Source organism: Bradysia coprophila, unplaced genomic scaffold (genome assembly GCF_014529535.1).
Source record: "Bradysia coprophila strain Holo2 unplaced genomic scaffold, BU_Bcop_v1 contig_358, whole genome shotgun sequence".
Classification (NCBI taxonomy): domain Eukaryota; kingdom Metazoa; phylum Arthropoda; class Insecta; order Diptera; family Sciaridae; genus Bradysia; species Bradysia coprophila.
This window is the reverse complement of record NW_023503616.1, coordinates 4822584-5047194: the sequence shown is the minus strand read 5'-3', so window position 1 is coordinate 5047194 and position 224611 is coordinate 4822584. Positions and strand designations below refer to the sequence as shown.

Sequence of the window (224611 nt, the reverse complement as noted above, 5' to 3'; positions counted from 1 at the left end):
ATCCGTGGTATGTATACTATTTTTCTTCCTGGAGTACCAAAGTCACATTCCGAACAAAACAACATACAAAAATTTAATGTCGTTGTTTACATTTGTTGACCGTACAGCATTTTTCGTTCAGCGCGTAGCAATACCAATTAATGCATACGCGCGTAGCATTATCATTTAGTGCATTCTTTATAACAAGAAAATCATATTTAATACTCTTCGAAATTCGAAATGTAGTGAAGCAACGCTTAATATTAATACAGAATGAATATTGAACATAAATTAGTGTATGTTATTGCAGTTCACACAATAAATTGCTGGATTTGAGTTTAAATTGACTTCATTATATCACATGACACATTTGGGAAAGAATAAAGTTAGGATCGAAAATGACATAAGCGGGAATGAAAATTGAGAGAAAAAAGTGTCGGAGAATGTAGCTCTTTCGGTACTAAATTTGGTGAGTGAATGTGACGGTTTTGGTACTTCAGGAAGAAAAATCTGTTACTTCTTTCTTTTGGTACAAATTCTATTACTTCGTTTGTTTTAGTATGGATTTTAGAATCCTTAGAAACCTTAACAAGATGATTTTATTTATTAATACTGTCTTTGTCGAAAAAAAAAATATATTTAAGAAATCGCAGAATACTAAAAAATCTGAGATAATGAATTAAATTAATACGAAGAAAATAGGGCAGAATTTAGTTTGTAGTCTAAAATTTGTTGGTATCGTCGAATGATGAAAACAATTTGGAAATACCAAACGAAAATCGGTAATTGCAATTAAAAAGAAAAGAAAATCGATTCTACACGATTCCTCCATCATCGATTATTACTCGATTTTATATCATATCAGATTGTGTATTCACTAAAAATTATTGAACAGAAATTAATTAATTGACCAAAATAGTTGAGTTTTCTCTTTTATTCACTTTTCGTTCAATTGATACAATTAAAAACAAAATTATTTCGTCGATTTTTTTTTACTAAAGATGAAGTACTTTTCTACAACGAAGAAATTAAACCTCATATGCTACAATGACCACGGCTATACTTGTAAATAATGTGACCATACCAATCAGAAGCAATTACCTAAGCAAAAAATGATACACCAAAGAAAGTGTACTCTCGGAAATAATCTCTTTTTATCAGTTTTTATTGTCGAATAAAGAAGTTTATTATAAAAATTGATGTTATAAAAACGAAGTTATTCATTTCACACTTGCATTAATAAGACCATGAATGGCATCGTTGATTCAAAACGGGAAGCTGATAATTGTCACATACAAAAAAAATGAAAACTTAGAATTAAATGAGATAACTTGCGATAACTCGGAAATGGTGATGGTCTTCGTTTTTAAAAGTATTATTTAGTAGTAGTATCCACCATATAATCCTCCATATCCACGGTAGTAGGGATAAGCTACATGGTTTATTAAAGGCAGTCATTACTAATATTAAATCAAAATTAATTTTGATAATACGTACAGTGGCCATAATATCCGAATCCATACGAAGGATAGCCATACGAATACGAGTAAGAAGGATAACCATATCCAATTCCACCATAAGGATAACCACCATAGTAACCGTAACCGTACGATGCAGATGCCTTCAGATCTTTTTCATCGTTACTACCCTCAAGTTGTTCAGCATCCGGATTAATATTTTTCGGCTGGGGTCCTGGTGCCACCTGTCTGGGTTGTTGAAATTGCGGTGCTGGAATGGCTGTTACAAAAGCGACAACAGCCAACATCACACACAAGGAAACCTTTAAACATTTTTAATTTGTTTTTATTGAAACTTGAATTAATTTATCACTTATGCGATCCTTACGAATCTGATTGCAACCATTTTGTATATCTTTGGTATATTGATGAATTTGGTACAAAGCCTAGAACACTATAATGTTTACTTAAACGATTCCACTTGAGTCAACACTTTGTAGAAGCTAAATCTTTACTGACAACCAACCGATACTCCCTCACCGTTTATATACGAAAATTCAATTGTTTATCCGGACGACGGAAACTGAAAACTATTCTTGCAAAAAAAAATATTTTGAAACAATGACTTTTAAGATATATGGTTGTAGGTTAGTGTTATGATACTCACCAGAAAGGTAATTTCGTGTGTAAATACATAGAAGATTTTTAACCTCAGCTGCGTTGTTAGTGATTTTCTTCTATATGTGTACATGGCCAATAGCTAATTAATAACAACATAATAACAACAACAACAAAATTATTATTTTTATTTATATTAATAACAATACTGGAAAATATTTTTTCGCATTTACTATATTATGCAATTTATTGAAAATGATTATTGTTCTTTTTTTCTCGATTTGGTTCTTTGGTTCATTCAGTTACAATCAGTAATCACCTAATCATTCTTAAAGAATATTGTATAATTTCGTAATTAATTCTATGTTTAGCATCATCGAACTCGAACAACTACTGTGGTTTTCCTGCACATTTGATTACACGTTCAATTTTCGTTTTTTTTACTAATTGGAAAACCTTGATTGTGGTATTGGAAACAATTTCCGATAAAATATGCCTGGATTTGTTTTTAATTGATGTTTGAATTACGTTGTAATTACGAAAACTTTTGTTTTTACTAGCTGCGGAGTACTGCCAAGTGGTCCTGGACACAGCGCCTTTTTCTGGGAAAACTTTTTCCTTATTCTCTTGAAATTTCGTATCTTTTCCCATGTTTAGTAATTCCCATGTTTTAGATAATTGTTCCAAAAAATATTTTTAGGAAAATTCGACAAACATTTAGGAAAATTCGGGGAAATGTGGAAAAATGTAAGAAAATATGTGAAAATGTTCTACCACAAATAGTCCCTGCCTGGACATAAGATATAAAGAAAGACAAAAAACTACCCAATCGTTACACAAGAAATACAGTATTTTTCTTAAAGGTTTATTTTAGAGAATGAGAACTTTCCAGCACGTGCCGGGGGCAAGGTTAATAAGTTAAGAACAACATTTATCTACGGTTCTCCGAAAATGACAGACAAAGTAGATAAGTACGTAACTATCATGCATTATACAGAAATAGCCTCCAGCTAACGTTGGATTCAATTCTTTTTAGTTAATTGGAAAGAAGCTTCTGTCAGTTTCTATTTTTATAATAAATCCGTTTTGTTCAATAAGTTATTGATGACCAATACCCTAAACTACAAACTTACTTCGTCTATATCTAAAATAAGAAACTTTATTTGTTGGTAGTGGTCTCGTTAAAACTAAATGTCTTTGAAATTGAAATGTCTGCCCTACGTATTACGCAAGTCATAAATCAACTAAGTATAGTAATAAGTGTTGTCGACCGACTGGTTCGAAATTACCTTTACCAATTGTTCTGTCTTAAAATTACATAATAATTGGGTGGCAATATTTAATTAAATTTGTAGTGCCAAAGTATAAGATTTAATATTTTTACCAAAATTAATTGCAATCAGCGATGCGTTCCGTCCAACACAACAATTAAGTCAATTTATCTCGCTCTGCAAGAATCATATTTCTGGTATTTTTTCAAAAGAAAGAAGTGCACTGGATGGTCATTTCAATGTTTCGTTATGCTTTACTTAAATACGCCTTGTTATCTCACTATGAGTCTTATAGCCATTGATAACAATCAACATGTATGACAAGCGTATCGACAGAAGCTTTATTTCGTTAATAATTCCTGTTGATCTGATAAGACAAACCAAAATTATTAATAAAACGTAGAGGTACTCAAGTAAAATAATTACTTTGTTTTTGTCTTTAATTGTAGTTTTGTTTATTGTTATAACAAGTTCAAATTGAAGACAAAAATGTAAACGGCGTAATACGTATGTGGATTAATCTACGTTTCAAGCATCAATATAATTTTAAAGACGCTAGCCTTGATGAACGCGTACGTAAAATCTGTCATAACACAGTTACTCAACTACCGCAGACAAACACTTAACATTATCCAAGTACGAATAAGCCATGTACCTACGTTACAAGCATGGATCTATCGACTTATTTCTACTATTTATATCACCTAAGTTGCACTATATGATAATCACTGGGTTGCATGTCCGTTGCTTCTTTTCATCAGCAGAGACTGAAGTATAGAACTGGATTACGGGAAAATCTGACCTATAAACACCCCTGCACCTTCTTATGACTTTGGTAATAAACACTGAAGTTCATTTTTTCATTGCAAACATTTTAAACAAAAGACAATAGTACATTGTAACTTACCAATGGGGCAAATGTGTTTACCGACCTCGGCTACGACTCGGTAGGCACATTTCACACAAGAAGTTTCCATCATTTGTCCCATTGCCAAGTAAGGTATTTTATTCAAAAACTTGAGGTAAAGTTTTTGCTCAGTGAAGTAAAGTTAATTTTACCTCGCGGTTTTGAATAACATAGGATATCGATACATGAGAGGCAATGTCGGCAAGCCTCGATTGTCCGTCTCATGTATCGATAATCTTATATTACACACTACATCCCTTTAAAATGAGTCGTTTACGTAATTGCTTAGAACTTAGTATTTTGCCCTCACACTTTTCAAAATGAAAATTTCCAAACAAGTACGTAATCTACTATACAATGTGTGCATTTCGCGTAATAACAGGACAAATTTAATTCATACCACGTGAGCATAATAATGCACTGTTTTCAGTTTGAGTAAAACAAATAACGAATCCAGGAGAATGATATTTAACCGCTTCCATTATTAACGTCTCCGTGTAAGGTAAAATTTACAATAAAAAATCGACTAACAAATATTGAAGTAGGTATTATTTGTCGATTATACATGGTAATTCGAATTCAGCTACTAATTTTATGTTTAGAACTTATCTACTTGAGGGAAAAGTAATAAAACAGAGCAGTTGTTATTCTGACATTATACAATCGAGAGTATAAAAATACTAGTGGAATCAGGTTAGGTTCATCAATGTACACTTCAGTTATCCAAAGTAACCCAACATGATCTGTAAATTATTGGTCATCATCTTACATTTTGCTTATGTGGCTACTTATAGACCAATTATCGATGACGACGGTTACGATCACTTCAACTATGATTGTAATTTCATTTTGTCGTCAATGGAATTTTTTAATAGTCAGCGATGTGTTCAGTTTATTTTTGGTAACGAATTATCTTCGCTGAAGTGCATCAACGCGATAATGGAAAATTCTGAAAATGTAACGTTCTATGTAAGATCACTGGCCTGGTTGATAAACCGAAATGTTTATATGGAAGATAGCGAATCGAACATAGAAAAGAAACAATCAACCAAAAATTGTGAAAATTTCTTAATTTTTTTAAAGAATTTTAGTGCACTACAATCAATACTGAAGTCCGTGAAAAATAATGTTGAAACTGTAACGATGTTCCCGTACAGCAAACTGTATTTTTTGTTAGCTGATGAAAATTTTCAATTTATACCCCGAGCACTGGTCGAATTATCAAGATTCTTTTACGAAAATGGTCAATTCGGATTCGTATATGAATTTAATGCAAACACAAGTACGGTGAAGCTTCAAAATTTTCAGTCGCTGTACAATGAAAGTGAAATTAAATCAAATTTGCAACATCCGATTATAAATCGGAAAAATGATCGAAACGGAAAAGAGTTTCGACTAAGTTTCTACAACTGTTATCCTTTTGTCATATACGAGGACGAGGAAAAACTAAGGTGAGTTACCAACTTCCTCGTCCATCAGCCAAATATTATTTAAAATTAACATCCCTATTAAATGTTTCGTACGGCGTTTGAAAGAAAATCATTTCACGCACACCTGCCGTAATTTGCATAAAAAACTTTATTTTTGCAAATTAAGGCAGACGTGTTCAGAAATACAAAAATTTACTAAGAAGTGCTAAAATGGGTTGTTCTGCGCCTAAGTTGTTTCATGCAGAAAGTGAGCGCAAAATACCCACTGGCCTGAATTGACCTGAAACCTGATTTGAACCTGAAAAAAACCTGACATAACTTGACAAGTTTTCAGGTTAACCGATTTTTTAAGATTTTTTTTAATTGTACCTAGGTTAGGACAGATTAATGATGAATCAGGTCAGGTCCAGGTTTAGGTCAGATGAGACATGTTCCAAAGATTACAAAGAATGCATTTAATGTTCAGATTCGATGGCGTTGAATACCGATTAATTCATGAAGTGATAAAAAATTGGAAAATTAAACATATACTGCGCGATGAAGCAAAAACTGGCATATCACCGTGGATAACCATGTTCGAGGATCTAGAAAATCGAACAGCAGATTTAGCAATGTGCTCGATTTGGTTGCAATCAATTGATGATAAATACGATATTTCGACGTATTACAATCACGAATGCAGTACGTTGATGGTGCCGAAACCAAAAAGATTAAATGAAATGACTGCAATATACAAAACTCTAACAGGTAAGGTATGGCTTATCTTTGGGCTGTTATTTTTTGCGACGGGAATATTGTTGAGAGGTACCGCGATGATTGATATTGAAGCGAGAAAACCCGTTTATGTAAATATGAGTGGAGCATTATTGGATGTGGCGAATATAGCAACACAGCATGGAATAGACAGTTTTCAGAGACAACAAAATTCGACTAAATTCTTGCTGATGAGGTACGTAATCGCAAAAGTTATTCCATTGATATCGGTACCGAAACACTTTGTGATCCAATAATTTTTATTTAGTTGGATTTTCCTCTCTTCACTCGTTAGTACGTTCTACACCACCATTTATACATCCCGCCTTACGAAGCCGGGATTCACAAGACTTATTAATACAATTGAGGATTTTATTGAAAATGGTATAAATATTTGCTGGCATTCTGAGCCGTAATGCGGTCAATAGAAAATTGATTTCAGAAATGTTTTGGGGTACATATCATAGATATACTGATGTGGAATCTGTCCTAAATATGTCATCAAATCCAGCATATCAGCAGCTTCGTGAAAGAATTTCAATATTTAATAATCGCGATGACGCCAAGACCAAACTTGCAACTGGAAAATTTGGAGTTTACGCTGGTATTACAAATGCAAAATATTTCGTGACCTATGATTGGAACGAACAATTGCATTTGCTCGCATCGTTTCGATTGATGAAGAGAATTTGTCTTTTCAATTACTATACGGTATTTGGGCTGCAGAAGTTTTCACCATATACAGAGCTATTCAGTCACTATGCATATCTGTAAGCATTATAGTCTAATTTTAGTTAAATTTGTCGTTTTTACATCGCATTGGCTCAATTCAGGTTTCAGGAGCATGGCATCACAAATTTTTGGTTCAGCACCATTTATCGCGATAAAGTTTGGATGAATAAATTTTTCGAAGACCATGCAGAAGAGAGTAATGAAGCTACAGCACTGCGGTTTGCCAGCATTAGCGGAGCATTATTAGTTTTGCTTTTCTGTCACTCTTTGTCCACAATCATTTTTATTTGTGAATTCATTGTCAAAAGGTTGTGTATAGTGGATCAGTAAAATCCCCTTAAAGGGTAAAAACTGATATGGCTTATAGTGACGCATTTTACTTCTGAAGTTACTATTTTTGATATACAGACTTTGTTTAATGCTATGCGACGATAATCGGACTTCACCGTTTTGGGTATCCGTTTAAACCTGTCACAGACAGCAAGCATATTAACAGTTTTTACATGCTACATGCGTCGAAAACCGTACTTTTCATGTTTTAAGCACTTCTTTCGACGCCCTTAGCATGTAAAATCCATTACATAACTCGGGATAAAAATGGAAAGTCTCGTTTTCGTGTGTTTATTGACCTCGGCTTCGCCTCGGATCAACAAAATTCACACGAAAACTCTACTTTTCATCTTTTTATCCCTAGTCATGTAAAATACTATACTATATGATCTATTACTTCATTGTGATGAATGAAAATGTAAAACACTTATACTAAAAATAATTTTGCTTTTAATTTACTCTGGCTGTAGAGATAGAAAGCCGATTCAACTAGTACCACAACATCCCTAAGCTTCAAAAGAAAACATTTAGGTCATTTACGAAAAAATAGTTCCAACTACAATGAAATTTACACCAAAAATTGTCGAATGAAACTAAAATTTTAACATGTTTCATCTTTGGCGGAACTTACGGACCACCCTGTATTTCACATGTTGGCCACCAGGAGTTGCTCAGAGTTTAAGGCTCTTACGATTCCCCGTAGCGGATATACTTTTATTTTTCGTACTTTGGCATTTAAAAGGGACCACCCTGTATTTCACACCAAGTTGCGTCCAAGGAGACTTTTGTTCAGAATTCAAAACTCTGAAAGTTTCCCGAAGAAACTATATTTTTTATATTTTGGCATTGGAAAGCCATTTGTCCAGGGACTATTCACTATCGTTTAAAACTTTCAAACCCTCTCAACATACTCGTCCCTACGGCTTCTTCTACAGCGGATGTATTAGAAGAAGTTGTCTTTAAAGTAGGAGATTCAGTATATACGTTAAGTGCGATGAGATTATAATTTTAATGGTTTTCCCAAACAGCAGAGTCTTTTTGCCAAGTACAATAGCTTCACCTTACAATACACAGTTAAAATAAATATTGTTTTTAATTTTTGTTATTTTGTGCGGCTGACAAAAAATTTTTAAATAAAAGTTTTTTTGTGTAACGAAACAATGGATGTTGAAGAAAACTACTGCAAAATTGATCTCGAAAATGTTTTCATTCATCATTTTTTATACAATATAATGCAACGCATATTGTATATATTGACGTATATGCATGCATCTGGCGACCCTGACATCGAAGAATTGTTTTTCTTATTTTACGTGTTATGTAAATACTCGTGCACGAAGAACATAATATACGCTACGCTCAACATTAACTAACGTTATATTATTGCAGACATTCTAGTAGCTTACATTTTGTTATTTTTTCAAGAGTTCCCATCACACTAATGTGATCGATACAATGCATTTTTACAATTAACTTGATAATTTCCTACAAATGTTTTAATTAGCGCTTTTATTGGCATAACAATAGGAATTTAGATTTTAGTTTTTTTTTTCATTTAGAACATTTCTGTTCTTTACCTTTCCGAAAAAGACAAACGCATCGTTATTCTGAAAACGAACATGAAGCACGAAAAATCAAATTTACTAGGTCAATGCCTTTGCTACAAAGATATTATACCTCTATCTATCTTTATATATATGTTTACACATTATAATTATAATAAGAACGTTTCGAACCGTTTGTATGCAAACGGGGGTCAATTCAATTTTATGATGCGGTGACGTATTCGGTTGAGTGAGCAGCTAGCTTCTTGTATTGAAATATGCAATCATCTCTTATAAAAGGTTGTTCAACTATAATATTGATATAGTTGTTGTGTATTGTACGAAATGAAAACGAACTGAAAATTATTACGCAGTTTCACGGTAAGATTCAGTTTCAATTTCATTTGTGCTTTAACATTTAACAATGATGTAATTATCTCGTTAACTCTAACAATGTTTACAATAAATAACGTTTTAAAAACGGTCAGTCATCTGTTATCGATAGCGACGACAAAAACAAAACATGAGATCTGGCTAATTCTAATAGTAGAACTATAGAAGTAATATAGTATATTCTCAATAGCAAAGCACCTAGCAGGGTAATAGAGATTTTTTGGTGTCAAATAGAGTAGTTTTTAGTACGAGTTGCCATTTACATTATATTAGACAGGAGTCGCCGTGAGATGCCGCATTGGAGGCAAATTTGAAAACGAAAAAGTGGTTACTGCGAAGGGTTTTCATTTAACTTTTATTAAAGAATTTACATTCAGTTACGTAATTTAGTTATTTGCATGCAGACTGCTAACGTGATGTTAGATTATTTGTTAAAATAATGTACATTTCAGTGATCATATTTTCATTGAAAGAACGTTCGTGCCTATTTTTCGAACATATCTTGGCTCTTACCGCATTTTTAAGAGTGTAAAAATCTTATAAAATAAAAATGACATTTGACACTGCCAAAATTACCTACTTTATTTTTTTCTATTACCCTGCTTGGTGCTTTGTCAATAGGCATTTTTTGGACTTTTTATTTTGACTAGTAGGAAGTTTATAGGTTGTCACGATGACAGGGCTACGATTCCACTAGTCAAAAACAATATTCAGATCATACAATTACAATTTACTAGCGAAGGGAAATCATTCATTAAGTGATGACACTTGATGTAATTTTTGGTTCGTCTTGCCTTCACACTTCACACTCGTCAAATTAAAATTACCATTTCGTAGTCAAATGTCTTCTGCTTGAACAAGTAGGTACGTAGTCTACAATTCTATTTAACACCAATGAATTCAAATTTTTTCGCCAAGATATAATATTTTGGGAATCACTTAATTAACTGGTAACATCGGTGACTTCCAAAACTCTGACAAAATTGTGTTTTGTAAAGGTGAACAACCTGTATTTCAAACGAAGATACCTTCACACAGAAATAATCGTAATGTTGTGATTAAAAAGCTTTCAGTAACGTAAAAAGCCTTATTTTATTAAATCCTTTAGTCCTAAAATTTGTATGGACTAGCTAATATTTCTCTTTTTATCAAAAGTAATACGCTCATTAGAATAGCCTAAATATCAAAAGTAATCAGATTCAAAGCTTTCTCTTAACTAAACTACAATGTTTGTAGACTTCGGTTCAAACGTAGATTAGTTTAGACCGGTCAAATTTACAGTTTAGTAGCTCCAGTTCATCTGCGTCTATTTCTTTTTCGGAAACCCGCTAGACCCGAGCCAGCCCGAATGCAGACTTTAAAAACCCAAAACCACCAGAAACCTGAGAAAAATATCAAAAATTCAAATTGTCTCCGGCTCGACTGAATTAGAAACCGCCCATAAGCCGAGCCAGTCCCAGTGGGGTTTAAAAGTCGCGCTCTTCAAAGCGTTCAAAGTTGCTCGAAATACAAAATAAAAAAAAAACTTCATATGTTAGCAACAACGATAATAAAAATAAGTGATGAGCTCTGGCAAAGACCCTTTTTTATAGTATATTGTATGTAAAAACTAATGAAGTAAAAGATTTTGCACGAAACAGCATTGGTAATTTTCAACTAATGAAGTAACAGATTCGATAGTCATATTACGAGAGATTCAAAGCATACAAAATAGAATTAACTTTTCGTTTGTATTTTTATTTAACATCATCTCTAATCCTATCGGCAGTAACAAATCAAAGAAAAATAAAGAAAAACTTAACGACTCAAAACAAAAATAAAAAAATATTAAACTTTACAACAGATCTCACAAAATGCTAATTAACATCATCGAAAGGAAAATCCGTGTTCGTGAAGATCATACGATCCGGGCAATATGTAAGGTTGCTTCGCCAATTGAATTCCTTCCCTCAGAATATTTGTATTCCGTCTAGGTAAATGTTTGTTCGGATTCCAGTCCAATGTCTTTTTTCGATTTCGTCGCATCTTTTCCTTCATTCTGGTTGCTTTCTTTGGTGCTTTAGTTGTAGTGTCTAGTAGCTCTGTGGTTATACTTTCTCCGGAATCATAATCGTCATCGCTTGGCGGTAGGACAAATTTCGGAATGAATTTGGAAATGTCGAAAATGAACACTTCTGTTCCATCACTTTGAGGATATTTGAAGAATTGCGTGTATTTCGCCTTGGAATCATTTTTGTTCATTTGTGCGTATTCTTGCTCTTCCATTAATATTACTACTGGTGGCTTCTCATGGTTCGATGTTACATTTGAAATAATATCGAGAATTGTGGTGTTTTCTGAACTCATTTTTGAATTGGCTAGATCAACATATGGCGGAAAGACGACATAGTCTACACTGGATTCACTAGGCGCCTGATCTTTTCTTGCATTTGAAGACGACAGTTGTTCAATGTTACTCGTAACGTCATCGAATACGTTGACCAAGGTGCTATACGGTTCTTCTTCCAAGTTACTTCTTACTCGACGGGGCTTAACGACGGGCAAAACTTCATCAACAAAATGTTCTTGAAATATTGGATTATTCAAGGGCTCAGCTCCGAACAATTTTTCCTTTAAGCAATCAATTTTGTCTTCGAGTCCAGTCAACCGTTTTTTAGATTTCAAATCTGTTTCCTTGTCATTAACATTTGTTGCGTCGAATTCTACATCGTCACAAGTCTTACGTTTTGTGCTGTAGAGTGATGTTCTTCCATTACGCAGATGTTGTCCATTTTCTGCATATCGTATGGCTGACTGTTTTGGAATGTGTTTCGTAGATGAGTAATAAAATGGAAACTTATCTGCACTGACATGTCTACGTCTACGATGTTTAACATTAGCAAATTTCTCTTCATTTCCATGGTCGTATTGATTGTCTTCGTATCCTTGTTCCGTATACACCACATGTCCACCTTTTTCCAAAATTCTTTCTTTCAACAATGGGTTAGCTAGGTCTTTCGGCTGATGTACATATTTTTCGGAATGTCTAACGGATGCTAACATTTTATAGGGTACGAAATCGACATCGTCACCCTTATCAGAACGATCGTTATACCCATTTCGGTTTTCAACTTCAGTTCGTTGCTTTTTCTTCGGGCCCACATAGCGTGGAGTGCTGCGTAAATATTTATCGAATTCTTTCACTTCCTCGTTTGAAATGTATGACTTCAAATTTCCATAAGAATCGATATTTTTCTCGTATGGATTGAATGTTTCTCGATCACCATCATCATTGCTATCATGGAAACTGTACTTGGACGACTGATCATCGGTATCGTCATCGTCGTAATTCTTATATTTTTGGAAATTTGGTATGGTAAAGTGTTCCTCATGATCGTTATTATAATTCTGATAACTGGCCGGTGTGACGAAGTCTGCATGATTTAAAAGTTTCGCTTCGTCTTCAATTTCTTCAAAGAAATTCGCATGTTTTGGTTCATCTTCCTCATAGCTTGCGGAGTGTCCACGATTATGTTTTTTCAATCGGTCAAAATGGGATTCTTGATCACGAAATTGATTAAAATTATTGTGTTTATGTTGGCTTCTTTGTGTAATATCTTCTACGTCGTCACTATTGCTTCTTTGAGCTGGATGCTCGTCTTCGTCAACATTAAAATGTTCGCGCTGAGACTTTTTCAATTGGTTGATCTTCGATCTAAGGACTTTGTGATTTCTCGGTGTTTCGGTTGTAAGAACTGGTGATTGAACTTGTCGTATGGCTTGACTTCTATAATGTGGATCTCGGTTGCGTTGCTCAAAATCTTGTTGAGCACGATAGTTTCGTTCCAGCATATTCACTTGAAATGTTACTTTATCGGAAGGAGGAGGTGCCGTTCTACCAGGTCTTCGCTCTGGAGGTGGAGTAGCTCGTACAATACTGTCGGGAGTTATCGGTCCATAATAATGTTGAAAGTTATACGATGCCGGAGGTGGCGCATTGTTTATATTCGATCGGTACACCAGTTGTTGATTTGGACTTGCAACTAATTTCGGATATTGTTGATTCTGTACGAATCCAAATTTAGATTTTTGCACGTTATTTGTCGGTCGCGTCCGTTCGGAGTATGGAGCTTTGATAACACTTAACACACCACCGTTATGTGTCGATGCACTTTTGTCTAAATGTTCATTTCGTTTGTAAATCGGATCATTAGGTTTTGTTCCTTGCACATTATATGCCAATTGCGGTGGCAATGGTGTAGTTTTCGGTAGAAATAGAAACACTTTATTTTGATTTGACGATTGCACTGTTATTCCTTGACAAATCCATTGCGCAGCGATCACCAATATCACATTGTAAATCGAACTCATTTTAAGAGATACTGTAACGAAATAAAGAACAATTTTCGCTTTTATAAGACTTTCTCAGCTACAACATCCGACTTCAATCAACTGTACCAATCAATATTATACCAATAGTATTGAACCAATCAATGAAGAAAGGGAATGTGGAAGCATTATTTACCATTTAAATTAAAGCGAAAAAAAAAACATTTTTAAAGCATTTTTATTTGATTCGGATAGAGTAATTTACATTTTCGTTTTGTTGTTTTTTGTGTGTATTTTACATAATTCTTCATTTGATTCGAATATCGCTATGGATTAGACAATGTAATGTAGTCTGAATTATTTTGATATACATTAAAATAATTGATATGAAACCAATTTCTCAGATTGTATATATTTAAGCTAAAACTGATGATGAGGACCAATCAACCAAAACCATATCAAATACGAATAAAAACCCAGGTGTATAACCATAGCCACGAATATGGCAGAGGTGTTATATGGTATGGTTAATGATTCTCTCAGTTACGTTTTTTCTTTCTTTATTTACTTCTGCTAAATTGAAATCAAGAAATGACCAGAGAAATTTTATTTGTGTTTAATTATCGATGACGAGAGCTAGTATAATTAATATAAATATCCAAATTCATGCTAGTGTGTGCACGTTGATAATGAATAGCAATTGAAAAATCATGTACAAATTAACATACCGCTGTTGATTGAATGAAATTAATACATGAAACTTACAGTTGATATTGTTGTTGTACTTAAATGTGTCCTCTTATCGTTTAAAGTTCTACAATGACGATTTGATTTATCGGGCTCATCACATTAGCGAACCGACAGGGTATAAGCGTTTAGATGGGAAAGAACAGTCTGACGTTCGTTCCTTGAGCAGATACGATTAGGGTTGCCATTCGTCCTCTTTTTAGAGGACATGTCCTCTTTTTTCGTCTAATTCTTCTTTTTTGTAAAAATTCTAAGAACATCACTTTTTTCACACAACGTCCTCTTTTGTCCTCTTTTTTCTAAAATATTGTTAAATTTTAGCAAAACTTGACAGATGTGGTCAAATTTTACGGAAAAAATTTCGCTGCGCAGCTATTTCTAAAGCTACATAGTTTCTACAGCATTCGAATGATATAGTTGACTAGTCCTCGTAGTCAAAAATTCGACTCCATATTTAGGAATTAAGGAAGCTTTAGCATTATGATTGCGAATTTTTATGTTTTTATATGCATAAAATAAGGAGTAAACCAGGAGTATTAAAAAAACGAAATTAAGTTGAAATCGAGTCATATTCTAGCAGCAATTTAAAAATGCAACTAAATTGGTGTGAAATATGGCAGATTGTAGGAAATTCGTGAGCAACGGAAGGGTTTTAGAATTTTTTTTTACATTGGTCAGAAACAGTCAGATTTCAGAAAATGTGCCTAGAACAGGCCTAGATTTGTAAATTATTGAGAAACACGTTTCTTATTTTTTAGATTTTTACTTCGAAACAAAAATGGAGTATCGAAAAAAACTTATGAATTTCTTCTGAGATAAGTGCATGTTTGTAGCTTACAGTTCAAGAACTCCAAGTAAAGTTAGCAAAAAAAGTAAAAGAATCACTTCAAAAAAGGTCATGTTTACAAATGGTAGGTACTGAAACCTCGGATTCGCCTCAAACCAAATGAACTAGTGAGTTTTGAGAATTGCTGGACGAAACGGTGTCTCTAGGTTCTTTAGGGATAACGCGACTTAGACAATTTGATTTTGATCGGTTTAACGTAATTTTGACTTACGACGACAGAGATTTGGCCTTTTTGCGTTGTTTTCTGATTTGTCGAAATACGTCAGACGAATGGCTCGCGATTAGTATAATAGCTTCGCGCTGTGGGATAGTGCTAATGTTACAAATAGTCCGTTGCGCAATTGTAACGTTAAAAAGCACTTCGTATATGTCAGAGTAACGGATGTTTGCAAAATTTACGTGTCTGGTGTATAACTTCCTTACCACACTATATACGTGTCGTACGTAATCTTTTTTCTCAACGATTCTCTTTTTTTCTTTCTTTAAGTCTAATGACGACAGAGTAAAGTAAACCAGGCAGGAGAAGACGACGAAAATACATTCAAAGGAGGGACCTCAATGCTGTTGTAATCGTTTACGTATTAGTTTCATGCATTTGTGTTAGCGAGCGTTTTGCACCAAAATCACCTATACTTTGGCCTTATGAATTTAGGACTCTCGTCAAAATGGGTTGTGATATAGTTTCGTTCAACGAGAGGGGAAATCAGGGGAAATCAGATGGCGTTGCGAGTAACTCTATGATAAATTTGAATATTTGTATGGAGGATGTAAGATTTTTCTGAATTTAAAAATTTTGGAGTACGGAAATGGAGGTTTTTGATTTTTCTCGTTATAAATAAAACGTTCTGCATCGTTTAAAAATAGTTCCAGTGAATAATTATTTTTTCTTGAAATTTCATGCGGAACTATTTTTATACGACAGAAAACATTTTAATTTTAACAAGAAAAATCAAAAACTTTGATTTCCGCACTCCAAAACTTTTAGATTCAGAAAAATCTCACATCCTCCATACAAATATTCAAATTTATCATAGAGTTACTCCTAGCGTCATCTGTTAGTCTTTCTACATACATGCAATTTTTGCCAAAAACAAGATGGCGAAAATCACAACCCATCGACTGCTCTCGCCTGGGTTACTTTACTCTGCCGTGGTCTAATACTACGTTTTGAAATGGCTTAAATGAAAATTTAATATTCAGCTTTGAGCCAAAATCTTATTAAATGAGAATGTTCGAAGGACGGTGTCGATGTTACAACGACAGCAAATATTGAGCTCTCTCTCTCTCTAATGCAGTCTTAAAAAGGAAAATCTGCTCCTTCTTTTTGTCGAAGTAACCATTATGAAGTAAGAGATTTTGCACTAGTCTGTAGAAAATACTTTGACAAAAAGAAAGAGCAGAATCGATTTTACGAAGTACATCACCGCAGTTTGTATAGTTTATAAGAAAAATTGAATGTTCTGAAAATCCGGCTAGTCCAATTTACTTTGACGGAACATTTCAACGTGGTAGAGGCAAATCAAACACACCAATAGTTGTTAAGTTTTAGAAACAATATCGTCTCAGAAAAAAGTCAATGAAAATTTGTTGATCTTACAGTTTAGGGAGCCTTTTGTAAGGTATACCTTAAATTTTCGAGATTTATGTCTCCGATTTACGTTTCTCACGATTACCGTTAATTGAAGCCTAACGATTGTATTTTTGTGCATGCATATATGTATATACACAATATATAAATATCTATATAATGCATTAAATTTAACTTGCTGTGTGTTTGATATAAATTCATAAAATGTGAGAGTTTACTGGAATACCCATAAAATTTCACTTTAATCTTTTAATAGCCTCAACTAAATCCTGTCAATACTTTATGCGATTTACATAAACTGTTCTAAGGCATTGATTTTATTGGAAATAATTCGTGTTAATTTCATCCAATTACTCGGTCGACGGTCAATATATAAAAAACGAATTTAAGTTATTATGCCACTATGTCAGTAGACATCAATGTGTCTAGGACAACGATAAGTTGATCATAAGGTGTCGTAACTTCTCATACACTCTGTTGTGGGATTAATTGTGGTGATCAATGAGTTTGTGGGATGTAAATGGAAACTTATCGGTTTTTCGACCAGAAGCAAGGTACTTTTCACAACTAAACGCCAATTTTGTATATTAAACTTAACATCAACCTAACAGAACAGCATCGGAAATCCGTCTACTCGGATGGAATGTCCCACCAGAAGAATTGCAAACCATCCCGGAGCACTGGCTCACACATCCAGAGCCAGATGCATCTCTTCATTATCTTTTGGGAATGTTGTATATAGGCTTTACCGTTGTCGCGCTAATTGGAAATGGACTGGTTATATGGGTGTTTTCTGCGTAAATTTAATTGACTGCAACAATTTTTGTTCTTAGTGACTAAATGTTCATTTCTACAGAGCAAAGTCATTACAGACTCCGTCCAACATGTTTGTGATTAATTTAGCCATTTGTGATTTTATGATGATGCTCAAGACACCAATATTCATTTACAATTCATTTAATCGTGGCTATGCGCTAGGATATTATTACTGTCAGTTATTCGCAATTATTGGTTCGTTGTCTGGAATTGGAGCTGGTATGACCAATGTGTTTATTGCATATGACAGGTAAGTGATAAAGTTTTTTCATTCATCAGATGGCACAGACGGTTTTTTTTAACGTTACGGCTTAGCAACGGACTAGAGAAACATTTAGGAAAGTCCGAAACAAAACGTAAAAACTTTTTTTAACGAAATATTTAAACTAACACTTGTTTTTACGGGTTGTACGGACGTGCGTGCCATGAGTGGATCAGCTGAAAACCAGCTGAAACGAAATACGTCACTTATTATAAAAGTCGCCGACTGCCTTGAGTTGTAAACTTTGGTTTAATTGACTACAATAGCTTTTACCTGTTTTGGCGGATTTATTTTATGTCATTTCGCGAGGGCTATAAGCGAAATTACTTAAAATGCCCTTATTTTCGTCTCCGTCGCATGACAATAGTCATTTCGGCTGATATCGAAGCAATGAACGCGTACGGTTCATTTGGTTTCTCAAGGTTTCTAAAAAAAAGTCTCTATACCAACACATCTGCGCTTAGACTTGCTTGACGGTTGTTTTGTTGTGGCATTGGCTAAGATTGGTTCCTTACAAATTTACAAATATAACAACTGCAAATCGTAGAATTGTCTTTCTTTGAGTGAGCAGTCATACTCACGTCATATACGTCTTTCTTTTGTGTTATCCCAGAATTAGAAGGCTATTAGAAGGTGTCTGTTTTATACTACCATATGCCCTCGACAATGGGACATTGAACTTTTGACATTTTTTGTATTTAGATTAAGAATGTTATTGTAAACAAAAAATTGTTCTACACTACTGCCGAATTTTCAAGTTTTTTACTTTTAATTTATATTTCAATTACGACTACGACCCAAATTCAACCCAAAAGCAAACCTTTTTCGTGAGAGAATTAAGAAAAAATGACATGAGAAGAAAAGAGAGGCATATAGGGACGTATAGTCTTTTTTATGTTTGACTGATCTTTGAAAATCAGAAAACAATTAATTAAAAATATAAATGTTTATAATTTTACGATTGTGTAGAATAATTTTTTGCTTAGAATAATGTTGTCTATCGAAATTATTGAAACTTCAGTCCGAGAAATACGAGAGTTTTCAAAAAGCTTCGATAAAATCAAGAAGTTTCGAAAAAAAATCATGAAAATATTTTCTCAAAAATAGATTCTGGTCTCAAGTACAAACGAAAATAAAGAAAACCCGCAAAGTTCTATTATACCTTTTCAAAGATCGTATTCACTTTCATAACTATTGTGACATGCAGCGATTTATTCATGTTAAAGCGGTGATTAGTTCTTTTTCTTCACAAAACAATTATTTTGAAGTCATTGAACTTTGATAACTGTCAAGTCTGTACGATCATTTAGTCTGGACTTCCGCTGATCAAGCCCATTTTTATTTTCCTAAATTTTCGTCACTTCAAAGCTCAATATAGGTTCAATTGAAACAAATTTCTCTCTCTACCACAGGTACAATGTCATCACAAACCCATTCGAAGGCAAAATGTCAAGAGGTAAAGCGATCCTATTCATCATCATAATTTGGATATACACCATACCGTGGGCCGTGTTCCCAGCTATGCAAATTTGGGGTCGATTCGTGCCAGGTAAATAAATAGATTTTTTTTTTGTTTTTGTTTCGTTCTATGATTAATTCGTTAAATTTCAAATTTTATTGTTTCAATGTGAATGACAGTCGATCAAAATGAAAAATTGTTTTATTTAAAAAGGAAAAATAATTAAACTAATATCACTTCAACACGCTCACAAGCATACATTTTGTCATCATGATTCATTGGATAAGTAAATTTTTAATATTATCTTAAAGGTTAGTGGTGAAGTCATAAGTGGTCTTAAACTAGGTTCTTATTGATTTTACATCCATGCTTGCAAATAGAGAAGTATAATAATCAACGAAATAAAAATTAAATGTTAAATAATTTTTGCTTTGTACAATTCAATAAGTGTACTCAAACGATTGATATTGTTACGTTGATGCCTAAATTTCCGTTATCGGCAAACAGTTGTGCAATGGATGTGTCAAACACCAAACAATCAGAATTCAATATCGCACTGGCGACACCTTCATGGATTGACCTGGGCATTGCTTCCCAAGTTAATCGACGTCGATGTCCATTCAGTTCCAATCTATAGGCAAAGTTTTCTGCCTCTTTCCTTGAACCGATTAATTGGACAATTGCGAAAAACTGTTGATGTCCATCGAATTTTTCCTGTTTTTCCAACACCAGCATGAAGTTATGGCCGAAACAGGATTGCATCATAACCCAGTCGACGGCCCCCGGCAAATTTATGTCCGTCGCTAAGAACACAATGTCCTCACCCTGTAATGTGGTGATGCTTTTGTGTGACATCATTAAATGAGGCATAACCAATTCCAGTGCTCCCTGCCATTTGCACGATGCACCTGGACAAGGACACAGGTATGGTCGGTATTCACAAGTTTCTTCATGCTCTGCTTTCTCTGTGTAAAGTAATGATGCCGTACATCCATAACTGGAATGTTTACAAGGAAATTTCACGTTAGATGCCACTTTTTCCATAGCTAGATTTCGTATATTGCCCAGTGAGCCGCGACATGTTGGACAACATGTCAGTTTCGAACGGCAACTGGAGCACACAAGATGACCACTTTGACATTGTAAGATTGGCGGCAGGACATAGTCAAAACAAACGGGGCATTCGAACAGTGATGCAAGATCAGCTGACATAGTAGCGTCACCGACCGATGATAAAGAATTTGACGAATTTGAATTAGATGATGACGATGCGTTGGTCGCGTCTCTCCTCTTTGGATTAACGATTTTATTCGACATTCTGAAAATGTTTTTTTCTTTTATTAACTGTTCCGAGTGTCGTAGTTTCCATTCATTCTCCTACCTCGTATGTTGACGGAATCAAAACCAATGGGAACACTCCAATGTTCCAAATGCTTACAATAACATTAATGGGTTTTATGCTGCTTCGCGAACTCGAGCCAATAGTTGAAATATGCACATTCAATCAATGCAGGATACGGACAATATGATGAATGAATGATCGTTTTGTTATTTATGTTCCTTTCTTATTTTTCGTTCTTTTTATTGTTCAACTTATCAATGAATGGACGCAAAAACTAAACAAAAAAAAATGAAGTAGAATTTTTCACACCGCTAAATAATGACTTCGTGCAAACACATCGTAACACTCGAATTTTTCATTTAACTTTTACAAGTAATCACTGGCTATTGATCCGATTTTCGTTTTTTATATCACAAGGTTACTTGTAAATATTATGAAAATTTAATGCAAATGAAACTATTACTAGCGTCCATCTTCGATTTACCTATATGGAATCTATTCCACCAATCCCTGCATTGACATAATAATCGACAGCTGGTGATGGAACGTAATGCGTGTGTTTCATGTTCTGTAGAAATAGAATTTTGAGCGGGATGGTTGAATACGATTTCGAATTTTGAATGAAAAAAACCCAGACTCGTGCTGCAAATGATCAGGCATAGCACAGTATGACTATTGGTACTTTAATACTTATTTCATTAATTTTTCACAACCGGAAAGCACATCATTAATTCATTTATCGAATCTATTACTTAATTTGATCTAAATGCAGACTGAAAACTAAATCATTCATTTTATTTCGTTCAGATTCAAAACCATTTCATTCGAAAATTGCAGTAAAAGAATTGTTCGGCAGAGTAACCGTAGTAGGGTAGCGGCAATCTCCATCTGACACCCAATATTCTTCCATTCATAAAAAAGTTTAATGAATAGGGTACTCATCAATCCTAACGTCAATTAACGAATTGACAAATTTTTTTTTACAGAGGGATATCTGACGGCGTGCACATTTGATTATCTAACCGACTCTTTTGATACACGACTCTTCGTTGGAGTAATATTCACATTCAGCTATCTCATCCCGATGTCAATGATTATATTCTTCTACAGTCAAATATGCAGTCATGTATTCAGTCACGAGAAAGCACTACGGGAACAGGTATATTACATTGGCATTCCTAGCGAATGTATTTAATTTAACAAGAGAACATAAATGTCTTAAAGGCGAAAAAAATGAATGTTGAATCATTGAGATCTAACCAAGGGAACAGTACCGAAACAGCAGAGGTTAAAATTGCAAAAGCTGCGATAACTATATGTTTCTTGTTTGTTGCAGCGTGGACGCCATATGGTAATTTGATATTGACATGAGAAAAACTTGCTTTTAACGGAAACACTTTTAATGAAGGTGTAATGGCACTGATCGGAGCATTTGGTAATAAAGCTCTGCTAACACCTGGTGTAACAATGATTCCAGCTTGTGCCTGTAAATTTGTTGCCTGTCTGGATCCGTACGTGTACGCCATTAGCCATCCTCGATATAGGTAAATCAAATCTAATTTTTTGTTCGTTCGGTGAACCTAAATTTTGTGGTTCGTCAAATTTAGAATCGAACTAAATAATCGGTTACCATGGTTGGCGATAAACGAAAAACCGATATCCGATAATGTTTCAGCGACCAGTGATGCAACCCAAGTTCAAACAACAACTGTGGCTTAGTCAATGATTATTCTTCTGCAGATTTTTACCAAAACTATTTGTACTTTGAAAGCGAGCTGGTTGCACGCATAATTAACCAACTACGAAAGTCGATATCGTGTACCGTGAGGGTAGCAGTATCTTATTTTCACGGCGTACATATTTTTTTTAAACTTCCTAATTGATCAGAAATATGTACAACCTTCCTCTTTCTTACTGATGACGACTTGGCATTACTTAACCGGACAGTTATATAGTTTTTTGTAACATCAAAATTAGTAGTGACGATGCAATTTAGCATGATCAATAATTTTTTGTTTGTAAATTCCATTTGGACACTTTTAGATTCATAGAATTATTGTAAAAAAATAATAGGAAATACACTGCAAGCATTCTAAAATGAAATTGACTGAAGTTGTTAAAAACCAAAGTGGAAGTGCATTTGTCGAGTCAAGAATGGATGATTCTAAGGTAAGTTCACACTTGACCGCTTGAGAATTTTGAATTTTGGCACAGCAGTGCTATGATTTTGGGTGAATCATTAGATAAACAAATGAATTGAAAAATAAATTTCCCCTGAGGTTAGACGGGTTAGACTTCCGTGAATAACATTTACAAGACGCTGCGCTTGATTTGGGAATGACACTAAAATTTGAATTTTCAGCGGATTTACGGCGTCAGTTACCGCTGAAGATAATAAAATATTTATTTTAACCTTTCACGACCGCTGGTATGCATGCAGTGATATATTGAGTCTATTACTTCTTTCGAAAATTGGTTTAACATTAATTTTACTATGAAAGACCACATTAACCATTGGTTTCTTTTTCTGACTGATGGTTGTCGATAACAGATGAATGGCCGTTCGTAAGGAAAAATAGCCTTGTTTCGAACACAAGGGCAATACCCTCTCTAGCAACCAAACTAGGAAAATTAAGGTGGTAAACTGTACAGTGTATCCTGTCATAGAAAATTTTACACTTTTAAAAATAAATTAAATGAAATATGAGCAGCGATGTCCTTTTTTATGTTGAAAAAATTACGTCTACTGTTACCATTTCGGTGTTCGAAAATGAATAATTTGCGATTTTGATTTCTTTTTTTGTGTGTTGCTCCATCATTTTGGTGTGCAAAAATGAAATGAAGTTTAAAATTTGTCGTTTACGTGTGACGTCAATATTGCTTTAAGAAAGAGCGCACGGCAACTCTATTAAAAAAAAAGTCAGTGTCACATTTGTCAAAATAAGGTGGTATTTTGACTGCGTCAAAACGAAGTTTGGTTGCTAGAGAGGGTATTGCATTGGGCCAATTTAAAATAGGATGTCACACATAACATACGGCTCGGAGTTGTGGTGCATGACACAAAGATACAGACGTTACTCACGTTTGAAAGGAAAGTCCTGCGTACAATATTTGGACTGATTCTGGATCCGAATCACAACAGATGGCGCAGACGATACAACTTTGAGCTAAAACAGTTTTATGGAGAGCCAGACATAGTCAGGATCATCAAACTGAATAGACTTCGGTGGCTCGGTCATGTGGAACGGATGGAGGAAAATCGTATCCCGAAGAAAATAGTGAAAACCAAACCTGAAGGAGTGCAGGTCGACCAAAGGCCAGATGGTGCGATGCAGTCCTATCAAATCTTCAAACAATCGGTGTCACACGTTGGGAATCGTTAGACGCAGATAGGTCCGGTTGGAGAAGCATGTTGGAGAAGACTAAGACCCTTAATGGGTTGTAGTGCTGGTTAAGTAAGTAAGTAAGTCACACATAATTGTTACAACAATTCGTATGAGGAAATACCGGATGCACAAGTATGGCGTTAATACGACATAATCACTTTAGATAGTCTTTTTATTCTTGTTATCAATACTTTTTCAACTGAAATTTTAACCGAAATAACTAATATTCAATCGAGAACATAATCAATTTTGCATTCTACTACACACGTGTAGAGATTAATAAAATTATTTCTCTAATTTATTGTTATGATGTCGACCTTTTATATTCAAATTAATTCTGGGATTATTCATCTTTAATATTGATATCGATGTTTAAATATATCCAAAGCGACATATAGCATTTTAGCACTCAAAATCATCGATAGCGAGACAAAAAAAATATTTTGATTTATATGAATGAATATCAGAAGAAGGTGGGTTGTATCTTGTCTCTATTGCCAGTATTATAACAAATTATTATCAAATTATAGGAGGATAATACTCATGACGATGCGATGTATTTGATAAATTTTATTGTTTCGATTTGGTGATGTTTCTGCTAAAAGTTGTTTTGCATTTATGATGATGATGCTTTATGGTACGTTAATTTGTCATACAAATTTTTTATTATCGCAGACGAGGGGTGACTCACTTCTAGATTAAATGGATTAAATGGTATTAAATGGATTAAATGGATTTAATGGATTAAATGGAATAAAAATTGGATTGAATGGATTAAATAGGAAAAAACTTAATTTTACCAAATACTTTAAAAGTCTTAAAAATGGTTGATTTTGATTGAACGACGTACTACAACGTTAAAAAGCGTAAAATTCCACTTTTAGAAGTTTTTGGTGTAAAGTGGAATAAATGGATTAAATGGATTAAATAAATTTAATACAGTCGAAGGCTGTCAATTTTCATCATAAATTAGCTTCAGCTGTTTTTCAGCTGATCCATACAAACAATCACAACCGTGTATACGTCTTTATACGGTTTTACCACTATCATGCGCGTGCGTGTAGCAGCTTCAACCGTATGAACAAGGAAAACCAGTTTTGATTGTATGTGTGGATCAGCTGAAAAACATCTGAAGCAAATTTATGCTGAAAATTGACTGCCTTTGACTGTACCATTTTTACCAAAAAAAAATTTTCTATACCTCACGAGTACTTAAACGCCCTGGAGATCGTGCAGATCTAATTTTCGTAATTAGTTTACAATTTTTTTAGGTGGGTAGCCTAATTATTTCGGTAAAACTAATTTTTTTTTTTTGATTAAATGGATTTAATGGATTAAATGGAATTTAGTCACCCCTCGATCGCAGATCGATTGGATTTCGAGTGGTAGGTTAAAAATTTCTTTTATTAATTCACTTCATGATTGGGTGACCTTTTCGTCGATTCAGTATTTAACCTCCACCTTTTCGTTTATCCATGCGAGCTATATAAAGACGAGATCACCATTTTACTATTGAGCTGCATCAATAATTTTACAGGAACCAATTTCTTTAAAATGAAAAAAAAATCTGATAAAATGCGTATGATGAGTGAGATAAAATGAACCTTCAGATTCGTTTATTTACGACTAATAAGTGGCTATAAAAGTAAATGCTACCTCCCACCATGTTCAATGTATTTTTTTTAAGGTAGGTGAAAAATATATTGAATTGAAGAATAAAAATAAATCAGAAATTTGAATTATGAATTGACGGATACATCTATTGTGGGATCGATAACTTAAATCTACTTTTGTCCATTTGTCAAAATAAATAATCAACAGCAGCCTTGTGTGATTTGTGTTTGCCAATTCAACTACATTTTACAAAGTCATCATTCAATCCTTTAACTTTTATTGTTATTTTAATGTTTAAACAAACACTAAAGCACACGTGTCGGATAAGTTTAGTTGGTCATCGATTGTGTGACGACCGACATTACGCGAAATGTAGTAGGTTGGTAAAAGAATATGATTAGACTGTGAATTTTGACGACATTCGTTAAATTATTGTCACGCTCATTTTTGGGTTCAACATGCAACAAGCTTGCCCAATTAGTCTGCCTATATTGTTAATTGGTTTCTAACCGACTGAAAAGCAGACAAGAACTACTAGAGTAAAATTTTAACCTGAACTAGCGTAGGTCAAGTATTTACAATAGTAAATTAACAGTGCGAACGGTTATAATAGTGGAAATAACACTAGTCTTAACGCTACTGCTATTGAAGGAAAACGAGTTTCCGTGGGTGCAGTAACAGTCCATAACAATTTGGAAGCAGTTACATACTATGTTTTTTCTGCTAGCGCGAAAAATCACTTTATCTCCCTGTAAAACAGATACATAATAGTACGTTGTGTTACAACAATACATTCTCTAGCAACCAAACTACTTTTATTAAGGTGGTGAAAGAATCAAGTAGACTTTGGAACTTACATGTACATTACTGCGTAGTCAGTCAAAATGTAGAATGTGTTTCTAGAATACAAAGAAATAAGGAGTGAATTCGACACAGAGAGCTGTGAGTTTGTTTGCTAGAAAGAGTATGGGTTACAAGTATTGGTTACAATGTTGATTTTTTCAGCACTAGATTCAAGTTTTCCTTACGAGTGGAGCGAAAAGTACCGTTTTCGACGCATGTAGCATGTAATAGTACATTACTATGCAAGGGAAGTAAAGTGATATCTCGTATCCAGATGAGTAAAAGTAACCGAGGGCTTTAGCCCGAGGTACATTTACTCATCGTGATACGAGATATCACTTTATTTTCCGTGTGTAGTACGACGTTTTACTATGCGAGTGATGTAAAGGCTATTGCCTATACATGTAATAGTCTTATTACATGCACCAGCATAGTAAAAACGATTTAAATTTATAGAAATAATATTTTTGTAGATCTTTTCAAATCCTACAATTATAATGAAACTCACGTTTTTGCTTAAACTTAGTATTTCTTCATTATTCCAATTTCTTTCGCTACACCAAACATTGGTGTGTTTCAATGAAAAGATGTTCTCTAAAATCACTTAACTAATTATTCGGATTGATAGAATTTTAAATATTGAACTAGCCTCTTATTTAAATTAAAACCAAAAAAGCATTAACAGATATCCAAACTTGATGTTGATATTATGTGAGAACAGTAACTGTGTCTAAAATGAAAATTGGATGATATCACGAAGACCTTGCTATATATTTTGATGACCTCATCAAATTTTGATAATGAATTATTATGCAAATCTGATTCAGCTTCGTTCATACGCGTCCATCTACTCTATCAATATCTCTCGTGTGAATAGATAATACGACCAGGAAAATGCCGATGAACAGTCACGGTCAATGACGACTTTTTCTCAGTATATATCCCCCAAATTCGTCAATTCTAAAATTGTTTTTGTTTATTTAATTTCTCTAATTTCTTTAAAGCTGTTAAAATCAATATCCATTATGCACTGCAATACATACAAATATTTTGGTATGCGCCACAAGAGATTTATTGGGACTTTTAAAGTGTAAATTCAAATTATCATTACATAAATCTAACGTCCCATATGCAAATTGCCAAAATTAGTTAGATTAGTGTGACATCGACTCGTAAATCAGATTTTTTTTCCGCTACTAAGAACTTTAAATATATGGCATCGCAAAAGAATCTTGTTTTCGTTTTTATGCAATTCCGTAGCTGATAACTCGATATTTTATAGCCCTCACTCACACTGATAAAATTGAATTTTTCAACGTTTACGTTCGAGAGCATCGTTTAACCTTTGCTCCTTTTCTATTTAAATAAAATCGTACCTCTGTAGGTTCTTTCTTAATTCGAATTCACAGTGTATTGCAAATCCTCACTGTCCCCTAGTATGTACAAAGGTTCTGAAAGAACAGGATAAGACACTTTCGAGTTGATCACGAAGGCGGTGTGATCAAAATTTTCCTGTAGCGCCAACTAGGTTTGGAAAATTTTATATGACGATTCTAACTTAACAAAAAAAAAATTGTTTTCAAGTTGACTTTTCAAACAATATAAATGTCTGAATTGTCAAGATTTGTGTTTCACCCGCCTTCGTAAGTGTCTTAACCTAATTTATAAGAATTCAATTCCAAAAATTGGCTAAGTTGTTACATATGGCCCTGGTTTTCTGTATTTACATTTTTTTTATCTACTGTAAGTTGAAATTATTCATAATATTTATGAATCTAGTTAGCAAATGCAGTCGATTTAGACACGACAGCTCCACTGAGCAAATTTTTATATATTTGGTTATATAGCGCAGAATCCTGAGTAACACAGATATTTTTTCGACTACGATTCAAGGGAAAACATGAGCAACGATCGAAACATGTTGGCAATGTCGAAAGTGGCAAACGGAACATCAAATAAACTCGGGATTTAAACGTAGGTGGACGTAGGTCCACCTTCGTAGGTGGAAAACGAATCGGAAGACGAATCGGATGGCAATGCAAAAACGGAACGCACTCATATCAGAACACAATAACTGGCGAAGAAATGAAAATTCTTCAAAAGTTACGCAACATCGGATTGAACAACATCAGTGTTTCCGGTGTAGATCTCGGTGTGCGGAATATGGCTGCAACTGTGATTCGAACGTGGAACGAATCCGGCATTGCCGAGTCCAATGTCATACACAAATCGAAAGACTACCATTACAAAGCCGGTCCGTATAATTGACAGTTTAGACGAAGTGTATCCTTTCACTTTGACATTTTTGTTTTTTTCCATTTATTCCAGGTTTCAACAAACGTCGACGGATTCTACAGAAAATAACCAGTGAATTCGACCGAAAATATCAAACCGACCGTCAAACCAATGGAAACGAACCTTCGTCGAAAAATGGCAACTTCCGGAAGTATCTCCATTCCCGACTCAAATGGTTTACGGACAACGCAAAGTTGCTAATTTGAAATTCTCGAAATACGTCGCCACACAACAACAAATGATGGTGATGGATTGGCAATGAAACGAAGCCATGTCACTGTCACATTGTCATCATGGGTGACTGATCCACACCAGCAAATTCGACTATACGCGGTAAGCTAAACTTTTTTTTAAAATCAATTTGAAAAATTTCTAATTTTTTTTTCCAAATTTCTTCATTCACTTTAAGGTTACTTGCGTTCGCCAGGTGAAAAACGATTGACACAAGCATTGAAACAAATTCCCAATACATGAGTCTTCACTCAAGATGAATGTTGATCTACAAAGAATTGTAGCAAATGCTACAACGAGCCGGACACTGTTGAGTCTACCAAAGTCAGGTAAATAACACAATTGAACTATGTACCTTTTAATCGAAATTTTTATCTTTTTTTATTTTTCCTTAACAGGCTTGAAATTTGCACCAAAATTTGTAAGCTGCTTGGTGATTCCATGCCAGCAGAAAACATCACAACGAATAGATCAAAACGATCCGTCAGGGATGCAGTAGCAAATATCGGTACGAAACCATCCCAGTTCGAACGAGCGCAATGGTCGGACACACTACAACAGAGATATAAACGCTGCACGAAACATCATGAATCTAGGACTGTGGCGTTTTGGGCAATACATCGATTCGTCCCTTCCTGCCATCGAGAATACAGCATTCTCTCGCACAGGATGGAAAAGATTTTATCGATCGTAATACGTCAAAATCATCCACAGAAACTAAAAAAAATGTTAAAATAATTGATTATTTTCATGCAAAAACAATCGTCAGCCATAACTAACACATATACCTTGATGAATTACATAAATTTATCTGATATACGAGGGTTTTCTTAGTACATAAATCTATTCCTCTTAGATACTGAAACATGGGTGATCTAGTCTAATTCCTCCACATAATTATAACTCGCCTCGCGGGACGTGCCATCGTATTTTTCCATGTATTTTGCTTTAGCAAGCTATATACTTTCTTCTCTCTTATCATAACAGTCTTCTAGACATTACCGTTGATATTTTTTCAAATTCTCAAACGTTCTTGGCCTAACTTGTGAGCTAACTGTACAATTCCGAGAATACCCTGTGTATATATGCACTTACATGAATGGTTCATTACGAGGCTCTTTATTACATATTAAACATAACATACCAAGGAAATCAATCTACCTACATATGGATGGGTGCACCCAACAAAATATAACAAAAAGTGAAATTTTAATTTCAAAGCTTTGACCTAAAGAATGAAATTTCTGGTAATCTGAACAAGAAAAACATAGTCCCTTTAATTATCTAAATCATATTTTTATCTAAATCTCAACACCATAACAGTAATTATGATGATATTTACCATCTACTTAAAATCGCATAAATTGAACGCTCGAATTAACTTAGCATAAATTTGATAAAGCACCTCGACACATCGACCACTCTTAATTCTTTATTTCCGCATATCAAATTATAGGAATTTTTTAAAATCGGCCCAAAAAAAGAGACTCAAACAAATAAGTAAATCCACTGTAGCAACCGATATCGATTGTGTTTTATCCGAAAACAACCATTGATGTGATCAATTCTGCTAGACAAAACGACGGAAAAAAATTTATTTTCTACGCAAAAATGTGTTTGGTTTACCTTGAAAATTTGTCGATTTTTCTAAACTTCTCAAAAAAATCTTAATTTTTTAATTTATTCATATTGTCCGGTAAGTTATTCCAACTGTTCACATGCTATAATTCTGTTTGTCTTCATATGATAAATCAGTTTCGATTTTATTTAATTACATTAAACAGAATCACAAGCACTGGTAGCCGTTAGTCATATTATTATTATTATGTTCCGAGTGTCCGTTTTATTTCCCACAAATAAAAATTGAAAGTAAAAAAAATTGTTATAAGTACACTGACTTGTGTTAATGGTTATCATATTCACTAATTTCTTGAGATTTACAATATATATGCTTCTAACTTAATATATCTGATGTCATTATAGAATAGATAGGCCATCGACATAATAGATTTGTCTATATCAATCTCTACATATACACGTGAATAAACCGGTTTTATCGCATATCGATAAGCTAATGATATAAAAGCACAACGTATATTAGAAGTACGAATAGACGTAGTGTTAAACTTGAGGATTAAGCACCTCGAACGTACAACTATAATGGTGAGGACATATCAATTCGTTTAAAATATAGTAAATAATGTGAACCGATAAATTCGTGCAAAGACAAAAAAAGAAGATAAAACATTTTGCAGTGTGAATTAGTGCTAAAATCTATCTACCATGAAAAATTAACAACACTACACCTGAATCTATAATGTCCAATCGATTTGCTAATTCCTTATTCTTTTACATCTACCGCGTTCCAGCGCTCGTTTGTCTATATATGTATAAATTCACCAAACTCATTTGAATGAGAAAGTTTTTTTTTAGCAAAATATCTTGCATAACAAATTTGAAAATGTGCTTTGTTTAGTAAATACATAGTTTAGGTGTAAATCAATAATTGTTCACATTATTTACGTACATATACACACTATACGGAACGCAGTGGACGCGGTAGTGGATATACTGTTTGCACTGTAAATAATAGAAGAATGAAAAGAAGAAGTAAAAAAAAAAACATTTGGAAGTCTAGGTGCCAGAATTAAATTCAAGTACATGCACACCATACTTGTAAATCGATGATGTGATTATTAAATCAAAAATTAATTTGAATATTCAATTTGTTTTCCTAATTATCTTCACATAATTTTATCGAATAAATTTCGCATTCGCTGACATTGTAAACGATTCAAACATTGTGCTCACATGTTTCTAGGTTTTTTTTTTTTAAATAAATTCTAAGCTTTTGAATAAGTTTGCACCGAGTTAAAAATAGTTCAACAGAATTACCATAAAAAAGTAAATAAAAGTTTGAAACTTTTTAAACCAAAGAAATTGACGTATTTTAGCAGAGGAAAAACTTGTTCTGTGTTCTTTGGATCTATTTTATTTATCCGACTTGATGGCATTTTGCATAGAAAAGTTGATAATGAGTTAACCAGTTTCGATTAAATTCCGAATTAAAAAAATGTGAAAATTGATTTAACAAATTGACATCTTCCATTAATAAATTTGGCAACACTACCCGATAAGAACTTACGATTTGTAAGTTTCGTGTTGGAGTCGCCTACATATACATCGATAAAATAAACGATTCAATGCTAATTATCGATTCTAAAAACCACAATTCAAAGAATAAGTTTTCTTGCACAAAGAACAAGTCCAAACATATTTATCAATGATGATGTGCACAAAAAAAAAACATGAATGAAATGTAAAGTGCAAAAGTCTCTTCGTTTAACACATATCTTTTATTCGGTATATATCAATAGCCTTCGCAACGGTCATCAAATTCATATACAATATACATGCATATTACCATTTTATGCGAATAACCGTCAGACGAATTATAATATTTAATTTATGACACCCTATCATGTATAACATGGTACATTATTTAACAAGTTTATTTGCATATTATTTGATAGGTCGATAATTATGTGCGAGGCTTGGCCGACGATATACATCAACATCATTGTACTAATTATTTGAAACATTAACATCTCAGCCCTGACTTAATGGTTATGGTTCTATCTGCATTAATTAGATTAGACCTGAAGAGGTTACACAACGCATGTGAAATTCTTTGATGCCATCGATTCGCTGTGATGACGCGTTCTGTGAGATATGTTAATTTTGTCACATTGATCAGTGCCCGTCAGTCTGTTCGGTTACAATTTTTTGTTGCGAATTTTTGATTTTTTGGCCTTTGTTTTCTTTTGGTTTCAGTTTATTTGTGAAATGTATTTTCACGAAGTTTCATTGACTTTATAAATTTGAGGAACCCCGTGTCCATATAGGTCATGAAAAAGGTGATGAAATGTTATTGTGCCAAAGTAGCTGATTAACAGTAGCATGAGAAATAGTGCATAATCAATTCGATGATGCATCTATGTTTTCCTCAAAACTCGATCGTGATGTATCACTCGAAAACATGATCGTGATAATATGGTGATGACGAATTTCCGCGTCATTCACAATAACCCACAAAGCAGGGGCTATATAGTTGAATTAATTTGCCGAAATTCGCCAAAATTCGCCAAAATTCTCCAAAATTCGTCGAAATTCGCCGAAATTCTCCCAAATTAAAAAATTCAAATTTTGAAAATTTTCTTCCAAATTTATGTTTTTTGAAATATTTTGCTAGTTTTGTGATATAGCATAACAAAAATATGCAAGAATCTACCAAATTCACAAATATATGTAAAATTCACAAAATTAGGACATTTTTCATCGTTTTTCCAAAAAAAAAGCCATCATGGCTTCCCGGTTAAAAATAGATTTCTAGAATGTCTTGGCCAAAAATATGTAACTAAGTTCTACGATTCTTTGAAATTTCTTAAAATAATGTATAAATTCACAAAAAATCGCCAAAATTCGTCAAAATTCGTCAAAATTCGCAAAAATTCGTCAAAATTCGCCAAAATTCGCCAAAATTCGCCAAAATTCGTCAAATTCTCCAAATTCGTCAAATTCTCCAAATTCGCAAAAATTCGCTGAAAATTCAACTAAATAGCCCCTGCCACAAAGTGACTTATCCCTCTAGAGTATTTTTGCATAATCTTACATGCTATGGGCGTCGAAAGTAAATAATGCTTGAAACATGAAAAGTACGATTTTCGACGCATGTGGCATGTAATAGCATTTATCTACCTAGGTGAAATAATAGCAGTGAAAAAGTGCTATTATTTCGCCGTCGGTAGATAAAATAGCGTATTCATCTCTGTCCAAATGTTTATTTAGACACTTGGGGTTATAACATTCGCCTTCGGCTCATGCAACAACTCCCCAAGTGTCTAAATAAACATGTGGACAGAGGTGAATAATCTACTATTATCACCTGGTAACAAAATAGTAAAAGACTTTTAGCCCGTGGTACGAATAGTATTTTTCAGACGGAAAAAAAATGCGACGAAGTCGCATGTTTCGGGTCCTAGGTATGAAATGATAAATTTCATTGGCTTTTTTGAGGAAAACGTAATATACGGTTGTAAATGAGGTAAGAGGTCCTACTTCAATGTAGATGTAGATATGTCACATTCTTTCTTACCTTGGGCGTAAATTTCCGAATTTCTCGTAATGTAGACCCTCAGCATGTAAAGTTTTATATGCATCCGTTGTGGACGCTTTATTTTAGGCACTTTCGCTTGTCTCCTTCACTTCGTTCAGCCCGCGAATATACCACAGATACGTAAATAAGTATTGTCAAACTTTCAGTTTCAAGTTCAGTCCAGACTCTGAACGCATCTACTCCACTCCAGTTTATGTTCAGTATTTGTATCTGTACAATCTGTCGATTCGTTAAATTTGACTGAGTTAATTTTCCCGTATTATCTTAATGTTTTAATGAATGCTCGCTGAAATTTATGTAATTTAAGAGATCAGTCAAGAAATCCGTGAAACAGTAAAATCGAGTTTGTTGTAATGCCAATAATGCATAAAAATACATTCGAATTTTCGTAATAAACGAGACTATAAATATTTTTAATTGAATTACTCATTAAGACGCATCTTTATTACGTTCATTAAAAGTTTGCACATCGAAAATGTTAATCGGACCACAATATTATGAGAAACATAAGAATTATTAAGATTACAGCCGAAGACCAAAACAATTGAATTGTATAATGACAGTTTAGCTCTTGAGTATGGTCATTGAAAAAAGGAAAATTGTACACACACGGAATTTTGAAAACCGACACATTTTCTGTTTCTTAGTTTTACTTGAGTTTCTGATTTCTCCATATAAAAACACAGGCAAAATTCAGAAAAAAACAGTAAACCTCGAAACAGAAAATGTGTCGGATTTCAAAATTCCGCGAGTGTATTATGAAACATGATGAGCTTTAGAACTCATCGTTGGTTGAAATTTTATCACCATCTGGATCAACACTTGTACAGTATGTGTATGTACTTGTCGGCAATTGAGTTTAAGAAACCGAAATGACTTGTAAATCAACAGAATTCAATATCTTCAATGTCTTAGGTAATATAAAAAACATTCATTTCTTGAGTCCCGTTTTCGGCAAATTGTATTTTTCTGTAAAATCATCGAACTGTTATTGTTCAAACCGTTTAAAATTGACAAGAACCGCATTTATCCGATGAGTTTATAATAGTTTATGATTCAATTCGTTACATTTACACTCAAACGAAAAGTAACTCGATATCATCTCAAATTGTCGCACGATAAAATCATTTTTATATCTTACATCATCATAGAGATGTAGAATTTATTAATTAGTCAAATTAAATCGCGAAAACTTGTGTTATTAAAAAAAAATGTTTTTCTATTGGCGCTAGATACATGATTGTATGCTTTGATATAATAAAAAGCATTTTTTTCACTCTAGCCAATTATAAGACATTCCGAAAATTCGTTGAAACGTTATCAAGGATTAATAAAGCAAATCCGGGTAAAATGTAGACTAATTTGAATAAAATTTGCTTTTTTTCGCATTATCGAATTATGTTGGTTTTTTTATAGCGGCCTTATATTAAAGATGAACAAGATGATAGGTTTCGTTTATAGTATAGCAATAAGGCAATAAAACCGGAAAAATTTTATTCGAAAATTTGTGATTAATTTTTTTGACCATGAAAATTTCTGTTTTATAAATAGCACTGTCAAATAAAGGAAATAAAATGAAACAAGAATCTCAGATGCGATTTTATCGATGAATCTCTAATAATATTTTTTTTATACCTATTTTAGCTTCTCTTGGTATTGGGGTTTGCAGCACTGGCGGCTGCAAAGACGCCCACATTGTCGCTTAAAAATAGCTTAGAACCACCATTGGACTACATACCTGTAAACAGTGGATCAGATATTAGTTCTAAATCGTTAGCGGGAAGTAAGCCATCTTCAAATTATCCTGGACCTGGTTATCTCCTTCCGAAATGTCCCGACGGTAGCACACCTCCATGTGGTAAAACACCTCCCGCAAAAACTTGTCCAAATGGTAGTCCACCTCCTTGTGATAATGGTCAAACACAAACTTGTCCGAACGGAAGCCCACCACCCTGTACGTGCCCAATTCCACTCATTGGAACACCACCAAATTGTCGAGCACCACCTTATCTACCGAATAAACCTACACCCAAACCTCAATGTGCAAAGTAAATTCGCCGATTGTTTGTACTATCTGAATTACTAAATGAATTGAATTTGCAGTGGAGCAGTATGGCCAGACTGTATAAGAATAAAACCTGGACCCATTCGCTGTCCACTTGGATGGTCTGGAGGTACAGATTTTCTTTTTTTTATATACCGTAACACCCGAATAAACATCCTATGAATTCCGTTTTCAGACTTTTATCCAAATTGCACATACCAGGCTTGTCCACCTGGCCAGGTAACTATACTAATATGAAAAGATACCTGACAGGACTCATTTGTTATGTTTTGTTTATATTCAGGTTGGAATTTTCCCAGACTGCAAAGTCCCTCCAGATGTGCCATACTGTTACAAGGAGAGAAAGTTAGGAACATGGCCAGATTGTTACGATCCATGCCCACCATATCAGATGGGTCGCCCAGATAAGGAACCATTCTGTAGACCAATTCCGTGCCCAGTCGGAAAAGGATGGGTTGGTGATTTCCAACCCAATTGTGTGTATACACCAATGTGTCCTGAAGATAAACCTGGAATATGGCCAGACTGCAAAGAATTGTACTGCAAAGCAAACTTCATCGGAACATATCCGGATTGTGTATGTAGACCAGGTTACATTTTTAAAAGCGAAGAAATTTGTGAAGCACCACCCGGACACCAATATCCTGTTGAGTAATGTTTAGTAATGTAAAATTGAATTAGAATTAAAAAAAAAGAAAGAAATTAAAACGACTGTTTGCTTTTTGTACCAGCTTTTCTACTATGAAACTGTCGTCACAGTCAACAATCGGATAAAAATAAATTCTGAAAAAAATATGATCGTAATCGAAAACTAGAAACCCAGACTAAGCCAAAACAAGATTAAATTCTGATTTTCAGCTAAATTTTTTTTAATGAATATTTATCTGTGTAACACGCAAAAACGCACAGAACGTTCTGTTATATATCTAATAGATTTCCTCAAACTATCTTGTCGTCAGCGTCATTATTTGCAGCTTTGATTCCTCCAATGATACTATCCTCCTTTTCCTTTACAATATTTTCTTTTTCATTTCCCCCCAAGGAATTGTTCAGTGGCTCTGCTTTTGTGTCTGTATCACATGTACACCATCCAATAGCAGCAGCAGACGATGACAATAAGCCCAAACCTGCTCCAACGCTTCCGAAGAGAAGTATACCAATACCGGTTGCACCTAAAGATTGAAGTATGGCGAACAATGAACCGGCCGCCACAGACCCAATTGAAGACTGCCATGCAGCAGCAGCTGATCCTATACAGAGTAAAATACTTCTTTACATTTTTTATTCACTGGATACGTTTGCAAAAAATTGTAAATTTGAAAAAAAAAAAAATTTTACCTGCTGCCACGCCTCCTGCACCAAATCCTAATAATGGTAAAGTTATAGCTCCCAAAGCTGCACCACCAATTGCACACCCTCCGATAATTCCTCTTAGCTTCCACAAATTAGCCTCATTAACCAATTGGTTGCCACATTTTGGACATCTCTCCCAAAATTCGAAATCCATCGTCGGTTTTTAATTTAGAACAAACGAGAAATGTGGTGCGTCAATCCTACAATGTCTGTATTAATAGTTTTAAAAGACAATAACGAAATGTGTCGATTTATATACTCTTTATACATCATGCCGCACCAGGCTAGACGTCATGAATGTCATATGTTAATTGAGAAACCACTTACATTGTGATAACCGCGATTACAACGCTATCTTTTGTGGTTGGACTCAGAGTCAGACAGAAAAAAATTAATTTTCGTGTTTATCTTCATAAAAAATGCTACCTCATTTTATTCAAAGCTGTATACAGCCTTGATTTTATTTAGATAGTGGTTCGGCATTGCTCAAGAATCATCGTCAGTGGCTACAAAAAGTAAATATTTTTGTAAAACTAAAAAATTTTCCTACGCTTTTCTTAATTTTCCCAAAAACGTTAGGAAAATTTGGGAATTTAAGAATAGTCCCTGACACAAAAACTTCTTCTAATCATGAACGGAGCGTTAGCGGAGTTCGTGACGCTAGTACTCCTTCCCTAAAAAAGGGCGAACCAACTGGAGGACTGAGGAACCTTATATAGGCGAACATTTTAACTTTTCCATACTGACCCGGATCAAAAGAAAAAAGTATATTCAAACGAAAAGAGTCTTCAATACGAGTTCAACGAGCTGTAGATCACCAAAAACGGTTCACTACATCCTCAGAAAACACAACTTGAAATTTTACAATTCATACATTTTCAACCATTTCACCATATTCGAGTTAATAGAAATTTTTTGCTTGGGTTTGATATGTTAACAGCACCACCACATTTATTTACGAAAACTGCATACGCACTTTTGCTAAAACTTACATAAATTCAATCTTTATCTTCCAAAGACAAATCAACCAACTTTATGGAAGTTCTGTACTTAATTAAAATATTTATTACCCAATGAAAAACTTAAATGAAAATATGAAAATAATGTGACAGCTATTTTTGATATAATAGATCAAGTCTAAGGTTATTCGAAATGTCATGACCACAGAGAATCCTAACCTAAAAGTATGTGCAGTGAATATGAGCAGGCACTTTGTTCTAGTTTGAAAATAGAAACAAATGTTTGAATGGTTCACATTGTTTTCTTGTAAAATGATGTGCTTAAACACTCACGCCATACAAGCAACAATTATAATTTCACATTTTATGCATTGGAAATCTATTAAATTTAATGCTTTTGTTGATCCGGACAAAACACAAAATTAAGCGTCAGCTGTCAGTGTTCGGGTTTATAGCGATTACAGTTACTCGGACTTGATCTATTATGGTGTAGTAGATCAGTGTTGCCATGCTTCATATAAAATGTGCGCGAAGATTATGAATTTGAAAAAAATTTGTTGCAAACTTTTGAAACATTTTGGAATTTTAAGTATTTATACATTTGGTGTCTTGGTTTCAATCAGTAATGTGTATTTAGGGTTAGAATGTCCAACAAAATGGCGGACAGCCACGAGCCACAATCTTGGATATTGTTTGTAGTTGCCGTAAATTGGTAATAATATAGTTTCGTTCGCGGATAATTTTTTCGACATTTTAAGAAAATTGCGGCCATCTTGAAATTTTGTATCCGTGACGTTTGGCCCGATAATGTTGTTGGAAGTGTGTTGTATAGTATTGAGTTTTGGTATGTGTTGCAACCTAACAAAGTAAATTTGACTTGTGTCCAACATTTTAAAAGTGGAAACAACTTAATTGACTTGGAACATCGATGACTTTTAAGACTCATAAATTTCTCAAATATGTTTCGAACTAAAAAAACACTGTACACTGCAGAGCACGCTTAACTCTAAGCATTGCCCAAAACTTCCAAAATAACTGATATCCCACAAAAACCCGAAAAGAGGAAAAGTCCTCTAAATTAAACTTCCAAAACAAATACATATCATTCTCAAAGGCTTTAGATCCGTTATTTTTTCATAAATAAACCTTTGAACTGGTGACATCCGGCGTCTGAATTGAACTCGTTTTTTAATACAATCAAAATATAAATCAGTAAAACGCATCTCCTTTTCGAGAACCCATAAACAATTAAACGAAGCTTTGTAGATATTCAACTCATACGCACGAAATTGCAGTTTTTTCCGTAATCATCAAGAAAATGTGAAAAAATGTGCTACAACCGTCTTTTAACAACATTATGTGCGGTACAGGGCGATTCTAAAACCATTTAAAAATCAAGTTATATTTAGGTTGTGCTATAATCATGAGTGATAATTCAACACGGGGATCAGTAATGTGTTATCTAAAGGACTGAGACTAGTGAGAGACTACAGTCCTTCGGCTCACTTAACACTTCACAGACAGCATATTATTAACTTATATCATTTTAATAAACTTTGGATTCTTATTGACTTTGATTTTACTTCATTAGTCTTAACATATATTTTGACGAATCTCATTCAGGGCCTATTTTTGGTAATTTTAATTTTTTTCAGAATGTTTTTGCAATCAGATTTTTCAAATTATCAATAATAAGCCCTGACGTCATAACAGACGACAAAACCGTTCGCCTTATATTTTAAACTATACCGATTAACTGTGGAAACACACTGTGAAAGATGTAGGTTAGCAGGCACAACTTATATGCAAATGCACAAAAAAAAACATTACGACCATAGTCAATGTTTTCTCACATGTCAACAAACGTTTTTTTTTTTGCAGAATGCTATACACGTACATTACCGCCTGTGCGACCTGATAAAATCAAATGCCTATATTTAAACTGAAAATGAAGATGAGGCGTACAAAACAAACGAGGAAATTGTATGAAAAAGCAAGGTTTCTGAACTTTTAATTAATGATATCAGTTTCGTGCGTTGATGTCGAACATTACCTACATATGCGAAAAAAGTACTGGTCGAAAACATCAATTTATAACGAGAGAGACATTCAATTATACAGGGACTTTTGCGATAATAATTTTCTTTTTATTGTTATTGCGATTCACAAAGGTAAGTGCATTTTAGGTTCGATATGAACTATCAAGAGAACCAGTTTTCTGTTGTTTTTTGTTTTAAAATTTGTCACTGATTTTCAGTATAAATACAATTGAAAAGTTGTACTTAAGAACATTCCCATTACTTACGTGAAAGTGTAATTTTACAAGTGAAAATGATCAGTCTGAGCGGTGCCAAATTCTGCACTCAACTTCTCCTGTTTGTGTATTTCTCGTCAGCATATTCGGAGACGTCACTATACTCGTACTTGCCACCAAAACAATGTCCTGTTGGTTCTGTAGGAACATATCCAAACTGCAAATGTCCAGAATCGTTTATTGGTACACCTCCTAACTGCCAAGCGCCTGGATATCTACCGCCAGAAAACCAAAAGTGTCCGCAAGGATTCTACGGAACATATCCAGTAATGAGACCTTCGACTTTGGAAATTTTCTTGAATTTAATTTTATGAATTTTATAGAAATGCCGTGAGCCATGTCCTCCTTACCACATTGGATATCAACCAGAATGCGTGCGCATGAAATGTCTGCCCGGCTATAAAGGAGAATATCAGCCAGACTGTGTAAAAGTCGATTGTCCTGCGGGAGAAATTGGTCTCTATCCGAACTGTGTGGCACCAACAACAGAAAGATACTACGAAGTGAAAGAATGTCCAGCAGGTCAGGTTGGAACACCGCCCAATTGTCGTAACAAATGTCCGTCCTTCACATATGGTGAACCACCAAATTGTAAAAGAATGAAATGTCCAGTTGGATGGGAAGGAGAATATCAACCGAATTGCCAATACAAACCAAAATGTCCGCAGGATAAGGTCGGTGTTTGGCCAAACTGTGTCTCTCAATACTGTCCTCCTGGTTCGACTGGCACGTATCCGAATTGTAAATGTCGACCCGGTACGACTGGAATTCCACCCAATTGTAAAGCAGAAATTCCGTCGAAGAATGGTTATTTACCACCGTATGTGCAGAATGGATATCTACCACCGAATAATCAAGTTGGGCGAGATGATTATCAAAATTTAGATTTACTACCACCGAATGTTTAAGGCTGCAATTCTCACGCATATTTTTCGTAAATTATTATTTATTGAATTAGTGTAAGACAATGTGAATTGAAAGTGATACATTCATTCATCAATACACTTGTTTTGATGTCGATGTGTTAATGTTTATTATGTATGCCGACAGATGCAACAAGTGGACAAAACTGTTATTTTATTTATTTTATTTCACTCAAACATTCCGAATCATGCACACAATAAAAAGCAAACACTTCAATTTTATTTTATTTTTTAATGACATACGTCCAATTCAATTCAATTAAATTGTTAAAAAGGTTTGTGCCTCTATAGTTTGTGCAAAAAAAAGTGATGAAAAATCTCCGATAAAATAATTGATGCTCTAGGTCGGAAAAGTGCCTGTGCTCTGCAATACTTCAGTTGAAGTACATACTTCGGAGGCACAATTAAAAATGAATGTTCGTGCAACAAAAAATCTTAAAACCTACTTTCTCTCGTCGATTTGAATGCAAATAGTGTAAGAAAGCAATGCACAAGAATGAAAATCGAGTCTTAACAATATCGCCGCAAATTATACTTTCTTAATTCATCTCCAGCCGTAGCAAAACATTCGTAAAGTTTAACATTACTTATCGTAGTCTCATCTATGGCTTTGCGATATTTATTTTTCTCTTCGTTTGTTTTTGGTGTGGTAAATTCTCTCTTGTATATTTACCACTTCTCTTGTTAACAAAGATGTGAAAATCATAAAATGCAATTGAGGTAAAATTTAACTTTTTATAAGAGTCAAGTTTACAAAACGAAAAGAATTCTCATATATAGCAAAGTGTATGTCAGGGGCGGGTCCAGCTTTTGTTCTGACTCGGGCGGTTAGAAGACAATAAATTTTTGCCCTGACAATTTTCGTTTTTAATTTTTTTTTTCATATTTTTCACCCGGCCGACCGACTTGACCGCACATAGGTGGAGCCGCGTCTGGTGTATGTTCAATCTGTTTTATTTAAGCAATAGTTTTCTATCGAGCACTTCGCCGCGACATAGCAAACAAAAGAAGCAACGCATTTAACGACTAAACATACCATTATAACCATATGCGTCGTTTGTGAAAAAGGTTAATAGTTCCGATCATTAAATACGCTTTGAATTCGACATACTGTAGCATTTGTTTCAAGGGAATTTCTAAGCAGCTTTTTTAATGCTTTATGAAAGATCAACAAGGAGTTATCGCCGAATCTTTACAACTTAATACGGCAATTATTGAAAATGGCTAAAAGTTCATTAGCTTAGCAACATTATTGGTCAACATAATTCCATCAGTATAAAATCTTAACTGAAAACCACTTGAGTTTTAATTGGAAGAAAATTTATTAGATTTTAGAATTGACTACGATTTTAGTATGTAATTGATCGAGACCGAAGCCGAACCACATTTAATTGATGTCGCCTATAAGCTACCTACCATCATTACATTGGCAGCAATCGATTTTGATATAAAAACGTATGAAAAAGACGATATGCGTTTTCAACGTGGAAAAAACTGGTTATTAAAGCCGATTCAATATAAACAACAACTCTTTACGACTCAAAATACGGGCGGCTTAAATATGCATCCACCAGATGAGCTTTCGTACGGCCATGATAATTTTATCGACACAAAAGTGATATATTATCACCGAAAATGAATCAAGAACAATCTATTGAAAATCAAATAAAATGATTTTTTTGTTCGTTGTTCCGTCCTTCACATTCGACGGTGCTTAATGAATTTAATTAGGAACTTATCTGAAAATATTTAGAGTGATATGCTTGTAGGTTTCATTATACAAATCTCCGAATAAATTGGTTTCGATTTTATTAATTTTCGTCAATTCGGCTATGACGTAACGTGGGTTGGAACGCGACAAAAATTAACATTTTATAACGCAGTGAAACCGTAAATAAAGTTTATAATCGATAGGAAAGGTTACATTTTTTATTGGTCTGATTACACCTGAAACAAGCTTTCTGTGCGTTAACATTGTAAACAAACTGAAGAGAGCAAAAAACAAGAGAGACCACCAAATCAATAAATCAAACTGATAACTGATTGAGTACTTCTGGTGATACTCTTCATAATCGATATAAAGAAGAAGAACTACATCAAGTGATGAAGGTACCTGTGTAACCCATTAATATCAGAAGATGAAGTGAGATTTATAAAACTTTTCACAAACTAGTAGCTGTCGGTATTCTACTCCTTCTGCGGTTTAGTGGCTTAGGTACTGCTATAGGTAATAAGGTGCAATAACCAAAAATCCTCCAGAGTGCAAGAACACTTTGAAGGCGTGCACGAACCATGGTTCGGAATACACATTAAGCGTGTGGTCCCTTTTGTTAGGTCATACAATACCATGTATACAAATGCCTTCATTAGCTATAGCAGCTGGTAGCATAACCTGTCACTTAAGTGTGATTTCCCGGCCGAACAATACCATACACCATTATTATTATTATTCAGAAACGCGAGTTGTCTCCTAAATAAATAAAATTTTCTTACTTTTTCTTTTTCCTGCAGAGGTGTTTCTGTCTTTCATTTTCATTTTGAATTTTTTGATGTTACAAATTGTGTTTTTCGGTGACCTCAGCTACACGACATGTTAACATGTTTGATGGTGTGATTTTGAGTCAATCACATCAATTACATATTACAGATTACAGACGTTTCAGGGCACTACTGTTAAGCCCTTTGCTTCCTTCGTTTTGTTAGGAAAGAGTACACCAGCCAGACACTATCACTTATTTTGGACATCATTCCCGATAACAGATCAACCAAATTTTTAAAATTTTCAATGATTTTTACACTCAGTATGGTAATTAACTTCTTATCACTAACTCTTTACCAAGCTAGCCACACTGACTCCATTTTTCTATTGACATTTTTAAATCTTAAAATCAAAATTATTAAACTCATTCGTCAATAAAAAATTTATCTTCTTTCAATTTTGAATAAATTTAAATAAAAAACCATCATAAACGCAAAATACGATAGATGTGCTTTTATTCACTTCTGCATGGTACACTGTCACCATAATTTAATAGTAGATTACAGCAGAGGAATAGATTTACATGCTAGCGAGCGGTAAAGTGCACTTTACTTTACTGAAATATTACGTTACTATTAGGACACATTTTGTTGAGGTGTGTGAGAGGTTGTATTTCGAGTCAAAGGCGAGGAATATATTGCATACGTCGAAACAAAATAATTCCCAATAAGATTGGCCATATTTTGTTTGCATTTGCAAACTAATTTGAGCTAGACGGTAATGAGTCGTTTTCTGGCTGCAAGCAAGCAAATACACATACCTCCCGCTAGCTTGTAAAAAAACGTACGTAATTACTTGCGAATTATTGTTTTGGCTTAAGTGAATACAACTCTCGCCTCCGGCTCGTTCTCCAAACCTCACTCTTGTCAAACTAACAAATTTACAAGCAGGTACGTAATATACTATTATAACACCTGCAACGATGTCTAGTTTTTTTTGGTTATTTCTAACAAACAAATTGTTTGCAATTTGTGCTAGCAAAAAAAATTATGCAAATTTTCATCATCTGTATAAAAGATTTTCAATTTTATTTAGATTAACTTTTTCGACAATAAAGTTGGTTCGCTCACGATGACCATACCAGTACATTGGAGATGTTGTCTTCCTCACTCTGTTATCAATATACCTTGCTGGCTATAAATATGGTAAAAGATGTAAAAATCACTTCAGTTTGTTTCGAGTCAGTGTTTTGATTGTATCAGAAATTTTTAGTTTGTGTTTTGATGAAAATTACTTTAATTAGTTCGTCAAAGTAATTTAGTTTTGTGTGTAAAGGTCGATGGTTTATTGGATAATTTTCTAAAGGATTACAAAGCGCTGGAAATGGTAAATACATTTGATCGATGACAAATTTTCTGCTTCAGTGATTGCAATTAAAGTGCAGTGTTCGATGTATTTCATGTAGTTAAATGTAAATCACGTGCGGGTGCACTCCTGCAGTACAGTAATTATTTTGGGAATTTAAAATGGCTTTTCGAACAGAACATGATTTATTAGATTAATTTTCGATTATTAATATTGAACAATTTGAATCAAGAATCAATATGGAACATTGATTATCCTTAAGTCTGTCAAGTTATGTCCTTGAAAAGAACTGATTTTTATTGATCATAATTGGGAGCTACTAAAAATTACCTAAAGGTATTTCAACTATTTCTAAAATACTCCGATTTTTTCTAAACAAAAAATCGTTCACGTAACACCCATAACACCCACTAAAGAGACATCCGACAGCCGCAAAACGTTTGGCTGGGCCATATGTAGGCACCATAAGTATATAATATTACAATGTGTGACCCTGGGATCTTTTTTTGTAGATAGAATTGTATTATGAGCTATCGACTTTTTCGGCTGTTGGAGGGTTTGAGGTGTGAGTGGTCGTATAACAAAATATGTCCATTTAATAGACACGATGCGCTGGTGTTATAAAGATTGTTTACTTACTCGCGTGTCAATAAAAAAGATATAGTTAAAATGACCTTTAGTGGCAATGATGGTTAAAATATCTAATTACCGATCACGTGTGAGATCAAGAAAGACAGTTTTACTATAGACTAAACTAGGTATCGTCAAACGCATTCCTCAAAATCTATTTCAATTTATCTGTAAAATGTCTAGAGAATGTTAGGTAAAAGATATGGGACACACTTAGAAAAAAATTCGAAGTGCGGAGTCTAATCGACACCGTTTTAATTATTATTGTCATTTATAAGTTTTCAAATGCGTATTACCAGGCATTGCAGAAATTCATTTAAAATGAATTTTTCAAAAATAAATGCGAGAAACACGCTTACAGCATCGATTTTAATTTTTAATTTTAAGAAGTTTGAACTCATTGCTCAAACTATAAATGCAAAGTACGAATATTATTTTACAAAAAAAAGCGAGGTGAAATCACAGAAATTGTAGAGGTTTTACAAGGAATCGTTTAAAAGCAGAGAACTGATAAGCACGGCCACTCATGGCTGGGATAGAACACGCCTGACGATGATAGATTGATTACATGTAACCGATGGGAGAAAAACTCCATATAAAAATCCAACCAATACGTCAAAAATATATGTGAAATTGAGAGACGAAATGAGAGAGAAAATTGTTGAAAAAAATATGCCTCAGGCGTGTTCTATCCCATCCATGAGTGGCCGCGCTTATCATTTCTCTGTTTAAAAGTTATTTCTAATTCAACTTCCACTGATGCTAACGTAATAAAGTGTAAAATTGATGCACATACTCCATAATATCTTCAAATTTGGTTGAAGTTCTTAACCTACTTACAAATTAAATATCAATTTTATCAATGTTACCCAATCAATAAAGAACAAGGAAACTGAGGATTGAACATAAATTATAGGCAGGTATACCATTTAAGAAAATGTATTTAAAGTTTTAATCCAACTTATCGAATCAGGAAAACGGATCAGAAACCAAGTCGAAAAAATTGCTATGCATAAATAGTCGATGTATCAATATTTGTTCCGATTTTCGATAAAAACTTTGGCAAATTCGCAAAATCGAAAACGTAAGGTCAACATAATTAATAACACAAAAAAAAAAATTGCGAAGAGATTAGAGAGACATTTTTTCTCGGAATATATTCAATTCATTGTTACGCTTTCATACGAATCATCTTTTGAACCAACGCCGATTGTCTTAAATTCAAATGAATGAACTTAACATTGTCAATCATTTCGCTTTATCCGAAAATCCATTCAAGGCTTCAAACATTAATTTAAAGTTGAATTTATTATCGTTTTATCAAATTAATTTTACATAAAATTTGGTTTATTTTGTGTATAAAAATCAATACCGCTCCCACAAATAAATTTAGATTTATAGTTTCTATTTTAAAAATCTAATTCAAGGTGCAAGGTTAATTGGACCCCATAAGATATTTAAACTAGGTGATGTGTCGCACGTTTTATGTAGATCAGGCGACATCATTGAATTTAAGGCATTTATTCAACGGAAGAAAATGGACAAAAAGAACTCTAAAAAGCCATAAACAAAACCATAAGAATTTATTATCTTTTATTTTATACTTGGAAAAATAATGTTGTTAAAAACGAAAATAATCAAATGAAAATAATCTTATTGCATATTTCGTTTCAATAATTGAGCAACAAAATTTATGTTTATAACGATCCTACACGAGCAACTCTTATTTTTATCTTCTTTTCGGACGATTCTTTAACGATTCTTTTTACTTAAACGAATGTCCGTTTAATATAAACTGCTGTACCTATTGGTAAAGTCATTGCTCTTGAGAACATTGCCAAAAATATTTATTTCTGTTTCGGTTTTTTTTATTTCGACATATCCTCAATTAAGTAGCATATTACATTACATGCTTCATTATATATATACATGTACGAATGCACATTCGAATAAAAAATAACGATAAATTTGCATAAAATTTTAACTTGAGTTAATATCGGCGGAAAGCAATAAAAAACATTTTAACAGATTCATAGAAAGTGAAATTTGGATTATTTTTCATTCAACTCTCGTTTTTTTGATTTTATGTTTCCTTTTTCCTTTTCATATTAGCAGATAACCTTACACCCTGACCTTTCGGAACGACATGCTTCGTGTTTGTTTAAAGTATCGAATAGTGTTTTATACAAAATCTTTTACCTCATTTATTTTAACAAACTACAAAAAAAGACACTAGTCGGACATCATTGCTAATTGTTGTAGTTGTTGTCGATAACCGATGACTACAATATGGAGAGGATCAAAGACGAACGTAAAGTTTTTCTTTAGTCTACCCAAGTAGCATTTGATAACCGCGGTTATAAACGTTACTAATTCGTTGCCAACTTTTTCGTTCTACTACAGTTATGTAACGAATAAGTTGTATTCAGTTTAACTTATTCGTTATATAACCGTTACACAACTAATTGGTCATCAACCAATTTTAAACGAATTAGTTGCAAAACGGTTATTTGACCAATGAGTTAACCGATAATATTTGTTGAAAACTTTTTCGTTCAGAAACCGTCATACAACCAAAAAGTTCGAGTCATTTACTTTAACTAATTCGTCGTAAAACGGTCATGGAACTTAATAGAAATGTTCATTATCCGTCAGTACGAATCAAGACGCCATGATGGAAAGTTCGATTTTTTGTAGATTTTACATCTACTTTTTTCATGTTTCAGTGTTCGGTTTGAAAATGTGTGTGAAAGTGTGAAAATTGTCGGCATCATCGTAATGGAAAACCTGCTATTTCAGTGTAACTAATAAATTTTGAAAAATTTTCTTTATGCCAATTTGTAAATCAACATTTTATTCATCGACTTCACTATTTTTGTCTGCCGCTGTTGTCGAAGTTAGGTTTCTTATGTCTTGTTAGGTTTCTTTAGGAGTTAGGATAGGAGTTAGGACCGGCAACAGCTGCTAACAAAAAGGTGAAATTGATGGATTAAATTTTGTTTAATTGGCGACACAAGAGAGAGCAATTTTAATTGTCAATTATGTTACGTGTATTGCAGTTGTACGGAATATATCTCAAGTATTTTGCTTGTATTTTATAATAACCATGACACAAACATTTTAACTTTGCGAACTGCGCAGTACTTACATATTTTGAGTGCATAACTATGTGATTTGCGAATATCGAAAAGAAAGAAAAAATTGAACACCAAAAAAACTCTTGGAAAGGTGGCTTCAAGAACAAATATGATGATTAACGAAAAAGTTGTAAAACGGCAGTACAACGGTCTGATGACTGATTGGTTAGAAAATATTGAATTTTCAATTGTGACTTATAAGTTATTCGACGGTTATAAAACCATTTAACAACTTGTAACCAATTTGCTGTATAACCGTTGTGCGACGAATTCGTTATAACATTTTTGTAACTTTTGCAACTGGGCAAATACCGTTGTACAACCGTTATAACAACGTTGCAGCAACGTTGCGACAACTAATTAGTTATCTTCTAATTTTTACAACCGCGGTTGAATAACGGTTGTACAACCGAATTTTAACCGTTGAATGCTACTTGGGTAGTATTGAATGACCAAAATACGTCGAACGTTTACAATTTAGTTTTTAACATACCGGCTTCTAAAAGCCTTTTTTTGGAATGCTTTGGAGTGAGCCTCGGTTCTTAGACCTAAAGGACAAATAGCCAGAGCATCCATAGCATACCGAAGAAATACTTGGAATTAGATTGAGTCAAGTTGTCGATGACTATAAAGTAGTAAAGTAGTACGTGGTACAAGTCTCTTCACTTTTCACATATTTTTGTAACGAACTTTGTATATACTCATCTGTTAATGCAAAAGCTACCTGGTAAACGTGAAACTAACTAAGAATTTTCGCTTATAATTATGAGTTGAGTGACGCCTAACCTTTTCTGATTTTCCTCTCCTCTAGTACTTAATTACAAATATTTGATACCTACATTTAATCCAAATGTTTTCAATAATTTGGAACTAAGCTCTTAAATGATTCCAATTTATTTAACAAAAATAACACAATATTTAAGCCGAAAAAGACTTGATTGGAAATCGATCAGATCAAATGATTCAATCGTCTCATCAATGCCATAATCATCGATCAGAATATTTATATCATTAATTCTGAACCGACACACTTTAAAATTGTAAAATCTTAATCCGTAAAGCTAAATTTTTAAATTAATTTATTTTCAATTTGAATCGAATTTGTGTTAGAGAAAAAAAAAACGGTTTTCAACTACCTTATTTTCTTTTTGGCTCAAATAAAAACGCATGTGTCAAAGTCTGAGAGCGTATCATCTTCATTATTTGAAATCGTGCGAAGGTAATCTGCTCTTCTAAAATGATTCAATCAAATCGGTTATGACCAGGTAAAATGTATGATATTCAACACCTACAGCATTGTAATCGAATTCGTTGTTTGTTTATATCTCACAACAGTTTAAGTGTTCAATACAAACAATTTTTTTCTTCTAAAAATGATATTTGTTGTTTCTATTATCATAGACAGATAATATCAATAGCATATAACCCCGTAATAACGAGCGATTAATTTGCTTACAAGGAGATGGTTGTAATGCATGTAATGAATGTTTGGTAAAATTGTTAGATAAAACAACAATTTGTGAACCAAACATTTAGAAGATTTCAGATGGGTGATGATAATTAAAAAAATACTTAGAACAAAAAACACTTAAGAGGCTCCAAGCGTTCACTCCCAAATGTATATAGTTTTATGCGAGTTGCACAATGAGATCTCCTGATAATAAAAATTTTATCACATACCGAGAGCTTTTATGCATTTATCAGATCGACACATTTTGAAATCCTTTCCATATTACAGTGAACGACATCTCAAATGTCTCACTGTCAAATTTTTCTGAGAATTTTATTGTGTCATTGCAAATTCACAATGACATTCTCTGAAAAAAATGACAGTGAGACATTTGAGATGTCGTTCACTGTATTACCGTCTGATACCAAAAACGTTTGATGTGCGGCTTGGCAGGTATATTGTATCTCTACACATCGTAGAAAAGCTTAAATTGATTTTAAAATGAAGACCTTATGGAGGACACAGGTGATTACGGTTTGTTACCGATGCGCACGAGCTTATAATGTGATAACTTGCACGCATTTCAGGGTGATTCGTGCAATACGATTTATCAGACCTAAAATGTAATATTTGGCGAAAAAATTAATTTTAACAAGTCACAACATAGTCCGAATTCAAAAAAATTGTCAATAACTCATCCGCAAATATCACCTTTAATTGTATATTTTTGGCATTTGAGCAGCTGTTTATGGTGATGGTATATCTACCTATTAGGAGCATTCGAGTGGATCAAATTGTATTTACATTCACGGAATTTTGAAAACCGACACATTTTCTGTTTTGTGGTTTACTGGTTTTTTGTGAATTTTGCATGTATTTTTACATGAAGAAATCAGAAACTGAAGTAATTCCGTGCGTGTACGTCTAATTTTAACGTAATCGTCTAATTACTGTGATACTACAATATTTCTAAAGTTTTAAATTAGGGAATAGTGGCAGGAAAAGTGATTCTAAAGTAAATCTCTATCGTAAAATAAAACACAACATTCTCTAAAACAAATGAAAATTGAATTTAACTATTTCACTCCACTCTTTATCAACAATTAGACAATTAGGTTCTCGAAGCATCGAGCGAATCGTTTTTACAGTAACCCATTGTTCTATCAGTACGGTCAGCGTGTGATGTGTTTCGTACACTTGATTTGATTTAGTCTAAAAGTGTACGAGCTGATATGCACATGGTCATGACAAAGGTGCACTGATGAGTCGTAAACGACGAAATCAGCTTGTTTTTTGTTTATGTGATAGAAATACGTTCTGATAAAGAGTGGAGTGAAATAGTTAAATTCAATTTTCATTTGTTTTAGAGAATGTTGTGTTTTATTTTACGATGAAGGCCTGTTTCGGGCAGTAATCCGTGGATGATGCAGCGGTTGAAGAAATTTATTTTTCTTCGAGCGCGAATGTATCGAACCAAAATTGATTTTGAAAAGAAGTTTCTTTTCACATTTAATTTTTCATTTAAATGTTTCCGAGTTGTGTGCTCTAAAACACAGAGGTACGGTTAGCCTTTCGATATGCAAAATAATTTCTAACGTAAATATCATCTTAGATGATCGTTTGAATGTATATTTGTTTGCGATTTTTCGGTCATAGTTCTGCTATGAAAATAACCAAAAACTCACAATTAGGTTCTCGAAGCATCGAGCGAATCGTTTTTACAGTAACCCATTGTTCTATCAGTACGGTCAGCGTGTGATGTGTTTCGTACACTTGATTTGATTTAGTCTAAAAGTGTACGAGCTGATATGCACATGGTCATGACAAAGGTGCACTGATGAGTCGTAAACGACGAAATCAGCTTGTTTTTTGTTTATGTGATAGAAATACGTTCTGATAAAGAGTGGAGTGAAATAGTTAAATTCAATTTTCATTTGTTTTAGAGAATGTTGTGTTTTATTTTACGATGAAGGCCTGTTTCGGGCAGTAATCCGTGGATGATGCAGCGGTTGAAGAAATTTATTTTTCTTCGAGCGCGAATGTATCGAACCAAAATTGATTTTGAAAAGAAGTTTCTTTTCACATTTAATTTTTCATTTAAATGTTTCCGAGTTGTGTGCTCTAAAACACAGAGGTACGGTTAGCCTTTCGATATGCAAAATAATTTCTAACGTAAATATCATCTTAGATGATCGTTTGAATGTATATTTGTTTGCGATTTTTCGGTCATAGTTCTGCTATGAAAATAACCAAAAACTCACAATTAGGTTCTCGAAGCATCGAGCGAATCGTTTTTACAGTAACCCATTGTTCTATCAGTACGGTCAGCGTGTGATGTGTTTCGTACACTTGATTTGATTTAGTCTAAAAGTGTACGAGCTGATATGCACATGGTCATGACAAAGGTGCACTGATGAGTCGTAAACGACGAAATCAGCTTGTTTTTTGTTTATGTGATAGAAATACGTTCTGATAAAGAGTGGAGTGAAATAGTTAAATTCAATTTTCATTTGTTTTAGAGAATGTTGTGTTTTATTTTACGATGAAGGCCTGTTTCGGGCAGTAATCCGTGGATGATGCAGCGGTTGAAGAAATTTATTTTTCTTCGAGCGCGAATGTATCGAACCAAAATTGATTTTGAAAAGAAGTTTCTTTTCACATTTAATTTTTCATTTAAATGTAAATCTCTACCAATTTATTTCATATTTTCTTTCACAATTTTGTATATTTCTTTGTACCTACTGCTCTACATTATAGGTGGAACGAAAAATTGCATTGAATATCAAACAATTTCGCTAGTTTCGAAGGGAACATATTTCTTTCAACTGTCGGTTTTTTTTGTGATTAAAGAATTGTGTTTACCAACATAATGAAATGATTTATTACAAAAATTCCCATACTGTTGATTGGATATATAGTTTGTATTACAAACTTTGTAACGTCGGTGAACTAACCATGAAATTGAAAATACACTTTCCCATATCAGATATCTCTTGGAGAAAAGGTATCCGAAAATATAACGAGAATTTTAACTTTAAGATTCATAAATTAAATATTACTCATATCAATGACCGGATTTTCAGCGGAGCGCTATACTGCTTTTGTGTATATTTACTGCGACGACTGCTGATATATCATTGATATCGCTTGGCACGCAAAATGCTGCAGACGACGGCTACGTCTACAACAGACCATCTGTACCGTTCGAGCTACCACCAAGAGAAGTATTTTTATTTTGAGTTTTATCCAAATTATTATTTACTAATTTGCTTCCATTCCAGGTTATTATAAAACCACCTGGTCCACCGGTAATTTAACTTTTTCAATCAATTCGTTTTTGATTTTTTGCTAATAGACTTCTTGTAAAGGCTCCCGTAGTTGCGGTGACACCAAGGACGAAATATAACTATCCAACACCTTCGACTCCATTTAAGCCAAATGAAATTCCTACTGCATCGAAGGAAGTTAGAATAATCGAGAACAGGCCGGTAATAATAACCCCAAGACCGGTTCCACCTGTGATAAGGGTTACTCCGCGAGAACCTGAAACATCTAAAGGCTATGATTATCCGCCTCCACAGCCACAACTAAGATACCCTAACCAACAAGAAGAAAACAGGAACGTTCCCCAACAAGTCAAAATACCAGTTAGTACTAGACCGACAACTACTACTTCACCACCTAAGCCAAAAGTTGAATCTACTTACCTGCCGCCTGTAGTAAGTCAACGTTCAACTACTCTGATACCTACAACTCCAAAGCCTGTGCAGTCATCATATTTGCCACCTTCTGTTCCCGTCACGAAAACTATTCGACCAACAACAGCGCGATCAATCATAAATACTCCCAAGGAAGGATATTCATACGATAAGCCAATCATTCCATTTGAAACTGCAACAAATAAGCTGAGGGTAGATCCGCCAACTCCTAAGCCAATCACAACACCAAGGCCCGTACAGTCATCGTATTTACCACCTGCTGTTCCTGTTACTACCACTGCCCGACCAGCAACAGCACGATCAATCATAAATACTCCCAAGGAAGGATATTCATACGATAAGCCAATCATTCCATTTGAAACTGCAACAAATAGGCTGAGGGTAGATCCGCCAACTCCTAAACCAATTACAACACCGAAACCCGTGCAGTCATCGTATTTACCACCTGCCGTTCCTGTCACTACGACTGCCCGACCAACAACAGCACGATCAATCATAAATACTCCCAAGGAAGGATATTCATACGATAAGCCAATCATTCCATTTGAAACTGCAACAAATAGGCTGAGGGTAGATCCGCCAACTCCTAAACCAATTACAACACCGAAACCCGTGCAGTCATCGTATTTACCACCTGCCGTTACTGTCACTACCACTGCCCGACCAACAACAGCGCGATCAATCATAAATACTCCTAAGGAAGGATATTCATACGATAAGCCAATCATTCCATTTGAAACTGTAACAAATAGGCTGAGGGTAGATCCGCCAACTCCTAAACCAATTACAACACCGAAACCCGTGCAGTCATCGTATTTACCACCTGCCGTTCCTGTCACTACGACTGCCCGACCAACAACAGCGCGATCAATCATAAATACCCCTAAGGAAGGATATTCATACGATAAGCCAATCATTCCATTTGAAACTGCAACAAATAAGCTGAGGGTAGATCCGCCAACTTTTAAACCAATTACAACACCGAGACCCGTGCAGTCATCGTATTTACCACCTGCTGTTACTGTCACAACCACTATCCGACCAACACCAGCGCGATCAATCATTAATACTCCCAAGGAAGGGTATTCATACGATAAGCCAATCATTCCATTTGAAACTGCGACAAATAAGCTGAAGGTAGATCCTCCAACTCCTAAACCAATTACAACACCAAAGCCCGTGGAATCATCGTATTTACCACCTGCAGTTCCCGTTACTACCACTGCCCGACCAACAACAGCACGATTAATCATAGAGACTCCCAAAGAAGGATATTCGTATGATAAGCCAATCATTCCATTTGAAACTGTTACAAATAAGTTGAAGGTGGATCCGCCAACTCCTAAGCCAATTACAACACCAAAGCCTGTGCAGTCATCGTATTTACCACCTGCTGTTCCTGTCACAACCACTGTCCGACCAACACCAGCGCGATCAATCATTAATACTCCCAAGGAAGGATATTCATACGATAAGCCTATCATTCCATTTGAAACTGCGACAAATAAGGTGAAGGTAGATCCTCCAACTCCTAAATCAATTACAACACCAAAGCCCGTGCAATCATCGTATTTACCACCTGCAGTTCCCGTTACTACCACTGCCCGACCAACAACGGCACGATTAATCATAGAGACTCCCAAAGAAGGATATTCGTACGATAAACCAATCATTCCATTTGAAACTGTTACAAATAAGTTGAAGGTTTATCCACCAACTCCTAAACCAATTACAACACCGAAGCCCGTACAGTCATCGTACTTACCACCTGTTGTTCCTGTTACAACCATTGCCCGACCAACAACAGCCCGACCCATCATTAATACTCCGAAAGAACGATATTCATATGATAAACCAATCGTTCCATTCGAGAGTGCATCAAACAAGCTGAAGGTAGACCCTCCAATTACTAGACCAATTACAACGCAGAAGCCAGTTTATTTACCACCTGAGGTAAAAACAACCACACCTGCATCCAGGGGAGGCTATAAATACGAAAAGCCAGAACCTCCGTTCAATAGCGTTAATGACATATTAAGAAATGATCAGCCGAAAGATAAATCTTCCGCCAGCTCTTCGTTCAGAAAAGTGGTGTCATCGAAACCAAATCCAACATATTTGCCGCCTCAAATAACAGTAAAGCAAGCAGTTATTACAACCACACATCGTCCTTCTTCGGCACTGCCGAAACAAATTCCAGTTAGCACAAGGGGATCGTATAGATATGATAAGCCGGCGTTATCTGCTGATAGTAGCGGAAAGTCTGAGACTACAAATCTCCTTGCGAAATTGCCATCGACCTATTTACCTCCAAGTAGCAACGTAATTACTAATCGTCCAACAACAACACGTTCCACAACAACACGCCCCACAACAACACGCCCAACAACAGGAACTCCAAGATTTGTGGCATCCACTTATTTACCCCCAAACGAAATTCCGAGCCAATCAGAAACAAATCTAAAAACACAGAAACCATCCACACTGTCTACGACAATTCGCACAACACCAAAATCTGTTCCCTCAACTTATCTTCCACCAGCAAGTGATAAGCCAACTACAAAGAAACAGCAAACAACGCGTGCAACAACTACACGTCCTACAACTAGACCTACTCCCAAATTGGTAGCTTCCACTTATCTTCCACCTCCGAATACACAAAAGCCAACCACACAATCTACGACAGTTCAAACAACGCCAAAATCTCTTCCTTCAACTTACCTTCCACCATCAAGTAATCAACCTACAACAAGACAGCCTATAACAAGAGCTACTACTAAACCTTCACCCAAATATGTTGCGTCAACCTATCTTCCTCCATCAAGTAACGAACCTACGACGAAACAGCAACAAACAACACGCTTAACCACCACTCGGCCTACAACTAAACCTACTTTAAAGTCTGTCGTCTCAACTTATCTTCCACCACTAAATGAAAAAGTGCCTCAACAATCACAGAATAATGTCAATATACAGACACAAACCACACGATTAACAACAGTTCGAACAACACCAAAATCTGTTGCATCAACTTATCTTCCACCAGCCAGCGATAGACCAACTACAAAGCAGCAAACAACACGCATAACTACTACTAGACCTACTTTCAAAGTGATAGCTTCAACGTATCTTCCACCCCCAAATGGAAAGACGCCGGAAGAATCCAAGACTAATCTGAATACACAGAGGCCAGTCACACAATCTACGACAGTTCGATCAACCCCAAAATCAGTTCCATCAACGTACCTTCCACCAGTACGTGATACGCCAACGACGCGGCAGCAACAGACAACGACCACGCGTCCTACGACTAGACCTACTTTGAAACTGGTTGCTTCCACTTATCTTCCACCCCCAAATGGAAAGACGCCGGAAGAATCCAAGACCAATCTGAATACACAAAAGCCAGTCACACAATCTACAACAGTTCGATCAATCCCAAAATCAGTTCCATCAACGTACCTTCCACCAGCACGTGATACGCCAACGACGAGGCAACAACAGACAACGACTACGCGTCCTACGACTAGACCTACTTTCAAAGTGATAGCTTCAACTTATCTTCCTCCCCCAAATGGAAAGACGCCGGAAGAATCCAAGACTAATCTGAATACACAGAGGCCAGTCACACAATCCACGACAGTTCGATCAACTCCACCATCAGTTCCATCAACTTACCTTCCACCGACACGTGATACGCCAACGACTCGGCAACAACCGACAACACGCGTGACAACAACACGCCCTACGACTAGACCTACTCCAGCCACACAATCTACGACAGTTCGATCAACACCAAGATCTGTTCCTTCAACATATCTTCCACCTGCAAGTGATAAGCCAACAACAAAGCAGCAACAAACGACACGCTTAACAACCACACGACCTACGACCAAACCCACTTTGAAGTCTGTAGTTTCCACTTATCTTCCACCTCAAAATGAAAAGCCTGATCAATCTAAAACTAACTTAAAGGTTGTGAAAACAACTTCACCACCTGTTCGGACAACCTCGAAACCAGTAGGAGTTACGTACCTACCACCTAAAGAAGGTTACGATTATCCAAAACCTGCCATTCCATTTAATTTTTAAGTCGAACAGTTTCGAATAATTTGATAATTTATTACGAATGTGGGCTTTAATCAATAATTTTATAAACGAATGTGATTTCTAAATTTAATTTACAAAACAACTCTGTGAGTTTGTACAACATTTAGGAAAAATTAAAAAATTTCCCACACGAAATTAAAAGTCTTTCTTTTATTAGTGAAGTAGGAAATTGCAATAGAAGTTGGAAAGCGTTGAAGTACGCAGGTATGATAAAATCATATTTAACCGCTCCGTTTAGCGATAAGAGGCCCCGTCGACAAATCTAAACTCCTCACAGTTTCGATTATGAAAATATGTTGCGTTAAAATTGTTTGCTTTTATCACGTAATCCGTCAAGAAACGTTGTGTGCACCACTTATATGTCATATTTCAAAGACCATTAAACAACAAAAAAAAACTCTGAAAATTTTACTAGCATCACGTTTGGTTATATTAATTTTAGTGCACAGCTATTGTTTTAAATAATGACTTATCTAACTGATGATTGTATTCCCGTGGTTCAATAGGCAAAATTGTAGGTATTAAATTGAATTTAGAACTGTCGCCCGATTTTGCTTCAAGTGTCGTAGATGAATGAACTACAGGTGAATCTGTCAATGGAGACTGTAAGAATTCTTTACTGAAAATATCTTCACTAGAATCGGTCGTTTCGGAATTTTCATCAATCATGATAACATTTTGGTTTAAACTTGAAACAGTCGTTGTACTTTGCAGCATATCCATGTCCACTTTGTTCGATACTTTCTCTAAATTCGTTGATTCGTTACTCTTAGAGAAATCTTTTTGTTTTTCGGTCTGATTAACTTTATCACTAAGTTTGACCATTCTATCTTGAAAACGAACACCTTCTTCCTGAACGTCACTATCGTCCTTGCTATAGATTTCCTCATTCTGACTGTTGGATCGTTCTTTCTTCTTGGGAAATAAGTTCAAATGCACTGTTATTTGACTGGGATTGTTACCACTGTTTTCTCTATCATTAGAAGATGCATAAAATCCGGAATTCAATGGCCTTGCACCAAATTTCCTAAAATAATTTGGATTGTGATAATGAGGTAAATTGGGATATCGATTCGCTTTCAGTTGAGGATAATTGGCATTCTGGAAGTAGGGCTGCAAGTTATTTATCGAGCTGATACCCGGATGTCGCATTGTATGTGAATTGAAGTGATTTGGATATTTAACTGGTAGCGATGCAGTAGATGATATGTGCTCATCGTCGGGCATTGGGTAGACATCGAGCATCAACGTAAATGGTTTCTGTTTACTTTGAATGTTGTCCTTTTTAGAATTGTCGTCTAAATATTTGAGACGATTTGCATTGGCCATTATAATTTGATGATACAGATTTCCTGGATCCATTGAATGGGTGTTAGATGAACTTGTTGGAACAAATTTGTTGCTTAAAATGTGGTAAGGAGCAAAACGAAATTGATTAGTGGCCATTAGATTCACATCACTTAACGAATTCGGTTTATATTTGTAAAATGGGTCCCTAATCACATTACTTGCACTCATGGATGAATACGTGTGAGGAACTGGCCTGTCAATACTTTTTTCACGATTTTTCCTGGGTGCTGATTCAAACATCTCGGTTATATCATCAACTTTTCGATGCTTGTACGTGCCAGCAATTTTTATTTTTTGCATTCCATTGGGTTCAAGGTAATTGTTTCCGCCATCACTCACTTGTTTTATTATATCCTGTATACTATTGACAGTTCCTTCATACTCTTTTGGAATCTGAGGGAAACTTGAGGAATTTTTATGATTACTTTGAAAAGCTGTTGGTGGTGTGCCTCTAACGAAATAGTCGAATGGACGTGGCTGAACGATTTCTTCCAATTGTCTTCGAGCATCATACCGATGATTTGGATAAATATTATGATTAGGATGATGGCCTATCCCATTGTATAAATTTGGATACGATCTGAACTGCAATTTCTGAGGAAGTGATTCATCGTTTGCCGTGTCAAGTGGTTCTTGATCTTGACGGTGGAAAACTCTAAGCGACAATGGAGTTGTAATGCTTATTTCACTGTCAACTTGAAAATTAGTCGGAATCTGTTGCATAATAACGGATGCTGTCGATAGTTGAGTGCTTTGTGTTTTATTTTCGTTCGATAAAATAATTATACGTTTGGGCGGGTTGAAATCGGTGTTGGTAATAAAGATAAATACCTGGAAATAATTAATTGATCACATATTTTCTACCCCGATCCCGAGAACTCAGAAATTGGTTACTCACAGTAATTATGATGATGCTTATCGTTGCAACGATTCCGTAGAAACATATATTATACTCCTTCTTGTTTCTCCTTAGATTATCGTCATATCTATAGAATAAAAACAAATCTGCCGTGATCTTACATTTCTAATAATTTTCGGTGGTACTGGCCTATACAATCCGAATTGAGATATCCAACTTCTGCGAAATTTGTCCGACATCTTTAAAACTTTCTTGTTTCGAGATAAACAGCTAAAAGACAATGGATTTTGTGCGTCTTCGTCACTAAGAGATTTTTGTTTGACTAATCTCAAATGTAGGTGACAAAATTGTCTTCATTTGAAAAGAAGAAACTCGGAAAATCAGCAAACCGTTAAGTAATTAGAAGCACTAAATAAAGTGTTTAATGCCAGTCTTGGTTTAATAAAATTGTTGCATTGGTCGTGGGTATATTTTGCACAGTAAAAAATGTTGCATACATTGGACTATTTTTTGAGAAACCATTTCTCACCATTTTTTAGGATGTCCTTACATTTTCCCAAATTAAAGTTCTAAAGCAAATTGTGGAATTGTGCATCTCATTTTAGGAACGGTTCTGCTATAGATAGCTATTACAAGAATAAATGACTAGCTCTGGTTAATGTTCTCTCGAAGTGTATAGCAAAATATTGAAGTGATGAAAAATAGCCCTTGATTATACGTAATAATTCGTGTACCGTGCGGAATCCAGCATAGTCGGCAAAATCAACTCAAAATTCAGTTACATTGACTGCTTCACAATTTTTAGCAGATGCGTGCCGCTGTCTTTAAGAAACAATTATTTGTTCACGTAACCGCGAAAACAATGACAATGGTTCATATGAGTAATTCGGTTATACATTTTTCCATATTCATCCGATATCATCTCACAGGGCATTATACATCCAATATTTCTTTTGGTGAATTTTGTTCGTATAGTTGAAAAGATTCGGGCTCCGATCAAAATACTTTTACTTTTCTTCGAGTCAAAGATAATTAGCTTTTATCACCCTTTCTCGATCGAATTTTTCCAAGTAAAACGGTGAAAAAGTGTCTTGATCGAACCGTTTTATGTTATGCAAACATATCTGTGAGTTGGATGAAACTACCTGTAAAATCACCTCTTATCAATATTCACTGTTAGGTTTCGAAAAACTTAGATAAGTTGACAAGTTACTAATTTATTTTATTAATCGAAAGAGTTCAATGCATAAGAAGCGACTAACCAACTTCTTATTATATGACGCCGTAACGTATGCAATCCAACAACGAAAAATGAAAGACAAAGAAATGAAATTTTACCTGACGCATGTCCATACTCACAAGATCACACACCACGTGTAGAAACAGATTCATTCCTTCTTACACTCTATTCACAACAAAATATTCACAAATGTGTTTGTGTTGTTGTCAAGCCAGAAAAAGAAACCAGCTATATAGGCCTAACGTCTTTATTTTCCTTATCAGACTCACAAACAAAACTATCTTCGAATGTTGATTTTCTGCGAAGAGACAGAAGTTAAGACACCGAATGGATTGAACAGAGTTCACAACATACGTTTTTTCAACCACAATGTTACCTGTGTGAATTCATTCGTTCAAGGTAATGTTACCACGGCGGTCTGAAGAATAAGAACGAAATGTGTACGGCTCCGTTGCACTAAGAAATTTTTAACCATTTTGAACACGTCGACAAATCAAATTATTATTTTGATTGGGGAATTATGTGATATCAATAATGGATTAAGTGAATATAAAGGAACCGACAATGTTGGGATATGTTAAATGAATAATTTGGATTTGAATAGTGGCTGTTAATTGTTTATGTGCACAAAAAGTTGCTCACAAGATCAAAGTGTTGGATATTCTTTTGTTCTATAGCGCTTTTACGGTGGCCATATTTCTGTAATTTATTTATTCATAGTTCATCCTGTTGCATAACCAGTTGTATTAACTACAAAACAACTTGTTAGTCATAGTTTAATGTCTCACAAAAACATTAAATAACAAAATTATGGTGTTTCCGTTATTTTAACATTTACTGTGACCGCAATTTATTGTGAAAAAAATTTAGCTGAAAAATGTTAAACACAAACAATGACCAAAAGTCTTGAGTGTCGTACAGTCATTGTGTGAATATTGGCTGGTAAAACGGTGTAATTAACAGAAATTGCTTATGTATACGGTGTGAAAATGATAATTATTAACGAATGTTTTGATTAGTAATAGTCTTTAATTCAGCTAATTAGTTAAAATGAAGTTCAACTTATATTTGACCATATTGTCCGTTCTACTTCCGATTGCACAATGTCAAATTATAAATCGTGCACCACAATTTGTCCCTGGATCGGGAGATATGGCTAGATTTAGCCTTTCTGAAAATACACCAGTTGGAAGCCCGATATACCAATTGAGAGGTAAAGATATTTTTTTTACTATTTCTTAGTGCTATTTTAAATAAATTCCATCATCATCTCACATATCTATGACCAACTATTTTGTTTGGCATATGATGTGACCATTACAAACTGGTTTTTTTATGTATATTATGAAAGTGTATCTTCAGTGACTTGATTATGTTAATTATATTAGCTACGAAGTTGGAATAAAAATTTAAATGTTAATTCACATGCATGCACGTTGATGTATGGACATGCTTAAATAGTATAAATGACTCCGGGGAGAAGCTACATAACGTCAGGAAATAAACGATGCTGTGATTGATTTGTCTGAAATTCAAAAATTGATAATTGCTGAAATTTTAAGAGTTTTGCAACATTGACAGTCAAGGGACTGTCCTCCCCACAAGGAGGGACTAAGATTGTTAAAATAACAAACATTAACAGTTAACTCTGTGGAAATACTGCAAACAAATTTGCACCCTAAGATACACCATCCACCCACATCCATAAATAACTTTGACTATATGTCAATGATCTATTTTATTTTACATTCACGAGTCTTAAAATTATATTATAAAGGAGAAACCTCATCTGTTTATAACATAATGAGTCATCAGTCAAGCAACTGAAGATTTAGATATTAAACAACAAAATTACTAAAAAAAAATGTTCTTTGGTGTGTCGGGGTCGCACTGGCTCAAAAAAGCCCTCAGCGGGCTGCATACAACTCATTTGTAAAGGGCCTAAAAATATAAACAAAAATTCGGAAAGCTCCGCTGGAATCCCCCGAATTCGCAGTATGGTCAGTCCGGGCCTGGGTGTATTATTTGCTTTACATACTTAATTCACATCATTACCTTACACTTTTCAATCAACCATTTAACGAAACGAAGCAGAATCTACAGATTTGAGGTTTTTTTTTCTGCTTTTATAGATTCGTAACCCAATATAAGTACCTTCTCTCGTACAAAAAGAAAAATCTTCATGACACAAAAACGTTTATCCGTTAGCTTTCGCATATTATTTATATTTCGTATATTATAAATACATATTCTCAACGTTATTTTAAAACTTATGTTTGTTCGAGAAAAATTTACGATGAATGAAATACAATTTGTATCCCACACACTTATTTTAATGGAATTTTAATGTTGAACATCATTAGAAAAACTTTATTTTTATATATTTAGCATGATACCAATAATACGCAACACTTATTTTATGCATCGCGTGTAAATGCATTGAAAGTATTTTCTAAATAATTCAGTAAAATTTTAGATTTTATTTCAAATAAATTTTAAATAAAAAAAAACATTCTCGGTAAACCAACATATTTGCGCTAAAAATCAATTTAAATTCTCGGTAATCTTGCATTTTTACGCTGATGCCACAAATTTATGCTTTTTTCAATTGAACTGTAACCGATCTTGAAATCACTACCTTTTTGTATGAAAAGATGTCGAAATTCATTCAATTTTAAAACAAAACAAATTGTTAAATCGTGTTGAAATTATTTTGTTTGTTGGTTGGCAGACACCATTACGCTCCTAATGGTCGATTATTATTTTTTAGACCCGTACGAAGTACTGGGGTCTTATAGGTTTACGCATACGTTTGTAACACGTCGAATTGGACTCCCTGAGTAAGGGGAAACCTATTGTGGTTGTCTAGAGATGCCAAATCCGCGAAAAAAAAGTGTCCGTCTGTCCGTCTGTCCGTCTGTCTGTCTGCACGATAACTTGAGTAAAACGCATCCGATTTTGAAAATTCTTTTTTTTCCCGTTTGGTAATGTCAAAAGACAGGCTAAGTTCGAAGATGAGTGATTTTGGATCGACCCCTCCCGAGCTGTGGCCCAATAAGTGCTTTACGGTTTTTCGAAAATATCTCCGGACATTTAAACGTTTAACTTGTAAGTGATACGTCAAATAAAAGGTATTTACAATACCGATCGACAAAAAAAAAAGTTTATGGAAATCGGATGACCGACTTGTGAGTTAGACCCCTTGGTGTGGAACAGGCACAGGGCGGTAAGCAGTTTTTGCTTGTAGGTCGGCCACATTTGAACATATTTCGTCTGTTTTAGCTTTATTAGATAGGTATTGACCGTACCAATCAGGGAATTTTTTTTTAATGAAATTATGTTCTCCGGAGCGTGAGCTAGGTCTCTTGGAGTGAGCTCTTATCTGGCTACTCGGAAGTACAGTGAACGTGGTGTATTTTGACAATACTCTTGAAAGGTATTAACGAATGTAAAGCGTCGGTACTATTTCCGGTCTCCTAACAAAATGGCTGCCGGCGGCCATATTGGATTTTAGTAAAACGATATAAAGTGGGAAAAATGATGCTTAGAGAGTTTCTGTTAACATGGAAATAATGTGTTAAGTGTGAGGGGTTTCAGGGATTCCATATATGGACATCTATATATACCTATATACAGCTATATTGAGCTATATACAGGCATATAGAGCTATATAATAGCATATTCCTCTGTGAAATGTTTATTTACAGTGAAATATAGGTAAATATAGCGGTATATAGCTGTTTAAATAGGAATTTATGAAATTTGACTTCGTACGGGGCTGTCTATATTGCCTCCAGCAATTTAATTGTATATGATAACAAGGCAAAGAGTGGATAATGTAAGTGATTTAAAAGGAAGAATAGTTTTTCAGCAGAGAAGAAAATGAAGTAAGAGAAATGAAGAGTTTCACATTAAAGGCTTTTGATACGAATAGGTGTTTCGTACGGGTCGGCGTTAGCTATGTTTGTAATGTAAGAAACATTTTGTTTTTCATTCGGAACGAAAGTTCAAAGTAATTCATCGGAGAGTACGTGTTGTTGTTGTATGACCGAAGATACGACCTAATGTGATCTTCAGTAAAACAAAAATCCAGAAATCCAAACAAAAGCTTAAGAACAAAGCCTAAATGAATGATTCTATACATATACTCACACCACAATATTCTGAGCCAGACTTTTGTATCAGTAATATCTTTCCATTCGACTGTTTTGATCATGTCTTCACAACAACACAATTTGTACAGCTTTTTAATGTTGTTATATGATTTATATGACACTTTCAAAAGGGGTTAACCACTGTCGAAAATGTTGGTACAATCAAATGTATGACACAGTTTGCTTCAGCTGGTCCACTCACACAACTTCACTATTTTATACGGGTTTTACGATTTCACCACTACTTCGCGCACATATGATTAAAGAGTATTATGATGAAAGAGAAGCAAATACTTTGTCAAGTACCCCAAAGTAAATTATATAGTGTTATGATCGGAGCGAGACGACCGAATACCAGTTAATTATACCTTGTCTTGGGTTAATTGTCAAAGTATTTGCGTGCGATAGGACAGAAGACTAGTTTGTTACAACTTGCCCTGGGATATAAACACGAGTTATATGAGTGGACAAGTTAAAGAACAGCTGAAGCAAATTGAGTGACAAATTTGGTTGGAGTTAACTGTAATTCGTGGAATTTGTGGAATCTTTGGAAATATTGGAATTTTCGGAAACATTGGCTCCTTCGGTATTGAAAGGAATTTTTGGTATTGAGCGGTTGTTTGGAAATGTTCCAATGAGCTCTAATTTTTTTAAATATTGGAATTGTTTGTAAAAATAGAATTATTAGAAATGGAATTTTTGTAATTGAATGAAATTTTTGCTTTTGAATGAAATTTGTGGAATATTTGATATTTCTGGAAATTGTGGAATATAATTTGGTAGTGAGTGGAATTTTTGGAAACAAAAGGCATTTTTGTTATTGAGTAATTGTTGGAATTATTGGAATTGTTTATGGAATTGATGTTTGTAGTACACAATTTATGACAGTGGTTAACCCCTCGAACAGTTCTCACAATAAGCATCTATAAGAGATTTTTTCCACATTCAATTGTTTCAAAATCGTCCCACGATTAATAAAAAAAACGCAAAATTGTTTATGAAAAATGTAAATCGAATTTATTATTAAAAATTTACAAATCATATCACGTTCATTATTTAACATGATAATTATTTCATATCAGTTAAACCATCGACGGTAAACACGTATTGTTTGCACCGCCGTAGTAGCGTTAGATACATAAGCATAAGCACAACGAATGCACATCAGATTGAGTAAAGCAATATAAAGTTTTAAACGATTTTATGAAATCCAAAGAAAAAAATTACGAAACAACAGATAATGCAACTACTTCTTTCTTTTCTTGAATAAAACGTTGAAAAATTGTTATATCTTAATTTGTCTGCTTTTATATTATTTAATTTAATTGATCATGTCATGCATCAGATGTATAACGAGTTAATTGTTGTGTTAGATAATTAAGTAGAAAAACTAATAGAAATAGAAATTTTGGTAAAATTTTAACACATGCTTGCCTATACATGGAAAAGTTTTCACGGTTAACACTAATGACCGTCTTATTTATTCCGCTTAGCATCACATCAATTATTATTTGTAATTATGCACTCACATGACACACTGAAATATATAAACGAAACATTTTTATTATTATGCTTTTAGGTGTCGATCCTGAAGGTGGATCATTGCACTATAGCATATCGGGACCGGTATTTAGCGTTGACCGAGACACAGGTGTTGTGAGACTGCGGCAACAATTAGACAGAGAGACACAAGATCTGGTTGAAGTAATTATAAGTATAACGGGTAAGTCGACGTAGCATATAAATTTTAGTTAATTTTTCAGTGACAGAATAATATCAAGAAAATGTAGAGCCATATCTTATCGAATTCAGTTTAATTGAATGAAAGTAAAATATGTGTCTAGATTAGCACCGTTTCCTATTTTATAAAATTAGATAATTCATTCGCTATAATTAGCTACTGGTTTTGTTGCTAGCAAAGAACCGGATTTTCTAGCGTGAGAAATCGCCATGTCTGAATCATTATGGTTTTAAGTGAAACATTGTTAGACATAAAATGTGTAGATAGTGAAGACTTTTATTGAGATTATCTACAAAGAGAGATTCCAGTGCTCTTTAAAAATAAATGAAAAATTAGTTCCAGACCAGACTTGGCATGTAGCGAATTTAATTATGATTCACCCGGAAGTGTGTCTCAAGATATCTTTCAAAAACAACTGAATCACTTAAATAATAAAATTTTGCAGATGAAGGCGTTCTTGGAACCGAGCCGAATACAGTGTCACTACGACGAGAGATTCCCATTCGCGATTTTAATGATAATTCACCAGTATTCCACGGTCGTCCTTATACAGCTAGTATAAGTGAGTCAACGAATCTTCAAACCGAAATAGCAGTTAATCCGAAGATAATCGTTACTGATCGTGATGAGGGACAAAATTCGGACGTAAATCTTTCGTGTTTCAACGATGGCAATAAAGACTCCGATATTTGCGATACGTTTCATGTGGCAACGGAAAAGATAGCTGAAGGAAATTTTACAACGGTTATCACTTTACTCAAGCCACTTGATTTTGAGACCCGACCGTCATATCTATTAACTATAATGGCGAAAGATGGAGCAGCAACGAATGCATTGAGTGCTTTTGCTACGGTTTCAATTAATGTGGTGAGTTGTAGTGTATAGTGTATCGATTATAGAGTCCGACTGTAACGATGCACTCAAATCTAAGCCAATTAAATTTGGGATTTTTCTATGTAGATCGATGTTCAAGATCAGCCGCCAATTTTCTTACAAGCACCATATTCTGTAACTATCGCTGAAAACACTCCAGAGGATACATCCGTATTAACCATATCAGCAACTGACGGAGACACTGGTAATCCGAGACCAATTTTATTGACATTAGAAAATGAAGTGAAAGGACATTTCAAGTTGGAAACGATCGGGAAACCGGGCGAAGGAAAAGCTGTTCTTTATACAACCGATATTCCAACTGATCGCGAAGATCCAGACGTCTTGCAAAATGGTGGCGTGTACACATTTACAGTGAAAGCCACCGAAATGATCAACAATGAGCTACCTGGTGATTTTGCACTGACACAAGTGACTGTCGTCCTTACGGATGTCGATGATAATCTTCCTGAATTCAATCAAATGAACTTTGAAATCGGAGTTCCCGAGAATCTTGAGAATGACACACCTTTACCGGGATTATCAATGTACGTTCTGGATAGAGACTTAGGTGTCAATAGTCGATATAATTTGTCATTGAAAAATGTCTTAAATGCCGAAAATGTTTTTGCTGTGAGTCCAACTTATGGTGAGGGGAGAACGCCCATAGTGGTCAAAGTGGTCGATTCAAATAAATTGGACTATGACGTGCAGGATGAAGAGTTGAGAACATTGATATTTGATGTGATTGCTTCTGTAAATAACCGAGAATTGGCCATGTCGCGAATAGTTGTTCATCTTCAAGATGCCAATGATAATGCTCCAGTATTTAGACATCACACGTATCGTCCTAAGGTGAAAGAAAACTCTGAGATTGGAACTAAAATAGCGGATATCATTGCTACTGATGCGGACGGAGGAAAATTTGGTCAAGTAAATTACATGTTGAGAGGGTTCGGTGTGGAATACTTCTCAACTGATAAATTCACGGGAGGGCTCTACGTAAAAAAGAATTTGGATTACGAGCAACAACGCAGCTATAGCTTATCCATAGTTGCTGTTGATGGGGGAGGGCAAGAAACGAATGCCAATTTGTACGTTGATGTGCTTGGTATGTGATTTTTGAATAAGAAAGTCTCGGACTTGATATTTTCACTTGCATTTTTTCTACATTTTAGACTTAAATGACAATGCTCCCCAGTTTGAAAGCTTGGAATACACAAGAACGATTCGTGAAGGAGCTACCGAATTCGAGCCACAATTTTTCGTCAGAGCCGTTGATGAGGATGGTCCAACTCAGGGTGACGGAAAGATTTTGTATTCGATTGAATCGGAAAACAGTATTTCTGGGCAAGTGTTTGCGGTTAATCCCGATAGTGGGGAAATACAAATTGTCTCATCTGTAAGCTCCATGGACACGGAAAGAGGTAAGTTCTTTTGACCACATTAAAATAATTTGAATTGAATATACCGCTTCAACGCTCCCACATTATTTCAGGACAATATGAACTAGTAGTTGCAGCCACCGACTACGGAACACCACCTTTGAAGAATACCACCAGAGTATTGATTCGTGTCGGTATATCGGGTAATCAAAGACCAGTATTCAAAGGGCACTTCGACGCTAGTGAAAAGGGTCACAAGCCAGGCCCACCGAAGTACAAAGTTTCGATACCGGAAATAGCTCCAGCTGGTTACAATGTGACAACAGTTACGGCAACAGATCCAGATGGTTTGGATTCGTTATTGACATACAGGATCGTTGGTGCAAATGACAATTTTTTGATAAATGAGAAGTGAGAGTGAAGAATGAAGCTATGGTTGATGGGTTTACATTATTTTGTTCATTTACAGAACTGGATTAGTAACAGTGGCCGGTGTAGCTCGGTTAGACAGAGATACAAATCCGAAAAGTTACTCAGTCGTGATCAATGCAGTCGATGCTGGATTTCCCATACCCGAAACTGCTACTACTACACTAACAGTCAATATCGATGACGTCAATGACAAGCCTCCAAAGTATGACCCAAAATTATTATTGAAGGTAGACCATGACCAATTGTTAATTTGTTATGATCTTAGATTCACCCAACAATCATATACGGTATATGTATCAGAGATCACTCCTATACACACCCAAGTGTTAACTGTGAGCGCAACAGACACCGATGTCACCTCCAATTTGTCTTACTCTATCATTGAACCGATAAAAGCTGCTTCGAAGACCGGCATACAATTAACATCCACCACTCCGTACGATTATCGATCAAGTTTTGCCATAAATTCTGTGAATGGTTCAATAACCGTTCGCAATGCTCTCAATCATGATCTAGCGGCGGTAATTCGTCTAACCATAAAGGCAGTTGACCTTAACGCTGTGTACAATAAAGAAGAACAGTTTGATACAGCCGAGGTTACCATTTATATCCAGTCGTTCAAGGATACAAATCCCATTTTCAAAAATAAAGGATGGACGAGCAGTTTGCCGGTGGTTAATGTTAAGGTCAAGGAAGAGATGCCTATTGGGATGGTACTGTTCCAACTGATGGCCGAAGATCCTGTTAATAGTCATAAAATACAAAGTTTCGAAATGGTACAAGAAGATCCGTTAGGAGTTTTCCAGTTGAACGACAGAACGGGAGAGATTATGCTGAAGAAACGCTTAGACTATGAAGAGTTAGCGTCGCCGACGATTGAATTTTCTGTGAAGGCTCGATCGAACGAAGGTCGGGCAACAGTAACGAATGTTAACGTTACCGTTGAAAATGTGAACGATAATTCGCCAGAATTCGATAAGAAATCCTATCGGGCTACGGTGAGTGTTGTAATTTTTTTAGCTTCAACTTCATGTGAAAATTTACTTTTCCTTTCTCATTAGGTCATGGAAACTGCACAATATCCATCAGAAATACTAACTGTGCATGCTAACGACAAAGATGCCGAATTGACGGATTACGATAAGAAAATTGGATTCCACTCGGTATCGTATCATCTAATCGGATCTAACACTGGAAGTTTCACCATTGACAATACCACCGGATTGATACAAATTGCCCCAGGCCAAATGCTCGATAGAGAAAAGCAATCGAAAATTGTTCTAACCGTGTCAGCAGAAGATGCTCCTGGCAAACCGTCAGAAAAGCGTAAAACAACAACAGAAGTTATCATTGACGTGTTGGATGTGAACGACAATCCCCCGATATTTTCACAAAAGTCCTACTCAGCAGTGACTCCCGAAAATGCCGATCTCAACACATTAGTCGCTAATTTGTCAGCTTCAGATCCAGATGAAGGGCCTGGCGGTGAGATTCGGTTTGAAATGTTGGACGAGGGAGACGCTAATGGACTGTTTAAAATAAACGTTAACACCGGCGAGATTCGAACAAAGAAATCGCTTACCGGTAAAGGTCGATCAGAGCCGTACGAGTTGACCATTAGAGCACAAGACAATGGCGATCAAGTGGCAAAGCAAAAATCTCTTTACACAGACGTGTCACTGGTGGTATTTATTGGAGATGTGAGCTCGAATGACGGGATACCGGTGTTCGTATCGCCCAAAGTGGGGCAAATCGCCAACATCAGTGAGGTAAGAAAAACAATTTTTAAAGTTTCGAAATGATAAGGATAATGACGGTAGACATAAAATACCGTATTTGATACGTGGTTGGCTCAGAATTAAATTTGACCAACTGCCAAATTTTAACAAGTTTAACTTCGCCACTTTAATTGAAAATAAAATTATTCTCTTACACCATTATGAACAGTAAACAATATCAATAACGATCACATTAAAATTCAGTTATATCGCCATTATACATATCCATTAAGCTTGGTTTGTAGCAACCGTGTTGAGGTCGTAATATTGGTATAGCTAAGACCTGTTCACAAAAAATTCGAAATAAAATTAACTTCACATGTAACAGTATACTGAAAAGAATTAGAGTTATCACCCATGAACACGTCGACAGTATCACCAAGGCCGAAAAAACCAAAATCCACTCTAGTAAACTCTTCATGACTTTATTTGTAACTAAAATAATTCTGGCACAGTGTTTGATTCAGTTGTTTTATCACAAAAAAAAATTTGTAAACCACTTTTCCGCTGGCAAGTAATATCAATTTAGGTAATTAAATTTGAAAATTCGTATGTTTACCAGGCTTTGCGCGGATGTACTGCGTTATCATATACAATTGTTAAGATAAAATTCGATATTTTTTTCCACATTTACCTTATATTGATAGCATTTAGATGGGTCAATTTACCTTGGAATGGCATTGCCTTGGTTTATTTGATGGTTTTTCATTATTATCGAGTATAAACCAGTATCAGTAAATTGTCCGGTTTCTTCTTCATTCTTTTGACGATTGAAGAAAAATCTAACCTATTTTATGAGAGATATGTTAGAGATCTGCTTTAACTTGCATAAAAACCTTTAATGTGTAGGCATCCTGTACGTTGTATTTACATTGTCTGCGATGAGAATGTAAATGCAATTTACATGTTAGACTTTTCGATGACTTACATGCTATGCGCGATCACTTACATGCGCTGGTCGGAAATGTTGCGATGATTTTGTTTATGTTTGCACTTCACACAAAACACGATATAAATTAGAATTTACACAGGCACAACTATTTTTTGGTGCACTTGCCACCGATACTATTAAAAAAACACTAAAATCACCACTGAATTTACAATTTTAAACAACAAAATCAAAAAATTTTCACTGAAACTGAGAATGACAACAACTAAGAAGTCAAATAAATGTCGCCGAAATGGCGTGCACCACCGATGCCTACTAAATGAAATAGTACATTACTATGCAAGGGAAGTAAAGTGATATCTCGTATCCAGATGAGAAAAAGTATCCGAGGGCGGCAGCCCGAGGTACTTTTACTCATCGTGATACGAGATATCACTTTATTTTCCGTGTGTAGTACGACGTTTTACTATGCGAGTGATGTTAAGGTTATTGCCTATACATGTAATAGCCTTATTACATGCACCAGCATAGTAAATTAAATTTTAGTACAAAATGGTTAGAAGTGGAAAGGTTCCGAAATGCTATTTTTATGCAAAATTGTTTCGTAGTTCTCATTTTAGACAATATAAATACAACGCACAGGATGCCTACACATTAAAGAACAGTACAGAAGAGCCTATGTGAATGAGTAATACATGTGTGCGAAATTAGGCGGCTCGCCTTCGGCTCTCCCACCGCAAACATCGCACACATGTATTACTCATTTACATAGGCTCTGCTGTAATCTACTATTACTTTCGAAATAGTATTTCCTTGCTACATGCGTCGAAAACCATACTTTTCAAGTTTCAAGCACTACTTGCGACGCCCTCAACATGTAAAACCCATTACATAACTCGGGATAAAAATGAATAGTCTCGTTTTCGTGTGTTTATTGACCTCGGCTACGCCTCGTATCAACAAAATTCACACGAAAATCTCGTTTTCGGGTATTTTTTGACATCGGCCACGCCTCGTATCAACAAAATTCACACAAAAACTCTACTTCTCATCTTTTTATCCCCAGTCATGTAAAATACTATTAATTTTCCAAAAGTAAAATTCATAAAAACCTTATCCTCCAAAAAATGACAACAAATAATTTTCATGAAAAACTTAATCGACAAATAACACGTATAAGAACCTTAACTTATAAAACATCACACTTACGCATATGATCCTCTGATGGTTTTGCCCATACTAGATTTGTTCGCAAGTCTTTCAGACTATCGTCAATGATTTTCTCTCCCTCAGAGGCCATCACCATCGTAAACTCAGCGCCTGTGACATTATTAATAATAATTTTCAATCGATTTCAAATTGAATTGAATACAAAAAAAAGCTAAAATTCATCAGACAAATGATTGCAGCCAACAAAAAGATCGAAAACCATTTGTTGTGCGTTATAGTTTTGGAAAACATTTGTTTTTTGCACACTTGATGAAAGTCTTGTTTAATTCAAGCAAATTAATATTCTATCAGATAAACCAAACATTCAACATATGGAATGACTTTAACATTTGGAAACGTAATGGAATAGTCAATAGTTGCAGTTGTATTTGCTTCAAAAATAGGGCAACACAATTTTGTCGACTAAATTTTTTTTTTAATAAATTCTAATCAGAGCATCTACAAAAATGTTGGGCTCACTATAGCAGGGCTTACTAATTGGAATAATTTTTTTCATATAAATTTTCTAGAATGCAACCATTGGTTCGCCAGTGTTCCAAGTGCTAGCAACAGACCCTGATAATCCAATGACACCGAGTGGTACACTGCGATACAAAATTCAGGATGACATTGAAGATGCAAATACATTCAGAATCGGTACGACACGTATAGGACTTTCACGAATTTAAAATCATCAACTGAAATGTTTGATCTCCTACTTTTAGATCCAATTACTGGTCTAATAATTACAGTTAAGTCATTGGACAGAGAGACTAAATCGTCGTACAATATGATCTTAGAAGTATCCGACAATGGGGAACCACCACAAGCTTCGACAAGAGTTCTTCGCATAAACGTACTCGATGTTGACGATCACAAACCGCGATTTATACGAGAAATTGTAAGTCACTGAAATTCCTTCCGTAAAACATTTTTCATCACCTGGATTCAATTTAGGATTCACAGCCCATCGAAATTGAAATTAAAGAAGAGCAGCCGGTTGGCACATATGTTGGAACCATTTCGGCTATTGATGAAGACATAGAGGAAAATGGGGCTATTGACTACATGTTCATTGATGGAAATCAAGAGGAAATTTTCAACATTCAACGAACTGTTAATAATTCGGCTGTTATTACAACCTTGAAGAAATTGGATCGAGAGACTACGTCTTCCTATCTACTAACTGTAAAATGTTTCCAATACGGTGTGAAGACGAATCACATTTCGAGAGGTCTGTACAATAGCTACGATCCATCTGAGATACAGATCAACATTAAAGTTCTGGATATGGATGATCATTTGCCAAAGTTCGATACAATGGAACCGGTAATTGGTGTGCGACTGAATATTCCAATAGATCACTCGATTTCAATTACACAAGCCACTGACGAAGATCCAGACGCACTACCAATCGACTATTCAATTCACGAAATTGAATTTATTCCGCAATTCTACAGACGAGACAACTCTACACCAGAAAATTTATTGGATTACTTCAGCTTGAACAATTTAACTGGTGAGCTGAGGACCAGAAAAAGTCTTTCGGATTTTGTCGACGGATATTTCAGTATTGTGATTAGAGCCAATAACAGTGCAACGGAAAACAGATTTTCCGACAATAAAGTTAAAGTGTTCGTCATGAGAGATAAGTCGCTGCTAAGATTTGTGTTCGCCAAACCGGTGTCAGACATTCACCCAGTTATCGATGTATTTGCCAATGAGATTCAGTCAAAATTGAAAATGTCCGACTTGGAATTGTATATATTGGACACTCAGGTGCTGACTAGATCTGATCTCAGTTTGGATTTCAGTTCAACAAGGTAAGACTCAGCTTTGCCAATATTCATCACCCAGAATCACCGAAAATTTTTGTTTGCAGTGCATGCTTCCAACTATCAAGACACGGTTCAGCATTACCACCGCGTGAAATGCAAACGATTATGGATTCCAACGATGTACAACAACAGCTCTTAGACATTTATGCGAAATACTCAGTCAGTGTTGTCGAGTCGTGTTCGGTTAAGAAGAATATGGCCGTTGCAAGTATGATAGCATCGCCAGGTACATGGTTGGTCATATTAGCCATTTTCATAGGATTATCTGCATTCATAGCAACTTGTACGGCATGTTGTCTATCAAAGAAGTAAGTTACTTAGAATATTGTTTCATGTTCCTCGTTAACTCAACGACAATCATGTTACAGATACAAACGTAAATCGAAGAGATTAATTCAGTCTCGTGTACCGCCGCCTGAATCTTATACAAATGGAGTACCTGTTGTTTATGCTGAACCTGTGTATGGGCCATTATAAAATTGTCATTCCAATTAATGAAAATGTGATATTCGATTGTGCGCAAAAGGAAGATGATGAAAGGAATTATGTTTAAGTTCGTTTTGTTTAAGTTGTGTTAAATGTGTTGTTAATGAGGGCGCCACACAAAAAAGCCATTATTATTTAAGCGAGACCATTTTAATGTATTTATTTATAAAAATATTTTTTTTTAGTAATTGCAATAAAACATAAATTGAAAGAAAAATTAATTTCTCGAAAGTTTTTTCTTAGGTAAAATATGAAACCAAAAAAGTCGTGTCAACACTGTTAAAAAAATATCTGCCATCTGTTTACGATAGCTACGACAAAAACGATGAGCGCTGATTAACATCATCTTATTTTTATTTTATTTTAAACATGGAAGCAGGAAACCATGTTTTCACACCTTTATTGGTATGCTATAGTACAATCTTAACTTATATGTTAATTTATTACTATTGATGACAATTTTACCAACTGCCTCTCTGTGAGAGATAACGTGTGTGAGTTTTCCATTCCATTGATTGGATCTCTTTGACGGTAGCATCGTTCACTGCGATATCTGTTATTCAGCAACCCAGACCTTGAGAACTTTTTTTTGTCTTCAACGACATAGCCAAGCACCTTACTATATCGTTTTGCTGATTATGCTGACTGAAGAGCTTCTTTTTCCCATGATAATCCCCCAGACCTAAGAACATCTTTGAGAATGTCTTCTACGACGCAGCCAAGCACCTTACTAAATCGCTTGCTGACTGCAGGCTGAAGAGCTTTTGTTCCCACCATTTGCTGATAGATGGCGATTGGTGTCTGATGTATTCGCTCGTGGGATTCGTATATCACATAGCTTTAATTTTTTTTTTATAATGTGTCAGCGATTTCGAACTCACGAACTTCCAACACAATAATTCAGTGTGAGGCTAACGACTATTGAGTCGACCACCATCATCTTATATAGCAAAATATCTGTAAATAATAAATTTTACATGACTAAAAAGATGAAAAGTGGAGTTTTCGTGTGAATTTTGTTAATCCGAGGCGAAGACGAGATCAATAAACACACGAAAACGAGACTTTTCATCTTTTTTTCTTTATGTAGTTTTGTAGTTATGTAATGGATTTTACATGCTGAGGGCGTCGAAGAAGTGCTTGAAACATGAAAAGTTTTCGACGCATGTAGCATGTGAAATTTACATATGAGCATTTACAAGCTCTGTACTGTAATTTTTCGATGTAAAATTGTTTCGTAAATACATCTGACAGGATGCCTACACATTAAAGCACAGTACAGAAGAACCTATGTGAGTGATACATGTGTGCGAAATTAGAAGGCTCGCCTTCGGCTCTCAGGCCGCAGACATCGCACACATATATTACTCATTTACATAGGCTCTGCTGTAATCTAGTATTACAAAAGTTAAGTTTAATTTTGGTGTAAGTTTTAGGAAAAGTGCAAATCTTGTTTACAAAAGAAAAACGTGAAAACTGTGTCATAAACTCCGGTACGTTCATGTTCATTGCAACGATGTTGCGCTCGGTGGGTTCTAATTCGTGTATATTGTACTATACTGACGCTGTTACGTTACTATAAAAAAAATATTGACAACGATCGGTGCCTACAGTTTTACATGAATAACTCGCACAAATTAATCAGAATTGTGTAACTTAATTATTGCGAATTCATCTTTTCATTAATTTGCTTAGAATTTATTTGCATCAATTAGTTATCAGTTTGTTAACAATTGGTATTCGTTATTTTTTAAAATTTCATAAATAATTTATATGTCAAAACAAATACAGAATTTTAATGCACGAAGTAAAACATGTACCAGACCCCACTTATTGTTTTCCTAAGAAAGTTCGACTTAAATTTTGATAACTACCTCTCATTTCATCTTCCATTGCCAAAAATATAGGTTAGTAAGTGTTACGATTATTTCTTTTGAAATATCTTTTTTTTTTATAATGAAGAGAAAAGAGCTGACGATAGCTAAATCTTCGATCTTTGTTATTCCAACTACCCCTATTTATTCTTGTAATGAAAACATGTTCCGTTACAGAAACAACTTGATCGACATGGATAAGGCATTTTAATATAAAAACGATGAACAACAGACTTTGCAGCAGACAAGAAGCAGGGTTCATTTCTTTTAGAATTACTGGAGTTTGTAGAAATTTTCTCGGGTTTTCGGTTCCACTTTTCGTTTGGGCTAAAACCCTCGAAATTGGCTAAAATCTACCGTCCCAACTGATAAAATAACAATAAATAAACGAGCAAACTTTATATTAGTTTCACATATTCGTCGTTTCTTCATTATTGTTATTTAAATTAATTTTATGGCTGATTGGTTCTCCAATATTTTGTTTCAAGGTATGAAAATAAGTACTTGTCGTTGCCCCATGTCGAATAAACCTAAAAATTTCCTTTTCAACTTTTTTCACTACCCAGTCGATGTGCTAAAATAAAATCCAGACTTTCATTGCATTTTCTTGCTTCAGTACATCTTAGAGACAAAAAATTCAGCAGAAAGACTTAACAAATTATTTTTTCTGAAGAACAATTTATTATTGGATCATCTGTTTATCAACAAATTTTATTAAAGTCAGTAACTCTAAATGCAGCAGTACTGAGCAACACCGAAATAGCTTAAACAACCAGAATCCCAGAAGACACTTCGGTAACCTCCTGGACAGCCACCCCAATGACATTGGGCTGGTCGATTACCATTTCGTTGAGCTTGACAGGATATAGCATCTAAAAATTAGAGATATTCGCAACGAGTTTCGCTATTATATCAACTTCCATTCACAATTTTAATAAAATGATACGAAAAAAGTGAGATATTTCCATTATAATTACCCGAAATGCCAACGTAAATTATTGCAATAAGAAGTAAAACGGTGCAAATTTTGGACATTTTGTTGTGAAAATTCAATGTGTTATTAACGGCACTGAAGAAGTATTATACCTGAATGTTCCTAAGTCGTTGAAAGTCGTCAATTTATAGGGAAAACGGAGGCATGACATAACACCTTGAAATGTTTTTCTTGTTGCGAAGGTTATATCGGTTTAGTTTAAGCAATATTATTCTGCCAGATTACGCAAATAACATAATTTGCATGTATTTTATCACTAATGAAATTTTCCAAATGCAATAAATTACCTCACACGACAGAGTAAAAAAAAAACCAGGCAGTAGCGGTTTATTTTTGAAACGTCAAATAAGGAACCTAATATATTGTATGAAAATGAACTAAAATGAACACTGACATAAATTGAATAATTTTATTCGCAAAATGTAAGACTACTAGATAATTCAGGTCCCTAGTCAAATTAAGTGCTACTGTCTGGTTTATTTTACTCTGCCGTGATTATCTATGTCTCTTCAAAGTTTTTAGTTTTTGTTTTGCATTGAAGCGATGAAGCGATGAAAAGGACACTGCGATACCAAATTCAAGATGATGTTGAAGATGCTAAACATTCAGAACTGATAATGGAGTAAACGATTTTTATTTGTTGAAAACATTTACATCAAATGAGGTGGTAGACTCGATAATTATAGTGGTGATTCGTGATATGTTTGCCGTCTGTGAAAGGTTAACAAACTACGCCTGACACCTTTTAGAACTATTTACTTCGTAACTCAGTCATCGATAAGGGCTCTTCTCTTACAATGTTGGATTACATTATTTCCCTCGTCAGGGTCTAACGGGTCCGTAACCCAAAAAAACTTTTTTTTAGAGAAAAAAGTGAAAATGAGGGTCCGTAACCAAAAAAAAAAAACATTTTTTTGGAGAAAAAAAATGAAAATGAGGGTCTGTAACCAAAAAAATAATGAAAAAAAGAAAATAAGAGAAAATGGAAAACTTGGATACGTCTATGTGACCATAGAGATGTTCATGGGTCGGTGCTGTGATATTAGTTTTAGTTCGAATTTCAAATGGAGGTTTTCCCATCGTTTTCCCTCCACGTCCTAAAGAGCATCTAGCTACTCGATTTATCACTTAGACGTTTATTTAGCTGCTGTAAAGCCCTTGAAAGGCTGAATCTCAGAAAATTGTTATTTTGTTGTAAAGAGGTTATTTGATGAATAAAGAAAAGAAAAGAAAAGAAAAAAAAGAAAATGGAAAACTAATAAATTTTTTTGAACACGATAGAGCGCGTAATTTCGAACCATTTTCTACCAAGTTGGTTTCACAAGAAACACATTTCGATTCTTCAGATCAAGTTTGGTTGAATGTAAAATTGAAGTCAGTAAATTAACTTTGAGCCATGATGCGCTCGCCGTTTGTGTTAGTCTAAATCAAACTCAAACGTGAGGCTGAGTATATCGATTTCTTCAAACATTTATAATTCAGTTACAACTCTTTTCAACGCACATCTGGCATATATCGAGCGATTTTTTTTAATTTCCGAATTCTTTGCTCTATCAATTTAGCGAACCTAAATTGGTGCATCAAATGTAGATGCATTGAATTAATCATGTGATCTGTTGCTGGCACGGTTATTTTGTGCAAATACTGAAATTTCTTCCGAAACATTAAATTTTACAGTTGTGACGAATTTATATTTGATTTTTCATTAGATCTTTTTTGTGGCATAGAGAAAAGGGTTAGTTTTTTTCAGCAATTTATTTATTTATCGATTGATTTTTATTATTTATTATTTATGGCACAAAGAAAGAAACTCACATTTTATGGTTATTTTATAGAATTTGCGCAATCGATTACGCTGTTTATTAATGTTCCATGTCACAATTTTTATGACCTGGTTTTTGAATTTAGAAAAGGGTTAAAATAGAAAATCTGCACCTCTTTATCTTTACCTTACCATACGTAAATTCAATAGCATTCTAGGTTTAGCCTTTGTCAGGCGGTTGTCTGCTAGGTCTTTTAAATTATCCATTTTTACCTTGTATTTCTAATAATTTTGAAGTGGTTTTTGAACCAGTCGCATTAAAGTGTAAAACTAAAGTAAAGGATTAGTATTTCACACAAAAAAATCAGGAACTGTCCATCGAAACGGTACCGAGTAACACTAGAAGACAATGTTCCACAGACGAGATTGTTCAGTTTTCAATGTATCAGAAATTTCTAGGGTTTCAGAGAAAATTCAAATAAACTTTAAAATCTGATGTCAGCAACAATTTTAACGGAACGGTCTTTTATAATTGAATTATTTTACAATTTATTGACTATTAAAATTTTGATAAAGAAATAAATTTTCTAAAATCCCTTACGTCTTATAATCCACTAACTGAAAACACAAAATTTAATCTCAAAATTAGGTCTCATCTATCAGCTAATCTCTTGATCTTGTCATTGCCGTTTGATGTAACATTAAATTTTAAGTACAAATGCCATTCCAAAATGTTTAAATCACCCCAAGTGTAATACGGTTCTGATGTAACAGTAAAGCGAGTATCAACCCCTATGAATAATCAAAACAAAACAAACCTGAAAAAAGAGTTACAGAAATATCAACCCCTAAATGGCAAAATTATTTAGAGAGACTAAAAAAAAACGAATTCGTTTTGGTTGTTTCTATTCAACTTTTGTTGCTAACTTTTTAGCTTAAGCATGTAATGATTGTCATAAAATATTATGTATGCACCAGTTTTTTTTTAGCAGGGATGCATTTTTGTGTTTACGTATTATGTTTTGTAGTTTGGTAACATCGGGGTTGCTTAAAATTTAATCTTTTTTAAAGTCTTAAATAAATATTTTCGTGGATTATAATGTACTTTATGGCAGTTATTGAGAATTACTTACATTTATTGTTCCGATTATGTGTCCTGTAAAGATTCGATTGATAGTCAAGGTAAAAAAATAATACGTTTTTACGGCTTTCTCATCCCAACAAGTATTGAAAGCAAACTAGAGATCTATTACTTGCCTCTACATCCTGATTAACCTTTCAGGCACGGCAAACATACACATACAGTCATTCTGTTACTTCTTTCCATTCAAAGTATCACACAATGTTTGAATCGAAATCTGTTACTTCCTTAGCTTAACATAAAACTTTACTATATAGGAGAACATTGGTCAGAGCTCATCGCTTATTCTGTCGTCGTTGTCAATATCAGATGAACAGCAGTTGCTGGAAGGCAAGCTATGATCGTACTTCTTCTTCCTACGAAATTTGGTTGACTTTGGAACTAATAAATCAAAATCTGTATCTATATTGCCAGCAATATTTCATGTTAAATTACCATAATTCAAGTGGAACTACAGTTAGTTTTATTACCAACTTTTTTTTTCTGTCGGTGTTATCAGCTTAATCAGAATAAATATACCAACTACAAGTGTTTAACAAATAAAAACGATGGAATAAAAAATTATTAAAAACAATTGTACAAATAGAAAGTGTCCCTAACCTGTCGTTGAGTTTTTGATATAAAATGAACAAGGTACATTCATGAAGGAAAACCCGAAAAAAAAACAAGTCAATTTCAAACAGCATATGTTCATTTGCCTGCCTAGTTGTCGGGTATGATATTAATTACCCTATACAACCGAGCAATGAACAATCAGATATCAATCGGTTTTATTATATTTTATTTAAATAAAGTGTATCTTGACACACATCGTAACATGACTTTGCTAATGTAACTAGCGTTTTATTAGCTACTGTATCGGTTGGATATTTTTTTCGAAGGGATAAGGATATCAATCGCTTACACGATTAATTTTGATAAATCTTTGATGTGAACATACGTTATGGAAGAATGACGATGAATAGGTGTCAATCAGACCATACTCCGTATCAAACCATCATCCTTTGTTACCTATTTAGCATTTTAATTTGCATAATTCATTGTCAGCGGATGCTGCCGAGTAAGCAATGTCTTGGAAAATTCAATTGATATTCAAATGTTATTTTTGCAACTTTAACGAGGTCTATTGTTAACACTTCACACTTCATACCCTTTCATCTGCCTTTAATGATGTTTATAATTTACCGAATTGCCTAATATTTGCGCAGTTTTTTAGGTGTGCTAAAAATGCTGTTATTTTCTGCATGCTCTGATCACGATTTTTCAGCTGCACAGCACACGTACATAATAGTTATTTATCTACCAAGGTAGGTATGAAGGTATTTTTTCGCACTAGACGTAGTGTGCGAAAAAATACCGGCATACCTACCGTGGTAGATACAACGTTTTTCGCAATTTAGGGCCATAATCACCTTTCCAATGCAAAATATTACCAAAATTTCTACCAAACATTCACATGCAAACATGAATTCATTTGAACGATCAAGCAACCTGCACTATATACACATTGCAATGTGATGTATAGAGACGCGCTAAATAAAATCAAGTAGTCAATGCTTAGTACAGATATCCCAAAAAAGATAAATTCAACGACGATCGGCTTTGTATGAAAAGCTCAGATGCGGCTTCGGAAAATTTTTTGTTTTAAATTTTTCTTACGGTACTTTCCTCTGTAGCGCAATTGCAGCGTAAATTTATCTTTAGCCGAATCGTAGCCGAATGGCTATGGTCGTTGCTTGGTGTTTGGAAGAATTTTGGTGTTGGATGTTCAAATCCTGGTCTGTGCAAAGTTTTAATTTATAAAATTTAGTCTTTCTTAAAGGTACTAAGCTATGTAGCCTGCGAAAAAAATGTGAAAAAGTCCAACTGCGAAAAAATACTCAAAAACGCACGGTGAAATAAATACCTTCAAAACGACATTAAATGGATGCATGGAAAGGTGATGATTATGGCCCGGAATTGCGAAAATATTATATCAATCTACGTGTGCTTAGAAATAGTCTTCTGGTTTTATATTTTAAGGAATGTACTGCGGAAACATTGCAACCAATAAAAAATAGACCATATTGAGCAATTTGACTATCATTTCCTATTGCAGCTTGCGAAGACGATATAGCCTGCATTTTGGTTTTCATATTTGAACTCTTTCGAATATGTCTAGACTTTTTAGAAGATTTTTTGGTGTATTTTCTAAGCTTGGAAAGGTGTCTCTGACTTCTGGCATATGACATGACAAACCACCCCAAAGTTCATAAAAACTATTTGTCCTATTTGTTTTTCATCATCGTTTTACAACTCTGTTACATACAGCTATTCATCTGTTATCGATAACGATGACAAAAATAATGTCAAGCTCTGGGTAATATGGTACTTTATATAGTAAAATGAATGTTAAAAAAATTGAAGTACAAGATTTGAAATCAACAGATTAAAAATACTTTGTTGGGTGGAGAGACCCGATAATAATAGTGGTCATTTGCTTGCTTGTAACACTGTAACAGGTTAACAGAAACAAAATCCATGGAAAAAATATGGCCCAAAAATTGAACGTTTTACAGGTTGAGGTAGTTTTGAATATTTGGAATCAGGGTACCAAATTAGTGCGAAAATAATTGATTTTGATCAGATGACATTCTATTTGGTCTGTTCTGCCATTTATTCTAGTTGTTTTCCGAAATATTTAGAGCATGCTCCTATGGCATGGCATCCATTTTACTTTTTTACGCGCAGAAATTCGACAATTGCACTCGAGACTATTGCAAGAAAACATTACTTGTAAAGGGAAGATTTTGGTTTAATAATTCGTCCGCAAAGTTAACTAACAATCAGAAAAGGGTTTAGTTTTTGTGTTTGCAATATTTCATTAATATATAACATCTCTCTTGAGAGTTTCCCGATTACACATGAATAAACGGTTATAATGTGAATAAGTTAACGAGGACCTAGAACAATGAATAAAAAATGGTAAATATGGAGGGGAAGAGTTCCAACAATGTACTCAAAGTAAGGGAAGTTCAATCATTTTGCTATCAAGAAAAACACTAACTTAATTCATTTACTGTCAATCATTCGACCCGGCAGACGTAAATGATCCAAAATGTTTATTTTACTAACATTGTCATCCTGAAGTTATCAATTTTATTATGTTAGTTTTGAATGTGCATTATTAAATTGGTGATATCCTTTTGATCGTTCATCATACGAACGCATTAAAATAGAAAGCGACTTACATCTAACGTTTCATCGAAAACACCCACAAACGAAAGTCATGTGGTAAAACACTCCAAATGTTACATACATATTTCCACCACTTAAAAGAGATTGGTTCAAAGTGCCCTTCGTATACGAGCTCGTTACGAAATACCAACAAGTTTAAACCATCCCCTATTTCAAACGTATACGTTGCATGAATGCATATAAAACGCATGTTTCATAACATTTACGATTCAGTTGGCCATCAACCTTCGCAACCCTCGTTAGAATTCGTCCAACAGTATAGTTTTTTGATAGTTCACAACGAAAACATATATTATATACGAACGAGTATTTTCCGTTATATGGAAAATAAAATGCAGTCAACTGCAATATAGTGTCTTCGCAAGTGCATTAAGTGTTCCCGAGTTTTGTTTCGTTTTTACTATTATATTGAAAAATAAATGTGAAACGATGTCGTCGTGTTACAGTGGTTTTGATGATCGTTCTTATGACGAGGAGTTTGACGATACGTCATCGGACAGTGGTTTCGAAAAAAGTTTTGAACTCAATCACGTATCGCGTAAATTGAATTTCGATCAAGACATTCACCTACCTCAGACAATCAACAACAACAACTCATTCTCCCCAAATTTAACCGAATTTAAACCAAACTTGGGATTACAAACGTCCACACCGACAAAACAGCCGGACAAACCGAAAAGAAAATACGCCGTTGGAAAAAACCGAATGACGCGAACAAGAAGCCCAACTCAAGTACTTCGCATCAAGAAAAATCGACGAATGAAAGCGAATGATCGTGAACGTAATCGAATGCATATGTTAAATGAAGCATTGGAAAAACTTCGACTGGCTCTACCCACCTTTCCCGAAGACACCAAATTAACCAAAATTGAGACGTTACGTTTCGCTCACAATTACATCTTTGCGCTGGAACAGGTCTTGGAGAACGGTGGATCTATCAATTTGGATTTGGAGAAGTTACAAAGTATCACCTTAAGCGGCGAAAGATTTACCAAAGAAATGTTTGAAGCGGTTTTCGTAAATCCCAGCTCATGTCAAATGAATGCAACGTTTTCCACTTGTGATTTCTACAGTAGTATGCATCAATATGGTATAACGATGCAACAGCCGATACATGAAGAGAGTACAACATTTTCACGACAGAACTACGACTTATTCAAAGGAACGTTCGAAGCAGCTTTAAACTCAAGCGTTCATTCGCCATCGACACACCAAACTAGTTATGGAAGTAATTCCAGTGTGGATAGTGGTGTCGCAATTAAACATGAGGATTATTTTCGGGGTTATTCGCATCATCATCACAATCATCAGAGTGCACATCAAAATAGTAGTTTTTATGCGAATACGCCACCTTGGAAGGATTATAATGAACAGATTTTGAACAGCTACGGACAGTTTCAATCGCTTTGAATCTACATTAGTGAAAAAAGGTAATTCGATCATTATTCTAGTCACTAGATATTTATAAGCTTGAAGTGGGTGGTATGCATTCAAGATATCAGCAAATGACATACAATGTATTGTTCCGATTTTTCCCTTTAGTTATTCACATTTTATCTGGATCTAACCGATTTGATTTTTTGCATTCCTAAATAAACAGTAATTTTTCACAAACATTTATGAAAATGAAAATTTGATTTTTTTTATACAAACACATTGCATCTCATTTGCTTCGATATTTTTCATGTGCCTATCATCACAATTATACTAGATTAAATCTTTGAACAATTGCGAAACGAGATTTTCGGCGTGTTGAATATCTCAATAATATTTTTAAGATTTTTAAGAGTAAGATAACACACATTTCTATGGGATTTATTAAGGAAACTCATCTCTTGTCATCACTGAACACACCTATAATGGGGTGTATCAAAATGTTGACTTCAGAAAGCTGATTTCCACCATTTATGATAAATTATTTACCATATAGATGTATGTTATTAACATGAATGTGAGTATAAAGGTCTGAAAGACTTAAGACGAACAATTTAAATTCTCTTGACATCAACATCAAATCTTCCCTCTTATAAACAGTTAATCATCGTTATTCACAACAACGTCAACAATAAATAATAATTTGTAACTCTTATAATAGGAGATGAATCGTAAAACTACAGAAGTACATGATTTCTTTGCAAGCATTACTCGAGTTTAGAGTTTTGTTTTGAAGTTAACAAAGGAAGTAACAGATTCAATCTTTATGTAAATACGTACGCCGTTAATAAGAGGTTAAGTGAACATATCAGTTGTTTGAATACAAAGTTGTAAAAATATACACTAATGGTATGGGACAATCTACAATAAAATCTATTTCCTAACTAGTGTTAAAATATCGCGACCTATCCTCCGGCTCGTGCTGGAAACGAATTTGCTAAAAAGTTTTTATGCAATTCAGTGATGATATTTGTAACTAACGCCGCCTATGTGCAATATCGTGTGAAGGTATTTTATCGCACTAGTGTGATAAAGGATTTGCAAGAGGTTTTATCGCTAAAAAAACTAGGGCGATAAAATCCACGTGTTACTGAAGTCAAACTAAGATTATCTTCGGTATTCACTGCATAAAACGTTGTAAAACGGTATATTATCGCACACGATGTCTTGCCAACCCCGGCTTTGCCTGGGATTAGCAATCTAACATCTAGTTACGATTCTTGTTAGATAAATAACTAGCATATGTTAGGAAATAGTTATTTATTACATCGAGTGCAAAGTACTTTATTAGGTTCGGGATAAAAATGAAAAATCTCGTTTACGTATGATTATTGACCTCGATTCGCCCCAGATCACCAAAATTCACACGCAAACTCGACTTTTCAACATTTAAATAAATAAATAAATAATTTATTAAATAGCGAATTACAATTTTAGAAGAAGTAATGTAAAATGAAGAGTTTAAAAATTTGCAGATAAGATTATTAGCAGCACTTATTAGACTAATCTCATTGATTTACCGTGCGCTATATAATACACATTTTAAACTACTGATTTGTTCCCCATAATCTCTAATACAGAATTATTGTTTGATTTGATATTCAATACGTCGAAGATATGCAATTGTTATCATCTTCAAAGTTTTATCAACTGTTATAAATTAAAGTTTTTTGGAGATGATTTACCAATTATATTGTCTTGCAGTTGTTCATGATCTCATTTTTTAAATTTAAATTTAATATTAGAAACAAACTTACATTATGTAAAAATAATAAAGAATTTTTGATTTATTAATACTTTAAGATCAATACAAAAACAAGTAAATTTTGAACGTACAAATATTTTCATTTGCCCATCACAAACGGTTTTAGAGTAAACGCCAATTCTTATGAAACTAAAATGCCTTTTCAAAGAAAATATTAAGCTGATAAAACAAAATAAAAAATATTTAGTATCGAAATATTGTACAACGAAATATTTTTCTAGCAAAAATTGTAAATAAATATTTTAATAAAAGCAAAGAAACAAAATGAAATGAAATTATATATTGAATTGTTGAAATAAATGAAACTTGAAACCCTTGAAATAATTTTGCTTTTTATATCCTTAGGTGATATTCCTTTACCAACCGAACCTTAAAATAAATTCGAAAATAAAATTAATTCCACCCTTAGGGAATCGGGGATTTTTTTCACTCTCGGTAAAATATATCCATCGTGAAAATGTCGACATTTTTGCTCGTACTAATTCGTATTCATATTCATCACAAAAGGAAGAAAACAACGTTTTGTTTGAATAATGCTCTAAAAGCCAGTCAAGCTACATTCAGCTTCTAATCACATTCGAGCACAAATACCCGTCATATATGATTACAACCCCTACTTTATATCGAAATGTTTTGTACTTTTCAATTTATATGCCGGCTAGCAATTAGACCTACAGTACAGACGAATTGGATGAATTCAATCACCCGATATTCTTTTCTTTCATTTCACAAATCTGTGTGGTTGTATGTTAGATGCATCAATTGCTTTTCGATTTATTACGATACATAACGTTAAGCACACATATTTTGTGGGACGAATGAAATTATTGAATTATTCCATAAAAATATTTGATTAAAAAAATCTTTGGGCTTTGTTTTCCAGTCACATAATCCGGAATACGTATGACCTAAATATCCGTTTTACATAAAAAAAACAACAAGAGTTTCCTGTTACAGTTATATTGTCACATCATTTAAATAGCAATAATTCACCAACATCAAAGGAAAAAAAGGAAAATCTAAAATATCAGTGATTTAAATCTGAGGGCTGTTAATAGCTTTTTATTTTACAATGTACGACAATCTCCTATACAGTCAGTCTTATTGAAATAGTAAATCTACCCCGTTTTTTTGGGGGTGCTCATTTCATACAGCAATTTATAATAGATGGCAGGTGACGTGAAATCAGCTATTGTTTTCCGTTCACCCCATGAAAATCTACTATACCCAAATAATGTACATACAAAACTCTCTTTCTATGCACACATCGTGTACATGCACTTATATGCGGTACCTATACAACGCATATAAACTATACGTACGAATGCATGAATGCATTGTTAGGTCGTTACATTTTTCTAACTGGCAATGGTATACAGTACAGTCCAAGCTGGCAACCAGACCGTCATAACGTACATAAATATAAAACGAATTTCAACATCACTAAATAACTAGTGAAAAACGACTTCAGTGAGGGTTACAATACCATTGAAATAATAGTTATAATCATAATAGAGACCCCCTGAGGTGTCAACTATGAATTATTCGTATTTTGATTTCAATAACGGGGTTGTTTGTACAATGACGCGTGGATGAGTTGGAATGAAAATTTTACTTTTTTTTTAAATCACGATTTCAAATGTTTATTTTTCTTACATTGTGATATCTGGTTGAATTTTTGAGTTCTCTTTTAAATTAACAGTTATCAGAGGATTTTCGAGGTTCTAACGTTTATAACCATTAGATGCTTGGTCCTGTATGAAAATTATGATAATTTAGTACCGAGACGGTATAGAAGAAGAAATGTTTATGTTATTGAAAGACACTAGGCATCTGCTATCGACAACGACAACAAAAAATAAACGGTGACCTCAGGTTAGTGTTCTCTTACATAATGCAATGTAATACTCAAGATCGATTCTTTTGAAAAACTACCTTCCGAAATCGGTTTTTAAGCTTAATTAGTATATAATTCGAGGCCTTGATGCCCACTGTGAACTGCACAGACTTCAACGTCATCGTCAAACACTTTTTTTTAATTCTTGTGTGACCAGAAAAACACATCCAAATAATTGAAAAATAGAAAATTTTTACAAAAATTTCTACCACAGTAGTTGACGGATAGCTGAGATCACGCAGCTACGGAGCAACATGGTGAAAAAACGAAAAGATTAGTTAACTTCACAAATTATAAGGGAAAATGAAAACACTGTCTACGTGTTTCAGCTTTCCAATGATACCAGTCAGACTTGACTTGTGAGATGGTGAATGTTCTTGCAAGTGAAAATATGACACTAACTCCTTCTACGTGAAGAATCTCGAATGAATGGATAATTGAATCCAAAAAAATTTATTCTGAAGCAATAACCAGCTGCTGACCTATTTTTCGCAATCACCGTTCCAATAGTTCACTTCAAATATTTAGATGTCTGTAGAAGAACTTTAAAAAACGTATGACTCTGGTGTTAAAGTTCTCCAAGACCTCCAAGTAAATAAGCCAGAAAAAATACGTCCGATTTGTGTAGGCTGTTTTTCTCAAGTATTCCTCAAAATGAAAGAGGTGCAAGATTTGATATCTGACAAAAACCAATGCTTTAAACAAAAGAAGTAACAGATCAGTACCAGTATTATTATCGGGTCTATTACTTCCATCGATCAAAGTATTTTTATTCGGTTGATTTCAAATCTTGTACTTCAATTTTTTTATTAGTAGATTACGTCCGAGGTTCCAAATTTTTATTTTGACGAGTGGACGAGAGTATTTCTATTGATGCCTTGTAACTTAGGGAAGATGATATATGTTAAAAGGTGATTAGTAGTAATATCTAAAGAAAGATTAAGATTATTTGCCTCTTTCTCACCTGCGATCAATATTTTTACTCAACATCGCAATCAACAAATCAACATCCTTGTAACGATTAAATCAATTTTTACGAAACAACCTTCAGTTCGTCGACAACTTGATGTCTTTTATGCTAGAGCATAGAAATCGATTCCATCAAACTAAAGACTTTTTTCCTGCAAAGAAATTGATCGACCATCTGTCTAACCATTTTCAATGTGTGTCCGATTGCTTAAGGCAATAAAGTAATCAAATCAAATAAAAATTAAATCCTATTTCCCGTTTGCCAGGGGTGTCACTCATAATAATTATTTCCTGAAAATGGTAAAAAAAAAATTTGTCACGGAAATTTTCAGGCTAATTTCGACATAAATCCACTGCAAATATTTGAGAAATATTAGTTCGTTTTGTACATATACAACGCATTCAATACTCCTGTCAATGTTACATACTTGTGTATACACAACAACTGAATACCATGAATTTTAAATTCGATATGTTTAGACGAACTAACTTCCCTTGCTTGTTCGGTAGTTCACTCTAAGCAGTACATTCAATAAATATATAATTTTATGAGGAGAGTTTTTCCATCCCTTGTTTGTTTGCACCGACGTGTGTGTCGAATTACAGCTAACACAAATTTCACGCATATTATGTTTTGTGGCTGCTGGAACATTGGATTTACATCTTTTGAATAGTGTAAATTAGATTTACATACTTAATGGTTTGCTGCCCGCCCAAACCAATTTTTTGTTTTGTTGTGTATGTAATGCGTTTTATTTCGAAAATAGTTGCTAGCATTGCATTACTGAAAGAAATTTAAATTTATTCCAACGGATGTCCTCTTCTACACTATTTTGAACTTTTTTAGAGAAGTCCTGGCTAATGACAAGGCAAAATTGAATTCCTTAGATTCACTCTTTCATCAGATTTTAGCAAAACGAAGGATAGGCCGGGTCGCAATAGACTTGGTAGACAATATAACATTCTCGCAGTTTAACATAAGAACTTCAGCTTTCATTTCGATTGAAATGCATCTCTGATGATGTGAACAGATGACCCAGATGAATTTGTACTCCCACCCAAGGACCACAATGGTATCAGCCATAATTTTAATAATTATTTAAGTGAAGCATTGTTAGTTTTGTGGCAGACTCAATTACTAAAAAGCCACTTATGCAGTCTGGTGCAATTGCAACCACTTATTTCCCAAGTATCTATCAGGACACGTGACGAAGATCAATTTAGTGGGAATTAACTATAGTTCGGTAGTGTGTAAATTAATGGTTTGGTAACGAATTAGCGAAAACCAAATTATTTTCCGGTGTCATTATTCTTAACTCTAAAAAAATAAGCGTGGAATATGACACGCTCTAACGTAAGTGATACTTAAATGGCTACTGAATATTTATGTAAGTTCAGTTGTAATATCCCACCATAACTACTGTCATAGTTAATAAATTAATCGCTAGATTAGCATACAATATACCAAACGGCACGTGGCACATCAAGCAGCGGTAATATTGACTCACAAAAAAACGAACTGAATTAATAAAAAAAGAAACTCGGAACAGTTTCGATTCAGAAGGTGTTTATTGAAGACAATCGGCTCGTGTCACCCACTTAATATTATTTTGTTAGTGAAAAACGAAACCGTTTAAGCTAACAAGTTGTTCACACTGGAACGCGTGCCAAGCGCATGTGTGCAATTGATATATCATAAATAAATGTAAGTAATACGGAAGTAGACAATTTTGTTTTTCTTATTTGATTATCCTGGATGTAATTCGACAAAAAAAGGGGTTCGAAGGAGTGTATTAAGTTGCGCTTGTTTATTTTGTAAGTGATGCATGCGTTCGTACTTTTTTAAATGATTTGATTGTGTTATTGGTACACTTTTTTAGAGATAATTTTGGGTAATATTTACGCAGGCTGTGGGATGAAACATTTCAAAATAAATCGCAAATGCTTGAAGGTGGAGGGTTAGGTTGGCTAGTTCAGAACTTTAAAGGTAACCTTTGTGGAAACTTATTCAAATGAAATGAAACATTTAACTTCGAAACAAGACACTTTAAAAAAATGATATTCTTTTGAAGCAATTGCAAAATTTGTTGCAAATACAGTTAGAGGCAGTGAAATTTCTGACGCGGAATATCAACGACTGTACATGCACTTTGTGCAACTATTGTGTAATTTGGTGTTCATGTTGAAAACGAAAAATTAAAAAATGCTCTGTGCAATATGCCCTGAAATCGTCCTGATATTCTTTTGGATTCCTTCTCAGTGATAACACCCACTTTATATTACCTGAATACAGACTTTGTTTTTCCCTATCCTTGCGTGATCTTTGGTGTCTCATACGACGCTACACTATTTTCTTTCTTTTGAAATTACTAACGTTTATTTTAATGTATGAACGAATGAGGTGGTAAAGAATGCGAGCGGAGCGAGAGAATTTTTTTTTAGATGAAGAGTTCATTGTAGTCAAGGTTCTCTGACAGATTATTAGTTAATGCGAACGAAAATTTTTCGTTCTTTATGTATGAGCTGCATCCAATTTACTTAAAAAAGAAGAAGATCTGAAAAAAAAGAGGACAAAGACTACATTTTCCTCCAAAAAGTGTCGTTCTTAGAATTTTTGTAAAAAAGAAGACCGAGGCGAAAAAAGAGGACATGTCCACTAAAAAGAGGACGAATAGGAACCCTAGCGTGGATGAAATGAAAAACAGGTGAAGCAAATTCATGATGAAATTTCAATGCCCTCTGACTGTAACATTTTCCTTTTATAATTTTTGCAACTACTTTCAGTGGCTTCCAGCCTTTTGCAACTACTTCAAGCGAGTAAATTCTAATATTTACCGCCTCTGCCACAGTAGACTAAAACCACCTCTTCACCGTTAAAAAATCCACTTAAAATTCAGTTTTCTATTTTTGCGGTCGCTTTATCATTTCCCTATATGCCTCCGTAACACAATACTGAAATTTAAGCGAATAATAAATTCATAAATAGAATGTAATAAAAATTATGTGTATTTTTCATTGCCTCTGATATTCAATCCACCATGCATTGTTTGAAAATAATATCTTTTCGTGTGTAAAACAGACAGACAAGAGAGATGCTCTTTAAAAAAAAATCAAATGCACAGAGCATATACATTTTTGGCCCATCTGCATGCATTTTTTTTTTTGTACTTTTCAATTTTTATAATAGTTGATCAAGGGATGATAGATTAGGTTTTAATGTAACCTTTTCAATGTTAAGTGTGCTTGAATTAAATAAGTTTGCTAGTTTCGAAAAAAAAGAGAGGAATTCTATTAAAGATACGTAACATTGTGGACCTGTAGACAATGGACACATTGTATCAATAGCATTTGTTAGCATACAAACATTAAATCAAAATGTTTACATGTTTCGAAGTGGTATTTTCTTCAAAAGCGATTTAATTTGTGTCCAAGAATTGATAAATTTCTGATTTCCATCTGATCATATACGATTACCTCTGGGAGTACTCATCAAATGATACATTACGAGACAGATAATAGATCTTTGGTCGTTGTTGAGCCAATTTTGATTGCCGAAAGAAGAATTTCTATTCGTACGTTATAATTGGTTGAGCTCGCCTCATCGAATTTAAAACACAACTATTCAGTGGATATCATCTGTAGATAAAATTATGAAGACCAAAATTTACGCATATTTGCTCGAAGTATCACCCAGTGACAGTGTTCTAGATACAAAGTCTTTTACTTCATTTGTTTTAAGGTTAATGCGTGACCATAAAATGAAACATTCCAGCCAGAGCTCAGTGCTTCTTTTTGTCGCCGTTGTCGACAACAGATGACTGGTGGTTACTCAGAGGTTACTTATCACAGTTGAGACAAAGTTCAGGCTTTTTCAACACAACAAGAAGCTTCAGTAAAAGATAGAAAGTCAAAATTTGATTTTAGTTCAAATTGTATCAATGTAACCTTTCACAGACGGAAAGTATATCATTTGGACAGTTATTGAATCTATTACATTGTTTGATTTCGACAGATTGAAAGAAAATCTTGTACTTCATTTGTTTAACCACAAAAAAGACTGTAAGTTAAGCTAGAGCTCGATATTTATTTTAGTCGTTGTTGTCGAGATTATGTAAAAGAGTTGTGAAGTTGTCTTCTGACCTCGTCAAGAACAAAGGACTATCGATTCACAGATAACTAAAACACGACAAAATTTCTTATAAAGCATCGTGTATTATCAATCAAATCTAAGTAAAGTCATAATCAATAAAACAGATTATTTCCTCAACAATTAAAATTATTTCCTATAAATAACGCTAATAATCAATCAAGGTACTCGTATTAGTAGACATGCTATTGCTCCAAGTGTTGATAATACAGCGAAACACGTTTGTGGAACGAGTTGACCGAATATTAATAGTGCGCCCCAATATGGAGTTGACATTTGAAATATTCTCATGCACGATGAAACCGAAAGTCCAGCAATTTTTTTCTTATCAGGCGTTACCACCTCAGTGTTACAAGTTACCAGCATTGTTAATGCTGCAGAAATGGCAGTCTTCGGAAAGAATGAAATGTAAACTAATGCTGAGACCCGTTGCGCTTCCGGAACTGCATGAATTAAAATGTGTAACCTTTCTTTTAATATGTCTGATATGTCAAATCTTACCCGTAGCAGGTACAAGCCAAGCACACATTGATATGACGACCGTAACTAGGTTGAACATTGCTACGTATCTCCACTTGTATCTACCCTTATTAAGAATCAAATAGGTGCCAATGAATACTCCACATATCTCGGCGACTCCCATTAACATTGTGTTAATTTGCAGTCGTTCTCGTCCAAACGATTTGGCATTCAGAAGCATTCCAAAGTAGCTAACAATATAACATGCGATGGCAAAATGAACGCAGGCCAAGTTTCTTTTCCAAATGTATGTTCCTTTCCACAGTTCACGAAACTGAACACAAAGACTCGGTCCTGGATCCTTTTTCTCCATTTTATTTGCATGATCCTGAAGTCGACCGTAGAGGTCATCGGGAATTCTAGGATCGTTATGCTTTTGATCTACATCGATAAATCTTTGAATAATTTTCATAGCTCGATTGACGTGTCCACGGTCAGCATGCCATCTGGGTGAATCTGGCACATACCTGAAAGTGAGTTAAGTCAAAGTTAGTTAATGAGATTTTGGAAACATAACGACGACAAGATTTAACGGTGAACTCTGTAATAATTCAGTCACCCTCCGATCATCATCGAAATGGAATTATAGCATTGACTCATTCTCCGTTCTTTTTCTTCTTAAGCAATAACTTGTACTTAGTGTTCAGAAACTGACAATATATGAATACAGTATACTGTACTCTAAATACTCTATCATGCACTGACCGAATGTTCGGTTCATAAGATAATTTTCTAAAGGATTATACCGAATTAAAATACCAAATTAAAATAAATTTTACCTATAAAGCAAAAGTAAAATCAACGCTGGTGATGTCATTGCGAAATACAGGTAAGTCCATGACGAAAAGAAGAAAGTTAATCCCGGTAAAAGTATAACACCAACGCCCCAAAATATTTCGTGAAGTGCGGTTACTAATATGCGATATTTGCCAACGGTTATATCTTGTGCTGCGGATTACATTCAATTTTATCAAGTCAGATTATAATTAATCAAGATTTGTATGCAGTTATGTCAGTAGATAAGTGGAAGTGGGTAATAATTGTCGTCATACATTTTGCGATTGAATTTGATCAAATGCGTTTTAAGTGGAAATGGTTCGATCCATCATCTAATACCCTTTAGTCAAATTTTCATTTACAGCTTAAACTTAAGAAATGCGGTCTTACGAAAGCAGTTATTGGCACGACATTATTATACCACAACCGAACTCTCCACTTCAAAAATGATATTTACAAATTGTTGCTGCGGCTTGAACCATATGAGCAATTGATGCGGCTGCTAGTAGTCTAAAGATTACGTGAAGTTCATATCGATTTACAAGTCCGGTTAAAGGACCGAACAGCAACATGCACGACATTCCGCCAAGTGCTAATTTCTTAGGACTAACACTGAAATAGTTCAAAATTGTTAATATTACACCCCAATCCTTCAATCGCAAGTCGGTACTTACTAATTTAATAGTATGATAGCCAGAGTACCACCCGAACTAACACCTACCAAATGTAAGAATTGTGTTGTAGCTATGAGTATCTCACGTGAACAAACTAAGTCGAATTCCGTTACGATGGATTCATATTCATCGATATGAGTGTGTGATTCACATGGTATAACTTCATCTGTAAAATTATTGTACGTCCAAGAAACATTGTCCTTTGTATGCACTACAGCTCTGTAATTAGCATCACTAAATACGTGACAAAAGTCTCTCGTGAACGGTTTTCCCGCTTGAAGATTCGTTGTTGCTGGAGTAGACGGATGGGCCATGTCTATCCATAAATCAATATTCGATAAGTTCTGAGGTGCTTGACAAAAGTATTCGCCATATCTAGGTGCGGGTGCAGTAAATAGGATACAGTGCATAAACCAAGCGGCCGGAATTTTATAAATAAAAACGGAGAGAATCGATCTGAGTTGCCATTTTCCAAATTTAGCGAATAAATGATCAAATAGATCCGCATTTCGTGGCAGTGGCTTATCGATCGGTTCCGTTGTGAACTGATAAACTTGTTGGGATAAAGCCTTTGTCTCCGATTCCAGTGAAGTCGACTCTTTCTTCGAAGCCATCAAATGAGCGTCGGGCATATCTATGGCTTCGAAACCATTGACTTCATTACTGCTGTTATCCTTCGAATCCTGAACGAAATTAAGATATGCGAATTAGAGTCGTGTACACACACTGCGAACATACGATTTTAAAATTCATTCACCATAATGACTTGAAGGAATTGGATCGGAGATATCTTCTTTTCGATGAGCACAACCGAAGACTGACTATGGATCTAATAAAATCATCTATAAGTTATGTCTATCGCAAAAGCAAATTATCAATTTATCAACACGCGGAACAACAAGGAAGAGATAAATTTTAATCCATTTGTATCACATTGCTTCTTACAGTCAACCGAACAATCATGGGTTCAACGAAATTTTTTGCGTATGTCTTCTAACATAATAATACAAAAAGCTGATAAGACAGACCCGCACGACTAAACTCTGAAAAAAATAAATATCACCACGCATATAGGTACCTGGTACATATAAATATAATATGATCAATATTTTCAAAATCAAGCTGAACCTTTCATTTAGCTCGGTACTGTGAAGTGCTTTTTTAGTCTGGCAATGAAACTTTCCTATAAATAGATATGATATTCCTTATCGTATTCCATATATATACCGATAGCTGCATTACTGCTTTGCACCGAAAGGATATCATTGTTAAACTATTCACTTCATCTTCTTCTGCATATAAGCTATCATCTTGCCATACTGCTTTAAATTAGCCTAGCACACAAATGAAAAAGTAGAACCGAAACACCTATCCCAAACTCGCTGACAATAAATAATTAGCGGGCAGAACTCTGATATCAACAATTGAAACCGATTTACACAGGTAAGGTCACTAAGTTGCAGTTAAAAAGAATATAATTTTATGATTTCGGTATACGATAAAAGGTTGTTTTATCAAAATTTTATGGCAGACTTCTTGTTGTGATTTCGTACGGTGCCATAAATATATTAGAGTGTAGATTAAGTACTTAAAATCGGTGACCGAATTGCATAATTTCTGTCGTTGCTTGTGATGTATAAGTAAATATATCGATGCGCAAATTAACAGAAATAAGGAAAGATAAAAAGTCCAATTCATTACAAACAAAATCAGTTAAAACAAAAACATCAAACATCACGTAGCATGTGAACCAAAGGTTAATATTATGCGTCCGAACTATTATTTATAACCTCGTGATTTAAAATTTTTGTACATTCATTAAGTGTTGATATCAATTGTTGTCATCGGTATATTGCACAGTTTTAAAGAACAGATAACGATATTTTGTTTGATTATTTTTCGAAGCCGAAGAACTGCGTAAATAAAAAGGAAGCGGTCAAATTTCAATCGGTTTCGAGAAGATGTCAACTCATTCTCGGCCGGGCATGTAACACCTGTACACGTTTGTGCGGCTTTATTGTAATAAACTCTGTTAATTCACTTGTTTTAAGTATCTTTAATTGATTTATCATACAAAACCATTTACAGCATTAATTTAACCATTCCCCAGTTTAAAATCAAGTATGTATCTATTCATATACATATGATAACAGAGCACCAGGCGCAACCACCGTCGATAACATATAATTAGCCGATTCTGAAAGGTTAAAGACACAGTTAGGTTCGGTAACACCATCCAATATTTCCATTATTATACGGTGAAAGTACTGCGGCTATAAACTTAGTACTTTCAGGAAGCGTTCATTATAATAGCTTAGTACGGAAGTGTTTACATCTTTCCGTGGATTAGGCTATTCATTACGTCACATTTATCTAATTCGATTTTAATCACATCACGAGAACCCTAACAATTGGAACATATTAATGATTGATGTTATTAAATTATTACTGACAATAAACAGTAGCAATTAGCTGTTATTGATATAATTGAATAGACAGTAAATTGATAAATTTTGATAGATAGTGAGAATCACTTACGTATTCAGTGATAACAGTTCGTATTTTCTTTTTTTAACGAATATTATGCGCTTCTTTTATCATATTATCAATGTTATCGTGTAGAGTTCATGGAGGAAAAACCAGGGCATAATTATTTAATTATTTAACTAAAGCATAGATTACTTGGAAGCAACACCACGAGATTTTAAATATTAGTAGCACGTAGGCTAAACGAAATGTTATACGAAAAGTAGTTGCAGAATAATTTTATCGCCAAAATAAAATTTTACTACCTGCCAGATAGTAAACCAGATACATTGGATGCTCTGCTATGTACTTTATTACTTCGGAAACAACTTTGTGATACTCACAAACTCACTCGTGTGTATTTGTGCAACTTGATTCGGCAACTTTCGACAAGTGTATGCCATAAATTACTTTCGCAACATACAATGTAACCTATTATTACTGCCTGAACCCGTCTCATGCGAAAGTTGAACATTACATAGCAGTTTTCCTCCTGCGAAAATGAAATTGAATGTGGAACTTGCTCCCAAAATAGCGGCGGGTCGGGTCACTTGACTGTCAAAAAATGTATAAGGAAGCTCAGGAGATCAATCGACTTGGTCGAGGTCGCTCAAATTTGATTTAGATTTCGCTCAGCGTTTGACATTTTAACATGGCTTACTTACTGGTAAACGCCGGAAGTCCAGGCATTACAAAAAAATTAATTTGGGACAGGGGTGATGTTAGGACAACTGGGTTTGTGTTAAGTGATAAATCACCGTGAAAAAGTAATTTTGTTAGGTGAAACACTTTTGTACAACTCAGGGACTATTTTCGGTTCATTTTTCTTAAAATTTTATGTGAAATTCACATGTGGTAGGATGCTGTTCATTAATAAGGAAACAATTTTGCGATACTCGCAACTTCCTTGTGTATTTTTGAGCAACTTGCTTCGGTAACTAAGTTTGTGTATCCGATCCGAAGGCGAGGCAGTTACCAAAGCTTGTTGTTGCTCCGAAAAATCACTTGAACGCTTGCTTTTATCAAAACTCATGTAATGAATTATGTTAGCAGCATCCAATGTGACCTATTATTCGTTATATCTCAAGGCTTGTAAAAAAAATCAGTAGAAAAGCGGTCTTGAGAGGAAATATAGTATCATCAAGCACGCACAGGCACGTTCATATACACTAATTTATATAGAATTTGGACTTATATTCACTCAATTTTTCGTTAATGATACAGTACCTGTGGGTACATGCTGAGAAAGATATTGTCTCTCATAATATATTCCTCCTAATGGTAATGTATAAACGCATGTGCAGTGCATATATCACACGTCTATCACTCTCAATTTAATTTTATTTACGTCCACTATCACAACCGAATTACGAAGAAGTTACAGTCAATTAGGAAAACCAAATTTCTTCCGCGAAATTTGGTCGAACTTGTTATTACGATTCGAACCGGTCGTTCTAAAATTGCATATTATTGTCATTCAAACAAAACTCAAGATACTTACTTTTTGATGGATTTTGTTTGTTTCAATCACTTCAATCCATATGAAGTCCATCAAGTAAGAGTAGTCTTTACATTTCTTCTATTCCATCACACGTGTTTGAGTGAAACTTTACGTTTATCCTGTTGATAGCAATGAAAACGATGAGGAATGAGTAAAACTGCAACACGTTCCGCACAAAAATTTTATTTTTTATCGAAAGAAGAACAACAAACAATGTGTTTGTTACACGAATACATTGATAGAGTTTTCTAATTCACAAAATGATTAAAAATTTCTCGCTTTTCACCATTTTTCGATTATCTCTGAAAATCACCAACAAGGCACTCAAACTGTAACTTATTGCAAGCACATAGATTTCAACCAGTATTATCGTACAAATTGTTGTAGTGAATGCCATCATCAGCCATTGCAGTAATCCTAGTAAAAGTTTCAAGAACAATATGGTTACGAATAAGAACCGCACGAAAAGAAAATGCAACAATAATGTCGACAAAAATGTTGCGGACACAACCAGTAATGCTATTACAGAACCAAACTCAACAAACTGGAGCATGTAAACTACGGATTGGCACATCAGTTTCATCCAATTCTTGTACGTTCGATCCTTGCTTTTGAAGAACGGTGCTATCATGTCGGTTTCGATGATCAGCAAGCGCGATACGAACAAGAATTTCAGTGTAAGGATTGATGAAGAGGCAAGCAATAAAATTGTAGCTAGGAGAATACTTGCTAGGGCATACGTGTACATTGTAGATAGTAGAGTAATCGTAACGAGTGCAGTGCTCACAGTTAATACTTGGCATGATGTCGGTTCCAAAAAATCGAGAATTTTGTATCTGTGAAAGAATCTAGGGACAAAAATATTTTTTTATGATTTTGATTATCGGGAATAGTAATTAGAACGCGCTTACCTTACAAGACTAAAGTATTGCCGAACTCCTAAAAACATAGTTATGCGATCGCAAGCGAAAAAATGAATGGTTCTCCCGCACAAAATCAAATTTCAGTTACCAGAATAATATGTTACTATTAACTAGTTTCTGATTAGTTGTAGGTAAACCGGTCATTGATTGATTCAGAATTTGTAGACATGAGACAATAATTTGACCGATATATTTTTGAACATCCTGTTCATAATATTAAACAGCTCCAAGCACATCAACCTACTAGAATAACATCTATGTTTGGTAAGCTAATAAAGATCCTTCTACCAATAAAAAATATTCGAATCAAAAGCTCTTAAAAGTGTTAACTGTTTGTTTCTTTTCATTTTCATTATCATATTGATATGTATTTACCGCACCATGAAATTATATATTGTTCGAGTGAATCATGCTGTTTCAGCATTATGACACCATGAATATAAAATATCGAAAAAAAACTCGTCCCCAATCCTAACATATAAAGATTTACGCCGACACCATGCCACATTATAGTTGTGTAATGAATTTTTATCATAAAAATAGATTCATTTTGCCACCTCTAAACAAATAGCCTTTTATGAGATTATGCCAATCACTGGAATAATCCATTGTCGTAAAGAGATATTCATGCATTGCATTGAATACTCACATCCATACATATACGTCTAATGCATTTCGGTAGCTTACAATGCTAGTATCCATTGACTGAATATATTATTTATACATTGTTTCGTTTGTGTATTTGTTGAAAATGTTTTGAACAACATCGAGGGTTCTATTAGTTATCCGGTACACTGTGTTTTAGGGTCTCATAGTGATACATGGTGAATCTTCCTTTTGTTGACAGAAAACGTTTTGATTATTTTTCCTTCACAAAACAGACTTTGGTGAATCTTACGAAACCTTTCGAATTTTGTGCATCAAGAGTAGTCTTAATCTTACTTCATTGCATGTGTATCATTAATTCCCATTCAATATGCGAGTAAAGAACACAAAGAATAACCGTCCCATTATATTCCAATTGCATTCATTCCATCGATCAATGCTCGTTAAGGATTATAACACATATTCAAACATTAAATTGCCAGGACCAAGGTCTTTGTTAAACGAAAAGGGATCATTTGATTATTAGTTTTATTGATTCGGGTTTAACTTCCGTGAATTGGGAAAAATCTATAAAACGTTACACACCAAAAAAAAATCGTGAAAAAAATTGCAAAAAATACATTTTTAGGGTAAAAAATAACTAAAATCTCGTATTTAATCACGCGAGCTAGTAGCTCAGTACATCTGTCGTAAAAGTGTGTTCATGTGTGTTATTCAATTCATAACGTGGTATGGTATTCATTGATAAATTCAGTTATTGCACTTTAACTTTTTATGGTCTTAATTACCAGGTGCGATACGAATTAATTGTGGTGGAAATTGAAAACATGTAGTGCGTGTTATGCACTTAAAAGCAAAATTTACGATGAAAGTTGAAACAGTTAGTTATGTTTTTGCCGTTTTTAATTACTAACTTTTCAGCAATTGAAATTTTTGAACGTTAATACAAAAAAAAACGTACAACTGCTTCATTGGAAACGTTAAACTAGTAAAATTGCGTATGTTTAACAATTTGGTAAACTTCGATGTTGTGAGTCTCTGGACATGTAGGGTGAGCGTACCAATCCTTGGACAAGAATGAGTCGTCGAACACCTATTGTTCTCTCATTCATAAAAAAAAGTTGGATTGGTACAATACATTTTTAACATTTTACTGATGGAAGTCATCTGCCATCGAGAAGCACCCGAAACCAAATTATGTTCTCTGGCTTATGTTGACGTATTTACAAAATGAATTTTGTAGCTAATGAAACGAAATATTCTCTTTCTATCCGTTAAGATGCGTAGGCATGATAAAATACTGATGATATGCGACGGTATAGGTAATATTTCTTTCCATCTATAAAACCCGAACCGAGGATTTTCGCAAAATGAGATGTTTTGTGCACAGAACAATTGTTGTTATACACCAAAAAATTTGTCTCCTAGAGAAACAGATTGTTCTAGACTGTTTGATATTGCCCCAACTTTAAACTATTTGAATTCTAATCTCATTTCACATCTTTACACATCTTTTTATAAGGTTTATAAGCTTCGGATGGTGTCTGTTGTCTTTAGATCGACTTTATTGAAACCACAATGTATTCAGAAGTGCTTCGCGTTGATCTAATTGCTGATTGATGATTTTGTGCTGTTCTGCTGTTGGATGTTGTCTTAAATTCTAGTATATTTCGCAGGAAAGTTACCATAACAAACATGTGGTAGTTTTCATTTATTCATTTGAATTGGAAATTGTTTACAAGGACTGCGTCATGGTACAATAAAAAAAGGAAAGAAAAAAAAATCACAAATAGTAGATCTCGTCATATGGTAGTTAGTTGAATATTTTTACTTATTTCCATGCAAATATTTTCGAAAAAATAAAATCTTTTACTTCATTTGTTTTAACATAATTTTTGCCATGTCAGAAGACGATAGCTACAGTTCACTATTTATTTTTGTCGTCATATAACATGCTACAAAACCTGAACTGTTACATTAAAGTTGTTTTTGATTATTTTTGAAACGAAACTTTCGTTATGTCTATTTTATATTGAATCATTGCTATATTTTCGTACCCTATTAGAAGCAGAGCTCTATTTATGTAGAGAAACTTTTAGAAGTTTTATGTTTATTTGACTAGTATATGATAGATGGCTCTGTAAAAACTCACTTCAAGTTTTAATCAAAAGCTTTAAACCAAATATATTTATTTAAATCCGATGAAAGTGTCTTCTTAAAAATTCAAATTAGTCTGTTGATCACGAAATATTAATGAATAATGACAGCCTTGATTAGCCTCAATAGTACACAATCTATGGATAATAGCGGATGAGTCTATTTTTGTAAGTGGTCCAAGTCGAAAAGTGGTAGTCGAAAAGTGATAGGACCTGTAATTGAGCCGATATGACGCCTTTTGACGTCACTACTTTTTATATACGTACAGTGAACGACATCTCAAATGTCTCACTGTCAAATTTTTCTGAGAATTTTATTGTGTCATTGCAAATTCACAATGACATTCTCTGAAAAAAATGACAGTGAGACATTTGAGATGTCGTTCACTGTAAGTGTGCCTTGTTTTCATTCAAAAGGTATTTGTTCAAAGGAAATCGGATACCTGCTCATGGCGATAGTTGACAACTAATTGTCGGTGTCTGAACCTCCAATTACTTGAAATTTGAATTCAATTTGTTTAGAAATTTTCGTTGAAATAACCAAATTCTTTTTTAATTAAAATTTCTCAGTAAACGTTTCTGATTCGCTCGACTTATTAAATTCGTAAAAGCAAATATTTAATGAAAAATCAATTTTTTCTCAACGAATTTTTTACATTTCCAACTACTTTTGATGAAGAAAGTGTTTCCCAACCGGAAGAGTGTACTTCCATTTCTGAACACGACGACGAATGCCTCCTGAAGTTTTTCTTTCTTTGTTTTGTATCACTGACTTCCGTTCTGATCTATTTTCGAGAAGCGATTGTGAGATCACATACACAAAACCTACATTCCTCTTACCTTGAAATTATAATCTTGCTTCAGTTCCTGTGGTAGTTCTAACGTTGAGTATATTGATCGAGGTCTTCCGTGAATTTGATTACCATAGTATCGCGATTGTTTCATTTCATCGCGAATTTTGCGATAAATTTTCCGTTTCTTTGACTTTGTTGAATTGGACGTTGACGAGCTACTGCTACTGTAGTCCTCCTTAATTGAAGTTTTATGTTTTAGCCTTTTATGCCTTGCTAGAAAATAGTGTTGCTTTAAAGTTGGTTGAATTAAAGAAATTAGAGTGTCTTACCGCTAGAAGTGTGTCTATACTCTGTAGGATTAATGAGTGAGGTGGTCGGTTTGACCGGAGCGCTATCAGATGCTAACGAGGTTAAAATTTATTTTATAGTCAACATAATTTCAAATCTGAATGGTTCGGCTTTTACTTGTGTCTTCATGTTTCGGCGGGTATCTCAAATCAGACTCCGAATTTAGTTTGCTGTCTAGTTCATTTTTACCCGATTTTTGTGATAATTTTCTGAGTAATGTTTTCCAGTTGTTCTTCCGCTCCCTAGTTAGTGTGGACGTGTTAACATTCGTTTTTCGCAGCTCACGACTTATAAATATGCAAAGCAATATCATAAGCAATCCGATAATCATAACAACAATAGCCAAGCAAATGTATTTTGTTTTCTGTTTTTCATTCCATTGCATCTCGTAACCCCTGATGGAATCGACCACTTTTAAGAAAACGTTTGTTTCATTAACCGTTTCAGCTTTTTTTGCCTCATTTATCCCACTGACAATCAAATTAGGATCTGCTTCATCGACTAGGCTTGCCGTATCGTCCCAAAATTCATCGCTGTCGATGTCGTACTGATGAATACCTCTTGGGTTAAGACTACTGCCTTTTAACGTTTCCAGCACTCTTAATATAGCACCAAATCCTGGATAAAATTCGTCATTCTGAATTAGCGGCAAAACTTTCTCGTGTAGCAACTTCTTAAACCTCCGACTGAACGGATTGGACATCATGTTGCGAAACTGGTAGCATTTTAGGACGTCAACATAATATCTCGTCAGAACAAAGGCCGAACTTTTCGAATTCAAAATAAAATTCCGTCTGTGCTTGAATGGAAGCCAAACGTTTATAATGCTATCGTTGTCCACCGGTTCTATTCTTGGTAGGGATACTATTAATTCTCGGTCAGAGTAGTCAGAGGTGTAGTCATCATCCGAGGCTAAAAGCAAATTTCCACATGGATCCTTGAATACGCCATTCGTTTCACTTTCCATGCCTTTAGAGCGTATATTAATTGGAGGAATTTTGTATTGCATTTTTAGAAATTTGAATGTCGACATGCGCCATCCATTACCATGCGTATTAAGAATCTGTTTGCAGTTGTTTTGGAAATTGTAAACTTTTAACGTATTTCTATAGGTCAATGTACCGGCATAAAATGAGAACTTCACGAACGGCAAGTAATAGAAGTGAAGATATCTGAAACAAAGACATTCTAGGAATTAAAGTTGAATTAAGAAATTAATTCGAAGATTCACTAGGAAAACACACCCTCCAATGACATCATAATAAGCGGCCTGAGTAATGTACTGTACATTACCGACTGTGTCTGTTGAATTCACTAGTCTACCTACTTCTTCTAAATACTCTAACATCTGTTCAACGGATCTGTCGTTTTCCAAATCAGTTTGAGATATCGAAGTAAAGTTGGGAACAAACGCCTGCAATGAAATTCCACGACATGATTCAATATTGCATAAATAGCAATCACAAGATGTGTACCTCGAATTTACTTCTAGCCGAGAGCAAAGCAACATCTTCGATGGAAAAACATTTCTTCACAAAATGGCCATCGCCAAACAAATTTGAACCGACAAAGCTTTTCGGAAAGGAAGCTCTGTTGTAGAAATTGGCTATTACCAGAGAAGGAAGCACTATGTTTACAAACAATACGAAATAATTACAAAAATATATCATCATAACCGTACGCGAGTAATACTGTTTGACGTTATCGAATTCAAAGCAAACTATTCTGAAAGGACAAAATTTAATATTATGACCTCAGATGGTATCTACGAGGACTTCAAATTGTTAGAGAGCATTGGGTTCATGCTGGGAGCAGAGCTGTGAAGCAAAACATCTGAAATATGAATGAAACTCTTGCAACAAGTTTTGTTCTTTAAAAACGTCTTGTTCTATCCGAAAATCTCGACGAAATGCTGTATAGGTAAATATAAGAATTTAAAAATTGAATTTTGAATATTAAATTCTTCAATTAAATTACATTAAGAAATTATGATACCGGCACCCCAGACATACCTTCTGCTCTTTAGAAGCAACTTTAAAGCAATTTTGTAGGGCTACCTTACTTTAATATACCACCAGAAGAATGCCAGAATTCTCTTAAGCAAAACCTCTCTACCTTAACGCACGTTTGCGTTTGTACAAGTACATAGGAAGAAAAAATCTCTTTTTCAGTTCTATCACTGATGTCAGTAGGAGCACACACACTCTGGCATCAGAGCGTTTTCTTTCCTTTCGAGCGACACAAAACAGAAACAGACTAATATAAACTTTCCGATTCGGTATGAAAGCACATTTTCTTTCGATGTTAATACGCATGGATGAAGTTGGAAAACCAAACGTGAAAAACAATTTAATTCAAGATGAGAAGTGTTATGGTACATTGAGAAATATGAATGAAACAGGAACTGAAAACATTAGCACTAAGTTCTCATTATGGTATAAAAGGGCAACAGATTTACAGATTTTTCTCATTGTTTGGTGATCAGTTAACTTGTGAACCGCTGCAGTGGAATAAAATCTGGAAAATTGGATACTAAGTGGATTTCTTTGGAAATGTTTGTGCAAACAGTTTATTTGATTTGAAATTACATACAATTTGAGTTGGGATTTATGTGACTTTAAGTGATTGTATTCAAACAAATGGTTTTTAGATGTTGAAGAAGTGATTGTTCTGAAATGTGTCTATGGATTTAGGGGATATCCGAACTATAGTGTTTAGTGTATACATCGAAATAACGAAACAATCTGGAATTCTGTCTAGTCAGTTTTGAACGTTTCTATCGTAGATGATTTGGATAAATATTTACATTTAAAGAATATCGGACAAAATTGGCATTACATTTTCCTGGTAACGAAACGAGATGAAACATATTTTTTTGTCGTTGAGAGCCTCGAAAGACGAGGTTTTATCAAAACTAACTTAATTGATTAAAAAATTAAAATTTTAATAAGTTTCAAAAAGTATTAGGATCTTTATTGCAAATCAAGTAAACTTTTTAGTTTAGAAGAACGATACACGGAAAACGTTTTCTGGAATTATTCTGGTTCTTGAAATTATAATAATTGAATAAACCATGTCTAAGTCTAGACTGCTTATTAATTAAAGATAAAATCGTCGTGACTTTCTGGACAATGTTTTTAATTTTTTTCTTCAAAGATTTGAAAATATGAAAAATGCTTTTCGCCTTAGATATTATTAAAGAAAGATTCATCAAGTCGAGCTCTTAAAATTTGATCAAAATTTGACCATCGTAATATCAAGACAACGAAAATTTTGCCTAGGGCCGAAAACAGAACTTTAAACACTGCTCCAATTTTACGATTTCACATGTAATTTATGTCAAAAAAAAAATTGTGTATGACCTGTGTGGAATAAAATTGCAGCCATTCCCATATCTTTTAAAATTGATAGTTTCGTAGTTTAACATTAATATTGAACAGCTAATGATTTTATTTTGACTATTTGACACATTGTCTGATTTAGTAGTTCGTAATAAGGTCAGAAAATGAAAATCTAGATTTTTATTTATTAAACGAACTTCTTGTGGAAACAATTACAAACCACAATAGCTCCCAAAACGGCAAACATGTCACATTTCATTCTTCCTTGAGCTTAATAAAACTTTCAAAATAAAATCTCAAAAGATAAAAAATATGTCACACAAAAATGAATGCAAACAATTCATATCTGAAATGTCGTTTATAAAACTATAGACTACAACAGACTTGTATACGAATATAAACTATATGTAGCTATCCAAAACAAACTCAAAATCCTTTATCAGTCAGTAGAAAGTCAACCGTTTTTCTCGTGATAAATGGTCCCACGGTGGTAATACATGGGGATCGTATGTAAGTTAAATGTTTATCAGATCTTAATGAAATAAGACGTGAGACAGAAAAAAGTTCGAAAAAAATGGGGTAAACTATTTTGCAAGTCTTCAGTGAAATTAATCCCAACTTAACGACAATTAAAAATGTCAAACTTTCTTTCAACTAAATTTACTTTAAAATTTTGCAAAGAACAATTAAATACGTCCGATTCGGACAATTTTCATTGAGACTATCTTGAGCGAAAATCAATTATTTCTCTGAAAATATTCATGGAAGGAATAAACCATAAAACTTTTATTGAATAGAAAATTGGAATTGAAAACATTTCTATAATCCCCCAGATAGGATATTGGGTGAGAATATGCAACTGTTCCCTAATATATCTTTCAGCTCCACAAATCAAAAATATTTTCGTTTTCGAAAATTGTACTTCTTCATCTCTTATTTGATATCTGAAATCAAAACAAAGTATGAAATATTTCGATGAATGTTCCAATACCCATAAAGCATAAGTACTATCACTCTTTACTATACTATAATTGTATAATATGCTACGCTATATGCTGCAATGCCAATATAAAATACTTAATAATTTATACGATTTGTGTGCACAGTCAATGAAATTCGTAGCCAGAATATGATAACAATAAATATATCGTAAAAGAAAGTGTTTTTAACCATATCTGCACTGAAAGTATATACGTAAAAAAATAACATAAAAACGGATCCTTTCTTTCTACAAGTGCTCGAATCAACATAAAATTATTTTTACATAAAAGAAAGGCAAATAAAAAATGTACAAATTTCGAAGCGATGCTGTGATATTCAGCATATTATTGAGTGGATGGTGTGTGACTGCAACCAAATTGGGTTTATACGACGATTATGATTACCAAAATTTCACTTATCACACATACAATCGACGCGTTCGATTTGATACAAAATTCCAATTCAATCGTAGTAATAGCAAACGATCTATGATTCTGGCAAACGAAAAGGAATTCAAGTATTACAATGTGGGAGTGCTGATGGCATCACATTTGGGTAAATATTGTTGAATTCGATTCGATTTTATCGCTCTTTATTTAAGTACATACCATGTACGATTGAACGACAAAATGTTTTATTAAAGACTCACCGTTTGATTTGGAAAGATGTGGTCCAGCTGTTGACTTGGCCTTGGAACGAGTCAATGAAGAGTTCTTGAAAAAACACCGTATTCGACTGAGGAAAGTCCAGGGGAGGTAAGTTTTGTTACTAATTTTAGACCCGCGACATTAGGGCATGTTCACGTCGTCTGCTGCAAAACTAGTGATAGCTCAAGCATTTAGGTCATCATTTCTCCAAATTTCCAAACTATACTCTTAATTCATGTACCACCCCACCCGCAACTAAATTCTGGTTAAAACTGGTCATGACAAACAACATTCATTTAGCCAAAGGTGAATGAATAGCGAATTGGGGTTGTTTATAATTCAACGAACTTTTTTCTTAAATGCTTGACCAAAATTTCGTACGAGTCTACATAATTGTCGAAAGCAATTATTATTCTTGTGCTTTTTTTTCGTTATTTCTTTCATTGAATTAGATTTAAATGATAATGCCTTCTGCTAAAGTTTTAATTTGAAATGCAATCGTTTGGAAATTATGATTGTAGCTTACACACTTTCTACTATACATACACTTTGTAGAATTTTCTACAGACAGAGGAATTCATTAAATTTTGATTCACAGCGAAATAAAACCCGTTTTTGTATGCACAATTTACGTTTTTTTCCCCTTTTGCTTCGAAGTTATCCAAGTTGTTCGGGGGCCACAGCACCGGGCTTGGCAGGAGATATGCACTTTCGTGATGAAGTCATTGCGTTCATTGGACCGAGTTGTGCATTTGCTTTGGAACCGGTGGCTAGGTTAGCAGCGTATTGGAACGTTCCGATAATCACCGGGATGGGCGATCAGGTATATATGAAAAATGTTAATTCACCATTTTCATTACTTATTGTCCGTTCATCATCACACTCATCATTATCATTTGTTTATATACTTATGTAGTCCATAACTATTAAATCAAGTCAATCATTATTCGTATTAATTTACCGACCCTGTTCCAGTTCATATAAATTCTACATAGAAATATTTTAGACGTAATCATTAGAGGGATGGTGAATTGTATATCTAATATTAATTCAAATACTCATTCTCTCATCTGGTACTTTGTAACTTCCGTCTATATAAATAATGACTGATAATGGTTTGATTTAATTAAATGGATTTTCTTCGTTTTTCTTTGTTGTTTTCCATATAGCATTTATGGTATATGCAGCAAAACGGTGTGTGTATATAGTGTATATATGAGGCAGGGAGGGATGTTTGCATTTTATGTTTGTTATTGGTCTTTTTTGTTTTGTATGTTTCATGTCATCCTTACTGATTCAATGTCGAATGCATTTTTATAAGTTTATTCTGGTCTTGGTATAGAGCACAATTCAAAACCGTATTATTAAATATTCAAGTGTCTCAGTAAATGAAGTATATTGCGTTTCAGGCAATATTTAGTTTAGTTCGTAGAATTTAAATTGATTATTGCTTGACACTGAGTTAGTATTTGGAGGAGAAGATCTTTCGATCGATCGTTCATTATAGATCAATACGATGTCACATATTTCAGAGAGTTTGAGAAATGTAACATGTTAGGGTAGACCTTAACGATTATACAAGCTTGTTAAATGAAAACCAATCTAATTTAAAAAAAAAGTTTCTACAATCCATATAAACTCCAATGTCCACATACCACATTCATGTACTCTTAGCCAAATATTGACTTTATTCAACAAAAATTCAATTATTAAAATAAAATGATTTTATGATAATCCGTTAATAGGATAATAACTTTGCCCATATATATTCATACACACACTAGGGATGCCATACATAATCTTTTAATTGATATATTCTTGGTGTGCGACAGAAAATGTCTTCATTCATAATCATAGCGCAAACATTAAATTACCCAATGTATCGTAAGCACATAAAATCATGCCACACATTCCGACCGAATCAAAATGAAAGTCTGGAGAAAAAAAAGCAGAAAGAAAAAATATGACGAAAAATGATAATAAACTGAATCATTTCTAATGTATAGTATGACAGTTTTTCTGTATGATTATATTACGTATGTGATGTGATATATACTCGAGTAAACTATGGAAAAGTCCTTTTTTTGATATAAATTACCAAAGACTGTAAGTCAGGGTCTTATGCCGGAAAATACCCTAGAATGTTTGTATACCAAAGGTTGTATGAAATGTTATGAAAAACGGAATTGTTTGTCCCAATATTTTGCTTGTATACACGATAACTTGAGTAATTATCAACCAATTACCAATTTTATTTTTTTAATCGACGCAGATATCAATTCCTGAGGTTAAGTTCGAAGATGGGCTATGTGGGATTAAGGATCTGAAAGTTATTCCAGAAAAACAGTATTTTCCACTGTTGGAAAATTCAATCAACCGAAAAAGATTACTTTGATGGAATTTGATTTTGTCGGTTAGTTATATCCAGCTATCACGCATGCATGATAGTCAGCTATCACGGTGATAGTTGGCTATAGTCAGCGATAGTCAGCTATCACGGTGATAGTCAGCTATCACGGTGATAGTCAGCTATCACGGTGATAGTCAGCTATCACGGTGATAGTCAGCTATCACGGTGATAGTCAGCTATCACGGTGATAGTCAGCTATCACGGTGATAGTCAGCTATCACGGTGATAGTCAGCTATCACGGTGAGGTGATAGTCAGCTATCACGGTGATAGTCAGCTATCACGGTGATAGTCAGCTATCACGGTGACAGTCAGCTATCACGGTGACAGTCAGCTATCACGGTGATAGTCAGCTATCACGGTGACAGTCAGCTATCACGGTGACAGTCAGCTATCACGGTGATAGTCAGCTATCACGGTGATAGTCAGCTATCACGGTGATAGTCAGCTATCACGGTGATAGTCAGCTATCACGGTGATAGTCAGCTATCACGGTGATAGTCAGCTATCACGGTGATAGTCAGCTATCACGGTGATAGTCAGCTATCACGGTGATAGTCAGCTATCACGGTGATAGTCAGCTATCACGGTGATAGTCAGCTATCACGGTGATAGTCAGCTATCACGGTGATAGTCAGCTATCACGGTGATAGTCAGCTATCACGGTTATAGTTGGCTATAGTCAGGGACAGTCAGGTGAAAGTCAGCTATCACGCATGATGGTTTTCTAGCCATGACATAAAATATTTATAAAATTTTATGAAAAACCAATTTCTGAATCGTTATTCAAATGTATGGAATGACATTAAAAAACAATCATACAGAAAACTTTAAAACTCCCACGAGTGTGAAGTTTGCGGCCAGAGCGAAGCGAGGGCCGTAATTCGCACGAGTCGTGCTATTTTTTTTTCATGATTAAAGGTTTTGTGAATGTAGAAATTACCGGGGGGCTTCCTTTTTGTACATAAGTGTAAGGGAAGAACGTCTATCGTACTATTTTATATTGTACCAAAGTGAAAGAGTCCTCTAATCGTTCCAAATTCGCATCTTTTACTTTTGTTTAACGTTAACAATAAGACTATAAAACTGAATAATAGACGACTTATACGAGTGGGACGTTTGCGGGCAGAGCGCAGCGAGGACCGTAATTCACACGAGTCTTTGTCTATTTTTGTATTGTTGATTAAAAATCTGGCCGCAAATTTACAAGCAAATAGAGAACAGAAAAAGTGGTTTTCCAAAGAACTTGTACTCAAGCGAATGTTTTATATCCGTTATTTGTGATGTTTCGGAAGATTAACAACGGAAAATAAAATGAAATTGATTAAAAATATATTGAAAAAATTGTCAGTCAAGGGCTCTGACCCTCCCAAAAGGTGGGGCCTAGTATTCTTCTTACTAAGTTAATTATAATTCGAGATCAATCAGGCAATAGTGGTGCTAATTATTGTTTATTAATTTTATGAATTAAATAAGATATAATATCGCTCTCTCTAAATTCTATTGCATACAGCCACCATCAGAGGGTGAACTCTCTGTAACATCTGGCATTTTGGGCCGCATTCATAAATGGAAAAATGAAAGCTCGGTAAGTTATGAAACATTTTATGATAAGATAACCATTCTGTGGAGTAAAGTACAAAATATGAATTTAATCAGCTAAAATTTCTGGTAAAGATGTTAAGATTAACTCGAGTGTACAGTTACGAAAATTCTCAAAAATAATTTTAAAGAAATGCTTGCCATTTGGTAAATGTAACGTAATATTATAAAATTGACCATTTACATATGGCAGTTTTCGAATCTACTACTTGATTTGAATAAAACAGATTGAGAACATACTTTTAGTATATTGAAATAAAATCTTCCGGTTCGTTTGGCATAGCATTTGGTGCCGTCGTCGATAACAGATGATGAGAAAGGTTCATCTACTGATCTGTAAACTATCAAGGCCGTACCACTAATGTGAAATATCATAGTAGTTGAAATAATTCATAATATTTAAGTATGTGGATCACCCTTTCCTTTCAACCGTAACAGCTATATAAAAGAAGTCATTTCAGTTATACATGAAGTCAATCAACTGTAAGAATATAATTGATTCGACCTAGACGATTATTTAGTTGCCTACGTACACATGTAACTAGAGGGTAAAATCATGTAGCTACAAAGGAAAATGTAATTTTTTTACTGAAATCAAATAAAATTGAAAGAAAAACGGGACAATTTACCAAACTGAATTTTCAACAGATTTGATTTGACATGACAAGACAATACCAATCGCTTATTTTCAGGGAAATTTAATCAAAATAGAAACGTTTATGATGACAAAACCTCGCCGAGAACATTATGCGACCTTTATTTGATTCTTTGAAAAAGTTTATACCTTTAAAATTTCCAGTAAACAAAATCGATCTTGCCTCAATATAATAAGAATCTTTGACACTTTGAAGTCCATAAAAAATATTTTTCTGCATATTTTTCAACTGTATAATATCTCATATTTACATTTTCACCAGTAACAGCACATCGTTCCTCTTGAACTCAATATTTTGCTACGCTTGACATTATATAAATAATGTACTCACACAACATGTTTTGCTACACAGTCTGGCCAATTCACAAATATGTGCGTGTTATCTCATGAATTTATAATGAAATAGAAAATTTGATCTGAGACATGGGTTCAGTTCCGGGGACCATTCACCATTTACGATATTTTTGTAAAAAGAAAAATTGATGTTGATGGTTACCGCATAAGTATAATGTTTACCATCAAGTAATAATGTTCGCCGTTCAGGCCGACTATCAATACGAATGGATGGTATCTGAATAATATCAGTTTCGACATCCTGTTGTATTCGTCTTAAGAGATTTGTCGAAAGGGTGAAATTCAAAGATGTAATTTACGCTTCATTCAACCATCTGTAATGGTAATAAGCTTTTATCGCATACGCGGTGTGATTCCCCGAAAAAATTATTCACCTAGGATATGTAAACAAACATTATACTTCTGTAAATTGTCAAAGTGTCATTCGCATATCTTGTTGTCTCGTTTTCGCTTATGCGATAAAAAAGAATATGCACGTATGACAAGCCGTCTCGGCAAGCCTCGACCGCCTTGTCATACGTGCATAATATTTATTACCTTACTAGGGAGATAAAGTGGAGTTTCCCTAGGGAAAACTCTTTACCTCGCTCGTAAGGTAATAGTATATTACTTCTCGAGATTCCAAGTTTTGTGTTTGATAAGTGGGGTGTATTCTCCACTGGTCAAATACACAACTAGGAACCTCGTAAGTACAATATTTTACGTGATTAGGCAATGTAAATGAAAATTAAACATGCCGTAACACGTAAAGCACTATACTACACTCAGGAAATAATTTGATATCTCCTATCACGATGAGTAAAATTACCTCGGACTGAAGTCCTCGGATGCTTTTACTCATCTGGATACGAGACATCAAAGTACATAGTAATGTACTATTTCTTTATGACAACCATCCAACTGCGAGAACTCATTACATAGAACTCGATACGTATAAATGAATTAAGTAAAAATTATCATTGCGTTGTGCTTTCAAACATGCCTAGCGGGAGTCGGTGTTTTCTAATCAATAAAAAAATGCAAAGCTTCCGTACAATATCACAAGACATATTGAACAGATTTAACTCACAAAAGAAAATAGAGTTGAGAGAAAGTAATTTCAAAATTTAATTCAATTGAAAAAACAATGTAAAATATTGAGTTCAAACATATTAACCTGCGTTGTTTAAAGGATAAATAACTAATATTAGCATATGCGAGAAAAAATATTGAAGCTTGCGTCGTCGTCGATTAGATATACGCATATATATAAGTTCGAGATCATAATTCATCCAAACTTTTTTTTCGCCATATTTTCTTTGATATTATGAATGTATTTGTTTATTCGCTGGAGAAATGGAGAAATACATTTTCGCGGAAGATGTCTGATTTTCTGAATTTATTATGATTTATGCTACTCAAAACTGTGAAAACATACTTACTTGACGCTATTTCTCACAAATTCATTTAAAAAGAATGTGTATAACATGATATCTTTGACCGTCTTCTGTACAGAAGTTGGTGCACAAGTCGAATTTCTCTTGTTTCTCAACGTAAAATATTTTGTGTTAAAAGCGAAAAATTGTACAAACACCAGAAGTTACCAGGTTCAATGATTATGTATTCATGCACTTACCGTTGATAAAAGATTATAATTCTTCACAATCTACTCCTCAGTTGCACGGTTCATAAAAAAAATCACTCAAATTTATAACACCGGAAAAAGTCTGTCAATGTAAACTCGCAAGTTCATCCTGTTTTCTTGAATAAAAAATTGTGTTCACAGTTGTCCGATCTGTTGCTGGCAGTCAGCCGTTTAAGGGCGTATTGCATTCCATATACTTGAATTTTCATCTCTTTAATACATATTTCTATACCAAATGTATATTGTATGAGTAGTCGTAAGAGTGAACACATATTTCTTGTCATCTGGTTTTTATATCCCACCAACATTGAAAAGGTATAATTGGAATTCGTGTCTCAATATTTCTTTTCTCACATAATAATAATGGCGAAGAAATCTGTACGGATGTAACTTGGGCTACGTGTGACACATGATAAGGGCAGAGTATTTCATGCATATTTAACATCAAATGAAATGAAGGTACTGACGATTGTCATATAGCTTTCAGATAATTTCATTTGAAATGTAAAAACTATGTTTATGTACAGTAGTGCGAAAAAAGTAGAGCATGAATGGATTTTCATATGCTTACGCACTAGTGCGTAAAAGTGACGTTTGTAACAAATGAGAATCTTACTACTATACGTAATGGTTCTTTATGACATCGAGAGCAAAGTACTTTATTAGGTTTTAGATTTGTAGATTTTGATCAAGGACAACTATATCGACAACGATGACAAAAATAAGTAATGAACTTGTGATAACCTCGCCTTATACAGCAAAATTCATGTTACCAGCGCAAATGAAGGAAAATATTTCATGTTTTAGTCTGCCGAAAATATTGAAATAAAATCAAGTAATAGATTCGATAACTGCTCTAATGATATGCTTGCCGTTTCTAAAAGATTAATCAAATAAGTATTAAGTTACCTTAACGAAAGCACCAAATAGTTTATGATACCGACTTCATTTTCATTTCCAAAGGTATCAAGTTTCAGTTGTAAACGTTTATTGCAGTTCTCTTCCCTTTCCTTTCAACACAACCGTACACAATTGATTGCGAACAGTTAAAGCTTTATATATTTTACGTCGTCAGCAGCCTTCTAAATGTTTGTTGCTACATTTTATTATCCTTAAACTTGTATTTCACCTGTGCCAACATAGAGCTGTCTATATAATGTTGGAACGAAATAAAGTAAATCAATTTCGAATGGAATCCAATCAGTTTAAAATACAAACAATTTACTTGAGGTTTAATTTAATCTGTTCTTACATTCCGATTTCCCGGTTTAATGATGGAAAACAATTGTCTTTATTTTGTGTCCATGACCGAACAGAGTTGATGTATAAAATCTGTCAACCGGCAAGGTAGTCAATTAATTTGCATAAAAGGTGCAGTGTGTAATAGGGTGGAGTGCGTTGATTTTCCATTCAATATTATGATAAGTAAAAGTTTACTTGTAAATAAATCAGAATTCAGAAATAAATCGATCCACCCTACCTAATGGTATGTGGTGCTATATAGAGTAACTACGTTAAAAGGAAAAGAGGAACGAACATCCTCCTGATTTCATAATATCCAATGTGATCAACTAGTTGTGTCAGTTGGAGAATTTTTAAATAGAATACTGTGAAAACTTTTAAGGATAAATTGAAAACTTTAAACTTTACAGAATGAGAGCATGAACATTCCATAGTAAGAATTTTCATCGTATTTTTCCTTATCTGAATTTTCAGGGTATGTTCAAAGACAAATCCAAATATCCAACTCTAACACGAATGTCATACTGTCAATGCAGATTGAAATTAGTTTTCGCAAGTATATTTCGTGAATTCGGCTGGAAACATATAGCATTGCTATTGGATCGGTCCGATTTATTTTCATTAACTGTTGGTAAGTATCCACAATTTTGCAAGTAATTTTAATATTGTCAGGCAGTTATCACCATAAAATGAATATTGAAAAATGTTGAACGCAGACAGTAGTAACACACAGAGTGTAAATTTATCGCTCCCGGTGTATCATTATTCAGAGTCGAATCCAATACCGTCAAGTGGCCAGTTTGACCGAGTTTATTATCTACCACGAGCAATACTCTGGTGTAAATAGCTAATTTAATGAGGAATTACATAAAAGCCGAGCCTTTTAATTATAATCGTTAAATGACTTACATACACACCGACATTTAGCACATAATGGAGATAGAATAATTCACTACATTTTCGTTATAAAGTTAATAAATTGCTCTTTTGCATTCTGTAAAAGTTATTCAAATTTTAACTTGTACCAAATCTGGTTACGAACTGTCGACCGAATTTCTGTTGGTAAATTATCACATCAATTTCCTTAGGAAAAAACTTGGAATACGGATTAAAACAGGAGGGACTTCTCAGTTTTGTGCGTGAGCTAAATGGAAACGAAGAGGAAAATTACGATAATTATTTGAAGGACGCTAGTATGTATGCTAGAGGTAATTAGACATTAATTAAAAACTTGATTAATTTTTGATCAATATTTCCCATTTTTGATTGAAGTGGTAATACTATCCGTACGTGGCCTTTTGGTAAGAAAATTTATGCTAGCTGCACATGATTTAGGTATGACGAAGGGCGATTGGACGTTTTTTGATGTGGAAATCTTTCAGGTAATCCAAAACATAATTTCGTAACTATTTATCTGGGTATGCACAGGTGATGTCTTTCCATGAAGTATACCAACAAAATCTTTTTCTCTTTTTCTTAAACTTCTAATTTATTAACTAAACCCTCAGACGTTGTGTATATTTTATGTTTAAAATTTTTCTATAAACCATGGAGTTGAATATCCTTGAAGGATCAACTTACAAAGTTTTTATTATGAAAATAGATTATACGCAGCATACATATGACGGTAGAGGTTACGTAGATATAAAAATATATATTTTTTATAAACAGAGTTCATACTGGGGTGACCATGGTTGGAAAATTGGAGACGCCGATGATCATAAAGCCAGAACAGCTTACGAATCCCTGTTAAGGTGATTATTAGCTTTATTTAGCTTTTACGAATGAATTGTGTTACCCACTGTGCACACTGTAATTATTTGCAGAGTTTCTCTGCTACAGCCAACGAGTCCGAAATTTCAAGATTTTGCTGAACAAGTAAAGGAACGTGCCTTAACTGACTATAATTATACGTTTAGCGAAAATGAAGAGGTAATTCATGGTTGTGTCAAGCGATTATATTATTTTTCATTGTTGTAGCAAAGAGGGTCGACAACAACACTAGAGAGGTTTTATGAAATAATTTCTTTTGTCGATATAAACAATCACAAGATTTATTTTGGAAATGTATAGCCAAAAACCTTGATTTACCATCGATGATTAATTACACCTGTTGAATTAATTTCATTCTCACACCGCTTACAGGTGAACTGTTTTATTGGTAATTTTTACGATGGAGTGTATTTACTCGGTTTGGTACTTAACGAAACTTTAACAGAAGGAAATGATATAACAGACGGTATAAGTATGACAAGGAAAATGTGGAACCGAGATTTTCATGGTGAGTTTTACTTGGTGCTTTTTTGTGTTATATATTTTCGGTTATTAATGTATTTGTAAATGAATTGACGGCAGAAGCTTAACTTTGAATGTGTAAGAATATTATATGGGTACTTCTTTCATCATTATACGAAAAGCGGATGAAACTTTTCTTTAATTATATCGATTCGAGGTAGCGTACCTATGTTTCATAATTTTGTTACAACATTTGTGTCCTTGAGGCTATTCAATGTTGAACAGGGATGCATATTTAGGCTATTAAATTTTGAAAGTTAGTGCCCCTCAAGTCCTAGCAGTTAAAAGATTATATCCAGAGTTGCATGTCGTATTGGGTCACCATTATTTGAAACTTACAGATTCTTCGGTGTTTTCGTAGAAATATTTCTTAGCCTAGGATCATCCTTGACTCGGATCAACGCACTTCAAGCATGAGTGGTACTCTAAATAGAGTACTGAAACTGTTTATCGAACGATTTTTGGTACTGTAAAAAATTTGAAACCAATTTTCATACAAAATATTACTCTATTTGGCAGTTGTCATTAGAAGCACTTTTGCTTGAAGTGCGTTGTACATTTGTAGCAATTTAAGAAAATAATCTCATTCACATAATTACTTCAACGCATACCTTTGAAGGAATTACTGGACATGTCCGAATTGACGGTATATTAGTAGTATTTGAATTAAATTAGCTTTTGAATTTAATTAACAATCAAATACGTTCATCTCCAAAGACAATGGTGATCGTGATGCTGATTATTCAATAATTGATTTGGACCCAATTACTGGACGATTTGAAGTCGTTGCTCATTACTACGGATTACATAGGTTTGCGTGCATTTAATTTTACCTTTGTTTTGCATGCTAAGCAATTTTAATTTATGTTGAACAGACGCTACTCACCAGTTAAAGGAAAGAAAATACATTGGCCAGGGGGTAGACAAGGTAATATGATGGAGGTTTTGTTTACGATTTTCTTAGAAAAATGTAAATGATTTTGTCTCAACAGGACCTCCACCAGATAGACCAAAATGTGGTTTTATGGGAAATTTACCAGAATGTCATGGACAAGGTAATAACATCGTTTCGACTAAGTTTTTTTTCCCCTAAAACTTTTGTATTGTTGAGACATCAGAATCAGACATACTTTAAATGAATATTTCATGAAGATGATTTTTCTTCTCAACCGAATTTTGACCTCCCATATTTACTTTCATGCTGCTCAACCTGTTAAATTATGAACGGTACAGAAGCGATTTTTCTCTATGGTGCGGTTGCATTCATAATATTTTTAGCATTTGGTGGTCTTGTGACATATTTAATGTGCAAGTAAGTTACTACCAACTGTGTCCGACGAATGTGGGTGTTTCTTATAAATTTTTTAATATTATTTTTCCCCATCGTAAAGGCAAATGAAACTCAACAACGAGTTGAATAACATGTCGTGGCGAGTACGCCCCGATGAGGTTCTGTTAGAAGTGGGTCGTTTATACGGTAGTAAAATGGGTCTTCAAAAGTTAAATGTTGAGGTAATATAATCGTGTTTTACAAATGATCATAAATTTTTATTCATTGAATCATAAAACATTTACTTTGATCCAACGACATCGAAAGTTTATGGTGATGTTTGAATTTTCTTTTCTTTTTTTATACATTTGTAGAGTTTTTCTTTACAACAGTTTGGTGTTGGTTCAGGTAGAGCATCGATCGGAAGCTGTACATCTTTGCCACCCACTCAAGTGTTTACCACCATTGGAATTTACAAAGGGGAACGGGTAGCAATAAAAAAAATTGCGAAAAAGAAGGTATTTTATGTCGATGTTGTTGTTGTTAGAGTTAAGAGTTTCGTTCTATTAGCAAGATGAAGCTGTGAAGTGTATTTATTGGAGATTACGCTAGGATAACAATTCGTGTGTGTGTGTATTTTTTTCCAATTAGGAATGGCTGACATCTTTGTCAATATATATTGGTTAAATGACCTAATTATAAAGTAAATCGTTGACCCTATTTGCGATTGTGTCGTTGCGTTATTAAGTCACCCGTTGGGGGGAGATATTTTATCTTAACCTTTTACATCTGCTACTTCTTTTGTTCAAAGTAACGTCTGCTGTTTAATATCGGTTCCATCATGGAACTTCCATGCATACTATATCTTACAACCAACTTAGCAAAAACAACTTTTTCTTTGGTAACAGGTGGACATTACATCAACGTTATTATGGGAAATTAAACAGGCAAGGGATGTTAGTCATGAAAACACCGTACGATTTGTTGGTATGTACATTATGCCGCCTTTCTAAGAAAAACATTTTATTCCATATTTTACTTAGGCGCCTGCATCGACCTACCTCGACCGACTGTTCTCATTTTAACAGAATATTGCCCAAAAGGTAAAAGTGTAATTTAAAGCAGTATTTTGCTCTAGCTAATACTCATATCTTCCGTTTAGGAAGCTTAAAAGATGTGCTGGAAAACGAGGCCATTCAATTGGATTGGAATTTTCGGATGTCTTTGATTCATGACATAGTTAAGGTAATTAAAGTCCCTTTTTTCTGATGAACAAACTGAGATTGTTTCGATTAGGGCATGGCATATCTACACAATGTTTCCGATGTTTCCGTGCATGGAAAATTACGATCTTGTAATTGTCTCATCGACGGCAGATTTGTATTGAAAATATCGGATTTCGGATTGCGTACGTTGACCACACCGTCAGAGTTCATAAAAGATCAAAATTTCTTTAACAGTAAGTTTGGAATTCAACAAACCGATTTTCGTTAGATTGGCTTACACTCAAAAACTGTTTCTCAGAACTTTTATGGGTAGCTCCAGAACTTCTACCGATGACCATTATACCAGGTACGCCAGCTTCACAAAAGGGTATGTTTTGTGTCTTCAATATAATGCCAAAACTCATTAGTATTTCCGCAGGTGATGTGTACTCATTTGCCATAATTTTGGAAGAAATTGTTGTTCGCGGTGAGTTGCCCTTCAATTTTTAGGAAAAAAAGCGGCCTGATTGTTCGAATTTTTATAGGAGGACCATACGAAACAGCCAGACAGTACCTAGATTCAAAAGGTTGATTTATTTGGATGCTACATAATGAAGCGGAAAGTTTGAAAATTTTATCTTCCAGCTATTCTAGACCGAGTAGAAGCTCATGAAGCCACACCATTTCGACCATTTATTGGTCAACGAGATTGTCCGCCGGATGTGTTAGATTTAATGGAAAAATGTTGGGCAGATAATCCAGATGATCGACCAGCGTTCGTAACAATTCGAAGTACTATGCGTGGTATTATGAAGTAAGAACTAATTTTGACTGCAACACTGATTTTTCCTTTTTCTGACGTCTGACCACAATATTTGTGTTTCAGAGGATTTTGCGAAAATCTAATGGACGACTTGCTACGTCGGATGGAACAGTATGCAAACAATTTAGAAAGTTTGGTTGAGGAAAAGACTGAACAATTAAGTATGGAAAAGCGTAAAACTGAAGAGTTACTTTATCAAGTTCTTCCACGGTAGCTTAATCTAAAATTTAAAATAATTGAGAATCGGTGGGTAATTAATTAATCTTAACCGTATAGTCCCGTTGCAACCCAATTGCTAGCTGGAGAAATGGTTCAACCAGAACAATTTGAGTGCGTTACAATATATTTTAGCGACATAGTTGGTTTCACCGCACTGTGTGCTCAAAGTCGTCCGGTAAGCAAACCTTATTGCTCCATAAATTTAAAACTTAATTAATCTACAAAACATACAAATTCTGTTGACTCAATTTTTAATTTCTTGGGTACAGATGGAAGTTGTAGACTTTTTGAACGATTTGTAAGTAGAATGTAACCGTTAGTATAAGCAAACTATTTGCTCACCTTGATCATTTAAAGGTACAGCACGTTTGATAGAATAATTGGATCATATGATGTCTATAAGGTTGAGACAATAGGCGACGGTAAGTCCGTTCTCATTTACTAAGCGGATTGAAATTCATTAAGAGAAAACATTCTAGCCTACATGGTTGTATCAGGTCTACCAGAGCGAAATGGACATGATCATGCAAAGGAAATCGGATTGATGGCATTATCAATTTTAGAAGCTGTTCGATGTTTTACAATCAAACACAAACCGGACTATCAATTGCGCATACGAATCGGAATTCATTCAGGTTTGATGCGACATTACCAATAGCTGCAGATCCGAAATTTGACGATTTTGTTACAGGAAGTGTATGTGCAGGAGTAGTCGGAGTGCGTATGCCACACTATTGTTTGTTCGGTGATACAGTCAACACAGCTTCACGGCTTGAGTCAACTGGAATCCGTAACAGAATTTATCGCATTTCACAAGACACTTTTGTCACAATATGACGAATTTTTCAGCTCTCAAGATCCATGTATCAGATGCTGCCAAAGAAATTTTGGACAAATTTGGCACGTTCAGGCTAGAGTTACGTGGCGATGTTGAACTGAAAGGTAAAGGTGTTGTTACGACATACTGGCTACTAAATTGTACGGAACAGGACCCTAGGCCGCCGACTCCATTGAAAACGTATCACAGTGAGGCTGAGGCGCCATTTACATTATTCTTTCCGGCTATCGGGAAATAACTATATTGAGTAGTTTAACCTTTCACAGACGGCATATCTACGGTATAATTATATTGAGTCTGTTACTAGGTTTCGTTTTAAGCATTTTCAGCAGATTGATGTAAAGTCTTATCGCTGCATTAGATTTAGTATGTGTAAGCCCAGACTTCATCGCTTTTTTTGTCGCAGCTGTGGATAACAAATGATATAGTCGTCTGGAACGGGGTAGCTAGCATATTATATGATATATATGTTGGTATGAGATATTGATAAGCATCTAGTCAAATGGATGGGAACCAATTTTGTGTAAATTAGAAAATTAAAGTCTATGTAAATGGAAAATGAGTATTTTTTGAAGGAACAATACATTAATTCAAACATGCACACCATCTTTGTTTAAATGATATCTAAATTTGTAAACAATCTTTTATCACAACAGTAGCAAATATTGAACACTTTACCAGGACCGTAGCTAGAAGATATTGTTTCCAGGGTACCAATGTATAGTGATGTACCCATTCATGCAGAAAGACATTTACTTAAAAAAATGGTGGACAGGCACTATGAATTTTAGAAAGTTATCAAGGAAAAGCACCCACTAAACTGTTAAAACTGTTATAAAAATATCGTCTTTGAACCTTTTCGAACAGTTATATCAGCTGAGAGATGTTCTTCCTTGATACCCTTCTTAATTCCCGTCTGTCCACCTACTGGTTACTTTAGAAAATGTCTTTTTATACACCGATTCATCACTGTACATATAAATTGATACTTAATACCCTGGAAACAATATCTTCTAGCTATGGCCCTGAACTTTACAACAGTCGGAGCACAGTCCGTTCAGAGTGGAGATGTTAGTTTTAATTGTTAGAAAATAATTTATTTGAAAACCGAGGTTCACCATCAAAGGCTTGAAACAGAGAAAAGATGGAATGCCCGGAACCTATCTAGACACCATACGAGAATGACCTGCAATAGTCTTAGTTGTGCGCTCACTTTCATCAGCGATAAGATTGTATGTGATAACAATTATCAGAAAATTTAATATCAATGCGTTGTGTGGCGGCTTAAGCATAGCAGTTTTAACAGTATCTTTTCGGGATTTAATTATAATTCAATCGTTTTTTCCCAATTATGTCATTTGCCGGTAAAGTAATCTTAATAACTGGAGCTAGTTCGGGAATAGGAGCTGCATGTGCCGAGTATTTTGCCAAAGAAGGTGCTCAACTAGCGTTGGTGGATCGAAATGCTGACAAATTTCAGAATGTTGTACAGAAAATCAAGCAAATTGATGCATCTAACGATCCACTCGTAATGCTGAAGGATGTGACAATGGAAGCGAAACAAATAATCGACGAAACCATTCGAAAATACAATCGACTGGACGTTCTAATCAACAATGCTGGATTCTCGATACGTGGTACCGTCGAAAATACCAAAATTGATGATTTTGATTCGATATTTGCAACGAATGTTCGCGCTGTCTTTATGCTGACACAGCTGGCGATTCCATATTTGATTGTTTCGAAGGGTAATGTCGTCAATATGTCGAGTGCAGCTAGCCTAAGGGCAATGAAAAATAATCTCGCGTACAGTATGGCCAAAGCGTCTGTAGATCATTTTACACGTTGTGCGGCATTGGAGTTGGCTTCGAAAGGTGTCCGAGTGAATTCAGTTAATCCTGCATTGATAATCACTGATTTCCATTTGAATCTTGGAATGACAATGGAAGAATACCGAGAATATGTTGACACTTTCGGAAAACAGCATCCGGTTGGACGTGCTGGTCAGCCGGAGGAAGTAGTTAGAGCTGTTGCGTTTTTGAGTGCAGAAAGCTCGGGTTTTGTAACTGGCATATCTCTCCCAATTGACGGTGGTATTACTGTATCTAATGCAATAAGCGCTACTGGTCCCCGTAATTTACCCAACTAGAGCCACAACGACATTTTTGTACATGTCGTAAATGGTATATACAGCCAAATATTAATTGAAAATAAAAATGTTTGTAGCGTGCTGCATATTATTATTCGCTTTTTACACTGTTACCAATCGGCATCCCTTTATCAAGTTTAACTCCATGGCCTGGGAAAAGTGACGAAGTAAGGTGCATCGATTTGACTGTATCAAATTTAATTCAAAATTTGGACTACATCTGTGACACACTTCAGTAATTAATTTAACGTACCGCTCACATTACACATTTAAATCTACGAAGCGACGGTTGTGGCAGCCTCTTTTTCCAATTCTTCATCATCTGGTAACTCTCTAACCAACGACAATAATTTCTCCAATTTTTGCAGTTGCAACACATCTTGATCAACATTCTGCTGCTTCTTCGGTGGTTTCACTTTCAGTCGTAGGTTCGGCGAAAGTTTCAGCGACGTAGTCATACCCCTGGTTATTACAAACATTGGTGTTATAAATAAAAATCTCGTAAATTGAGACAGGAAATTCGTACTTATCATCACCGACGATTATAAACGGGAGTTTTTGATTAAATGCAATGCACGTCAATTTGACTGATTTTCTTGGTACGACTTGTTGAACACAGATGGCTTTGTATTTGTTAACATTAATATCAAAAACGTACACCTTTCCTTCGGTGGTTACAGCTGCAAGAACTGTGCTCGAATAAGGGCTAAATTTAACATCACCCACACTAGCACCCAGATCGAATATAAACAACGGTTCGCTGAAAAATATATTCGCGTCAAGTTTTGAAACTGTAAGCTCAATATTCAGCCGAAATAGGGCTCACCTTCTCATGTCTTCCCAGATTTTAACCCGCCAGTCTCCACTGCACGAAACAAATATATTCGAATTGAATTTATTAAAATCAATTTTGTAGATCGACAAATAGTGCGCATGGTAGGTCATCAAGTATCTGTAACAGAATTAACTTTTACAAAACTTTAATCGGTTCGTTTCTATCGCAAACTCCAGTTACTTGGAACTGAATGCCGTGCTGCATTTATAGATCAAACCCTCTTCCGTCCCCACTAAAAATATTTCTGGTTGCTTCGGATGAAATATCATACACGTTCCGCAGGCTTTAAGTTGGATGTCACTTCCATCAGGATTACCAATGTGCTCCTTGTCCAAATACAGCGTTATAATCGTTGTGATGGACAGTTTGTTCTGCATTAACACCCAATTGAAAACGCGTCCATCAGCAGAAACCGAATAAAAGTTAATCTCGCCATCCGGCATATCTGGACCCCACTTCATCTATGGACAATGTCAAGTTTTTTTTGAAAAAGGAATAATTTTTCTTCTGACATAGGTATGAATGAATCATAACGAGTCAGTGAATGGATTTTTTTTTCGTTTGTACCTCCCATATAACATCCGAATGTTTGCAATTAACACCCTTTGATAAGTAAAGTGGTTGTGATGGATTCGTTTGTAGATTGTACACAGCAACGTTACCGTCGTACATTCCTTAGGTTATGAGTAATGAGTTTTACAGTGTGAAATAAGCAATGTGAAATGTACATACCAATTACGAGTAAATAAGGATACTTGGGATGAATGTCACAGCACATGACACCACTTTCAGTCATAACTGAAAAATGGTCAAAGTTGTTAGCAGGTAATAAAGTTATCAATTCTCTTCCTCCTGACAGTGACACTTACTTCGATAATCGGGAAACGATGGGTTCTTGATAGTAAATAGACAGACACCTCCTTCTGGAGCTTGCCGTAAGAAGTCCACTAAATTTTTTTTTAATAAATTTTCCTTTCAGAATTTTTGGCAGAGGATTGATAGCTTACATGATCCATAGCAGACAGCAAACAAATCATAGTACAAGGTATTGAAGCAAATGTCTGTGATGTGCATTTTCTTAGTCTTTTCGTATGAGAATTTCCATAGGGGTAGCAGAGTTCCTTCCTCTTCCCGAAATTCATCCGATGGATCCTCGTAATAGCGGTAGTCTTGAGCAATGTCATCAAAGATATTTTGATTGATCATCCTCTCCAATATTTGCCAGCACTGCACACCAAATTAACGGGACAATAGTTTTTAGGCAATTCAATTATGAATCGAGTCTCATATAACCACCTGTAAATACTTCTTATTCAGTTCTTGTGACGCCTGAGCACTGTCCGCCTTTTTCTTGCTATCTTTCTTGGACACCGTATTCTGAATAAAAATGAATTACAAATCCATATTCAGACAATAACTGGTTGTAGTTGTGCTGAGCCAATACGTTATAGCTTTGCGGAAAAATTTACAATACCTTTTTATCCTTCTCTTTGTCTTTTTGGTTCTGCTCGAAATCCGCAGCGTATGAGTCATAGATAACCCATTGTTTAACATTGCCAGCGAAATTAGAGCGTGGTGGCGGTATTGTTTGCGTATCAACACTCTACGAACAATCAAAATTCATTTTTGGACAAATTTAGAATTGAATTCGTCATACCCGTGAGGGATTGTTGTAAGTTAACGCAGCTCGCTCACAGTAGTTGAACTGGTTTATTAGTTTTAACCTTTTCTTGCCACTAGTTTTCGCAGCTGCAGGGGCTTCAACAGCTGCTACAGCCGTTGTTTCGTCTTCGTCTGCCTCTATGTAATAGAAAGGTAAAATTACTGTTCTATACCGTACTGTATGACAATGAACTAATTGACGAATATCATCAAAAAAAACCAAGAGTTCATCGTATTTGAATGTAAATCCTTAAAATATATCTTCGTTCTGTGATGGAAGAGGTGTTAATTATTTATCTGTGTGTCATTTGTTTCCAACGTGTATTTTCGTAATGTTAGTTCTGGCAAAATTCAAATCATCACATCAAAAATAAAATTTAATTACCAGCGTCCTCAGCACCTTCACCGTCATCTTCCCCTCCTTCCGGTTTCGGTGGAGGTGCTACTTCAGAAACGACATCTTCTGGATCCGATTCCACAGGCGGTTGATAGTCTTTATATTTTGTACACATTTTTTTTCGATTTTTTAAGAAACAAATTTTGAAACAGATCATGCATTATTGTTCATCAATTGGTAATATTTAGAGGTAAAAAATTAAAAATTAGAAAATCCAATAAAATTTACCATCTCCCATTTCCTCAATTTGCTTTTTGGCTTCATCCGAATCAAGATGAAGTGATGTTCCATCAAATTTAAATAATGTAACGATATTTGGTGGAGGTGGCATCTGGAGAAAATTCCCACTATTATTACCATACCATTTTATAGCTAGACAATGGAAAAATACCTCAACGAAACACCCCTCCTTGAAACTATAGATGACCAGATTTTTCGGAACATTTGGATTGTCGGTGGATAAAACTTTTTTAATCTCTTCCGACAATTCACTTTCATTCAGGTCCAATTGATCATCCGGTTTAATCAATTGTCGAGCCTTTGCCCAGTCATCCTCGCTTCCAACTGACTCTTTTCCATCGATGAGATTTGTTTTCGATTGCTTTTGAGTCTGTAAAATGATTTGGGAAATGATGTGGATCAGAACAGAAAAACAATGCAAATTCTCGAATTCAAAATGCGATTCATTTTATCGCAGAGCGACCCGAAAAGTCCTCGATTATCCCTCCTTTAAATTTATGTGTGGAATACATCAGTCCTGGATTACACTAGCAGTCGTAAATTTCTGTTTCTATTATCGCAATATTTTCGCTTGATTACGAGCAATTATAAAATTTTAAAGTTTCAAACGAATTGATTAATAAAACTTTTCCATGATTTACATACTTCTGCAAATGCACCTATCGGAGATGTATTCATTGCACTCTAAAAAAAAAGGGTTTCCTTAGTCGAAAACCGAACGATAAAAAATGATTTCGTTCTATTCCAATCAAGGAATAAAGTGCAACTGATTTTTTTTTTATACAAAGAATGAAATACCGCTAAAATCGCGCAGAAGTCTGTTAGCGTTTATATTCATTTTTTTTGTATTTCATTATACTAAATGAAGATGTGACATAATATGCTAAAAACGTTTACCCCGGCTCGGCACGTTCGAATAAATATATAGTTGTACTACAGTTGTGTCGTATATCGGCTTGATTGTAAGTTTGGAATTCAGGACCTTTAATGATAACCACGAGCCCAAATTTATGCCATAAAAAAAAACAAAATCTAAATAGCCATAAAAAATAATTAGTTTGAATTGACTAAAATATATAATTCGTTGCTAACTACTGCAGTCATCGGTAGCCATAAAAAATAATTAGTTTGAATTGACTAAAATATATAATTCGTTGCTAACTACTGCAGTCCTCGGTTATCGAGGTCAATCACAAAAATAAGATATGTGCGATCATGTACATATGTCCTAGATAGCAAAATGAATATTGAAACTAATGAAGTAAAAGATTTCATTGAATTTGTGAAAGCTGTGAAAGCTGAATTTCAGCTACAATTATAGGAAATCTTATAGAAACGGCTAGCGATAAGCTATGTCTAGCGTTTTTATAATAACGAAATGAACGATGAAAAAATCGAAGGGATAGATTTTGTAGGAGTTACTTTATACAAATGAAGTAGCAGATTCAATGATTTTGTAGCGATATGTTTGCCTTTTCTGGTTTTAGTAAACACTGAAAACGAATTGAATATCGATTAAATGACACGCTACTGGCTTAGCGTATCCAGCGATGCAAAGCAGTGGTTACACTTCTTTCAGTAATATCACGGAATTCGTTAAAATATATAGCTAACATAATTTGTAAATTTTTACGAGAACATTTAAATAAATTAGTTCCTATTAATTTACGAGACCTATACCATAAAATAATTTATTAAAAAAATAAGTCTACCGGTAAACTACCTCCCTACCTGTATACCTAAATCAAATGTTATTATTGTCTGTTCTAAATATTTGCATGTCCTTATATTTCTTCCGGTAAAAAAACATTCAATATAGTTAATTTAGATGTTCAAATATTTTTAGAATCTAATTTGATTATATTTGGAAAAAAAATGGCTCGACTAACCCAACGTATACTTTGGTGTGCTAATTCATCAATCAATCGTTATAAATAAATCATTTCCGTATTCAGTAAGGAAAATTGTAATATTGTAATATAATGCAGACAATGCGGACAAAGAATATGTAATAAATCTAATTATAATGGAAATGGCGATATCAATTATATCACAACAGTTTTTTGTGACTACTTTCGTGAATTTTTCTTTTATATAAATGATTATTACCTAATTTGTTACCGATGTAAAAACAAACGACAAAGTCTGATTAGTGCACTCGTTATATTAAACAAAATATTAAAAGAAATGAAGTAAAGATTTCTAATCGAAAGAAGTAATAGAAGCGATAACGATATTCCAAATATGCTTTTCATGTGTCATGAAAAATAATATGCGTATCTGTCTTGGCCAGCGGTTTTTAGGCATTTTCGCAAAAAAGCCTAAAGCCCGCTGGCCACGACAGACAAGAAAATTACTATTCCGTCTGTGAACGATTAATAGAAGTGGTACTGAGAACGAGGAGTTCTACAAAAGTTTCATTTGAAGGGGTAGATTTTATGCACAATTTTGTTTTCCAAAAATTTAATAAAAGCTTGTGTTGAGGTGAATTTAGTAAATAAAATTGCATAATTTTAAATTCCAAAGATATAGTCATCACTGACACGATATGCTATAAATATGAAAATAAATGAATCTTCATAACACAATAAACTCTTGCATGTTAAGCAATGCGACTGTGAATAAATGTAGAAAATTTGCATTAAACTTTGTGAATTATCAACTTTATTTGTGTATATTTATAAGCGAATTTGTTTACTTAAACAAATTTAGAAAGAATCACAGAATTTAAATTGATAAACGGCATGCAATCAGGTTTCTTTGCACGACGTTTCCGATGACGTGGTTGGTAGAATTTAGTTCCTCAATAACTTAGCAAATATACTGGTTATGACAGTACCAAAACCGAGAAAGCTCTGGGATGTGTTTTTGTAAGGCAGTCCATTTAAAAAAAATGTTCAGATAATTTCTATCTAACTAGAGCATCGTTTTCATAAGGACTTATGCCTCTTATTTTGGTTACATAATAATCGAAACGTGACTAGCAGAATAAATAATTTGGTACAATTGATAATATTTGTGAAATTGGTTGTTCCGGAAATACAATTTTAACCGAAAAAAATCCCTAAAAAACATTGTAATCGGAAACGATTGATAGTTGCGAAATACTAATTGTTGAATTTAAAGCATTTTTCCAATGTTATTTATTTTTCACAGACGGCAATCTCATCAGCAGTTTTACTATCGGATCCGGGTGTGTTCATTCACTTAATCTAAATATTTTGATTCAAAATAGATTTCCAATCTTTTGCTTCATTGTTTTGAGTATGCGTTTTACTATGTAAGACCGCATTAGTCAAAAATTGTTGTTTATTTCTGAAGTCTTCTACGATATTACATATGATTGAACATTCTTGGTTTTCTTTTCGTTTTTGTTGCAAAAGGAAAAATGATGTTGGCATCTGTATTTAAACTTCAACAAACTTTCGATCAGTTTTAATGTAAGTAAGTCATTAGATTCGTAGTATGACTATTCCAATAAAAAGTCTAACCCAACCCATTTAACAAACAGTAAGAAGTGAGAGCAGAAACTCGTGATTCCACTGCAGTAAGGGGTGGCCGTATAGATTAGCTTCCATGTTTCGACTCAGTTTCAAAATAAGAAGTTAGTACAGCACTAAATAAATGAAATATTCAGCTCGGGCTTTGTCAACACCAACCAAGGACGATTTCCCATTAAAACTCTGTCATCTAGTATCCTTGGTATAATATTGTTAGCACATTGAAATTAATTGCGGCTTGCCAACTTTCAGCACCCTGGACTTTACTTAATTAGTCGAGGAATGCCTCCAAATAAATTTCTAAAAATCCAAAATTGAATTCTAGATTTTTAGAAATTTATTTGGAGGAATTCCACGACTATTTAAGGGTGTCCAGGGTGCCGAAAGATGACAAACCGCAATTATTTTGAATATGTTAGCTTTATCGAAAAATCTGTGCAATGACGATAACAATTAATGAAGACAACATAGACATTCATACGAAACATTGGGCGTTACTTTAAATCAAAGAAGTAACAGCAACGTTGGCAACATATTTGATGATTATGTCATGATACGCTTCCTGTTTACAAAATGTTAATCAATTGTACTTTAGAATGAGTAATGAATGAATGGGTAATAAGAAAAACAACTGCAGGTAAACTGTTACAGGAAGGATGTTTGGCTTAGAGAAAGAGCTACGAAATATATCAACAATATATTTGTATAGCCTTGATGTTTGAAGCATCAATCACACACTCGGATAACCATTTATATAGTTAAAGTAATATATCGACATATAACGTTGGTGCTACAAATAGTTCAATCATTTTAGTTAATGAATCACCTATCAAATCACTAACGTCGGTAATTAAAAATAAACAGAACGTTTCGTATTCAGCCAAGATATTGGAAAAATCTAGTTACAACGAAATCAAATGGTAAACAACTTACACTCACTCGTTTGTCTCTACCCAAGGGGGGTTTGGCTGGCATTTTTGTTTAACTTAATATTTAGAATCCAAAAAAGTACACAAAATAAAACAGGTAATCAACTAACTTGACCTTCAATTACTTCAAATACAGCGACATATTTCTAAATATTTCTGTGTAGCCAACTTTAATTGAAAAAAACCAAATTTTCATCGTTGCTAGGACATTATTGATTTCACTTTATATGTTTCGAACCTACGTCTCATCGCGACATAACTTAAAGAGTTCGATATATCAGAACCAATATGATGACGAATTTGAGTTCAAACGCAATAAAAAGTTTCGTTAAAGATTTGAGGTAGTAAAGTATCTGGATGTGGAAGTTGAATCTGTTACTTGTACAATGCGAAGATGAGTGAAATAGGAACAGGATCACAAAAACAAAATAATCAACCCATAAATTAATTACATAACGCTTGAGAGGAAGGGTTCACGTTTCCATGCGAACATTTTGATTCTAGCAATGGAACAGGTATGGGTTGACAGAATTATTATTAAGTATATGAATCTAAGTATACCACAGTTAGTACAGTGTCAAGTCACATCAAATATGAGTCTTCAAACGGGCGAACAAAATTATCTCCAGATTCTGGGACGTGAAATTCGAAAATTGGCATCGTCCTCTGACTATGCAACGAATCTTATATTAGATATTTACCACCCACTGCCCAAGACAAATGAAAATGCCACTGTCAGCGTCGCTCCCAAAATTGAAAAATTGAGTCGCATGTCATTGAACGCAATTTTCAAGGCATATAAAAAGGGTTCAGTGCATAGCAATATTCAATTGTGTGATAAAATTTGGTTCGGTCAACAATTGGACGTTAACAAAAAATTGGAGGACATAATCGATTTAGATGTTAGTACCGTCTCGGAAAAGTAAAATCCGACACGATTTCTGATTTGGGAGTGGTTGTGGGTTGTAATTATTGTTTCTAAATGAGTTCTACCTTCACTGACAAAAAGATTCGAAAAACTCACCTGCTACAGGTAACTTGGTCTCCAGGTAATGTACAATAGCTACCACAGTTGTAGTGCCTCATACAAAAAATACAGCTGCTGCAGATTACCTGGAGACAAAGTTCCCTTCAGCAGGTGAGTTTTTCGAAACTTTTTTGTCAGTGTTTTGCTAGCCATGCGACATTTAACGAAATACTAAAATACAAAATCTAGATTTTCATTTGTTAGACGAAATTTATACAATTACAGACCACAACAACACCCAAATCAGAAAACATGTCATATTTCACTCTTCTGGGACTGTACATATTCCAATGTCTTATCATTCTAATCTGTGTCGTTCATATGAATTATGTATGTCTTAGAATGAAGAATATTGGCGAAAAGTAGCTGAAATGGACTGTACCGATAAGATTGCGCTGATGAATGCAATGAAATCGAAAAGAATTTATTGGAAAGCTTTCGGTGTCGAATGTAGATTTACAAAATTGCTTGAAAATACCTCACCGAGTGACTTTTTAGAAGAAAAATTTATTCCGCTGGCAAAACTTGTAACTCTGTTCATATCCAAAAACACCATAAAATTAGCGAATGATTTTTTAGGTATGCGGGTACATCACCAATTTAAACATAAAGCAAATGATCCCACTAAAAGAGGAATTGGTAAAGAAGAGCATTTACAATCCGCGTTACGTGTACAGAAATTATCCCAGCGAATTTTGTCACCACGCAAGACTGGGAGTCGTTCTGAATGAGCTAACAAATTTAACAAATCTCTCACTCGAGTACGGACTACGAAAATGTCAATACAATTATAAGAAGAGATTTTTCGAAATATCCTATGAGGACATCGAGGATTTGGCTGGGTACAGTTAATCTGTTAAAGATCAAATGCTCAACTTATAAACTAATTCATCGCTCGTAGCGGAATGAAAGCTCTTACAAAACTGAAAACTTTTCGATTCCGACACACACGATTAAATGACGAAAAACTTAGGATTCTTACATTAGCCCTTGTTACCCTACAGTCACTCGAAACATTAGAACTGATGTACTGCAATTTGACCGATAATAGCGGAATGGCAATGGGACACCTATTGCAAAACCACTCAGGATTGAAGTCTTTAAATCTGAAAGGCAATCAGATACATGCAATTGGTTGTCAAGGGATAGGTTACGGATTGCAACAACGTCGGGAACCACTTGATTTTTTAGGTGAATTCTACTGACTAATAAGGTCAAGTCAAAATATTAATTTGAATTAATTAGGCCTATCTCGTTGTCCGATTGGTACTGAAGGAATCTGTCGAATCGGCGGTGCACTCAAGGGAACTGTACATTGCCCTAAATTGGATCTTTCTTTCTGTTCTCTTGGTGAAAATGGATCTATGTTTATAGCGGAACTGTTCAGTTTCCACAAACACATAGTCACGTTAAATATTTCCGGCACACCGCTAGGTATCTCAAAACAAAAGCTAAAACAAAAATCATTTCTTATCTTCTTATCTTGTGCGTTTAAGGTTATTCTAACGGGGAAATGCTGATTAAATATTTAAAAGATTGCTTTTGTCTAATCGAATTGGATTGCCGTTCGTGCTGTTAGATAAGCATTTTGATTCAAAAACTTTTAATTTTTCTACATTTTTTAACTTAATTTAGGTTTAACTAGAGGTCAAGAAAGTAAATTGAAAATTATTGTGGAAAGAAACAACTACTACAAACACCATCCCTATTTGTTGAAAGAACGTTTCACAGAAAAGGATGAGGATGACATCGAAGAACTTTTAGAAGATACAAGGCAAGTTTAAGCTCTACGCATTATATATAAGCAGCAGTCGCATCGCGATATATTTATGATCGTTACCTCTGCCATTTTTAGTGTTACGACAGTAGATAACTAGCTGCTTCCAAAAGTAAATAGCACCGCATCACAAATCTAACGGATTATTTTGTTTCCTAGGCGAAGTGACATCGAAAAACTATATGAAAACTGTGAGATAATAACACCTCAGAAAGACGTCTACCCAGACAGTCTTGGTGGTATGACATCAACGTATGTATCGGATTTTCCGGAAAATTTTTTATCGGATTTAAATACGGACTCCGATGGTAATGAAATTAAAGTCATTCGGTCTACCACTGAAGAAAAATCATAATAAATGTACCATAAACCGCAAATTTACTATTGCAAATGAAATATATCTATTAAAAAAACGTATACACATCTTTATTTGATGCAACATTCATCCATAACACGACAACATACTCACAAGTTTTAACAATTTCAAAAACGATGAGGCATCTGCTATCGACAAAGGTGACAAAAATAACGAAGAAATCTAATTGTACTCTCTCACATATAAGTAACTATTTGATTGTTCATACGAATGAAGTAAAAGATTTTGTTTAAACCTCTAGACGACACAAAACAAAATAAGGGAACAGATTTGGTGCACACATCAGCGTGATGAAGAGATTGTTTTCTAAAATGTCTCTTGAATACAATAGGAGAGACGGAGAGAAGCGTGACATAAGTTGTGTATAAATACCTGTGGACAAAGGTAACTTTTTCGGTAACTTTACTTTTACCATAGCACTGTCAAGCACCGAAGCTGACTTTGACTTCACTCAAATAGAGGGCTAGGCTTGACAGTGCTATGCTTTTACCTTTTAAAAATCTCAAAAATCATTAGATCGGTGGCACGGTACTTAATCTACCACTTCAAATTGAAGTCTTCAATGACTATGTTTTTCCTGTCAATGTATAACATTCCACTAAAAGTTCTGTATTCTGAAAACTAATTTTGTACAAACAACTCCAAACACACACAAAAACACTATTCAAAGCGCAAGACTCCGGTCAAGGCTTTTCCGCTTCTTTCCATTCATGATTTCATTCATGAAACGTGATAATGTACACATATGTAGGCACCGTGAATAAAATACAATTCTACTATTTTTACAACTGGAGGTTTATTATGACCTGCGTGGAAAAGATAATAATTTTCCCTCCAGGAGTGTTTTGTCACTGAGTTGTTGGTAAAACTGGTCCTTGACAGATGAAAGGAAAAAAAATATATCACGGGGACTGGTTTTTGGATAATCAATCGTAAATTGTAATTTTTTTAATTAACAAATAAAATGTAGTGAAAATTACGGCTTGCAAGTCAGTACATTTATAATTGAACCGGGGTGCTGTTTGTGGTGCAAATCGATGGACTAATCGTAGTGAAAATGAATAACTCTACGCATAAAATCGAAACTAATTAAACAATCATGTTAATCTTCCATTTGAAGTAGAGTTGGATTCCATAGACCACAATGAGGCTAAAATATTCCAAGCTTTGTACATTCCTTATAATAGCGTTCAACATATTCCTGTGCTATTACATATGGAAACTATTCATTGGGAAAACCATTGGCAAATCTATGAAATTTCCCAATGCCTATAATGCCATTACCCCTGTAACCGAGAAGCCGAAGCCCAAGGATCGAATTCAGTCAACCAACAAGCACATTAAGAAAACGATAACCATTATCTTCCGAGATTTCTATCATTTTGAGAATGATCTCAAGTTGAGCATAGAAAGCATTGTTACGTTGATTCCGAATGTGCAAATACTGGTCATATACGATGAAGATCCGTATCCACCGATGGATTATCTAGCTAATTATACAGTGCGAAACAATGTAAAGCTCATACGACTCGGTTTCGATATAAACAAAACAGCAAAGTTGATGTCACCGATTTTTCAAATCCGCACAAAGTATGTTCTCATACTACCGGATAGTGTACGGCTCGGCGGTAGGTCAATCATTCAGAAAATGTTGAAGGAAATGGGAAATGTAGAGGGTCGTACTGATAGCGATAGTGAAAAGACTAGCAAAAAGGAAAATTCTGTTAGAGGACCTAAGAGCATGGTTGTGGTACCATTTTCTAGTAATGTCAGAGAGTTTTCCAACTGCTGCAGTATCAACATTGACTTTATCAATTGGACAATTGAATATGGTGTGAAAAATCGATCGACCAATTGTGATATGGTTAGTGGTTCAGCTGATATTAATCTAATGAAATGAGCTAACGTTGCGACATTTTGTTTTCAGTTTCTTCAAAAGCATGCCATTTTCATTGAAACGGCTACCCTGAAGGATATGCCAGACGCTCTTTCGCCTCCATTTCCGGAATTTTTTTATATTCAATCGAAAGTGTCACAAGTAAAGGTAAGTAACTTAAAATCAAATGATTTTCGTGTTACGGCATGGTTGGTTCATTAAGTTATTCATACCATCCATGGAAAATACTGGTTAAGAGCAATGGACCCTTTGCGAATTTGTAGCCTACATAAAAGCGAAAAAATATTCGTTTTTTCATGATTTCTCTAAACCAAAATCTTTTTTTGAAAAAGTAAAACCATTACATAAATTTACACAATCTGCACAATGGTTTTATTTAAAAAAAAAAAAAAATTGGTTCAGAGAAATATTTCTCCGCCTAAAGGTAGGCTACAAATTTGCAAAGGGTGGTAGTAAACGTGGTAGTAAAATTGTATAAGAAAAATTATGAGTGGATAAGATTTCAAATTTTAAATTAGGTTTATTATATTGGATTCTATGACAAAGGTCTGAATTAAGCGTCCAGACAATCCAAACACAATGAAACAACCGCAAAAACTGTATTCTATTTATTGTGAGTCGCGTACCGTATTTCACCTGTAACTCAAGCCATTCGAGGCCACATATTGAAAATTTTAGAGAAACGAAACATTCTGTTCAAATTCCTGCAAAACCCTTAAATTTAAATCGTATTTACCATTAGTATGTAAACAGTAATAGATGGATCATCTTTCATCATTTCCTTCGGTTGATTAGTCGTTTATTAAAGGTTAACAAAGACAACAAAGATAAATAATTTTTTTTGCTTGCTGTTGTTCTTGCAATATATTTACATCTCAGATATCAAATTCGGACGTTTGAAATTATTGCATACATAGCAGCAGTTCTTTTTCATCGACAGACACCTCACGAATTTCTATGCGATCAAATTGCCATTTTTAAAATTGCAATGCACTTTTTAGTAACTTCACAATGTTAGACAAATCATTTCTTTTCATACCATATAGTCATTCTTCTTCAGTCTTGTTTCTCATCCCTTAATTTAAAAAAATTCCACAATGAACTTGGACTTATTGTTTTGCAACTAGTACCACCCAAATTAATTGGAAAATTACCTAACATTTGACCGAAAATTGTCTGTGGTCTTAATTTTGTCAATAATTTACTTACTAATAATTGATCTGTTCATCTCACTGTTGTGGTTTCCACTCCACAAAAAGTACTCCGTAAGAGCCGTGAGAGAGCGAGCTGTCAAGTAAACAAAGCAAAAATTGAAAAAAATACAATTTTGTCACTCACTTGGAGTACTTTTTCGGTAAGTGGAAATAAAACATCAAACACATGAATCTAAAAATCGTCACAAAAAAGTTTGTAAAAGCAAACAAATAATTTGAAAATTCCGCGCACAGCTGTCAGACTGGTACAACAAAATATCCCATTGTGGGATATTATGTTTCGTACTTCGTGTTATTGCTGCTATGTCGCCCATGTCGCCTTTTTACAAGTGTCAACTACAAGTTGAACATAAAATAAAAACTTGAAAGCATTGAATGCTGATAAGACTTGTTTAAATCGATGTCATTTAATTGTGAATCGATAACGTGATACTTAAATTAAAATCCGTTTGCGGAAACGTTACGCGAATCGGCTTAGTTATCGTCAATTTGGTTAAATTTCAATTCGCGGTACTTCGCAGGGAGATAAACGGACTTCTCCCCGTCAACATTTCGACCAATCAAAGCAACGTCGACAAAAGGAACAACAATTTCAACCAATCGCATTCATTCATTTTCATCAAATTTCGGTCGAAGCATGCTCAGTTGATTTCTTTAGGGAGAACGCGACTTTCTTCCATTATAAACAGAACGCCATTTTTATCGTTTGAAAGAAATTTCAATTTAATCGTAATCTAAACCGGCATTTAATCAAAATATAAAGCAATGAGTGATTACAATCAAGACGCATTAGCTGTGGCACAGTTGGAAATGCAAGGAAATTTACGGCGACCATTCGATCCAACGAGTCATGATTTAGAGCCAACTTTTCGACTCACCCGTTTTGCCGATTTGAAGGGACGTGGTTGCAAGGTGCCACAAGAAGTACTAGGCAAGCTGGTTTCATCATTGCAACAGGATTACACAGCTCAGGATGAACATTCTCAATTTATGCACATGGCCGTTCCGCGTATTGGTATCGGTCTCGATTGTTCGGTGACGCCACTTCGTCATGGTGGTTTATGTTTGGTGCAGACTACGGACTTCTTCTATCCCATTGTTGACGGTAAGAACATATTTCATGTCCGTGGTGAATTTCTGTACAAATTTACTGATTTACTGATAAAATGTGTCTTTCGTCGATTGATTGCTGAACAAAAATATTATTTCCAGATCCTTACATGATGGGAAAAATTGCTTGCGCTAATGTACTAAGCGACTTATATGCCATGGGTGTTATGGACTGCGACAATATGCTCATGTTGCTAGCGATTAGCACTAAAATGACTGAAAAAGAAAGAGACGTTGTGATTCCATTGATAATGCGAGGGTTCAAGGTAAAAACGACAATCTCCGTTTGCTGCTTTTCTTAGTATTAACGGGAGTGAAATTTCTTCTTTTAAAGGATTCGGCATTGGAAGCTGGAACATCTGTCACCGGCGGACAAAGTGTGGTTAATCCCTGGTGTACCATTGGTGGAATCGCGTCAACGATTTGCCAACCCAATGAATATATTGTGCCAGACAATGCTGTCGTTGGAGATGTGCTCGTTCTGACCAAGCCACTCGGCACACAAGTTGCAGTTAACGCACATCAGTGGTTGGATCAACCGGAACGCTGGAATCGGATTAAGTTAGTTGTGTCCGAGGAGGACGTTCGCAAGGCCTATCATCGCGCAATGGACTCAATGGCACGATTGAATCGTACCGCTGCCAGATTAATGCATAAATACAATGCGCATGGTTCGACCGATGTTACCGGTTTCGGACTGCTGGGCCATGCACAAACACTTGCATCACACCAGAAAAATGAAGTCTCATTCGTCATTCATAATTTGCCGGTTATCGCAAAAATGGCAGCTGTGGCCAAGGCTTGCGGAAACATGTTCCAGCTGCTGCAAGGTCATTCAGCCGAAACATCCGGAGGATTGTTGATTTGCTTGCCACGTGAACAGGCAGCAGCTTACTGTAAAGACATTGAAAAGCAGGAAGGCTATCAGGCTTGGATTATCGGAATCGTCGAGAAGGGCAATCGGACTGCTCGCATTATTGACAAACCTCGTGTAATAGAAGTTCCAGCTAAGGAATAATTTGAAACAAACAATGGGGAAAAAAAGAAGAATTCATTAAGGAATACTGTATAACAACTTCTATGTTTTTCGTCTCTTAAGCACAGTATTTTTTAATAAACGGATATCACTTTACTATAATGAACAGCGGGCTTTCTTTCGGATAAAAAAAACCTTTGGTTTTAGCCACACTGAAATCCTTCCTAAGTCCGAATCGTATCGCTGCAGGTATAAGTCTGATCCATTATCTCGTCTATTATGATGATTGGTTAGAGTGAATTTAATAATTCTACTTGTCTTTCTCAAATGGTCTTCAGAAATAAAGCTAGATTTCAATCTGCGTTTCAGCAATACTGATACCTCCGCTCAAACCAGTTGTGATTCTCTTAAATATATTTGGTTCTTCTACTTCTCAGTTTCTAATACTATGGTAGCTTGGAACATTCATGAGCTTCCTTTTTCGTAATGTCATCAGTATTTTCTCATCATGTCTTGGTGGCCCAACTATGTTTTACAATTTCTCCTAACGACTGGCTACATTACACTCAGATCAATATTTTTAAAGATATGCGAGGGTAAAACGAACTGGATAAGTTCTGTCAGAGGGTTGAAGGTAAATGTGAAAAATGGTGGTAGAAGCAAATGGTTGAGTCCGGAGTAATCTGAGCAATGGCAAGTAAATACCGGTTAATGCGAATGGCCACGACAAAGTAAAGTTAATGAGTAAAATTTTTTTTACTCTGCCGTGGAATGGTGTTAAATGAGAGTTAATGGGTAAATGTGTTCCCGATTTACGCGAGCCGTTAAACTCCTATATGCCTAATATTTAGAATGTTATTTACTGAAATTTAAATTAGCGGAAAACTTTTTCTGTAAATCTTGGCAGCTTTCGCCAAGTTTTAGTAATTTCAGTAAATAATATTCGCATTAATATGACCGACATGAATAGACCGTATGCGATTTCGAGAATATAGTTGCATATTTCAATAAAAAGAAGATTTTCCATGAAAACCATTGAAAAAAATATTTTTTTTTAATAGAAATTATTGAAAAATATTTTTGCCATCCCGATGCCATCCCACTTATTAGAATCTTAGTAAGAATCCAATTAGAGTGAATTAGAATGGATCGGGATATCCTTTCAGTCTCATTCAAATTACAGCTTTTAAAGAGAGATATAAAATTTGTTCGATACACTGTCCCGTTTCAGTACTCTATTTAGAGCATCACTCATGCTTGAAGTGCGTTGCATCAATTAAAAATAAGTTTTCATTTTTTTTTTCTTTTTTTTTCAGAAAATACTACTCACATCATCACTGCAAGACGGTAAACGACTGTTTACAGCATTCCATAACAAGCAACGAAGAAAAGAGATTCGTCGTCAACAATTCAAGGAAATGTATCGAAAATTGTTGGTGAAGAAAGTTATTCGAAAAATGACTGGAAAACCCATAGCAAAGAATAGTAAACCGAATCGTCACAGGATTGCAGCTGGTTCCAATGGAAATATCGAAACCAAAGCAGATAATAGTCAAATTCAAAACAATGAGAATCACATTAATCTACCCAATAATTCATTGCCGCTCATCACCACAGTGGAATTTTACGGTTGTGAAAAAAATACGAAATCATGTGTCGGCACTGTGTTCAACCAAAAGCCATTCTACACGTATTTGGACAAGCATACGCCACCCTGTTGCTTGGAAAAATTGAAAGCTGTCTTCATCCACATAATTGAAGAGTTTGAAAATGTTGGCATCCGATATTGGTTAGACAATCATGCGTTGCGCAGTGCGATCGAGACAAATGATTTGGCTTTCAATGCCTACGAAATTGATATTAGTTTTAATGTGTTCGACTTGGAGCGGTCGTCTCTATTGAAAAAGAGCCAAGCGCGACCGCTTATCGATGTGGCTGGATTTTATTGGATCAAAGCTACCGACGGGAATTACTTCCGTGTTCAATATTCTAAAGTTAATCAGATCGGCGTGAACTTATTGCCGTTTGATTTGAGCGGTGACCGGGTGGTTCCGACTAGTTTCTATGGATGGAAAGCCAAAGAATTTTCGGCCGAATTTTTACATCCAATGTCGACGGTAGTGTTTCTGGGAAAGGGAATTATGTGTCCAAATAATGTTGTTGAATTTTTAGCATTGAAGAACATTAAGTGAATGGCTCAATACAATGATTAACACAGTTGTTATTCTGTAAACATTTTTATGGATTTTTCTCATTTTTAGTCTGATTACTTTTCACACAAACAAAAAAACTGAATGACCGCTATTTTATGTGTATCACGAATGGATTAATTGAAATATTTAAAATTAAATTGAGGAATTCAAATACCAGCAGTTTTTTTTTTAACAGGGATTAAATAATTTCGTTATGTTTAACTATGCTGGTAATAGGCTTGAAATGTTAGTGGTAAGTATTGATGAAGTTCACGGCGAAAGTGGTAAATTAACCTCGATTCGGTAAGTTGGTAAGTTGGAAGTTGAAAGTAAACAAGTTCAAGCTACAACCACCTTAATTTAGCTAGAAATTTGCATGTTGATTCGCATTGACATTCGGAATAACCACGAACACGCGTAGAGCGCGAGACAACTAGCGTAACATACGCAGCATATAAGTGATCCATTTATTAAAGGAAGGTTGGTACTGTTGGAACTTAAAAAAAACAATCGAACATATGAATTTCGTGCTTACCAAATTGAGTTGAGTGTACGGAGTTGAAGATAAGGGTGTGTAAGCTCTTCGTAAAGAAACGGCGTTTTCTCGCCTGCAAGTTATAGTACGGGTAATTTGAAACAATTTTCCATCCAATTCTACCTGTTCATTCCACATTCATGTCGGTCAAGACAGTACGTACATAAAATATAAATTGGATTTGTTTTAATGCTTATTTTGTATTGTCTTTTGTATATTATTGTTCAAATGCTGACGAATAAATCAATTGGATTAAAATTGTCCGTTCTTATAATTGTCAATCTGTATAAGTGGAAGAGAAGGTAAGGGTAAATAGCTCCAAAAAATAAAACATCGCATGTTACAAATTAATTGTGTTTAATTTCTGCTTAAATACTTTTTTGTTCATAATATTTTCACTTCAAAATGATTCTTTTCATTAATTTTTAAAACTCATTTTTCTTTCATATAAATTCTTACAAAATAATTGATTATTTTTATTAATATTTTACTTTACAAATAATTACAAATGTTTTCTTCCTTTCTCTTTTTCATTCTCTTTTTTCTGCTTAATTTTAGAAGAAATTTAACAATAAATTTTTAAGCGAATTCTTAGCATTTTATACTTTACTTCAAATTTTAATTTCACTTTCCGTTCCTACTCGTGTCAAAAATCACTTTAAATCAAAATTTCGAACATAAAGTTAGACTTTATCGAATTTCATACTGCCGGCGTCTATTAACTCAATGGCTAACCATTTTTCTTTTGCTTTTAGATAAGATAAATCACTCGTGAAAGAACTGAGACGTTTTAAATTAGTCGTGCTCAAAATATTTGGTGTTAAATTGTAATTTTCTTTAATAATTAAAACGAAAAAGTGTCTCGCTTACATGCTAATGGGTGTTTAGGCTCTCCAATGCTCACTATATTCCTATGAATTACGAATTAATTCTTTTTCTCAATGCAATGACGAAATGTTCCTTTTTTGAGAAAAATGTTGTATGTAACTTGGTATGATTTTTTAGGCACACGATGTGTATTGTCACACTAGGCCTATGGCTCCGAGTAACAATCTACACATCTTAATGCATAAAAAACCATTTATCACTCTGTTGCATAAATAACTATTTTTATATAGTTTAAATGCGCGTAGATAAAATGTATGTTAGTTTTTATTGTTTTGAAGGGTTGAGCATTCCATTCCTATTTTCAATTTCGTTTTTAATTTCATTTTGTGTTTTTAATTAAATAGTTTTATGTTTCATCTTTTTCTTTAACGTTACTGGAAACAGTTGTTGTATTGTGTAGGGGGCAAAAAACCATAAATTACGTAATATGTTAATTTCATTGGGTTTCTTATCGTTCGTACTCCATACCTTCAATACATACTGCCAAAAACTTAATAATTTTTCATTTTCATGTGCTCATTATTAATTATTAGAATATAAATTGTTTAAATATATTATATTTTTATCAAATTGTTTTTTCTTTTCCTTCTTTTCTTGTTTATATAATTAAGGTTTATATTTTGAAGCATATAATATAATTATTTGTTGTGTGGTTGTGTTGTATATATTAACATTTTTCTTTTTATTTATTTATTTTTGTGTTGCCGACTGTATAAAAACTTTTTATTGACTATTGTTTACGTACTTTTCAATGGAGCTATTTTCTTTCTGTTGGTTGTATTTAAGTGTTCTTTTAACTAACTATATTTACCGAATGGTTGAAATTGGATAAAGAGGCAAAAATTTTAGTTAAAAGAAAAAAAACATAAATTGTATTCAAATCCATGATAAGTATTGAAGCGTTTGCTTTATAACTCAAACTGAAGAAACGTTGGAAACAGTTGGAAGAAATTTTGAGAATATCCAAACAAATATTTACGAAAGTTGACTTCAATTTCAAGACAACTTATTGCCATGAAGATTCTTATAAATTTTTACTACATTTTTCATTCAAATTAGAGGTTAGAGCTCATTAGCACACACTCTGATCCAGATGAGGATACATGGAAAGTTCGACATGTTTTCTGTTTTAGGAGTTGTTGTGCTTGTAAATGATTCCACAAACAATTGGTTTAGCAAATGAAAAACTAGATCATTCATTTTGGTATCAAGTAATTAGCGAGCGCTAAGCTAAAATAAATTCTGAAAATAAAAATCTAGATTATCAATTGGTTCAACGAATTTCTTGTAGAACCAGCAACAGATCACATCATTTTCCAAATCTAGAAAGTTGGAAATGTAAACATGCTTCGATGACCTAACCCAAAGATGAAATTTTGGAGTCCCTTTGGAGGTATTTGTTCACGTATCTGTTTCGGACGATTTATTTTTAGGAAATTTCGGTAATTGTTGCCTGAATCGTCCAAAAAAACTAATTTCTCAATTGTAAATTGATTCTCTCAATCGGCTCTAACGTTAACTCATCTTTTCAAAACGGAAATCAGTTGGAATGCTAAGTATTTCTATATATTGATGAAAATGACAAATACTGACGCGAATCGATCTATTAAAGGTGGAAAATCTGGTATCATGATTATATTGATGCGGAGATGGTTTCTTTTAAAATCCTAAATTCTCAGAATTTGAACATTATTCGTCTTAAAATTTCATGCGAGTGTCATCGAAGCAAATTTAATGAAGCTAATGTCTCAATTTTCCTAGCACGTAAAACTTTGTCTCTTTTTTAGTACAGAATTATGACGCACTGCTACAGTGTTATCACTTGTAATGCTGGTTTATGAAAGCAACATTAAAGTGTTCATCTCTGACGTTGTCATAATTATTTTCATTATAGTCAGATAACCGTAAGCCCTTTACGAAAACAAAGTTTTTAATTTACATTCGGCAGATATTTTTAGAATGATCCGAAAATATTTCAATTATTTGTAGAATGCAAAAAATAAAGTTGAATGTTCTGGTTCATGACGTCTGATATATTAACATTGTTTACTAGCGCAAATTATTCAATCGTTATCATGGATCATGTTTGAACACAATTTACTTCCAGTCTATAGGGGGAACAACCTAAAACGACTTTTCATTTCTATAAAAAAATTCAATAAATAAGTTATATTAATCGTATAGTTGGATGCAATATAAAAAAAAATGTTAAATTTATAATTACATTCACTAATAATAATATATCACTTCGCTATGTTTCTTTATCGGTTTTCTTTTACGTTTTAACTATTGCAGGTAATGGATATGTTGTATTATGTTAAATGTTTTGTTGGTTTGTTGTTGGTTTGTTGTTGCTTATTGTATTTGACTTTGGAAATTTTGGAAAGAGGGGAAAAGAAACGTACGTTTATGGAATATTTCATTGTTTTCACTGGGGATTGGCTTGATTGGCATATTACGGGATATTTGTTTATTTTACTTTTTTAACTTTTTAAAAACGGCAGATGTATGATATAATCATTGAATCTGTTACTTCATCTGTTGAAAGCATGGTTGATCAAAAATCTGTTACTTCGTTTGTTGTAACCTACTTTTCTTTGCTGTCCGGTCAGAACTATACACTTATAATTTGCGATTCTTTGTGGCCGATAACAGATGGCTAGCCGTTTGTAGAAGGTTAATTTCATTTCGTCCTTTCTCCAAATCTTAATTTTTATTAATGTGACAAAGTAATTTTTATATTCATAGTTCTATATCAATAATTATTTATTAATCGCTAAATTTTAGTACATCGTCATCAATTTGCCATCGCTAATCAACAAAATAAAAATAGTTAAACGTTTACATTATGCCATCTACCATTATCTTTATTATTTTTTTTTTGCTGCAGGCAATTTGTAAAAGGTACCTTTTCCGGTTATTTTTTTTTATTTTTCATAAGATTTACAAAATATATCTCTGCTGTGTTTAGTTTCTTTTTTATTTTTTTTTTGTTTTTTGCTTTTCTTTTTTCTTATAAATTGTACTTGTAGGTGGTGAAAATAAGAAAACAAAATCCTCTAAAATCTGTTAATGTGAAAAACGAACCAAAAAAAATCATTGTGATGGTGGTACGAAGAACTCGTATTGAAAATGTGACGAAATGGTTCAATAAATGTGTAAATTGGAAAACAAAAAAATCAAATGGAAATGGAAGAATAATTTTATTGCTTTTACTGAACAATTTCCAGCGCCAATCGAATCCGATTTTACTAATTACACATTCAGGTACACTTATATTGATTCATTGTCCGTTTGATCTTATTACATCGACAACTTCGCTCGATCCGTGTCTATAGTAGAATAAAAGGTACAATTTTATGAGTTTCAAAAAAATGATCAACGAAAGGACATTACTCTCCTGCAAATTTGTTTATTTTCACACGCACATTACAGGCGAGTAGGGCTCGGAACAGGTCGTGATGTTCAGATTATCTGAATCTGATTAAATCTGAACATGAATTCAAAATTTTTACCTGACTGGAATTTCCTTGAAACCTGTAAATCAGGTCAGATTTCAGGTATATCTGGGATTTTTTTCAGATATACCTGAAACCTGTGCTGACTTACCTGAACTTTTATTAAGTTTCCGATTTCACGTAAATTCAGGTCAGGTCAGGTCAGACTCAGATATTTTCAGGTCGACTTGAATTTCAGGTTGAGAGCAAGGGATATCTGACCCGTTCTGAGTTTGACAGGCGGGTGATGTATTTAATGGGTTTCGGTGTTCTAAAACTAAATCCTCCTTTAAGTGAGCTCTCTAGTTGTTGTTATTACCAGGTTATATTTTTGGGAAGTTGATTTTTCACAATTTTTTTACCGTTTTTCTCAGAATCTTTCAAATTTTGTTAAAATTTGCCAAAATTTTCCGAATTTACTAACGGTACATTCTAGGTATTTCCCAAAAATAGATCCTGGTTGTTAGAACCAGGAGAAAAATTTTACAAAAATGGGACAGGACCTAGGCTAATCAAAACTCCCTACGATGGTTAAATAATAATCGGACCACCATATAATGTGTTAATTTTACGTAACAAACGCTATTGCAAAAAGTCTAAAATAGTTTATGTTCAACGACACACACATTTTGTTTTAAATGAAACTGAAACTTCAAAGTAAACCATTTTTGTTCTGGTTCATTTTAAACTGTAATTGACATTAAACATAAATCCGTTGCATATTGAAATTGTTTTGATCATTAGCGATGACAAAAATGAAACGACAACGGTTTCGTAACTTCCTTCTAAATTTACTTCAGTTCAATCTTACAATTAAAAGTTTTTCTTTTTACTTCAATATTTTTTTTCATTCTTACAATAGTTTAACAAACACAAACATCCAAGGTTATCACAGATACAACCAATAACCACCAATAAACGACTGTAACGCATAAATTGGGGATTATATAATTCATTTTTCATTTTCTTTCTCTTTTTGTAGTTTAAATTTTTTTTGTTTTAATTTGTTTTCTTCTATTTCACTTAGATTTCTCTCATCAGAACTATTTTTTTTTTAATCTTCTTCTCCATGTCTTGTTGTTCATTTAGATGTAAGGTATAGTTTTTCATTATATTTATTACAGTAAATGGTTTATGGCTGTTTTGAGACGTTTGCTTAAAATCAATTTTTATTATTTTTTTTTAAATATTTTGGAGCACATGCAACTTTAAATATTTCATTTTCTTTTATATTTTAAATTTAACGATGAATAATGAACGCTTCTGACACAATATTTTATTCTTTTTTTTCTTTCTTACTTTCTTTGAACAAGTGTGTGGAACATTTTTTATATTTTTTGTTTTATGAATTTGAATGAATGCTTTGAACTTTTGTTGAGATGAATTTTGTTTTTTTTTTTTGTGGGTAATGATTGATTTCATTTTGTTTAGGTTTTATTTTGGCGAGTTTGAATTTTATTTTTTACTATTTTCAATTATGTGACCATAGTCGACAGTTGGTGGACTAGGCGGATGGAAAATACTCGAAATTTTAATTAAGGAAGTGATAAGTGTTCCAACCGAAAAATTTTAAATTCCTGATACATCAGAAGACATTCAATGTACTGCCTTAATGGGTACGTCAATTGTAAAAATCTCAATCGAATAAGTCTTGGGCAAATGCTTCGATTCAATGTTAATATCGGAGGTTGGAAGATGCCTCCGTAATTGAAAATTCCAATATCAAACCTCATAAATTTTACATTTTTCTGTGAATCAGAGTAGATTTGAACCTAATACATCACTTCCTATGAATTTTGCCGCTAGTTTTGCGTTTTGCATTATTCAGTGCTATGTCCTTTCAGATGTGTGCACATTCGCAGCAACAAAAATTATTTAAACTGATGATCGGGTCCAGGTTGAATCGGAGCCTTTCAGTGTAGGGCAAATAATTGGTTAATTTATTTACCGAAATTAATCCGAAAATTTGCCTAATTTGTTTTTCGGTAAATTCAGTAAATTCCGGTAAATTTTAGTATACATTTCAGTGAATTCGGTAAATGAATTTATACCAATAATTACAGTTTGTTAAACAAAGGCTTATGCAGAATCAGCAACAGCTGAACGTCACCAGCTGATCAAAAAACACAATCTACTTGTATAATATACAATCATTCTAAACAACAAGTTTACTACAGTCATACGTGTTACGTGCGCACTTAGATGACCTGTACGTGTGTATGCACTGTATGTAGCTTGCCTTTGAATTGTTTTCGATGCAAAGATATTGTCTTTGTCGACCAGCTGGAGATGTTCAGCTGTTGCTGTTTCTGCATAAGCCTTTGGTTTACAAACTGTAGGTCTTGTTTCTCTGACCCGAAAAAAATATTGACTCCATCGTTTTATCAGACTATATGTGCCGCTACCCTTACTGCCGACTATAGTCACTTACGGTTTACTGTATTCATATTTACATAGAAATGTTAAAAATTCGTATTTATAAAAAGGTTACAGGATTTTAACAAGTTTTTCTTTGTAATAATAAAAAAATTCAACAAAAATGAATATTTGAATTAAAGTACGCTACAATAAATTAACGTAAATTAAACAAATAAAAAAAATTGGGATGAGGTAAAGAGAAATCCTTAACAAAATACGTTACTTACGTTATATACGGTTACACAGATATAAAGTTGTTTTTTTCAGTTGTTGTTTTCGTCAGGTAAAAAAGAACTTTTTTTTTAAAAAGCTACAAAACTCCTTTAGGCTTTAATTTTGTCGACATAATTTATGTTCGCCAAAGTCTTTTTAATCCTGAGTGCAGTTAAACGAGCTGTTGGATTATGGTACCAACACTCTTTCATTACGTTTCCGATGCTAGTGAGTACTTCCGATGAAGACCATCGATTCGGTATAATTGGTCGTTGTTGATCGATACATATGACCTAAACGTAAACGAATTAGAACGCATACCCGGTACCAAGTGTCAAAAACTTACTTTTCTCATTTCTTCAATCGTTGGGTCTGGCTGAACGACATCATAGTAGGGTAATTGATATTCATCGAAATTATTGTCCATATTACATCGCCTAGCCAACTCCCAAAGAATCAGACCGAATGCATACACGTCAGCACGTTTGAATGAGTCAAAGTGATGGGTGTTAATTGTTTCGTCCAACACCTTCGAAAATAATAAGCATCAGTAGTATGGAAATAGTGACCGAAACTAAACAATTTTCCAAAAACTAAGGATGAGAACTAGTCAAAAACCTCACCTCTGGTGCCATGTATCGTTTAGTACCAACTCGATGTGTTGATGGTATATCTACAGTGTCGTTTTTGACGTCATGTCTGACAGCTAAGCCCAAATCACCAATGGCACAGCTAAGATTTGATTTAACAAGAATATTCTTGCTCTTGAGATCACGATGTGCGATGGCAGGTTTACCTACAGAAAGAGTCATACATATACAACAATCGAAGTGACGGACAGCTTTTTTTCAAATAAATACCTCGAGTGCCAACGATGTCCATATGCAGATGAGCTAAACCGGTGGCAATAGAGAATGCCATCAATACCAATATATCCAAATCGACTGTATGCGCTGTTAAGTAATCGAACAGGGAGCCATTCTCATGAAAATCAGTTACCAGCCACAATTGGGTCCAAGTTCCATTATCTGAATGCAAAATTTTTGTAATTTTCGTTACGATTTTTGACGTGCCTAATTTACCCTTATTGTCTGCAGCAATAAATCCTAAAATATTTTCATGACGCAGCATAACGGTTTGATAAATTTCCGCTTCACGGAACCACGAACATTCCTCTCGACTTGAAAATATCTTTACAGCAACATATTCACCACGCCAGCGTCCTCTCCACACTTCTCCGAAACGTCCTTTTCCGATGACTTCAATCAATTGAATTTGTCGTGCGATTGAACGCTAAATTTAAAACAAATTTTATTTGAGTGCACAGGGTTTGAATAAGCAAAATATAGGTCGATTATTACTTGAACTAAAAGTGGCAATCCTGCCGATCCTGAACCAGATGTTGTCATTTCAATTATATCCTGAATTGTAACCATTAGAGTGTGTTGCAATCATAAAACGAGTGTTCACATACCTGAATAGTATTGCCATTCAAAATAGGATCACAAACCGAATCGTCTTGTATGAATGGACGTTCATTAGACACACGTTTTCTACGCTGAAACAACCAGTACGACGATAATCCCAATACGCATATTAATAATGTTGAACCAAATATAATAACAACATATTCCCATGTGTTTAAGCCATCGTTACCGAGAAATTCTGTTGGTTTGAACGATATATTAGACAATCGATTCAGAGTTTTTTGCACGTAAATTTTCAGAGAAAGGCATGCAATTATTTTATATGAAAAAGGGAAAACAAAGCATTTTGTGGCTGGCTAGTGATAGCATAACATCTACAAAATTCTTTTGGTTAAACGTAAATAACAATAAAAGCTGTAAAAAGCATACACTGATCAAGCACACATTGACTTTGTTAAAAAAACTTCTAAAGCTTAAGCGTTTACATACAACCATGCATATTAACCTACATTAAACATAATCTTGGTGTGGTATATGGGGGAAAAAACTCTCAAAAGTTAAGTTCGTAGCGAACATTATGCTCGCGAGACTAATTTTTTGTTTGAAAGAATTTTATAAAATTCTATATCAACATTTTTGTATGCATTCGTAGTTCGTTGAACTGATAACATACCTCAACTTTCGTTAAAATAAAAATTTCATTCTAATTCATTGCTGAAATATTTAGATAACAGCAATTCAATTTATAATCGAAAAAAATTTAGCATTAAAAGATTACCAACTTTTTCGTAGTAATCGAGTGAATTTTCAGTCACAGACTGACGCCCAGAAATATAATCAGTGGGAAAATAGGTGATAAATCTTTAAACATTTTCCAAACGGTTCCATATTGACCATCAGTTTCTTATCAAGCTATTATTGCTTCAAGATTCTCAAACGGAAATAAATATGTACCTTGACTGTGTGCTGAATTGATGAAATGATGACAGGTAAAAACACTCAGGGCAGTTCATATTTTTATGAAAAACAGTTATCGAAAAGCCTGGGACTCTGATGGAATTCGACGCTATTTAAGAAAATTATCAAAAAATCATGAAAGGTCGGTTCTCTATCAGGGCTGTCTCGGAATGAAAAATAAAAGTGTCATTAGGTCAATTCTAGCAAAAATAGTTGATATAATAGCCCCAAAAAATATCTTAGGGATATTAATAAGTCGTAGTACAAATGCATCTGCGCTTCAAGAATACCATATTCATTTACAGTGTATATTCAAAGGATTTCAGTGAAACTTGGACATGAATCTCCTCCAGCTGTTTTTCAGCTGTTCTACTCATAGAAACTGACCGGCCCGTACGGCTTTACTTTATACGATTCTACCACGTGCGTGTGTATTTTTCACTCGTATCAACAAGTACAAGTGTTTCTGTTTTTATGACTGAGCTGAAAACACGTGAAAAATGTCTAAATTTTACTGACATCCCTGTAAGTCAAAGTATCAAAACAGTGTTTTTCGTATTTTTAGAGATGAGATTGTATTACAAATACAATGATCGGCATCTCCATTCTAAAGTATACGACCTTGTGGAAAACTTACATTTTCATTATTTTTGTGATTATTGTGTATCAATAAATCCTCTAAATCCTCTCATAAATGCCTCTATGACTCTTGTTTCGACAGATTGAGGCTTGGTCCCAGACTTTTCGACAACCTAGTTATTTAAACGGATGGTAATAAACGACCGATAAATTAATTAACTAGCGTCAACTTCGTCGTCAGATGGAAGAGGTGCCAGCGACGTGTACCACATTTCTATCGGCATTTTATTATTTTTTTATCGGTAAAATTGAATTTTTCTATCGGTCGAATATAATATTCCTATTTAAACCACCCCAAAACACATAGATGACGGTGTGAATAATGAAAACCAATTTCACATTATACTTTTTGGTAGACAGTATACTGCATTAACACAGCTGACCCACTTGACCTGTTTACACGTCCAATAATATAAATCCCAATTTAGAGCTAAAATTTTGACACTTACAAATGAGCACAGATAAATCATCGATCATGAATTATTACCACTAAATTGAACGAAAACAATAATCATTATAATAATGTGGTGGAGCGATTATAAATCTAATTTTTTTTTTTTAAGATTGAACAAAATGTAACGAATAAAATTGTACGTTTTTCAGTTGTGGTGGGTGAATGACGATCGAAATGCTGATTATTATGTTCATCATTTACTATCTCACCTCTCGTTTCGGTCATATTGACATTGGCTGACCCATTGTTACAAAGATCGGTTTCGCAACATCGTATACTATGTGTTGGAAGATCTTTTTCTCCGTTGCACCACACATCATTGCCTGGTGGAAAGTGAGTTTTTTTGTCAAAGCATCTTAATGTGCGCCCGATTTATTTACCATAAAGAAGAGTAAGTTATATAAAAGAGAAAAAAAAATGGAATTTTATTAGCCGTGATTAAGATCAATGAGAATTTCCTAGATTGCATGAAAAAAATTGAATCTCGCATCAGACTGATTGCTGTAAAAAAACACAATTCACATTTCGCATAAATTCCACCATTTTCGCTGCGATTTGTTTAGTCGAATTTCATCGCAAAACAAAATTAGGTTGTGCGTCTGTACTTGATTTTATCTTGAAATCAATTTTTCAATCTCACAACTTTATGCTTCGTACGTAAATGCTATAACATCATGAGCTGTGATAACATATCTGAGAAAAGACACGACGATGTTTCGCATTTGATATTTTATTTTACTCATCAACTTTATCATCATCAGATTTCAGACTGTTTTGAAGCAATATGTCATAGACTGTAATATATGGCTGAGTTAATAAACCTTACCAATTCATACACCCAGTGGTAGTTGAACAATTCAAAATGTTATTCTAACACACCCCAATAATAATCTATCTATAGAAATCTGGCTTTTCTGTACGCGTTATTATGATTAAGGTTGTGCAAAACGAAAACTGTGTTGATCACTACTCGTCACTACTGGAAACGTAAATTGAATAAATATTTTGGTAGGAGCAGTATGATTAATGAAATACATTTGGATTACTCAACCATTGAGTGTGTGGATGGTGTTGACTGACAAAATGTAGATAAAGGATAGCAGAAGTTGAATAGAAATTAAAAAATATAGATAAAATTCATCGTGAATGGTCTTTGATAATGGACTGTTTCCTCGGTCAGATTAGAAATAGATGTTTCGGAGGTTGTTTGTATGTCGGTTAAAGCTGCTAGTCTTATTTCCATTTATTATAACATACATCATCAACCGAACGTTTTTCATTCATCGCTTCGGGGGATATGATGACGAAACGAAATGAGCAAAACGTAGGACAGTGACTATAAATGATCAGACAGAGTTTCTTGTGCATGACTATTAAAAAGGCGTCTCTTTCACAGAAGCAGTCGATTCATAATTTTGTTATGTAAAATGTTCTACTTGTAAGCCTAAATACCAATAAGTCAACAACCACGCCAAAATCGATTTTTCCATTGTGACCTTGTGACATGATCCTTCTTTAGCTTCATATTCAATTACTATTATGATGTTTGTGCATATTTTAGTTTAGAGTGACAAATAAACCTATTACTTATACTAGTAACAAAGCAATTGCTCGCAAGTATACACATTCATTCATTGACTTAAGAGCGTAGTTAATAACAATTTAAAAAAAAACATCGACACATATATACAATACTTTTGTTTAAAAAAAAAACCTTAAGATGTAGTAATAAGATAAAAAAAAATAGTAAAAGATATAAAGAGACCGACAACAATAATTTGATAAAAATGCAGACTAAGTTTACTTATAAAATGCAAGGAAATTAAAGAGTTGCAAACGCACTAAAGGAAATTTGTGTGGAGTGAAGAGGCAGCTTAATTGGATAATCTACGAATTTTCTTGCATCCTAAACTTATGAGCGACGATATAAACTACTATCATTTTATTTCGTTAGAAACGTTACGTGCTGTTATGGCGCTGGCACTAAATAATAATAAAATAAATAGCTGAAACCTATTCGATCTTACAATACTGACAAAAAATCTTTCGCTCATAAATCATTCCAAAATATAAATTGAAATTACTACAGAAAATTCAAAATTTAGGTGCTACCCAAAATCAAACAAAAATAAATAAATTACAAATTAAAAAGAGTGAAAGAATTTTAAAAGATCTCCAAAATAGATTTTTGATTTTTAAACTTTGTTAAATGGTTTGAAAAGTACCTCGTTTCGTTACATCCAATTGCAGTGTTCGATCATTGTTACAGTAATCATAGTCGCAACATCGGACACGATATCTATCTTCTCGCTCCTTGCTATGAAAGCAAGAGAATGATGACCGGCCAGGCAAGAATGTCGATTTCGGAATACAGCTTTAAAAATATTTGTAATTTTGTTTGTATTGAACGTAAATAACATTTCGTTTGGGAAATCTGTCAATTTTATCTTAGTTTTCTTATGACTCGTACCGTTTTGCAATAAAAATAGAAATTTGGGCTTAAACGAAGTATGAAATTTTATAGATTTTCAGGTCACTTGCCATGAAATTCGTAGGGAACAATTGGTTGAAAAAATTAGTGCAACTTATTGATCAATTGTTTAATTGATGAACTGTGAAATATTTTAAAGAAACAGAAAGAAAGAGAACAAAGAGTAATGTATCCATTCCAACAAGACGACTTTATCGTAGTGGTTCGATGAAGTAACCTTTCGTTTGTCTGCAACACGGAGGACATAGATAACGTCCATTTGACGCTAATACGGGCGCAGGACGTCAATACCACTCATTGAGAAGAATCAACTGTGCCCTAAGAGTTTCGAGTAATCATACTCAGGACAAATTCCTTACATTCGATAGATCATTATGTATCGTTACATTCTGTATATTTCGCTGCGCAAAATTTGTTACCGCTGGTCTTACGATAGCATGAAAATCAGCTGTTGTAAATTCTGCACTTCAGTATTTACTGAGTGGATTTGAATATTGAAAATGCGAAAATTTAAGTGAATTAATGGGACATCTTCTAATGACTAAAATGAGATGAAGATCAAATTTGAAATACTAGATTCATTGTAATAAACACATTTCTCCCTCGAGTACTCAAAACATCTTTCAACTCAAACATAAATAATCAACGTCAATCTTCCTATATCTGTCGTATTATGTTTGTATTGCAAACAATCATTCTACATCAAAATTTATTGACGCTCTGTCTTAGTGACAATGGATTTTTATATAAAAAATAATAATAAATGTTTTGCATAATTTGTGATAACACTATGTATGGCTAGGTTGTTCGACAATAAAATGCTCGTACAAACTTTCCATTCATTTTTTTTTTTTTGAGCGAATTGTGTCGGATAATGAGTTTTTTTTTTCAATTTATTACCAGAATGAAGTCAGACAGCAATGTTAATCGAATAGAACGAAGACAACAATTCACAATAAGTATGTGTGCTGTTGTGAAATGTTGTGAAAAGAACCAGAGTGGTTGGTTGGTGAATATATGGAAGTCATTTTTATCTGCTGAACTTCATGTTAATATAAATCGATCCCCAAAGTTTTATTCTTTCGATTACAGAAACAAATTATCTTTCCATCAGCTTCGATGTGAAACTTTTTGCACACTTTCATAACTAATGATAAAGTTATAATCATAACAGGTATTGGAACTCACACAAAAAAAAAATGAAAATCAATGTTCCCGGATACATGATAACAAAACTTATCCAATTTAGTTGAGTATTTTGGACATATTAAATTATTAGCAGGGAATGAAAAATAACAACACAAAAAAAAATGAAATTAAACGGCACTCGCACTCAATTATATAAATTCAAACTGAATATCACCTCCTTCGAAAATTGTATACGGGTGCTTCGAAAAATCATAAATAATTGGCTTTAAACGACTATTGCAAAAATTCTCAGCACAACAGAGATGACCGCCGATTTTAAACGCTGGCCGAGCTGTTGGACCTTTTGTACTATTATTGCACCAAATTGAGCGACCCGGCGGAAAAGTTTGCCACTCATCGATACACCTTGATAATTTTTATTTTAATGCAAAACTAAACAAAAAAATCTTTGTTGTTTGTTGGTATGGGGGAGAATATATAGGAAAACACTCGCGACTGTATCTTTCACATACAATTATATCCTTCGAGTCAGTAAACAAATTCATACAAAATCAAACAGTTGTCTTACCTGTACGAGTAAGTTGGTTTTCCATTTTGTAACTGTACGGAGGTGAAGCACACACCATCGGTTTCACAGATCAAATTATCATCGATGCAAATGTCGCAGTGACACTTAATTTTCCCTGAGAAGTAGGATAAACAAACCGTTACGAAATGTTTACACTCAAAACGGGAATTCAAGTTACTTTTCATCTCTGTTGGTGCCACAACCGGTAACGATTCAATGTCTGTGTTCATATTTTGTTTGTCCTCTTCATCCAGTGAGTGTTTTGTAAAATTATTATGTTCGCTAGATGAGTCACCAATTTCTCGATGTAGCCGAACTAAATGAGCAGCTGTAACCAATAATTAAATACATTAGACATAATAACTACGGCATGTAGACAACAAAGTCATGTTCAAAGTGCTTTGAACAACAATTCGCCAGAAGATCGGCTTTAGAATACTAGAAAAATTAAATTCTTTGTGATTCAACGTTTCATGAATGGCTATGTTATCCACAACGATGATGAACTCTGGTTTTACATAAATCTAGTCAAACAATTCGTTGAAAATTCTTAGATTCTTTAAGGGATCATACCTAAATGACGTCACGTTTTTTCAGTGCTGTCATTAGATTTAAATCGCCAATAACTCGACAAGAAATTTCTTTTTGAAGTCAATAGCATGTTCAATCTCCCCATTTAAGGAATGTATTTAAGGAAGAGGACAAACTATTACTTCAAAGAAGTGCAAACTTGACGAGTTTTTAATGATTTCAATCTAACGACGGCGCTGTAAAAAATTGGCGTTATTTAAGTACGAACCCTAATAGAAGTAGCAGACTCTATAATTATGTGATAGGCAAGCACTATCTGTCTGTAAAAGATCAACCCAATTTCTATGGTGTATAGAGAATGTTAGAAAAACGTTTCCGTTTGCATTGACAAGGTGGAACGAACGAGACAGGTGATTGTAAACAGAACTTGCTGTGCGAGAATTTCAAACCTATGGTTTCAAAAGTGAACTTTTACTTCAGTTTTACTTTGACGAGACCTATGCAACTTACTCTTAGAAGTCCGTCGAAGCTCGTCGTTTGGTAATACCTTAAATAACGATTACGCTGGCACTTTTAAACCTTTATTGTAGTACAAAAATACGAGAAAAAATGGCTCCAATAGTAATTAATACAACCGGATACAGCATTAATTCAATGAACGAAAATCTCCATAAAATTCTACAAATGGAGCACAGTAGCTATAGTTTTCATTTTAGCATAGCTAATGCAATAATTAGCATCATATTTAATTAAAGTCTGCAAACTCCATTGAAATTAGAAAAGTTTAATTACTTTTCGATTCCAATCAAATGCAATTGCAATGACCAGTAGAATTGTAGGTTTGATTATTAGACGTATATCCTCTCAGTGTTTATCAACTCTGACAAATTTAACAGATATTAGTTAAATTTCTGCAGGTAAATTTATAATAGACCCGAGGCTAGTTTTTTGCAGTTTATCGACGAGTAAAATTTATCAGCGCTGATAAACTCTGACGAGAATACAACTATCGATTTCATAAACATTGCTAATTAGCAACAAGACACAGTTATTGATTTGAAACAGTCGTTGCGAATTCTTTATTTGTGTAACTGAATACATACCCTTTGGATCTATACAAGATAAATAAATGGATAACAAACAACAACCACCTAACTACCAACCCATATTTATTATAGGAAACTGTTAGTCTACCATTAGCCACGCAACTAATTTATATTTTCTCATGTGGGATTAAGCGAGTTATTTATAACGAACATATTTGATATGAGAAACGCCAGCCGCTTTTTTTTCTTATTTAAGATTTCTGTATTAATGATATTGTTTATAAAGCCAGCACGTAAAATTGAAACACCCTTTTTCATATACTTAATCTTTTTTTTATTTGATATATATAATCAGGTAACACATTTCATTATAATGAAGCTTTTATTCACGAGAGGTAAACAATTTGTTGTTGTCTAACCGGTGAAAACACCCCTCGAATGAAAGTTTTTATTTTGCATTTTATATTTTAACGTTAAATTCATATCTACTTCTTCGTCTCCCACATTCTGATTCAGGTGTATCGATAAACCATGCTTGGAGTGGCAAGTGTATTCACATCAGAATGGGGTGTGGGTTATTTGCGCAAATTAAAAAGTTAAAAAAAAAGAATTTGCCAACAAAAATATTTCACCTTCAATTAGCTTATGGTATGATGTCTATCAAAATGTATGCAACGTAATAGGGCGACATAAAAGGATCAAATATACTGAAACTTATATCGTTACGTGTGAACAGTTGAGATTTCTACATTTGTCCTGTAAGACATTGAAGAGCGCTACGTTATTTTCTATGTCGAACGTGTACTATTTGATACATTGACTGCTTTTGATTTATTATATAATGCGTAGTCATTACAACTGCAAGTGAGATAGTTTTAAAGCGATGTCGTACTATATAAACAGTTAACAAATGTAAAACTATCGTAGGTCAAAGGTAATTAACAAAACATCAAAAATACGACAGTCGGCGACTTTGAAACAAGTGACGTATTTCGTCTCAGCTGTTTCACAGCTAACCACTCATACACAGATCAAAAAAATATGGTTTTACGTCTTTAAACGATTCTACCATTACCACGCGCATGCGTGTACACAGTCTTGTAAAAACAAGCATTAGCACATTTGTTTGCATGAGTGGATCATCTGAAAAACAGCTGAAACAAAATGTATCACTTATCACTTGAAAGTCACCGACTCTACCGTGACAAATCGGCCGAATGTATTATAGGCTTGGCTAGGTATGGCTTGGCGTGTGCCCTCAGCAATAATCTATGTGGATCCTATGCGGCATATTTTAATTAGAAGTTGAGCGCAAGCTTACAATATTATAACCGAATAAATGATCGCTTTGTGAGATTGCTAAATTTCCAATTAAATATCTGCCACTCTTGAAGGAACAACTAATAGCTTTCAACAAGGCTTCCAATAAAAACAAAATTAACTCTCACAAAACTCAATTAACAATCGTATTTAAACAAAAATCTAATCTCATTATTTCGCTTGAGTGTTATCAGTAATTTTAACCTTTTGTGAGTAATAATATACTGTAAGACGCGCAACGCATCAACACGATCGAGGCATCAATATACACAAAAACGAACGAATTCTAATTTTTCGTAGAAAAAAAGCTCCTTCATTGTAAAATGCAAACCTTTGTTTCGCTATTAAATTCATTAAAAGGTTAATTGATTTTATTAAAATAGACTACACAATGTGTGTAAGTGTATTCGACATATATATGAGAAATATTATGTAGATGCGGTATGCCTATTGGGGAAGCAATTATTTGCTTTATCAATCACTTGAAAACAAAAAAATTTATGATAATGAAAATGAAACATTTTCACTTTACAACTATAATTCTTGTGGTGGTCGAAAATCATATAGAAACAATGTATTTACCTACAATTATCTGATAGTAGTGCTATAATAACGAGTAATTGGACCTTGAAGCTAAGCCGAATATATTCTTGTGCATTTACTGTACGTACATGTGTGCAGATTTTTAATAAAAAGAAGTCGTAAATAAGTTCAGGACATTTGGAAACTTGCTTCGCCGTGTTTTTTACTATAGCTAATTTATACATATAGCTATAGATGCAGATGAATCACATACGTACTTTCATTTTATGGATGTATGCGATTGTATTACTCACAGAGGATAGTGTAATTGTACAGAGGTATGTTGGGTATAGAAACAAACTTTCCTAAAAGTTTGATAACGTCCTGAATACCCGCATAAATAGACAAATCGTTTAATTAAAGTTAAAGAACAATTGGAGAAAAACGGGATGTTGAAGCATTGAAGGAGCGCGTGTAGAAAAAATCAGTTTCTAAGCAACGAGGCGAATCCCTGGTAAAGAAATTGTTCCAAACGATCACATATTTACTTTGCAAGTTTGTTTGAAAATGCATATATATTCGAGTCGAAGCTTGTTGATTATTCCGGACAAACAAGATTTTTTTTTTTTGTTTCAAATGTCTTCAATATATCATGTTTCGTCATTAGTAGCAATAGAGGAATTTGCGAACACAGTGGAAAATATTGACAATGTTCCACGCGCAACGCTTACAGAATGAATATGAAACAAGTTTTGAAATATGAGAACAATTATAAGTAAAAAAAAACAACTTTTCGGCAAAAGATGAATATGTATTTGGTCGGCAGACCAAGTTTTTGGTTGTTTTGTAAAAGGGGTTATAATATTTGTCACAATTTAGGTGTTTCTATGCAGTAAATGTATGCAGCATTAAACCGGTAATAAACGGTGCATCGCTATACAATGATTAAAGAGAATACTAGCTTGAGCTCAACTCTTATTTTAGTCACCGTTGCCGATAACAGACGAAACCTAATTTAATTATAAAATGGACATGACTTCTACCAAAAAAAGAGGCAAAAGATTATACCGGTCAACTTTTGTTGAAACGTGTGGAAATTAGGATTATTTATAGAATGAAATGTTTTGCAACAAAAAATAATTACGCAAGTGATATGGCCAGAAACGTAGGTATGCTGAAAGAAAATAGCAACAATAACACACACCGAGGGATTCTTTTCAAAAACAGCCTACCGAAATCGGACGCATTTTCCAGTGGACTTTTTTATATGTGTCTAGAAAGGACTTCGACCCTAGAACCCAAAACCACTTTCAAAAAAATTCTTCGAAGCTTTTGTGACTGGTGAAAGGTGATCAAAAACCGAAAACTTGCACTTTTCTTACCAAAATTTCTCCGGGTACACGAGCCGTACATGGTCGTGTGGGGTGTCATTAGAAAGGTAATCACATGTACTATTGAGCCAAATAGAGACTCATTGGCTTTAAAATTAATCCACACTGAAATATGTGCAGTTGAAGTTTTGAACCGAAAACTTGCACTTTTCTTACCAATACTTCTCTAGTTACACGAGCCGTACATGGTGGTGTGGGGTATCATTTGAAAGGTAATTTTATGTGCTTTTGGGCCAAATAGGGTCTTATGGGGTTTGGATGCATATATGCGATGAAATATGGGCACTTAAACATTTCAACTTCTCATATTTCATCGTAGATGCTTTCAAACCCCCATAAGACCCTATTTGGCCCAAAAGCACATAAAATTACCTTTCAAATGATACCCCACACCACCATGTACGGCTCGTGTAACTGGTAAGAAAAGTGCAAGTTTTCGGTTGAAAACTTCAACTGCACATATTTCAGTGTGGATTAATTTTAAAACCAATGAGTCTCTATTTGGCTCAATAGTACATGTGATTACCTTTCTATTGACACCCCACACGACCATGTACGGCTCGTGTACCCGGAGAAATTTTGGTAAGAAAAGTGCAAGTTTTCGGTTTTTGATCACCTTTCACCAGTCACAAAAGCTTCGAAGAATTTTTTTGAAAGTGGTTTTGGGTTCTAGGGTCGAAGTACTTTCTAGACACGTATAAAAAAAGTCCACTGGAAAATGCGTCCGATTTCGGTAGGCTGTTTTTCAAAAGAATCCCTCACCACAACGTGTGGCTACTCAGTACATAATAAAAATACTTGAATTTAAATTCGAAAAAATACATTTATGCAAAGTTCGACTCAATCTGAGAACGAATTTCATAAGTATAGTCTGGTAAAATCACCGGTCAAGGACGACGATTAATCAAATAAGACTGAGGGAGCTTCCATTATATTCACAAAATTTATTTTTGCAACACAGAAACTGAACACAATGGTGGAGGATGGATTTCCAACATTTATGACAAAATAAACAAAGAGCGGAACTTACCCCTTGTTGTCGATGCAATCATATAGAATATTATGCATACGATCAGCGGCTTTGCTAATATGATATGTTTTGCCATTTGTTGTTTCATTTTTTGTCCCGTAAATTTTGTGTTTCTTTTACTTTTGTTAAGCTTTCAATTTATAAACACACACAATTAGCACAATGTAATTGGCTTAATCAAGCGAATTCAATAGAAGCACCACTTTCTTATTTTCATTCTTCAGTTTCATAATTTTTTTTGTTCAATAAAAATTTCAATTGATATTATCAAAGTTGAGTGTATGTTTGCGCACAAAAATGACATTCAAATATCCCAATATTGAAACATTATTTAAATTTATATTTACAATTTCAATAAATTATTTAATTATTTTTTTAAAAAGAAAAATCGATGTTTTGTGTAAGATACCATTGTATAAAACACACAACTTTTTTTTGTGATATAGTATATCTTCAATGGTGGTGCACAGGTAAAACCACTTTATCACATGATTTTCTCCACTTTTTACTTATTTAAACCACTTAATTGTCATTTCAATATCATTTCGGGAATAGAGTTGATAGTTTCGCGAGTACACGAAATGAAATATTGGAGTAAATTTGCCGAATTTGTGCTCAAAAATATATTGTTCAAACACACATTCACGAAAAAATACAAATGTCGGACTTCAAGAATCTTTGACAGATAATATACTTCAAAATTGCATTATACCCATTATACCAGCAGAGCTAACAGAGTTATACGATCCAGCTAATAACAAAACAGCTACAAGAGGCTAACTACTAAAGGCTACATAGTTTGCGGTGCTGGTGGTGACATTTTCTCAACTCAGGATGAAAAGTCAAATTTCAGTTGCCTTTTTTGAGAAAAACGTTGTGTGATTACTACAGTCAAAGGCAGTCAATTTTCAGCATAAATTTGCTTCAGCTGTTTTTCAGCTGATCCACACATACAATCAAAACTGGTTTTCCTTGTTCATACGGTTGAAGCTGCTACACGCACGCGCATGATAGTGGTAAAACCGTATAAAGACGTATAAACGGTTGTGATTGTTTGTATGGATCAGCTGAAAAACAGCTGAGGCTAATTTATGCTGAAAATTGACTGCCTTTGACTGTAAATCATTCAAGAAAAAACACAAAAAAAAAACTTGTGTATTGTCACGTCTAAAAAAGCATATCATAAAGATATCAAGTCCATAGGTTTCTTCCAAGCAACAAAATGAACCGATCAAAAACCGATGTCATCCATAGAACCATAACCACAACTTATTTTTTTTTTGTTATTTTGACAATTGCATTGTTAATAGTGTTGAGGTTATGGCTCTATGGATGACGGTTTGACATTTTATTTCATCTTGGAAGTAACCTATTCAACCTATAAACCTATACAAAGTGAAGTTCTTAAAGAACAGTTGATGCCACTTCGGAGCTGATCACGAATTTTGACCATTTAGACATATTTCGATAAAAGCTCTCATTGATTGTATCACTTGATCAAAACAATGTTCTGAAAGAAGTATGGTCGCATGAAATTTGTTAAACCCACTCATTAAATGTTAGGCGAAAACTCAACTTGAAGAAAAAATGTGTTTTGATAGGTTGATATCGTCATCAAATCAGAGCCCTTCCTTCAGTACCTTGATAAGACCACATCTAGAAAGAGTTAGAAAATGCAAGGTTCTGAAAGAACTGAACAGGTTAAGACACTTACGAAGGTGGGTGGCGCACTCATTAAAAATTGTATCAAAAGAAAACTTGAAAAAAAAAAAATTATCTGTCAACTTTCACATAATATGTAATGAGTGTAAGACAGAGACGAATACACAACTTTAATGGCCAGTAGGCGAAAATTCGAGAAAGAACCCCTTACTTATCCCCACAAAATAACATGTAAAAATTACTTCTATTTTTACCACACAGAGTAGAAATTAGTGCAGACCTAATAATAATAATAGTTTCTGATTATCTCGCAACACTGTACACGAACGAACTGTCAAACTTCGAAACACACGAATGGCCGCTTGTTAAGTCAAACTGCAGATGAACCCGGTCGAACAAATAATTTAATATCCGCTAAATTCAAGATCATCTTACACCGTAATTGTTTCAAATCGAACAAACGTCATGAGTGCTTTCCCGGGAAGTATTGCCTTTGATGAGTATGGTCGTCCATTCATCATTTTACGCGATCAAGACCAACAAAAACGACTAACTGGAAATGATGCCATAAAAGTAAGTAAATTACACTGAATTTCCTATCAAACCGAAGGTAGTCACAATGTTTGTGGTTTTATCGATCCGAAAACAGTGATTGCGACAAATGTTACAGTCTTTGTCATTGAAAAATTATGAACTTTACAAACATTTGTTTGGCTCCGCCCACCCCTTGTGATCTATCAACATTCTCGAAGAATCTGGAAATTCGGTTCTTTTTCTCATGTCAACTATTTTATGCTTTCAGAGTCACATAATGGCTGGTCGCCAGATAGCTTCCACCATAAAAACGTCTCTTGGACCAAAGGGTTTGGACAAGATGATGGTAACCGGTGACGGTGAAGTTACTGTGACCAATGACGGCGCCACAATTCTCAAGATGATGGATGTTGACCATGAAATAGCCAAGCTGATGGTACAATTGAGTCAATCACAAGATGATGAGATTGGCGATGGAACAACTGGTGTTGTCGTCCTAGCTGGTGCACTATTGGAACAAGCTGAATCCTTACTGGATCGAGGAATTCACCCAATTCGCATTGCTGACGGTTTTGAATTGGCTGGACAATGTGCTGTGAAACATTTGGACAGCATTGCCGAACCATTTCCCATTGCTGCCGATAATTTGGAACCTCTTGTCCGTGTGGCGATGACCACACTGGGAAGTAAAATTGTCAACAAATGTCACAGGCAGATGGCTGAAATTGCTGTTAACGCTGTCATGACTGTTGCTGGTAGGTTTCAGTGCATTTGTCATTTAGTCTTTTCCGCTTTTTTCATTGTTGTTGTCTAGTCAAAACAAATTTTCACTTCTCAGTTCGCTTACCAAATTTTGTCAAAATTTTTCAGACTTGGAAAAGAAGGACGTCAACTTCGAATTGATTAAGATCATCGGTAAAGTTGGTGGTCGTATGGAAGATTCCAGTTTGGTTAAAGGTGTCGTCATCGACAAATCAATGAGTCATCCACAAATGCCGAAAAGCATGAAGGATGTTAAAATGGCCATTATTACATGCCCGTTCGAACCACCAAAACCAAAGACCAAATACAAGTTGGATGTTACATCAGTTGATGACTATCAGGCACTTCGTACCTACGAAGCCGAGAAATTCGAAGAAATTGTAAAACTGGTCAAAGACTCTGGAGCTACCCTAGCAATTTGCCAGTGGGGTTTCGATGATGAAGCAAACCATTTGTTGTTGCAACATAATTTACCAGCTGTTCGCTGGGTAGGTGGTCCTGAAATTGAATTGATTGCTATTGCCACTGGTGGACGTATTGTACCAAGATTCGAGGAATTGACACCGGAAAAACTTGGAACTGCTGGCACGGTTAGAGAACTGTCATTCGGCACAGGTCAAGACAAGATGCTGGTTATTGAGGATTGCAAGAGTTCCAGAGCCGTTACGATTTTACTACGCGGTGGAAACCAAATGATCATCGATGAAGCCAAACGGTCCGTTCACGATGCGATTTGCGTTGTTCGATCTCTGATTAAGGTAAATTTTTGTGAATGACAGTGCACAGTCTTGATTCTTTTTAACTGACCAATCTGAACAGGATTCTCGTATTGTTTATGGTGGTGGAGCCGCTGAAATCAGCAGTTCATTGGCTGTGGCTAAAGAAGCCGATCAACTATCAACCCTCGAACAATACGCATTCAGAGCGTTCAGTGTGGCATTGGAAGCTGTCCCATTGGCATTGGCTGAAAACAGTGGCCTTCTACCGATTGAAACTTTGTCCGAATTGAAGTCCCGCCACACGGGTGAAAAAGTATCTACGTACGGCGTGGATTGCATGTTAACCGGTGAAAGTGACATGAAAAAGCATCACGTAGTGGAGTCTCTGCACTCAAAGAAACAGCAAATCATCCTGGCCACACAATTAGTGAAAATGATTTTGAAAATTGATGATGTTCGATCGCCCAATGATCAACCACAGTACTAAGTTTAATTTAATTTCGAGTATTAATCATAGGATCGTGTCTTGTTCAGTAACCATCAGCACATCGGAACCAGTTGTTTTAATTTTCACCTTAAATAAACGCTTTTTACTTACTAAAAACAGAAACGACCTTATTATTGCCGTACCGTTAATTAACAGAACAGTCTGATCGACTCGACGTACAGTCTGAAACAGATATTGTGAAAAATCGTAAGTATTCCCAGCTCGAAATCTTTCCGTCGACAATTCGGGAAACTTTATTTTACTCGATATACACCGCTCATTTAAGCCCACAGAGTTCGTAAACATATGATGAGTGTGAACAGAATTTCATTCACAAATTTGTCGATATAGTAGACAGCGTGCGTACTGTCGTCTTGTTATGTATGTGTTATCGAAGAAATGTCAAGTTTATTATTATGTGTTGAAAGCGATTGAAGACTTCAACATAAACTTATCATTGCCCTAGAAATCAGTTGATATGATCAAAGGTGCATGTAAGCTTATATCGGTTCTATTCAAACGAAGATCAAATATACAACAACAAGTACGAACGGCAAATTTTCCGAAATATTCCACTAACCAAAAGGACTTTCTGCGTAGTAGGTTCGTCTAACGATTTTTAGTTCGTCTAAGTGTAACTGACGATTACTATCCCATCAGATTAGCTATTAACGAAACTGCTCGAAATATGGCATCATCATCGTCACATACCAATCGTTTAGCATTGGAGAAATCACCGTATCTTCTGCAACATGCCCACAATCCAGTTGGTAAGTCGTTTACAGGAGTCGTGGACATACACAAGACCAATAATTTCTTGTTTCGACAGACTGGTACCCGTGGTCAGAGGAAGCGTTTCAACGGGCTAGAGATGAAAATAAAATGATTTTCTTGTCGGTCGGTTACTCAACATGTCACTGGTGTCATGTTATGGAAAAGGAGTCGTTTGAGAATGAAGAAACCGCCAAAATAATGAACGAACATTTTATCAACGTCAAGGTGGATCGAGAAGAAAGACCAGACATCGACAAAATTTATATGAGTTTCCTTTTGATGATCAAAGGATCTGGTGGTTGGCCTATGTCTGTATGGTTAACTCCTGATCTGGCACCGATTACGGCAGGAACATATTTTCCCCAGACGGATCGTTGGGGAATGCCAGGTTTTCGCACTGTTTTAATGAAAATTCACAACCAATGGAAGGAAAACAAGAATACGTTGGGCACAACTGGGAAAAACGTTATCGAGGCCATGCAAAAGAGTGTGTCAGAAAATGAGGGCGGCTCCGATATAATTTCTGTAGAAGCAAAGTTTAACCAAGCCGTAAACATTTACAAGAGGAACATCGACGACGACTGGGGTGGCTTCGGATCAGCTCCCAAATTTCCGGAAGTTTCCAAATTGAATTTAATATTTCATGCTCACGTTCAACAACCGACCACTAAGGTTTTGCCACTTGTCTTGCACACGTTAAAGAAAATCGGAGAGGGTGGCATTCACGATCATGTCTTTGGTGGATTTGCTCGGTACTCAGTCGACAGGAAATGGCATGTTCCACATTTTGAAAAAATGCTGTACGATCAAGGGCAGTTGCTGATGGCATACGTAAATGCATTAAAAATGACAAAAGATGAACGATATTTAGATGTGGCCGACAATTTATTCAACTATATCTGCAAAGATTTGCGTCATCCATCAGGCGGCTTTTTCAGTGGGGAAGATGCAGACTCATACCCAAATGAAGGAGATGATGAAAAAATTGAAGGTGCCTTTTATGCATGGGATTGGACTGAGATAAGTGATCTCTTTGAAGAGAATTCGTCAGAATTTTCGATTAAAAATCCATTCGACGTGTACTCATACTTTTATGGCATCAAAGAAGAGGGCAATGTTGAACCGGCTAGTGATCCACATGGACATTTATTAGCCAAAAATATTTTAATGGTTCGTACAACGCATGAAGCCACTTCTACCATGTTTGGGATCAGTGTCGATGAAATTAAGAAAAATCTACGAAAGGGCAATGAATTGTTACGCAGCGTTCGGGAAAAGCGTCCGCGACCTCAGTTGGATACTAAGGTTTTAACTGCCTGGAACGGGTTAATGCTGTCCGGCTTGGCAAAATTAGCATGTGTCAAAGATGCACCGAATCGATCGGAATATTTGAAGATCAGCAAGCAGTTAGTGGAGTTTCTGAAGAAATACAACTTTGACGAGAAGTCCAAGACACTGTTCAGATCATGCTATGGTGAGGGAACGGATAGTGAAGTAGCAAGTTTCCCGTAAGTTATCGATTCAATTCTTTTGTGATTCGGCATACTAAAGTTCAATATTTCTATCCCAGCACGCAACCGATATCTGGTTTTCTCAACGATTACGCTTTTCTCATCAAGGGTCTGCTTGATTATTACTTAGCCTCTATGGACTCGTCAGTGCTTCTCTGGGCCAAGGAGTTGCAAGCGACACAAGACAAATTGTTTTGGGATACAAATAACCACGGATATTTTTACTCGAAGGCTGATTCTGCCGATGTAATCGTACGACTTAAGGACGATCATGACGGTGCCGAACCATGCGGAAACTCTGTAGCAGCTTCAAACTTGTTACTGCTTCACGAATATTTTGACGATGAATCGTATAAGGCGACCGCCCAGAAACTATTTCACTTCTTCAACAAAACGAGTCCATTTGGCTATGCTTTACCGGAAATGATGTCGGCATTGCTGCTATATGATAGTGGATTGACAAGCATAACTGTTGTTGGTCCCGATACAGCGGAAACTAAGAAAATGCTGGATGTCGCCAGAGATTTTTACATACCGGGACTAGTTCTGATACACTCGGTTCCTGGAAGTGATCAACCAATGACCAAACAGTCTGCCAGTCAATATCAAATGGTTGACGATAGAGCCACAGCATATCTGTGTCATGATGGAACATGTGAACCTCCAATCACTTTAGCAGAAAAGTTGAACGAGAGTCTGGCAAAGAAATATTTGTTCAAGTGATTGAAATCGAGTGATTTTCCGCATCTTGTGATGTATGGTGTGTAGAGGATAATTGAAATTTTATTAAACGGCTAAATTTGCAATATTAATTTCTTTGATCTGGAGCTCAAAGACGACTGGTAACGGTATTTCGGCTTGAAAATTAGAATCGCTCTTAAATGCATACAATCAATGAAGGTTGGAAGCCTACGTCTAGGTTCTCACTGAATTTTTCTCTTCTACTCTGTGACATAACTTTAAAAAGGTAGATGCAACTGAGTTTGCGATCAAACCAATCAAACTCTGTGAATAGCGCAGAGTTTAAAACGCCAATAAGATTCGCGCCTAAATTCAGACTCGTCCCAGTAATCAATTATTTTTTATTACTGGGCGTTTGTGGCGTTCGTTTCAAAAGAGACATGTCACCCATGTTACCACCATTCTGTTTCCATCATTCCCGATTCATGTCTTTGACTTTATTGTTTCTCAAAACCATAATATTTGCAAATTAAAATTCTTTCGCAGTTGTGATTAGTATTGAATCCTTATTGATTGATGAAATTATTGTTAAGAATTGTTTCACTGGACGATGATTGAACGATGTGCAATAAACACTAACTAAATTGTCAACAAAGTTAAATTAAATTTTGTGAAAAATCATTTTATTCGACGCCATTATTTGCTTGCATTTCGAACACAAAGAAATCGTACATTTTTAGTCGTGGGGTCAGCCTATCCTTGACTAGAAATATTTTTCTTTTGGATTCATTTTCAAATCGGTCGTTGTTTAAAAATCAATTGTGCTTGGTCATTGAAGTGAAATATCAGAAAATTTATCACTGAAAGTCAGTGTGAATGTCCGCAGTGTAAAAGTTTATATTTTTTTCGCTGAGACGTAGACGGGTTCATATAGCTAATAACAACAAAGCAACTAATTATGTCGAGCTCAGCTGTTAGAGCCTTGACTCTTGAATACAAAAGCTTGCAGGAAGAACCTGTCGAAGGTAAGTTTTTCGGGATTGTTTAGCTTGTGTTGACTTCAGTTCAACAAAGAAAAGGAATCGTGCAAAACCAATTTTTAAACATATAATGCCCATGGCACAAGAACGATAAAACCAAATTTTTTATTTGCGTTACAATTTGTAAGCGCATTTTCTAATTTAATCTCCGATATCTTGAAGGGTTTCGCGTCAAACTGTGTAACGATGACAATCTTTTCGAATGGGAAGTCGCTATTTTCGGACCACCAGACACGCTGTACCAGGGTGGATATTTTAAGGTGAGTCATTGGTCTCGTTTGATTTACCGTTGTTTACCATCAAATTTACGTTGGAAATGTCGCATTACAATGAAATCACGAATATTACACTGGATTTTGGTCGAAAGTTAAATATTCATTCATGTAACCGTTGGTGTCGTGTAAACACACAATAATGTCCGACAAATTTTATATAATAATAAATATCAGCGATAATCAAGGCTCTTTAAGCAGTCAGCGACCTTGCAGCTCACGTTTCATGTTCACTTTTATTGTTGTTTTGACGCGATGTCTTATTAAGTTTCTGTTGTGACGACACATTAAATCCATAAATGTTGCGGAAAAAAGCTTTGTCAATTGAAAACTTCGAATGCAATTCGTTAATGTGTAGTCACAAGGATAATGTATAGTAGTATGTGTCTACGAAACATGTGCAACTCTTTGTACATCCATATCAATATACGTAAAATTGTATAGCAATTGAATAAATCTTCCAAGGACAAACCATTGTCTGAAAGAGGTATAATTTTGAGACGTGGCATGTGTAACGAAATTAAGTAAAAGTATTTTCACCTGCCCATCTACATTGTAATGTTTTGCTTACATTTGGTTTTCATTTTTAGGCTGTAATGAAATTTCCAGCAGATTACCCATACTCGCCACCGTCAATTAGATTTATGACTAAAGTATGGCATCCAAACGTATACGAGGTAAGTTTTTCTTCAAAGATATTTGTATGGGAATCGCAATAAAATGGAAAACTTGTCGGCGACTTAGAAATAAGTGAACATTTTGTTTCAGCAAACACACTTATTTCAATGTCGCCGCATGTAATGCTAAAATACTAGCCTTATCTGTCCTTTGGTGTTAAATATTAGTGCAATATTGCTACGAATCTGTACCGTTTATGCGTTTCTAAGTAATTTAAAACAAAAAACTAGAGGAAATAAATAAGTTTACCTGAAACATCTGCACAAATCGACGAATATGGGATATTAAAAGGCTATACCGAAGGTGCAACATTTATTGGTCAAATTTCCGCTAGTTTTTAAATTCGCTCATTGAACGTTTTATTACTTTGATGACTCGTGAGAAGAATGAGCTGTGACAGGTGGTAATTTATTTTTCGTTAGAAGCCTTGGTACAATCCTAAATAGAAATTCGTCGACCACAAATGAGAGAAAAATTATATAACCAGGGGAGATGCTACTCTTCTCCTAGTAATTACAGTGCTAACATGGCATTTCATTTTGACCTATGACCAATAGTTTATTTTTATTAAAAAACGAAAGTTTGCTCGTTCGGAAATGCATACAGCTTCGTTTCGGAAAATTTATTGCATACTGGTATGCACAATCTCTTATCAAATTACAAATATTTTTGCCATAAAATACTATTCGAAGGTTCTGGTAATCACGTACTAACTGGCTATGCAAATGTGATAGCACTCGACAACAGACAATATAACGATACGATACTTAAAAAAGTGAGCAGAAATGATGCGAAACATTCATTGAAATGACTGAGGCGATGTATATCGAGAAAAAAATGTTTCTTACAAATTTTATTCAAATCCATTGACAATGTTACACGGAATTTACATTATTATGCTGTAGATTTAATTAAGCTTTAAATATTCAATGCCAATTTGACGATATTTTTTTGGCATTAAACTTTCTTTTTTATTGAATTGACTTATGTTTGTTGTAGCAGTGCTTATGAGCACATCATCAGTTTGATATGTAGGCCATCTTTTGTCAAAAAAATAAACAAAAAAGATTACATCTAGGAAAGATATATATGCTAGTTCGTCTAAGCGGTGACCTACTTAATGTGGACTGGACGTATGGTTGTTACCAATCATAAAATTTAATTCGATCTATCTCGATCTTATACATTTTTTTAAAAATCGATGTTATGTAAAATTAGGTCAGTTTATTGAAAAGAGAAAAGAGAAACTCACTGTGAATGAGCGACAGGCATTCTTGGAGTGCTTATCACTATATCCGGTAGATATGCTGTCATATTATCAAAAATAAAATTTCACATTTTAACACAGAAGTCCTTTTAATAGGCAGATTTGTAAACGGACCCTTAAGTTACAATTGTGGAAAATATTGATATTAAAAGTGAAATTCTTCGAACAATTTTTATCGAGGCTAAATTCAAAGTATCCGGAATTTGAAAAGCTGAATTCCTGCTTCGTTACGATTTCAACGAGGTATAGCTCACCTTTCTCTTAAGTGTCGTTTTAGTGGTAGAAAAAGTTGTTCCCTCTGATGGGAAAATATTTTCCCCTACTTTTTGACGCATATCTCGGGTAATTGGTGGTCGACTTCTTTCGAATTTTAGGGGAATGTAGTGCTAAACTGGGTCTCGCATGCAAGAAAACAAGTATGTCGGACCGTGGTTGTACTAGCTTCAAGGACTGTATTAAAAAAATGCTTTTCTGTCCATACGTGGCTGGTGTGGGCTCGTACTGAAGGAACACACTAAAAGTTACTATTTACTAAAACAGAAAAAAAGACTTCGCCCATTTTCATTTGTTAGCTGTCCAATGATAATGTTCCTGACTTTTTCTCTTCTATAAAATTCGATTTTTGGTTACTTCTACTTCTACAGTAGACCGAATAAGAGAATTTACTTTTCTTGTAACAGTTGTTTTGCTGGGGTTAGTCTGCCAATTTGAAGCGGAATCATAACTTGGTAGAAAAGACTAAATTCGATTTTTGCCTCGACGTTTCAACACAACATCCAAAACAAAAGGGGATTTTTTTCGCTTTTAAAAATAAAGAAATTAAAAAAACAGAATTTACATTTTCGGCGCAATAGTTTCTTTTATGCTATACCCAACAATATATTAAGCCATTACGAAATCTTTAAAAAACGGCATCTGGTTATTTAAGACCTCATTAACAGTCGGCTATCGTTTATTCTTGTCACTGCGGTCGATAAGATATGAGTATCCGTTTACGAATGGTCAAATGAAATGTATTGAATCTTTGGGTGACTTAACCCCGAATGCTTCAAAATATTTGTTTTCACTAAGCAAAGCTATGAAAAGAACTTCTGGGACTGGGCCCATATTATAATGTTATGAACCATTAGTTGCTTCGGTGCTTTAATCCAGACTGTGCTTCCGTTTTGATTCAATTAATTGATGTTGCAACTGTTTTACAGAATGGTGATCTCTGCATTTCTATTTTGCATCCACCAGTTGATGATCCTCAATCAGGTAAGTACAAGCATTTTAAAATGTAATTTACCTAATCTTCAATCTTTCTTTCGGCTCGATTAAGAGATCTTTAGAAACTAAATCAAAAATCATACCTTTTCGTTCTTTAAAGTGTGGATGAAATATCTATCATTCCACAGACAAGAGACACACATCCATAACAGAATTTTGTTTTTCTTAGGTGAACGTATTGAAGAAAGGTGGAATCCTACTCAAAATGTGCGGACAATTTTGTTATCAGTAATCTCACTGCTCAACGAACCAAACACATATTCTCCGGCGAATGTAGATGCATCGGTTATGTACAGAAAATGGCGTGATTCGCATGGAAAGGACAATGAATATCCAAACATCATTCGGTATGTTAGCCATAACATTCATTGACATTTCAATCGAAATCTAAAATTCTGAAAATGTTTTAGTAAACAAGCGTTAGCCGGAAAATTGGACGCCGAAAAGGAAGGAATCGTTGTTCCGCTGACACTAGAAGATTATTGTATAAAGCCTAAAAGTAAGCCGAGTAATCAGGAAATGGCGGTAAGAGCGAAAATTAATTGAGTATATTTGGCCAAACGTTACTGACAGACATTGTTTTTAGCTCGATTTGACCGATTTCTATGACGAAGACTACGACTTAGATACTGATGATGAAAATCAAGATTCTGGCGACTCCGATTATGCCAACGGCGATGACAGTGGAAATGGAGAAACATAACCATTCTGCTATCAAAGCACATATTTCGTTAAGAACTACGATATCAAGCAAAAAATATAACAGAAAAAAAACCACACAAATTTCCGGCTATGAACTAGTGTATGTGGATCATTAACTTTGAAAATGTAAAATGAAAATGGTTATCACGTATAATATTGTAGTCTGAACAACACATTGGGATGTGAGTGCTAATGTTTTTTTCTTTTCGTCAAATCTATCTTTTTTTACTTGAAATATATTTCTTTTTAATTCGAAATTGTTATTAGTCGTCTTTGAAGCGCTTGTAGGTAAAAAATTGCTAAATTAAAACGAGTAGATTGACCGATTATCGGAATTATCAATTCGAATTGTATCAAGTGTATCGATTTAACCGGTCACGCAGCTTTTAATTTGGCAAAATAATTTATTTTAATTGACTCACACCTCTATTTATCGACGCGGAAATGAACTAAAATCTTCCTTCGTAGCTTTTATTTTGTTTCGAGTATCTCGATTAATTTGTAATATTTTTTCGCTATTTTTTTAGGGAAACATTTAAAATATTTTTTTAGCATAAATGGTTGGTTGGTAGTTTTTAGTTTATAAGTTCGTTTAGTTTAAATAAAATGAAAATTTAATTAAAAAAAATCTTTATTTTTGTGACGTTCGCTTTGTGAAACAGAAACCATGTAAATAATTGCATTGAATTTAAATTGAACAGAATTCCATCTAGAATGGGTAAAATACATAAAAAAAATGAAATTTAAAATTGAGTTTTATTTAATTTTTGCTTCAGTTTCCTTAACGATGAATGAAAAGATCGAAATGTGGAACCTTTGGCTACATACGTTGACTGTGAAAATTCGAAAATGTTTGTCACACAAAATGTTCCCTATGATATGATTGAAAACAGTTTAGTGCTATGTTGAAAATGAATACAGATCTTAAATGTGTTTGTCACACTTTCTGAATTCAAACAAGATATTTCAATTCAAGTAATTTTCAACGGATTTTCAAAAATCTTTTTATCGACAGAGAATCAAATTCCATTCCAATACCAAATAGGTCTAGGATGATAACAGATTGGTGATCTAAGAGATATTCTCAAAAAAACATTTGGTCGTTGCTTCAGAGCATGACAACTTGAGGTATTTTCAATGGATTTCCTTTTTTTTAATCGACAAGGAATGAAATTTCTGGGGTGATGTTGGACGATGCACTGTATGGACCGCGCGACCTTAAAGATATTCCCATTCTTAACAGAACATCAGTCTGTATGAAAGAAAAAAAAGTGAAACTTCAAGATGTGTGAAGCTTACGGCTACAGTGAAGCGAGTTGCACACTCTTTCCTGAGCAGATGGGATAAATTTTCAAGAAACTTACTTGCTAGAAAGAATATAGAAAATTTCAACGAATGTGAACGTTGTGGCCAGGGCGAATATGACATGTTTTTAAGCGCCTTTTGATGTAGCAAGACAAAGAACTGCTTTGAGCAAGACCATTTTATGATAATTTTGTAACAATAGCAAAAATCTATTGAAAAACAGTCCTTCAAAGGACCTGACCCACCGAAATGCTTGTCATTACTTTCTTTTACCTCTTAAAGTCGAAGAAATTTTGAAGGCGAATTTCAATTAACAATTTAAAAACGAATATGCTATTGGCACCGGGTGCCAATAGTCTCTTTATAATACTGTTGCTAATGGCACATTTCGTAAAAGGATTAATTCCTTAGGATCGAACATCCGCCTTTACGTTACATTTCGTAGAAAGATGAATTCTCTCGTATTCTACAAAACGCATTTGCGTTATATTTCGTAAAAGGACGAATTCCCTAAGATCGAACAAACTATCTTTACGTAACATTTCGTAAAGCGATGAATTCCTCAGGATCGAACAATCCGCCTTTACGTCACATTTCGTAAAAAGATAAATTCCCTAGGATTGAGTACGAAACAAGTTTAATTTTCAAAATATCCGGATTTTTTAAATTTTAATTAGCCACAGTATAATAAAGAGACTATTGGCACCCGGTGCCATTAGCCACAGTATTATAAAGAGACTATTGGCACCCGGTGCCAATAGTCTCTTCCATTTAAAAACGTATGGATTTTCTCATTGAAAGCCCCAAAAACGAGTTTGCTTTTCTTAAAAGGTTTGATACCTTACACCAACTACTTTCATATCCACTGAAAGCATTCTGATATGCATTTCCTTATCGCGAAGATACAGTTTCGTCGACTGGAATGTATGTATATGTAGTATGAGTCCTATTCTTGTACAAAATATTTTTTTGTAATCCATGACCCCATGACCCCAGACCCCTATAACAGTTACTGTCGCAATATACAGCAACAGCAATAAATTCAACGTTTATTCGCATGATTTTGTTTTTGTATAATTTTGTATAATTTTGCATTCTGAATTTTTAGGCGCCCCTTGGTGGAATTTCCCACCTGCACAAAATCCTTATTTTAGGCCCTTGTTCCATTAGTTACCTTTGACTGGCCAAAATGGTGGCAAATCAATTACTAATTCCTTTTAACTGCTTCCCTTTTATTACTTCAATTCTCGGATTAACTACTATGTACTTGCCGGATTCACCCTTCAATTCCTATAATTCCAATTAATTTCTACAATTCCATGAATTTTCGAAATAATTCCACGACATTTTCCGTTATTACTCAACACTATTGCGGCATATCATATTTTTTTGTGGGAAATAGTTGGTGACTGACCATAAATATAGTTGTCAAATAGAGACAAAAGTCAAAGTTAAACGTGCGTTTTGAAATGAACAGATCATTTTGATACGATTTATATTAGGCGTTTTGAAAAAAGAATGCTCAGACTATACGAAACTAAAATTTGGAATGTTGCAGCTTCCCGGATATTCCGGTAAGTTATTGTAATTGATGGAAATACAAGAAATTGATGGATTTATAAGGAATTGATCGGAATTGACTGAAAATACGTGATATTGATGGAATTGACCGGAATTGACTGGAAATACCTTAAATTGTAGGGGAATTGAAAGTAAATTAGACTAAATACAGATAAGTATGATGATCGGAAAAAAGTACCATTTTCGCTGAGAATTTCCAAAGTTTTTTTTAGTGCCGAACAAACATGGCCTTTTTGTAATTTAATTCCGTAAAATTAATTCTTCAAAATTCAAAAATAAAATCCTTTCAATAACGATTTCTGGACAATTATGTAAGTTATTTTACCTCTTAAGTGAGGCGGATTTTTCTTTTGCGAAAAATGAATTTTCGTAGCACATAGGAGGTAAAAGATTTTCTATGTCCACCCAATCAGTGATACGTATAAAAAGTATAAACAGATTAGAAATTAAAGTTTTTATTATTTCATAAATTAATAAATAAATATTTACAGATAATATCAATTCTTTCTTCAACCAAAGTAGCATTGTCGACTGTAACTTTGGTAAATTTTGTGCTTTTTAGAATGACCACTTTCATAAACGGCAGCATTACATCACCATCAGTTTAATTTTATCAAAAAATCTCATTTAATTTCATTTGATCGAAGGATCTTCCTCCGATTGATTCAAAATCCTTTGTTTTAACATGCCGTTTGCCAAATAAGACCGAAGAGATCTTAGCTAATGTTTTGCCGATAACAGTATGACAAAGCTTGTAATTTCGTGATCGTTCGAAAAAATTTAGTTGTCCCTAATCTATCACTTAAATGTAATATTAGACATTTAACATTAAACGTAACAAATAAAAATTCAAAAGAAAATTAATTAAAATCAAAATAAATAAAACGAAAGAATGAAATGGGAAAATGACACAAAACAAATTAAATTTTCAGTTGTTTATAATGAATTTAGATGACGATTCAATACTGGACTACAGATCAGGTTTTAAGTTTTTTGTCCGTTTTTATGCACCGGCCTCTATAACATATTTCTGTTTCATGAGACACTTCGGTCGATGTCGACGTAGCATAAATTACAGAATCCATAAGATTTTTATGGAATAATGACGATGCCTCCGTTACAGCCTCAACTGTTTTTACTGATTTTTTATCGGCTTCATCAGTTGGTATTTGATTCAACGACTTGTTTCTCTCGATCGTTGTGTACTGTTGCATTTTCAGTGGTAAATTATTTTCCTGATAATCGTAATCGTTGTCGATGGTAAACAGATCGGTCAGCTTCTGCTTGACTTCTGAGAATATGCTTGATTGTGGCTCTTGATCCTCTTCCCGGCTTTCATTTTGTGTTTCAGTAAAAATACGTTCCGTATCATAGTCCTCATATAATGGGGCATCAGTGATGCCTTCTGTTACCTGTGCATCATTTCGGTCATGATCATGTTGGGTTGTTGTTTCTTCGATTTTAGCATCAATAATGGATCGAACAGTTGTCAAGATATTGCTTTGATCCTCGGGTACAAAGGTAGTTGTAATCTCTACTGGGGCTTCTGTGGCCACTTCGGTCGTTGAAATAATTTCCGATTCAGTTGTTGTACTGGTAGATGTGCTATCATTTTCCAACACAGCTGAAGGTTCAGTATGTTGTTCTAATTCTGTTGGCGAAGCTGTTGTTGTTTCGATTTCAGCCTTGTTGGTTATTGCTTCCATTGTAGACGTGATGCCGAAATCAAATTGTTTGATTTTTTCTTCCTTCAAATCTACATTTGGAATGTGGTTGATGTATTGCTGTCCGTAATTTTGCGACTCAGCTGTTTCAAATCCGTCAAGTGGTCTGACTCGAATTCGTTTCCATACTCCACGTCGTTGACCCTTTTTCTCTACATTTGATTCTGCCAAGTTTGTCTTCCGGTTGCTGGACAACGCTGAATTGTCGGTTTCTTCCGGTAAGATTTCGTTTTTCTTGCTATCTGTGACTATTTCATTGACTAGGTCCTCAAATAATGTTTCCATCACACTAGAAAATTGTTAAATGAAAAGTTGAAAGCTTGGGAAAAGTGCCACGGTGAAAACGGAATCCTTAATTTGTCGTTAATGTCGTTTTCACTCCTCAAGTTCCATCGTCTTTTGAGGAGTGTGGTGATCATTTCAACAAATTGAAAATTTCTATTTTCACAAGGGCCTAGTTATCAAAATTACCTTTCTTGAGTCGAGGATACAGTGTCTCCGATTGTGTCCCCTTGGGTGGTTGGAGCCGATGCAAAATCAAAACTTTGTTTAACGGGTATGTTAAACGATTCGAAGTCCTAGAACGATACCATTAATGAATGACATGCACTTTTTTATCTGATATTATTACCTGATCACTGTACGATTGTGCCGTTACTATCATCGGTTCGTTTTCCACGAATGTATCTTCTTCAATATCAGCTTCGGGATCGATCGGTTGGAATGAACTTTGATTGGACTTTACGGACCATCTAGTTTCTTCTGATTTCAGACCGAAGTGCGAACCCGAGTAACGATGATTTTTCTGCAAAGACATAACAGAACCAGTGAATAGTGTTTTATTATTTTTTCCAAAAAATTACTCGCCAAAAAAAACTTTTCAAACATTTTACCTGTTGACTTCCTCCCCTATGATTTACTGTAGACGGCGTTGATTCCTGATAAAAGTCGGTGTTGAAGCGACTAATTTGTTGGTAACTATCGTTGTTTGACTCGTCCTTTGCAGAAACTGTTGACGAAGCGGAAGGTCGTGTCGTAGTCGGTCTTCGTTGTCTCAGATCAGTTCTTTTCTTCGTGGTTCGAGTCGGCTGGGTTGTCAACTCATAGCGAGTTCGGGGTCGAACCTAATTTTAAGACTAATTATATAACTTGAACGAATTGCAACTTATTAATGTTCTCACGGTGTATCTGTCTCTGGATAGGCGCTCAGGTGCTTGAGTGGCAGCAGAAGAAGGAGAGGCTGTAGTTGTTGTGCCAAATCTTTGAGTTTTTCGAACTGTTTGTCTAAAATTTGGTCTTGGGTTGTTATCCGTTAGAGTTGGCCTTAATGTTGTTATTGGTACAGCAGTTGTGTCGTCTTCTCTGGTAATAACGTCTTCACGCTCATTTACAACTGTGTATTCAACGTCAGAATTGGTTTTTTGGCTTTCTGGTTCCAGGGCATATGAAGATGAAAGCTTTTCTATTGTTGGTGCGTCAGTTGACGGATTTCTACTGATGATAGGGTAATTCTGCTTCAAAACATCCCGTTGGTAGTCTAAATTTTCAGATTCTTTTTTAATTGGGCTTTGACTTCGCAATTGCTGCCTTTCTTCCGGAGTTGGATTATATCTCACTCTGCTAGTATTTCTGGCAACGGTTGTTCTAACTGTTGTCGTTCTGTTTGCATAATGGATCGGTCTTCTACCGCGGAATGTAGTTCGTCTGGCTGAATTTTCTGTCGTACTTGTACTCGGAGAATGGGTTGTGTCGGGCCTCCTTCGCCGAGTTGGTGTACGTCGTGGTATATTGACGGTTTCAGTTGTGGATGGCAATGTCTTTTCTGATGTTTCATCCATCAAACCATTTATTAACCCTGGCAGACTTTGTACTGGACGAAGAGTTGATGGTCCATTGTAATGACGATTATTTGATTCCCAATATGTGTTGCCAATTGAAGGACTGCCAACTGAAACCGGTTCTTCAGTAGCTTCGTCAATATCTTTAGTTAATGGTGAGCTACTTTCAGGAGCATTACTTTTTTGCTCAATTATTGAATATTTAAAGTATTTCACTTGCTCTTCCTCTTTCGGTTTTTCCGGTCGGACTTCATCATAATTTGGCGTTGGTGTGAAATATGATATTTTTGGTGGTTTTGCATCAGAAGAAGAATCTTCGGAATTTTTTATATTGCTGAAAAAGTCATAGTTAGCTGTTGACGAGAGGGGCTTCAGCAAGTTTTCGTATGAGATTGTAACTGGCGTGTAGGAGAAAGTACGTTGAGTTACAGGTTCGCTCGATGGTAAGTTCGGTCTTGTATGCTGCGAATTCTGCTCAAGGAAATGCGATTTCATTTTCAATATTTCTTGAGCCTTGGTAGAATATTCAATTGGTTTTACTGTCTGCGATTGATAAGTTTCTTCAACTTTGTTTTCCTTTGAAATGGATGGAGTTTCATTGAACGTATATTTGCCCCTAAAGTTAACGTTTTCATTCTGTGAGTTTGATGGTACGAAGGGAGTCTGTGAAGTGTTTTCGTTGTATTGTTCGGGACGTTGGTTTGTCGAGAAACTGTTCGTAGAATCTTTATTGTCAATATTGAAATATTCTTCATTTGTAACATGTGCTGTAGGAATTGGCTTGAATGTTTTGTACGCATCTAGGTTGCTATATTTAGGAAACTCGTATTCCTTTGTTCTAGAACTATCGATCGGCTGTCCTCGGTTTTTACTTTCAAACGTTGGGTCAATAGTTGATGGCATACGAGGAGCGTTGGAATTGAAATTATTGTTTTTGTTGAAAAAGTCGAACGGATTTTGCGTACTTGATGAAATGGATGGTCGGTTGTAAAGGTCCTGATCTCTGTTGTAATATTCAAAGTTCCTTTCAGTTGTTGAAGACACAGGTGCTGGATAATATTGATTATCAAATGACTGAGTTGGATTTTCAGTTTGCTCATAGGCAGATTGGTACTGTTCCGAAGTTGACGGGAATACATTGCTACCGAACCTGAAACCAAGATTCGGTTTTCTGGTTGTGTGTCTCTGGATTGGACGAGGTGTGGTTTGTCGTTGTGTTGTTGATCGTGAAGTTGGAACTGCTGTTGTTGGTCGGGGGGTTGTTGTTGTTGTCGTTGTTGTTGTAGTGGTGGGTATAGTAAGAAAAGATGCTGTGGTTGGATTAAAGAAATTAAAATTTTGCTCGTAAAACTGTTGAGTTTGGAAATCCGTTGGCTGATAGAAACTTGGATGTCTCTGTGAAAATCCTGCCTCTGAGTTAATAGCCGATTCAACAGCATTATCTGGTGAATTAACAACCACCGAGCCTACATGTGGAGATGGAAGAGGTATTTTAGCGAATCCATCTGGGGCGTGATAACTGAGTGGTGCAACGAAAAATGGTAGGTTGTTGATTTGCCGATTTGGACGGTCCTGCTCTATGGACGATAGATATGGCAATTCGAATTTCGTATACCCTTCAGGTGTTTTCAATCCTGATGGACCCACAAATACTTTTGGAGATTTCTTGCTGGCTGAGTCCAAAACATCGATATTTTTTGCGTTTTTCAAAGCGCTTAAAACTTCTCCGATAGAAATTTCCGAATTCCTGACTTTATTCTTCATGAACATCGATAGTGGTGGCTGATTAGACTTAATTTTCGTTCTTTCGTACGATGACGGCGATTCGGTTGGACGATACGAAGGAATAGAATTACTGACTGGCGTCGGAGATACAGCTGGACTGGCAGTGTAGAAGTTGTTAATCTGGTGAGGATTGACATTCGGTGGAATTAAATTATGTCTGCTGGCTTCATTTCCTTGTTGTTGCTTCTGTTGATATAAGGTGTCCAATGGAACATACAATAGTTGAACCTCCTCCGGTTGTTGCTGTTGCTGTTGTTGCGGCAACTGGTTTATATGGGATTGTAGTTCATTTTTATCGAAGACTTGAGGTTTTTGCATAATTAAAGCTTCAGCCAATGGTTGAGGAATATTTTGTTGTTGTTGTTGTTGCTGTTGTTGTTGTGGTTGCTGAATGTATTCAAATTGAAGATTGTTCACTTGAGGAATCGGAACACGTTGTAGATATTGCTGTTGATTTTCGTGTTGATAAGCAAATTGTGGATATTGATTAACAAATCCAAATTGTTGCTGATTCGGTTGTGGCGGAACTAGGAAACCTTGGCTAACCAGCCTCATCGGTTCTTCGTTAAATCCTATTTTTGGATGTTGCCAGTGCTTTTGATGCGGTATAACGTTTTGTATAAACTGTTGTTGCTGATTGGAGGCTTGAGCAGTATGCGCAAAATTTAATACACGACCACCTTGTTGCCTGTCGTTTGATTTACATGTTGGACATGGTACGGGTATCCAGTCATTGGCTGCTGAGCCCGTGAAACCGTTAGCAGGTATTTGTCTAGCCCATCGTTCACACATAACTGTTGTTGTCATCAATAGCAGTATTGATATGGCACTTTTAGAAGCCATTGCTTTCATCTGAAACAAAAAAAAAGAAACGAAATTAAGAGTCTTGTTAGGTAAGCAGAGACCAACAATAATATCATAATAACTTTATTTTTGCTTAAATCTTAAATTTTATTGCACAACCGCCTCGTTAATGAATTCGTGAAAACGATTTTTCGGTAATGAAAGTAATAATTATTGTGGAAATTATGTGTCCAATTTACAATATTTAAGTTGCAAAATTACAAACATCATCGTCATGGAAATCAAAAGTGAAGCTAACGTTTCGCAAGACGTAAAATCATTATTAATAATTTCTGTGATTCAATTTAAAAAGTCTGGTTTTTAAGAAATTATTGAGAAAAATTAAATACGCGAAAACATTAGCAATATTTATACTACGCGCAGCGACAGCGACTTCTCCTTTTTTTACTTTTTTAACACCTATGACTGATGTAATGTAATTGCGGAAAAATTTATTGTGACTAATTGATTTGAATTAAAGAAATCTGTTGCCTAAATGGTTTCTGCATTTAAAGAAATGATTTCCGTTCAAATGTGTAAAACCGGCATCTTGACTTATTGCTATATTTGATTAATCATTGACTGAGTCTGAGCTACACAAATCGTAAAAGGTATACGTTAAGTCTATAAAAAATCTTCGATTTTCCAATTTCCATACAATTATGCTAATGAATTCGCTATTTTATCGATATAAATTGATGAAATCGGTAGAAACATTTACATATATCACTGGATGGAAGGTATATAATGCATTCAATTTATTGAACGTTGAATCAATGTCGATGTTCTACTTAAGCAATATTTTGATTTTCATTTTCAGTTGCTTTGGTAAACGATTTTTGTGATCAATTTAATTTCATGAAAATCTAAATAATTAACTTATATACTCCAATTTTTACAGTGCTTGAGCACCATTGGTATCATTATGGTCAATTTCTAAGATCATTTCAACGAAAGATATTAAATAGAGATCTTAATGTTGCGGTTGTTCGTCCACATAGTCTCGTATACATAGCACATCAAATATAATATCCATTTTACGTTTTACGTGCGCGGCTATTAAACAAGCCAGCGTTTCATACGGCTGAACAAAATTCAAGTATATAAGAAATCATTTAATTGAAATGAGGAAAATAAGAAGCAAGAAAAAAAAAGCATTTTGTCGGCTGTGTGTTGCGAAAATGGTCTTTAATATATTCCTAGTATGGTAGATATTTCAGATGTACTTTTGTATGCTTTATTGGCAACATACAACCGACGAAAATCCAGTTTTCTGAAAATTACTTTTGATTTTAAACTAGAATTTCAGTTGCGTAAAATCCGTTTCAGTGCAGTTTCGATTCAATTCAAAGTTATGTTAAAATTTTAATTTCTGCTTGCTGCAAATTTTGAATTCCATTTAAAAAAAAATATTTTTTTGTTTGTTTGAATACTTCATTTCCATTTCAATTTATGTTTAGTGTCGTAGTAATGTATGGTGCATGATCATGCATATATCTTTTTATTGGCACATATCACTAAAAACAGTTTTTTATTACCAGTCACTAATGCTGTTAATGGATGTTTGGTGAAGAAAATTCGTTGAACCCAATAAGACATCTGACCAAAATATAAAAGTCTTTCACTTTCAAAAAAAGAAACCGCGCACTTGTTTGTAAACAGTTTGGACTTTTTACGATTGAAATTAATTAAAACGAATAATAATGGGTAATAAATCCAATTAAATTGGTCTGAAATTCATGGGAGGTTAGTCATAAGTGGCCTCTCTTCAAATTATTTGGTTTTACCTAAAAGACATTCGGTATAATTACTTAAAGTTTTTGCTGCGTTAGTGGTGGATCACCAGTAGTTTCGTATAATTTTTTTAAATTTCACTTTTTATTACTTTCATTAGTTAGAATTGGCCATTCAGTACTCATTCTATGAGTAATGAAAATTAAACTTGAAATCCACATAAAATCAATTGATGCAAAAAAAACCTTCCACTTTTCATATGTGTGACAGAGGCAATGGGTAATTGTAGGGTTTTTACTCGGTATAATTACGAACAGTTCAAAAACTTATAAATTGAACATTTTCTTTACGTTGAAAATAAAATGTATGTTGTTGTGGCGAGTGGTGCTACTATATTTCACCGGTGCTGTGTAAGCAAATAATATAATTGACCAACATTTGCTCAACGAGTAACATTTTTATAAGCTGAAGATTATCAAGATCGCATTTCATACATGAGTAGTGTGTTCTGTTGTAAGTAGCAATTGAATTTTGCATTTAAATCCATATTTAAATAGAAATTACTCACATCAAAAGTTTGCAAGAAACATTGATAAATTTAATCAATCGTTGCAAAAAGTCCGTTTCCGATGGATTTTTTTCTGAAAAATTCCTTTCACAAATTAGATAGGGTTTTAGATTTACCTATTCGTTTTCATAATGAGGTGTCTCTAATTATACTCTTTGGAAGCATTTCCGTTGTCCGACTTACGATTGGCAGTGACATGTTATATTTTTCAGTACTACGACACACAGTTACGTTGAAGGTTTCGACAATCAAACTTATTAAATTTTCGATTCATAGATTCGAAAAGCCAAATCCAATTTACGGATTCATTATGCTGTTATGCAATATGTAATTAAGGTATTGTTACGTATTTAGCGGTGACACACCGTAGCGTAATTTGCTGTTTAAATCAGATTACTGAAGAAGAACGGATTATAATGTTACGAAATGGTCAAAATATTTAATTTGCAATTTCGTTAGGCTCAACGCTGTATTTTATCAACGTTAAATCGAGTTAAATTGGTTGCATCTGTTCTAAGACTATAGTTTAGCCACCAACGTAATTCTCATAGACATCAAGAAAACTTGTCGTAATTGATTTACTGCATGAAATACTGAATAATGCATTAGTCATATTGTAACATTTTAACATTGTTCTTGTTTTTCTAGTCGTTTAATTAAACATCTAACTAAAACTATTCTTCTGTCTAAGATTTTGAACTAATTGAAAGAGATCTTACACAACATTGAAAGTAAGATTAATACAAATGAGCTACCCGCTCTGTAGATATGCAATGTAGTAAAAAATATTTATTTAGCCAGTCGTTAAACTGGGCGGTTCTTCTCAAAATTTGAAAAAGGAAACATCAGATACTATTTTAAAGAAATAGTTTCTCTAATTTTCTTTAGTTCTCCCACGTTTTTCTTAAATTTTTTATTTATATGTGGAAAAATATGAGGAAATTTGGGAAAAAAAAATCTACCGAAACTACCTAGATGTCCTGGAAAAAATGAAGTTGAAAATTTTGTAAATTATAAATATTGGTATATTGGGGTAAATAAATAAATAAATAATTGGTAAGCCCAAAAATCCCGTCGCTGGAATCTATTTTCCCTTTTCCTTTCATTTTAACAATATTTATTTTCTCATTGTACCTACTACGACAGAAAACTCTATATCAGAAGAGGGACACAACATTATTTTATAGTGATAGTCTTGTCTACCTAGCGATTTGAAATCGAGTGAAGTTTCTTAATCTAAGGCGAAGCCGAGGTCAGTAAACTCGTAAAAACGAGAATTTTCATTTTTATCCTAAGTTGTGGGTTGGAAGAGTTAATTTTACCTACAGACGAAAGAAGTGCATGGATTATTAAAAGTGTGGTTTTCGATGCTTGAAGCATGTAAAATTAAAAAAAAAAATTGTAAAGGTTGTGTGGAAGCCGGAGCACATTGACAAATATTCAGCGTTAATTAATAACGGCATCGAAATGGAAAATATAAATAAAACACATTCGATTGTGGAACCGTGCATTATGTACGTTAAACGAGCAGTATTTAATGCAGCTCACAATTTGTTTTTATTATCATAAACTTGAAAACGAATCAGAGTAAAATGGAAAGAAAGCGCTTTTCATAAAACATTTTTGATGCATGGTATATGAAATGCAGTTGCACATATATATATATATATATATGCAGAAACGAGATGTTTAAAATAAAAAAAAATAGCTTTTATATATTGCTGGTATGTTTGTGATGCTGAGATGATATATGTTCGTGCAAAATAATGTAATTACAATTTTTTTTTTAAATATTTTTTTTTATTTTCTTTTGAAAATCTGAAAAAGAAAATTTTTTTGGTTTTAATTGCATGCCTAGTTATGAATCGTAATTTACAATTCAACATCGTAATTTTCGCAGTATATATCCATTTCTACAAATGTCTACAATGTTAATGAAGTATAACTTATAGGTCAAATGAAATAGAATGAATATGGAACAGCTGGAACAGTGACCTAATTTTTCTTCAGTTTACATTAGATTGAAGCTCTCAGACAAAAGGTTAAATTGAAAATCGACTTTACACGTCACTTAGTTTGACACGAATACGGGATAAATCGATTAAAATCTTGATATATGGGAACTGTAAACATTGAATATGAAATTATATCGAACCATAAATTATTTTAAAAAAAATCAGAGATTTATTATTCCGACACAGACGTATCCATTCTATTGTTTTATGATCGTTGTCAAATTGATTTTTTCCTATTTGAATTTTTGCAGTTCATTTCGAACGAAAAACGGTAGATTTAACTCGAATTCTTGTATGGCTAATCATGAAATCTGTTACTTCATTTGTGTAAAGTATATCCTGATAGTGTTTTATAGACATTGACTAGCTGTTTTTGTAAGTTTAACGTCGCACATAAGGTAAATAAAACTGTTTAGTTTAGAATCATGTAATTTGACTAGATGGTTGGAGACTTTGTAGCCTTTGGAGCGTTACGGATTCAATCCCTCGAATAATTAGCACAAGAACCACGACAGAGCAAAGTCTGTTGTGACAAGAACGGTTAAATATGACCCAGTGTCAACCGTAACTTTTAGGAGCGGATTATCATCTGTTAATGACAACAACGACTAAAATAAATTGTGACTTCTAGAAACGTTTCTCTTATGTATATCATCAAATGAATGTTACAACAAATGAAGTAAAAGATTTGTTGTCAAATTCAACGTTTTAATAATACAAAAGAAGTAGCAGATTTAATGATTCAAAGGAGGCAAAAGATAATAAAAAATGTGGTTTTACATGTGTTGTATTACAAGGAACCATCTGATTTCACTATCATGGAAAATTTAAGTCCCATAATTATTCGGGCGTTCTAAATCACCATAAAAAATAAAAATTCAAAAGCATCTAAGCCCATCCTAAAAATCAATAGACATTTTTTTCAATTAAATAATTAATTTGTAAATAATTGTAAGTATTTGCGGGCACGAGCTCTCTTATTTCTATATATTGGAATTTTAATCAAACACAAAATAATTATGTTGTTAAATCGAATTAGAAAAAAAAATATCGGAAAAAATCTTTCTCTTTTAATCTAATTGAAGTTCGAAATCATTTAATCGTAACCATGCGGTCTGTTTGCGTGATCTCAATTTAATTTCGCGTAAAACGGTTTAGGATATTGCTGATTTCCCGTAATTTGATGTTTTGTTGATAAAATTAAATTCTGTTGTGGTGGGTGTTATACCTTTATACTGACCTTTTTTTTATATATTCCCGAAATTAACTGAATTAAATTTGTTCACCTACAAAGTCCGGTATCAGTAATCTTTCTCATTACCCGAAAACCAACAAAATTTGCAAACTCGGAATTTTTGACTAAATGTTTTTAGCGTCTTTAATACTAACGAACTAAATAATTTCTCTCAAAAAAATTATTTTACATATTTTCTATTTTTTAATTAAAAATCAAATCCAACACTCAATTTCATCTGTAGATATTTATCGTTAATAAAAGAAACCATTTACACTGAACACAGTTAGACCAAACTCAATCTTCTCGAACCGCGGTCTACCGATTGACTGAAGAATGCGTTGAAAGTGAAAAAACTATTTCACTATACTTCGACGGTTTGGTATGTTGTTTGCTTTATGCTACTGCAGATGGATGGTGAGTACAAATGTATTTAGCGTTTATATGCTGCTGCTGCTGCTGTATCAGTTGGATGGTAAAAGATTTTCTTGAGTGTTGTAAAATGTCGTTGAAAAAAACCTCATGTTATGGAGCTATATATGATACTGTTTATAGAATGCGATCGTGGATAATGAACAAGATGCTTAGAGATGGTAATTTGAAGAGAATTTCATTAAACAATGTTTAAAGTTACGTAAAAACGCATCTACATTTTTTATGCTTCCATCATGGAGTAGATGTAACAGGTATTGTATGGTATTGTATGGTTGAACATTTTTCTTCTTCAATATCAATCGGTTTTCCATTCAATTCTTTCATTCACTTAAGATTAATTGGTGATAAAATTCAGTTATTGTTTCATTATGTCTGCCTCTATTAATGATATGTTAACGTATCGTATCGTATAATAAGCATCAAATAAATAGGCTCTCAATTACGTTATGACGTTGTAATCTTTGCGCTTCTTTTCATAAGTGGAATTTTCATTTTATGTTGCATACACTTAACGATCTCATATTATAATTAAGTTCTCTTCTCGCATTAAATTGGTGAGTGAAAATACTGTTTCCGTGATAAAACATCAATATATCAATAAATCTTACTTGGTCTGAAAATACAAAAATTATGAACTTTCACAAGACTTTAATCACCTAAGAAGATGTCCAGAGTGGCAAATTAATTTTTAATTAGTTGGTCACCCATTTGATTGCAAATGTTAGATTAGAAAAAGCGGAAAGCGGGTGAATTATTCGAGAAAGTCAAGGGAAGACGCGGATGCTAGTTTACTGTCGGGTACTTATTTACAAACAGTATAGTGGTTGGCCCAAAAATTGGCTAAATTGTTTAACCAGATCTCAGCATTCGCATTTATTTATATGCACGTTCTTAAAGTGTAGAGCTAGAACCCTTCAGCTGGTGTGGTAGTTATTTTATTATAGTCAATAACAGCACATACCTACAATCCGGCTAACAGTTTATTTGTACTAATATTAAGTAAACATGTACAAGAAGACATGGAATAATTAGGCTCGATTTCGCATATCCAATCAAGGCATTTAGCAAATTAATTTACAGTGAAATTGATTATCATCGTTCTGTTCAGTCATGACCAGTTCTTTAATCTTCCACAGACACCAACAGTCTTTGAACAGTGAAAAGTAAATAAATTTCAGTTTCATTTCTGGTAAATCTCACATAAATTGTACAATATCCTATTCACTTTGAACCTGTGCAAACGTCTGATGTTATGCTATTATGTTACTAACACGATCATCTATCATTCATCACACGTAAATTAGCTCTACTCAAATCTAATGTGCAAATTGCATGTTAAAACAATGATTGTTTGTCTTCACTTCTGACACCTTATCGGTGCATCTCTGCATATCAAACATTTCTTTGATGAATAAATTCTTTCTCCTAACACTTGTACGACATTCACATAAAATATTTCTCATTTCCATTGACTTAATTGACTGATGACGCGAAAACAGAAGAGAAAAAAAAAATCTGTTTTGTTATAGTGCACGCATGAATGACGAGATAGGTTCACATTCATTGAATCGTAGTATTGTTGTATACATTTTTATAATATGCATGTTATGCCTGAATCATACACGGATTCAGATATCGTAGATATATCGTACATATATATTGATCAGTCCATGAAGGTGTTAAGATTTTCTCAGTTTTCTTTTATAATATTTTATGTTTGCATACATATGTATATATGTATACAACAGAGAAAGAACCTGAGCAAAAATTGTTGTGAAGGTCATTGCAACATTAACATGATCAAATGTTTGTTAACATAAAAGTAGGCAGTCGAATGGTGAGTAAATCGTTGTTTATTTACTCCATATAAATGGTGTGATGTGAGCTTTAAATATACGCAAATATGCCGCTTCGTGTATATAAGAAACCTGTTCTGGAGAAAGTTATCAATTTCTTATTTCACTTTTCAAGAGAAGTTTTTAAAAAAACTGATAATCATTGAAGAAAAAAAAAAGTTGTAAGGTGTGTGTGCTCGAGATATGTCTGCTGAATAATATTTTATTTTTAATATTGTTATTTATTTAATAATTTTATTTACGACCAAATCTGATTATGATTGACAATGTATAATTGTGATTTATTTTGCCTTAGGAGTGGATTGAATACATTTGTCAAAATGATGAATTAGGCAATTTAATCTCGATGAAATGGGTTTTTTAGACGGTCCACTTAAAAAAAATAAAGTTAAATACTTTTCTATTGACCTCGTCATCATCAGGTTCATTTAGAGATAATTCCATTGAAATTAAAACCATCTACGACAAAAACACAAAAACTGTTCGTTTCATTATGTTGACTGTTTGCTCAACTAATGTAATGGACGGTGATTTTAACACAAAGAAATAAAAAAGGTTTTCATCTTTTATTCAAGCAGACTGTGTGCGACAATATACTCCCATGAACTTGTACGAGCACTTTCTTTCCGTTAAATAATAAATATTTTTTTTGTGTGTGTTGCTCGAGGACATGTATAAAAAGTAAAATCAAAACTGACTGACCAAAAGATAAACTTTCTTAATCGATTCAATTTAAGTACCTTGTACCTTCATGATCGATTTTGGATCGATGCATTTTTTAGATGAAAGGAAAATTTACCGAATATATGTATAGTGGTGTATATAATGCGGATGTTCCCTTTCACTGACTACGAAATAAAAAAAATAAGAAAAACTATTTCGTATTTTGAAGCAATTAGGAAGAATATTGATTTATTAATAGAATTAAAATGTTTGAAAGATTGGTTTAATTTATGCACAGAATTAATTGCTTCAGAAACTTTATACCGCTGGAAATTTTAAACAAATGATGTCATTAATTTAAATGAATATTGCCGCTGGTATTTTGGTTGAGGATTTTAAAACTTCACAATTTTAGTTCAAACTATAAACATTTAAATAATTTTTTTCGAAGTATTCATTATGAAAAATATGATCTAAGATGCCTGTTACGGTTTGAAACCTATATTATTGCACTACCCAACCCTACGAGTATCATAATGTTTTTGATCGCCAGGGAAACCCTAACAAAGGAGTTTAGTGAGTTCCTCAATATTCACACATCAAAGAAAATCAAAACTGGTGTCAAACTGAGACATTGGTGCCAAATGATGAATGGAATTTAAAAGTAAAACTTTTATTCACAATACTGTTGTGTTGTGCCAGTCAGCATTTCGAATTATCAACTTGTCTGACCCGACAAGCCATCCTGTGAAAAATTAACCTTTAAGTCATTTGGGACCAATACCACGATTTCAACATCACTTTGAATTTTCTACGGCTACGTGACGGCGAAGATATACACTAAACAATAAAAAGAAATTTGCAATCCCCACATACACCAACTGTAGCATTAGAAGAAATAGTAATAGAAAATGCAAGTGATCGCAAATCAATTCCGTGAAGAATATTTGGTAAAAGCTTGTTTTGAATTATATTTATATTATCACGTACAAGGAAATCTATTCGTTTCCTGTTGTCATTTAATTTATCTCATTTATTTATAACATTCAAGTTGTAAACGGAATATATATGCATCATCTAACTTACAAAGTTCATTGACAATTTTACCTTCCCGATTTTTGTCCAAAACAATTTTGCAGAACTGCCACAACACAGAAACCCAATTACTGCTACATAAGAAAAGATTGCATGCTTTCATTTAGACACCCCGGGGAACCTTACCACCCCTTGTTACATCCCTGAATCAATAATAAAGATTTTTTGAATCGACATAACCAGTGTACGAACTCTCCGTTCAGTATCGAAGGTTATTTAACAGAAAATACGAAGCAAAGAAATGTCCATAGTTTTACATGAGTTTGGTCTTCATAGGTTTGGTCTTCATAGATTTCATTGACTGAGTCACACTAAAAATGATAAGACATCGGTTGGAAATTTACTTTAAAAATGTAAAGGACTGCCTAGTGTTTCCAGAGCTTTTTCTAGTCGTCATTGTCGATAGCACACGCCCAGCTGTTTGAATAAGACTAAAAATATTCAAATCATAAATAGATGTACATGAACTTTCTTGTAATCTCATTTTAATAATTTTGCAATATGAGCAAAGTGACATGTGAACTATAGTAGGTGTAGGAGGTTAATTACTTGAACGTAAACGAAATATATTCCACGTTATATATCAAAGAGAAAACACGAAAATTCATCAGACGGAAAGCAACGGCAAGTCTCTGAAGACTTACAAAAAGTAAAGATATTTTTATATGAAAATGCTATCTCGTTTTTCATTTTATTCAGTTTAAAATACTGTCAAGTCTATAAAAAAAACTTCCACAGACGACAAGCAAGTCATTACGACAGTGAACAGTGACTGAATCTGTTCCTTGAACGAAGTATTTCGTAAGACTACTGAAGTAAAATCTTTAACTTCATTTGTTTTAACACACACAATAACATACATAACACGACTTTCGCTTATTACTTTTATTTGTGTCGTCGTTGTCGATAACAGATGATATGACCGTAGCCGTAAGATAAGTAATTGTCGCTGATAAAGTGAAAGATCAAACACGTTTCTGTAAAATATAAATCATATTAAGTAACATCACACAAATATACGTAACTTTTTGTTATTGCACATTTTCCGAGCATATAATTGTATCAAAACAGTAATAAAATTGATAGAGAAAGGGCCTCAACGAATCTTTTTTCGTATAGTTCAGTGCTCCGTTCTTATGTACCAAGTGAATCAAGTTGTCCAACTTGGTGCAATTTAAAATGAGTCGCAGCCACAATATGCTGAATTTATACGTTTCTCTTGGCAAAATTAACTGAAGATAATTTTAACTGACAAAGTCTCATTCAATTCTTATTGTGTGGCTCGCTCATACATTTATTGCATCATAACTAGAGCTTTATATGTGAATAAAAATGGTGACGTCATTGTTTGGAACATTACTATTTTTGCCAAACATACGGACATGTTACAACCGAATTTCGGTCAAATCGATATTGCGCGCGCAAAATTCTCTCTTGAATAATTTAAATAGCAAAAATAATAATAAAATGCCGTTGGAATGGACCATTAAATTATTTATTTTTAATTTAATCTTTCGAGAAAATGAAATGGAAATAGATTTATTTCAAATAGGAGTTTAATCGGACTGGTGCCGATGTTGCTGTTGTATGATAGTAACATTTATTGCAGCCCGGAAACCGGAATGGATTAATAACAATGTGCTTCGACGGTTTTCTCTCCGAGTTCAGAAAGAGAAACAGAATGTTGGAGAAAACCGAATAAGGATAATTTTCCAACAAAATTTCAGTCACAGTGATTCTTCCAAACGATGAACATATATTTTGTGATTAAAAGTTTTTCCTTAGATTTTCCTTCTTTTCTCAACTAAAAAGTTTTTCTTTGAAATTTTATAAATCTATTTACACGTAATAGTTCGATTGAATAATGGTGACAAAAATAGTTTAGTTTAATCAAATCAAATTGGTGGAATTGTTTTGTGAACATATCTGTTACAGAAATGGATTAAAGTGATGGAAAAAGGAGGTAAATGAGGTGTAGCGGACTTGGTTTTTCTTCTTTTATTTCATTTTTTTTCGCTAAAACTTATACGGACGCATACACACAATTTCTTGGCTTTTATTCTTTTGTTTCTAAATTTATGAGTCAATGGCATGTCACGAGAATATTTATGAGATTTTGGTGGTTTTGGTTTCGTGAAAAAAAAAAAACATTTTTTTCCATCTAAATAATTCAGTCGAAAGAGTCCCAGTATTATAGCATAAGAAAAAAAAATGTAAACAAAATACGGTTATGCAATCATAGTCGATGCATTTTTAATGAAAACTGAATAGACCTGAAGCATATTCTGATTGACGCATCATGGTATTTACGGGCTAAGTGGTTCATACATCTCAACGGGATAATTGGCAATTTCTGGTGTAAATGCCGATTTCATTCGGGTTGAAGTATGTCCAAAGTTTGTCAATTAAATTATTATGTTCGAATTTGTCGTCTCGTTAAATTGATCTCTCGAAATTAATTTCGTAGATTTCGGAATATTTCTTGTGTATCGCGGGGTGCTTTTCATTAAACGATGAAAATTATGCGTTTTAGAGAAAGAAAAGGAAAATGATCTTTTGTTTAAATCCCGTTGAAAAATATGCTGCGATATTTTTGTTGTAATATGCCCACCACATAATATCTTTCAGAAAAATCTTTTTATGCATTCGCTATAGAACAAAATATAACAATGGGAAGAAACAGGTAAATTGAAAGATATAACTTCAATGCTATTATGGCGCTTCTCTTCGTAAAATTTTCATCTTAATTGTGAAGTTTAGTAACAAAAAATACCATTGGCATGAAAAATCTCCAAATAATGGAATAATAAAAAAAGTTATCTCGAGTAATTTACAGGGAAAAAGTTTACCATACTTGATGTAATACAACAATTCTTGTTCCATACTTTCGCATTATTTTTTCTTTTAAATGACGAAGCCAAATAAATAATTCAATTTTACCCATAACAGGGTATATGAATCTGGTACCGGTAATGAAAAGAAAACGCAACTTTTGTTAGCAAGTCAGCTGGTTTGTCATTGAACATGTAAATGCTGTGTAGTAAATTTACTTGTAGACAGCTTAAATATTTATGAAGTTCAACCGTGCCTGTGATCAATAAATTATTATTTTCAAATGTGTTTAACGTTTGTTGAATATTGATCGGTCAGAAATATGAAAATTATGGAAATGTTTTCCTTTCATTGTGACCTTTGAGAAACAACTGTCGTATCGCGATGTAATCATAAAATCTATTACTTCTTTTGTTAAAAAAAATTTGATTGTAGAATGGTTGACTTACCTCGTTACATATAGGAAACTTCGGCTGACCTGGAGGCGCCACAATTTTCTTTTTTATTCTATGTGCTCTATTTTCAGGCGATATAACTTCTGTCTGGTAAATGTAATAGCTGAGAAGTTTATTCACAAAAAATTGAGGTCTGACATTAGTAATTTTGTGACGAAATGCACTAGAAATGTAATAGCGTTATATATACGAAAATTTATTACATTTTGAACTTTATTCAATTACTGTATACTTACCAAAAATCGCCGATGGCTTGTTTTCCTGTTTCATAGAAGTTGTTCGAAGTTTTGGAAAATTGACTTTTAAAAGTAGGTTACATTTTCATTTTTGACGTCGCTGACGAAAACAGACCACTTAGTCGGAAAGATTATTAATTAAATGAAGGCTTTCGAACTTTCGGGAATCGATTTTACGACGATAACAAATTAACCATATGTTCAAAAGGACTTTTGTAAAAATTGTATTTAATTACATAGGCCGGCATTTGACCCTCCTAACATCGCAAGTAGATTTTTATTTACTCTAAATGTCCCTAGAGGTAGTGATTTCCAACAATTTTGTGCTTAATGAATTTTTTGTGGATTCAGCTGTTTTAGCATTACGTTTTTGTTTCCATGAAAAATTACGACGCTATTGTGTATTCCCTGATGATAAGGAATTAAGTCAGCCCGTTTTTCTACCACTCGAATCTTAACCGAGCCCATTGAAAAATTACCATGAAGTAAAACCAGTAAAACACCCTTTCGTGTGCAAGCACCCAATAAAAATATTGTTTTTTAATGTTTAGATGCGTTATATTGTGTGATAAATACAGTAACTGTTGTAGTATTTATTTTAACAGTTTGACGAAAGCTACATGTCCGTCCTAGTCCATCGCCTCAGTTTATTAAGCATTATATATACAGCACATGGATATCAAAAAACAATAAATGTCTCTGTTATGATCATTAAACGAATATGATCCGGTCCGATTTATTACATTTTCTATTTATCAAGCTTGCTGGTGCTGATATATTTACGGATTTTATTATGAAAGAGAATATAAATTACATAAAATATTAGACACATTGTCGATGAATTTTCTTTCGTGTCTCACACGAATTAAGAATTTCAGCTTGGAATAAATTTTAATTTATGGACCAGTCCAGCAAGTTTTACGGAAAGTGACTTTTAACACAATGCGATAGTATAAGATGTAAATTGGTCATACAAAGACAGGCGTTGTTTTCGTTCTAATATTAGATTAGTAGAATGTGGATATTCGGTTGAGAATTAGTGCTTATCGACCGTTTCTATTCATGTGTTTTTGTTACTTAATTCAATAATTTACTAAAATAATATTGAAGTGTTCGTACAATGATTATTCGTGGTGAATATTTATTGATAACATTGATGATTTAGTGTGCAATAAAATCAGCTTTCCATTTGTTTGTTCAACAATTTATTACTGATTACATATTAACGTATAACCTTCTACAAACAGCAAGCTTCGCGTCATAACAATTTATTCTTTGTTGATTCCTTTGTTTGGAGTTTCTCTTAGTGTTTGACATACAATCTACTACTTCATTAAGTTTTCTCTTCGTTCTTTTCGAAGTGAGTTTTAAAATCATCGGAAAGAAACGGTGTCACTATTTACTCTAGGCAAAGAATTGACTGGAATCTAGGGAAAGACTGGACAACTTTCTTTTAATTTTCGTTATCGATCATTATTATGCAAGGGAGAACACTAAATCTGCTCTGACAACACTTGCAAGTTTTCTGACCTATTAACATCTTTTGTCTTTGACGTAATGACAGATGACTAAAAAAGGCTATACGTTTGCTCATAGTTCGGTAACACAAAATGTATAGGAACAAGTCGCTATTTTAAGTTGAACCTCTTCAGCAATACCTGTTTTAAACCAAAGAAAAATGCATTCTACATGGTCAACAAAATTAGAAATTAAAAGTAATCTGCTCTGAGATTTTGGACTTTTTAAGATTTAGTAAGAAAATGTTAGGTAAAAGGTTTTGTTTATCAGTCGAAAACAAATGTGAGAATGTCTCTTGAGGAATGGAATATGCATGTACAGCTGGTAAAAACCGATAAAGTAATTCAGTTTCTTTCGATTTTCTCGCATTAATGAAATACTGAACTTTGAAACTTTTTTATCAATTTAGTACGCCGAGCTGACGGATGCAGTTAGTCGAAACGATAAATTAAATCTAACTAACGCTTATCTCGTAAATTACCAGATGTATTTTATATGCAAGCGAAAATTGTTGCAAGTTTTTCGTTTGAAAATACAGGATGTTCCTACGTAAAGTTAGAGGACGATTTTATCATTTACGACTAGTGTAGTAGTGTCCCACTTTCAATATTATATGCTAAAATTGACTAAGCGAAAATCGATTGTTTGTTTCTAATTTCGATCGAACAATAACAAACTTGGGATCGTCGTCCCACATGTGTGAATATATTATATGAATAAGGAACATTTATTCATTATTTAGCAGTTTCCTTTTCGTACAAGCAAAGAATCAATGTTAATCGCTGAGTTGGGACAGATGAAAACCCAATATAATGTAACATCTTTCACAAAGAAAATATTTTTGATATAAATTTGTCACGTGTGAGTCCTACTCTCTTTGACATTTTTTATTATATAAAACAGTATGATTCCCTGTATGCTTTAACATTATATTCAAATGTTATTGAAATGGGAATCGTTTATTCAATTGTAAAAAATGATACATGTCATATAGGTACGTACAATACCCTCTCTAGCAACCAAACTAGGAAAATTAAGGTGGTAAAACTGTACAGTGTAACGTGTCATTGAAAATTTTACACTTTTAAAACTAAATAAAATGAAGTATGACCAGACATGTCCTTTTTTGTGTTAACTGTAACCATTTCGGTGTTCGAAAATGAATAATTTGTGATTTTCACGTCTTTCTTTGTGTGTTGCTCCGTCATTTTAGTGTGCAAAAATGAAATGAAGTTTAAAATTTGTCTTTCGTGTGAAGTCGATATTGCTTTAAAAAAGAGCACGGACACGGCAACTCTATTACAAAAAACAGTCAGTGTCACATTTGTCAAACTAAGGTGGTATTTTGACTGCGTCAAAACGAAGTTAAGGTGCTAGAGAGGGTATTGGTACGTACCTACATATTATAGGGTTCGAACTTCTGAATTCGATTGTTTTAATGATATGTCTCTACAGTAATTAAATTGTAATTCATCAATATTCATAAGTACACGAATACACAATCAACTCAATTTCCTGGAGTTGAGCTACAAAATACCATCAACAATCGATAGCAAACAACTTTGATAAAGTTTTCTGACTCGTAAACCAAACGAAAAACTCCTACGTAATATTTTGTTGTTCGTCGAAAAGAAAATTGCAAAAAGTTTTAGATTCCTGTCATGTGTGAAACCAGTCTTCCGTTTAAAGTTGTTAACGCTGCTATTATTCTAGCTGTAATATCATTCTCAGTCTTTTTTTTTTCATTAAACATGTAACCAAACCATTGCAACAATGTGTTCGGCATACATTTTTGATAGACTCCGACCACGATAAAATTTTCATGAATATTTTGTGGTGGTACTTACTGCGGCGTCACAGATAGATTTTCTATTATATTTTTAAAATTTTAAAAATACGACAACTTTTTTAAGTAAAGTGGGAATCATTTTAATCAATCTTTGAATTATACGTACAACAGCTAACAACTGCTCTTTGTACCATTAATTAATCATTTGGATAATAAACTTGACATCAACCAACAAACCCTTCTCACATATGTCCGAAAATTATTAATTTTGGGGTTATTACATTGGAATTTTGTTTCATTGAGACGATTCTTACAGGTAGATTAAAGTCCATTTTGATCTTTCATTATTCCCTTAGTGTTTAAAGATATTATGCGTGTTGAATAAGAGTAGCTCTTTTGTGGTTATTATCTAAAACCTATTAGAAATGGCATCTCCGCATTATGTGATACATATAATTTACATGCACCGAAAAACGTGCATTTCATCATCATTTTTTTCGGTGCCCTCACGTTACGTAACTTAGACGAAAAATTAAAAATCACGTTTTCGCGTGGTTATTGAACTTGGCTTCGCCTTGGATTAACAAACACGCGAAAGCTCGACTTTACAGTTTTTCCGTCCTTGTGAGGTATACAGGAATAAAAAGATGAAAAGTAGAGTTTTCGTGTGAATTTTGTTGATCCGAGGCGAAGCCGAGTTCAATAAATACACGAAAACGAGATTTTTCATTTTTATCCCGAGTTATATAATGGATTTTACATGCTGGCGTCGAAAGAAGTGCTTGAAACATGCTCTAGAGAGCCTTTCATGTGTAGCATTGTAGCATGTAAATATCTATTACTATAATTTTAACATAAAATACAAAACGGATGAGTAGCAAATATTTTTCTATTGATCCTTGAATGAGAAAAGTACAATCAAGATTACTTCCAAAATGTCAGTAAATTATATATTTTTACTGTTACATGTGATTGTGATTGTTATCGGAATATCCGTAAATCGAACTACAAACTTTAATCGTCAGACGATAAAAAAAAACTTTTATTTCCAATACAGAGAGCCATACGCATCGAGAGCTTAGAAATAAATTAATGCTATCGATGGCAATGTAACGAATGGAATGTAGGTCTTTGTTCTGAAATTTTTTAGAAAGTAAAAAAAAGTTTAATTTTTTCATAGAAAAATATTGGGAAGTAACGACAAAATGAATACACACAGTTCAAAAGCAACAAACCTTTTGATTTTTATTAACATAGATTTATGATGTGATTATAAAGTTTTGTTTTGGGATTATCAAAACATCAATTAATAACACGTCAATCTATCACCCAACGATAATCGATTTAATCATTAACTTGTTAACAAATTTTAAACAATATTTTGCCGTTGAAATTATTAAATTAGCCGTGACAAAATGAATTATCTTGGTCGATCCTCTTCTTTTGTATATTTGGTGCAAAAGAAATTAATTTACTAAAAGGTGTAAAACACACATAGTCGATCCTGTCGTTTGTTGCTATCAATTACTAGATATATCTACTTCGATGGCTATGTATAGGAAATCGATATCCTCAAAACTAATTATGAGGCATTTGTTGTGTCTGGCATTATCCAGTTATACCTATAGGAAATGTAGCCATACGAAATACACACTCAAGCTAGATCTATTCACAAAAAAAATATTTTTTTTCTGTCAGCTTAATCCTAAACTCAATCATTCAATTGAAGAATGTATGGGTTCATAATCGATTTTGTTGCACTTTGAACTGAAAAGGTTTTGCAGGATTTATTATGTGAATATCCTTCGTTTAAATAGAAAATCTATATGGAGCGACAAAATGCCAACGGGACTGTAAAATTGACATCAATGTAAAATCTAAGAAATGTGTATGCATGGAACAGTTTCAATCAAAGTTTCTGAACTATTTCAAAGATAGTTTCGCCTTGATTGGTAAGCAATCAATGGTACGTTTATATATTGGTTTAAAGTTTATTTGTTAAAACGGCAAAAAAATACTTAAGACTCGTATTTGAGAACCGAACACCACCTAAATTAATTTATTTGTTTTAGTTTGTTTGTCCAAGATTGGTAAAGATAGAAAACATGAACTGACAATTTTGGTGGCCGATAATAATCACAATAGTAACTAAAACTTGTTAAATGCTATGTTAGTTACGACAGGATGTCTGTCATACCTTTTACGAATTCTAGTTATGGCTGGATATTAACTAAGAGAGAATGTTTAAGAGTTAAGTTTCCGTGTGAAATTTGTTTACTGAAGACCAATTATCACACACAACATTCCATTTCTCTCTCGATTTAAATGTGTTATACTGAACAATTATTCGGTCCCAAAGTCTGTAATCATGTTCTCCATTCGATTATGCATATCACGAACAAATTATAAATAATTACAGAACGATCAAACTCAAATGATAAGGAGAAATGTTCAACGAATTTGGTAAAGCATCTGAGCAAATCAGCTTCCGAGCTGAGTTACGGCGATTGCAGCTTAGACTCAGCAACCAATTCACCCAAACGAGCTCGCAGGTATAGAAATGTGGAAGGAAACAAGCGAACTGGAAGTGTCACTCATATATGTGTTTTATATCTCGCAGTGCCGTGAATCCTGCCGTGACCGGTGTGATACAAAAAACGCATGGATTTTTTAGCACCTTGAAAGTAAGTTTAGATATTTGTTGAGCATTTATTGAACAGACAAAAATGACTTTCATCAATAGAAAAAGACATTTTTATAGACTGAAATCATAGGAAATCATAACAAAGTATTAAATCACAGTATACGATCGCGGTTGTAAATAATGAATAGTGCTTTTAACCGTCAACGCACACACTCACTCGTTTACCTAGAATTACTTCTACAATCTACATCTCTAATTGCACTTTTAGATATCGAAAATTACAATCAGTCGATTTGAATTCCATGGAATGAGCTTTTATCATACCTAACAACTCCATATGGGGCCGTCTGACAACATAAATTGATTCGATTTTCGTTATCACCGCAATGAATAATGAGTGGAAATTATCAAAGTTTTTTCATTGACATAGCTATTATGTTTGGCCGATGTAATTAATACCGCCAGCGATATGTTCGCTATATAAATAAAATTCGTTATTTCCAAACGATAATTTTGTGGCGCCAAAAATGCCATTAATTTGCATAGGCTGTTATACCTTCATTGTACAGTTCATGGTTGCATTAAAGGATAGATTACAATGTCTTGGATAAGAGTTCGTTCGAGCATATTAGTTGTACATAAAACGGTTCATTTCGTTGATCCTTACATAAAGATTTTTTTATTTATTTTCTGGTCAACCACCTTTCTTACGTAATGGGTAACTTCCCCGTCATTTTTGTTGTTATTCTACGGTCATAATACTTAAAAATATAACGTAAACGAGGTGACATCGATTTTTTGTATGTATTTTGTTGCTCTTTGATATGACTTTATATGACTTTTAATCTCTTCATAGCTTCATAATATGCGTGTTAAGTAGAGAAGGAAAAATGGTTGTGGAAAACATGAAAATTCAAAATATATATGTAAAAAACACACGGCATTTTTTCTGTAGCACATTGTTCGTATTCGTATTTCTTTCAACATCACATGCAGACATATAGGTTGGAGGCCATATCTTTACATTGAATGAATTTATAATGAATGAGTACATGTGTAGAGCATGTATGGCGTGTTACAATTTTGTAAATATAAATAATTACTTTTTTCGCCAGGAAAACCAGCGGGTTAGTCAGTAAATGAAATTCAAATTCATAGAGATTACATAGGAGAAGCCGTAACATTGGAAAAATGGAAAATTAAAAAGTTTTTATTAATTTGTGTTCCGTATTTACCTTCCTCATTTTTGTCCCATTTGTACGCATTAAAACACATTAGCGTAAATAGTCCTCTACGGGGTATAGCTCTAATTAGGCGATTACTTAGCTGTATGTTGCTTTTCTATATGATGTAACATCAATTTCATTTAAAGTATGCACCAGACCTTCACAGAGAATTTTCCAACTCTACAAACAAATCGTTAAAGACACTCTGCCAACGAAACCTATTGAAATTATTCAGTAAATGAAACACTAAATTCGATTGAATTCTGTAAATACAATTTCTAACGGTAAATAAATTGGAATCTACATAGGAACACTGTCAACCTACTTTACACAAACAGCCACTCACCACCCCACCCCCATCATTAAATATTTTATGTCGTCTCTTGTATTTTGGTAACCTCGAGGGTGACATTGGTGTTTTTTTTAGTAGAAACATTTCTTGTATGCAAACGATATCAAAATTTGTATACGAAGCCAACAGATGTTTTTATTTTTAGGCAAATGTGAGCTTAAATTTTGCATTTGCTATTGATTAACTCGGTGAGAAAATCTAATCGACCTTCACCCCTTATATCGTCATCTTATAAAAATATGAATTTGATCGATTTTATTTGGAAATATTAAGGAAACGACTACACAATTCATTGAATGATGCCAACTTTTACAAACCATTGAGCATGTTAAGAGTTTGATTTTCCAATCGAATTGAATTCCAAAATTTTCTTCTTTATTATTGCAATTATCAGCACCGTTTCTCGCGTGGTCGAAGCAAAGAACGAGGTCGACGATCACCCCACAATGGCGAATGTGACTATGAAAGCGCTGATTATGCAGCCGATAACAGTTCCGAACACAGTAGTTCAGCCACACCACATACCCAATCGCCCAGACATCATGCGACCACCTTGGAGGGATCCCCCTTAGCACGTCAAGATAATCGAAAGAGAAGTGATGTAAATAGCCGTGACGACATTGATTATGAACATAATGGTGCACCATCTGTGGAACATTTGCATGTTAGTAATATATCGAAATCAGCTTTTATGCTTCACCCGCAGCCTTATTAGTCATAGAATAGATAAAAAAGAACAAATCATTTATCGTAGGCTGAAGAACTTATGCGACGTAGAGAAGCAAATTTAAGGCAGCATGCATTCTTTCAGCTGAAGATACACTTAATTGAAGGACAAAATTTGGCCGCAATGGATAAGAACGGACTGAGCGATCCTTACGTCAAATTCAAAATGGGTCAGTAAAAGCTTTCCATTTTTATCTAACGTTTGATAACGACAATGCTAAATGAATGCTAAACTAACGACTATACTTTCTCAGGCGGACGATTATTGCATAAATCTAAGACGCTACATCGCGATCTAAATCCAGTATGGGATGAAAGCTTTATCGTTCCCATAGAAGATCCATTTCAGCCTATTATAATAAAGGTAATTGTTCACATGATCAACGGACTGATAGAAATTCCTAACATTTGTCTGTCGTGATTTGTACGCTATTACACTTTGTCTTGCATCATTGAAAGGTGTTTGATTATGATTGGGGTCTCCAAGATGACTTTATGGGATCCGCTAAAATAGACCTACGCACCATCGAGTTAAATCGACCTCAAGAACTTGTGATAAAATTAGAGGATCAATCCAGACCATTTAGAAGTTTGGGTGAATTAAAAATCAACATTACGTTATGGCCAAAAACTCAGGAGGATAAAGAACAGGTACATATCCATTGCCGTATAACCGTGCTTGTAGCGTCAGAACATTTGCCAAAAAAGGAAAGAGTAAAATACTTCTAGTAAAATTGCACTTTTTTTTCTTGCGACCCACCCACACATTTTAGACGGACGATAAAAATTCACTTTTTTCGCAGTATTTCCAACGACATCCACGTCTAGCAGATGCATCCAAGAGATTAAAATCACAAATTTGGAGTTCTGTAGTTACAATAGTTTTGGTAGAAGCTCGAAACCTTCCAGTAGACAATGATATAAATGAACATTACGTAAGATTTAGGTAATTGCGAGTAATTAGAATTAATTTTAATGAGAAGCTCGTGATCCACACTTGTTCGCAATTGTGTCAAATTACAGTTGAACATGATAAATAATGGCACCATTAAAACGAAAGGGGAATATGTCATGATATTGTGGGTTGTATGAAGAATTCGTGCTGAATATAATTTGTGATATACTCGTTGACCTGTTGAGCTCCTCATTGGAACTATAATTTTTCAAAATAAATTTAATTAAAAATCGTTTTCCGTTCCACAGGTTAGGCAACGAAAAATACAAAAGCAAAAACTCCTGGCAATTTCGATGGCTCGAACAATTCGACTTACATTTATTCGACGGTGAATTGAATCGATTTTCACATAAAAAAAAAATGAATTCAAATTTACCCTTTTCCCTATCCAGAGGAGCAAATGCTCGAGGTATCGATCTGGAATCGAAATACAGCTTATGGTAAATGCACAATCGACTTAAGAAGTCTTCCACGGGAACGAACTGCTCAGCTGTGGCAGCAGTTAGACGAGACGTCCGCCGAAGTTTTTCTATTGTTAACAATCAGCGGTACGACCGCATCTGAAACGATAACTGATCTGACATTGCATAGAGATGATCCCAAAGAACGGTCTAAAATGGAATCGAGATACAGTTGGAGGAAAACATTTCAAAACTTGAAAGACGTTGGTCATTTGACCGTCAAAGTTTTTGCTGCATCTGGTTTGGCCGCCGCCGATTTAGGCGGTAAAAGTGATCCGTTTTGTGTGCTGGAATTGGTTAATTCGAGACTACAAACACAAACGGAATATAAGACCCTCACACCGAATTGGAATAAAATTTTTACTTTGTATGTTTGTCATGAACTTAGCATATTTCGCCAATAATTTCGACTTTGATTTCATTTTCAGTAATATTAAAGACATGACATCCGCACTTGAAATTACAGGTACATTCTTCTAGTACCATAGTATTTTCATTCGAATGAAATTAAATATTTTTTTTTTTTAATTTGAAGTTTTTGATGAAGATCGAGATCATAAGGTGGAATTTCTGGGCAAAGTCGTCATCCCACTATTACGAATACATAACGGTGAGAAAAGATGGTATACGCTAAAGGATAAGACGATGAACACTAGGGCTAAAGGAAATTCTCCTCAGGTGAGAGAAAAAATTAAAAGTCACAAGTCCAGCGAATTTACTCTGTACAAAAAACCACCAGATTTTGTTGGAAATGCATGTAGCATGGGCACCGGTACGAGCTGCCATCCGAGCGCTTGAACCGAAAGAGGAGAAATTAGTCCAACAGGAAGCTAAATTCAAACGGCAATTATTTTTACGTAACGTAACGAGACTGAAAATTGTAGTATGTTTGGTGTTGGATTGGTGTCGGTACATTCAGTAAGTGGAGACAATTTTCTTGGTAACAATCAAATTCATGGTATAATTACGTTTGCTTTAAAGGAGCTGCTTTGAATGGGAATCACCGATACGATCGATAATAGCATTCGTATTGTGGACTTGCGGCTGCATTTGGTTTGACATATCAACCATTCCAGCAATAATGCTTTTGCTGATATTGAAGTAGAAACGACTTCACTCTCCGTCTGATGTTAGAAGAGTAATCGATTCTTGTCCATGTTTTCGCAGAAATTGGTTTGTACGATGGATCACCGGAACTAGTGGACATCCGTCGGATCATGACATTGATTTAGGCAGCGATGACGAGGATGACGATGACAAAGACAAAGAAGAAAAGAAAACGATTAAGGAACGTCTGCAAGCAATTCAAGAGGTATCCCAAACTGTACAGAATAGCATCGGGTATCTCGCATCCTTAGGCGAAAGTGTAAAAAAGTAAAATCTTTTGATTTCATGCAAATTAAACTCGAATTTCTGACCATTTTTCTTTGTTGCATGTTCTGGCTTCAGCACATTTAACTTTTCCGTCCCTGAATTAAGTTGGCTGGCTGCATTTTTACTGTTCTTGGTGTGTTTAGTCCTACATTTTATTCCAATGCGAATCCTACTGCTATGTTGGGGAATAATTAAATTCTCTCGCCGATTGATACGGCCGCATAGTGTTCCTAACAACGAGGTTCTAGATCTACTGTCACGAGTTCCTGATAATGAGCAATTGGTAAGACATACACTTGGTAGTACAAATATGCCAAATAAATATGAAATGTGCAGTGTTTTACAACAGCTGAATTCACCATCGTGTTCACAAACGCAAATTTTTTGACAAAAATGATAATTGTGGATCTGCTGGTGAATTCAGCTAGAACAAATTTTTTGTGTTTTTCATCTGGAAAGGTGAGGTTCATTTATTATTATTTTTAGGTAATGTTCAGGGAACTACCGCTCCACTCGACGCCCGAAATGACAAGGCGGGACCCCAAAAAGAAATTCAAAGCTGCATAGAAAACTCTCCCCCATATTAGGTATTATAAACGAATCTTAAATCAACTAACACCACCTTCTTTTACATAATTTTAAAAGTAAATTTTCAATGTTGATCATAAAAAAATATCATAAAAATACATTCCATTCTACACTACTAACTTATGACGTACTATAAATTAATTTAAAAGAAGAAAAAACTTTATCTGCAAAACTTGAATGTGTAAAAACCAAATTAATTAAATTTATTGGAATTTCTTTATTAAAAAATTTATGAATATTCTTCAGAGAATTTAATCTAAAAAAAAAACAATTTATGAAGAGAAACATTTAAAATTTTTAAATTTTTAAAGTGCGAGTTATCCTTATTGAAGTGAACATTTTTATTGATTATGAATATTACGAGTTTAAAATGATAAACGTGAGATTATAAGAATTTTTTGCTTACCTACAAAACTGTTTTATTCGCTGCGTGTAACCAGTGGAACGTTACGACGAAAATGTTTGTTGAAAGAAACAAGTTAAAAGCTTCGGCTATTACTATTACTTAGTCTGAATGCAGAGATCTTGAGAGCTTGAGGAAAAAATTAGCTCAAAGTTGATGCAGTTGATGAAGGATCATTTTCCCATAAAAAAAACTAAATAATTCGTTTCACCACAAAACAAAGATTTTTTGGACAGTTTTGGCAGAAAATTAATAGTGATACGGTCTCACGGGGGTCCAAAAATGCATACAAAAAATAAATAACTCAAAAAAAAGCTCGTGCAATGCAGGGCGTGTATGCGATTAAGTTTTTTTTAATGGGAAAATGATGACAGTCATAACATTTTGGATCAATTTTCTCTCAAGCTCACCGTAATTCCGATTACATAGAACCGGTTTATTTTCGTGAAGCCCTTGAAAACACTCTACAAAATTCGAGAATCTGTAAACTTTGAGACGTTTCGTTTAATTTTCAGAATTTTCAAGATATTTCTAGGAATCAGGAATGTTTATGATTGATAGTTGAATATAGTGATAGCTTACGATAAATGATTCAAAACTAATTTATAATTTATACTCGCCAAGGGTTTTGTTATTTCATGACTCATCGTTGAATTTTTGAATCAAATACCCTACGTTTGTATGGAACAAATGATTGCAGTCACGCTCCTTATCTGATTATTCACCTTGCACCTAGGGCTTGGATCAAGAAATTTCGCAGAAAGAGTTGTCACAAAAATATACAATCTTCTATGAACATCCATCCAGTAAATCGGACATAATTCTTAAAGAATTTTACCTTTAAATCACATGGCCAATAATCTACCCCACATTAACTATTAAATTTTTCGCAGTAATAAATCGACCATTAGAGAAAGCAATGTCTTGCCGCCAGTAAAACGTATTCGATTGTGAAATAAAACAAACTTTTTTGAATTTAAATATTTACAATTCATTCATGAAATTTAAATGCTACAAAGACTAGAGAAATTTATAATTCCTATCTTCTAAATTTATATTCTTATTGAAAGATTTCAAAACAAAAAAAAATCAAAATCAAAACAAAGAATAGCTGCTTCCGTCCCGTTTTCTTATTTATTGAGAATTGATCACAATAATACGTAACTAATATCTAAAAATAAGTTCCTCTTTTTACAAAAAAATTATTTACACAAACACTTAAGTTTCTTCTCACATTTTGATTCAAACGAACGTTATTCAAGGGGATAAATGGTTCTGTTGATGCAATTGTTAGAAAAAGTTGATGAAATATTCAAATGCAAATTTTAATCGGTTCTATTGTTTTGCAATTGTTTTTTAAAAAAGTTATGAAAATGAGCTTTTTGCTATTAAATTGACGCGCGCAGAATTTTCACTTTGTTCAGACATCTATCGGATTCCGATTTTTCAGTAAACAGAAGCCGTGGAAACATTTAAATTTTATCAAAGTCCCTCAACAGAGTCCAGTTTATCATTCCCTTTAAACTCACTGCGTTCTATTAAAAGTTTACAAATCTAAAAAATGGCAGAAAAATTGCACCTCCACCACATCTTCTTTTTGATATTATACAATAAGCAGTTGAGCAGCAAAGTAGGGAAAAAAATATAAATTTGGAGAAACATCACATCTTAACAAAAAAAAAAAGAAGTTTATCGAGTCGATATAGTGCTGTGCAATACTTTGATGATAAAATAGCCAACAATACTCGCGGCAGCAACACCAAGTCCAGCTTTCCACCATATAAAGGGATCGGTAGCCATGTTGCCAAAATGTCTCAAATGACTTAAAAGAAAAAGGGAGAAAATATTGTGTCATTATTAGTACTTTGATTCTTTACATCGAATTTTTCTGTCCGCTCTGTTAGAAAAATAACAATTTCAAGCATCCGGGTCAGAGTCTTTCTGAGATCATTTAACCAGTGATTTTTGGGTATTTCTTACAACAGTGAAAAGTAGCTAATGAACCAAACGTTAGTATTCATCGCCTTTGTAATACAATGTTTTTGTTATTGTGAAAATAATCAATTTTAGCACTCAAATAAACCATAGTTCAACAGCCCTCCATTAAACAATAAGTCCTTGAACGTGAAACCAAAATTAGGTATATTCGTAGTATGAAGTGCGATGTATATTATGTCGCGATAAAAACAATTTTCCTCCTCTTATCGAGTGAAAACCATACATTTCTTTAGGGTATATGATATGACGGAAAGTGAATATCGAGTAATTGAATAATTATTATTCTGATCGGGTCATGTAGGCAAACTTTACTCCATAAGCTTTGATTCTTTGGTTTTGATCTTTCTTCGATAATAAAATGTGAGTTAATTTTAGCGGCTGCGGTAGCATGTGACCCATCAAATAAATCCTTACGAAAATTCCGTCTGTTCATTTCGACCTGCTAAACCATTTTTTACGCGTGCGTTTGGGCACATGCAACGAAAGCGAGAACGAAAGATTACAAAAACACTACTACCGAGTCTGACTAATTTCTTTTTTCATCCATTCCAATACTTACGCTGTTCCTAGAAGTCTCTCTAATCTATGTTTGTAAAACATAATCCAAGCAGCTTGAAAACGCCTGAACGGCAAGAACAATCTTGTTAGTTAAAAAAGTTGTCAAATTTCACACAAACAAAATGTTAACAGAAAAAGTATGCAACTACGGTTGGGAGGGTGTGTTGTGTATAATAATAATATTTGGTATCTACAGAGTAAATAAACACTCTCAATAGATACATTAGAAATAGTGTCCGGTAAATGAGTAACGACAATCGCTTAATGCGCTTAAAAAACATGTAAAAATAGCCTCGTACATGAAACGAAAACATTTTCGTAAAAGCTCGACTGATCCGGCAAAAAAGATGTGTTAGACTTCAGAGTGTTCTCGATTACGGTATTTCAAGAACATAAAAATAAGCTAAGAAATATACTCAGACTACGTCGTGTCTTAAGAATCTTGATGAAATTCCTCTTTAAAAATGAAAACTCCAGACACACTTCTCACGAGATGAAGTTCATCGTGGGTTGTCGAAGCATTTCATTTGTGAACAAAGCACAAGAATGTTAATAAAGGGATAGTCGAAAGATTAGGTATTTTTTGGAGAATTTCTACGATCGACTTTTCATGATATTTATAATAATTTCTACTCACGGAAATGCCGCCATTGTTGCCAGTTTCACATAAAGATCCTTCTTATTGTCCTTTAAGCTGAATATTTGTGGTGGCAGTAGTTGATACTTTTGGCAAAATTCTTTCGGTTGCAACAAATAGTCCTGTCGTACTTCCTCCAAATCGCCTTTTGTGCCGGTAATTAACACCGGTATTTTACTTTCGGCAAAGTACTTTATATAAATTCTCGCCACGTATTCGAAAGATGTCGGATTGTTTACGTCATATGTAAGACAGGCCACGTCACAATGAACTTCATGTGGTTGCAGTGGATCGAGAATTTGTCTCATTTCGATGTCTTTCAAGACCAGATATTTTTCCTGTCCGTATATTTGAACGGTGTTGATGCAGTAGTGATCGCCACTGAGAAATTCCTTTTCCGTCAATTTGACCAAATTATCAGCTATGAAGCCTCTGCACAGACCCGTTTTACCACAACCTTTGGGACCGAATACGTGGCACATGTAAACCGATCTACTGCTCTGTTTTTTAGCCAAATCCAAACGACGTTCCCGCGTCACGTGGATAGCCAACGCTTGCGATTCGTTCTCGTGAACATTGAATCCTAAATACGCTAAATAATCCAGAGTTTTGGGTAAGTCGATCAGGGTCATTAAAGTCCAACGACACATCCATCCATGTAGAGATAAAAATCCTTTTTCACTAGCTGGATTCGTCGGAACAGTACGTCGGATATCAGAAATTGACGGCCATGGCAGTACGGGACACGCATTGAATATTGCTTTGTATTCATCAACCGATAAAGCTCCGTCTCCGTCACGATCACTTCGTTCGAATAGTGCGGTTAAAAATTGTTGACCACGGTGTGACAATTCTGGAATTTGTAGGTTTTATTAGAGTGTTAAGGTTCCGTTACGAGGTCAAAGATTTATTTTGATTTCTCACCTGTGCTACTACCCGGCGGTATTTTTATGTGCGGTTGGAGATACTCATGACACATTTCTAAGTTCTCATTGTAGCCGAATTTTCTGAGTACAGCCCAGGTGGTTTCGTTTCGTCCACGTTGAATAAACAGACAATGAAGAAATAAAAATCCTTTCAGGGTGACTGACTGAAAGAAGTTTAACCTTGAGTTAATTCCCTTTGGTTACTTTAGCCGAATCAAAAGTATAGACAAATAAATGACGAAATCTCGAAACAAGCAAGAATTTAGGACGCACCTAAATTCCCTCATATCAGGGCTGCATATTCAAACAGTCATTTCACGTTAACTGTTTTACACCATTTTTTAGCTATCAGTTTATAACTTCAGCTAAAACCGTCTAGGTCAGATGAAAACTTACTTGGTCGTATATTCCATCGGGGACATTTTTTGTTAGAACAGCTTTCACCTCGTCAAGTACTTGCGGTTGAAGTGGTGCATTGAAACAGCGTCTTTGGAAGTGATTGAGCTCGAAATCGTTCAGTAAACCGTCACCATCGATGTCACATACTTTGAATATTCGAACCAGCGCCTTCTTACAGCCTTCAGTCAGCTGAAAATATATTTTTTTTTAGATGGTGAGGATCTATTCTCATTTATATTGCAAGTCAAGCAATTACGTCTTGTTCCTCCATAATATATAAAGGGGCAGTGGGATGAAGAACGGCTTTCTGTGCATAGTAGAACATTTCGGATATATTGTGAAGAGTTTTGGCTGAACATTCGACACAGCTTTCGACTTCTGGAAATTCTTCCATTATGGTGAGTACATGCTGAAACGGAAAGCGGTATTATGGGAACAGTGCACATGAAGTTTCTATTTAATTTAAAGCTCTTACTTCGATTGTAGAGTAATCGACTAGGTCAATTTTGTTCCCCACTAAAACCACCGGTTTTCTTTGATCAATGGTTGTGCTGTCCCGAATAAACGGTAGCCAATGCGTCGTAATTCGATCAATCGATTCATCATTTTCGACCGAGTAAACTATGCACACCACATGAGCCTTGTTTATTTCGTCTTGAAGATTGTCATCCGTTTGTTCTGAAGCTAAAATTGGTTAATCGATTCAATTGAAACGTATTTCCTTGTGAATAAGAAAACAACCAACCGCAAAAATCGACAATATTTGTGGGAACCTGTTCAGGTGTAACATCGGCAGGTATTGTGATTTCTTCCGCTTTCGGTGGTACATCGTCGGGAAATTCCTCACTCACTAGCGATAAAATGAGTGATGTTTTGCCAGCTCCTGGATCACCAACCAACAAAATGCGCACGTGACGCCGCGTCATATTCCATGTGACCATCGTGTGGATCCTTTGACGAAATAAATTCTAATTTAAAATTTGGAACCGACACAACATCACTTGCTAATTTAAATATTTTAATCAATACAATCTAATGAGCGTCGCATTAACAATTCTAACATCTTATACATCTATCGATCATCTTTAAACGCGCCACAATTTTATTTGGCCATGCCTGGCCGATCGGTTATTTAATTCCATAGTGACTGATTCTACTTACGTAATTTGTTTAAAACAAACAATTCCCACGAAACTGATGAACCAGGAAAATTGATTAGTTCCAAAGACGGAAACGTATCGAATTTTTTGAAAATTCGGATGCAATTGACACTCAACTTTCACGAGCGTCGATCCAAGCTGAACAACTCAAATTTGTTTGTGAATTTTATGTTACCCCCAGCTGTGTTAAAGATGTAAACACATCCAAAGACAGTAATTATCATATAAAAAACACCCCAAACACAGCCATGAATAAAAATTTATCGTAAAGACGAATATTATGTCAAACGAAATGTCAAAGGATTTTTTTTCTGATGTTCCAGATAAGTAGATAATGCAGTGGCATTGATGTTACGATGTTGGCGGTAAAATTGAATTTACACAGTCAGCAAACATTCTAAGTTCTTTCAATCTGTTGAATAAATCTTAGGCATCATTAGCTCGCGAGAGTCGTGATTTTGGTTTTTTTGACCGGTTCAGGTCAACTGACCGGTAATTTATGTAGTGCGCTATCCCAGCTATCCGATGCTGGTATTTGTTTCGTTGAAAAAGCGGCCCATTTTGATTCCAGGTTGTCCTTCATGGATGAAAGCGTTTGTAACCGACCGAAACAGAATTAGTCGGGAAACAGCAACATCTTTTAATTTATTTTGATTCGTTGATATATTTTAAGATAAAAATTGTTCGACGACATTTGAAAAAAAACGCAGTTTTTTATTTGAAATCAAAACTCACAACATTATCTTCTTAAAAAAAACCCAAAAAATAATGTCGACTTTTTCTTCTTACGGCTTTGGTTTCTCTCTATAATTATGACATTTCCCTTTGTATTTGCTTAAATTATCTTGTGTTAGCAGCTCACTGCCTTCTGACTGCCTCTTTGACAGCATTTACGAAAATGTCGTTTCGCATAGCTCGATCGTTAAAAATTAATTTATAAAAAAATCTGCTAAATTTAAATTGTTTCTAACAACGCAAATATTTCTTATTTTGGTTGAATCAAAATAAATTATAAAAAAATCATCTGTTTCCTTACTAATTGATTGGAAGACAAAATTGGGTTCGCTTCAGGTCAACATAATTCTGTTGGTGTGTAAATGGTAAATAAAGTCAAGGTGTTTTGTATTTGTAGAATAATTTTGGAGAATAGATCATTTTCATTATACGGTACTTGTCAACGTAACCCAACTTAATTTTTCGTCAAGTAGTCCATAACCTCAATTAATTGACGTTAACTGGTTTTTACATGAAAATCGTTGGTTCAATTCATTCGATATTTTTCGACATGTCTGACAGCTGGGATCGTGTCTGACGTTTACAAGGTCATGAAAATGATCTATATGATTACAATTTGATGCGCAGATACAGTCGGAGAAAAATAGATTTCGGGATTTTAAGAGGCATCATCGTTTTCATCGTTTTTCTGTATTCTCTCATTTCGCATGTTATTTCAAATGGCAATTGAGAGAATTAGAGAAATGATGTTAGTCGTTTTTAATAAAACAAACTATGAAAACTGCTATCTCTCTCTATCTCTTTCCATCGTTATAGCGTACACTCTGAGTAAACGGAGCGAGAGCGATGTCCAGATTTAGCTTAAATATACCATTTAGAATAAGAATAATAATTTTTTAGATAGAAGCCATAAATAGCTATTTTGCTAGTAAATGAGGTTGTTATCGAACGAGCGAAGCGAGTTCGGCAACACATCGTGTGCGCAAATTCACATAATTTTAGTCAAAAGGTTCATTATTTTCATGCAAAAGTACATCGTCAGCCATAACTTGTCCATACTACACATACGTGAAGCACCTACTACAATACCAATATAATCCGTGCATAAATAGTGGATTTGCGCAAAGCCATGTCAAATTACACACTGTGTAACTATCAGGGTGTTAATGTACTCCATTTAGACACTGAAACAATTATAAATGTTTTGACATTACAGTAGATTTTTCAAAATGCACTGTAATAATTGCAATGCAATTGCATAATAGTTATTTATGTAACAAGATTAGTATGAAGGTATATTATCGCACTAGATGTCAGATTGCCAATCCGAGGCGAAGTCGAGGTCGGCAAGACGTCGTGTGCGATAATTCACGATTTAGATGAATGAAGAAAATCGAATAAATATCGATGATGTTCATAGTGTGACGTCAGTCCCTTGCAAAATTTAAATGCGATAAAATTCGTTCTTATAACATTACACGCAGGCTGCGTGAGATGCAAATATCATCACTGAATTGCATAAAATCAATTTTATGGGAAGAGTAAAGCACGAATCGTACGGTCTCCGTTTACGAAAAAGTTCTTCGTTTTAATTCCCACAAATTGAACACGATTCAATGTAATGTTTGCGTCCCTTAGGGGCAATTAGGGCAAATGCCCGTAGTGAAAGGAAAAATTGGCTATCGTTTGAGGAAGATAAATAAAATGTTATGACAGTCACGATTATTTCCTAATACAAGAGTTTTAAGAAACGATAGGGAATTTGAGAGAACTAGGATATCCTTGTTCGACAATGATTTCTTTGTTTAATTATGTTGCAAATGCTTCACGATTTTTTTTTTTGTGTGAAAACATACTTATCTCCGATATTGAAATAGTTCACCATCAACATAGAAAGTAGTGTCATCTGTCGAACGTCAAAATCGGAAATGAAAGTTGAACTTTCTTTCCATCCGTAGAATGTAAAAATGCTCAAATAAATTTCATTGTTTTTTTATTTAAAAAATTATTTACATTTCTATAGCTATAAATGTACAAAATTTGCAATCCTATTCAAAAGATTAAAATATTGTACGACAACAGAATTTAGTATGAACGGTAATCTGTGTCCAATTCATTTCGTTGTTGCTGAAATTCTTAATTTGGTATTTGAATCAAGTTTATTCAAATGGCACGGATGGTTTTGGGTAATCGTATCCGCCGCCCGGTTTTGTGGGTTGGGTTGGTTCTCTGCAGTTCGGGAATTCTCCTTCTGTTCCTGGTGGGCACTTAGGAGCTGCAAAGAAATGTACAATGTTAAAAATTTGATGAGTGAAAAAAGGGGACTTAAAAATGGGAACTGAAGAGTAATCATAGATTTTGTTGGAATATTATATAGAATTTGAATTGAAAAGTTTGGGTGGTTTTTTGTGATTTCTTCATAAAATAAAATAAAAAAGACTACTTACGTGGTGGTGGTGGTGGTGGAGGAGGTGGTGGTGGAGGAGGTGGTGGTGGTGGTGGTTGGTGGTGGTGCTACAAGAAAAGAGTAAGAGTTAGTAATTGCATTCATTAATTCTTTTATTCAAGAAATAAAATCTGATAATTTGAAACCAAAACAATTTCGGCGAGTTAGAAAGAAAAACCTTTAGAACAAATCCAAATTATATATCATAACGAAGCACCTTGTATTCTACTAAATAAAGAGATACCAAAAATTTATCTGTTTCTAAGTTGAATGTGAATGGGAATACGTGGTGCGTTGGACTTTGGATGTTGATATATATTTGATTTTACAAATAAAAAAGAAATGATTACTGTTACTTACGTGGTGGAGGGTGGTGGTGGTGGTGGTGGTGGAGGTGGTGGTCGTGGTGGTGGTGGTGGAGGTGGTGGTGGTGGTGGTGTGCTACAAGAAGAGAGTGAGAGTTAATAATTGCAAATATGAATGTATACGTTAATCAATTAATTTCGGTTATTTCCTCAATTTTATTTCTTTATTCAAGAAATGGAATCCGATAATTATGAAACCGAAACAATAAGTCCAAAATTAATCTTTACGAAGCACCTCACATTCTACTATCTAAATTTCAGATACAAAAATCCGTCAGAGTGCCAATTGTGGTCCATTAAAAAATGTATTTTATTAAGGAGATAGCTGATTAACTACTGGTCGAAAATGTGTTGTTTCTAATATAAATGTAAATGATTGATTTTACAAATAAAAAAGAAATGATTACTGTTACTTACGTGTGGTGGTGGAGGTGGCTTGCAGTTAGGGAATTGTCCAGTTGTTCCTGGAGGCACTTGGAGCTGTAAAGAAACGCAAACGTTTGAAAATTGATGATTAAATAAAATTTAAATATGAATTCGAATGAGAGACAAATGATGATTAAAAAAAAACAAAAATTAATTATGAAAAAAGTTAGCTGAAGGACTTGATGAAGGGTAATATATCCAGTACAACAGAATTTTTCAGTTTAATTTATTTGATATTTGGAATTAATTCTTCTGGAGTTCATGTAGAGATTATTCGGTCAATTTTGTTTTGTAAATTGATTTAAGTAAACAATACTTACGTGGTGGTGGTGGAGGTGGAGGTGGTGGTGGTGGTGGAGGAGGAGCTGTAAGAGATTTTTTAATAAATGTTTTTAA

General features: G+C 34.3%; 25 protein-coding genes and 3 long non-coding RNA genes across 39 annotated transcripts; 16 read left to right on the top strand and 12 right to left on the bottom strand.

The window, feature by feature from the left end:
• Positions 1-1129: 1129 nt before the first annotated feature.
• On the bottom strand, positions 1130-1983 carry LOC119081512 (shematrin-like protein 1). The gene is made up of 3 exons (XM_037190522.1): positions 1825-1983; positions 1477-1759; positions 1130-1411 (listed from the first exon to the last, which is right to left on the bottom strand). Exons 1-3 carry the CDS (start codon positions 1840-1842, stop codon positions 1359-1361), a joined length of 354 nt encoding a protein of 117 aa, XP_037046417.1. The 5' UTR covers positions 1843-1983; the 3' UTR covers positions 1130-1358.
• A 15313-nt stretch (positions 1984-17296) lies between these two features.
• On the top strand, positions 17297-22886 carry LOC119081453 (opsin, ultraviolet-sensitive-like). Its single transcript, XM_037190392.1, has 8 exons — positions 17297-17458; positions 17516-17701; positions 17761-17970; positions 19395-19531; positions 21770-21942; positions 22008-22134; positions 22192-22327; positions 22391-22886. Exons 1-8 carry the CDS (start codon positions 17406-17408, stop codon positions 22500-22502), a joined length of 1134 nt encoding a protein of 377 aa, XP_037046287.1. The 5' UTR covers positions 17297-17405; the 3' UTR covers positions 22503-22886.
• On the bottom strand, positions 19625-21294 carry LOC119081475 (E3 ubiquitin-protein ligase sina). The gene is made up of 2 exons (XM_037190473.1): positions 20823-21294; positions 19625-20759 (listed from the first exon to the last, which is right to left on the bottom strand). The coding sequence occupies exon 2, from the start codon at positions 20756-20758 to the stop codon at positions 19895-19897; it is 864 nt and encodes a 287-aa protein (XP_037046368.1). The 5' UTR covers position 20759; positions 20823-21294; the 3' UTR covers positions 19625-19894.
• Positions 22887-28543: 5657 nt separating the features above from the next.
• Positions 28544-29958, top strand: LOC119081522. Its single transcript, XR_005088495.1, has 4 exons — positions 28544-28880; positions 28955-29254; positions 29331-29481; positions 29551-29958. It is a non-coding gene; the product is annotated as an uncharacterized LOC119081522 (long non-coding RNA).
• Positions 29959-31125: 1167 nt separating this feature from the next.
• On the top strand, positions 31126-37079 carry LOC119081473 (leucine-rich repeat extensin-like protein 3). The gene is made up of 5 exons (XM_037190470.1): positions 31126-31315; positions 35973-36376; positions 36432-36502; positions 36569-36612; positions 36677-37079. The coding sequence occupies exons 1-5, from the start codon at positions 31313-31315 to the stop codon at positions 37046-37048; spliced, it is 894 nt and encodes a 297-aa protein (XP_037046365.1). The 5' UTR covers positions 31126-31312; the 3' UTR covers positions 37049-37079.
• An 8-nt stretch (positions 37080-37087) lies between these two features.
• On the bottom strand, positions 37088-39146 carry LOC119081492 (interferon alpha-inducible protein 6-like). Of its 3 annotated transcripts, none has more exons than XM_037190494.1 (3): positions 38739-39146; positions 37732-37955; positions 37088-37643 (listed from the first exon to the last, which is right to left on the bottom strand). In XM_037190494.1, the coding sequence occupies exons 2-3, from the start codon at positions 37898-37900 to the stop codon at positions 37333-37335; spliced, it is 480 nt and encodes a 159-aa protein (XP_037046389.1). In that variant the 5' UTR covers positions 37901-37955; positions 38739-39146; the 3' UTR covers positions 37088-37332. The 3 variants fall into 3 exon arrangements, with proteins under 3 accessions (XP_037046389.1, XP_037046390.1, XP_037046391.1); XM_037190495.1 differs by having other exon boundaries at positions 37732-37946; XM_037190496.1 differs by lacking the exon at positions 38739-39146 and adding an exon at positions 38006-38656 and having other exon boundaries at positions 37732-37946.
• Positions 39147-40985: 1839 nt separating this feature from the next.
• LOC119081477 (cell death abnormality protein 1-like) lies at positions 40986-42156 on the top strand. Its single transcript, XM_037190475.1, has 2 exons — positions 40986-41285; positions 41343-42156. Exons 1-2 carry the CDS (start codon positions 41037-41039, stop codon positions 41925-41927), a joined length of 834 nt encoding a protein of 277 aa, XP_037046370.1. The 5' UTR covers positions 40986-41036; the 3' UTR covers positions 41928-42156.
• A 3507-nt stretch (positions 42157-45663) lies between these two features.
• Positions 45664-58961, top strand: LOC119081402 (mucin-2). Of its 2 annotated transcripts, none has more exons than XM_037190293.1 (4): positions 45664-45806; positions 54077-54227; positions 54285-54311; positions 54372-58961. In XM_037190293.1, coding segments are annotated over exons 1-4 (4623 nt in total). In that variant the 5' UTR covers positions 45664-45804; the 3' UTR covers positions 58815-58961. The 2 variants fall into 2 exon arrangements, with proteins under 2 accessions (XP_037046188.1, XP_037046189.1); XM_037190294.1 differs by having other exon boundaries at positions 45664-45807; positions 54087-54227.
• A 3724-nt stretch (positions 58962-62685) lies between these two features.
• LOC119081398 (cadherin-23) lies at positions 62686-77288 on the top strand. Its single transcript, XM_037190285.1, has 14 exons — positions 62686-63494; positions 68015-68158; positions 68622-69043; positions 69137-70160; positions 70228-70476; positions 70548-70845; positions 70904-71068; positions 71132-71864; positions 71928-72635; positions 75273-75399; positions 75468-75643; positions 75700-76565; positions 76625-76888; positions 76949-77288. Exons 1-14 carry the CDS (start codon positions 63332-63334, stop codon positions 77055-77057), a joined length of 5448 nt encoding a protein of 1815 aa, XP_037046180.1. The 5' UTR covers positions 62686-63331; the 3' UTR covers positions 77058-77288.
• A 2294-nt stretch (positions 77289-79582) lies between these two features.
• LOC119081518 lies at positions 79583-80049 on the bottom strand. The gene is made up of 2 exons (XR_005088491.1): positions 79918-80049; positions 79583-79812 (listed from the first exon to the last, which is right to left on the bottom strand). It is a non-coding gene; the product is annotated as an uncharacterized LOC119081518 (long non-coding RNA).
• Positions 80050-86301: 6252 nt separating this feature from the next.
• LOC119081464 (basic helix-loop-helix neural transcription factor TAP) lies at positions 86302-87868 on the top strand. The gene has a single exon (XM_037190453.1). It carries the CDS (start codon positions 86504-86506, stop codon positions 87482-87484), a length of 981 nt encoding a protein of 326 aa, XP_037046348.1. The 5' UTR covers positions 86302-86503; the 3' UTR covers positions 87485-87868.
• An 8467-nt stretch (positions 87869-96335) lies between these two features.
• On the bottom strand, positions 96336-99164 carry LOC119081423 (solute carrier family 22 member 7-like). Its single transcript, XM_037190337.1, has 6 exons — positions 99014-99164; positions 98257-98939; positions 98040-98194; positions 97585-97753; positions 96788-97272; positions 96336-96729 (listed from the first exon to the last, which is right to left on the bottom strand). Exons 1-6 carry the CDS (start codon positions 99014-99016, stop codon positions 96446-96448), a joined length of 1779 nt encoding a protein of 592 aa, XP_037046232.1. The 5' UTR covers positions 99017-99164; the 3' UTR covers positions 96336-96445.
• A 3299-nt stretch (positions 99165-102463) lies between these two features.
• LOC119081484 lies at positions 102464-103248 on the bottom strand. Its single transcript, XM_037190484.1, has 2 exons — positions 103195-103248; positions 102464-103131 (listed from the first exon to the last, which is right to left on the bottom strand). The coding sequence occupies exons 1-2, from the start codon at positions 103230-103232 to the stop codon at positions 102537-102539; spliced, it is 633 nt and encodes a 210-aa protein (XP_037046379.1). The 5' UTR covers positions 103233-103248; the 3' UTR covers positions 102464-102536.
• A 3303-nt stretch (positions 103249-106551) lies between these two features.
• Positions 106552-108807, bottom strand: LOC119081421. 2 transcript variants are annotated; one of them, XM_037190329.1, is made up of 6 exons: positions 108586-108807; positions 108355-108524; positions 107228-108282; positions 107092-107163; positions 106809-107035; positions 106552-106753 (listed from the first exon to the last, which is right to left on the bottom strand). In XM_037190329.1, the coding sequence occupies exons 1-6, from the start codon at positions 108781-108783 to the stop codon at positions 106598-106600; spliced, it is 1878 nt and encodes a 625-aa protein (XP_037046224.1). In that variant the 5' UTR covers positions 108784-108807; the 3' UTR covers positions 106552-106597. The 2 variants fall into 2 exon arrangements, with proteins under 2 accessions (XP_037046224.1, XP_037046226.1); XM_037190331.1 differs by lacking the exon at positions 106552-106753 and having other exon boundaries at positions 106884-107031.
• A 2760-nt stretch (positions 108808-111567) lies between these two features.
• On the top strand, positions 111568-127208 carry LOC119081405 (atrial natriuretic peptide receptor 1). Its single transcript, XM_037190299.1, has 32 exons — positions 111568-111987; positions 112076-112187; positions 112737-112902; positions 116002-116076; positions 120440-120596; positions 121054-121173; positions 121238-121347; positions 121637-121719; positions 121792-121897; positions 122111-122246; positions 122880-122906; positions 122978-123071; positions 123136-123188; positions 123253-123315; positions 123494-123572; positions 123652-123772; positions 123905-124048; positions 124439-124517; positions 124574-124633; positions 124693-124775; positions 124827-124989; positions 125055-125123; positions 125175-125222; positions 125281-125322; positions 125381-125549; positions 125622-125768; positions 125835-125952; positions 126047-126075; positions 126135-126199; positions 126257-126412; positions 126469-126567; positions 126627-127208. Exons 1-32 carry the CDS (start codon positions 111738-111740, stop codon positions 126851-126853), a joined length of 3450 nt encoding a protein of 1149 aa, XP_037046194.1. The 5' UTR covers positions 111568-111737; the 3' UTR covers positions 126854-127208.
• Positions 127209-127908: 700 nt separating this feature from the next.
• On the top strand, positions 127909-128852 carry LOC119081479 (3-oxoacyl-[acyl-carrier-protein] reductase FabG-like). The gene has a single exon (XM_037190477.1). The coding sequence runs from the start codon at positions 127967-127969 to the stop codon at positions 128762-128764; it is 798 nt and encodes a 265-aa protein (XP_037046372.1). The 5' UTR covers positions 127909-127966; the 3' UTR covers positions 128765-128852.
• Positions 128853-128998: 146 nt separating this feature from the next.
• LOC119081416 (dynein intermediate chain 2, ciliary) lies at positions 128999-136494 on the bottom strand. Of its 2 annotated transcripts, none has more exons than XM_037190314.1 (15): positions 136332-136494; positions 132050-132268; positions 131887-131989; positions 131647-131754; positions 131257-131399; positions 131074-131202; positions 130896-130976; positions 130607-130826; positions 130469-130546; positions 130332-130397; positions 130167-130273; positions 129780-130060; positions 129591-129716; positions 129291-129524; positions 128999-129226 (listed from the first exon to the last, which is right to left on the bottom strand). In XM_037190314.1, exons 1-15 carry the CDS (start codon positions 136371-136373, stop codon positions 129040-129042), a joined length of 2124 nt encoding a protein of 707 aa, XP_037046209.1. In that variant the 5' UTR covers positions 136374-136494; the 3' UTR covers positions 128999-129039. The 2 variants fall into 2 exon arrangements, with proteins under 2 accessions (XP_037046209.1, XP_037046211.1); XM_037190316.1 differs by having other exon boundaries at positions 136338-136494.
• A 410-nt stretch (positions 136495-136904) lies between these two features.
• On the top strand, positions 136905-139542 carry LOC119081428. Its single transcript, XM_037190349.1, has 8 exons — positions 136905-137229; positions 137696-137881; positions 137934-138196; positions 138256-138545; positions 138600-138788; positions 138851-138928; positions 138990-139128; positions 139291-139542. Exons 1-8 carry the CDS (start codon positions 136921-136923, stop codon positions 139484-139486), a joined length of 1650 nt encoding a protein of 549 aa, XP_037046244.1. The 5' UTR covers positions 136905-136920; the 3' UTR covers positions 139487-139542.
• Positions 139543-140392: 850 nt separating this feature from the next.
• LOC119081427 (fukutin-related protein) lies at positions 140393-147062 on the top strand. The gene is made up of 3 exons (XM_037190348.1): positions 140393-141371; positions 141435-141551; positions 146021-147062. The coding sequence occupies exons 1-3, from the start codon at positions 140652-140654 to the stop codon at positions 146894-146896; spliced, it is 1713 nt and encodes a 570-aa protein (XP_037046243.1). The 5' UTR covers positions 140393-140651; the 3' UTR covers positions 146897-147062.
• LOC119081445 (inactive selenide, water dikinase-like protein) lies at positions 142891-144860 on the top strand. The gene is made up of 3 exons (XM_037190379.1): positions 142891-143723; positions 143831-143994; positions 144063-144860. The coding sequence occupies exons 1-3, from the start codon at positions 143384-143386 to the stop codon at positions 144744-144746; spliced, it is 1188 nt and encodes a 395-aa protein (XP_037046274.1). The 5' UTR covers positions 142891-143383; the 3' UTR covers positions 144747-144860.
• Positions 147063-148272: 1210 nt separating the features above from the next.
• LOC119081426 (TGF-beta receptor type-1) lies at positions 148273-168752 on the bottom strand. Of its 3 annotated transcripts, none has more exons than XM_037190345.1 (11): positions 167973-168752; positions 162311-162460; positions 162133-162247; positions 161779-161969; positions 155922-156112; positions 155809-155868; positions 155530-155740; positions 155308-155475; positions 155071-155243; positions 154794-154976; positions 148273-154740 (listed from the first exon to the last, which is right to left on the bottom strand). In XM_037190345.1, exons 1-11 carry the CDS (start codon positions 168058-168060, stop codon positions 154558-154560), a joined length of 1713 nt encoding a protein of 570 aa, XP_037046240.1. In that variant the 5' UTR covers positions 168061-168752; the 3' UTR covers positions 148273-154557. The 3 variants fall into 3 exon arrangements, with proteins under 3 accessions (XP_037046240.1, XP_037046241.1, XP_037046242.1); XM_037190346.1 differs by lacking the exon at positions 161779-161969 and adding an exon at positions 160150-160298; XM_037190347.1 differs by lacking the exon at positions 161779-161969 and adding an exon at positions 158134-158279.
• Positions 168753-169925: 1173 nt separating this feature from the next.
• LOC119081429 (T-complex protein 1 subunit epsilon) lies at positions 169926-172254 on the top strand. Its single transcript, XM_037190350.1, has 4 exons — positions 169926-170207; positions 170437-170923; positions 171039-171688; positions 171750-172254. The coding sequence occupies exons 1-4, from the start codon at positions 170100-170102 to the stop codon at positions 172134-172136; spliced, it is 1632 nt and encodes a 543-aa protein (XP_037046245.1). The 5' UTR covers positions 169926-170099; the 3' UTR covers positions 172137-172254.
• A 248-nt stretch (positions 172255-172502) lies between these two features.
• Positions 172503-175229, top strand: LOC119081410 (spermatogenesis-associated protein 20). 4 transcript variants are annotated; one of them, XM_037190304.1, is made up of 4 exons: positions 172503-172735; positions 172802-172906; positions 172966-174418; positions 174481-175229. In XM_037190304.1, the coding sequence occupies exons 1-4, from the start codon at positions 172615-172617 to the stop codon at positions 175142-175144; spliced, it is 2343 nt and encodes a 780-aa protein (XP_037046199.1). In that variant the 5' UTR covers positions 172503-172614; the 3' UTR covers positions 175145-175229. The 4 variants fall into 4 exon arrangements, with proteins under 4 accessions (XP_037046199.1, XP_037046198.1, XP_037046200.1 ...); XM_037190303.1 differs by having other exon boundaries at positions 172503-172739; positions 172797-172906; XM_037190305.1 differs by having other exon boundaries at positions 172537-172735; positions 172797-172906.
• A 339-nt stretch (positions 175230-175568) lies between these two features.
• Positions 175569-181075, top strand: LOC119081482 (ubiquitin-conjugating enzyme E2 R2). Its single transcript, XM_037190482.1, has 7 exons — positions 175569-176127; positions 176305-176402; positions 177005-177091; positions 179562-179616; positions 179798-179975; positions 180039-180153; positions 180215-181075. The coding sequence occupies exons 1-7, from the start codon at positions 176061-176063 to the stop codon at positions 180329-180331; spliced, it is 717 nt and encodes a 238-aa protein (XP_037046377.1). The 5' UTR covers positions 175569-176060; the 3' UTR covers positions 180332-181075.
• Positions 181076-183686: 2611 nt separating this feature from the next.
• On the bottom strand, positions 183687-195288 carry LOC119081401 (putative mediator of RNA polymerase II transcription subunit 26). The gene is made up of 6 exons (XM_037190292.1): positions 194964-195288; positions 186122-189415; positions 185834-186064; positions 185572-185745; positions 185412-185518; positions 183687-185229 (listed from the first exon to the last, which is right to left on the bottom strand). Exons 2-6 carry the CDS (start codon positions 189413-189415, stop codon positions 184194-184196), a joined length of 4842 nt encoding a protein of 1613 aa, XP_037046187.1. The 5' UTR covers positions 194964-195288; the 3' UTR covers positions 183687-184193.
• A 5449-nt stretch (positions 195289-200737) lies between these two features.
• On the top strand, positions 200738-214571 carry LOC119081407 (multiple C2 and transmembrane domain-containing protein). Its single transcript, XM_037190301.1, has 17 exons — positions 200738-200969; positions 208256-208388; positions 208457-208520; positions 210453-210722; positions 210813-210954; positions 211039-211148; positions 211244-211435; positions 211588-211730; positions 211988-212067; positions 212132-212567; positions 212629-212666; positions 212736-212878; positions 212940-213118; positions 213182-213301; positions 213368-213574; positions 213650-213857; positions 214061-214571. The coding sequence occupies exons 1-17, from the start codon at positions 200957-200959 to the stop codon at positions 214139-214141; spliced, it is 2559 nt and encodes an 852-aa protein (XP_037046196.1). The 5' UTR covers positions 200738-200956; the 3' UTR covers positions 214142-214571.
• Positions 214572-215532: 961 nt separating this feature from the next.
• On the bottom strand, positions 215533-220519 carry LOC119081418 (mitochondrial Rho GTPase). Of its 2 annotated transcripts, XM_037190319.1 has the most exons (9): positions 220245-220519; positions 219829-220036; positions 219559-219767; positions 219340-219492; positions 219081-219272; positions 218683-218848; positions 217759-218611; positions 217123-217185; positions 215533-216387 (listed from the first exon to the last, which is right to left on the bottom strand). In XM_037190319.1, the coding sequence occupies exons 2-9, from the start codon at positions 220022-220024 to the stop codon at positions 216255-216257; spliced, it is 1965 nt and encodes a 654-aa protein (XP_037046214.1). In that variant the 5' UTR covers positions 220025-220036; positions 220245-220519; the 3' UTR covers positions 215533-216254. The 2 variants fall into 2 exon arrangements, with proteins under 2 accessions (XP_037046214.1, XP_037046216.1); XM_037190321.1 differs by lacking the exon at positions 217123-217185.
• A 2435-nt stretch (positions 220520-222954) lies between these two features.
• On the bottom strand, positions 222955-223481 carry LOC119081519. Its single transcript, XR_005088492.1, has 2 exons — positions 223426-223481; positions 222955-223253 (listed from the first exon to the last, which is right to left on the bottom strand). It is a non-coding gene; the product is annotated as an uncharacterized LOC119081519 (long non-coding RNA).
• Between the last annotated feature and the right edge of the window lie 1130 nt (positions 223482-224611).

Bases quoted from the DNA above. Each gene is read 5' to 3' on its own strand.
- LOC119081477 (XM_037190475.1), top strand. From the start codon at position 41,037: ATGATCAGTCTGAGCGGTGCCAAATTCTGCACTCAACTTCTCCTGTTT. The intron at 41,286-41,342 runs GTAATGAGACCT...TGAATTTTATAG, and splicing joins GATTCTACGGAACATATCCA to AAATGCCGTGAGCCATGTCC.
- LOC119081426 (XM_037190345.1), bottom strand. From the start codon at position 168,060: ATGAAACAACAAATGGCAAAACATATCATATTAGCAAAGCCGCTGATC. The intron at 161,970-162,132 runs GTAAGACAACTG...AAAATTATCAAG, and splicing joins AAACCAACTTACTCGTACAG to GTGTATCGATGAGTGGCAAA. The intron at 155,244-155,307 runs GTATTTATTTGA...CTCTTTCTGTAG, and splicing joins GGACATCGTTGGCACTCGAG to GTAAACCTGCCATCGCACAT.
- LOC119081429 (XM_037190350.1), top strand. From the start codon at position 170,100: ATGAGTGCTTTCCCGGGAAGTATTGCCTTTGATGAGTATGGTCGTCCA. The intron at 170,924-171,038 runs GTAGGTTTCAGT...AAAATTTTTCAG, and splicing joins CGCTGTCATGACTGTTGCTG to ACTTGGAAAAGAAGGACGTC. The intron at 171,689-171,749 runs GTAAATTTTTGT...CAATCTGAACAG, and splicing joins TTGTTCGATCTCTGATTAAG to GATTCTCGTATTGTTTATGG.
- LOC119081423 (XM_037190337.1), bottom strand. The intron at 97,754-98,039 runs GTAAATATCATT...TGTAATCCGCAG, and splicing joins TCAAGCCGCAGCAACAATTT to CACAAGATATAACCGTTGGC. The intron at 96,730-96,787 runs GTAAGATTTGAC...TAATTCATGCAG, and splicing joins TTGGCTTGTACCTGCTACGG to TTCCGGAAGCGCAACGGGTC.
- LOC119081492 (XM_037190494.1), bottom strand. From the start codon at position 37,900: ATGGATTTCGAATTTTGGGAGAGATGTCCAAAATGTGGCAACCAATTG. The intron at 37,644-37,731 runs GTAAAATTTTTT...TACTCTGTATAG, and splicing joins TGCAGGAGGCGTGGCAGCAG to GATCAGCTGCTGCTGCATGG.
- LOC119081479 (XM_037190477.1), top strand. From the start codon at position 127,967: ATGTCATTTGCCGGTAAAGTAATCTTAATAACTGGAGCTAGTTCGGGA.
- LOC119081475 (XM_037190473.1), bottom strand. From the start codon at position 20,758: ATGTCGAATAAAATCGTTAATCCAAAGAGGAGAGACGCGACCAACGCA.
- LOC119081418 (XM_037190319.1), bottom strand. From the start codon at position 220,024: ATGGTCACATGGAATATGACGCGGCGTCACGTGCGCATTTTGTTGGTT. The intron at 219,768-219,828 runs GTTGGTTGTTTT...AACCAATTTTAG, and splicing joins AAATATTGTCGATTTTTGCG to CTTCAGAACAAACGGATGAC. The intron at 216,388-217,122 runs GTAAGTATTGGA...TTTTCTTTTAAG, and splicing joins GAGAGACTTCTAGGAACAGC to TCATTTGAGACATTTTGGCA.
- LOC119081398 (XM_037190285.1), top strand. From the start codon at position 63,332: ATGAAGTTCAACTTATATTTGACCATATTGTCCGTTCTACTTCCGATT. The intron at 70,161-70,227 runs GTATGTGATTTT...TCTACATTTTAG, and splicing joins TTTGTACGTTGATGTGCTTG to ACTTAAATGACAATGCTCCC. The intron at 71,069-71,131 runs GTATGACCCAAA...TTATGATCTTAG, and splicing joins GTCAATGACAAGCCTCCAAA to ATTCACCCAACAATCATATA.
- LOC119081421 (XM_037190329.1), bottom strand. From the start codon at position 108,783: ATGATGATATATTTTTGTAATTATTTCGTATTGTTTGTAAACATAGTG. The intron at 107,164-107,227 runs GTAAAAGCCGAA...TAACCTCGTTAG, and splicing joins GCCGAAACATGAAGACACAA to CATCTGATAGCGCTCCGGTC. The intron at 106,754-106,808 runs GTAAGAGGAATG...TCTCGAAAATAG, and splicing joins AGCAAGATTATAATTTCAAG to ATCAGAACGGAAGTCAGTGA.
- LOC119081428 (XM_037190349.1), top strand. From the start codon at position 136,921: ATGAGTCTTCAAACGGGCGAACAAAATTATCTCCAGATTCTGGGACGT. The intron at 137,882-137,933 runs GTAACTCTGTTC...ATGATTTTTTAG, and splicing joins TTATTCCGCTGGCAAAACTT to GTATGCGGGTACATCACCAA. The intron at 139,129-139,290 runs GCAAGTTTAAGC...TTTGTTTCCTAG, and splicing joins GAACTTTTAGAAGATACAAG to GCGAAGTGACATCGAAAAAC.
- LOC119081410 (XM_037190303.1), top strand. From the start codon at position 172,615: ATGATCAAAGGTGCATGTAAGCTTATATCGGTTCTATTCAAACGAAGA. The intron at 172,740-172,796 runs GTTCGTCTAACG...CTATCCCATCAG, and splicing joins AAGGACTTTCTGCGTAGTAG to ATTAGCTATTAACGAAACTG. The intron at 172,907-172,965 runs GTAAGTCGTTTA...TTGTTTCGACAG, and splicing joins ACATGCCCACAATCCAGTTG to ACTGGTACCCGTGGTCAGAG.
- LOC119081402 (XM_037190293.1), top strand. The intron at 54,228-54,284 runs GTATTTTTATTT...CTTCCATTCCAG, and splicing joins TCGAGCTACCACCAAGAGAA to GTTATTATAAAACCACCTGG. The intron at 54,312-54,371 runs GTAATTTAACTT...CTTCTTGTAAAG, and splicing joins TAAAACCACCTGGTCCACCG to GCTCCCGTAGTTGCGGTGAC.
- LOC119081445 (XM_037190379.1), top strand. From the start codon at position 143,384: ATGAGTGATTACAATCAAGACGCATTAGCTGTGGCACAGTTGGAAATG. The intron at 143,724-143,830 runs GTAAGAACATAT...TATTATTTCCAG, and splicing joins CTTCTATCCCATTGTTGACG to ATCCTTACATGATGGGAAAA. The intron at 143,995-144,062 runs GTAAAAACGACA...CTTCTTTTAAAG, and splicing joins TGATAATGCGAGGGTTCAAG to GATTCGGCATTGGAAGCTGG.
- LOC119081453 (XM_037190392.1), top strand. From the start codon at position 17,406: ATGAGTTTGTGGGATGTAAATGGAAACTTATCGGTTTTTCGACCAGAA. The intron at 17,702-17,760 runs GTAAATTTAATT...TCATTTCTACAG, and splicing joins GTTATATGGGTGTTTTCTGC to AGCAAAGTCATTACAGACTC. The intron at 21,943-22,007 runs GTATATTACATT...AATGTCTTAAAG, and splicing joins AGAAAGCACTACGGGAACAG to GCGAAAAAAATGAATGTTGA.
- LOC119081407 (XM_037190301.1), top strand. The intron at 211,149-211,243 runs GTAATTGTTCAC...CATCATTGAAAG, and splicing joins TTCAGCCTATTATAATAAAG to GTGTTTGATTATGATTGGGG. The intron at 212,568-212,628 runs GTATGTTTGTCA...TTTCATTTTCAG, and splicing joins TGGAATAAAATTTTTACTTT to TAATATTAAAGACATGACAT.
- LOC119081512 (XM_037190522.1), bottom strand. The intron at 1,412-1,476 runs GTACGTATTATC...TAAACCATGTAG, and splicing joins ATTCGGATATTATGGCCACT to CTTATCCCTACTACCGTGGA.
- LOC119081427 (XM_037190348.1), top strand. From the start codon at position 140,652: ATGAGGCTAAAATATTCCAAGCTTTGTACATTCCTTATAATAGCGTTC. The intron at 141,372-141,434 runs GTTAGTGGTTCA...TTTTGTTTTCAG, and splicing joins GATCGACCAATTGTGATATG to TTTCTTCAAAAGCATGCCAT. The intron at 141,552-146,020 runs GTAAGTAACTTA...TTTTTTTTTCAG, and splicing joins CGAAAGTGTCACAAGTAAAG to AAAATACTACTCACATCATC.
- LOC119081484 (XM_037190484.1), bottom strand. From the start codon at position 103,232: ATGTTTTTAGGAGTTCGGCAATACTTTAGTCTTGTAAG. The intron at 103,132-103,194 runs GTAAGCGCGTTC...TTTTGTCCCTAG, and splicing joins CAATACTTTAGTCTTGTAAG to ATTCTTTCACAGATACAAAA.
- LOC119081405 (XM_037190299.1), top strand. From the start codon at position 111,738: ATGTACAAATTTCGAAGCGATGCTGTGATATTCAGCATATTATTGAGT. The intron at 112,188-112,736 runs GTAAGTTTTGTT...TTTGCTTCGAAG, and splicing joins CTGAGGAAAGTCCAGGGGAG to TTATCCAAGTTGTTCGGGGG. The intron at 120,597-121,053 runs GTAAGTATCCAC...CAATTTCCTTAG, and splicing joins TTTATTTTCATTAACTGTTG to GAAAAAACTTGGAATACGGA.
- LOC119081482 (XM_037190482.1), top strand. From the start codon at position 176,061: ATGTCGAGCTCAGCTGTTAGAGCCTTGACTCTTGAATACAAAAGCTTG. The intron at 176,128-176,304 runs GTAAGTTTTTCG...GATATCTTGAAG, and splicing joins GCAGGAAGAACCTGTCGAAG to GGTTTCGCGTCAAACTGTGT. The intron at 179,617-179,797 runs GTAAGTACAAGC...TGTTTTTCTTAG, and splicing joins AGTTGATGATCCTCAATCAG to GTGAACGTATTGAAGAAAGG.
- LOC119081464 (XM_037190453.1), top strand. From the start codon at position 86,504: ATGTCGTCGTGTTACAGTGGTTTTGATGATCGTTCTTATGACGAGGAG.
- LOC119081473 (XM_037190470.1), top strand. The intron at 36,503-36,568 runs GTACAGATTTTC...TTCCGTTTTCAG, and splicing joins TCCACTTGGATGGTCTGGAG to ACTTTTATCCAAATTGCACA. The intron at 36,613-36,676 runs GTAACTATACTA...GTTTATATTCAG, and splicing joins AGGCTTGTCCACCTGGCCAG to GTTGGAATTTTCCCAGACTG.
- LOC119081416 (XM_037190314.1), bottom strand. From the start codon at position 136,373: ATGCCAGCCAAACCCCCCTTGGGTAGAGACAAACGAGTGAGT. The intron at 131,990-132,049 runs GTATTTTTCCAT...AATTTTCTCCAG, and splicing joins AGGAGGGGTGTTTCGTTGAG to ATGCCACCTCCACCAAATAT. The intron at 130,398-130,468 runs GTAAGTGTCACT...ACCATTTTTCAG, and splicing joins ATCGTTTCCCGATTATCGAA to TTATGACTGAAAGTGGTGTC.
- LOC119081401 (XM_037190292.1), bottom strand. From the start codon at position 189,415: ATGAAAGCAATGGCTTCTAAAAGTGCCATATCAATACTGCTATTGATG. The intron at 186,065-186,121 runs GTGAGAACATTA...TCTTAAAATTAG, and splicing joins TATCCAGAGACAGATACACC to GTTCGACCCCGAACTCGCTA. The intron at 185,746-185,833 runs GTAAAATGTTTG...ATGTCTTTGCAG, and splicing joins ATAGGGGAGGAAGTCAACAG to AAAAATCATCGTTACTCGGG.